The 288358-nt window shown below is 40.5% G+C and overlaps 2 protein-coding genes, 2 long non-coding RNA genes, 1 other non-coding gene and 1 pseudogene across 6 annotated transcripts; 3 read left to right on the top strand and 3 right to left on the bottom strand.

Moving 5' to 3' along the window:
• Positions 1-8279: 8279 nt before the first annotated feature.
• On the top strand, positions 8280-9039 carry LOC142447005 (ubiquitin-conjugating enzyme E2 C pseudogene; annotated as a pseudogene).
• A 44541-nt stretch (positions 9040-53580) lies between these two features.
• Positions 53581-67676, bottom strand: LOC142447004 (uncharacterized). The gene is made up of 5 exons (XR_012784052.1): positions 67534-67676; positions 62083-62147; positions 55923-56079; positions 54784-54872; positions 53581-53730 (listed from the first exon to the last, which is right to left on the bottom strand). It is a non-coding gene; the product is annotated as an uncharacterized LOC142447004 (long non-coding RNA).
• Positions 67677-72072: 4396 nt separating this feature from the next.
• On the bottom strand, positions 72073-208951 carry LOC142445021 (uncharacterized). 2 transcript variants are annotated; one of them, XR_012783968.1, is made up of 3 exons: positions 208883-208951; positions 81344-81465; positions 72073-74876 (listed from the first exon to the last, which is right to left on the bottom strand). It is a non-coding gene; the product is annotated as an uncharacterized LOC142445021 (long non-coding RNA). The 2 variants fall into 2 exon arrangements; XR_012783967.1 differs by lacking the exon at positions 208883-208951 and adding an exon at positions 89382-89531.
• Positions 149488-149594, bottom strand: LOC142447450 (U6 spliceosomal RNA). The gene has a single exon (XR_012784151.1). It is a non-coding gene; the product is annotated as a U6 spliceosomal RNA (small nuclear RNA).
• On the top strand, positions 176375-177031 carry LOC142445020 (translationally-controlled tumor protein-like). The gene has a single exon (XM_075546495.1). The coding sequence runs from the start codon at positions 176410-176412 to the stop codon at positions 176824-176826; it is 417 nt and encodes a 138-aa protein (XP_075402610.1). The 5' UTR covers positions 176375-176409; the 3' UTR covers positions 176827-177031.
• A 1294-nt stretch (positions 208952-210245) lies between the features above and the next one.
• PGR (progesterone receptor) lies at positions 210246-271751 on the top strand. Its single transcript, XM_075546494.1, has 8 exons — positions 210246-212413; positions 213512-213663; positions 228443-228559; positions 249308-249613; positions 255229-255373; positions 256778-256908; positions 264545-264702; positions 268873-271751. The coding sequence occupies exons 1-8, from the start codon at positions 210822-210824 to the stop codon at positions 269026-269028; spliced, it is 2757 nt and encodes a 918-aa protein (XP_075402609.1). The 5' UTR covers positions 210246-210821; the 3' UTR covers positions 269029-271751.
• The last annotated feature ends 16607 nt before the right edge of the window (positions 271752-288358 follow it).

Below are 288358 nucleotides of genomic sequence, written 5' to 3'. Positions count from 1 at the left end.
AGTTACTAGCTATGCAACCGCAAACAAATAATTTAATTAGCCATAACTTCAGACTTAGTATATGTGTCTCTAGGGATACTGTGCCACAAATACCGTACATACTTGTATATAAGGCAAGTTTTCCAGCACATTTTTAATGCAGTTTTTGTGGTAAAAATACGTGCCTCGGCTGATATTCGGGCTGGCTTGTACTCAAGTAAATACGGTAGTCTACTGAGTGCCTTCTCCGCATTCAGGAGCCCTGGTGCAGCAGCTCCACTGGAGAAAGATGAGGCCGTTTCCTCCAGGAAAGACCCTCAGCCTCAGAAAGTCTGGGAAGCAGTTCTAGTTCGTCCGATGTGATTGCTATGAGCCGGATTGGACCTCATGAAAATTAGTTGGGTTCTGTTCGCACCAGTTTGAATTGAAGCAGCTCACTGCATTATTCTAGAGCTCAACCTTGTCCAGCAAGAGGAAGAAATTCACCCACTTTTAAGCTGCTACTAGTCAATAGCTACATTTAAGAACCTTTGAAAAATATCTAGAAAAGGAAATCTGGGTGAAGGGAGACAACGGACAGTGTAAGATATGAAATAATAATAACAATATAGACTTGATCAAGGATTCATGAGTGTGGGAGGGTGGTGGAGGTAGGGGGGAAAAGAGGAGCTGATATCAAGAGCTCAAGTGGAAAAAATGTTTTGGAAATAACGATGTACAAATATGCTTGATATAATTGATGTTTGGAATGTTATAGGAGCTGTAAGAGCCCCAGTGAACTGATTTTAAAAGAAAAGAACAATGTCTAGAATGTATTGTAAGAGCTGTACTCATCGCTGTCATCGTCAGGCCGGCCGCACTTACGTTTTCATTCTTTATAGCAGGCCTTCCAAATTGCTTTAGCTGTAGTTTGTACACACGAGAACATGAGAATATCAAACCTTTGCTTCTTTTTTAACCTCTACAAATTACCTTATGCCATTCCCTCCACTCACCCCACCCCGCCCCCAATATGAAATCTTTTCATGACTCCAATGCTATTCTCAAAGCTCAATTTAGTCTGGGGAAATGTGCAGCCATTGATTTCTGAGTCATTCTGTGAGCCATTTCCCTCTTACCTCCGTTAGAACGACACGTTTCTACTTGACTTTCCAAGTATTTCCATTACAGGTGGAGGCTCTGTGGGGCCAATGGAAGTTCTAATTTTTCCCTTTTCCTTACTGAGGAAACTAAAATAATTGGCTTCCCCTTAGCAAATGATTTTTCCATCTGGAGAAGAGAGATTGATTCTTGTTATCAGCCAAAAGATAATTGAAATAAATGAATTGCATTTTGAAAGTTCCTATGTGTGGTATGAATTGGGGGTGCCAGCCTCCTACCACGAATCACGGGTTCAGTAAGCACAATTTTATGGTGGGGATATATAAATATGATATTAAAGTCATCGAGAGCATGAGAGATAAAAGAGATATTGCAATAATGCAGTCAGACACATTTCAGGTTAGCATGCTGACCTCAGCCCGGCTTGATGGTCCAGGTGGAGAGAGGGGGAAGGGAAGGAGTGCAAAGGGAAAGGGAACAACAGAAGGGAGAGGAGAGTGAGAGAGCTCTCTCTTGCTAGCCCAGGCCTGTATACCTTTTGGGGGCGTGCAAGCCCACTGATTACAGGTAAAGACACGTCACGGGAAGGGGTTGCACTATAAGTGATACAACAATGGAAGGGGGTGGTCCAGGGGCATACATGCAGTAGAAAGAGGGATGGGGGGTATACATGTGGCAAGATGGGCGGATCCTAGATTTAGGATGGCAGCTTGACTTGGACCTGTTCTCTGGGTCTCCATAGCAACCACTATCAGTAGGGTGTAAACCCCACCTCCATGACTGCAGGCCTGTGAATTGTCCTTAACAGCAGGGATGGGGCCCACTGCAGTCTGGCAACTGCCCTCAGGGAAGATGCCTGAAAGTACCTGAAGTCCCCCCACAGCTATAAATGAGTCAATTTTCTTTATCAAGATAATGTCTCTTTTTACTCTATCAATGACAATTCTTTCAATTGATTATTTCTGTCCATGGTAGCTGAACTAAATGATTTTACTCAATATTTTTATGACCCCCAGCTCTTGAAGATATGGCAGCAATAGTTAAAATCTAAAAATAAGTAAACAAAAACACATTAATTTACAAATAGAATTTACTGTCATCTCTCTGCTAATATACAATGGTTAGTACTGTTTTTATTTATCAAAGTAAGCATTCAGATGATGATGTATGAATATCAAATGGAAAAATTAGTATTTTGGTTATTTCTCATATAGTTATTATTCAGTTAGTTCATTACAACAACCAAAGCAGCATTTCTCTTTATCCTTCCTCTCTCTCTCTCTCTCACTCTCTCTCTCTTTATCTATCTATCTATCTATCTATCTACCTATCTATCTATCTATCTATCTATCTATCTATCTATCTCTGTTTTGGTAGGTACAACCTTCTTGCCCCTGTCAACCTGGTGTTCCTTCATGACCTCAGCCTGTACCAGGTTATAGAATCTTCTTTTTTAAAAAAGAACAGCTTTCATCGGAAAGTTAGGCACTCCTGGAAGTGATTCTGTGTCACACACTTACTGGTCATTTGACCTTCTTGCTGTTATTGCTGTTGCCATTGTTAGGTGCCATTGAGTCCATGGTGATTCACAGTAACCCAAGTACAGCAGAATGAAATGCTGCCCGTCTCATGGCAACTTCACAATTGCTATGTTTATGATGGTTGTTGCAGTGCTCTGTCAGCTATCTCCTTGAGGAAGGACCGTCCTCTTTTTCACTGACCCTCTTATATACCAAACATGTCTTTCCCCAGACTCTGTTCTCCCCTGATAACAAGGTCAAAGTATGTGAGATGAAGTCTCGCCAGCTTTGCTTCCCAAGAGCATCTAATTCTTTCTTTAAAAAAAAAAAAACATTTTATTAGGGGCTCATACAACTCTTATCACAATCCATACATATACATACATCAATTGTGTAAAGCACATCTGTACATTCCTTGCCCTAATCATTTTCAAAGCATTTGCTCTCCACTTCAGCCTTTTGCATCAAGTCCTCTTTTTCCCCTCCCTCCATGCTCCCCCCTCCCTCATGAGCCCTTGATAATTTATAAATTGTTATTTTGTCATATCTTGCCCTGTCCGACGTCTCCCTTCACCCCGTTTTCTGTTGTCCATCCCCCAGGGAGGATGTCACATGTAGATCCTTGTAATCGGTTCCCCCTTTCCAACCCACTCATCCTCTACCCTCCCAGTATTGCCCCTCACACCCCTGGTCCTGAAGGTAGCATCCACCCTGGATTCCCTGTGCCTCCAGCCCCTATCTGCACCAGTGTACAATCTCTGCTCTATCCAGACTTGCAAGGTAGAATTTGGATCATGGTAGTGGGGAGTGGGGGGCAGGAAGCATTTAGGAACTGGAGGAAAGCTATAGTCTTCATCTGTGCTATGTGGCACCCTGACTGACTCATCTCCTCCTCTAGACCCCTCTGTGAGGGGATCTCCAGTGGCCAACAAATGGGCTTTGGGTCTCCACTCTGCACTTCCCCCTTCATTCCCTATGGTAAGATTTTTTGTGTGTGTGTGTGTGTTATGATGCCTTATACCTGATCCCTTCAACACCTCGTGATCACACAGGCTGGTGTGCTTCTTCCATGTGGGCTCTGTTGCTTCTGAGCTAGATGGCCACGTGTTCACCTTGCATCTAATTCTTTCAAAGCAGATTTGTTTGTTCTTTTGACAGTACACAGTACTTTCAATGTCCTTCACCAACACCGTAACTCAAAAGGCACCACATTTCCAGTTTTTCTTATTCATTGCTCAACTTTCACTTACATATGATGCATTTGAAAATAGCATATCTTGGGTCTTAGACAATACTAAATTAGGAAACATAAAGTACTTGACCCTGATCATCATGGTCAATGAGTAGTTGTAACAAAATCAAGACAGGGAAATTGTATATGTTACCAGTTGGGTTGCAAATGGGAAGGTCTGCAGTTTGGAACTACCAGCTGCTCCATGGGAGAGAGACGGGTCTTTATGCTCCTGGGAAGAGTTAGAGGTTCTGACACTCACAGGGGCTGTTCTACCCTGCCGATAGAGTGTATGAGTCAGAATCAACTCAATGGCAGTAAGATGAGTAAGAGAGGATCCTCTGGTGAATTTTAGAAGTTGTACACCCAATAGTAAAAGTTCATGGGAAATTACAATATATGTGATGATTTTAAAGTATATGTACAGATTTTTAAATACTCCATATCTCAAAAATAGAGTGGACTGTACTTAATAACTAACTTCTGATAAATAGAAAGTGGTGGATCTGAGACTAGATCCAAAAAATTACTCTCTTCATCCTTGCTCAATCTGGACTACTTGCTCTGGAGGAAGTTGACTTCCATTAATTGAAGACACAGGAGAGACCTGTGCAGAGGCACATGAGCTAAACGACTAAGGGTTTCTGCCAATAGCCAGCAAGGAACCAGACTTTTCTACCTATCGTCATGTGACTGAGCCCTCTTGGGTGTGGATCCTTCCACCCCAGTCAAACCTTCAGAACAGTGAAGTTCAGCTGACAGCTTGACTACAACTGAATGGGAGATCATAAGCCAGAAACATCCAACCAAACTGCTCTCAAATTCATGAATCACAGACACTGTGAAATACTATTTGTCCTTTCAAGCCAATAACGAAGTAGGAATAATTTGCTATGCATCAATAGATAATCAACACAACATCAACAACAAAAAGCAAGATAAATGAGGATTAAAATTGTTCACAAAATGAAGGTTTGGATTATCTTGTTAGGAGAAGAATTCAGAGAGTTGAGGTCAGAGGCTGTGTACAATGTACAAGTAAATGAAGGAGATTATAAACATAAATTTTAGTATTTTGTTTAATTGAAGAAATAATGGATAGTATTCCTTACGAATAGAGGTATTTTTAGTCTCCTCCTCCCCATTATTATTTTATATACATTTTGATGTTGGTCGTATATTAGTCTGTCCTCATTAGTATACACTATAGAATTTTCATATAATGTTTTAAAAATTCATCTCCATATAATTCTCTATATTAGATCAGAGTCCTTATTATGTCTTCTAATCATTTATTGTGGTGCAAGTAATGTAATTTTCAGAGCCATACCTGCTGGACTTGCAGAGCCTAGTGATGTTTCTCAGGATTCGTGCAAACGACATCTGAAGAATCCAGGAGCCTGAGCCAGACACCATCGGTGCTTCTCCCAGTGACCACCCAGCAAGCTGAGTTTGCACATTTCTACTTGACCCGGTCCCATCTCAGAGCATGGTCACAGTCTATGTGGCTGTTCCCTTCAACTAAAACGCATTGCCTATTGGGCTGTGGGTTTCAGAGGCTGTGACTCTTGATGGGAATAGAAAGTCAATTTTCTTCTGAGGAGCTCCTTGTGGTTTCAAACTGCTGACCTTGCAATTAGCAGCCCAACCATGACCATGATGCGACCAAGGTTCCTTCCTTTAAGCTTCATTTAATGCCACAAAAATAAATTCACAAAAAATAAATTTAGATACAGCTTTGTAAAGCCCCGTTGTTCTTCCAAACTGATTTAAATCAATCTTCTTTGCCAGATGTTCCTGTTTGTTTCCTTCCTTCTCTTTTTAAAATGAAGTTACCTTTCTTCTCCTTTCCAATCTGCCACACAACGGACCCGGTTTGTGAGTTACAACCATGAAGGAAGTATAAACTCAAAATTGAGTACCCAGTTTCCTTTCCTGGACTTGTTGCAAAAGTGAGCTTCACACAGCATTTTTTTTCAGATGGGACAAATTTATATTAATGCTCTTCTGTGCTGGGATTTTGGTCTGAGGCAAAAGACAGAAGAAGCTAGTGAAGAAACCTTCCCTACCAGGACCTATCAAGGCTTGATTTTATTGATATCATATGTAAAAAGCATATCAGTTGATGAGGAGGAGTGTGTACATCTATGCCAGTGTGTGTATACTGTATAGGATAAAATACAAGTGCCAGAATCAAAGATAAAACCGAAGATAAAAATAAGTAGGGGGAACTGATGTCATGGGTGCTCTAGTCCTAAGGGACAAGTGGGTTGGTTTCCATATAGACTTTGGCAACGACTTGATTTAGTTTTTCATAAGCTAGAAGTGTGGGGACAGAGGCTTATGGTAAGGTTAATATCCTCAAATGGTCCTAAGTAAAAGGAAGATGAGAGAATGCCCATGAACATGGACTCTGAATGCCCACCCTGGGTAGATGAGAGAATGCCCATGAACATGGACTCTGAATGCCCACCCTGGGTAGATGAGAGAATGCCCATGAACATGGACTCTGAATGCCCACCCTGGGTAGATGAGAGAATGCCCATGAACATGGACTCTGAATGCCCACCCTGGGTAGATGAGAGAATGCCCATGAACATGGACTCTGAATGCCCACCCTGGGTAGATGAGAGAATGCCCATGAACATGGACTCTGAATGCCCACCCTGGGTAGATGAGAGAATGCCCATGAACATGGACTCTGAATGCCCACCCTGGGTAGATGAGAGAATGCCCATGAACATGGACTCTGAATGCCCACCCTGGGTAGATGAGAGAATGCCCATGAACATGGACTCTGAATGCCCACCCTGGGTAGATGAGAGAATGCCCATGAACATGGACTCTGAATGCCCACCCTGGGTAGATGAGAGAATGCCCATGAACATGGACTCTGAATGCCCACCCTGGGTAGATGAGAGAATGCCCATGAACATGGACTCTGAATGCCCACCCTGGGTAGATGAGAGAATGCCCATGAACATGGACTCTGAATGCCCACCCTGGGTAGATGAGAGAATGCCCATGAACGTGGACTCTGAATGCCCACCCTGGATAGATGAGAGAATGCCCACGAACGTGGACTCTGAATGCCCACCCTGGGTAGATGAGAGAATGCCCACGAACGTGGACTCTGAATGCCCACCCTGGATAGATGAGAGAATGCCCACGAACGTGGACTCTGAATGCCCACCCTGGATAGATGAGAGAATGCCCATGAACGTGGACTCTGAATGCCCACCCTGGATAGATGAGAGAATGCCCATGAACATGGACTCTGAATGCCCACCCTGGGTAGATGAGAGAATACCCATGAACATGGACTCTGAATGCCCACCCTGGGTAGATGAGAGAATGCCCATGAACGTGGACTCTGAATGCCCACCCTGGATAGATGAGAGAATGCCCATGAATGTGGACTCTGAATGCCCACCCTGGGTAGATGAGAGAATGCCCATGAACATGGACTCTGAATGCCCACCCTGGGTAGATGAGAGAATTCCAGGCATGTGGACTGGAATGCCCACCCTGGGAAGCTATGGTTACTTTTGTCAGGGTTCTATGCTGTCTTCTGATTCTTTGGGGCCAGGTAGGCTGGGTGTTCGTGACTGCAGATCACAGACCACACTCAGGTGTGACAGTTCCACATAAGTGGAATTCTTTCTTAAAGAAGGATATTATGACTCTGGTTGCAGTATTCTTGTATCAGAATTTTCTTGATTAAGTGAAAAATCTGTATGAATATATTGAATTAAATAGTTGCTGGTAGAGAAAACTAGTGGAGCTGAATTTTAAGATATATACTCCGTAGAACAGGAAGGGATGTATAAGATCATAATACAATGAACTTAGTGGGCAGAGCAGGATAAAAACCACATGTAGTACTACTTGGGATATGGAGAAGTCTGCAGGCACAGCAAACTCAACTCTGCTTGGACATCTACATTCCAGGGGGAATGTACAAAGCCAGGGTTACCCAGCTCTGAGTGAAGGACAGCAAATGCTAACAATAATACCAAACCCAACCCACTGCCATCGGGTCAATGGCAACTCACAGCAACCCTGAAGACAATACTTAATAATTACACAGTATGTGTCGGGGGTCTCATATATGATATTTCATTTTATGCTCATGAAAATTGATATGATTTGTTCATTTTACAGATGCTTTTTTTATAGAAAGAATCACATATTTAAAAAGAAGCTAGATAGGTTCTGGAACGGTTGTTTACACTCATATTTTTCTGAATTTGTTCTCAGTACCTGTTTCCTGGAGGACAGCAGAGGACGTACCAATTGACATCTGTGATGCGCGCAGCAAGTTGGCTCCAAGTGGGCATGAACACAGAGCCCAGGGACTACAAGTAAGTACGACCTCTACATGACACTCACAGACCTACTCAGTCAGCACAGTTCAAAATGAAAGTAGAAAACAAGTTGCAACCCTGCAGTTGCCTTCCAGTCTCCGGAGATCCCGTCTGCCAACACCGGGCAAATGGCCTCCCAAAACCGCGACCCAGCCGCAGCCAGTGTCGTAGCCGCCCGGAAAGGAGCTGAGCCCAGCGGGGGCGCAGCCCGGGGTTCCGTGGGCAAGAGGCTACAACAGGAGCTGATGACCCTCATGATGTCTGGCGACAAAGGAATCTCTGCCTTCCCGGAATCAGACAACCTTTTCAAGTGGATAGGGACCATCCACGGAGCAGCTGGTACAGTCTGTGAAGACCTGAGGTATATGCTCCCTGGAGCTCCCCAGTGGCTACCCTTACAATGCACCCACAGTGAAGTTCCTTACCCCCTGCTACCGCCCCAACGTGGACACTCAGGGTAACATCTGCCTGGACATCCTGAAGGACAAGTGGTCTGCCCTGTATGACGTCAGGACGATTCTCCTCTCCATCCAGAGCCTGCTGGGAGAGCCGAACATCGACAGCCCTTTGAACACACATGCTGCGGAACTCTGGAAAAACCCCACAGCCTTTAAGAAATACCTGCAGGAAACCTACTCAAAGCAAGTCTCCAGCCAAGAGCCCTGACCTTCCCTGTCCTTGTGTTCTCTTCTCTTCTGTAGCAGTCTGTCCTCCCTCCACCCCGCTCCTTGATGTCTGTGTAGAACTCTTATCTCAAGCTGTGGTGTCATTTCTGTTGTGTTTGTTTTTTAAATTAAGTCTCCATTTGCACCCTGTGATGATTGTATTAAATAAATAACATTTGGGGTTGAAAAAAAAAAGAAAACAAGTTGCGAAGTGAGGCACATTCTATAAGGCAAGTAACGCGCCAGAGTGAAAAATTAATAAGTGAAAAATGTTACAGTTGGCTTTTGAAGTATGCATCCATTGTAGACTTAATTGCCACCATTTATTTGGGGTACAGCATAATGATCACATGTCAATTTTGACATTGCCTTGACACACTTGTCACCAGCCCAATATGGTTTCCTGAAGCTTAAAGAGCTGCAAGCCAGTGTTTGTTCTGATGTTCGACACAGACTTCATCCCTGAGATATTACATTTACAAGCTGCTCAAGCCATCCTTTTAGAGTAAAGAAAAGGTCAAGAAAAGATAAAAAGTGTAAGATGACTTGTGCAAGGTTGATAGCCAAGAAGTAGACGGAGCTGGTATCGGATCCATCCAACTCTAGTGCGTGGATTCCTTTACTCTTATTGTGGGAGGCTATTTGGCTAAGACTGCGATCTTGCTGTTATCAAAGAGTCCAAGAAGAAAGAAAATGTGTTGAAAATGATGATGACAACAATTGCACAAATAAGCTTGATCTAATGGAACTATGGGTTGTAATAATATCTGTAAGAGCTCTTGATGAACTGTTTAAAAAAAAATCCACAAATTGACTACTTTTTGCCATCTCCCTTGCTACTGTTGCATCTGAAGATACTATGATCTCTCACTAGCAATCTTGCAATAGCCTGCACTGTAGACGTGAGTCTTTGAAAAAGAAGGCAGATCATGGCGTTCCTCGGCTTGCTGCCTCACACAGTTCTTCCTCACCTCTGTCTGGCTACCAGCTCTCCTTTGCCCCGCATGACAGGCTTTGGAAAGGGAGAGTTTATCCGACCTGCCCAAAGTCAGAAAGCTAAGATCGACTCCAACTCATTGCAACAAGACCAGACTGTTAAGTTTCAGGTTCTTGAGGCATATTTAAAAAACGGACTATTTATTTAATTTAAAAATCAATTAAATTTAATTTACAATAGGGAACGCATGAGAAATGTTTTCCCAACTAAATCAAAAGCCAGTGAAGGGAATGAATAATTCTTCTCATTCTAGGATCTTTACAGAATCTTTGTTAAATGAATGAATTTCTCATTCTTGAAATGATTCTCTAGCATTTTGGTTAAGATTCTGAATCTATATATTAACATCCATCACCATCATGATTCTATTATTATTCCTCTGTATTGCAGACAGCAAATTCTTAAGGAAATCTAGGGGAACATACATTTGTAGACAAAAAGCACTTAATAATTGTACCAACAATAAATGATGGAAGTATTAGTTCAACAATATGTTTATACCTGTCTAGTACCTTCTTCACGAGAGTCTGCTGCTGACAATATCCCATTCTCCCCCTTTCCGTCCTCTCTTCCATGCCTATACCTCTGTGAAACACTGCTACCCTCAGTGCCTACTTAGGAGAACCAGCATCAGTAACCCACTGTGCGCTGGGTCTGGCTCAGGTAGATACACAGATATCTATAACAGACTCAAAGACGGGCATCAGCAGACCCTACCTGCACCTTCTCTCACTCACCCCCAATTAAACACACACCCCCTACCATTGAGTGGATTCTCACTCCTTATGTTTTCTGAGGTTGTAAGAATTAAGGAAGCAAACAGCCCCATCCTTCTCTCACCCAGCAGTTGGGAGGTTTGAACCACCAATCTTGAAGTTAGTGAAGCAGTGCTTAGCCCACCGTGCCACCAGAGTCCTTTCTTTCGCTCACGATGAAAATAAGACTATCAGGAAAATGGCCCCTGCCTTTGGACATTATGTCAAAGCAGCCTGTGTGCTTTGAGCGAAAGGAATTCATAGATCTCCATTGTTCCGGTAGGTGAGATCATATCTTGGTGGTGTGTGGCAATGATTTTTGTCTTACCTTTGTAAAATGGGTGATTATTCACCTATAAGGAGAAATGATGTTTTGGTACATGCTATGGCAAGGAATAATCTTGAAAACCTTATGCTGGATGAAATGGACTGCAAAAGGATAAGTATTGTGTGATCCTACTTATATTGAATATACTGAATTTAGCAAATGTATAGAGGCTAAAATTTCTTAGTGGTTTAGTAAGACAGGAAGGATGAAGAATGAGGCATATTGATTAGAGGCACTGAGTTTCTATTATGGGTGATGGAAAACACCTGAAGGGGATTGTGGTGGCTGCCCAACATGACAGATGTAATTAACTTGAATTATAGGTGTAGGAAATGTTGACATGGTAAAGGTTTTAAGTTCATTTGTACCATAATAAGAACACCATTGTTAAAAAATAAATTGAGAATTAAAAAAGAAAGAGATGTGAATGGACCAACATAAAACAATACTGTGCTCTATCTTCATATGTTAATAACTCCAAGAATTCTGTATTAAAAAAATTACTCTCTTTCCCACCAAACACTTGTTTTCTAAGTATAAAAAGCTAACACAACAGGTTGTCCAGCTGCGTTCCTGGGTCAAAAAGTCTTTTGAATGCTCTGTGTCATGGCACACCTGAAAGGCATGTTTATAAACCCTTCATCCTTTCTCATCCAAGGAGTAGGAAAGCATTTGCTTAAAGGCACAGAACGTGCAATATGTCACCAGGACCCACGATCCCCCTCCTGATGCAGTAGAAATGCACAAAGTCATGGGCGAGGCGCTGATGAGCAATACATTAGCAGATCGAGGTGCATCCAGAGGACCTAAAAGCTTTCGTTGCTGTAATTTTCTTGATTGAAAATAGCATCAAAATTCCCCCCACTGTTCACAGGGAAGAATGCCGCTCTTCAAGCACTCCTTCAAAGGTTACATTATGGGGCATTCTCTCGGAAGCACAGTTCCCAGGCTGTTTAGTTCCTAACAACCACTTGCATTCAAGAGGGTAGTTTGTTTTGCATTTAACTTAGGGGGTTTGGCTCTGAAATGGGAAAATAGATAGAATACCTCCATTGGGGCCTGTTTTCATTTTTTGAAATGTAAGGGACAAAACAAAATAAACAGAAATTTTTCAAAAACATGATGATGGTGCCTCGATGAGTTACTCAAATTCAGGGGATGAGGAGCCAACGTCTTTTGGAACCTTGACTATAGAGAAGGGCCTAAGCAACAAACACTCCCTCCCTCATGTTTCCTTAAATCCACATGGAAAAAGCTATGGACGACAATCCAAAGGGCCTAATGTCCATTACTAAATGTGCCCTGGTGATATAGGGGACCACACATTGTGCTGCTAACAGCCAAATCAGCAGTGGGAACCCATCAGCACCTCCATCGCAGGAAAATGAGGCTTTCTACTCCTGTCGAGATTTACGGCCTTGGAAACCCAAAAAGGCCGTTTTACTTCTCCGTACAATGTCTCTATGAGTTAGATGGAAGTGAGTCTGTTTTGTTTTGTTTTAATTTGATACCCATTAGCTGGGAGGCTTCAACTAAGTCATTTAGCTTCTCTGAGCTTTAGCTTAAGGAACCCTGGTAGTGCTGTGGGCTAGGGGTTGGGCTAATAATGGAAAGGTTGCTAGTTCAAACCCACCAGCTGCTTCATGGAAAACTATGAGCTTGTGTGTTTCCATAAAGATTTGCAATCCCGGGAACCATACACTGCAGCTCTGTGATTCTGAAGCAACTCGATGGCAGTGATTTCATTTTCTTTGTGGCCACAGGAACAGAGACCATCAGCCTGCAGGCTGGATACGACCTGAGAAAACATCGCTATCAGCTAACATCAAGCAACTCAGCAAAGAGAAGGCGCTCCAGCCGTCACATTAGGGGTGAGTTAATTACGTGATGGACCGGTGTGACCCAACAAAGGATATGCTAAGCATCCAAATGGCCTTGGCAGAGAAAAAAAAAAACACCTCCCCATCTCTGGTAGAGCTTTAGTTCATAGGCTCAATGAGAAAATTAAATTTATATCACCATGTGATATATATTTATATCACCATGTAAATCACATTTATGCTTTTTCAGCCTTGATCTACTTTTAATTATGCAACTCCGTAAGGAGTCTTCACATTAATATGAGGAGAAACACCAATTTAACAAATCTCAGAGATTGCCTCCCAACCAAAAGGGTAGAAAGGCTACCTACTGCCCATGAAGCACACTCCCTTGTGCACTTTGGAGTCGCCTCATTGGCTGGAATCCCTCCATCAAGAAGGGGGAAGGGAGAGGGCCATCCACTTGATGCTGTATGACATGAGAAAAGGCTGAGACAAATCAGCAGGTGCTCCACAGAAGTGAGAGGAGACCCTGAGTGGGAAATCAAGTTAACACCGGGGAGGGAGGGCCGACCATTTAGAGGAGGCACAGATATTTCTGTTGGTGAGTGGTGGGTAAATGGGGAGGAGCAATTGCATGCCGGGAAGGGATGCTAAATAACACTTGTAAGGAACCTAAGGGGGCATTAAACCCAATTTTCCAATCGGATAGAAACTAAAAATGTGTTTCTACCTAACCATTGGTGAAACACAGCATCGACTAAGAACCATTTTGACCCTAGACCAGGGGTCCTCAAACTACGGCCCGCGGACCACATGTGGCTTTCCGAGGACATTTATCTGGCTTGCCAGGTATTTTTGCCTTGTTGGGTTTTTTTTAAACTTCAAAATAAGATATGTGCAGTGTGCATAGGAATCTGTTCATAGTCTAAACTATAGGCCGGCCCTCCAACATGTCTGAGGGACAGTGAACTGGCCCCCTATTTTAAAAGTTAGAGGACCCCTGCCTCAGACACTAGCCTTCGAGGCAAAATAGCACCCCCAAGGGCCACAAGAGAAGGCCTCAATGTAGAAGCCTGATTGAGCGAACTGGGCTCTCCCTCAACACCACCTGCACCATAGACTTGGGTCTGAAATGCTCAGAGGCGAGAGAAAGCAAAGGGTGGCCATTCCAAAGCTGTGGAAATGGTGGTCATTGGACCTTGGGTAGGGGCCCTGGCCTGGTGGATGGCCAATGAAAGGGGACCAAGAACCACCTTATATTTAATACCTTCATGCTCCCCTTGCATTAATATGACAGGCTGTAATCTGTTGGGCAAGGATATGCACTTGTAAGAATCGATACAGGAAAATTTCCCCTGTGTCAATCCCCATCCTCAAAGCAAACAGGTATTAATCAATTAAGAAATCAAGCTGTACAAAGCAACAACTTATGGACCGTCGCTGGCAGTTGGATTATACTCACATGTCACACCTCTCATGTCAATAGTATCTTAAAGTCTTTGTTGTTGGAAACAGTATTGATGTTATTAATGCAATTGCCTTGTACCCCAGGGGATGATTCACAATGTTTTCCTTTTTTGTTTCTTTGGTTTTTATTTTTCTGACCTTTTTGTTTTTGTTTGTTTGTTTTTGTTTTCTGTTGTTGTTGTTCTTGTGGGTTTTTGTTTTTGTCATAATGTGACTGCCAGAAGAAACCAGAGTTGTTCATGGCTTGTGGACAAGCAGATGGGCTTGGGGTTTCCACTTAACTTCAACCTCAATCCAAGGACAGTTAGTTCTTATAACATGGACCTGCTCAATATTCGCCTTCATGACGACATCACTTGAGATAAGGGTGCTACAGCAAAGTGTGGCGAAGGAAGCAGATGGTGCCCGGTTATCAACTGGAATAGTGTTTGGAATCTTAAAGGCTTGTAGTCACGCAAGCAGCTAAGTGAGGAATCAATTGAGTCCACATGGTAGAAGCACATCAGCCTGTGGGTCCCAAAAATGACAATAACAAAATCCAAATATGATGAAGGGAAAATATCAGAGCTTAAATTGCGAACACCCAATTTGTAAAAGGTGATGGAGGACAGTGGGAGCCCAACATCCAGCTGCAGACTATCTAGTCAGATGAAGTCTCTGGCAGATCCCCTCCAGCCACAGACAGGGGATCTGAACAGTTTTAATATCAGGTAGGGATTATTGTAAACTCAATCATGGCGGATCAAACCATCGTGTAATATGATACTTGGTCAGTTGACTTCCCTCTTAATCCAACCTGAATTTGCCCTAGGCTGAAGTATTTCTCACCTGTTTCAGGAAATAAACTTCTTCTCTGGTCTTTTAAATATTGATTTTGGTCTTTTTGTTATTAAATTGTATTTTAATTTTTGTATATTATTATTATTATTATTTTCTTCTTGCTGTTTTGCTTTTGTTTGTTTCCTATTGTTTCCGTTGAGTTTCCCAGTTTGTAAAGCACAGAAGGAGTGAATGCACAGAGACAGCACCTGATGTGATAGTTTTGGGGGATGTGGTGAGAGACTAGGGACTAGAGAGAGGTGAGGGGATTGGGCAGCCAACAATGAATGCAGAGATGGGAGGGAGCACTAGAACTGATTGTGATGATGCATATACAACTCTTTTTAAACATAATTTAACCATGGAAGTATATGATATGTGAATTTTATATCAAGACAACTATTAAAAGAAACCAAACTTGACCAATGGTTACCGTGGGTGAAGGAGAAAGAGTTGTTTCTGAAGTGGCATTGAATTTATGTTCATGGTGATGGAGTAATTTGGAAGAGGACATCAATAATGGTTGTACAAAATGAAGAGTCTAATCAATGGCACTGAATTCTACCTGTAGTAGTTGTGGAATTGTAGAATGTTTTATTGCATATATTTTTGCCAAGATTGGATAAAATTACATAAATAACATCGAGTACACAGAAGAAGGACATGTTCTAGAATTGAATGTGGTGATAATTGTACAACTCTTCTTGATATGATGGAATTATTGAATTATATGATAGGTGAATGAAGTACTAATCAAACTGTTTTAAAAAGAGAATATAAGAGGTTTTCAGGGAAAAGGTCCATTATCTTTTCTTCTTTTTTCCATGAACTTTTGAAGCCTTCATGGATATTTGCTGTTTTGACATTTTCCACATGTATAATTAAGTGGCATTAACTATATTAATTATAACTATGCAATTACTAACAGAATCATTTTCCAATTTTTTATCATTCTTAAAAGAAGTTCACTATTCCTTAAGCAATCACTTCCTCCCTTCTCTCCCTCTCCACATCTGACAACATTTAATAAATTTTGTTCTGTATTCACTTGCATATTACAGATATTTCATACATGAAGTTAAATCAAAAAGCATTGCTATAAAATGACAGAAATCTTTGTTTTTAAAAATTATCAAAATGTGAAGTTATTAGTTCTGCACATACCTGCCATCTACGTTTATACCCTTCTCAAGGTGGTTTTTCTGTCTTGCTATCTCTTCCCCTAAATAAGGAGCCTTGGTGGTGTGGTGGTTACACTTTGGGGCTGCTATCCACAAGGTCAGCAGGTAGAAACCACCAGTAGCAGCTTGGGAGAAAGATGGGGTTTTCTAGTCTAGTACAGAGTGACAGTCTCAGAAACCCACAGGGGCAGTTCCCCCTGCCCTCTCTGGTATCTGTGACAGCAAGGCAGAGTGAGAATTCTCTGCTCTTTGATTTGCACCATCTTCATTTGCATTTGGAGAACACAGGGGAAAGAATGGGACTACGGAGTGGATGGTGTAAGGTTTCCTAATGGATTTCTAATAAGACAACCCTTAATGCCCACTAAGAATGAGCAGGCACATTGTCATGATGGGGGGGGGGGGCGACAACAAATATTCTTTTGTACAACATTCCTGGATTTTCTCATCCACGAATGTATCGATTTTCTTCGAAGTTCTTAATGAGAAACCCCCATTGATCTTCCTGTGTCCTATGAGAAGAATATATCAATATTATCCCTTTGGAGTGCTAATAAATAGTCACCATAACCTTCTGAGCTCATCTGCCACGGATGTAGGTGGGCTAGCAGATCCCCTCGGAAGCCAGTGCTTTGAGTGGATCTTAGTTTATTTCTTGGGAGGCACCCTAATGAGACGAAGCAAGCGTAAACTGAGAGAACTTGTCTGCAGCCACCCATGGATTCCAGACACATCTTGTTTGAAACAAACTTGTGCACATAGGGACTGTCTCCCTAGTAACAGTCTATCATCAATTAACTTCGTAAATTCCATAATCCATCCTAGTGCTCTGCTCCTGGGGTCAGCAGAGTGCTTTCTCTGAAACACATCACAGCGCTTGCTCACAACTAAGATATGAATGTAAAGGGCGTCCTCCAGGGAAAACCGCATGGTGCTGGGTACATTGTAGTTCTGAGCAACCATTCTCCCTTCGGAAGTCAATGTGATTCCCTAGATTAACAGTCATCAATTACTCTAATAACTAACGCTTGTTGGTGGCGTACCATGTTGGAAAGAGCCTGATGACACCATGGGTGAAGAGTTAACATGCTAACAGAGAGGCAAGCGGGGCAAAGCTACCAGATGCTCCTTCAAAGAAGAGGCAGTCTGCTTCCATAGAGATGGGGAAGCCTAGGGAGGAGTGCGGACCTGGCCTGTAGAATCACCGCGAGGCAGACGCCACTCACCGGCAGTGGATTTGGCTTTGGTTTGCTATGTTTGAAGCGCTCTTCTAAGTACTCTCTGTGTTTTATAATGATCGATTCTTTTTAACAAGCCTATGAGGTAGGTTTCACCGTTCTCTTCTCCCTTTGACCGGTCGATGGACTAAGGCACAGAGTCTATAATCCTAACCACTCTACTTTGTTGCTCTTCTCCTCGAAAAATGCACTGTCTCCATTGTCCACAGGATAACACTTTCTTCCTACAGAAGGTGGCAGAACGCCCCATGCTTTGAGCCCAGCATTAACACACAACTTCATTTGAGCCCATAATTAACAAACAACTTCATAATTAACACACAACTTCATAATTAACAAACAACTTCATAGTGCTCATGCTCAGTACTCGATTACAATTATACTGAATTCATTGCAGTAAGCCAAAAATGTGGTCTTGGGGAGGATAGCAATAGCATGTTTTCTGCCTTTACAATTCTCCTCTTTGCTTGGCTCTTAAAATGCTGTCATTCACAAGGTACCTCCTGCAGGAAACCAACTTGCTGAGGTCCCTTCTCTTACAAACTCTTATACCGTGTGCAGCACCGCTTATTTTACAGAATATTAAAACCAGCCCTTTCTTCCTATGTCTTCTACTGTCAAAGTTTCCAGGGTGGAGATTGTATCTCCATAGAGATATTTACAGTCTCAAATATTTTTTTCAACTAATAAAAGAGGGCGATGCGGTTTGTCTTGTCTTCTTCCTATCCTACATTCCATGTACCGTCATGGAATATGGAATATTCGTGGAATATCCAGAGAATCTGAATTCCATAATACACTGATCTTTTCAACTTTTCTTCCCCATAAAGCTCGCCCATGTCCTATGAGCTCTACTTTCAGAATCTCGATCACTCTTTCAGATCTCCTTGCTCATTCTGTCTAAAGAAATGAGTTACTGTTGAGTTGATTCCAACTCACGGTGGGTGACCTCCTGATCCTGGTGCTACCATGTCCTTGATGGTGCAAAAGGTGACATACTTGGCTACTACCTGCAATTAATGGTACAAATCCACCCCGAGGCATCCAGGAAGAAAAGCCTGGGGATCTGTTTCCACAAGGTTTGTGTCCATTGCCATTTCCAACTCAGCGACACTAGAGAGAGAGCAGAACTGCTCCCGAGGGGTGCTGGCATGGCTGGTGGGTATGAACTATGACCTTGCATTTAGCAGCCCAAGGTGGTGCCTCTACACTATCATGGGTCCCCCAAAAGCTGCTGCTTTCAGAACCCCGTGGAATAGTTCTACACTGAACACAGGGGTCTCCGTCAGATTTCTCTTATATTGGTTCCCATTTCCAATATTTGAAAATACTGATTACTAATATAGTTTCCCATAGGAGTGATTGTCTGGAAGCCAAATCAGCATAGAAAAAATATATATCTCTGGTTAATCATGCTACTGAAGGTCTGACTATTTTATCAGCCTATATATCACTATTAATGACATTACAGCACTTTAGATTTCTGATGCTCAGCCAATTCAGACACTCCCGGTCATTCCTTGAGATGAGCAATATCTGCAAATCAGAGCAAGATTGTTTACTCATTATAATTTGCCTGACATGCTCAGATTTTGGGGAAAAATTTAGCGACTCATATTTATCTTTAACTCTCAGACTTGTACATGGGTGGTTTTTATTAAGACAAAATTTGGACAGCTCCAGCAGGAACAAACAATGTGAAAGGATTTGGTGTTAGAAAGCTAAATTTGTTCTCCCCAGGAGAGATAGTAAAAAAAGAGTGGGAAGAAAAAAAATTCACTTCACAGTTGGTACCCTGGCTGTTTAAAAACCTGCACCCATGGACACTTCACGCCTGTACTGCTGCCTGCCTTCTTGGCCTTAAGAGTTGAGGTTTCTAGATTGAAGACACAGGAACAGGACAGATTGTGACCGCTGGAACCAATAATGCTTGTTGCTGATTTAAACTAGCCCAAGCCCTCCAAAACCTTCAAGTACTATTTACAAGAGACCGAAGAAAACAAGTTTCCAAGGAGGGAGCAGGGAGCAGACTGCTAGTTGCAGAATTCTCCTCCCACCTCTCCCCTGCCAGTCAGGCAAGTTCAAACTGATTGGGGATGCACTCTGTGTGGCCCCATAATACTAGCAAGCCCCTCGGGATTTGCTGGTATCAAACGGCTTGAGATACCTTGCTGTCGGTTCATTTTGACTCCTAGTGGCCCCACGAATGCAGAGTAGAGCTACTCCTAGGATCTGCAAGGCTGCGACCTTGCAGACAGACACAGATTGTAAGACTTGTCTCCGAAGGTGCAGCTGGGTGGCTAACTGTCTTATGAATAAAGGGAAGCGCAGCTTTTACAAGGGGGTACTCAAAAAATTATACATCCATTTGCTCGATTGAGGAATTGCACCAAGTGGTGTAAAGCTTTCTTAGTACACACTTTTCCTGCTAGGCGAGCATCAAGTAACTCTGAGTTAGTGCACCCAGTGGCATTGCCTGCGAAGGTTCTTTCAGATCACAGTGAATTTTTTCATAAAAGCAGTTTTGCTCAAACCTCATTTTTTGTGATGGCTAATTTAAGACAACAGTGTGCGGTGTGAAATTTTGTTTTCTGCTCAGGAAAAATGCCACAGAAACTGTTGTGATGTTGACACAGCTGACAAGGGCAGTGCTATGGGAAAAACTCAGGTGTATGAGTGTTTTTTTGTTTGTTTCAAACAAGGCAAAATGTTAATTGAGGACAAACTTCATTCTGGACATCCATCAACTTCCTGAAGGAATTAAAATGCTGACTTGTAGTGCATTTGGAGTTTGTTCTACCAGATCACACTGTTAATCAAGCTTTCTATCTAGAGGATCTGAAAATATTATATAGCAGGTGCAATAAAAAGGCCTGATTTGTGGCAGATAGGGGACTGGTTTTGCCACCATGATAATGCACCTGTTCACTCAGCCATCTCAATGCGCCACTTTTGGACAAAAAAACAGCATGCCTCTTTTGCCTTACGCACCTGACATTGCTCCATGTGACTTCTTTTTATTTCCATGAATGAAGAGAGACATGACAGAACAGGGGTTTGATGAAGTGGAAGACATGAAGAAAAAAATAAGGGAAGTTCTGTCAGCCATTCAAACACATCAGTTTGAAAAATGTTTCCAAGATTGAAATTGCAGATTTGACAAATGCATTGTGCAATGCATGTGATAAGGTTGTTTTGTTAAAACACTTAAATACATAGCCTTGAAAAAAATTCCGGTTTTTTTGGTGGGAGCAGTGAGAGGGCCTCATATGGTTCACGGAATTATCTCCTTTGGAGTTTAGATTATTTTGAATTTTTTTGTTATTAAGTGCCATTGTATCAGTTCTGATTCATAATGATGCTATATACAACAGAACAAAACACCTTCCAATACTTTGCCATTCTCACAATTGAATTTTAGGACCTTTTAAATAATGTAACTCCTAAAGTCAAGATGAAATATATGAATACTTATCTGATCAGTCTAATGAATTATTAGTACACTAAGTAATTTCTACTCTTCTGTTTCTTCTGCATAGAACCTATAGCAAATTGTTCTCAATAACAATGCCCATTTGTAAAGAATATTTGCAGCTAGTATCTTGGTCCTGACAATATACTTGAAGTCAAGCAGGGCAGTGGTTACAACTGCAGCATAGGAGTCTGACTGCCAGACAAATTAAGTGACTGAGCCAAATTTATAATGTCAAAGACTAGTGAGGATAAGAGGACATGGACCTTCTGACTCTAGCACCTACCACTCGTCCATGCCCTCTTATTGTTACAAATAAGACTCTGGTACAGGTAGATATCCGTTTCCTAACAAGTACACAATACCACATGGGTAACCCTACTGTTACTCCCAAATCGATTACATCTTAAAGTAGATCTGTCCTATAAATATTTTTCAAGGTTGAAAAATGTAAGCAGACTACTGCATCTTTCTCCTGAGAAGCACCTGGTGGTGCTTAGCAGACAGACGCTTAAGCACTGCACTCCCTGGGCTCCTTAAGCACATATTACACTCTCAACACTGACAACAGTACGGCTCTCAGTAAATATATGTCGAATAAATAGCTATTATAAATACTATGGAAGAAAGGAGTGACCATCCATTAAAAACATATTATATGTTTAAAGGCTTGAAAGGCATGTAACACAGAAGCTCAGTTCTCACAACTATGAAGCAATTATTGCAACACATCTTATCTTAACTATAAGTCAAAAACGAAATCTGTTTCCATCAAGTCAATTCCAATTGTAGCAAGCCAAGGGCTTCAGAGACTCAATTATTTATGGTAGCATAAAGCTCTATCTTTCTCCTCAGGAGAAACTGGTGGATTTGAACCTCTGATTGGAATCAGAAGCCCAACACATATGTTTGATAAACTTAAAGATGTAATTTATTGAAATATTATTATAAGCCAGGCATTGTGTAAATGGCTTTCCAAATTGTCTCAGGTAATGTTTATGTAGTAAATACTATTAACATTTCCCCCATTTGACAAAAAACCCAAAGTGTACACAAGCAAATCACTTGCCCAGGGACAGGTAGAGAGCTGAGTGAAGACGAGACTGTTGTGTTGACGCTTCACCTCTGCATGGGCTGCCACTCCTTAGGTCAGCTCAGTGAAAAGAAACCAATGCTCTGATGTGCTAGAGTTGGGCTTGTGTGCTTGTCTTACTATGGTCACAAGCACAAACCTGCAGACTGAATTCTCTATTCACGCCAGTAGAGAGGCTGATGTGCACTAAATGCTGTCCAAAGGGACTTCCCAGATCCTGTTCTTATACAGGAAAGCCTGAGAGGACAGCAAGGACCTATCAATGAAGAGAAGAGGAATTACCAATCAAATCCTCCTCCTTATACACAGAATCACCTAGATCTGTGAGACATAAACATTTTTAGGATTGTGGAATTCTGTAGTGTAATTTGGTAGATTTCAAAACATTTCCTTCTCTCTTCTTAAAAGCAAAGTGGAAATATGCAGGCAAGTTTTAAAATTTGGAGTGAATTTTATGCTAAAATCTTCTTGAAAATTTAATGTCGCTACCTGTGATCGTTGTGCTAGGTTGCAAAAACAAGTTTAAGAACCACTGGTGGAGAGCTACCAAAAACCTCAACCATATAATTTTAGTAAGAAATTAATCCTGAGAAAATGTGATTTTTGCAAGCAAAATGCCAGGGATATATATTCACAAACCAATACTACTCCACCAATATCTAATCAGATAAAGGAGATAAATGTACTTTAAAGGAGATAAATGTAATTATTATAATTTATCTGCAATTGAATTCCTAATATATTTATTGAGAACCCATGTTATGCCTAGAATTATATAAGCTCCATCTTTGATAAGTTGATGAATAATATATGGTTTCTGACATCTTGGAATTTACAGTGTAATAGAGGAAATAAACAGCCAGGGAAGGATGAGGGCTGCAGGACTGGAGGCCCCGTGATTATTGAATGCAAGAGGTCCACAAGCTGGCCTCTGTGTGCTCCATTCAGTCCCTGCAGAACATGGGTGCCCAGAGAATGCCTGCCTGGGGTCAGCAGACAGCAAAAGCCAAATGCCTGAGAGTGGCAGGGTAGCAGTGGCTCCAGTGCAAGCCGACTCTAGCCCTGAACTTGCTCCCCCTTCCCACATGTTAGTAGTGCATTGGACACAAGTTCCTGCGCTCTCCTCAGCTGTCAAACACTTGTGCAGACAAACACTCCACCGCCTTCCATTGTCCCCCAACCCCTGCGGCAGCCACCTCCAGGCCTGTTGTTATAGAGCCTACCTGTATGTCAATAAACTACGGCTGAAAAAAAAAAGAAAATAGCAAAGATAGAGTAGAATATGAAGGTTTAAATAATAAGCGACTGGTGTAAGGAATCAGTTGGAGAGAGAGATATCTAATGGATCTTCAGGAGACAATGCAGAGATGTGCCTCCTACACACTGACAAGACAATGGGGGAGAGATCGGTATATAGCTGTATGGGTGCCAGTTTCAGTGGTATATTTATATATATTATATTTTTCTACCTTAATCCTACATTACCTCTCAATAGTATTTGACACTTCCAAGCAAATTTGTTAGTCTTCCCACAGTTTCTCTTCTGGTTCTAGCTCATTGTCTCTTTTTCTCTCCCCTCTCTCAATTTTCTGAACCTCTTCTTACCCAGCAGCACTGGCCTGCTAACCACAAGGTCAGCAGTTCAAACCCAGTAACCCCTCCAAGGGAGAAAAATGTGACTGTTTGCTCCTATGAAGATGTTCAGAGCCTTGGTAATGCTATGGGTTCGCTATGACTCCAAACTGACTCAACAGCAGTAGGCTTTTTTTGTTTCCTTTGCTTCTTTCTATAATAATATTTCCTACCAAGAATTCACTGCATTGGAATCACTTGGACAGCATCAGACAACAACAACAACACACACACACACACACACACACACACACACACACACACACACACACCGCTGCCCAATATTCCCAAAAGCTTCTTCTTTTATTACAGTGTGTCTTTTATCTGGTGATAACAGCAATGACTATATATTGACTTCTACAATAGGCTGATGTCTCTCAATCGGCCTCCTCCATTCTTTTTTATCTGAAGTGCAGACCCACATGTCTAGCTAGCTAATGGATGTATCTACTTGGCTCCATAAGGCTCCAGGAACACCAATTGGAATGTTTCAACAAGGTAATGAAGCACTAAAAGCACTCACTAGTCTATGCCGGGAAATATGGAAGACAATTACCTGGTCAACTGATTGGAAGAGATTCATATTTATATCCATTCCAAAGAAAAATTACTACACAGAATTTGGAAATTATAGAATATCATTAATGTCACATGCAAATAAAAGTTTTCTGAAACTCATCCACACAACAGTAACAGCAGTACATTGATAAGGAGCTGCCAAAAATTCAGGCCAAATTCAGAAGAGGATATGGAACCAAGGATATAATTGTTCATGTCAGATGGATCTTGGCTCAAAGCAGAGAATACTAGAAAAACATTTACTTGTATTTTATGGATTATTCCAAGGCATTCAACTGTGTGTGTCATGATAAACTATGGATAACATTGAGAAGAATTGAAATTCCAAAACATTTTCTTGTGCTCCTGTGGAAATAGTACATGGAGTGCAAGGTGGTCAATCCAAAATAAAAATTAAAAAAAACAACAAGGGAATACTGCCATATCTTAAAATCAGGAAAGCAGCGTATCAGAGTTGTATCCTTTCACCATGTTTATTCAATCTGTTTGCTGAGCAAGTAATCTGAGAAGCTAGATTTTATGAAGAAGAATGTGGCACCAGAATTGGAGAACAGCTTCTTAACAGCTGGCAGTACACACACGGCACAGCCTGGCACACTGAAAGTAAGGAGGATCTGAAACCCTTGCTGTGTGACATTAAGGATTGCAGCCTTCAGTGTGGTTTGCAACCCAATGTAAAGAAAATCAGTGTTACCAATAGGTAATATCATGATACATGGAAAGAAGATTAAAGTTGTTAAGGATTTTGTCTTGCTTTGATCCATGCAGCAGTCAAGACAATAAACTAATCCTTGACTTAGGTAGATCTGCAGCTCAAGGCATCTTTCAGGTGTTAAGAACAAGGATGTTCCTTTGAGGACTAAGGTGTGCCTGGCCAAGGACCTTGACATTTTCAGTTGCCTCACATGCTTGTGAAAGTTGGACACTGAATAAGGAAGGCTTTAAACCAGTGGTTCTCAACCTTCCCAATGCTGCGGCCCTTTCATACCACTCCTCATATTGTGGTGACCCCCCAACCATACAATTATTTATTTTCGTTGCTACTCATAACTGTAATTTTGCTACTGTTATGAATTGGGTGACCCTGTGAAAGGGTCATTTGCCCCCCCAAGAGGTCGCTACCTACAGGTTGAGAACTGCTGCTTTAAAAGACTAGAAACATAGAAATTATAGTGCTTGCGAAATAGACAGCCAAAAGAACCAACTAATCTGTCTTGGGAGAACAGCCAGAATACGACTTACAAGTGAGAATGGATTTTCTTACTTACTTTGGACATGTTATTAGAGGAGACCAATTCCTGGGAGAGAATATCATGTTTGGCAAAGTAAAGGCTTGGTGAAAAAAAGAAAAACTTTCCAGGACAGGGATGCAAACATTCGTGGCAAAAATGAGCACAGCAATCATTGCAGGACCAGGCAGGACCAGGCTTCGTTTCATTCAGTTGTGCATTGAGTTGCTGTGAGTAGGTGTCTAGCAGCACAGCCCATAATCCGCATTTTGACTGTAGGTCTCACAAAAAATATATCTAAAAATCACTGAATTAATAAAAGCTAAGGTGCTCTCAAATTTGACCCACTAAATTGCCTACTTTCAATACCTCCAACTGAAAAGAGAAGGAGATGGATTGACACCGTGGCTGTAACAATGGGCCCAGCATAAGAACAATTGGGAGGATGGCACGGGATCGGGCAGTGTTGTGTTCTGTTGTGCATAAGGTCACTATGAGTCAGTCCAATGCCATCTAATGACAGCAACTGAAAAGTAAGTGCACTACTCTATGTAATTATGATATAATTCAGAATTTATCACATTTTTACATCATGTACGGTGTGTTGCATCATCTCAGTTTCTGATTTAAGGTGTGAGCTTTCATAGGATTTACCACTCATTGATAATTGCATGGTAGTTCTGACAATTCATTCACACTTTCATAAGAGAGGACGGACAGATTAGATCACAATAACTGCTGCAGTGACATTTGTCAAAATAGGTGGATACAGTGACATTAGAGCTCAGTCCAAGAGATGCACTCAAACTACCATATATACTCGAATATAAGTCGACCCGAGGATAAGCCGAGGTGCCTAATGATTACCTGGGAAACCAGAAAAACTGATTGACTCGAGTATAAGCCTAGGGTTGGAAATGCAGGATGTGAATTAACACAGAGACCAGAGGGGAGAGACGGAGCGCAGCCACAGACACGTCCTTACCAGTTCAGCTGCTGGATTAAGTGGATCACTAGGAGCTGTCCACGTCATAGGATGGCTCTGATTGATTAGATGTGAGTAAGCAAGCATTCAAAGTCCTGCAGTGTCAGCGGGGCTTTGAATGAACAGCGGAGAAACGGCAATCACCCGCGAGATGTTACACCTCGCTGGGGTACCACTGACCCGTGTATAAGCCAAACCCCAGTTTTTCAGTACAACAAACTCAGCTTATACACGAATATATACGGTGGTTTTCTCTAATAGTGAGTCCATATAAGGTGGCTTGGAAGCTGACATAATCAGGAGCAATAAAAATATTCATTTCCAATCTTGCACAAGTTGGGTAATATGAACATTGTCTTTCCTTTAACAGCGTCAATTCTACATGATAAGAGTATTCTTTAGGCACGATATTTTGGCAGTGGTTGAGAGAGTATACTTTGGAATAAAGAAATCCGGGTTCAAGCCAAGGTCCTTTAGTGGTACAGTCAAGTGCCCAGCTGCAGTCAGAAGGTCTTCCTTTTGAACCCACCAGTTACTGCAGGGAGGGTGACGTGGCCGTCAGCGCTCACAAAGATGACACCTTTGGAAACCAAACAAGCAGTTCCACTCTGTTCCATCAGGTTATTATTCTCGAATGACTCAGAGAAATCAATTGTTTTGGTGGTAATTAGGGCAAAATATTTTACAGATAAAGAAACTGGAGCTTTTGGAGGTTCAATAAAGAAACTTCAGTCATCGTAATAAAAAGTTTACCTTGTTAATCTCACTACTGTCAGTTCAATTCCTGCTCATCGTGACGCTACAGGATAGGGCTGAACTCCCTGACTCAGAGTTGCCAAGGCAGTAAATCTTTACAGAAGCAGACTGACACATTTGTCTCCCGCTGCGTGGCTGGAGAATTCAGGTTCACAACTGAGCATTTAGCCACTGAACCACCATTATGATTTCAGTGAGTGTATTTTACACATTAAATCAGAAAGTAATTTTGTAGAGCTGGGTTTTAATTCGTGACTTTTAATCGGAAAGCCTGATGGTGCTACAGGAAAATGCACGGCTGCATAGTGAGTGGCTGGTTCCAGTCACCAACAGCTTGGTGGGAGAAAGGCCTGCTGATCTGCCTCCATAAAGACTGGAGCCCAGAAAACTCTGTGTGCCATTCTGCTTTGTCTCGCGGGTCATTTGGAACCGAGAATTGACCTGACTGGCAGCCAACAACCATCAGAAAGACACAAATACTTGGCAATCCGGGTGTGAGCATGCCCAACCCAGAGAACGCTCGTTAAAGATTCTCAGTAAATAGTCACCGAAGTGTTGCATTGAAAAGGACTAGATTGTGAATCTGTTAATAATGCAGAGTAGCCAGGCTTTCCAAGGACACTGGCACACGAGATCAATGTTTTTCTCATCTTTATAATGATCGTTTCAGACATAAGAAAGATATTGTAACAGAAGGAAAATGTCCTGTTGACACATAAATTATTAAATTAAGTGTGTGAATAAAACATGAATACAGAACAAGATCATTAGGCCAGGATGTTCAACTACTTTCACTGTTTATAAGTTTCCTTCTTATTCTGTGAAATCTAGGTGTTGAAAGAATCATATTTTAGTTGCCTTGAAAAGAGATAAACATCATTATATAAAAGCTAATATTTGTAAGGCTTTATGCGAATTGTTTAACATTTAGGATTAAAAATTATATATTTCATAAAGCAGATATACTATAATGGATAAAAGCAAATTTTGCTAAAGCAAATGGTTGCTAATTCCAAAGCTGAATAATTCCAAGAAAATTGTAAGGCCTCCTGTGGGCATGGTTTAATTTACTTTGAAAGCAATGTGTAGTTGTTTGTTTTTAAACTGCAGCCTCGATTTTAGAAAGAAAACGCCCTGGGAATTTTTTAGACTGATTTTGGAAAACTTCAGTTCCCTTGTCAATATCTGTTAACCTGGAGTTTGGATTGTTCCATAAAGAAGAGCAAAGTCATTTAGATTTCACACTCCTTCCTGTGTTGTCTAAGACATTTTTTCTTGGTCTAACTTAGTGTCTACGTTTGGCCTGTGGTATGTAGCCCATGGGACGGGGTACCATGTTTTGTAGTACTTCATTCAGACATTCCCTACTGTAGTTAATTGAACTAGGATTGGGCATCTGAGTTAAGAAAAATGAAAGCCTACCACAAAACAATAAGCGAAGATGCCCATGAACATCAGAAATGTAAACAAGAAAGAGGGCGTAAGGGCTAAAGCTCATGATGGAGAAAAAGAAGGATGAAGCCAAGATGGTCTTGTGATCATTAAAGTCACGAAGCAGCCGAAATGGCGAAGCAGCTGGATGCAAACTCGAGACATCATAAATAGAGTAAGGTATATGGAGCCCTGGGCCATCACACGTGACCACGCGGTCTACACCACAGCCACACCGGATGGCTGCTGGCTTGTGACGTCCCCATCCCATTTACGATAAGGGGACTGGAAGGAGGCTTGAATTAAGATAGCTCTACATGTCAAATTTCCACTTCTCTGACACAACTCGAAGACAAGAGTCAACAGAAATTAATACCTCCACCTTTCTCTTGTATCTAACACTGGCTTCTTCCTCTGACCCTAACCACCTGGGACAAGGTACGATCTCACCAGATGAAGGGCCAAGTGCTCCAGATTTCCAAGTCTGCCTGAGCTCAGGTCTCAGCCACAATTGTAGAGATTGTTATTATCCCTCAGGTTGCTGGAAATACCCTGAGAGGGCTCTAGTCCCCTCGCTTTTCAGCTGCTAGCTCCCACTACTCCCTTCAGGCTTGAAAATCGACAGGACCAACTTGCAGAAATCACGGGAAGCAACATGCCTACGACTACAATTTTATCAGAGCATAAAAGAAAGATGACAGCCTACCGCAAAACAATAAACTAAGATGTCCACGAACACCTTAGCATAAAAGCATCAAAGGATATAAAAAAACACATAAGTGATGCGAAGCCCGAGAGGGTTCCTCTCGCAGAGTCCCTTATGTCCCACAGGGCCGTGCCCCCCTTTCTCAGGCACCGATATGTTTTACCAAGCAGGCACCCCATGGGGACTACCTGGATGTCACTTTGACAATTCTGTTCTACCTGCAAATTCGTTATCTCTGGGTAACACACGGCACACGGTGACAAGAAAGTGCACTAACAGCTCCCAAAAGGGTTTTCCAAGTCCTTCTCTTTTGGGTTCCCAGGAGATAAATAACCTGGAGATTTATGGAGATGTAGAGGAATTCATAGTGGGCCATCCCTGGGGATTTGAAGGTAGGATTAGATAAAACTCATCTTGCAAGGGATAATTCCAAAAGCAGAAACGGGGCAAAACAAAACATGCACTCCACAGGAAAGAGTCATTGGTGTTATAAGAATGTGTCACAAGGTGGCAGGCGCTACACGGCGGCCCTGTACTCCTGCTCTCCTTCTTTCGAATAGAAATCTGAATGTATTTACTGAACATGCTTCCATCAAAAATACATTTCCCAACCAGCCTTTGTGCCATCTTTGTCCACATGGCAGCATTGTGGCCAGGGAAGTAGAAGCAGACGTTTGGGAGTTGGATTTCTTCAAGAACATTTCAAAGAATTTTACAATGAGCGACCACTGCCTACCCGCCCACCCCCTCCTCCCAGAAACAGGTAGCAGCCTTTAGCAGTGCAGGCAAACTGAAGTCATGGAGTTGGCTGCAGCATTAGCACTGGGTCTATAAAGATATTTTCATGGCATGGACAGCAGTAGGGAGTGGAACAAAGGAGTGTCCTTGATACAGTGTGTGTTGCGAAAATATCACTAGGGTAGCCTTGAATGGAGAGTCAGACCGAATATGCTTATTTTTCCTGGATTCTAAGTCAAACTGCCAGCGTGTTGCATTTATTTACCAACACATGACCTTGGTTTTTCTGAGTTTGTGGAGACATCTCCACACACAGTTTAGTTTGATCAACAACCTAATCCTCTTCTGAGCAGTAGCCGCTGGAAATTTCGTCCTCTGCGAGACGACTCTTCCACCGCTTCCTGCTGGACATCCTGCGGACATGCTGGAATCCCGACTCCTGACAGCTCCGACAAGGCGAGCCAGCCTACAAAGAACTCCAGCACACGTGCAGGCCTTATTGCATTCCCCTCCAGCCAGACTTCAGTGGAGCGGCTGTTTACATTTGAAATTATGGTTCCTTGTTCCACTAGCATCTAGCCCAGGTGTGACACTGCGAGGGATGGTTTACATTGCTTTGCTCAGGCTACTCTCAAAGCTCAAATTCTCATTTTATATCAAGTATCGCGATCCTGCTCTGACCTTCCTCGAGATGACCTTTGTCCCAGAGTGCTCCTTATGCAAATCAACCTCGCCTAGGCGACAGGAGCAGTCACTGAACAGCGGCGTCCTCGTGGAGAACATGGGTTGAGGATTAAGCCAGGACTCTGATTCACCAGCATTTTTAGCTCAGTTGGTCCTCATAGCTTTGGGACACAATATCCGGCACTGGAAGTCATCAAACCAACGCTGAAAGGCACTGGGCAACGGAGAGGCAGATAATTGCAAGAAGTACCCAGGGAGCTTCCATGACAGAACCCTGAGAGGTCTCTGCTCACGGCAGTGTCGTCCTGACCACGCTGGGGAGCCAGGCTTTTTATCTTCTCAGAAGAGTTCATCGTGACCCTGTGGTTGCAGCCTGACTGTTCAAAGAGGCCCATCAATCAGGACGGAATTCAAGTCTGCCCCATCTGGCTCAGCTACCAGAAAAACCAGGAAAATGTTTATTATACATACCAGCTCAGATTTCTACATGATTTAAAACACAGTCTTTAAATATTCTGAAAACTAATCGGCATACATTTTTCATTAAAAAAAAAAAACCTAAAGAAATTATACCTACTACATTGCAGTAGTTTTTCAGAGTAAAGGAGATGGACACACAAATCTAAACATCTCTTATCTTCCCGAAACACTTGAAGAGATTTAAATGACTTTTCCATGGTGAAAAACAAGCTATCAAAACAAACAAAAAACAACAAAAGAACAGTTAGTAACTAGTGGACCTTAGGTCACATCAACTGATGTCAAGGTGGAGTTTTGGCTACGAATCTAGTGATGGATTTCACCGCCTCACCCTAGCTCATTCTACTAGGAAGCAAATCCCTCTACGCATTTAAAATAAACACCCCTTCCTATTTTGCTCCAAAAGAAAAAAAGTTAAAATGCTGCATCAGAAACCTTTTAAATACCACTTCAGACTCTCTCGCCCTTTCACATATTTTGGACACGCTGTCAGAAGAGATCAGTTCCTGGAAAAGACCATCACGCTCGGTAAAGCTGAACAGTGGTAAAAAAAGGAAGACCCCTTCCGAGATGGATGTGAGGGGGGTGCAGGACCAGGCGGTGCTTCCTTCTGTTGGACATTGGGTCACTATGGGTTGCCACTGACTAGATGGCACCTAGCAATAACAACAGCAAGAGCAGCTCTTTCCTGTCTTTGGTCCAGGCTTCTTCCATCTTGAGAGTCTCTGTGTGGATGGTGAAGCAACTTCAACTCCCCTTGCCTCGTGCCAATGTATGCGCAGTATCCCTCGCAGTCTTTCCTCAGCAGTTTCCCTGTTGCTGCCACGTTGTAGGATGCAACGGGACTTCACATCGTATGCACACCTGCTTCACTGAGAAAAGCGGGCATCACTGTGCTGTGGAATAAGCCTTGAACCCTTGGGAAGCGGGCATGCTTCACCCTTCCTCCCATCAACGAACCACCTGAGATACAGTTTACATGGCTTGTTAAGCACTATATTTTAGAAGTCAGCATTCCTGCGTCACTCCCCACAGTGAGGGGAGATGTGTTATTAATAAGACTAAAGTGCTTCCATGTGTGTCATTCAAAATTCACTATCCCAAGTAATAAAGCACAAAGGAGGTGATACTATGTCATGAAGTCTAGTAAATTTGATAAAGCATGATGTTTTAAACAGTTTTATTGGCATTTACTCAACATGCCAGCCAATTCTGTATTTGACTTATATCAAGAAGGGTTGTACAATCCTATGGCAGGGGCCAGACCCAATCCAGGGCTACATATGACAGCCAACTAAAAAGGAGGGGCAAAGAGAGGGAGAAAAAGACATACATAGGTAGCCGGGGAACAGGGGACTCCAAGGGGAGGGAATTGTTTATATCTCCACAAGGGAGGGAGAGAGGTACCAGACTTCAACCCAGTGCACCCACATGAATGCAACATACCGCAGGAAGCAGAGAACCAATGGAGAGATCTGAGGGGCTGGCCCCAACCCCAGCTAGGCGGACCCCGCCCCCTCCCCAGAAGAATGCACTTCAGAGGACAGCGCTGGAGCTGCAGCTCAGGGAGAGGGACATGTCTGATTAGAGCAGGAAAGAGGAAGGGTAGAATGCATCCTGGCCTACCAGTGATCTACATATAAGCCCCTCCCCGGGGGACAGACAACAGAAAAGTGGGTGAAGGGAGACAGAGGTTGGTGTAAGACGTGAAAAATAACAATTTATAAATTATCAAGGGTTTATGAGGGAGCGAGGAAAGGGAGCTGATACCAAGGGCTCTAGTAGAAAGAAAATGTTTTGAAAATGATGATGGCAACATATGTACAAATGTGCTTGACACAATGGATGGATGGATTGTGTTAAGAGCTGTAAGAGCGCCAAATTAAATGATTTTTAAAAAGAGTTCTACAATCATCACCACAATTGATTTTAGAATACTTCTCTCCCCGCATGGTTAAATCCCTTAAAATAAGTTGTGCAATCACCGTCAGTTCTAGTGCCCCACCACACATACATTGTTTATTCTCCCAACCCCTCACCCTCCCTGTCGCCCACCCCTCCCGGCCTTCCCTATAAACCCTGGCCAACAGTTCTTATCTCTATGCATCTACTCCTTCTCCGCTCCACAAACTGGAAAACTCAACAGGAATAATAAAAAACTAAAACAAAATAAAGTGGTGAGGATAAAATAATAATACTACAGAAATTAAAACATTAACAATGAGTAAGAAAGAAACCACCACCATTAACATTTAAATGGCCCGGGAGGAAATGCTTGTCAAGGAGCAAGCAAGAAATATGTGCACCCACCGGCCAGCGCGATCACGAGGTGCCCAAGGGACCAGGTATAAGGCATCATGCAAAAAAAAAAAAAGATATAAGTGTGTGTATGTATGTGTATATATGTGTATATGTATATATGTATGTGTATATATGTATATATATATCATATCAAATGAAGGGGGAAGTGCCGAGTGGAGACCCAGGGCCCAAGTGTCGGCCAATGGAGATCCCCTCATAGAGGGGTTTAGGAGAGGAGATGGGTTAATTAGGGTGTGAGGTAGTATCGATGAAGAACACAGATTTCCCCCAGATCCTGGATGCTTCCGCCCCCCAACTACCATGATCCGAATTCTACCTTGCAGGGCTGGATAGGACAGAGGTTGTACACTGGTACATATGAGGGCTGGAGGTACAGGGAATCCAGGGTGGATGATACCTTCAGGACCAAGGGTGTGAGGGGCGATGCTGGGAGAGTGGAGGGCGAGTGGGTTGGAAAGGGGGAACTGATTATAAGGATCCACATGTGACCTCTTCCCTGGGAGAGGGACAGCAGAGAAGGGGGGAAGGGAGACTCTGGATAGGGCAAGATATGACAAAATAACGATGTATAAATTACCAAGGGCATATGAGGGAGGGGGGAATGGGGAGGGAGGGGGGAAAAAAAAGAGGACCTGATGCAAGGGGCTTAAGTGGAGAGCAAATGCCTTGAGAATGATTGGGGCAGGGAATGTATGGATGTGCTTTATACAATTGATGTATGTATATGTATGGATTGTGGTAAGAGTTGTATGAGTCCCTAATAAAATGTAAAAGAAGAAAAGAGAAAAAAAATGATTAGGGCAAAGACTGTACAGATGTGCTTTATACAATTGATGTATCTATATGTATGAACTGTGAAAAGAATTGTATCAGCCCCAATAAATTGTTAAAATAAATAAATTAATTTAAAAAAAAAGAAATATGTGCACCTAGAACAATTTCAGCTTAGGTCAAGAGGGAGGTCAACCGACCAAGCATCCAGTTCCATCCAGTCTAATCACAATTACAATGATCTCTAGCTGGTAGTAAAGCTGTTTGAGAGCCTTATCTGCAGCTAGAGGGGGTCTGCCAGAGGCTTAATCTGCCTAGGAATGGCAGGTGGATTTGGGGCTCCCACCGTCCTGTATGGCCTTCAACAAATTGGATGTTCACAATTTAGGCTCTGATACTTTTCCCTTTGTCATATTTGAATTTTGTTATGGTCGTCTTTGGATCGCACAAACTGGTGTGCTTCTTCCATGTGGACTTAGTTGACTCCTTGCTTATTAGATGTCTGCTTGTGTGAATACAAGCCTTTAAGACCCCAGACACTATTCTGCATGATAGCTGGGCACCATCTGCTCTCTTATCCACACGTTGCTGTTGCACCCTGCTCTTAGCAGTGGTCATTTCATGAATCTGGGTATCGAGCAGCACCATGTTATCAGAACGAACTGTTCCTTGATTGGGGTTAGAGTTCAGTGGGGACCCGGAAACCATTTGCTTGTTCCTGGGATATGCACGAGTCTGGTTTACATTTGTGGTTGTGTTATGGAAAATTCAAAACCCCATAAGACTAACTACCCCATCAAAAGCAACAAACCAACTAAGAGACAGCAAAAGACAAGCACACAAGCAATAACAAGCAATCTAAAGGCAGGAAAACAAAAAGTGTAATTGTCGTTGTCCATCATTCCCCTGGTGAGTAAGGTGGTTGCACTTGTAACCTCATCCGTTTTTTCCAATGACACACCACTCTGGACACTGTAGCTATGAGGAGCCTATGCCAGTATAGCTCCACAATGAACCGGAACCCATGATTTGTTGCTCCACAAAATTCTGTCTCCTGTTTTACTGAGCTCTGTTGACCCGAAGCACGGGGATTGGTGCCACGGGAGAACTTTTTGGATCAATCCTTCCAACTTCAAATCCCTGACCAACAGATCAAACCCCGACATGTTATTGCAAGGGGGTCATCAAGGTACCAACTAGATGGTGATTCTGGGTCCCTGTCAATTGGATTCCCACCAAATCAAGGGTTCCCCCCAAGACATGATTTTTTTACTGACAAACTAAAATTAAGAGTAATGAAGTATAGGTGTCTGACAGAAGAAAAGTTAATATTCCATACCTTTACTCAAACTGTCCTTATAGATGGTTTTGTTCAATCCCTTCATTTTAGAAATTAAAAAAACTATAAACAATAAACTTAAGTGACCACTCCCAGATCACCCAGCGAGCTGGTAGCAAAGCTTGGGTGGAATTTAGGCTCCCTGTTTTTACATTTCCTCATAATGCTACTCCTGAGCAGTGCATCAATATTCTGTCTACTTGGCAGTTTGGGCACAGAGAACAAAGGGTGAGTCATCAGACGCCCAGAGCTTGATGAAAGATATCTACGAAGGAGCACAACTCCGCATTCTCTGAGGCCCCAGAGCTTTCTGATCGTTGATCAGTTTTCACAGTTTCCTTCATTCCAGAAAGAAGTAGCCATGATTGTTGTACAAAGTATTCCGTCTATTGAATAGCTACTTACTCAAATGTAAATTATTTTGGATCAATTCAGCAGAGATGAATATCTTGAGGCGAATGAACAGGCAAAATTCTGTTTCCTAAACTGGTGGACCAGAAGCCAAGACTGCTAAGCACGGAATGACAGCAGCATTAGAGTCTGCCTAAATTGGAAGACAGTCGTTAATCCATGTTTCTCCGCCTCTTTGGTTCCAGTCCATAATTGAAAATTTTGCTCCCAAATTCATGTTTGTTCCATTCAGCAAACATCTGTCGAGGGTCTACTCCATGCAGAGAGTTGCGCTAACAGAATCTTAGTCATCTCTTTAAACATCTGCTAGTCTTTTCTCTTCCATAAAGTCTACCCCAGATACAATCGATAATTTGTCTCTCTCAGTGCCAGTTATCAATTGTATCTGGGATAGACACAATGAACAAAAACACATGTAATAAAGGGAAATGTTACATACTTTATGCAATCATACTCATTTATTCTCTCAAGTAAAGACTTTAAACTCATAAAGGGAAGCAATTATGTGGGTGTCTTCTCTGCTCACTGCTGCAATCTCGTGTGTCCCATGGTGCTACATGGACTCAACCTTTAACACATATTTATTGAATGAGTCTTGATCCTTGCCCTTTAGATTCAGCAACTTGCTTCAAATTTCCCAGGACCTTCTTGATTTTATCAGCAGAAATCCCTTATCTCTGGAAATTTCTTACTCCCTGGGAAATTAAAAATGGTTGGTCTTCCTTCTAAAGGAGCTCTCAAGCTGTGAACTTGTGAACGCTATGTCTTCTAAAAGCATGGGCCTTGAAAGCCAGCGGAGTATGTAATAAATAGTAGTCACGTATTTATCCTGATTTTTATACTAAGATACTCTCTAATCAGAACTGTTCAAAAGAGAATGTTTTCCCAGATGATTCTCAAGAATCTAATAATGTGACCCTTACATGAGGAAAGTCATCTTGGACAACCTTGTCTCTAGAAAAAATAATAAACTCATCTGTCGTTAAAATCTGACTCACACAGAAGTTCAAGTGACCAAGGATCAGGGAAGGTCAGAGGCATGAGCAGGGAAAAATGACCCAGCAAGTCCCTGGGAAGGGCAATGAAGGTCTCAGAAGACATCCACGCAATAAGAGGCAATTTCCCTTAGTTATTAGTGCGTGGCCACGTCTGGTGACTCTTCTCTGATGCACAGAGCTGGCACTCCCATTTTCAGTCCCACATTCTGAAGGTGTGGTAGTTAAAAGCCATGGAAGGTATTCTTCATTAACTTGAGATTTTACGTGAACTCATTGGATCCAATTTTCCTTTTGACTTATGTCTCAGCAAAGTAATATGTGCATCCATTCTAATTACCTTAAAATGATTGAAGTACTTAAAGCAAACACTTTCCAGTTTAATCCCTACTTCTTGAACAATACTACCAAATCCTTCTTCACCAAGGTAAACGGTTCATAGTGGATCCTCCAGGCACTGTTGTGTAATTCACACATATCTTGGAAATAAACATATACTTTTTTTTACCATATTTCTTTTAAATGTTTTTTGAAGTGGTGAACAAAAAGAAGTCTGATGGGGCAAGATCAAGGTTATAGGGTGAATGGGGAAAGTTTTCCCAAAGAAATATTCATAGGATACCTCTTGCTACCTTCATGGTTGTGATGTCAAACACACACACACACACACACACACACCAAAAAACCAATAACTTTTTCTAGCATTTTCCCATCAACACAGTTTTAAATTTCCCTAAGACTTCTTCCTAGGAAGACCCTATAATCATCCTTTGTCATCTGAGTGAATCTATCAAGATTACTACTCCGAAAATACAACAGTTACTGTAAACTTCTGAGCCGATGTCCAGAAGATCCCTTCAAGGATGCTACTGTCTTAATTGAACCGAATTTTTCAAAAGATGGAGACAAATGTATCCCTGAGAGAACTGGTCTACCACTATACAGGGGTCACAGAAACACGTTTAAACATGGTGCCTGGAATAAACCCGTGTATTTAAGAACTGGGGTCCCCAGTAGCAATACTTTTGATGAGTCAGTCTATTCACTTTGAAATAAATCCTTGGATGGATTGTTCGTGGATCTGGCTAAGCATCAGGATGAACTGCAGAACTTTCTGAACATATAAGACTCAAACTAAGAGATTCGGATGTACGAGGTCTTCATTGTGGCCTCTTGGTTACTTGCTGCAGTGCAGTTCACAAGGTCAGCAGTTTGAAACCACCAGCACTCTGCAAGAGAAGATGGCACTTTCTACTCTTTATCACTTGATCTTCTCATGATCCACTTAAATTTGTTCTAGTTTCTAATATTTTCCGGTTTCTTTTTGAGTTTTTTATCTGTTTTATTTTGTCATTTCGGTTCATGTTTGTTGTTGTTTGAGAGAATCAGGTCCTGAAACCTGAATTTAAAATCCAGCTATTCTTAAGAAAGCTATACAAACAGCAAGAACAACACTAGACTGATCGTCTTGCCGATTGTCAGTATGTCACATATGAGATATATTTTTTAAAAATCTATTTTGCTTTCCAAACAACTCAGGAGCACCTGAATATTACTAGTCATGTCGTTATACTTCCGTCAGCATAAGAACACTCAACGGCAGACAAGTGGCGTGGAGGGTGCATGCTGTAGGCCATTCATGATTGTGTCAGTGAAACAATGGCTTCCCCTCCCCCAGATAAGTAAGGAATTGGTGGGGGGATTTGCCCAGAGGCATAGAAGTTACATGTTGGGCTGCTAAGTGCAAGGTCAGCAGTTTGAAATCCCAGGCAGCTCCACAGGAGAAAGATGGGACTTCCACTCCTCGGAAGAGCCATGCTCTTGGAAATTCACAGGGCAGTTCTACTCTGTCCTGTAGGGTCCCTATGAGTGGGCATCGCTCAATAGCAGTAAGCTTGGCTTCGGGATTTTACAGCGCCGCACCTGTAAGCAGCCTCTGTTGTTTGGTGGCTTCGTCCTTGAAGATGTGCCCTGTTACTTGCCATTGTTAATGTCATCCAACTCATTGGTAATCTCCTCAGATGTAAGAATCGTTTCAGCTTGTTTCCATCATAATGTCCACCTGGGTAAAGAACAATACCGGAAGGACCGCGGTGGTTTATAAACATATCATCTGACCACCTTCTCCAGAAATCAGGTATCTGCTATTAATTTTCAAAGAGTTGGTTAATGGAGCACCATAATTAGGTTCTCAGAGTATAAAAGATATCTTATTAATGAACAATCATCATAAAGAAATATTTCAACTCCAAAGGAGAAGAAAATAACTTCCTTATCTTGAGTAAATTACCAACTAATAAAGAGGACACACAACTTAAGTGTCTGAGGGGGAAATTGCAGAAATCCATCTCTCAGAATACATAAATAAAAGCATTTCTTCCTGAAAGGCCGCACTTGAGGGAGTGGCGTGGATGGGGGAGCCATGTGAGGACAGAGCTCCAGGTGGCTGTCTCTAGTTCTATGGCCCTTCGCACTGACTGTAGGAGTATGCCATTCCAATCTTCACCACAAACAGGAAAATACTCTCCCTCACCCTCAACTGCAGACAACTGAAAACCAAGTTTATGATTTCCTCAGGAATTCATGATTCACGTCAGACGAATCAAACTGTCAAGTCTTCTGGGGGCCACACTGAGACAGAGCAGTCCATGTTTTCAGACCTCCGTCTGAGAGGCTGTTTAGTAAATCCACCATGAGTACAACCAGATCTTCTCTCTGTTCCTCATCTTGCTTCTCACCTGCTATGCCAGCCTCGGTTTCTCCCCTGCCCGCACGCTTCCTACTCCAGCACTACTGGCAAAAGTATCACACCAGCATCCATGTTTCTTCTATCTGCACTTTGCTAAAAAAAAAAAAAAAAGTTTGTGTTCATATTACTTTGCTCTGGGCAGCATGTGTGGTCAACAAAATGGAGACCAAGAAAGACATCAACCCATTGCCGTCAAGACAGTTCCAACTTACAGTGGCCACTGTACCGGATTTCAGAAGCTGTCAATCTGCACGGCTGTCAGGTTGGAGCCACTGACCTTCCATGTAGTCATCCAATATTTACCCCACAGTGCATTAGGAAGGGCTAACATTCACACACATAAAGTCACAATCTACAGGTGCGCACACACACCCATATGGGTAAGAGAATCACGATGTTATCAATGCATGCATCTAAGCCACCAGATCCATGCGTTGCCCTGTTGTGGCAGTCATGTTGCTGGGATGCTGGAAGCTATGGTATCATATTTCAAATATCATCAGGGCCACCCAAAGTGGGCAGGTCCTAGACGAAGAAGAATTAGGCCATTTACTCTTCAGAAGGAGCCAAGGGGAACCTCTTCGGTTCATAGTAGAACATCGCCTCCCAGAGGGTTGGGGGTTACACACTGAAGGTTGGAAGGCAATGACAGTTCCCAGAGTCCTCGACCACGTTTGAACATACTAACGATAGCAAAGAAGCACAGCTGCATGACACTTACATGACGGTAGCTGTCAGTTAGAAGTGATTCAACAGTAACGGACCAAACATGTCCAGGGCGTTTCCAAGGTGCAGTCGTATCACTAGCCTGTCAGCTGCTAAATCATAGGGACCGGGTCTTATGTACGTTCTTTATCCCCAAACTTCAGCACCATGTTTACCAAACAGAAGACGCTCAGGAAATGTCGAATAAGCCACTGAGCACACTTTCATGGCGCATGTCTAATGTCATAATGCTTCATTAAGAATAAACTTTTGAAACTACATTTCATATCTACTTTTTTCATCATCAAGTTCACAAAAGTTAACTTAACTTAGAATTCACATGTATTGTCAGTCACATCCCTTGTATGTGCTGTAGAAAGGCATCTCTGTCTTCACCAGACATCCCAGAGTCCACTTAGACATCAGTTGACCATGAAGCCATCCCAGATTCTTCCAGCTCTCGTTGAACTGGTTTTTCTTCATCAGATTTTTCATAAAACACAAAACCACATAAGTGTGGTCATCCTCTTGGCAGGAAATGCAGAAGCAAATAGCTCAGTGCCTGGAGCATAACTGGCATTCATTAAGTGTTTGTTTTTTATAAATAAAAAAACCCATAAGTCAGTGCAATGGGTGGGAATGGGACAAACTCACCACTTCCTGTCATTCAGAACGCGACTGACGATTAGAGAAAAGCAGTTTGAGTCAGGGGACCATTTATGTCCCCTCAACTGTAAGAAGTTCGCAAATATACCTGGTTCAGTGAGAACGCTAATGCACTTTTAACACGTGTCAACATTATATCAATGTGAAAAAGTAATATCGAATCAATTCTCGTATAGAATCAATGGGAAATTCAGAAAGAAAATAATATGGATTTGAGTCAAGAATGTTTGGTTTTGAATCCACGCCCTTCACTATTCCAAGTCCTCTTCCCTAGCCTCAGGACTCCCCACTTCTCTTCAAAACAGCAGACACGGCGGCCGCTATTCTCAAAAGCATTTGCATTCTGCCGTTGTCTGGAACCACGGCATTTTCTGAAGTCAGAGTGATAGACACGCCCTGCTTTGCCGAGGGCTGGGAATTGCTGGGAAACACAGGTGTGGATAGGAACACTAGCAGAGAAAAAGTTGCAAATAAGAGATCCTGGGTGGGAAGGAGTTTGGCAAGAAAGCAAAACACGTCTGTGCTGACACCTTTAGAATTCTGTGTCAGGGACTCGCCACTCAACTGATTTCAAGCTTCAGAAATGGAAAGGGTGCTAGAATTTCTATCAAACCGAGGGGTTTGCCAAACCTAAAGGAACTGAAATAGAGGGGGAAAAATTAGCCACAAGTTTGCAACTTCTTGCCCAGGCAGTGAAGCCCTGTGCTTTGTGTTACTCCCGGAAATGCAATCCATCCATATGCATGCTCCATCCATAGACATAGGCATGACTCAACGAAGGTTGCCTAAGCCCTCTGGTGAACACCATTGGCAAGGAGGTCACAGTATATCTGGGCAAGATCATCAAGACAATGCCAGGAGTGCGTGAGAATCATTAACTCCATTACCTTCACCATCACGGCCAGCCAGCGAGCACCTTGATTATGAATTATTAAGCAGTGAGGAAATAGTATTGTCCATACACAGTACTGTCACTCAAAAGCTCCCTGCCATCCAATTGTATCATAGGGAACCTTAAGGCCAGGGTAGAACTGCCCCTCGGGGTTTCGGAGACTAATTCTTTATGGGAGTATATTTTCATCTTTTTCTTTTTTTTTTTTTTAGTTTTTTTTTCTTTTTTTTTTTTATTTTAACAATTTATTGGGGCTCATACAATTCTTTTCACAGTTCATATATATACATACATCAATTGTATAAAGCACATCTGTACAGTCTTTGCCCTAATCATTTTTTTCTCTTTTCTTCTTTTACATTGTATTAGGGACTCATACAACTCTTACCACAATCCATACATATACATACATCAATTGTATAAAGCACATCCATACATTCCCTGCCCCAATCATTCTCAAGGCATTTGCTCTCCACTTAAGCCCCTTGCATCAGGTCCTCTTTTTTTTCCCCTCCTCCCTCCCCATTCCCCCCTCCCTCATATGCCCTTGGTAATTTATACATCGTTGTTTTGTCATATCTTGCCCTATCCGGAGTCTCCCTTCCCCCCTTCTCTGCTGTCCCTCTCCCAGGGAAGAGGTCACATGTGGATCCTTGTAATCAGTTCCCCCTTTCCAACCCACTCACCCTCCACTCTCCCATCATCGTCCCTCACACCTTTGGTCCTGAAGGTATCATCCACCCTGGATTCCCTGTACCTCCAACCCTCATATGCACCAGTGTACAGCCTCTGTCCTATCCAGCCCTGCAAGGTAGAATTCGGATCATGGTAGTTGGGGGGAGGAAGCATCCAGGATCCGGGGGAAAGCTGTGTTCTTCATCGATACTACCTCACACCCTAATTAACCCATCTCCTCTCCTAAACCCCTCTATGAGGGGATCTCCATTGGTCGACACTTGGGCCTTGGGTCTCCAGTCTGCACTTCCCCCTTCATTTAATATGATATATATATACATATATATACATACATATATACATATACACATATATACACATACATACACACACTTACATCTTTTTTTTTTTGCATGATGCCTTATACCTGGTCCCTTGGGCACCTCGTGATCGCACTGGCCGGTGTGCTTCTTCCATGTGGGCTTATTTTTCATCTTTTTCTTGAGGAGTGTCTGGTGGTTTCAAACTGCTGACCTGTGGTTATCAGCCCAACACATACTCTGTTACTGTTGTTGGGTGCCATCAATCACTTTCCACTCAGAGAGACCCTGTGCATATGTAAACAAGCCCCTGTGGGTCCCGGGCCACCCCCACAATTGTGCCTCTGTTTGAGCGCATGGGTGTAGTCATTGGGCCAATCCACCTTGTGGAGGGCTTTCCTCTTTTGTTGCCCCACTACCGTGCACAGTGTCCCTATCCAGGGGCTGGTCTCTCCTATCAGCATGTGCAATGCCAGTGAGACCAAGTCTTACCATAATTGCCTCTAAGGAGAACTTTGGTTCTACTTCTCCACAGTGGTTCTGTTTGTTCTTTTGGCAGCCCAGGGCATTTTCAGGATTCTTCGCCAGCACTGTAACTAAATGCATCCATCCTCCTGCAGGGTTCCTGATCAATGTGAAACATCTTTGGTTTTCAATATGATAAAGCGGTCTTTCAGAGCATAGTTATCCAAAGCAATGCATTGCTTGATTGCTTGTCTGCTGCTTCCATGAGCATTGATGGTGGATCTAAGCAAGAAGAAATCCTTGACAATGTCAAACTTTTCTCCGTTTGTCATGATGTTACTTATTGGTCCAGTTGTGAGGAGTTTGATCCTCTTTACACCAAGTGGCCATCTATACTGAAGGCGGCACTCCTTGATCTTCATCAGCAAGAGCTTCAAGGCCACCTCACTTTCAGCCGGAAAGGTTGTGTCATCTGAATATTGCACGTTATTCATAAGCCTGCCTCCACTTCTGATGTTGCATTCTTCTTCATCTAATCGAGCTTCCCTAATTATTTGTTAACGATCTCTTCTCTAATCCTAAAACTTCACTCAAGAGCTCAAAGTCACAGCCCCCGGAGGCAATTACAACTCCGAATTACCCTCTACCAACTCTCTAGCACAGGGTAGAATTGGCCCTGTGTGTTCAAAGCCTATTCTCTTTACAGGAGGACAAAGCCTCATGTCTCTCCCACAGAGCAGCAAGTGTGGAAAGCTGACCTTACACTTTCCAGCCCAACAGGTAACTTACTAAGCCACCAGGACTGCCTTGAGGTTTCAATATTACATATTCTAAGTCACAGGGGTCAGCAAACTTTTGAGATGGAAGAGTCAATCTTGTCCCTCACTACAATTAAAAAAGTATCTGAGTCATAAACGCATTTTCACAAAGGAAACCACTATTATCTGACTAATATCCTTTAAATTTGTGTTTGTTTTATTTTCATGTTCAATTCTGGTTCAGAGCCACGTGTAAGTACCAAAGGGGCCGCATATGGCTCTCGCCCCCTACACTCCGAGAAGGAGAAAAGAAAAAAACAATGGACATCTATACTTTGACTTTTCTCATATTAGAACTTAGGTAGGTAGCTGGATGCACATTTGATAGCAGAAAAAGTGGATTCAAATCTCACTGTGCTACATGCTAACCCTGTGCCTTTGTGCAAATCACTTGAGCTTCCATAACCTCATTTTTTCAGATCTCATTTAAATATCTGGACTGGAAGGTCCTTCAGGTTCAACTGTAAAAGCCAATGGTTTTGAAGAAATTATTATTAGTTTTTAAATGTTCTTTATAATGAACAGAATTTTCACTGTAACTTCTTCCACTGTTCTTTATGGTTTCCAAAGACTGCTCTCTCCCTCTCTTTAAAAAAATCATTTTATTGGGAGTTCTAACAGTTCTTATCGCAATCCATCCATCCATCCATTGTGTCAAGCACATTTGTACATATGTCGCCATCATCACTTTCAATTTTTTTTCTACTTGAGCCCTTGGTATCAGCTCATTCCCCCACCCCACTCTCTCTCCCTCATGATCCCTTGATAATTAAAAATATATTTTCATGTCTTACACTGACCACTGTCTCTCTTCATCCACTTTTCTGTTGCCCGGACCTCAGGGAGTAGATTATATGTTGATCATTGTGATTGATTCCCCCTTTCTCCCACCACCTTCACCTTCCTCTCCTGGTATGGCTACTCTCATTATTGGTCCTGAGGGGATTATCTGTCCTGGATTCCCTGTGTTGTGCGCTCTTATCTGTACCAGTGTACATGCTCTGATCTAGTCAGATTTGTATGGTAGGATTGGGGTCCTGATTGGGGGGGGGCATTAAAGAACTAGAGGAAAGTTGAGTGTTTAGTTAAAGATCTGTTGCTCACAGATGCCACTGCTGTAATCATGAGGAAATTAGTAAAGATTTTATCATCCAATAAGAGGTATGAAAATGCCCTTGATTAAGTGTTCTAAAAACCTTTCTTACAAAAAAGAAAAGCAGGCTATAAAATATGTGTGGTAGTTATATAATCCGGTGTCAACTTGTGAAGAGGTGGAGTGTAGCCTGTCAAACAGGTCGCAGCTTGATGACCTCATTTTGGGGTACTACAGAAATAAACAGCTCACTGGAGGCCAGGCCCACACTCTGCTTCCTCTTCCTGTTGACAAGATGCATGGAGCTACACTGATGGAACCAGAGCCCAGCCCTGGAACTGGAGGAGCCATGTGGAGACCCATGCTGGCGCTGAGATGCTTCCACTGCCACTGGATCCACAAGACTCTCCACCCACTGTCCTGTGATTTTCCTGCACTCAGCATCACTGCATGGCTGCATGAGTCTGAAGAGGAATTTACAGACTGGTATCAGACATATGGGCTAATACCTGACTTATGGCCTTGGTATGGATGCTTTCTCAATATACAATTGTCCTTTTATGTAAAGTTCTGTCTTATACACATGTGAATATATCTGAATTTATTTCTCTAGTCAACCTGGCCTAACACAGTATGTTTATTCTAATGGGGTTATCACTTATTGACAATAATTTCTTCTTCAAGTGTTACTAAGAATAGCAACATCAGTCATACAGAGCACTTGCTATAAGGACAGCATAACCTCCGTGTCTTAAGAACATGTGACCTTCGTGGCATCTTTATAAGGTAAGTACTAAGAGTATTGCAATTTTAAAGATGAGAAAATGGAGGTACAAAAGATTATATATTCTATTGAAAGTCACACAACGGGGAAGTGGTAGGACCCACCACTGAATTCGGTCAGTCTGACTTTGCTTAATAATCCATCTTAGAATTTTGCTTGAGAATAGACACTCGCTATCTAGACCATAGTGCCTAGAATTCATTTTTCTCTTGTTAAACATTCAGTGTTTTCACATCTCCAAATTCCTGACATGTCTGTGTTCACGATTCTTCAAGTACTGTGGCATATGTGCATTTATCCATGACCTGTTCATCAGGGAAGTGTTCTTATCATTTCCTGATCCCCAACCAATGCTTTATGAGTATTTTACACTGTCATTAGAAATTCTAAGAAGGTTCAGTTCCTTCTGTCTTTGTTTTGTTTGTTTTTTAAACTTATTGTCATTTACCTGCTTCTGAACATTCAATAAATTTTTACTAAACATCTATTTGGTACCCAAAAAACATAAAACAAAAACCCTAAGCTGAGTTGATGGAGACTCATAGAGACCCTTACAGGGCAGGATAGAACTGCCCCTTTAGGTTTCTGAGACTGTATCTCTTTTTAGAATAAAAAGCCCCATCTTTCTCCCAGGATGTGGCTGGTAGTTTTGAACTGCTGACCTGACAGTTAGTAGCCTAACATGTAACCACTCTTCCACGAGAGCTCTTCCCTATAGAGCACCAGCCACTTTACTATTAATCTTCAGTGAATAAGTGATAGAAAAAACACAGCCCCCCCCAAAAGTGCTTATAGTTTAGTGAAAAGAAGAAACAAAATTTAGAAAATTTATGACACTCTAGCTCTCAGGGATTTCATCTTGCTAGAATCTACTGTAAGTGGTAATGGAAGTAGCAGTTAAGAGATCAAACAATGAGGCACACTAGGTAAATTTGCTAGATAAGACCTCTTTAGAGTATTGAAGAGCATAGAGGTTACCTTGAGGACTAAGGTGTTACGGTGGATATATAAACGTCAAATTGAGGATTCAGAGTGAAGAGGTGGAGTCTAGGTTGTCAATCAGGTAATAGCCAATGAGGCCTCTGTGTCGGCATGGCCTTCTCCTGAGAATTCTGGGAAATCTGGTATTTCTTCCTTGGAGGCAGGAGAGATTCTCTCTCTGCTCACACCCTGGGAGACAGAGACAAGACACAAGGACCCACCCTGATGCAGCCCTGGGAAGTCATGCAGAGACCCCTGCCAGCGCTGAGGTGTTTCCAATGCCACTGGATCCAAAGACTGTCTACCCACTGGCCTGTGATCTTCTACATTTGGCGTCATTGCATGTGTTGTGTGAGTCTGAAGAGGGCTTTATGGATTGCTATCGGACACATGGGCTAGGATCGGACTTATGGACTTGATCTGGACTGCCTGGGATGTTTTCTCAATGTTCAATTGCTCTTGTATATAAATCTCTTTCTTATACACATATGTGTGTCCAAGGATTTGTTTCTCTAGTGCACCCAGACTCACACAGTTGCACTTGGCCCAAGCCGTGGTATTTTCAATTGCCTCCTACGCATGTGAAAGTTAGACATTAGATAAAGAAGTCTGAAGAAGAATCAATGCATTTGAATTGTGGTGCTGGAGAACTGATAAAAAAGACAAACCCATCTGTCTTGGAAGAAGTACAGCCAGAGTGCTCCACAGAGGCAAGGATGACAAGGCTGCATCTTACTTTGGACCTATTGTCAGAGGGACTGGTCCCTGGAGAAGGACATCAGGGTAGGCAACGTAAGGGGCAGTGGAGGTGAGGAAGGCCCTCAGGGAGGTGGATTGACACTGTGGCTGCAGAGAAACCCCTGGGAGGATGGCGCAAGCCCAAACAGGGTTTCATTCTGTTGGTGTTGTTGTTCGGTGCTAATGAGTTACTTAGCACCCAGCAATAACTAATGATGAGACTCCAGGTCACTAATTACCTATTTTCTGAGTGAATATAGGTCCTTCTTGTTCCACCTCACTCTCACATCTAAATTCATCCTAGCTTTCTTCTTTTCTCTCTGAGAATTATTAACCCTGAGTGTTGTGTTGAGCTCCTAAAGAATCACATGTGCATAGAAAGAGACTGACGTTAAGAAATGACCTACACTGCTGTAGAAGCCTGTCCATCCGATTGGTTCAAGTCTATATCTCAGACAAAAGCGAGAGGTTTCTCCTGACTTGGGTAGACATTGACAAACAGGAAGCAGGAAGATGAAGCAAGAGGGTCACAGGCTGGCAGATGTAAAGCAGAAATTAACCCAAGTTTGACATCTTTGTGGCTCCTGGGATCAATAAACGAAGCAATATAATAATGGATTGACAAGTCAGGTGTAGGAGCCAGATTCAGCAGAAGGAGAAGAAGCAAGAGAGAGCTTGGTTATGCTCAGGGTCTCTGTTATATAAAAGATCTCCACAAAAAAAGAGCCATCAGGCTGTGACCTGGTTGACAGGTATGGCTGCCCTCCCCTACCTTAACCAAGGTATGTCAAGTTGACATAAAATCTGATCATCACACTCTCTTTCCATCTAAAGCTCATCTTTACACCAATGGAAAGTAATACAGCAACATGTGAAGATGGAATCTCTCTCAAGATACGAGACTCCAGGAGACTTTTCCTCACTCCTGTGTAATTTTCATTACTTTAATTAGAATGTCTACTAAATACCCACTACTCACTGTCATTGATTTAGGGCAGTACCCAGCACCCTTTGGCCAACAGGGCAGGGAAGAACTCCTGGTAGGGTCTCTGAGACTACTAATGTATACAGGACTAGAGAACTGCTTTCTCCTTTGAAGTGCCTTGTAGGTTTGAATGGCTGGCCTTGCAATTAGCAACTCCACTGTCCTTCCAGGACTCCTCATTCCTTAGTGCTGGGTTAAAGGTTTGCAGATAATGCTGTAAGAGAAGTCTCTTTGGGGTTGCATATTTCTGACCAAGGCTAAACTTATACTATTCAAGTTCTCCTTGGTCTGAAATCATATCCTCTTAAAAGCATTTTCCGATTTTCTTTAAACTTTTTCTTGTGCTTGCTAACATATCTCCGTTAGATTATTTTCATGACAAATTGTATTTGTCCACATGCTTTGTGAGCGAAGCGCATAGCTTTGTAGACTGTTCATATTCATTGCCAGTGACATTTAGGTCACAACAAGCATTTTCCTCATATTTTTCCCCCTTTGATCATCCTTTGAAAATTCTAAATGTTTCTAGAGAAAAAGTAAACAAAGCAATGAAAACATGTTTGCTGTACCTTCAAAGTGAGCAATGTTTCATGAGTATGGCATTAATCTGGGCTTTCCCTGGTTAAATTTGCTTCTTGGTCTTTCTATAAGGAATCTGAAATTTGAAGGTATGGAGCCTCCTTGGGTCTACCAGTTGATCTTCATTATATTAAAATTTTAATATGCCATGAGGAAGAAATTCACTTCTACACATCTCCCAAGCACACTTTTTATAATATGACAACATTACATAACATTTTAGAGCAACAGTTATCATATTTTTATACAAATAATGCATATATCATACACTTTGGGCACCTGAACACATTATTTTTGTAGACATGCTTTGTGATTGTATGTGTGAGCTCATTATTTATGTGGGTCATTATCTGTGTAAAAACTATGGTATCCTTTTGTTTTCCATGTACTTACACTGTGAAATCTGAATCTGAGCTATCTCATAAGATAGTGTTGTCAATCTTTTCTAGAAAATCTTCAAGTAAGTTACACCTTTATAAAAGCTGGTGTTATTTCAAATCCCATATTTTTGTTTAAAAATACATAATCTTAGCATTCTAGTGCTAGAAGAACTTTTCAGGTCATTTTGTTTAAACTCCTGAGGAAACTGAGGGCAAACCTACCTAGCCCAGTCAAAAATAGACATGACTTCTTAGAAGGCCTCCTGACCAAAGAGCAGATTCAGTGCTCTGGAAATTCATGCTCCTACTCCATATGGACTCCAAGAGCAGAGATTACTAAATGAAAGAATAGTTTATTTTTAATCATAATTTTAGTAAATTTTGATACAGCATCAGTCATCAACATGTGTGTATGTTCCATAGATATCTTCAGCTCCCATTAAAGTAAGTTTATGTCACATGTCCAGTAATGACAAGGGGAGAAAATCAAAGGAAACTTGGAGCAAGGGCTAAGAAAAGCCAAAATTGGAAAATACTAGCAAGCAGACGGGGATAAATTGAAGGGAAGATGATAAAGCAAGTAGATTATGGGATTGAAGGAAGCACAATGGCTTCCAAATCTTTCTTCTCAGAAAATGCTATTAGGTGCCATAAATTACAAGATAACCACTTTTTACAAAGAAGACTAGATGGAATTACCTTTCCAAGGCATCCACTCATTTGATGCTCCATTCTGTAGACAGGCATGGGGAGAAGGGGAAAAAGTCTGTCTTTCTTTTCAGTACAGAATCTAACTCAGAGAGAGCCTGGTTCTTGATTTTAGTGGGAAGCGATCAAGTTGTGTTAGGTCTTGGAGTGCACTGAAGTCCAAGGTAAGGCTGGAGGGTAGACCTTTTTGAAGTTTACTTGGGAACTCAGCATACAAGCTCCAAAAATAACTCAAATGGATAATTAAGGATTCTTTGGTCATTACCTTGCATTTCTCCAACCATAGGTCATCTGGAAGAGTTTCCTGTCAACCAGCTGTAAGAGATAGCATCAACATCCTCAATGCTATCATTTGAATAAAATCTCCAGATTCCCACAATGTCTGGACTATATCAGTACTCTGACTGCCACGGAGTCAATTCCAACCGATAGCACTCCTATAAAGAAAGCCTTTGGGTTTTCAAAGATTTAAATCTCGATGGGAACAGGCATCGTCATCTTTGTCCTATGGGGAGGACCTTGTGTTAACAGCTCAATGCATACCCACTAGGGCTCTTTTAGGATGACACTGTTGCTTCTTACCTGCCATCTTACACTCTCTTGTGTCTATATTAAAGTCTAAAGAGCAAACAAGGAAGTGGAAGAGGTGATAAATAACTTCAAAATTTTCACAGACTTTGTTTCTGAGTTTTGGTCTCCCAAAACCAAATTTACTCAGCATCTCTAGAAACGTAAAACTCATTACAGGTGAAGCAAATTTATGGCTCTTGTCTGCCTCCCACTCTCCATTCCTACTGACATGGCCTGCGTTCCTGACAGCCCCCCTATGAAACTCTGTATCTCTGATGGAAACCTCTTCAACATCTCTGCCTCTTCCCTTTACCTGTTCCAGATACCTAATGCACCTCCTAAGTCTTTTTGAATTCAACCTTTGGAGTAATTTTGAGCCATTTCATTTCATGTTTTCTCCTGCGTGCACCCTAGTGCCACCCTTTCATGTCGTCCCATGGTTGCCTCCTACCTGACGTTCTCACCCACTCGGACCAAGCATCTGACTCCCCAGCTCTTGTTCAAATGTTGATCAAGGATATCTAGCTATCCTTGATGAAAACATTACCATACTTTAAAGCATTCTACAAATTCCCATCACTTTTAGGACAGATTTTAAATGTTTTATATGGCTTTTCAGTTTTTCAATAAATTACTTCCTGCTTTTATTACAAACATCTGCCCTTTAGTGTCCACAGTTATAAAACTGGGAAAAACAATGTCATCAAGTTGATTGAGACTCATCGTGACCCAGTAGGACAGAGTAGATTTGTCCCTTAGGGTTTTCCAGGCTGGAAATCTTTGCGGTAGTAGAAAGCTTCCCTTTTCTCCCACACCTAGTGGTCTCCAACTGCTGACCAAGGGATGAGCAACCCGGTGCATAATCCATTATGTGAACACGGCTAGTACATACCTTAGGAGACTGTCATAAGGAGTCAACCAATTAAAACTGGCAAAGCACTTCTAGGTTACCCTGATATAAAACAAGTGTTACTATTAAACAAAGAAAGAAAGAAATCCCAATCTTCATCTCCTCTTTCCTTACTTGATTACATCCAGCCACAAGGATTCCCTTTGAGTTCCTAAGGACTCCCTGTCCATTCTCCCCTCAATATCACTGACTCCGTGAACATGCTCGACTCCCACCTCTTCTTCTTGTCCCCTACTCACTATCTGGTCTCAATCAACGGAGAGGACCTTCCACTTAGCCCCCACCACCCCACGCCACCGCCAGCCCTCAAACCAAATGCAGTCCTTCCATACATCATTTATCTTTCTTTTATAGGACTCATCAGAGGTGTAATTCTTTGCGTGGTTTCCAATGTCCATTTGCCAAGGCAGACTAGAAGCTAAAGATGTGACCGTTACAGTCGTGTTTGTACCGTTTATGTTCGAACCCCAGCACCTAGCACAGTGTCTAGCACACAGGTAAATGAACGGCTGAATGAGTGCTACCCCAATTCCCTATGTACACAACCTTGTTGCCCCTTGAGTTCCATACATGCCATGGAGAGACTGTCCGTTTGTGAAAGGGAGATTGGGAAAGCTGAGCTGCAGACCCTCCATTTGCGACCTGCTTTGCTCGATGCTACTGTTCAAAGATGTCTTCGAATGTGTCTGCCGTGAGTCAGAATCCACTTGATGGCACAACAACAACAATGACCGTACACCCAGTGTTACTCGCTGTAGAATTATGTATCAGAATATGTAGCCAGAGTCCTGATGGGCTACTCAGTGATAACGTTTTCTCTTATCATTAAGGAGTTCAAACGAGGCAATTCTGCTTACACCATGCTCCCTTGTTACCCAGCACTTTCTGAGGAGTAACTTACAATGAGCTGAGGAACTTTTCCCCAAGGGGCTAGGCTTCTTCCAAGGTCTTCAATTCACGCCCCCACCCCCTTTTTACTCCCTCAATGTAAGTCCATACATCAGCAAGCAGAGGACGGCATCCCACAGCACCCAGCTGTGAGCCACTCATGAGACTGAGCTGCAGACCAGCCTAGAGAGAATATAAGAAATAACTTACTTTCACTGTAGACATTATAGAAAGGGAGGGGGAAGTCGCTGTTTCCAAGGGAACGCTGCAGTGAACAGCGTAACCAATGGAGAAGCAAAAGGGGAAAAACAACAACAAATCCCATGCTCCACCTCCGCAAAGAAAGCACCTGTTCATTTGTGCTGTATGTGCAGACGCAGCTCAGCCTGGGATTGGGTGATCTGCGAAGGGATCAGCCGACTGTGAGCCAAGCGCACTCTTTGTAGCGAGCCAGGGATATAACCACTTTTGTGGCAGCAGGGTGTCTTGACATTATGTGGTAAATTACCTCCTCTTGGATACCAAGTGGTACCAGGAAAAAGTAATTTACCTTCTTCAGGTTACACACCCCCAGAGGATAAAGCACTCACCTAGATGAGCAAATTGCTTTTTCCTTATCATTATGAAACGCCATCCTGACACCGTGTTCTCGCTGCCCTAGTCCATCTGAGGACAGGCTTTTAGCCTTCGCCTGCTGCTCCTCCCCGTCAGGGTACAGGTGGGAGAGGAACTGGAGGACAAGAGGAAGAATTCCGTTTTGACAGAAAAATCAAAGGCCACACTCAAGGGTGTCACACTGCTTCGGTCACCCCTTAGCGTGGTGTCCCTACCACACAGGCTGCCTCTGGGCAAAAGACACAAGTGCATGTCCAGGCGGGACACAAAACAACGAAGCACAAACGAGTTTGTCCCCAGAGCTGGTTCATAGCCACAGAGAAGCAGCTTGAGAAAAGCATTCTGAAGGGCAGGTCACACCTTGAAGCCCTGGACAGGACTAGCTCAGTAGGACACTTAATGGCCAGGCAGCCCCTGTGGGCACAGAGGAGATGATGGCCTCTTTGACAAAGTTCAGGAGTTCATAATATGCCCTCAAACACCTCAATGTTATACATGAGGCCAAGAGTTCGTGTGACTGCTCTCCTCCCGAATGACTCATTCTCTTTCCATCCTCGAAGCCAGGTGTGCCGTGGTGGATTTGATTGTATCGAAAACAAGCACTGACTAAGGATAGGATGTTCACAGAATTAAACTCAGGGGAAAATGTTAGATATCAAGATGGGCAGGTATAAAAATACACAAGGGTGCCCTGACCCATCATGGTTTTCATAGAAGTAATAACTTCAAAAAGACTCCGAGTCTTGTGGTTTGTTTTGTATTCTGGAAAGACTGCCATCTTAATAGAAAGGAGTCAAACCTTGGCCACAGGTCTTCATTTTGGTAAGGTATGTTGCCCCTGAGCTTGACTTAGGATTAAAATCATGCTTCAGTATTCAACCACTGAAAATTAATGTTTCAAAAGCAACCAGCAGAGTATTTGAAATATGAAATGCTTCTAAAATAATAACATTTATAATTAATAGCAATCCTTTGGAGAAACACCAAATTACAAAGAAAACAGTGTGAAAGTATACCTTAGAGATAGTAAGTAGTCAAAAAGAAAATCACATTGTTGCTGAATTGATTCCTATCCCAGTGAAAAGCTGTGTAAGATTTCTGAGCCTGGAAGTCTTTATGGGAACAGACAGTCTTATATTTCACCTGAGGTTGGCAGTTTCACACTCACCCCACAGCGCCACCAGGCCTTCAGGAACTAAAGCGGCAGAGCACCAGTGATGCCAGCCAAAGGACCATTTACCTACCCCTGAGGCTCGCCTGTAAAGAGAGAAGCACAAAGCAAGGTGGGACATTAGAAGTCATCTGGTCCAATTTTGCAATCATAGCTAGCAACTTTCCCTCTTGCTCTCCAGTCTCAGCATGTCCTCCAGTCCCCACTGAGCCCTATCAACACATCTATTTGGCTAATAAGTCGTAGACTTGAAGATGTTGTTGTTGGATGCTATTGAGCTGATCTCAACTCAGATGAACCCTGTGTGACAGAGAAGACTGCCCTGTAGCATTTTCTAAGCTGAAATCTTCGCAGGAGCAAATCCCTGGGCCTTTTTCTAACAGAGCTGCTGGGTGGGTTTGCACCCAAGAGTACTTTTCCTAAATCCAGTACGTGTCATGCCAGACATGGACGGCTGGGAGAAAGGGATAAAAGGAAGAGAGAGCCTTTTTCCGTTCATCTAAAATAAAAAATAGGGTGGACTTGAAAGTAATTATTTCCCTTGGAATTAATCATTTCAAGAAATAATCTTCAAAACTCTGGCCTACGGCCTGCTCTAATCTTTATCGTGTTAAACCTCCCTCATACCTAAGGCAAGGAGCAACAGAGACAAAGGATGAGTTTAGCTGCGGGCCCCAAGGTCAAGTGTTTAAAAGGAACACTAATGGGGTTCCTTCACTGTAAAGATTGGGAAACCCTGCGAGGTAGTTCCCCTCTGTCCTATAGGCTCGCTGTGATTTTTGGTCTACTCCGACTTAGAGCTGCAGTCCCTGGAGCCCCATAGGACATTCTGAAATGCATGCATGTGTGTGGTGGTGGTGGTGGTGGGTGGGGTGGGCAACATCAAAATGAGCTCACAAGGAGATAAATTGATACATCCATTTCTAACATAAAAAGCTCATGGAGATAGCCCTGGACCAGGCAGCATTTGGTTCTGTTTTTCTGTTGTACATAAAGATTATTCATATCATCTTACATCTTGCTTTAAAAACATTCGAGGTCAAAAGGATGAAAACAATCCCCGGATATTCAGGTTACCAGATACCAATGGTTTGAGATAATATGCGGAAAACAAGCATAAACCTTTCCTCACTTACTCTCTTTCCCGTTCTCCATCAGAGGTGGAGGGCCGCTTTCCTCCTCTTCTGAACACAAAGAGCCCACCCAGCCAGGCGCTGGAAGAAGTTCTGCTTCCACCTCTTTGAGATTTTCTGAGCCTTCATGCCTTCCAAAGAGGGATACAAATGCACTCTCCTGAAGAAAGATTGCCATGAGGAAAACATCCATAGATTTATAAATACTCAACACTTGTTTTTAATGAATATAAGCTACGTCAGAGATCATCTCCTCTATGAACCCAGGCTCTCGTTTTACCAGAGCATGAACTGCCTGGCTGCTACAGTCCTGGGCGCCCACTGGTCATTGTGAATTTGCACACACCTTACTTCAGTGCTCAGTGTTCCTGAAAATAGTATTTAATGGGAAGCAATTTAAAAATCTTGGGACTGATTGAGAATAATACCAACATTTCTTTTGCATGGTTTTCATGAGGATCAGTGGAAACTGGAAACATAAAATGTCGCAGAGTTCATCCCCAATAAAAGGGAGCTCTTACTTACCGTGAATACTGCCCAGTATCTCTATGGGCATTACGAGGCCTAGTAAAGACAACGAAGTCAATTTTCTTTCCCAAGAGGCTATTTTCAATTTTATAACCTCAAGCCAATGAAACTGAATATTTATGCAATGAAATTTGAAATGATTTTAGGTATAATATCTCTAAATCTGCCAACATAAAAATAATTTTTAATACTTGATTTCAAATCTAGATTAAATATCATCTAATTGTTGTATAAAATTAATAGCAAACATTTCTTTAAAATGTATTGCAGAGACCCAATACATATGGGTTTTTAAACCAGATTAATTGGTTTGTATGCTGATCTTAGACATGCTTTTCAGTTTCTTTATTTGAAGAAACATAACTGGTACCATTGGAAATCATTTATCTGGGCATCGGGATCTTTCCAAATTGTCAGCCAAATGAAATATAGAAATAAGCAAGTTGCTGCACTTACTGTAAAATCACAAAACTGACATCATGACTTCTATATTCAAGTACTTGTATTTATTAAAAAGTCTTAATTTGCTCATTGACTGATTTTATAAACTAAATGCAATTTTAAGGATATCTTTATATATACAGGAGTCTTGGAAGCATAGTGTTATGGCCCCAAAGGTCAGCTGTGAGAAAGGCCAGCTACTCCGGGAGAGAGAGAGGGGGCTTCGATCCCAGTGACGCGTATTGTCTTGGAGCCCCTCAGGGGCTGCTCTCTCCTACAGGGTCCCAATGGGTCAGAATTGATTCGATGGCAGTGAGTTTTGAGTTGTATATGAAAACTGGTATTTTTACATATTATTATAATTTAATAACTCTTTATAATTATAACACTGAATTTGGAAAATATATTTATAGTTAGCATTTAGCTGTGAAGGAAGAGAAGTGTTATTTCTGAAACAACATTTAGAATCCTTGCTATGGTAAAGAAATGGACATTACTTATTTTTTGTTTCATATCCCTTAAGCAGTGTAAGAACTATGATTAATAAAATGCATAATATAAATCTTAAGCCATACACTCATGTTTACAAAGTATGACCCTGTGGGATAACATTTCACTTTGTTTTGTAATTTGGCGGGGGGACATTTTCAAAGAAATGAAAGCATATTAGGCTGAGAAAAATACAACGACTCCGTAGGAGAATGGCACGTTCGATGCATTCGGGGGAGATGAGAGTCAAATTTCATCCATGAAAATGACCAGCTTATGCCTACGAGGGAAAGGAACAGTTAAACTCCTTGACAGGGTGGCAGTGAAATAAGTGCCAGTAAAGCAGAGAGAGCTTCAGTGGCAAAGAGCAAGACCCTCAACGCGATGGATTGACGCGGTGGCTGCCACAGGGGTCAAACATAGACACGACAGGGGGGCTGCTGCAGGAGGTGGCAGTGACTCATTCTGCTGAACATCGGGTCCCTATGGACTGGAACCGAGTCAACAGCACCGAACCATAACCGCGAGCGGCAGGGAAAGAATAGGCTGATGCTGACCAGGAAAGTGGGAGTTGTCCTAGTTCAAAACAGTTGTTAAAGCCAGAAACCAAACATCCAGCAGATTGTACAGTCATCTACTCTTTATGCTGTTATTGTTGATAACGATGAATTTATCTGTCATTTGTAGAAGAACAATGGAACATCATGCGCAGTATAGAAAAACAAACAAACAAAACTCCTCAGATTCTGGACATTTGTGCCCTCGTGGTACAGAGTTAGGCATTGGGCAGGTAATCACAAGGTTGGCAGTTCAAATCCGCCATCCCCTCCACAGGAGAAAGATGAGGCTGCCTGCTCTTTTAAAGATTCAGTCTCAGAAACCCCAAGAAGCCGTTGTACTTGATCCGATAGTGCTGCTATGAGTATGCATCGATTCTACAACAGGAGGGCGGGGTTAGTGTATAGTAAAATATGGGAGGAAGCGTGAGAAGTAGGGAACACAGGGGAAAGGAAGGGACAGATGAAATTTCCTACTCAATGTCTACTCTTTCAGAGTTGGCCAGCCTTATTTAGACGTGGGCTGTCACTGAAGCTTTTCAGTTGCAACTGATAATGGCACTTTATACTGATTAGAATAGGGTCGTGTTGAAACTTCAAAAGATGCGTGTCCATTCCATCAATACACCACAGGCCAAATATGCCATAGAATGGTCCTCTGGGAACTGAAAGATGAGGAAGCCATCACTCCCCTCGAGGATCTGGCTTTGCCAACATGGGATATGTGTTTTGAAGTGACTTACCTAAGCGCACGCGATTCATTAGCTAATGAAAAGAGAGGTGAATGGAGACTTTCCTAAGTGTAGCAACATCCCGCCTCGTCATCAACAGCACAGGGCTGCCTTTCCTGACTTGTTTCTTGACATGATCCAGATAGAGACTGGGGGCAGGTCCAATACCATATCTCACTGTATTACCGGAGCCTGACTTCACAGGCCAGCGTGGGCTCCTTCAAGCTACTAAATGCAACAGTGGGAGTTGCTTAGAAACCCACGGTGACAAATATTGCACAGGCCAAAGATCTTAGCTGGCACGCATTTTGAGATGTCCGCTTACATGTTGTTTCTGTCTCTTGGAACCTTTCTTTGTTCCCATATTAAAGGGTCGGCTCTGTGCTTGGTTCCTAGGTAAGGCACACAGCGGGCAAAAATGAAAAGACCTATGTATATTTGTAGCATCTGTTTCTCTGAAAAGCAATGAGAGATGAGTGTGCAGGAAAAAAATTCCAGAGGAGAATAATTGTATCCCAATCCAAACCCACAGCTTGGTTAGAGCAAGCCACATTTGAAGTAGAAAGAGGCAGAAAAGACGGGACATGTGCATCCATCTGCTTGCTACCTGGTTTCCTGGCAGCATGACTGACGGAAGCTTGGACACTCGAAGACACATTTTGTGGAGCATTTGGACAAATTTTAAATATTCAACATTTCAAAACACTGTGATTTTCCGTGTTTCTGGGGATATCCTGGGGACCCAGCCCAATGGCCATCGAACACGGGGCCCCAATAAAATGATTTAAAATTCAAAACAAGACAAAAATAGCATGTTGGGTCTTAAAGATCCCTTACAAACAATTAGCCATCTAAGAGAGATGTAAAACCTTGTCAGCTGATCCCCTGACTCTGATGCAGGTTGGACCTGATCTGGTTTTCAGCATTTTGTGTTTTTCTGTGGTCATTTTGGTTGTTGCTGTTCATATTGGGGTTTATCTCAGAGTATTTTGTCATTTAGGGTAACCCTCTTGAATTTTTGTTATATGTTTCTATTTTTCATTATACGAAACGCAGGATTGATGAACCTATGGAAACAGCAAGTAGAATAAGGGGAACAGTGTGGGATTAGGGGTAAAAGGGAGCTGATGTCAAGGAGTTTAAGAAGAAAGAGAATATTTTGAAACGGATTGTGGTATCAATTGTACAATACTGCTTGATGTGATTGAACTATGGAATGATATGATATCTGTATTAACTCCCAATAAGATGGTTTTAGAAAAAAAATACTATGATTGTCCAGCTGTAGCACCAAAGATACCTTATAGGTCAACACACCAGTACAAAGACCAGGGCGATTAGCATACATACACCGCCCAAATGACACAGCTCTCCTTAACTGCAGGAAATTGTAGCACTACTTCGGGCAGGGACAAAAGGGAAAGTTGTCCACAAACTCAGCAGAATGCCCAATTCAAAGATTAAACAGTTGAGTTATAAAGTTGTACTTCCTTCGTCCTCAGTTTTTTGTAGACTAATATTTGTAATTGTTCCCAGAGGAGAGGGGGATAGAAGGGAGTGGGCAGAAGCAGGAAAAGGACATTCTACCCACCAGGCCTTCAAGTGGGAGACATATCATCATCCTTTCAATTGATGGAGGGAAAGTGACGCCTGTAGCCACTCCAGTCCTCTAGTCCACCTAGTCTAAACAAACAACAGAATCTTTGCTTTTTGCTTCTACTTTTACTAGATTCTAGTTTAAGCTTAACTGACTCCTGATTCATAAGTTTTGGCTTATTTCGTTTATTCTGGGATACCTTTTTCTTCTGTGTAACCTTCGCCTTCAGTTAAGGAACAATGTGCCTTTTCAGTAAGCAGCATATCAAGGTGACAGGGGGAGCTCACGTACGGGTTTATCTGTCCCGTAAGTCCAGCAGCACATCTTGAGGCTGAGTTCACCTGGATGTACCGAGTGACTGGAGAAGCCACATCTAAACGCTTAAGTTCAGCATGGCCTCCTGCAATTTTAAGCACGTGCAGCCAAAATTCAGCACGCTTTGTGATGCACGGACCCTGGGTCCAAGCTCTCTGTTTGGCCTGTAGACTTTCAACCGCACCATTGTAATCCTGGAATGGCACACACTCGGTTGCTTTTCGGATATGCACACCCTTGATAGCTGGGCATTTTCATGGATGTTCTTAGACATGACCCAAAAGTTTTGCCCTTTTATTTGCGTGTGTGTGTGTGTGTGTGTGTGTGTGTGTGTAGGGGCGGGTGGTTCTGGGTCAAATGAGTCAGACCATTTTGGCTGATTCCTGCAGGCCGTTACAGGAAGAGGTAAACAACATAATTTTGACCAAAATATAATAAAATACAGAGGTTTGAGATAGCACTGATAATCCATATATCTTATAGTACAATATCACACAGATTTCATCTTTTTGATGAAAGAAACTTGCTAAACATATCATCATCTCTGGTTTCAAATGTATGCCATGTCAGAATTCCCTAATGAATAAACTCACAAATCCCAAATGGAGGCTGAAATGACAGGATGGTCCTAACTGTAGAGTCCAGTGCCACTGGGCCGGTCTGCCACCACTGCCTTACATGCATCCCAGACTCTCACATTAGCAGGTCCCTGAAGGAACATTTTTCTCTCTCACTTTTCTATCTTGGCATGTGCACTAATCTTTCCTGGGAGTGCGCTTCATTCTTTCCTGCTTACTGCTTCTGCTTGTTGAACAAATTCCAAGACTAAGGTTCTACCCCCACATTATTCTCCCCTCAGCAGTCCCTGGAGAAAGACAGCAGACTTGGTAAAATAGCAGAGCAGTGAAAAGGAGGACAGCCTTCGATAAGATGGATGGACACCATGGCTGCATCGAAGCGCTCAAACCTAAGGACAATGGTGGGATGGTGCAGGACTGTCGTCCGTGGTCACCGTGAGTCAGAACCAACTCAGTGATCCCTAACAGCAAGAACACTTCACAGCATTAGCACATCGCTCTAATTTTCAAGTAGATCCAATACTTCATTATATTTTTATGTAAACTGCACTTTCAGCATATGGTATTCAAGTTATTACAAAGACTTTTATTTAGGGATGTTACTATTGTTTTATGCAGTGGTCAAACGCTTAAACTAGTGAAAGAATACAATCTTTGAATAGATTATACTATGAAGATCTGAGATATGACCCATAATGGGTAATACTAGAAATCTGTACCTCTACCCTACTCAGGGAACCCTACGTGCTTTTAGATTGTGGGCTTTCCTGAATTCATAATCAGTTTTATACAACAGCCAAAATATCAATATGATGTGGTTTTCTCTCAGTTTTGTCCAGTGATTGAAAAATACTTGTGAAGTTAAATAGAGAGTTATTGAAAAAAAGATATATTAAAAATAACAGCAAATGAAAGAAGCAAAATCACCATGTATTGGAGACGACCAAAATCCACACTCACAGCCATCAGGTTGACGTCCATTCACAGAGACCCTACAAGACAAAATAGAATTGCCCCATGGGTTCCTAAAATTGTCAACATGTAAGGAAACTGACTGCCCTTTCTCCCATGAAGCAGCCTGTGGGTTCAAACTATTGAGGTTTTGGCTTGCACCAGAGTGCTTTAGCCACTGTGTAACTGTGATTCACATAGCAAATTATCTATAAATAACCCCTTCAATATTGTATGAAACATACTTTAAATATATATTTAAAAGATAAAAGGAATGAAAGACCGTTCAGTCCTTGTGGTGAATTGCTGAGAGGAAAAAACACCTATTTGATTTTCGTCCTTAAGCCCGACTGAGCAGAGATGCAGATGGCAAGCTTCTAATGGTAGAAGAGACAGCTTAGACTGTAAAGGGGTCAGAAAATGTTGAGGTTCAGAGTAGGCAAAGTATTAAGAAGGTGATGAAGTGTGGTCAATTAATAGGGCCTTTCTGGGCACAATTCCTTATGTGATTTTTTATAATTCTGGACTCTATACTTGTCTCTGTGATCCCATTTGGGAGGGAGTTCTCTGTTACAGGATTAAGGTGGGGGGAAGACTGGGCTTTCTACTCTAGTTACAGACTCAAACCTACAGAGGGTCACTAGGAGTCAGCATGGACTGGATGGCAGTGAGCTTGGGGGCTTCTTGAAGACTAGCTGATGGGAAGGTATGACGCAAGACACCAGTGTTTGTTTTCCTTGGGGCTCTATTCTGCTAAAAGACAAAGCGACATCTTCATCAAAGTCATTTCTCAGGGTTTACGGGTCTGGAACTTCCACAGAGAAAAAACCGAGAACCGTCAGAAGAGCACACTAAATATCCCTGCCTCAAGTGCAGGAGGCCATCACGACGAAATGCACCAGATGCTGTGCCACGTTGGGCTCAGACCGGCAGCGGCAAGACTGCGAGACACCGTCCCCTCCTCTGGCCCGAGAATAGGAGACTGAGGAAGAGTCACTGGCTGGCTTCCTGGTCCATGGAGGCTAAGGCCTAGGGAGCACATTTTTGAGAGGCCGAGGATCAGAGAGAGACTTGCTGCCGGATAAGGAGAGGTGTTGCTGTGAACCAATGATTGTACCGTTACTATTTGCCGATCCTGGCTTGTGGCAACCTATTATCATCCCCAAAGCACCCCGTTATTCATGAGTATCACCTGTGAGTTCTGTGTGGGTGCTGCAAAGGTTTATGGAGCCCAGCATTGATGTAGAGGGCCGTTGGGGGACTGGTTGGTGTCAGAACAGGGAAAGAAGGCTGGAGAGTGGAGGCAGGTCTGATCCCTGGCTTACTACAACCAGGTGGATTTGATTTTCCTTTTCCTTGCGTAGCCAGATGAGGTCAGATATGGCCAGCTGCCTTCCAAGCCTTTTACTGCAGGTGAATAGAAATCATACAATATGGAGAAGGCTGAGTCGATAGCTAGAAAAAAGGCAGAGGGTGTTTGGCAGCTGGAAAAAGGATAAATATTCCAATGTTTAGAAAAGTAAAGATTAAATCAATGAACTGGCACTTAGCTATCAACTGAGCGTCTGTTTCCTTTCATCTTTACTTTACATTATGTCCTATACAGCAATAGATAATGATGCATATTTCACATAGATAGCTGTGCATGTAAAACACACACAGTCACATACATGCAAAAGCTAATAAAGGTAATCAAATAATTTCTAAATTTATTTTATCCTTTAACATACATTAGAATTTGTTAAACAGTACCTCTACCCTACTCAGGGAACCCTACGTGCTTTTAGATTGTGGGCTTTCCTGAATTCATAATTTTGTCATGGAAAACCATAAAATATTGGTATATTGAAAATAGTATGTTAAGTACATTATTTTCAATACTTTGATAGTACCTAAACACTATCAAATTATGAGTAAGCAGCAGTAGGTCCTAATTGAGAAAAGAAAAACAATTTGTATATAAATTTAGAAAATTCTATATATGCAATTTTTCTTCAAATTTACCTGAAATAATAACACTAATATATATTTTCTACCATGAGAAAAAAATTGTCCAGATCTTAATACACCAGATCTTGGTGCTGTGTTCTCCAGTCAATAAGCAATTTCATTAATTAGAATTGTTAACAGATATCTGGGAAGACATAGATGCCATAGATCTGAGAAGGTCACACGCCAGGTAAGCAAGTTAAAGTATCTGCAATTTGGGGTCATTTTGCGAGAGTGACTTGTTAGGAGCTGGAGAATTGGTTGTGACACATAGCAATCCTAGGTGCAACAGAATGAAACACAAATCCTGCACAATGCTGTAAACCATTCATAATCATTCTTATGTTTGAATCCATTTCCAGATGTACTATGTCAATCCCTTTCATTGAGGATGTTTCTCTTTTTCACTGACCCTCTGGCTATACCAAATCCCTTTTAAGGGACTGGTCCTTCCTAGAAGCATCTCCAAAGTTCCTAATATCTCAGCTCATAAGCTTATATATTTATCCACTGGATGCTGAACACGATGGGTCCTGGTGTCATTATATTTTCACCATCATGCTCCTCTTTGGCATCAGTTGGGTCTTCTTCCTGCTCATGCCTTATCTGGCACTATTTCCATCTTTGAGTCTCCACTATGAATTTGAATTATGGCATTGATAAAGAATATTGAATATATCAAGGACTTCTATACTTCTAAGAAGTACAGCCAGAATGCTCCTGAGATGAGAGGATGGTGGGATTTTGTGGCAGGAACTTTGGAGCAATTCTACTTAGTCACTATGAGTTACAATCAACTCAATAGTAGTAGATCTTGGGTGGCCAGTATTGACAACTGTTCACCTCAGCCAGGGGCTGTACAGTCACCCATGGCAACTTCACCAAGGTCAACTTCAGTGTGCCTCTTAGACCTACAGCTAACTCAACTCTGACCAGTGGCAAAAACCAACATTCATCTAGTCTCCCTATCAGGAATTCACAAACGATCTTTTAAAATCCTGCACTAAAATCTCTGGGCAGTAGCCCAGCCCCTGAGCTCTGAGCTCCATCCAGCCCTTTGATAGTTAAGGGGGGTGGGGAAGAGGAAGAGAGACTAATTGAACCTGGCTTGAATAAAAAACAAAAAAAAATGAAGTATAGACCCAAATAATTAAAACTATAAGTAGATAAATCTCTAATCATAGTTGGGTCCTTGAACACTAATTAAAAATGTCAACCAAAAAAAAAGAATGCAAAAAATCACCTTGACCTAATAAACATATATTGGTTGTTTGCGTCAGTAATTGAAAATGCATATTCTTCTCATGTCCACACAGAATGCTGTTTGTGCCAGGCCATAGGATCCATACACAAATCGTAATGATATTAAAACAGATGAATGTCCACACGTTATTCCCTATAGCAGAAAGAAATCTAGGAAACTCCCCACATACTGGAATATGAACAACCCTTTTCTGAAATGAATCTACATATGGCAGGGCAAGGGAAACAGGCCATTTGGATAAAGCATGAATGGACCCCAAGGCAACATTTTAGGACTACATTTCCCAGGACTCAGTGCAAGCTTGATAGAAGCTCCCAAGAGTCTTGTGTGTACAGGAACTTTTTAAAAAGCTTGATGTGGATGGCCATAGCAGGGTGGCAGTGGCCCTGGAAACGGTGGAGGTGGAGGCTGGGCAAGAAGTGCTGAGTCCAGCCAAGTAGGCTAGGTCCAGTTTTCTTTTTCCTGGGAGCTTCTCAATAAAAATTTCTTGCAATGCTCTTTGTCTTCCAAAAGTAACGCTTTCTCTTGGTAAGATGCTGATTCTGGTAAGAAATCTATGTACATGTAACAGGAGAAAGTCGGGTAAAGTTGCTGCCATCAAGTTGATTCTGACACATAGTGGCTTTATAGGACAGGGCAGAGCTGCTCCTGTGGGTTTCCAATATTGTAACTCTTTATAGGAGTAGAAAACCTAGTTGTTCTTCCAAGAAGTGCCTGGTGGTTTTGAACTGCTGACCTGTGGTTACCAGCCTGTAGTAGTTACGTAATGTCTTTTCAATGTGGTAAATAGAGTGAAGGGATAGAGTCTTGCCTGTCAAATAGGATACAGCCTGATGATGCTTCCTTGTGGGTGTGGCCTTCTCATGAGGATGCTGGGAACTTTCTCTCTTCCTCTCTGGAAGCAGGATGCACTCTCACTCTGCTTCACCTTCCTGCTGAAGAGAGACACTCAGGAGCTGGAGAAGCCACGTGGAGATGCCTCCCCGACCACCACAGGATCCACAAGACTTTCCACCACCAGCCTGTGATCTTCTTGCATTTGGCACCATTGTGAGTGGAAACTTGAGTTTGTGAGGAATTTATGGACTAGTATAAGACATATGGGCTAATATTGGACTTATGGGCCTGACCTGGACTGGGCAGGGGATGTTCTCTCAATATACAAAAGCTCTTTGATATAAAGCTCTTTCTTATACATATATGAATGCTCCTGGATTTGTTTCTCTAGTCAGCCTGGACTAACACACAGCCCAATATGAAGCCACTATGCTACCAGGGCTCTTATCTATCTGTCTATCTGTCTGTCTATCTATATATCTATCTATAATAAAAATATACCATGCCAATATTTTTGAGCTGGTTGTAAATTAATTATCATTAAAGGAAAATTACAGATTGAAGTGTTTATATTATGAAATAAAAATATGTATTCAACAATTCTATATTATATTCAACAATTCTATATTATATTCAACAATCCTATATTATTTCCATAAGGAGCTAGAATAATATGAGCAAATTAAACACAAACTAAATAGGAGAAAGAATTCATGCAGAAATTAATGATATAGATAAACAATGAAAGAAATGAAATATCAATGAAAACAATGGATACAACTGACAAACTCAGAAAGAGACTAAGAAAGAGAGAAAAAACAATTCCCAATCTCAAAAATAAAAAGTAGCTTATCTCTAGAGAGCTCACAAACATGTTTTAAATAAAGGACAAAGCATTAAAACTCTGTGCCAACAAATCCATCTTGGTCAAATTTCTCATATAAGCAAAACTTAACAAAATGCATATAAGATGAAAACTAAGATCCACACAGCTCTATATTTACTAGAGAAATTAACTTTCCTACCAAGGACATACCCACTTAGACCCTATCAAGAACATCGCCACTAATGAATTCCTAGCTTAGATGCTTTCACTCATTGAAATGTAGTGTATTACTAAATATGGCCCTTCTACCAATGATGCCTTTTGTGATGTACTGTCCGTTCCAGTCTCTAAGCCTGTGGTTGCAATCCATTATGGAAGACGATCTCTGTTATGGTAATGGCCAGGATTAAGGCGGGATATATTTTGAGTGTCCACTTAACTAGAAGGTGCGACTTACATCACCATCCTTTGTTTCCTTGGGGATATGGTATGCAGAAGGCAAAACTTATACCTTAATCAAAGTTGTCTGCACTCTAGATCGGGACTTAGGAGCACCCACAAGCATAGGGTCCATTTCCTTCACATTTCCTGAGCGCTGTGCGATGCTGAAGTGCACTGCAGACTCCTGGGACTCGAAGGCGCAGACTAAGGGAGGAGTGGCGTTTGCTGTCAGAGTTACAGAATGGTAAAATTAAAATGGGAAAAAGCAAGCATTTGGAACATCTTTAATCTTCACTCTTGGGACTAGTCCTCTGTTAATTTTTCTAAAAGAAAAATAATTATATTAGTGACTTAAATAAATTACTCAATGACTAAATAAAACCAATATTGCATAAAATATTTTAAAATGAAACTCAAAACCAAACTCACTGCAACCCTATAGGACAGGGTAGAACTACGAAGAACACAACTGTTTATAGGAGTAAAAAGTGCCATCTTTCTCCCTTAGAGCTGTTGGTGGTTTTGAAGTGTGGACCTTCTGGGTTGCAGCCCAATGCATAACCACCAAGGCACCGGGGATCCCCTATAGTGGCCTGATAAAACAGAGAATTTCCTAAACTGTAAACCTTTTAAAAAGTGAAAAGCTTCATCTCTCTCCAGAGGGATGGCTGGTGGCTTCACGTTACAGACCTTGCAGTTAGCGGCCCAACACGTAGCCCACTACAGCACCAGGGCTCCATATTTAAAAATTTGAGAATTAAATAAATAAATAGCAATTAATTTATTCATTAAAATTTTAAGAAGTAAAAATATATTCTAACTCATCTTATGAGGTCGACATAATTCTAATATAATCATGATAAAGTAAAAAATAACTTGTAAATGTAGATTGAAAATCATATTACTAATTAGAATCCAGTAATTTATAAAAAGAGTATCACATCATAACCATGAACTCACTAGTCCACGGCCAACAAACTGAATCTGGCTCTGAGCAACCTGTAAGACAGAGCAGAATTGCCCCTTTGAATTGCCGAAGCTGGAAATCTTTCCAGGAGCAAAAAAGGAAAGTCCAAATGAACCAATTTGCATATTAGTAGATTAAAGAGAAGAACCATGTATTCATCTCCAAATATGTAGAAAAACTTATTTTAAAAAACTTTTAGATATCACTGATTAAAAAACTCTCAGAAAACTATAAATGAAAGGACGCTTCCTCAAAGGACTACAAGAAACAATAACATATAAATATACAAAAGTCTCTTGAAAAAGTGTTCACAATAGTCATTGGGAACAGCAAACTGAGACCACCACACACCCACTCACAAGAGTGGTTAACCTTAAAAATAATGAAAACTCAAAATATTGATGAGAATGTAGAGAAATTGAAACTTCCAAATATTATTAGTAGTAATATAAAATGATTCCATTGAAAAGGGTAGTAAATCTTATAAATCTACACTTAGTTTATGGTCTCTTCTTAGGTATTTACCAAGAGAAATTAAAATGTTATATAAACAAACAATTAAATTATAAGATTCTACAAGAATATGCATGGCAACTTTATTACAATTAGTTCAAATTTTAAAAGATCAGGTGGCAAATGAGTAAACTGCTGTACATTCACAAAAAGGAAGACTATTCTGCAATTAAAAAAACACCATCATGGATACATGCAAAAGCATCAATGATTCTAAAAAAGCTTCTACTTTCACAAATGAGCACATATTTTATTATCCGACTTACATGAATTCTGGATCAAACTAATCTATAATGCTTGCCTCAGGGGACTCAGGACAGTGGTTCAGAAGGGGCATGAATCTGAATAGGTATTTGTGTTAAGCTAGGGTAAACATTTGTCAAAACTCCACCAATATTCACTTAAGATTTGTGCTTTTGATTACAAATATTAATAGACCACCCACAAGCCCACACATACCCTTTGGGTCTGATGAAGACTCTTTTGTACGCTGCCTCATCTTTTCTCTGCTCGGTCCTCCTTTCTCCGTCTTCTCCCCTCATTTTTGCATCTGATTCTTTCTCCATCCCCCTCCTTTCCCTTTCTCTACTCTTTCATTTTTAAGCCAGAGCAATATACCATTATTTCCCTGAACCCTTACCCATATACATCCCAAAGTGAAAAGGGGAAGTGATACATACAGAAATATATTTTGAAGTACTTTCATTGTGCTGAAAACTATGTATATATGTTCTACATTCCATCAAATTACTGGCCAGTCTACCTAATATATTTACAGTCTGACTGTTAAGTCATGAGAATACACAAGGAAAGAATAAAGCTGTTAGCTGGTCCACAGAGCCCATGTTGATGACTTTTGGTCGAGAGGGAAAGGTCTCTGTTTTTATTAACTGACATGGCTAAGGCAGTCTTCAACATGTTGCAATGACTCAATAAATATTTACTGAATGACATGATTGCAAAAAATATATGAGACTGCAGGCTTCCAAAATAATTTTCTATATGATTCTTTGCCAAGCTAGTCCTATCATTAAAAACTGAACAATGTTGGAGATAATAAAAAAATTCTACTGACCTGCAGCCCAGAGCATAAAGCCATGCTTACCATTTTAAGCCTCTGTTCAACTTAACAGCTCTCCATCCTCTCTCCCTCCAAACTCTCTGAATAGCAAGCCTACACTTTAAACCCCTCTGTGAGTTTCAGTCTGTTGATCTTTATGGGAGGAAAAAGCCTCATCTTTCTCCTGTGGAACATCTGGTGATTTCAAACTTCCCACCTTGTGGTTAACAGTGTAACATGTAACTACAGCTCCACCAGAGCACCTTCTAGATAAATTTACTCACTTCAAATAAGGCTAGGTTATGCCTTTTGAGGGTCCTAGGCACGCTGGCCTTTGTAGACCCCTTCCTCCACTGTTACAGTTGTTAGGTGCTGTCCAGTGGTTTTACCCTATGGACAGTAGAAAGTATCACTGCCTGGACCTGGGCCATCCTCAAAATTCCTCCTATGATGGGCCCTTTTGTTAAAGTCACTGAAAAAATCTCTCTCATTGAGGATCTTCCTCTTTTTGTTGTTGATCATCTATGTTACTGTGTGAGTCTGGGTTGACTAAAGAAACAAATCCAGCAACAGTCATTGTGTGTAAGAGAGATTTATATCAAAGAGCAATTGTGTATTGAGAAAACTTCCCAGGCAAGTCGAGATCAAGTCCGTAAGTCCGATATCAGCCCCAATGTCTGACACTAGTCCATAAATTCCTATCTAGACTCATGCAGTCCATGCAATGACGCTGAATGCAGGAAGATCACAGGCTGGTAGGTGGAAAGTCTTGTGGATCCAGTGGCAGTGGAAGCATCTCAGTGCTGGTGCAGGTGTCCATGTGGCTCCTCCATCTCCAGAGCTCTGGCTACCATGAGTGTGGCACCATGTGCCTTGTCAATAAGAATGTGTAGTAGAGAGTGAGTGTGATAGTTAAGGTTTATTGTGCCAACCTGGCCGATAAACACATGGGGGATTAATTGAAGGGCAAAGAGACAAATGGCTCGGTGAGCCTCACCTTTCTTGTTTTCTGGTCTCTTGTTCTCTGTTGGTCGGACCAGCATGCGGATGCCTCAGCTAGTTCTGTGTCTCAGCTGGTAAGGCTCACTTCCTGGGAGACATCCCTGAGAAGCAATATGGACCTACCCTGATGCAGCACTAGGTGCTGGGGAAGCCGCGTGGAGACCCCTGCCAGCACTGAGATGCTTACACACTCACTGATTCAGCTTTTCGCCTGCATTTGGAGTTATTGCATGCGTTTTGTGAAATTGAGGAGGACTTTGTAGATCAGTGTAAGACATATGGGCTAATGTCGGACTTATGGGCTTGGACAGCACTGGGTAGGGATGCTTCCTTAATGTACACTTAACTTTTATATAAAACTCTCTTATATACATATGCGTTTCTGTGGATTTGTTTCTCTAGAGTACCCAGACTAACACAGAGAGTGTGGCCTGCCTCCAGGAGGAAAGAGAGGAAATTGCCAGAATCCTGATGAGAAGGCCACATCCACAAAGAAGCATCAGGCTGTGACCTGATTGGCAGGCTAGACTCCACCCTTCACTGTTAATATCCCCAAGTTGACACAGATTATGTAACTGCCACAGATGGCGACCTCGATGTCCCCCAGGATTAGTCCATCCCCTGATACTGTGGCCGCAGTTCATGAGATGAAGTCTCACCATCCTTGCTTCTAAGGAGCATTCTGGCTGTATTTCATCCCAAACAGATTTGTTTGCTCTTTTTGTTCTCTCATGCCTCTGGTTGATTTAGACTCAAAGTGACCTTATAGGACAAATTAGAACTTCCCCGGTGGGTTTCTGAGACTACTTTAACTCTATGGCAGTAGAAAGTTTCATCTTTCTCCCAAGTGGCGGCAGGTGGTTTCAAACTGCTATGCTGCCCAGACTCCTTGTTCTTCTGGCAGGCCCTGCTCTATTTTAATAGGCTTTGTCAATACCCATAATTGAAATACATAAATTCTTCTTCCACATTCTCTATCACTATGTCCAATGCTCACATACATAAAAGGCAATTGAAAACACCCATGGCTTGGGTCAGGTGGACTTAGTCCTCAAAGTGGCCCCCATGCTCTTTAGCATGTTAAAGAGGTCTTTTGCACAGAGTTGCCTAATACAGTATATTATTTTATTTCCTAACTGCTGCTTTCATGAGCATTTACTGTGAATTTAAGTATAGTATATCCCCAACTTCATTATTTTCTAAATCCATCAAGCTGGTTTCAGAAGAGGATATAAAACAAAAGTTATCATTTTTGATATTCCATATGTCTCATGGACTATGTCAAGACATTTGACTATGTGAATCCTAAATTATGGATCGCACTTTGAAAAACAGGAATTGCAGGTGACTTAAGTATACTTAAAGGAGCAGCCCAAGATATAGTTGTTTGAACAGAGCAAAGGGATACTGTATGGTTTAAAATTAGAGAAGGTGTGAATCATGGTTGTATTCTCTCATCATACTTATTTAATCTGTATACTGAGCAAATGATTTGTGAAGCTGAACTATAAGAAGAAAAATATAGCATCAATATTGGAAGAAGGCTCATTAACAGCCTGTGATATGAAGGTGATTCAATCTTGCTTGCTAAAACCAAGAGGATTTGAAATATTTACATTCATAGCTTTTAGTATGAATTACACTTCAACATGAATAAAAAGTTCTCACAAATGGAGTCATAAGCAATTTCCTCCATAAAATGTTAAAATCATATGTTACTGTCATGCAATATGCTTTGCATAGAAGCAAATATAATCTGGGCTGGGTTTATTCCTATGTTATAATTTTACTACATTTAATATTTTCTTCTGATTTTAGGATATATTAAAATAATTTGAGTTCTCTTGGGCCCTTAGCAGTATTAGAGGCTTCGGGCACCGTTCCTTCTGTACCTAATGGATGACTCAACACTTACTGAAAGGCAGGATCCTTTTTCAATTTGTTTTGCCTTTAATTTTTTTCTTTCCCCCTCCTCACTTCCCAACCATCTCAGGTCATCTTTTCAATAGTGACAATGTGTACTATGGGCTTTATTATCAGACTCCACACCTTTTTATAAAAAAAACAATTTTCTAATAAAAAATTCCTCTCTTCAACAGACAACCTTTTAATTTCTCTCTCTCAGAGTAGAGAAGTCAGCCCATTACACATTTATCTTCCTTCTTCAAAGTACGGCTTGACCAGAGAGCTTCTATTGAATTAAGAGAGACTGCAGTTTAATGTGCTCTGGGTGTTTTGAATGAGAGCAGCGCTAATATGCTACATGTTCTGCTACCTGACACAAATGAAAAACCTACTATTCCTCATGTAGCTCCGAAAGGAATGTAAAAATAAATATGGGTAGCAATCTTTTCTTACATCATAAAAGGCACATCAGGGAGTCTGGCAGTTTTAGAAAATATTAACTTATATTACCTTTTCTCTAGTTTTAAGTTCAAAGCATTAGACTGGGGGAAGCACATACTAAAACCATAAAGTTCAGCCTATGGATTTTGAGACCCTACTCTATATTGTTCTCCGGGCTAAGCACTGGGGACTCATATACGTTAAGGAAGTATTATTCCTGACCTTGAGGAACTGTAAGTTTGGTTTACTTTTGTTTTTAAAGTGCTATCTAACCAAAGAAGAACAACGATCAAGGATTGCAACCTTCCATATGAACTACAACTTAATGTAAAGAAAGCAAAAATCTTCAAAACTGGACCAATAGGGAACATCTTAATAAATGGAGAAAGGATTGAAGCTGTTGAGAATTTCATGTTGCTTAGATGTACATCAAGCCTCATGGAAGCAGCGGTCAAGAAATCAAACAATGTATTATTACATTGGGTAAACGTGTTGCACAAGACCTCTTCACAGTGTTGAAAAGCAAGGACATTACTTTGAAGACTGAGGTGCACTTGACCTAAACCATGGTATTTTCAAACACCTCATATGCATGAGAAAGTTGGGCACTGGATAAGGAAGACCAAAGAAGAATCAATGTCTTTGACTATGGTGTTGGCAATGAAGACGGAAAGTACCATGGATGGCCAAAAAAAAAAAAAAAATGCCCAAAGAAATCTGTTTTGGAAGAAGTACAGCCAGAATGCCATTTCGAAGTGAGTATGGTGGAACCTCATGTCATTGACTTTAGTTGTGTTATCAGAAGAGACCCATTCCTGGTAAAGGACATCAAGCTTGGTAACATGGAAGGGCAGCAAGAAAGAGGAAAACCCTTGAAGAGCTGGATTGACACAGTGGCTGCAACAATGGGCTCCAACACAACAATCATTGCGAGAATGGAAAAGGACCAAGCAGTGTTTTGTTCCACGTACATAGAATCACCGAGTTGGAGTTGACTGACGGCACTTACCAGCAAGCAAAGAAGGCATCAAGGATTATACCCAAATACCTTTTCACATGTAAGTATTGTTAAGCATCCACATCCACACCCATGTAACCCGAAATACATTCATGTAGGCAGAGTATATTCATTGTCTCATTTTTAGGCTTAGCCACATGACTTGCTGGAGCCAATGGGATATAAGCATATGTTACATCATGCCAGTCCTATTCAGAAGCTTCAACGTTTGTGGCAAACTTAGATTAGGTCTCTTGTAGTTCTTCACTCTACTATGAAAATAAAATGTCTTCAAAATTAGAATTCGCTCTCATCTTGCAGCTTCTGATTTATAGTGATCCTATAGGATAGAGTAGAACCGCACCTTGGGTATCCTAGACTTTAAATCGTTTCAAGAGCAGACAGCCTCATGTGGGATTGAACTACTTATCTTGCAGTAGATGTAGTTGATGAAGAAGAGCTCCATGTACTCCGTCCCCGGGGCTCCCTAAACAGTCCTAGACAAAGACAATTCTTCAAGCCTGGAAACTAGAATAAGATGAAACATGTATCAAAACAGAGTCCAACCAGGCTGACCTGCACCAAAGCTCTACCACACACGAGCTTTTTATTTTTCAATACAGGAAAAGTTAATACAAATAAATTTGACTACTGCAGTTTACCACAGATTTTCTGTAACATCAAACCATATGATAAAAATCTAAAATGCAAATAGTGTATTATTTGAGTAGTATTAATATAATTACTGAGGAAATAGCCCAAAATATAATGCTTTACCCTGATTCTTTAAAAATCCAGAAGATTGTGTTAAAAAATTTCAAAAACAGAGTTAAAACTTTGTTTTGGTAAGGTCTTGTGAAATTTGTACACTCATACCCTTTTGATAGCACTGTAAATTGGCCCCAAACCTTCAGGAAAGTAATTATAAGAACTATACAAATGTTTGTGGTTTGGCTTACTAATTCCATTCCTGAAAATGTTCTAAAGAAATAATATTTTCTTTTAATGAGAACTTAATGCTTAGCTAGAAGTTTTTCCTCCACAATAACCCTTAACAGTATAAAATGATAAAAAAATTATGCAACTATACAGATAATAATTGGAATATACAAAAGGTCTTCAAGAGGTTATGGAAAACTGGAATTAAAAATACTGTAACTTTTCCAGAATACTTTAAAGCTTCCTTATATGTAGTCAGTTAGGATAAATCAGCTTTATAAAATATTGTAAGATGGATTAATGAACAACAGCTATGTGGAAAAACAAAATATAAAGTACTGGTAATTTAAAAGAACAAACTAAATTGCAACTATATAAAGTATGTAAGCATAAGGATTAAAATCCTCCTAATCCAACTCTTTTAAAAGTTTTCTTTAATGTGTATTAAAAGAATTTGTATCTGGTATGATGTATCTTGACAGACAGATACATAATTAAGCCCTGAAAAAATGGAGATGCATGCCCTGTTTATTACTACCAGTTATCATTAAACTAAGATGTAAATCATAAAAATATCAATTTTCCCCATTTTGACCCAGAGAATAATAATAAAATGTTTCAATAAATTTAATCATTGAACTTGAAAAACCGATTCTTAAATTTATGTAGAAAGGCAACAATCAAGAATAGCCCATAAAGGCAGATCTTACTCTACCAATTATTAAAATGATTCTAAAAAAACATCAAACTTAATATAAAACAAAACTAATGGTAATGCCATACATGTAGATTGTAGAACTCTTCCTGACCTGGTACTGCTCCTCTTCAAAGCAACCAGTGGAACAGAATGGAGAGCATACACTTAGCTTGAGCCAGTAGCTGAACAAGTGTGGGAGTAAGAGTCAGAGTATTCCCACAAATATGCAGACAGATTTGTCAGAGGATATTTGTTTCTGGTCTTTCCTATTTTGCAAATATATGCAAGAGTGTGATAGAGCACAAAGAGAACACAATTATTAAATTGTTAAGCATAGCAAATACCCAAGGGACTGAGTCACTGGGTCTGGAGGATCCGTTTTAGAAGACACCAATGTCAATCAACTCCCGTGATCCCAAGACCACCAGAACTAGATGGGTCCTGGCTCCTAATACCTGTCTGAAAAGGATCACATTTGAAATTCCTGAAAGCAGTGAAGAGCCTAGGTTTACTGCTCTGATAGAGACTGGTGGAATGTCAAGATTATTACCCTTAGTCACCTTTCAGGTCTGGAATTGAATTCACCCAGATGTTAAGAATAATCAAGCACTTCAGATAAAAAAGGTGGCACTTACTGAGTACAAAGTATCCAGTGTTATGAAGGAAGGAAGGAAGAATTGAGAGCAGGAAACAGGAGTAAGTAATGAGGGAATTTCAATAGATCAGTTGAAACAAGATGTTTATTAACTATTGAATGTAAAACCGATGATGATTGTTTTTGCAAACCATCTAATTTGTAATCCTAATTTTTTAGATAAAATTTCATTATAGAGAATATATGGGAAACCCCCAAAACAGACATTCAAACTGTCTTGGATATAGAAATAGCATTGGTATTCAGGTGTTCAGACAAAATATATAACAATTAGTGGTCAAAAACTTAGACTACAATGTCATAAACCCATCTAAGAAATTGGATACATTTTTATATCCTATTTGGTATCCACAAAGCTACATACTAATAGTAGGACCACATACAGCTTGCTGCCTGTCTTCATGAATAATATTGTATCAGAACACAGCTATGTCATTTTATTTATTGATTGATTTTACATTTTATTAGGGGCTCATACAACTCTTATCACAATCCATACATATACATACATCAATTGTATAAAGCACATCCACACATTACTTGCCCTAATCATTTTCAAAGCATTTGCTCTCCACTTAAGCCCTTTGCATCAGGTCCTCTTTTTCCCCTCCCTCCCCACTCCCCCTTCCCTCATGAGCCCTTGATAATTTATAACTTGTGATTTTGTCATATCTTGCCCTATCCAGAGTCTCCCTTTCCCCCCTTCTCTGCAGTCCGTCTCCCAGGGAGGAGGTCACATGTGGATCCTTGTAATTAGTTCCCTATTTCCAACCCACTCACCCTCTAGTCTCCCAGTATCGCCCCTCACGCCCCTGGATTCCCTGTGCCTCCAGCTCCCATATGCAACAGTGTACAACCTCTGCCCTATCCAGTCCTGCAAGGTAGAATTCGGATCATGGTAGTTGTGGGGAGGAAGCATCCAGGATCTGGGGGAAAGCTATGTTCTTCATCGGTGCTACATCGCACCCTGACTGACCCATCTCCTCTCCTAAACCCCTCTGTGAGGGGATCTCCAGTGGCCGACAAATGGGCTTTGGGTCTCCACTCTGCACTTTCCCCTTCATTCACTATGGTATACACACACACACACACACACATATATATGTATATATATATTCTTTTTTTTGTGTGCATGATGCCTTATACCTGGTCCCTTTGGCACCTCGTGATCGCACCAGCTGGTGTGCTTCTTCCATGTGGGCTTTATTGCTTCTGAGCTAGATGGCCGCTTGTTCACCTTCAAGCCTTTAAGATCCCAGACACTATCTCTTTTGATAGTCGGGCACCATCAGCTTTCTTCACCACATTTGCTTATGCACCCATTTGTCTTCGGCGATCATATCATGGAGGTGTGCAGCCAATGATATGATATTTTGTTCTTTGATACCTGATAACTGATCCCTTCGGGACCACGTGATCACACAGGCTGGTTTGTTCTTCCATGTGGGCTTTGTTGCTTCTGAGCTAGATGGCTGCTTGTTTATCTTCAAGCCTTTAAGACCTCAGACACTATCTCTTTTGATAGCCGGGCACCTTCAGCTTTCTTCACCACATTTACTTGTTCACCCTCTTTGGCTTCAGCAGTTGTGTCGGGAGGGTGAGCATCGTAGAGTGCCAATTTAATAAAAGAAAGTATTCATGCATTGAGGGAGTGCTTGAGTACAGGCCCAAGGTCCTTCCGCCACCTTAATACTAAACCTATAAATATAGGCATTTATAGAGGTCTAGACAAAGACATGTACATACAAATATATATATATATGAGGACGGGGAAATAGATCTATGTGTCTATATTTATAGATATGTCATTTTTATTGTCTCTGGTAGGTCTGTGCTGTAACACTAGTGTGAAATAGTTGCAACAGAGACTGTATGATTTGAAAAACTTAAAATATCACTATTTGAAACTTTACAGAAATAGTTTCTGGCACTGCTATACATAATTCAATCTAAAAAAGAGAGAAATATTTACCCATACAGATGGATCCCAAACTAGTGTTAGTGGGGGAAAAAGGTATTGTAGAAAGATGCGTAGCATACTACATAGTAATTTTATTTTTTGCGTGATAAAAAAATACATATAACACCAGCAATTTCTAAATGCACAATCCCATGGCATTGGTTACATTCTTCAAGTGATGCAACTATTCCAGCTGTCTTTTCCCAAATTATATCACCATTAACAAGAACTCGCCACCCCATAATCTTCTCGTCTAACCTGCAGATCTGCTGTTGTCAATTTGAACACATATTCTTTCCAATAGCACAATGGTCAAGGTAAATATTCAGTTCGGATTAAGCTAAACTATCATTTGGCATCAAGATGACTTCAGGAGGCTAGTTTTGTTTTAAGGGATAGAGATGAACTATGAGCAATCATTTCGCTGTCATCCAGTCATGAGGGCTTGCAGAAAGTCTGCATAAATCTGAAGTTTCTGTTCCACATCCTTTCCCTCCTTCTCATCTGAATCCTTCTATGCAATTTTTGCATGAACCATTCAGCAAGAGCACCCAAGTCGTTCTTCTCCACTCATGGCAAAGGAGGCAGTGGAGGAGTTATGAGACAATCATTCCAGTTCCTTCTCAGATCCCTGACTCTGCCCACCCAACCTTTTGTGTGCTACTGCTGGCAAATAGAATCCAATTGGGGGATGCTGAGTGATCACACGTAAGCCTCTAAGTGTCCAGGGACTCCTCGATGAGCTTGGATACAGAATAGGAAAACTAAAACCGATATTAGGTCCCTGACTGAAACCGAAATACTCCCCACTACTGTGTGAATGATGACTCTCCGTGACTGATGGGACACGGTACAACTGCCCCCTGTGAGTTCTGAGAATATAATTCATTACAGGAATAGAAAGTTCTTGTCGTTCTTCCAGTGACTCTTGGTTTTGACCTTGCAGATAGCAGCCAGTGCATAAGCACGATGCCAGCAGGGCCAATTTTAACTAGAACAGGGGTGGGGAAACATTTTTTTTCAGCTAAGGGCCATTTGGATATTTATAATATCATTTGTAGGCCATATAGTATCAATTTAAAAACTAGCCTGCCATATTCCATCAGACATTTAATTAATTCACCCCTCATGTGATGGCTCCTCTTTGGTGAGGTGTGTGATGTTAGCTGCTATTGATGACTTTCTGGGCCTTCTATGGCCTACAGGCCAGACATTGCCCCACTCCTAGACTAGACTGTCCCATAAGCTATGGCCCTAAATGAATAGAAAGACAAAGACAACAAGGAAGACCCTTGATGACAGATTGATACAATGGTTACAATGGGCTCAAGCACAACATCACTTGTGACGGTGGTGCGGGACCAGGTGGTTTTGCCCTGCGGTACAGAGGGTCACTCTGAGCAGGAATTGTTCCAATGGCAAATATTAACAGCAACAACAGATCCCTAAACCCAGAGAAAATATCCTATGGGGTATTTGGATGTGAATAAGCTGTTCCTTGTTGTTGTTATGAAACTGTATAACATACTTCCCCATTCAACATTTTAAAGGTGTTCGGCTTAGTGATAGCACTTCCATGAGCCAAGCTGTACAACTACCACTCTTAATTCATGCCACACTTCCCATTGCCAGAAACAGAAGCCCACTGCGCCCCAAACAGCGGCTCCTCCTCACCCCTCCCTCTTGCCTTTCTTTCACAACGACTAGTAAACATTGCTCTCTCTATGTTTTCCCTTTTCTTGTCATATCCTATATGTACATTTCCCAATGTTTATCCTTTTGTGCTTGACTTATTTCTCTCAGGATGTTTCCCGTGTCTATATTGTGGCATGGGTCAGGCCTTCATTGTTCTTTGTGTCTCAGTAATATTCCCCCTGCATTACGTACAACATTATATATATATATACACATACATACACATGATGGTGAATATATAGGTTGTGTCCACCTTTGGGCTATTATAAAGAGTACTACAGTGAACATTGGTTCATACATTCACAACTCTGCTTTCCAGTCTCTTGGGTATATGCCTCAGAGTGGAATTACTGGATCATATGGTGGATCATATGGACATATTGTTTTCAGTTTTTTAAGGAAATACTTCATTGGTGTCCGCAGTAGTGTGACCAGCTAACAGTCCCACAGGTAATAGTTACGGGTTCCAATATTCTCATAGACTCCTAACATTTGTTAGTTTTAGTTTCCGTTAGTCTGCTTGTTTCGTTCTTATTCTTTTTGGATAAAGATTTTTCTTTACCTTTTTTTGATAAAGCACTTTGGTCAACAAAAATATTTAAGTTCTATGTGGTCCTATTTGTCTTTCTTATCTTTTTCTGTGTCTGCTTTTCTTTTCAGATATTCAATCCATCAAAAAACATAAGTTCCATATCCATGTGCCTATATTTTCATCTAAACTTTTTATGGTTTTAGTTTTCATTTAGATCTTTAATCCATTTTTGAACTGGATGCCGTGTATGATTTGAGCCATGGATCCTGATTCAGTCTTCTGCACATGGAAATCTGACTTCCCCAGCACCATTTATTGAAAAACGGTTCCTTTCCACTGAATGGTCTTACCAACCTTGTCAAAATACAACTTATTACAGATGTGTAGGTGTGATGCCAGTTATTTAAAGTAATTAAAACAAGTAGAAGTTTGTAAGCAGTAACAGAGGGGAAAAACAGTTCACGGCTTAACCTCTTACCAAAAGGCTCGTACTTCAAATCCACTGAAATGTACTTACTCTTTGAAATTAAAGACAGGATGCAATTTGGGGTGGGGAGTACATAAGAACTCTCAAAGATAATGATGATTCTTGATTTCTTAAGTTGGATGATGTTCTTGTGTTAAGACTTCTTTATTCCTCTAGAGAAAAAAAAAGATATAATTTAGAATTATGAATGACTTTATAACTAAATTTCAAACAACATATATGATACAATATTATTTAGATAAAACATTTTACTTATGTAATATTAGAAGAAAATGCATGCCCATACAAATATACACAAAAATATGTGTCCCTGTTTCTTGAACATTCTAAGGCTTCTGACAACCCCAAATTTTAATAAATATAAATGTTTCAAATAGCTATTGTCTTTAATACTTGTATATTAAATTACATTGAATTAGAGAAGTATATCTCTACAAAAGTCTCCTAAAGTATACTTGCATCAGTCAGCCATAACTTGAGAAATATTTAACCTAAACCTTAAGTCATTATGAAAACGGCAGAACATATTCCCTTCGTTTTTCTTGTGTTTGAAGTAAAATGTCATTGTTAACAGTGTCAACTGGCCTATCCATTTCACACAGAATAGGGAAGAAAGCTAAAACATCGCTCCTTCCTCCCTACCAGGTAAATGTACTCGCGGACGAATAAGCATTTGTCTTCATGGCACACAAAGCAATTGACTTGATACCTTGGGTCACACTGGCTTTTTGATTCACATAGATTTGCATCTTGACCTGAATTGTGGTGACAAAATATAGATCTGGACAATCTATTCAGGAATAAGTCATACATGAGAGAGTAAATTGGAAAGGAAAACACTTTCTTTGACATTTTTATTACATTAGACTTTTTTGGTGGGGGGGGTTGTACTTAAACTGTGTTCAGGTTTTCACAGGCAAGACAACTTCTTATACTTAGCCCATTTCTGTTCAAATCTCTGGGAACGAGCGGTGAGGTAGAGCAGGCTGGGTGTCATTTGTACAGCCCAAGTAGGTATTACGAGTGCATTTCACGTAGCAACCAACCAACCGGTCAGACTAGACAACTTGGAAAAAAGTCCTTTCACGAGCTAATGTCAGGATGACCCAGTCGATACCTACAGCAGAAAAACGCAGCAGTACTTAGAAAAGATCAGCACAGGAAAAACTCTGAAACAATCGTATCCTTTCTTCAGTCTCCATCAAAGGGAAGGCTCTTACTAGCATTCTGTTCTCTTGCATCGCTCCCACCATGAAACTGTTTGTTCTGTCAGTGCCTCTTTGAAAAGAAGCAGAGGAGTAAATTCATACCAATAGATGTAACTTAGGAATTAGCTATTGCTAATAAAAGAGCCTTCCAAGCACAAAGTATAGCACACAGCATAAACCCCCAAACTAAATAAGTGCATAAAACCAAAGTCAAAGCAGTCGTCTGGACTTAGACCCAAGGCAGTCCCGGTGATGCAGAGTAGTGCTGAGCCACTGGGGCTTTTTAAAGCTGCAGTCTTTGCGGAATAAGATTGCCAGGTTTCCCTTCCAAGATGTCACTGGTGGGTTAGGCCTGCTAGCCAATAACTTAATAGCAGAGTACAAATTTGTTTGTATTCCCCAGGGACTCCCCAGTTCCCCCGTCTGTTTATTTCTTTACCTGGTAAGTTCTACAGAAGCAAAAAACCTAGTCGGTCTTATTCCTTGAGAAATCACCGGTGAAGCAGAGATATAACACAATTTAATTCATTCCTCAAAGGTGTTCCGTTCTAATGGGATGGAGGTAAAGTCCTGGGAACACTCTTCAACAGCAGCCCGAAAAAGGTAACTGTCGCCCAGAAAAGGAGTGGCATCAGGACTTGTCTTCACACTCACCATCCTGCTATGGCTCCTCAACTGATTTCCATGCTTCCCGGGTCTCCACTAAGCACGGAGCTTCATCTTTTCTTCCCCGAACCAATAAAAACAGCCAAAATCATTCTAGCTCCTTATTTCTTGTTATGGCTATAATTCTAATTGGATTAATTTCTTCTATGTAGGAGCAGAGCTCCTTCACCCTTATCAAAGACAATGCATTGACATATTTTAAAATTAATTTTACAAGGCTGAACAGAATCAAAAGAGAGACATTGGGAATCTACTGAAAAGTGCAGAGCTCCAGTGGCAGAGGGAGCGTGAATGCAGAGGTTGACCACACGGTCAGCGATTCAAAATCACCAGCCCTTCTCTGGGAGAGAGAGGAGGGAGGCATTGTGGCCCTATGAAGATTGACAGCGGGGAACCCCCAGGGGTAATTCGGCTCTGTCCTACAAGGTCACTATGGACAGCCGTGAGTTTGGCGTTGAGTTACTTAGATGTGCTGGTCATTTCCATTACTTATTAGAAGATTAACATCATTGTAGAAAGTTAGAAACTTCGACCACTGAATCCACAATTTAATGTTTTTAAAAATGCATGTATTCTATGCTGCAAAATCCAGAGATGCTAGCCCGAAATGAAAATTTTCAGCATTATTTTGAGGACATGTCCCCACTGATTAAAAAGCAAAACAAAACGCCGTTTCTCATTTTCCTTTCACTTTGAATGCAACCTATTGTGGAAACACACTTCACGCACTTGCACCCACAGTCCATGTTTATTCCTGCCATCAGTCCATGTTTATTCCTGAACCAACTTGCTGCCATCAGTCCATGTTTATTCCTGAACCAAGGCCACAGACTCCTTTTCTTTCCCTTGACTTTGCTGATCCTCTCCCAAACCACAACTTGCTACCTACTCTCAGCTGTATTTATATTTAAATTCTTGTACTTCTTTTGTTCAGCAGTTACAGACTCTGTGAAGTCTCATTGGATAAATCATTTGTTCTATTGTGGTAAATATATACTTAACAAAAAATATTTTCTCACGCCAACAATGTTTACACATGTACAGTTTAGTGGTATTAATTATCCAAATAATAAGGATGGTAATTTGAGGACTAGGGTGCTACTCACCCAAGCCATAGTATTTTTAATTTTTTTACATATATATGTCACTGAATATGAAAGACCGAAGAGTAATTGATGTGTTTCAATTATTCTATATCAGTAGTTCTCAACCTGTGAGTTGTAACCTCTCTGGGGGTCAAATAACCCTTTCACAGGGGTCACCAAAGGCTATCAGAAAACACATATTCCCGATGGTGTTAGGGACCAAGATGCTGCTCCTCTATCTGTCTCCAGGCAGGTCTGCCCACATGCAGATACACCCACATACAAGTATCCCGCATGAAGAGTGTTACCCAGACTACATCATGCTTCAAGACAAAATTTCATTTCTTTTCAATTATAAAGAAATATTTCACAATATATAATGACATTGCTTTTGCAATTCACCCCTTTGCTTTAATGATGTTCAATTTATAACAATGAAAATACATCCTGCATATCAGGTATTTACGTGATGATTCATAACAGCAGTAAAATGACAGTTAGGAAGTAGTAATGAAAATAATGTTACGGTTGGGGTCACCACCACATGAGGAACTGTAGGAAAGGGTGGCGGCCTGAGGAAGGCTGAGACCCACTGCTTAGTATTGAAAGTACCATGGACTCCTGAGAGGACAAACACCCCTGTCTTGGAGCAAGTACAGACAGAGCGCTCCTTAGAGACAAGGATGGTGAGAATCTTACATACAGTGGACCACCTATCAGGAAGGACAGTCCCTGGAGGAGGACATCGTGCTTTGTAAAGTAGAAGGGCAGGTAAAGAAAGGAAGGTCCTCCGGGAGATGGATCGACACGTAGCTGCAACAACGGGCTCATGCCTAGGAACAATTGTGAGGATGGTGCCGGCCCATGCCGTGCCGTGCTTAGGGTCCCCGTGGTTTGAAACTGACTCAATACCTTAACAATAGCGAAAACAATTATGTGCACCACTCTGTTCAGCTGCCATCCTTATATATTTCCAAATTTTTATATCACTTTTAACAGAATTGTGTTTAATGCCTGTTCAGTGACTACGGAAAGCCTTCACATCTTAAGAGAAGCAGCCTGTGGTTTCTCATGCTGGTTACATTCCTCTGATTGTTTCTGTTGTACCACCTGTAGGAGAAGAGTCTCCTTTGCATTAAGCAAGTGGGCTTGAGTCTCTGCTTAAAAACTTATTTATGTGGCCATTGTTTAATGCTTTAACTCTCTAATTTCCTGTTTATACCTGACAATGAGGACTGTGCTTATTCTCATCAAGCTATTAATATAGTTAATATACAGAAAGAACACAACACATCCCAACTAGAAACCAATGGGTACTTCTCTTTGGAGGGGAGGACATAAGCAAGTTCTGCTTTCAACAAGCTCAGTTTGTGATAGAGCATTGTGTTCCAGGGAGGTATCAGGGTTGGAAACAGAAGAACTTCTAAATCTTTAAGTATCAATTAAATTCACAGAAACAAGTGAAATAATCCAGAACAACTGTGCAGTAAAAACAGAGAAGAGAAGCTACGAAGGGGACACCTGAGGAGCAAAGACGTTGACGAAATTGCACTAGTGAATCAGTTTGTCCCCTTTCTCTTCATCAGTGATTTGCTCAGTCAGCCGTCACTCCCCGATGGTGGTGTTGCAGATTCTATAACCAGTGAAATGGGAAGCACGTTGGACTAGAGTTTCAGACAAGAAAGCAAAGGAAGAAAGGGCAACAGCTAGTGACAGGCCCTGAAAGCAGTTTCTTGAAATGCACTCATGACATTTGTCTGGTCGCCAGAGAAGTGAGGATAAATTAGACATGCTGCAGCACAGGGTGATATGGGAGCAAGCAGGGTCAATGAACTAGCAGTGAAATAAAAGTCAATACGCGATAAAAAGCTAATAGTCGATTATACACAGTGGGAGGTAAAATGTATGGTCAGGAAGGAAGATATTTGAAATGGAAACATATGGTGAATTTAAAAAATCAAGCAAATCATCATTATTGGTAGCTAATAAGAAATGAGAAAAACAACCAGCTACTTTAAGTGAGGGGGTGAACCAAATTTGAAGCCAAAATTGGAGAGATGATCTTCCTGGGCACTGAAGATACCAAAAGTGTGCTTAGCGTGGGAGAGGAAAACACAGAGCCAGTTACAAATGAATGAATGAATGAATGAATGAATGAATGCATGTATGCATGCAAGGGGGATCCATCGAAACCCGCATCAAGAAGGCATAACAGGTGGCAAACTACGCTGGCACTAACTTCAAAGGCTTGGAAAAGGAAGCAAACAAAACTGTCGGTTTGCATTTCTGAATCTCGGATGTATGACTCATGGCAGCACAGCACAGACACTTGAAAAGCACAGTTTGAAACTGACAAATAATTGCTTTCTGTCACAGTGTCTGATTTACTTCACAACTCTTACTATTAAAGAGTGACTTCTCAGTCAGTGACCTATCAGAAAAAGAGAAAGCCATGTCAGGTATTTAAAACAGGCGGCTTAATATAGATCATGGCTTGAACTAGTCTGTCAAGATTTGGAGAAGAAGTAATGGGAAAATATTGTGACCTGGGAATTAGTAACACCAGGAATTACTAACACTGTGATTGCTCCTGGAGGTAAAGAAATAAAAGGAGAAAATGAGAATGTGGTGGGCCCTGCTCGCAGGAGCCCTCTCTCCTGCTGCTGGAACGGCTGGCAATGTCCCTTGACCCACATGTAAGCTTCCAGGCCATTATAACCACTGCATCACAATTCTGTGTGCTTCAATTATCTCCAATCAACCAAAATGCTTTCATACTGTCCCCTAAATAGTTCAAGAAAACGTCTCATTGTTTCTAACTCAATCACTGAATGATATTAATTCCTATTCTAGTTCAATCAAAATCTGCCCTGTGTATTTTGCAGCCTAACAGCTATACATTTTAAGACACCAAACACAGGGAACTGGAAAAGAAAGGAATATTTTGGTTAACGTGGGAAGATATGGATGGATCCAGCCTCTCCATCAGGACACAGCCCAATGATGTCTTGTCAAAGGTGTGGCCTATTTAGAGAAGATACTAGCGCAAGCTGGATTCTCCCTGGCACCTCTTTTGCTTCTTGCTGGCTTGAACTCTGGATTTGACTTCTGGGGCTGGAGGCCCAAGTAGCCTGCTTTCTCTGGGAAGCTGTCAGTGCCCTGCTATGTTCCTGCCAATCTCGGCTCCATTTAATTCTGCACCCACTGGCTGGTGATCTCCCACTTCCCACTTCACCTTCCTGCTTCCCTGCCCAGAAGTTGGGTGAGTCTGCAGGGGCTTCCAGCTACCATCTGACTCATGAAGTTGAGTTGGACTGAGCTCAACTGCTTTCTTGATAAAAACTTATTTCTTGATATAAAGTTCTTTCTTATACACATATTTATGTCAGTGGTTTTATGCCTCTGGAATACCCAGCATAACATAGCTAGTAATAGAAATGATTATGTCACAAGGAAAGAAGAAAATAGTGCCCATTTCAATTTCTTTATTCCCAGACTCTAGTCCCACAATCTATTGATAGCTGATTCCAAGCACTGAAACATCATCAAGAAAATTTCCCCGATATTACCTTAACTGAATTCCCAATACACCCTCTAACATGCTATAAGGATAACAGTGGCCGCATAGTAAGATCTTTGGGAGTCTTTTGGAGTAAGCTCTTACCACATTTATTTCATTATAAAATCTCTGTTGGTCAAAAGCAATGTTAAATGGAATAATGAGTAAGAAATTCATAGACTGAGGTATAGGTAAAAGTATTATGGGCCTGAGATGTATATTCATACTCCCGCCAAAACCAAATTCACTGCTATCGAGTCACTCTGACTCATAGTGATCCTATAAGACATGATAGGACTGCCGTATGGATTTCTGAGGCTGTAAACCTTTATAGGAGCACAGAGCCTCATTTTTCGACCATGTAGTGCCTGGTGGGTTTGAACCACCGGCCTTGTGTTTAGGAGCACAATGTGTAACCCACCACACTACCAAGGCTCCTTAGATTTATACTCCAAAAGTCAAACTCACTGTCATCAAGTCAATGCTGATACCTAGAGACCCCTGTTAGTTCCTGAGACGGTAACTGTTTATAGGCGTAGGGAGCCCAGGCTTTCTCGGGCGGAGCAGCTGAGGGTAGCAGATCGCCAACCATGTGGATTGCAGTCTGATGCATAATTAGACGCCACCAGGGCTCCTTAGATTCATACTAGACAAGCGCCTATTTTTAAGTAAACACATCAGTTACCTTCTAAGCGGAAAGGGTTTCAATATATTCAAACTGAACCTAATTAGCTGGCTGACCCATTTAGGGCCTAGTGCAGCCATACAGAGCCATACCCGAGTTTCAGCTTCTGCTGTTAGTGGGCTGGCCATCAAACAGTGCCAGTAGCCAGAACAACTTTGATGTGGCGAGTCCTTACCGAGAAGCCTAGACATTACCCCCATCCCTGTCACCAATGTTATTTTGCTCATGAACCCATTGAGCAAGAACAGAAAGGGAAGGGAGGCTTGCTGGCATCCACAGATGAGATTGCAGGATGGCCTTTGTTGAGCATTTATTAGTGTTGGGCACAGTATTGTCACACTCATTAGCCATTTTAATAAGTTTGTCCACACACTTTCCCCTAGGTTTCCTTTCACCAACTTAACCTTGAACTATACCTAAAAAGCTGGCCAAACTATTAACCCCGTCCCATCAATTGTCTGGCGATACATACCTCAGGTAACATCTCTGGAAAAAGCCTCTGAAGTTCTTACTATTCCCCAAAAGAACTTCCCTTCCCCATTCTCTGTCAGGCCACCTCTGCAGGGGGAGGTACTGCTACAGCAGTTAACTGTGGAATGCCGCCGCAGTTCAGTACGGATCATCTGAAACATTCTTTCATCCGTTAATTATGAAGGACCCTTTATGAAATCTGGGTAGTGAAGATAAACACAATGGCTACTTGAAAGGTTGGTGGTTAAAATCCATCTAGTGACACCTATCTTCCTAAGTGTTTGGAATTAATCAACTAAATTGTGCCTTCCTTGTCATGTGCATCTACCGTCACACGGGTACGCCAGGTTTCTGTCGATGTGTTGCTGTTGTCAGACGGCTTCCGGTCACTTACCACTCACTGTGATTCTATGAAGCACTGTCTGGACCGGGGCCGTTCCCACAACAGTTGCTGTATTGGAGGCCATTACTTCGGCCGCTGGGTCCGTCCATCTAGTTGAAGGCTTCCTCTCTTTCACCGGCACTGCTTCAAGTATGATGTGCTTCTCCCACGACTCTTGCATCCTGATAACACGTGCAAAGTACGGGAGAAAACGACTTGCTGATCTCATTTTGAAACAGACTTTTAGTTGTACTTCTTCCACGACAGATTTTCTTATTCTTCCGACAGTCCACATTCAATATTTATGGCATATTCAATATCATGCTGACATAAATGGCAAAAAAAATTTAATTCTTTGGGTATATTAGTAATTTCCTGTGTCAGATTTTGCACTTGTTTCCTTGCTCCATATTAGAGCCTGCTTTTAGTTAGAGACCTTTAAGTTTTTGTGTGAGGGAGGTGGATGAATGAATATTGAGAAGAATTAGAAAATCACCACAGAGAATGACTTGGCAGTTAGGGGTCTCAGCTTAGACATGCCCCATTAATCTGGCCACAACGGTGTCAAGATTAGGCTATGGCCTGAGACTAAAATTAGAATTTTATTAGGAAAACAGCATTAAAAATAAGCACAAGTGGGGAGATAAACTTTTGGAATGACAGAGGAAAGAACTTGATAAACTTATTCTCCCTCCCAAACAATAAAAATACAGGCAAACTAACTAAAACCCATCATTTCAGAGCTCTGGGAATTACCCATACCGCATAACAAGCTAATCATCATCCATCCAAGAGAAACCACCGCCTATTAGATAGGATGACGGGTGATGGTTTAACCTTTGCTGTTCTTATCACGTCTTCCTCCCTAGCTCCTTGGCATGGGAGTCAAAAGCTGACAACCTTGTAGAGAACGAAGACAGTTTAGCACTTTTAAGAGCACCATGAGAAACATTATCCTTATAAAATGGTCGTTATTTTGTCCTCACTTGAATCTCCCTGCATAATCTCTCTTCTCAGAGAGTACTGGTTTTAATTTTGTTCATTAAACAAAACCAAAATTAATTTCCATTAAGAAACAGAAGTGAGAACCCAGGAGTAAATGCATTGTCGTACAAACAGCTGATCTCTAACAAGAAGCACATTAAATGGGAGAAAGGTAGCGTTTTAAGTGTTTTCTTGAAAGACAGTTTTTAACAAATCATGCTGGCAAAAATTGATATCTATTTTCAGAATAATTATACAGGAGTCTTATCTCCCTCCATATACAAATTCAAGATGGGTCAAAGACCTACATGTAACCTAGAACTATAAGATGATCAATTTTAAAAAGTAGGGTCAAACTGGAGTGCTCTAGTGCATGGAATGAGTACACTAACAAATCTAAGAAAAGCATGCAGACAGAAGATGACCCAGTAGATGACTGGGCCTCTCTAAAAATAAGACACTTCTTCTGTACAACAAGAGGTTTCATGAAGACGGTAAAAGGGGAACTTGCAGGCTAGAGGAACATTCTTTTTCAATGACCTCAGAGAAAGAACTGCTCTCTAAAATGTATAGAAAACTTCAACACCTCCACAAGAAAAATACAAATAATTCAATTAAAAGTAGGCAGAAGACATGACCAGACAAGCAAAACAGCCATCCATGTAGCCAACAAACATATGAAGTCATGCTAGCAATCATTAGCCATTTGAATAATGCAAATCAAAACAGAAATAGGATAAGACCACATAAAAGTATCAATAGAAAAGCTAAAAAACAGATAACAAATTTTGATGAGGGTACAGAGAGTGTGAAACCTTTGTAAACTGCTGGTGGGACTAACAAAATGGTATAATCACGGTGGATAGTGGTGTGGTGCTTCCTCCAAAAGTTAGGAAGAGAAATACCATTGCTGTTGTTCTTAGTTGCTATCAAGTTGGTTTTGACTCACAATGACATATGTACAACAGAATGAAACCCTGCCATTCTGACATTATTGCTATTTATGTTTGAGCCCATTATTACAGGCACTGTGTCTATCCATCTCATCAAGGGCTTGCTTTGTTTGAGGTTCCCCTGAGTCCTTTTCCAGGGTGCATCTCTGGTCCAAAGTACATGAGGTGAAATCTCTCTATAAAGTGAGTTTGCAGCAGATTAACCTAATGAAATGTGTTGTGAGATCTCTTGGCTGCTGCTTCCATGATCATTGATTATGGATCCAAGCGAGATAAAACCTTGGAAATGTCAAGCTTTTCTCTATGTATCATCATGTTATCTATTGGTACAGTTATGATGATTTGGAAACTTCATTAGCCAAGTGCTTCATGTCCACCTCACTTTCAGCAAACAAGGTCAGGTCACATGCATATCACACAGATGTTAATAAGCTTTCCTCCAGTTGCGATGCCGCATTCTTTTTCTTTTAAAAAAAATTTAAATTGTTTTATTAGGGACTCATACAACTCTTATCACAATCCATATATACATCAATTGTGTAAAGCACATTTGTACATTTATTACTTTCATCATTCCCAAAGCATTTGCTCTTCACCTAAGCCCTTGGCATTGGCTCCTCATTTTTCCCCTCCCTCCCTGCATCCCCTTTCTTCATGAACCCTTGATAATTTATAAATTATTATTTTGTCATCTCTTGCCCTAACCAATGTCCCTTCACCCACTTTTCTGTTGTCTGTCCCCCAGGGAGGACGTCACATCTAGATCCTTGTAATCGGTTCCCCTTTTCCAAACCACCCTCCCTCTACCCTTCCAGTATCGCTACTCACAGCAGTGGTCCTGAAGGGATCATCTGCTCTGGATTCCCTGTGTTTCCAGTTCCTTTCTGTACCAGTGTATATCCTCTGTTCTAGCCAGATTTGTAAGATAGAATTGGGATCGTGATAGTGGGGGGGGGGGGGAAGGAAGCATTTAGGAACTAGAGGAAAGTTGTATGTTCCATCAGTGCTCCACCACACACTGACTGGCTCGTCTCCTCCCCGAGCCCCTTCTGTAAGAGTCTGTCCAGTGGCTTACAAATGGACTTTGGGTCTCCACTCCACACTCCCCACCTCATTCACTATGATAAGATTTTTTTTCTGATAATGCCTGATACCTGATCCCTTCGACACCTCGTGATTGCACAGGCTGGTCTGCTTCTACCATGTGGGCTTTGTTGCTTCTGAGCTAGATGGCCGCTTGTTTACCATCAAGCTATAAGACCCCAGACACTATATCTTTTGATAGCTGGGCACCATCAGCTTTCTTCACCACATTTGCTTATTCACCTACTTTGTCTTCAGTGGTTGTGTCGGGAAGGTGAGCATCATAGAATGCCAATTTAATAGAAGAAAGTATTCTTGCATTGAGGGAGTACTTGAGTGGAGGCCCAATGTCCTTCTTCTACCTGAATACTAAACCTATAAATATAGGCACATAGATCTATTTCCCCAGCCTCATATATAAATATAACTGCATATATACATGCCTTTATTTAGACCTCTATAAATGCCCTTTGCCTCCTAGCTCTTTCCTCTATTTCCTTTGACTTTCCTCTTGTCCCACTATCATGCTGTCTTTATTTGAGTTTCAGTAATTCCTCTTGGTTACATTATCCTTGATCACATCCTACCAGGCCTTCTCCACCCTCCTCACCACCGATTTGGATCACTTGTTGTTCCCTTGTCCCTGGGTTTGTTAACACCACTACCTTTCCCCCCACCTCCACCTCTCCCATGTCTCCCTGGGACTGTCGGTCCCATTGTTTTCTCCTCCAGATTGATCATCCAGCCTTCTTATTTAGACAGACCTGCGGAGATAATAACATGAAAAACTAGACAGAGAAAAACCAAGCAACAATATACAACAAAACAACAACAAAAACAAGCCAATGACAAAAAAAAAAACCCAAAACCAAACAAGAAATCAAAGCTTATAGCTAGTTCAATGACTGTCTGTTGGCTTTTAGGAGTGTTTTCCAGTCCAGTCTGTTGGGGCACCACGCCCTGGCCCCAAAGTCCACCTTCAGCATTCCCTAGGGACCTCGCCGCTCCATTACTTTGCTGTTCTGTTGCACCCCATTAGTGTTTTGCCTCGGTGTGGTGGGATAAGATTGGGCGCAACTCCCACATGGTCTCTGGTGTTGTCCCCTGTAGGACTATGGGTCAGTGAGGGATGTCATGTCTCATAGTGGGGCCAGCCATGTGGTCCTCTCTGTGGACTGGCTGCTCTAATTGGGAACATTGTCCTCAAGGCCTGGTGGACCAGGATGTGCTTCACTCTCTCCTCCTCCCTCTTCATCTGCTCCCATGTGCTCTGACCAGATATATTCCTCTCCTGGAGCTGCAGATTCAATGCCATCCTTTGAAATAAATTTCTCTTGGGGAGGGGCAGGTGTCCACGTAGTAGTCAGGATTGGGGCTGGCCCTTTGGAACTCTCCACTAGTTACCTACTCCATGCCAGTATGTTCCATTCAAATCTTGGAGCACTGGGTTGAAGTCTAGTCCCTCTTTCCCTTTGGAGATATAAACAATACCCTCCCCTTGGGTGGGTTAGTGCCCTGTGTCCCCTTACCCATTTATTTTTTATTATTTTTTTCCTCTCCCCACCTCCTTTTTAGTTGTCTACCATATGTATCCCTGTATTTGGTCTTGTCCCTGCCATACAACCTGGTCCTCATCCCAGGAAAGTTTGTATACTTTTTACCTATGTCCATTTTGCATTTTCTTTTTTTTAAGCTTACTTCAGTGGACTCGTGTTGTACTTGTCCTTTTGTGCCTGACTTACTTCGCTAAGCATGATTTCCTCCAGTTCTTCCCATGCCACGATGTGCTTCATACATTCATCACTGCTTTTTAGCGATGCATAGTACTCCATTGTATGTATGTACCACAGTTTGTTATCCACTCGTCAGTTGATGGAAATTTGGGTTGTTTCCAACTCCTTGCAATTGTGAACTGTGCTGTAATGAACATTGGAGCACAGATGGCTGGCCTTGGTTTGTTTCTTGCCTCTTCTGGGTATATGCCCAGTAGGCTGGGTCGTATGGTAACTCGGTTTCCATCTGCTTTAGATACTGCAAGATCGATTTCCATAGTGGTTGTACACACTTACAAGTTCCTATCTCCCCACAGCCTCTCCAACACTTGTTGCTTTCTGATTTTTTGAATTGGGCTAGCTTTGAGGGTGTTAGGTGGTACCTCATTGTTGTTTGAATTTGCATTTCTCTTATGGCTAAAGATCGGGAACATTTTCTCATATGTTTGGTGGCCACTTAGAATTCTGCCCCTGTGAAACTTTGTTCAGGTCCTTGGCCCACCTCTCAATAGGCAATTCTTTTTTTTTTTGGAAGCTAGCAGAGTATGTAGATTTTAGTAATAAGGCCTTTGTCGAATGTGTCATTGCTAAGATGTTTACCCAGTTCATGGACTCTCTTATTACTCTCTTGGTGAATTTTTCTGATGTACACAGGTGTTTTATCTTCAGTATATCCCACTTGTCAAGTTGTGGTTCCTCTGTGTGTGTGTCCTTCCCTATTTCTGATAGCCTATGTATTCCCTGTGCCAAAGTTCTCAAGTTGGTCCCAATTCTCTCATTGATGGCCCTAATATTTTGGGGTTTAACCTCAAGGTCTGTGATCCACCTTGAGTCTATTCTTGTGCATGGAGTGAGATAAGGGTCCTGCTACATTTTTCTGCAGGTAAATATCCATTTATTCCAGCACCACCTGTTGAAGAGAGCATCTGCTTCCCATTGGATATGTTTTGGGCCCTTATCAAAGATCAGTTGTCTGTATGCTGATAATTTTATTTCTGGGTTTTCAGTTGTTTCCCATTGGTCTGAGTATCTGTCATTGTAGCAATACCATATGGTTTTGGAAACTGTGGCTGTATAGTATGTGCTAAAGTCAGGTAAAACAGCCCTCACACTGTGTCCTTCTTCTTGAGGAGTTCTCTGCTAATTCTGGGCTTCTGCCATCTCTATATGAAGTTGGCAATCAGTTTATCCATTTCTATGAAGAAAGATGAGGATAATTGTATCGGATTGCATTAAACTTATATAGTGTCATAAGCAGAACTGACATCTTGACTATATTGAGTCTTCCAATCCACGAGCATGGGATATTCTTGCATTTGTTGAGGTCACTCATGGTTTCTTATAATAGTTTTCTGTATTTTCCCCCATATAGATCTTTTGTTCTTTTAGTCAGGTATATACCTAGATATTTCAATTTGTGTTTGGGTATTGTGAAGGGTACCACCTTTTTAATCTCTTCTTCTATGGTCTTATCCAATGATTAAAATAGTCCAATGGACTTCTGTTTGTTGATCTTGTATCCTGCCACTCTGCCAAACTCTATTGTTTCCAGTAATCCCCTTGTGGAGCTTTTGGTATTTTACATATATAAAATCATATCATCTGCAACTAATGATAGTTTTGTAAGGTCTCTCTCTCCGGCCTAAATTCCAACCTCGGTCCTTGGCTCCACATGAGAATGAATTCACGCTGAAGCCGGCTCGTGACCCAAGTGAATTTAATGAGAGTTAAAGGAAGCTTCAGGTTTTACGCAGCACCCATAGGATTCCTTTTGACCTTGTGGCCTGGCAGAGACTGCTCAGGGTCACGCAAGGATCTCTCTCCCAAGTTTCCTCCCACGAAAACGACCAGACAAGAACAGCCAAGCCAAGCCCCCTTTCCCTCCCAGTTCCTGCCTTTTCAAGGATTCCCTGGGGAGGTTTAGTGAACAACCCCAGGTCGATCCCATTGGCTGAATTGCAATCACCTGGCCCAGATGGGCTGATCCAGGTTTAACGCCCATCCGTGCCCACCGAAAGGAAAATCCAGCTTTGTCCTATGCTGGCTCTCCTGGGTATGCGTCAATGAACTTCCCATCCCTGATGCTAGCTACCTAACAGTTTCACCTCTTCCTTCCCCCAGATAATTACTTTGATGTCTTTTCTTTGCCTAATGCTGTTAGCTAAAACCTCTAGCATGATATTAAATAAGAGTGAGGACAAGGGGCATCCTTGTCTGACCCCCTTTTTCAGTGGGATTGTGTTAGTCTTTTCTCCATTGACTACCATGTTTGATGTTGGTTTTTCATATATAGCTTGTATTGTCTTGAGGAATTTTCCTTCAATTCCTATCTTCTCAAGTGTCTGAAACAGGAATTGGTGTTGGATGTTGTCGCATGCTTTTTCTGCACCTATTGATATTATCATGTGGTTCTTATAGTTTTTCATGTCAATGTGGCGAATGATACTACTGGTCTTTCATATGTTGAACCATCCCTGCATCCCTGGTATGAATCCCACTTGGTCATGGTGAATTATTTGTTTTATATACTTATGTATTCTGTTGGCTAGTATTTTGTTAAGGATTTTTGCATCAATGTTCATTAGGGCTATTGGTCTGTAGTTCTCGATTCTTGTGGGATCCTTGCCTGGTTTTGGTATCAGAGTTATACTAGCTTCACAGAAGGAGTTTGGGAGTTTGCTGTCTTTTTCTTTGTTCTGGAAGAGTTTGTGTAGGATTGGTGTTAGTTCTTCCCTAAATACTTGGTAGAATTCTCCAGTGAAGCCATCTGGTCCAGGGGATTTTTTTGTTGGTAATCCCTTGATAACCTTGTCTATTTCTTCTATTGCTATGGGTCTGTTGAGATTCTTGACATCCACTGAGGATAGTCTAGGGAGGGAGTGTTTTTCCACAAATTTGTCCATGTCTTCCAAATTGTTGACTTCATTGGAGTACAATCCTTGTAGTACTGTGTAATTATCCTCTTGATTTCATTAGGGTTTGTTGCAATTTCCCCTCTTTCATCCCTTATTTTTGGTATTGAAAGTTGTTCCCTCCTTTCTTTGGTTAGGTTTGCCAGTGGTCTGTTGTTTCTGTTTGTCCTTTCAAAGACTCAACTTTTAGCAGCATTAAATTTGTCCATAGTTTTCTTATTTTCCCTCTCCCGAATCTCAGCCCTGATTTTTATTATTTCTTTTCTTTTGCTATTAGTAGGCTTGTCCTGCTGACTCTGCTCTAGTTGTTGTAAAGTTTGTACCAGCATTTCAATCGTGAGTCTCTTCCTTTCTCAGGTGTGCATGTGTTGCTATGAACCTTCCTCTGACGACTGCCTTTGCTGTGTCCCATACGTTTTGGTGCGTCCTGTGCTCATTCTCACTGGTTTCTAGAAATTTCCTAATTTCATCTCTGATCTGTGTCAGTACGCACTCCTTTTGTAATAGAGTTATTCATCCTCCAATTGTTTGCTCTTGTTTGCTTCATCTTCCTTTTGTTGATTTCCAGCCCTATGGCACATTCTTAATTTTTTCTATTTTTAAAATTATTTTCTGTGTTCTATTGGGATGAAAAAAATGTAACCAACATCGCCGAAGACATTATATAGAAAATATTAAGTGAAAACCTAATCAACTGTATGAAACATTACTGAAAACACTACAAAAATTTATTTAAATATAAAAGTTCCACTTTGTGTTATTGGTGTATGAATTAGACAATCAGGTAGTTTTGATAGAATGTTAGATAGTGACCCACCCACCCCTCAAATAAAAACAAATGCAAAAGTAAAACCTAATCAAATTACGAATTTGGGGGGAGAGAGTTAAAATTGTGGGAAAATTGTATTTTTTAATTCCATTATCCCTGAACTTTATGAAACCCCCTTATATTGTCTATAAAATATATATTTTAGACTTTAAGACACAAAAAAGTCAAAAGTAAAGTGATACAAAATAATATACCATGGAAACATTAGTCAAGTTATACCTAAGATCATGAAACTAATATGAAGCAAAATAGACAACAGGCAAAAATTGTTAATGGTGACAAAAGAGGACATTTTATAGGGATCAAATGGGTCAATCTATCAAAAATATATAGTGATTTTAAAGCTACACACGCCTCACAACAGAGTCCTCTGGATAGCCTGAAATGTTTAACCCTTCAGTTGGTGGCAGTCCAGTGTGTTAGACATTTGTACCACACAGGGATTAGGAGTAGGAGGATAAGAAGCATTTAGCTAGGAGAAATTGAAATTTAGAGAGGGCCACCACACACTAAATCATAAACATATTTATAGATCTGAATGAGTAGGAGAAGACCGTGCCTTCTATATACCTTCTTCAACATCTAGAACTGTGCAGTAGACATGTCTTATAATATCCCATAAATGAATGAGAAAATAATGAATACATAAGTATGCTCACAATCCTCTTTACATGATTTTGATGCATTTGTTTGGAAATCTTAACCCCCATGCTTTATATCTTGGCTATTTCTACTTCCCAACAGAATAGGAGACATGACATGATAATACACCCTGGTGAGTCACCTAGGCAACCCCATAATGACATCTTTCAGAGAACTGGAAACCTGTTGTTCCCCATCCTTTCATGAGACAACTTATAAAAATAAAGAAAGAAACATTCCTATGTGACATCCTTCTGTTTCCATTTCTGTGGATTTGGAAACATTATAAATTGTTCTAGGAAGTTAGATACTAAAAATATTTTAAGCTTGATTGTATGTTAGTTACTGAACTGCAACGAAAATATTTGTTGCATTTTCCAAATGGAATTGAGTGGAAATTGTTCTAATACCTATTTCAAACTTAGAGTCTTCAAATAATATATTAGTTGCATTGAACATTTATGCAACATTTATATTTTACAAGGTGCTTTCACAACTATTTCTTTCTGTCATTTCTATCTCAATAAGTTAAGATAGAGATTATTCCAATTTAATAAATGAAGAAACACAGAGAACTTGCACTAAGTGGAACACTGGAAATTGTTCAAAGGCCATATGAACCCCAATATCCACAGTATTTCATTATCTCATTTGGACTTCAAAGAGTTTTCATTGAGTGTTAAATTAGGAATAATTCATTTTTTTCTATGAGCTTAAATTGCTTAGGTAGCTTAACCCTTGTCTGCTTATTTTCTACAAGAAGGCAGCAGTTGCTGTTGTGAGGATTTGGGCAGATAACTCCATGTTCAGCAGTTCATATCTGCCAGTTCTTTCATGGGAGAAAAATGAAACTCTGCTCCCAGAAAGATTTGCAGTCCATATGAGCCCCTAATAAAATGGTTTTTTTAAAAAAATGAATAAAAGGGGCTCTCATGATAAAAAAAGAGATTTGCAGTCTTGCCCACTCTAGAGGGTCACTATGAGATGGAATAATTTGAAGGCAATGGGTCTTTTTGGTTGATTTTTAGTGTTTATACTTGTGGGTGTGATCCTTTGGAAATGAGGTTTTCTCTGCCATGTTAAATAGATCACACCTTAGCCAGCTAGATTCTAGTTGTAGCCACTTCTGAGCTATAAACAGAGCAAATTAAGCACTGAGGTGAATGCGGCCCAGGGATGACAGGTGCCACTGATGATTATCTCTAAGCCGAGGCGCTGAGGAACGGCCAGGAACACCAACCAGGAAGCCTTTGCCTAAACTCTAATTTGGACCTTGAGCCTGCAGAACTATGAGAAATAAATTTGAGTTCTTTAAAGTTACCCGTTTACAGTATTTGTTCTGCCGCAGCACTCGGAAGACAAAACATATGATATGTAACGGGGACAAGCTCTGTAGCCCAAACACCTGAGTTTGCTTTGAGGCCTGCCTGATTTGCTGTCGGATGCCAGAACAGCTGCTTAACTTCTCTCTGCTTCTCATTTCTAACCTATGAAATGGTTGCAAAGGTAGCATGTATCACATGGGATTTGTCTAGTTCGTAAAGCACCCATCGCGATGCCTACCATAAACTAACTTCCAAAGTGTTACTTTTTATTAACAGGTTCTTAAAGATAAACACTCCTTGCGTTTAGTAATATCATGGATCATCTATGTACTACACGCTGTGCTTGGTGCATTACATATGTATCTCGCTTGTTTTTGCAAACACTCAATCCTGAAAGGTAAATGATACTGTTTCCATTTTACAAATAAAGGTATGAAGTTGAGAGTGCAGTATTTCATCCCTAGATACTCTCTCAGTATTGATCTAGCTTCCACCCTTCCTTTTTTCACTTCTCTCTGCTTTCTGATTGGTTAGGTAATGGGGCTGAATTTCACTTGATCCTTTGTGTGGTAGAGAAATAGTGTGTGAACTTTATCAGAGAACTACTCCCAGCATGGGAGCAAGATTGATTTAGAACTGTAGATATTGCCCAGCAATGGTCCCAGGAAGAAGAATGCCATTCAGCCCAATCTCAAATCATTTTCTATACCTCCAATAAGTCACTGCTTTGAAGCAGTAATTCTGTTACACTCATTTAAAGGAAAGTGAGTTCGGAAGACAGAATTAAACCAAAAGAGAATGATGAATTTAACTTTGCCCTCCATGCCCCCATCTTCATCTGTCTATCACACACAATTCCAAGAAGTTTAATGCATGAAAAAGGAAAATAAACTAAATTTTGATAGTTTATCTTTCATTTCGTAGTAAACATGCTATCTCTCCTAGGCAACTGAACTTCTGAAAGATTGTGAAGTGGGGAGAGAACTACAGTGCACAGAAATAGAGAAAGACAAGCAGAGAATTTTCAGAATATGAGAACAAATTGGCCATAGAGGGAAATCCCTTTGAGATGGTTTTAGAGATTAAGGTAAGAGTGAATACAAATCCTAGTCTCTGAACACAAGTGTGTAAGATAAGTCCACTTACTATTATTTTAGTTAAATTGAACGTGACCTTGAGTTCCAATCTCATTCACATTCACAGTCTGCCATCACAATGCCAAGATCTACATCTCTACATGGGACGTTCCCCTTGGGCTCCTGAGGGCTTTCTTTCTGAAGTTAAATTTGGGAGAGGAAAGTAAGTAGGATGAGATAGAGCACAGATTGCTGCCCCTGGCCCCTGGTTCTCAATAGCACTAAATCTTCACCCTCCTCCTCTATCATTCTAAGTTCCTATTGTCAGATATCACCTCTGTAGATCTGCGCACAGCACAAGCGTATGGCCAAGTCCTTGGTCATGAATCACCTGAACCATTAGCAATACTATTCCTCTCAGGCCAGGGGAGTCTCAAATATTCCTTTAGTGTTGCAGCGGATTACCAAGGGATGCACACTGGAATCATTTAGTCCTGTATGCACTTCTCCTAGCCCCCTTATGTAAAAGTGGTCCTGGCTTGCCCTGTTGATGAGGGTCAGCATCTCTCAGAATCATGACTCTTCTTCCCACCAGCTGGTCCTAAAACACAAGGAAGACAAAATATAAAATAGCTCGTACTTCAGTGGGGTGGGATTCTTGTGTGTCCCCTACAAAGAGTATGCTCCTTTTGGTGGTCAGGACCACTAAAGATGGATAGCCTAGAGTTGTGGTGACATAAAGCACAAAGTTCATTGATAATTTTCAGGAGAATCAGCCATTCATGATCCATCTCAAGGTTTATGATGAAGAGACATACAGCATACTAAAGAATGGCACCAGTTCTTGCAGAATGTTGTCACCCAGCTGGTGCTTCGGCTGTGTGTGCAGTGAGCAATGTCAGTGTCAATCAGCCTGGCTGCAGAAGGAGATTCATGATGCGTGATTTGTGATGCCACCATGGTTCTGCTATGAGTCATAATTGACTTAAAGGCAGTGTGTTATACAACTGGAGTACTAGTGGTGCTGCTTGGTAAGTACTGGACTGCTAACCAGAAGGTCTGGATTTCAAACCCACCAGCATCCCCAAGGGAGAAAGTGGAGAATGTCCGCTCTGGTAGAGATTTACAATGTGGGAACCCCTATACACCATCACTATGAATCAGGATCAAGTCAATGGCAGTGGGTTTCAACTTTGAGGTGCAATTGGGTAACTGTTGGATAGCTAGCTGTAAGCAATTGAAAGCCATCAGTTGCTCCAGGAGATAAAGATAAGGGTATTAGTTCTCATAAAGATTTACAGCTTGCGAAACCCTGAATCGAGTCCCTATGCTATGAGTAAGAATCAGCTTGGTATTAGTGATGTGTGTGCGTGCGTGTGTGTGCGTGTGCGTGCGTGTGTGCGGCACATTAGATGCACTCCTTGACTATCAGCTTGTCACACAGTTGTGGCTGTGTGGTTCCATTGGGCCTGAAACTATGTCAATGGTTTTTCAAATGCAGCAGTCACCAAAGTGAACAAGTTTCAGCGAAGCTTTGAGACTAAGACCAGATTATGAAGAAGTAAACTGCCCACCTCAGCGGAAGAAGACTCTTAAAGCCTAATGCATAAAATCAACATATTGTCAGATACTGAATGCCCAACAAATGGAAGCAGAACATTGTTAGAGACAGTGCCAGAGGCTGTAAGTTCCTTGGGTCAAAAAGCACTCAAAATGTGAGGGGAAAAGCTGGTTTTTCAAAGTAAACTCAATGGTGGTGATATAATGGAGGAAAGCCTGTGAATGCTGAGCCCTTGGGATCTTCATTTGCTTTGGGAGCACAACTCAAAATGAAAAGAAACTGCTGCAAAAATACACTAATCATCAGAACCTGGAATGTAAAGTATCCATCTAAGAAGACTGGAAGTCTTGAAAAGTGAAACGGAACAATATTAATAAAGATTAATATTTTCGGTGTCATTGATCTAATAGACTGGTATTGGTCACTGTGAATCAGAGAATCATATAGTTTACTATACCAGAAATGACAGAATTAAGAGGAATTGGGTAGTATTCATTGTCAAAAAGGATATTTCTATATCTATCTTGAAAGATCACACTGTCTAGGATAGAAGTATATCTATTTACCTTAAAGGAAATTCAAGCAACACCATTATTCAAATATAGGCAAAAAAACAGGACGAAATTGAAGTATTCTACCAACGTAAGTCTGAAATTGATCACACATGCACTCAAGATGCATTGATTAATTGTTGGTGATTGAAACGCTGGAGTTGGAAACAAAGAGGAAGGAATAGTAGTGAGAAAACATGGTCATAGTTCTAGAAATTAAGCTGGAGATCCCATGATAGAATTTTGCAAGACCAACTATTTCTTCAGAGCAAATACCTTTTTTCAACAACACAAATGGTAACTATACACATGGACTTCTCCAGATGGAATACACAGAAACCAAATTGGCCGTGGGAAGAGACGAGGAAGAAGGTGAATATCACACTGAAACAAAGCCAGCGGATCAATTTAAAGAACATCTCAAGAACAGGTTCGCTGCCTTGAACACGGGTGACAGAACACCTAATGAGATGTGAAAGGATCGAGAATGTCATATATGAAGAAAGTAAAAGGTCATTACAAAGACAGGGAAAAAAGGAAAAATCAAAACAGATGTCAAGAGACTTTGAAATGTACTCTTTTTTAATCATTTTATTGGGGGCTCGTACAATTCTTATCACAATCCATACATCCATCCATTGTGTCAAGAACATATGTACATTTGTTGCCATCGTCATTCTTAAAACATTTGCCTTCTACTTGAGCTCTTACTATCTGCTGCTCATTTTCCCCCTCCCTCCCCACTCCCCCCTACCTCATGAACCCTTCATCATTCATAAATTATTATTATTTTGTCATATCTTACACTGTCCAATGTCTCTCCCCACCTTCTTCTCTGCTGTCCCTCCCCCAGGGAGGAGGCCATACGTAGATTCTTGTAATCAGTTCCCCCTTTCTACCCCACATTCTCTCCACCCTCCAGAGATCGCCACTCTCACCACTGGTCCTGAAGGAGTCATCTGTCCTGGATTCCCTGTGTTTCCAGTTGCTATCTGTACCTATGTACATCCTCTGGTCTAGCCAGATTTGTAGGGTAGAATTGGGATCATGAGAGTGAGGGGAGGAAGTATTTAAGAACTAGAGGAAAGTTATATGTTTCATCGTTGCTACCCTGCACCCTGACTGGTTCATCTCCTCCCTACAACCCTTCATTAGGCTACCATTGGTACCAGTTGGCTACCAGTGGGCTTTGAGTTTCCACTCTGTACTCACCCACATTTTCAATGATATGATTTTTTGTTCCTTGATGCTTGATACCTGATCCCATTGACAGCTTGTGGTCACACAGGCTGATGTGTTTCTTCCATGTGAGCTATGTTGCATCTGAACTATATGGCCACTTGTTTATCTTTGAGCCTTTAAGACCCCAGACACTATATCTTTTGATAGCTGGGCACCATCAGCTTTCTTCACCACTTTTGCTTTTGCACACATTTTTCTTCAGCAATTGTGTCAGGAAGGTGTGCATCCTGGAATGCCAATTTAATAGAACAAAGTGTTCTTGCATTGAGTAAGTGCTTGAGTGGAGGCCCAATGTCCATCTGCTGCCTTAGTACTAAACCTCTAAATATATGCACATAGATCTCTTTCCCTACACTCATAGAAATATATTTACATATGTACATTCCAGTCTTTGGACCTCTATAAATACCCTTTGTCACCTAGTTCTTTCCTCTATTTCCTTTTACTTTCCTCTTGTCCCACTGTCATGCTCAGTCTTCATTTGGGTTTCAGTAATTTCCCTCGGTTACCTTGCCCTTGCTGAATCCCTACCAGGCCACTCACACCCTCCTTGCTACTGATTTTGGATCACTTATTGCTCCCAAAATGTACTCTTACTTGTAGAGTAGCTAAGGCAAATGGAAGAAATAGTGGAGTCAAAGAGCTGAACAGAAAATTTCAAAGGGCAACTTGAGAAGACCAAGTAACAAATTTAATATTGAAAGATTTTACTGGAAAAATACTAAAGGATCCATGAAACATCAAAAGAAGAAGGAAAGAATACACAATCACTGTACTCAAAAGAAGTTCGCCGTTCAGGAGATAGGATATGAGCAAGAAGGAAGAAGTTTAAACCACACTGGAGGCATTCACCAAAGCGAGGCTTTAGGAATGGATGGAAAAGCAATTAAAATGTTTCAACAGGCTGGTGAAGCACTGTAAACACTCACTCATCTGTGCCAGGAAATTTGGAAAATAGGTAATTGACCAACGGACTGGAAGAGATACTTATTTCTACCCATTCTTTTTTAAAATGTGGCCTGCATTATGATCAACTTGGAGTACAATATCACATGCAAGTAAAATTTTGTTGAAGATCATCCAGCAAAGGTTTCAGCAGTACATTGACAGGGAACTGCCAGAAGTTCCAGCTGGATTCAACAGAGGACATGGAACAAGGTTTATCATTGCTGCTGTCAGATGCATCTTGGTTCAAAGCAGAGAATATCAGAAAGGTATTTCTTGTGTTCTATTGAGTATGCCAAGGCATTCAACTATGTGGATCATAACAAACTGTGGTTAGCCTTCAGAAGAAGGGGAATTCCAGAACACTTCATTGTGCTCAGTGAGAACTTGTGTGAAGAGGCAGCCTTGTAACAGAACAAGGAAATACATGGTTTAAAATTAGGAAAGGTGTGCATCGGGGTTATATCCTTTCACCATATTTATTCAAAATGTATGCTGAACAAATAATCAGAGACTCTGGGTTATATGAAGAAGAATGAGGTATCAGAACTCGAGGAAGGCTTAATAACAACCTTCACTGTGCAGTAACCTTGCTTACTGAAAGTGGGGAAAACTTGAAGCACTTGCTGATGAAGGTCGTGTTGCAGCCTTCAGTATGGATCATACAGCTCAATGTGAGGACCGAAATCCTCACAGCTGGAACAACAAGTGCCATCACGATAAGTGGAGAAAAGGCTAACGTTGTCCGGGATTTTGTCTGTGTGGATCCATAATCAATCCTCATTGAAGCAGCAGTCAAGAGCTCAAAGGATGCATCACCTTGGGTAAATCTGCTGCACAAGAACTCTAAGACATTGAAAAGCAAGGATTTTATTTTGAGGACTACGGTGTGCCTGACAAAGCAATGTTCAATAGCCTCACATGCATGTCAAAGTTGGACATCGAATAAAGAAGACTGGGGGAGAACTGATGCATTTGCATTATGGTGCTGGTGAAGAATAAAGACAACTGTCTTGGAAGAAGTCAGGCCAGAGTGCTCCTTAGGAGCAAGGATGGCAAGACTTCATCTCACGTACTTTGGAAATGGTCTCAGGAGAGACCTATCCCAGGAACATGCTTGGTAATGTAGAGAGGCATCAAAAAGGAGGAAATTCCTCAAAAAAGATGAACTGAAACTGTGGCGGAAACAATGGGATCAAACATCAGAACAATTGTGAGGATGGAGCAGGAACGGGAGGTCTGTCATTCTGTTGTATACACAGTTGCTATGAGTCAGAACCTAACAACGACAACAATTTGTTTCAATTCAATTCCATTTATCAATCATCAGTAGTATGCACTATGTATATTTTATGTTTAAGTTTACATTACTTAAGTAAGATGCATCTACCTCCAAAAGTTATCCCCTTTCCATTGTGCCACACACTGAGAAGAAAATTGGATTTATTTAGACTTAGACAAATAGGTAACAAATAGTTTCATTCCTAAATTTTGCAAGGTAGTTTTGTCAATTCTATATATTTAACTTTGGCAGGAAAAATTGAATATGTACTTATATGCTTATGCAGAGATTTAACTAGAGGTCATGTGTGGGATTTACCGAACCAATTTTTCTAATCACATATTCAATAGTTTATCATGAATATATTATAGACACAGTTTCAGAAACTGGTGAGATGAAAATGAGAACACACAGTCTCTACATTAATGAACAGGCCAATTGATAAACATGGAAATAAATAATAATTCTAATATAATAGTAATTAGAAAAATCTTAATTATATATGACACATATCCATTACATAAGTAAGAATCAAAATGTCATACCGAGTTAAGTTTATAGGGATGTGGGGAACACAAATGTTCCTGAGCAGCCTCCAGAAAAGGCTTCAAGTTTGGGCACAAATTCTCTTCTGTAGTAAGGTCTGAGTAAAACATGTTTACCCTGAGTTGTGATTATGCCAGTCTAAATAAGAAAGCGAACCCATGGGGTTGGATGGGACTCTTCAATATGCCACTGAGCTTTGAACCACCTGTCGTGGTTCTCAGTCATGCTCGGGCTGCAGTTTTTCCTTTCTTTAGATCATAGACATTTCTAAGCATTTCAATAATGCTACATACAACCTTTCCACATTTTAATGGACATTTCTGAGGGTCATGCACCCTAAAAAGGACTCCAGGTCAAAAATACCTGCTAAGGCTTATGATTGTGATTACGTGACTGTCTTCTCTTTCAACCTATGGTCCCCTATTCATCTAATCAAGTTCGTCCATAACCTATCAATTGGTGGCATGAAGTTCATTTAGATGTTAGGAAACGTGATCTTAGGGAGTAAAGTTATTCCAAGGTTCACAGGCAGCTGCTGTTAAGTTTGGAAGGAAGAGAGAGAGAGAGAGAGAGAGAGAGAGAGAGAGAGAGAGAGAGAGAGAGAGAGAGAGAACTAACTGATCTTGTTCTTGTTCCCAGAAATCAAAATCAGAGAGTCCTGCTTCCCCACCCCCCACATTTTTTTTCATTTTCTTGTCTTTGTTTGCTGCTGCTGTATATAAAGCTACATCTTCTAGCCTCCATTTCAGTAGCTAAATGGCATATTAATAATGACAGTGAAATTGCATTTGTGTTTGCTGGATAAATGAATTAAATGTGTATTAACAAAAATTACAGGGTAGATTAAACCCCATAGGCTGGGTATTTCAAATACTAGTGCAATAAAATATCCTAAAATCCAGGTGAAAATGCTCAAAATCAAAAATGTTTTGTACTTCCAGACAATTAGGGGATGCTATAATAATGGGAATGTTTTTTAAACCTTAGGGACTTGTTGATGTTTAATATTTAAAAATATACATTAATAGGTTTTAAATGAGTTTTTCCTCAATCTTTTCTTTTTGTTTCATCTCTGTTATTGTTGGTTTACCTATTTATATAAGATAAGCATTGGAAGCAAGCTTGAGGAGAAAGCAACAGGACCCACCATCCCAGAGGAATGTGGGGGAGAAGGAGGCAGGGGAAGAGAGCGGTGAGAAAATAACGCCTCACACAGGGGAACAACTAGGGAATTAAAATCAACAACAAGGAGTGCGTAGAGATCCTGGGGGTGTTGGGGCAACAGCAATCTAGCTGAGAGGAATTACTAAGAGGCAGAAGAAGGGCTAGTGTGATGGCGGGGCAGGAAGAAGGTAAAAGGAAACAGGAAAGGTCTAGGAAGCAAAGATATGGATAGAGGTATAAGCATAGGTGTGTACATATGTAAATACATTAATTCATAAAAGTAGATGTATTTGCCTAGGTACATCTATTTATATGGCAATACACTGAGGTAGTACATGGGCTTTGGGCCTCTGCTCATACCCTGCCTCAATGCAAGAGCACTTTTTTCTAACAAACTGGTATTCTGTCATGCTCACCCTCCTGGCACATAGCATAAGCAAATGTGATGGAAAAAGCTGATGGTGCCTGGCTATCAAAAGATATAGTATAGTGTCTTGGCTCTTAAAGGCTTGAAGTTTAAGAAGCAGTCATCTAGCAGAGAAGGAACAAGCCCAAATAGAAGAAGAAAACTAGCCTGTGCTATCATGAGGTATCATTGGGACCAGGTAACAGGCATCAGAAGACCCCAAACAAACAAACAAACATCTGTAGACAATGGGACATCCCCTCACAGGAAGGTCACAAGGAAGGGATGAGTCAACCAGGGTGCCGTAAAGCACTGATGAAACACACAATATACCTGTGGTCCCTTGAGGCTTCCTCACCCCCCACTATCATAACCCCAGTTTTCACTGTGGGCTAGACCTGAGCATGTGCACAGGTACAAATAAGAGATAAGAGCTCAGGAAACACAGAATCCGGGAACAGAAATGGGAGTAGTGATATCAGAAGTGTAGGGGGAAGGTGGGTACTAGATGGGGAGGAAGGGGGAATGTGTCACAATTATTGACACATAACCACACACCCCCCCAGGGGGACGAACAACAGAAACCATGGGGGAGACAGTTCGTATAAGATATGAAAATAATAATCATTTATCAAGGCAACATATGTACAAATATGCTTTGTACAACTGATGTATGGATTGTTATAAGAGCCGTAAGAGCCCCCAAATGATTTTTAATAAACAAACAAACCTAAACATATATTTTTTCAGTTGTTTTTTTTCATTTAAAATAATTATTCCCCCACCCTTTTTTTTCTCCTTGAGGGCCAGACATTTATTTTGACAAATTTTCTTAGATTTTTAGTACATATTTTGCTTTTCTTTTACCTAGAGTGCACCACACAATAAAGTGGAGAGGGGCTAGATTGAGACTAGGACATCCGGGATCCAATCCCACTCCAGAAAGCCATTGTATATCTTGGAGCCAATCACTAGACTGCTTGATGTTCTGGTTTTTAAATGAAAGACAATACTTCTTTGGTCTATCTGCTAAGGCTTTCAAAAGGATCAAATGAACTAACATATATATAAAATACTCTTGACAATTTAAAGTAAATGTATCTATCTACAGGTGAACATATAGAGACATCTATAGGCACACATCTATGGTTATTTTTCTCAAATTTTAAATGAGAAAAGTAATGCTTAGATAAGTTGTCTTGCCCAAATACACAGCCTTGTTGCAGAAGTAGGAATCAAGTGTTTGACTCAACATTCCCCACCCTTTCCCGTGTAGTAGAAGATCAGAACGTCTTTGATATGGTGATGAAGTTCTAGGACAAACTTTAATGTGTGTGCGTGCGCGCGCGCATATGAAGTACTATCTTCGTCTTTAAGGGATCTGCTGGATTAATATTAATTAGCTGTTGAATCACTTTATAGTAGAGGAAAGGCCTAACAACTATGGAGCTTATTTTCCAATGTTTACCAATTTAGGAGGAGATGGTAACTTGACACAATAGAAACAATTTAACAGGAGGTAGCGGTCCTCTGTCTGCTGTTTACATTAAAAACAAGAATTGAATGTTCTGATGAAGTCAATTCTGACCCACGGCAGCCCCAGGGCCAGCAGAATAGATGTCCTCCCATCGTTACAGAAGCAGGTCTCCAGACCTTTGTTGGGAGTTGCTGCTTGCCGGGTTCGAGCTGCCAACCTTGAGATTGGGTATCAAGCGTGATGCATTTGTGCCACCTAGGGGTCTTCAAGTATTTTCACTAAAATGGACTTTGAGAAAACACAAGCTCAAGTCGGAAATGGTATGAAATCGTTGGCTTAGCGAGGGGATGCGAGAAGTCTGCTTTCTCCTCAGCCCCAAGGGAAAGCTCTTTGGTGCAGCAGGTTTGCCTTAAACCAGACCACTCCGCTTGGGAAGCAGCCTGCTGAGTGTTACATGAGGACCAACTGGAGAAGAAGATGATGGGAGCAGAGCTCCTTAAATATTAGTAAGTATTGTATTCCTCAGCCAGCTTCTGCGTCTGAGAAGAAACATCTAATCCCTTAGCTTCCCAGAGAAGAGAGGAATGCTTGTGCTAAGATGCATGCTTCCAGCTACTCACCACGGTGCAAACATTTCTTTAAAGTGCTCAGCCACGTTCTTTTTCCATCTTTGCACTTTGGTTTTCCTTCACATCCTTTTCAACCTGAATATATCTCAGATATACCATATAAAAATTCTACAAACATGATTTGCTCTATTATAATTTACCACTATTGCAAACACAGGGTTTTTTTTTGCTTTTAAGTAAAGCATAAATCAATAGATTTTATTTAAATAAATAAATAGAGACTTGGGCCTGTGAAAGACTTACCTATTCAAACCCTTAGAATTTTTGTGAATTTTATTTAAAAATATATTTCAATTAAATTCTGCGTATCTGCTGCTTTATCCATAGAAAACCTAACTACCATTTAGTCAGGGTGATACTTGCTTTTATCTCTGCATTCCTGATAAAAGTCTGTGGATCATCGTATGAACTGGTTTCTGGATTATTTTGTACATACATTTAAGAGTGCAGTTATTGACACCACACAATGCTTCCTTTCTATTCTGTCTATTACCTAGAGAGGGAATGGGTGGGTTTAGGCATTTGTCATGATTGAGGCACTGCACTGCCAGATTTAGGGAGCAGGAGCTACACCACGATGCTGTTGAGTTTGACTAGTGACCCGATAGGCAGAGTAGATTTCTCCCATAAGGACTCAAAGGGTTAAAGGTGTCAGCCTTTTGGTTAGCAGGCAAGCGCTTAAACATTGCACCACTAGGGCTTCTCGGATAGGAGTCAGAGGAAGCTCTCCTCACATAAGGGATAGCCCAGCCCACGCATTATTGGCCTCTTTACATGCCAATAGGCCTCCACTGAGAGACACCCATGCTCTCCACTGGCATGGCAAGGGCGCTCAGATGTATGGGAAGAATATTCTAAGACTAACTTCGTAATCTTTCACAAATTCATGTGCAGGGTTGAAAAATTAAACTAAACACTGGCTGTTATGCAACCTTGATTCATTCTCGAGGTGATGGGCAGTGTGAGGTATACTAGGACAGTAATTATCCCGCTCATCACAGCCGATCACCATCATAGGCTTATGATGCAGGCTCATAATGAAGTCAATCAAAAATGTCAATCAATAGCTCCCATGACTACAAAACTATGAAGAAACTAAGGGTAATTACCTGGTTGTTTTTAAGAGATTGGTTGGGTTTATATATTATATTTTTAGGCTATACAAAGAAAAGATAAACAATCATGTTATGTTAAAAAATAAAGATAAAATGGTCAATATCTTCATTGGTGAGACAAGAAATACACAGGTAAACTCTGACAAAGATTCTTAGATGATATCCAGAGTCAGTAGATAAGGGGTCTGTGATCGATTATCAATGAGCACTGTGAAGCTAGGCCATTCACCTTACATATCTGCCATCTGATGCATTCAGAAGGTTCCTCAAATTTTCAGTGATGCATCATATTTTAATAACAATGTCTATAATTAGTCATTAAATATGTCTTGATAGAAAACTATAAGAAATAAGCAGCAGAGGAAGAGAAGGAGAGAGATTTATATTCGTGATCAGCATAATTACTACGGCTTGGGGAGCCCAATGCCCAGAAACAAAGGACATTCTTCCTACTCTGTGATCCGTGACTCCAACTCCAGGAAAAAAAAACTTTGTCTCTAATACACATTTTCATTGATTCTTATCTGACCATTATTGTAATGGCAAGTTGAAGCTTTACAAAGTTATAACTTTTATGTTGGGATAGCCAGGTTTAAAGCCAGCAATGAGTTAATTATTTTGGCTTACTAAGTTATGTCTAGATTTCCAAACATCAGAAACTCTGATAGTAATTTTACCAGAAATATCTCTCAGACATTTCAAAAACTGAAATAACACTTAACTTTTTTATAGTTCAAGGAGATGCTTAATTAGACCCAAGAGCTTAGTAATAAATACCATCAAGCTTCTCGAGCCCTTCTCAATGTTTAGTGAATGTATTAGCTTCACTGATGCCATAATGGTTTAGGAGGAAGCATGAGGGGGTCTTAAAATGTAGTTGGAAAATGCTATTATTAAAAGGATTTTAAAATAAGTTTACACAAAATAAACTTGTACGAACTTGTTATATCTGGGCCAGATCAAAGTCGAGGCACTAAACATATAGAACATCAATTTGAAAAGAGCTCCTCTTAGAATGGCATGGCCTGCTAAATCAAAGCAAGAGTGCACACCAAACGTATAGTGACGTGTGAAATATAGTGACATCACTGAGTTATCAATTTGTAAACAAAGGACAGATAATATTGATGATGAAACCCACAAAGGCAGACCATCCACATCAATGTTCCAGGAGATGATGAATCTTGTTCAGCTGTGATTCAAGAGGACTGCCACAGGAGAAACAAAAGTCAACACCATAGACATCTCAATTAGATCTGACTGAAAAGTTAAAGTTGAGCAGATATTCTGGTTGGTGGGTCCCCAGACGGTTATGCCTTCATAAGCTTCAGCCAAGAGCATAACATTCAATGAAAAATTTAAACAAGGAGGGTCAAGATTTGAAAGCATCTCTTGGAATATAGAGGCGAAGCATAGTTTGCCAGTTTGATCCTGAAGATGAAGCACAATCAAAGTAATGGCTTCCAAGAATAATAAATCATCTAGTCAAAGCAAAAGTGAACTTGTCTACAGCAAAAATCATGGTACTAGCTCAAGGCATTGTGCTTGTTGACATTCTGGAGGGCAGAAAGTGATAATATCCGCCTATTAGGATAGTATTTTGAGAAAATTAGAGAAACGTTTTGCAAAACAAAAATACCCAGAAAAGATTCAGAAAATAATCCTTCTTTGCCACAAGTGTTCCTTAAAAAAATCTAAAAAGAACAATTTTGCAAGAGTTTCTATAGGAAATCATTAGGCATCCCCCTTACAATCTCAATTTGACTCCTTCTGAAATTTTTGTGTTTTTCTAATCTTAAAATATCTTAAGAGTGTACCCAGTTTCATTCAGTTAATAATGGAAAAATTATTGCCCTGACATGGTTAAATTCCCAGGAGCCTCAGTTCTTAAGGGATGAACTAAAAGGATGGTATCATCATTTACAAAAATGACTTGACCTTGATGAAATTTTACCTTGAGAAATAACATTTTGTGTTTATTAAACTTTGTCTCATGAATTGAGTAAAGATTGACTGAGATCATCCTGTTTTCCATTTAACAATTCACATGTATTTTGTCTGTCATCATGTATTCCAATCCCCGCAGTCGTACACCACTTCCACCTGTGTTTCTAGTTTCCATTTGTCCTTCTTTCTTCACTCTTCTGAACTCTGTCCTTGGGTACTCTCAAAGGGTTGATTATTCTAGATGTCTGTCCCTCACTAACATTTCATTTTACAGACCTGTCTATTATATGGCTGAGAACTGAGCCATCACAGGGAGTTCATTCAGACCTGAAGGATGACACAGGGATTCCAGCCATCTCTCTCTGACTGGTAATCCAGGTCCTGCATTATTTTGAATTTTGTTCCACAGTTTTCTTCCACTCTACCAAAGAGCTAACATGATCCTTTAGGAGTGGTTGGTAGCAGTAACCAGGCATCATGTAGTTCTGTCCTCCGAATCATGTAAGCTGATGTGCACATGGTCCATTAGTCCATTGGATTGTTCCCATGAATCTTTTATTTCCTTCATTCTTCTTTCTTCCAGACAGGGAGAGGCCAATAGCTGCACCTTTTATGGCCTCTTACAAGCTTTAAAGACCTCAGTTGATACTCTCCCAAGTAGGGGATAGAAGAGTGGTTCTCCACCTGTGGGTTGCAACCCCTTTGGGGGTTGAACGACCCTTTCACTGGGGTTGCCTGATTCATAGCAGTAGCAAAATTACAGTTTCAAAGTAGCAACGAAAATAATTTAATGGTTGGGGGTGGGTCACCACCACATGAGGAACTGCATGAAAGGGTGGCAGCATGAGGAAGGTGGAGAACCACTGGTGTAGAACATCGTCTTTGTGGACTATGTCATGCTCATTGACTGTGATGTCCCTAGAGACTATGGTCCTGATCCCTAAGGACCAATGAGTCATTCCATCAAGGTGCTTTCTAACAATTTCAATACTAACTGCTCTGAAATGGATCACGTTAGAAGATCCTGGATAGATTGGGAGACAAAAAAGTGGAACAAAATTCAAAATCATAAAACAGACCAACTTTCCCGACCAGTTAGAGACGGGGGATACCTCCTGAAACTATAACCTTTAATCGCCCTTCAGGTCTGGAACTGAACGCAACCCATTAAGTCAACTAGCAGCCAAACAACAGACAGGTTTACAAGGGGGGGATAACTAAGAGGAGGGCACATCCTAGAATCATCAGCCATTTGAGCTTGAAAGGGTAGCATTTACCAAAGGATAAAGGACAAAAGGGCTAGGAAAGAAGAAATGTAAACAAAAAAACACATGGAGAAAGGGGGATGAGGAGGGAGGGGGAAAAAAAAGACCTGATCGAAAGGGCTTAAGTGGAGAGCAAACGCTTTGAAAATGATTAGGGCAAAGAATGTACGGATGTGCTTTATACAATTGATGTATGTATATGTACGGATTGTGATAAGAGTTGTATGAGCCCCTAATAAAATGTAAAAAAAAGAAAGAAAGAAAATGATTAGGGCAAAGAATGTACAGATGTGCTTTATACAATTGATATATGTATATGTATGGATTGCAATAAGAGTTATTATGAGCCCCTAATAAAATGTTTTTTTAAAAAAAGAAAGGGAGATGAATGATGTTTCATTAAGAGGAATCATCTCAAACAAAATGTGTCTAAATTGTTAAACATGAAACTGATGCACTGTGTAAACCTTAATACAATTCACAAAAAAACCCTGTAAAAATGATTTTTCAATGTACATAAGTTTCATCAAGGTCAAGACATTTTGTGACTAATGTATAAGAAGGTACAAATGCAAGCTGAGGACATGGTTTCGGAAAAAAGCAGACAATCATCATTCAGGATACTTTAAAACACTAGCTTGAAGGCTGGGCTTTAGAAATGCCTTTTAGAAATGTTTTGTATCTCTGAAGACATCAGGTACTCCACACAAAACATTCCTAAATACATGAAGCTTTAAAAAGCATTTCTCAAATTGTGTTAAAGACTCTGAGAGATAATTTGATGAAACAATTATAGTAATTATAGAGGAAAACCCCATTGTGAGAAGTTGACTTGAAACCCTGAAGACTGACTGACCTTGGTTAATGTTTAAACCAAGTCCCCTCATACCTTCGCTTTGAAACTCAGGGCCATTGTATTAACTCAGTCTCTAAGACTAACTTGGTCTCTGCGATACAGTAATAGGTGGATTTTAGATGAAATGTGTTAAGCAAATGATCACACACATTGTTTCTTTGCATTAGTATTTAGTTCTACATTGGGAGGATATGTATTGGGACATTTTTCCTAGCCCTACCTGAATAATAAGAGCAAATTAAAAAATATATAGATTACATCCATCTAGTTCTAGGGAAGCAAGTACAACCACTTTAGTTAGGGAGTTTCATGATGATTGAAAGGACCTAGAAATTAACTTTGGGACAATTTGTTATATAGAATTAGTCTTATCACTAGTCTAGTAAATAATGTTGGTTTTAGTCTCTCTCAGTTCTTCTGTTTCTTTTGTTCACAATGTTCAAAGTAGAAACGTGCTTCTATATTGAAAGCTTTATGTATTATTCTCTACCTCTCTCCTAAAACGGTTCACATGTTTCTGGGGTTAAGCATACACATTCTAACAATGCATCCATGCAGAATCTAGCTTTAGCAAAGACATCTTCCAGACCAGCACTTTTCTAACAGTTCTTAAGCCAATTTGAATAATATTTTTAATTACTAAGAAGTATTCATTAAGTTCATTCAAGCACATTCCTCTATTATAATAGATTATAAAATTTAACCAAATTCTCAAGCAGTTTAGCATAACATAAATATTGCTTTAATTCTAAACACAGACTTGTGTAATTGATTAAAATTTTAAAAATACTTTAACTAGAATCTTGGTCTGGGGAAAAAAGCAGAAAGTAAGATCATTTGGAAGACGCGTGTCTGTAGCATACCTCTTTGTGAACACAACGACCCAGGGCACTGAATGACTGATATATTTTACATAATTTCTGTTAAAAAATGAGCCTGTTAGAATAGAAGTAGTTGATCCATGAGCTTATTGCTTTCTTCATACCATTTCTCCCACATGAAGACAAGTTGTCTCCTTTCGCAAACGTCTGGGTGACTCATGAATTTTCACCTCTGCTGGCTCTAGCCAATTATGAGAAGCAGGCTAGCCTTTCATTAGTTTCACAAGACAGTAATTATTATAACATGGGGAGAGAGGAAGGGAGAAAGAGCCATGTGGCCTAATTGGGCAACACCAGCTAAATAAAGTGGATTTCTTAAAATCTTTAAAATATTAACAAGTTTTTTAAAAAACAGTTGGCGTTGAGTGCTTTCTGACTCACAGCAACCCCACAGAAGGTAAAACAGGACTGTAGGTCACAGGGTCCTGCAAGCTGTGACCTTCAGGGAATAGATTGCCAGGCCTCCTCTCCTGGGAGACCTCTGACTAGGTTCAAACTGACAACCTTTCCATTATTATTGAAGCCTTCACTGTTTTGAGCTCACTCTCAAACCACAACCAAACTCATTGCCATCGAGTTGATTTTGACTTGTACCAACTTTGAGGATAGGCTAGAACTGCCCTGTGGGTTTCTGAGACTGTAACTTTTAACGGGAGTAGTGCCCGGCTATCAAAAGATAAAGCGTCTGGGGTCTTAAAGGCTTGAAGATAAACATGCTGCCATCTAGCTCAGAAGCAACAAAGTCCTCATGGAAGAAGCACACCAGCCTGTGTGATCATGAGGTGTTGATGGGATCAGGCATCAAATAAGACCCAGAGCAAAACCATACCAAATATAAATTGGTGGGGCATGGAGTGGAGACGCAATGCCCATCTGTAGATAACTGACAATAGGACATACCTTCACAGAAGGGTCGCAGGGAAGAGATGAGCCAGTGAGGGTGCAGTATAGCAACGATGAAACACACAACTTTCCTCTAGTTCTTTGGTGCTTCTGAGCATGACCTCAATTCTACCTTACAAATAGGATTAGACGAGAACATTCACACCGCTACAGACAAGAGTCCGAAATACAGGGAATCCAGGATAGATAAACCCCTTGGGGACAACAATGAGAGTAGAGATACCAGGAGAATTAGGAGAGGATGGTGGAGAAAGAGAATCGATCACAAGGATCAATCTAGAACTCCGTTCCAGGGGGATGAATAATGAAAAAGTGGGTGAGGGGCGATGGAGTATGATGAAAGATAATGAAATAATTATAACTTATCAAGGGTTCTGACGGAGGGGGAAAATGGGGAGCTGATATCAGGGGATCAAGTGGAAAGAGAATGCTTTGAAAATGGTGATGGCGGCATTATGTGCAAATGTGTTGACATACTGGATGAACGTTTGGATTGTGATAGCGATGTAAGAGCCCCCAATAAAAGTATTTTTTTTAAAGAAAGCCTCATTTTTCTCCAGCAGATCGGTTGGTGGTTTCACACCTCAGACCTTGCAGTTAGCAGCCCCCCACACAAGCAGTAGGACACTCCCAAAATGTCAATATGCATCAGGAATTCAGAAATCAGCTAAGCATAGTCTGCAAGATATCCCAAAGTTATTTGAACATCTCATGGGATGGTAGTGTAAGCCAGACATATTTGGAAGCTGCTGTGTAGGTTCTTTGTAACAAGACCTCTGTTCCCCAGTTTTTCCCCTCTTATATATTTCAACTTTGACCCCTTTTATTATTCCACCACAATCCAAAATGGCAACCAATAACTTCATACTTTTACTTCTTTCACTAAATTCCATGTTCCTTGTATAGGTGATTATGAACTTTAATTCTTTCAAATATTATTTCTTTATAACAACAACTAAGTACAGTAAGACTGAACTTACTGTGATCATGATCACTACATGCTATGTCTTGTACTATTCCTCAAATCTTTTTACGTTAAAATTTAAAATATAATATCTGATATGTGTAAGAGAAGATATGAAACAAAAAGAATGTGCATTAATTCACAAAAAATCAATGAACATAGCATATAAATACATCCTTCTGCCATCAGAAGTAACTGCTATACTGAATTTTAGATGTGTTTTCACTTGACTTTTAAATTTTAATAGTTTTTCCAATATGTGTATGTCCTTAAGATGTGTTTGGTTTGCTTTTTTCTGGTATATATAAAAATGGAATTACATTCTCTGTAATATTCAAGGACTTAAATCTTTCAATAAACAACATGTCTCAGGTGCAGCCAAGTATGTAGCTGATACTCTTTTAAAATCGTGATTCTATATTTAATAAGATTTCTTTTAGCATTTTAGACACTTTCAAGTGTATAACGCAATGATATTCATTTCATTCATTCTGCTGTGCCACCATCACCACAACCGGTTTCCAAATTTCTCTATAACCCTTAACAGAAACTTAGTATCCCTTAGTAAAATCTCCCCACCTTCCCTTCCCACCCATCCTGGTAATCAAAAATCACCTCAGGTTTCCAGGCTTTGTGCATCCTAAGTAAGTCCTACAAATGAGAGCATACAGACTTAATTTATTCAACAAAATGTTTTCAGGGTCTAGTCATGTTGTAGAATGCATCGGAATTTCATTTCTCTCAATGGTTGAACGCTATTGTATTGTGTTTAACCATTTACTTATTTATGTTACTTTTGTTGTTTCTGGGTTGGGGCTCTTGTGAATAATGATACAATGCGCAGCAATATGCACAGTCTCTGTTTGAGTTCCTCCTTTGGAATCTTTCGGGCATATTTACCTAAGAGCGGAATTGCTGGATGTAAGCTAAACTTTTTGAGGAGCTGCCAAACTGTTTCCCAGTGGCTGCGCCACTTTACAACTCCACCAGCAATGGCTGTAGGATCCAATTTCTCCAGTTTTCTAAAGCACATGAAGATTGCTATTAATACTTTGGTATACTTCTCCATGGAAGCCATCTGGTCCTGGACTTTCCTTTTCTGGGAAGTATTTCATTACTGAGTATAATTTCAGCCTTTAAAAAAAATCATTGAAACTCCCTTTGTCATCAGGCTCGGAGACTGAGCTATGTGGGGCAGAATGGACATTGTGCTGTTTCTGAGTGGGGGAATTTATATAAAGGTGCTTAAATATGTTTATGAGCAAATGGTATTTAAAGATAGTGGGATTTTCCCAGGAACATTTTGAAGACCCATCATATATGTCTCCTAGGTGTACTTGGCTTACAGTGTTGTGTAACTCCTCATTTCCATATTCATCTTCTGTCTAGAGGTTCTTCCCACTTTTGAAAAAGTCTCCAACTATTAATGTGAAACAATCTCCGAGGGGGAATCAAAATATGTGGTCAAACTCCATTATTCTTTAATTAGATTTTTCTGTGAAATGTTTTTACCCCCCTCTGCTGTGTCTCGTGTTTTCATTGCTGTGGGACTTCTGTTTCCTCTGCTCCACCAGACTGACATCTTGCACGTGTTCTGCTGGTAGCTTTTCTTGATATCAGTGGAGTCTCTCTCTGCCTGCTTCTGAGATGGCTCACTCATGGAACTCATGGAATAGTAAAACTGACCAATACTCTCTGAGTGTTTTACGTGGTCCCACCCAGTCATTTGGTGGAAGCTGCACAGAAAGGGACAGGAGAGTCATATTAACCAATTTCGCTTTACACGCACTGTTTCTCGATCACCCATTTTAAAATCATTTTATCATTATAATATACCTTTATCCCTTGTAACAGATTTTTATTTAAAGTCTATTTAGTCTGATATAAATTGAACCACTTAATCTCTCCTTAGATTATTATTTACACATGTTATGGTTTTCCTTTATTATTATTTACCTGGGTTATTATTTGGGGCCGATTTATGATTTTTTATGATTTATGATTTCTAACATGCATCTCTTATAGATACTATAGAGGTGGATCATGCTCTTTAAAAAATGTTCTGGTACTTCCTGACTTTTGACTGGAGAGTTTAATCCACTTACAATTAAGGTAACTACTACTAATAAAGAAGATACCTTTGTAATTTCATTATTTGATTTTGTGTATATATATATTTTGTCCCTCATTTTTCCATTACTATCATAGTTTATATTTAGTTGATGTTTTGTAGGGAATCATTTTTATTTCCTTATCATTTTCCTGTGTGCATATTTTTACATATTTTTTGTGGTTATCATTTAACAACTTAAATTTTAGCAGCACAGTTTAAATAAAAGCTTAACTTGAAAAATATAAAAATATTATATTTCATACCACCTCACCTACTCCCCTCATCCCCTTTATTTAGCTGTTACCTAAATGTTTATACCTTATGCACCCAAATCAGAAGGAACCCCACTGCCCTCTAGTCAATTTCTATGTGGAAGCCGATAGCTTCATTTTCCTCCGATGGAGTGGCTAGTGAATTGGATACACCAACCTTGTGATTCCCAATCCGATGCCTCACCCACTGTGTGACCAGGCTTCCTTACTGATGTGCCCACTAGCATAAATTGAGATAATACGCATGATTTTGTCTTTTGAAATATTGTGACTATTAAATTTACAAACCAAACATATCATAAAATTGGGCCTTGTACCTTGTATTTGTCCGATGAAATTAGCATTACTGGAGTTCTTCATTTTCCTCTCTGCGGCTCCACCATGTTGAGTATCTTCTTACTTCCATCCGCAGAGCTACTCTGCTTCCTATTTGTTGTAAGGCAGGCTTACTTACTCATCAGGAACCCCACTAGCTTTTCAAAAAATTGGAAGTTTTTAATTTGACCTTTTTAAAAACAGCTTTATTGGCACAATATCCACATATCAGACAATGCAATAGTAAAGTTATACCAAGAAGAGCTGTACAACTCTTGCCATCATTATTCAATTTTAGAACATTTTCTTTTTTCTTATACTAATTGCTATTAGCTCCTCATACCCCCCACCCCCGCAAGATTCCCTGTCCCATTTATACAGTTACTGTGTCTATAGATTTACTATCCACAATTTCATACGCAGAAAATCATACCAAAAAAAAAAGGAAGAAAAGATAGACCTAACAACAATAACTAAATAAAATAGAGGAAAATCTCCATTGAAAAGAAAGTAGAAAATATTGAAAACCAGGACAGCTTTACAATAGGTCAAAGCCAGATAAAATGATAAGGTGTTAAATTTTAGTCTAACTTCATCTCCCTCATTCACTTTCCAATGAACTCTGGATACTCGAAAGACTATTCATATCCTTAGTCTATGATCAGAGGAAATTCATCAGATACTCAATCCAAGTGTCTTTCTCCTTCACTTTTTTTAATGAAGCAATTTTTAAATGCATCAAAATAGAGATAAAATAGAATATTACATTTTAACCTAACTATATCTACTGTAATCGCATCATACAGTGTTCTCTGTCTGATGACCGGCGTATTCACACCCCTCAAGGTTTAATCCACGTGTGGGCCCCGCAAATGGACTTTGGGTTTCCACCGTCCATTGCCTTCTGCAAATTGGATGGTCACAATTTAAGCTCTGATAACAGCCCCTCCTTCAGATTTGGATTATGTAATTTACAATCCTTGGATCACACTGGCTGGTGTGTTTCTTCCTTGAAGACAACAAGTTTTTAAGACCAAAGACACGATACTATTTGAAAGCCAGATACCATCTAGTTTCTTCACCATACTTTGCTAACCCACTCATATCTTCAGTGATCTTTTCATGAGGGCAGAAGAATTGACCTTATTCTTGTGGGCTTGCTAAATATAAGTTCATTTTGTTTTGAAATGTAAGCTAATTAACTGAAAATGTTTTTCTTTCATCACTTTAAAGATGTCAGTCCCCTGTCTTCTGGCCTCCTAGATTTCTAAGAAGATATCAGATACTGATAGTTAGGTTTTGTGGGAACTTGATTAGGTCATAATTCTTAGTGGTTTGGTAGTTAAGACCTAGTAATTCCCTCTGACGTCATCTAACATAAGGTAATTAGCGCCATAATGGGATCTGCAATGAGCAGTCCATTTGAAGCAAGCAAATGAATGGAAGTTTCCCCAAAGATTTGGCCTGCTTCCAATATACGTGGATTTTTGTAGAAATGTTTGCTTTATTCCTAGGTCTAGGTATTTCATCTGGCTTTTTGACCTCTCGTTCTTTCAACTTGAGTCAACCGTCTGCTCTTTTGCCTACCAACTCTGCAAGTCATCAGCAATCTGACCTTCCCATCTTGTATCAATTTGCTTGTGCAACCACAAACCTTACATGCTGACTTGGGTGGGATTTGTTCACCTCAGCAGCTATCAGCTTTATATATATATATTGGTTTTCCTCCTCTAGAAAACTCTGCCTAAGACACAGGGCAATTACTTCTCTTATGCTAATTTTATATCTCTTTTTGATGCTTTCAGGATTTTTCTCCTTATCAATGTATGCCAACTACTATAAATATACACAATATAATCAATACACAATATAGTCAAACCCTTGAAAACTAAAGATAAAAAGAATATTCTTCGGTTTTCAAGGGCTTGATTATATTGTGCATTGGGTTCACGGGACTCGGCATACATTGAGCTTCTTTGCTTTGTAGTTTCCTGTCCTTTGCCAAATCTTGAAAGTTTTCCGTCATTATTTTAAGTATCCTTAATCTTTGTCCTCTCTCTCTCTTCTCCTCCTGGGATTCCCAGGGCACCTTTGTTAGTTCACTTGATGATGTTTCTGCTTCATTAGGTTTTTCTGTCCTTTTGTTTTTATCCTTCTGATTTGATGATTCCAATTCTCTTATTGATGAGGTCAAGGGTTCACCTGCCAAGACAAACATTCTGTTGAGTTGCTCCATGGACAATTTCATTCCAGTTATTATATTTCGGTTTCAGTAAGTCAGCTTGGTTTCTTTTTATAGTGTCTTTCCCTGTATTCATTCAAATACAACAATATTTGTGATGAGGGTACAGGACTTGGTAGTATTTCGTGAGATTTTTGATTTGTAGATTCCTGTCCTTGGCTAAATTGGCAACTCTTTAGATCACTATTTCAAGTAGCCTTTTTATCTCTGTACTTCATTCTACTGGACATGGGGTCCCTATGACAGCACCTCTGATGAGGTGAAGTTACTTTATATGGAAGTTACTATCCATAGACCTTGCAGTTCACCCAGTGATTACATGCATTCATGCAAAGGGATCGATCAGTTAGAATATTTTTCTTGGCAAAAGAATCTTGAACTCATCGTTTGAGAGAAACCCATGCTTGTATGAATTGGAATCCTAGTAGAAATTTTTGACCTCTCCTTCTGTACTACTTCTCTTTATGCCTCTCGTTTAGTCCTTTTATAGTTTTGGCGACAGTGATATATTGGGATTTTCCACATTTGGATATATTTGTCATATTTTACTTCTTTTTCTCATTGTTTTGCTTTTCAGATGCCATTTGAGCGTTCATTATAGTCCTTTCTCTGCTCTATGGGGTTGGTTTTTTTGGGGGGGGTAGTTGCTCTAAAGATTTGATCATGCATATTCATCTTTTAAAAATGTAATTTAGTATCTTACATGCTTAGGCTATTTTTTAAAAAGCCAATTAATAGATTCACCCTACCAAAGATGTAATACACAGAGAGCTTGTTTGAAATCTACATTCTAAGGACCTACACCAGTCACCTTGAGGGTGGAGAGTGGGGTTGGGTGGGAGGTAGATCCTATCCAAAAAGGACTCATTGTTATTTACCGAAACTACTCTGCTTTATGCTTCCATCCACAGCCTGTAACTTCCATCAAATGATTGGGTGGGAACACGCAATTAGGTGAAGAGGACACTAACCCAGGAATGGTCATTTTTGCTATTCATCTGGGTATAAAATTAGGAAATTCAGAAGCAGGAACAGATCATCCCACCACCATCAAGAAAGAAGAGCCAGTTATGAAGCACATCCAAAATTTCTGTGTGGAGAGGTGGCGAAGGACTAGGACCAAGACCCTGGAATAGAGCGCTGAGCATCCTGAATCAAGGAGCAGGTAAAGCTGAGTGGTTTCAGGCAGATGGTGGGCTTGCACAGTAAGGTGCCCTGGGGGCCTTTATCAGCACTGAGGAGCTTGGTACTACTTTACTGAGCAAGGCAGCAGTCAAGAACAATGTGGCCATAGCCGAGAACCAGAGACAGAAACGTGCCTGCAAGCGTGGCTAAAGAAGAAGGCTTTGTAAGCAAAATAATATCCTGAATGTTTTCTGAGTTTGAATTGTAATGAGTTAACCTGCCTAATAAAACCCATAATCATGAATATTGTCTGTCAGTGCTAGATGGCCACTGCAACCAATTCTGAAACTCCGTAGAGGAGTGTGGTCTTTGTCAGAATATGGGAAAGGAAGTTGCCGGGTGAAGGCATGCCTGACCTCTGCCTTGTGGGAATCATCCTTGGGCAGATGTGGAGTTGGTTTCTCCTACCCCTGTGTGGCAGGAGGAAGTCAGATGTGGCCTCTTTGCCTTGTTCTTCAGATGTCAAGATTGATGATGTCACACACACTAAAAATGTATAAAAATTTATTGCTCACAGAATGAGTCTTTTTTGGGGGGGAGCATACTGCTTTCCAAACACAGTGAACAATGGCTCGAGAGAGACAAGAAAGGAGGGGACTTGAAGTTTTAACGATGAGGGTTGCCATAACAATTGGCACTGAGAGTAGGAAGCTGTCAAGAATGACAATTACCATGATTAGGGTCCTTTCTTCTCACTTAGGATTGCTAACTTGTTCTTTTGCTCGCTGGTCAGTGTGCACTCGGAATTTCTGCTGGCTGGCAATCTTTCACTTTAAACTGAATCCTCCCTAGCCTATCTGCAAAGTTAGGCTTGTGACAATTATCTGACAATTTGGCAGTGAGGGGGAGGAGGACAGAACTGGGGAGTGTTAAAAATGACCCTTACTTGGGCATCTCAGTGCAGACTTATCTGTGAGTCTAGGATTGAATCATATGTCCTTTTTATTAAAAAAAAAAAGATCAATTTATTGGGGGCTCTTACAGCTCTTCTAACAATCCACACATCAATGATATCAAATATATTTGTATATATGTTGGCCATCGTTATTTTCTAAACATTTACTTTCTATTGAACCCTTGGTATCAGTTCCCCTTTTTCCCTTCCCTCCCTGCCACACCTTCCTGAATCCTTGGTAAATTATAAATTAATATTATTTTCACATCTTACACTGACCACTGTCTATGTTCCCCCATGGTTTCTATTGTTTGTTCCTCTTGGGGATGATGGGGTATGGTTATGTGTTAATCACTGTGATTGATTCCCCCTTCCTGCCCTCCTCTCCCTACCCTTCTGGTATCACTACTCTGATTCCTGTTGCTGGATTCCATGTGTCATGAGCTCTTATCTCTGTACCTGTGCACATGCTCCAGTCTAGCTCGCAGTGAAAGGCAGGACTGGGGTCATGATAAGGGGGCGGTGAGGAAGCCTCAAGGAACCAAAGGAATGTTGTGTGCTTCATTAGTGCTATTCTGCACCCTGGTTGACCCATCCCTTCCTTGAGACCCTTCTGTGAGGGAATGTCCCATTGTCTACAGATTTTGAGTCTCTGCTCCAACTGCCTGTTCTCAACAGCATGGTTTTTGTTTATTTGTTTTAGGTCTTCTGATGCCTGTTACCCAATCCCACTGACACCTCATGATCGCACAGGAGGGTCTGCTTATTCCATGTGGGCTTGTTGCTTCTCTGCTAGATGGCCGCATGTCTGACTTCAAGCCTTTAAGACCCCAGATGCTATATTTTTTTATAGTAGGCACCATCGGCTTACTTCACCACATTTGCTTATGTGCCCACATTGTCACCACATTTGCTATGGTGCCAGAGGGAGCATCACAGAATGCCAGGTTGTTAGAACAAAGTGTTATTGCATTGAGGGAGGGCATGAGCAGAGCCCGAAGTCCATCCACTACCTCAGTGTATTGTCATATAAAATATGTACCTAGGCCAATGCCTCTATTTTTATGAATTACTGTATTTACATATATACACACCTATGCTTATAACTTTTTTCCATAACTTTGCTTCCTAGATATTTCCTGTTTCCCTTTATCTTCTTCCTGCCCTACCATCACACTAGCTCTTAGTAATTCCTCCCAACTAGATTGCTGTTGCTCCAACATTCCCAGGATCTCTATGCCCTCCTTGTTGTTGATTTTAATTCCCTAGTTGTGCCCCTGTGCATGATGTTGTTTACCCACCGCTCCCTTCCTCCTCCTACTTCTCCCCCAAGTCCCTCTGGAACCAATGATCCTATTGCTTTCTCAAGCTTGCTTCCCATGCCTATCTTATATTGGTAGGCAAACCAACAATAACAGACCATACAAAGAGAAAACAAAAGATTGAATAAAAAGAGAGAAAAAAAGATAATAATAACTAGCTGAAACAAAACATTGGATCACAGACTACTGGTCATGGTTTATTTCTTACTTCTGGGTATATACCCAGTATAGGAATAGCTAGGTCATTTCCATTTGCTTTATATATCACCAGATTGCTTTCCACAGAGACTGTACATATCTACATGACCACCAGCACTGGAGGAGAGTTCCTATCTTGCTACATCCCCTCCAACATTTGTTGCGCTCTGACTTTCTGATTTGGGCTATTCTCAAGGGTGTTAGATGGTATCTCATGGTTGTTTTAATTTGCAATTTCTCTGATAGCTAATGATCGAGAGCATTTTCACATATGTGGATTGGCCATTTGGGTTTCCTCCCTAGTGAAGCTTCTTTGCAGGTCTTTGCCTGCTTCCTCAGGGGTTAGCTGTTTTCCTCTTTTTGTAGAGTAGGAGGGTATTGTAGATTTTAGTAATAGCCCTTTGTCTGTTGCATAAATGTTAAAAATCCTCTCCCACACTGTTGGTTCTCTTGGTACTCTCTTGGTGAAGTCTTTTGATGCACACAGGTGTTTTATCCTTAGTATATCCCACTTGTTGATTTCAGGTTCACCTGTGTGTGGATCCTTCCCATATGCAGTTAGCCGATTGATTCCCTGGGCCAAGGTTCTTAGTTTTGTCCTGATTTCTTCATTGAGAGTCCTAATAGTTTGGGGTTTTACTTTATTTATAGTTTGGGGTTTTACTTATCCACCTTGAATTTGTTCTTGTCATGGGGTGAAGTAAGCATCTTTTTTTTTTCATTTTTCTACAGGTGGATAGCTATTATTTCTAGCACCACTTATTAAAAAGGGCATTCACTTCACACTTGGTGTTTGGGGCCCCTTTTTGAAGATGATTTGTCTATATGTGGATGGTTTTGCTTCTGGATTTTTTTTGTTCTTTTTCATTGTTCTGAGCATCTGTCATTATACCAGTATCATGCTGTTTTGACCACTGTGGCTCTGTAGTAGGTGTCAATATCCGGTAAAGTGAGACCCCAGACTTTCTTCTTCTTAAGGAGTTCTCTGCTATTTCTGAGCTTCTTCCCTCTCCATATAAAATTGGTGGTCAATTTTTCCAATTCTTTGAAGAATGTTGTTGATATTTGAATCGGGATAGCGTTAAACTAATATAGTGCCTTGGGTAAGATTGACATCTTTATGTTGAGTCTTCCAATCCATGAGCATGGGATATTCTTCCATTTGTGAAATTCACGTTTGATTTCCTATAGTGGGGTTCTGTAGTTTTCCTTGTATAAGTATTTTTTACTTTTTTGGTTAAATATATCCCTAAATATTTCAATTTATTCTTAGCTTTGATGAAGAGTACTGCCTTCTTGATCTCCTCTTCCATGGTCTTGTCTAATGTATATAGCAAACCAATAGACTTCTGTTTGTTGATCTTGTATCCTGCCACTCTTCCATATTCCTCTATCACTGTCAGTACTCCTATGGTGGAGCTTTTGGAATTTTCAATGTATAGAATTGCATTGTCTGCAAATAATGATATTTTCACCTCTTCTTCTTCCAGCTGGATACCGTTAATGTCCTTCTGTTGTCATATGTTGACATCTAGGACCTCCAGTATGTTGTTGTATAGAAGTGGGCACAAAGGGTTTCTTTGTCTGGTCCCCTTTTACAGTGGGATTGTTTTCATTTTTTCCCCATTGACTATGATATTGACTTTTGGTTTTTCATAGAGAGCTTGTATTAACTTGAGGAATTTTCCTTTCATTCCTATCTTCTTGAGTGCTTTAATCAGGAATGGGTGTTGGATGTTTTCAAATATTTTTTCTGCATCTACTGGTATTATTGTCTTGATTGCAACACAAACCATGACTGATGCTAGGCTCAGAGGAGCAGCTCTTACTCTGAAGCCCATAGTTGTATGTCTCAATCAGGTATTACACTCATTTTACAGAGTATTCAGAAAAAAAAGTATTGTACTATTACTCTATGCAATACGTAAGTGGCATATTACATTACCAGGACTGAATAGCATTACTTTGCTGCTACTGTTGCTTATGCCACTCTCATCAAAATACCTGGTACTCATGGTGTAGGAGGTGGGGGGAGGGGGTCTTTGCCATGGGAGAGGCCCCAACTTAGATAGACCTTATCTCAATGTATCTGGGAAAAGAAGTGTATTCATAAGAGTAAGATACTGAGGATCCATAGTTAACAAATTATGTCTTAAACATATAAGCACAATACTTCACTGTCACTGTAATCCTATAGGACAGACTAGAACTTCCCCTGGGGGTGTCCAAGACTGAAGCCTTGTACTGGAGTAGACAGCCTCAATGTCATCCCCCAGCATGGATGGTGGCTTCAAAATGCTGACCTTGCAGTTAACAGCTCATCCCCCAACCCACATCACCACCAGGGTTCCTCAGCTATATCTAGTATGCGCCAAAGGAAGAAAGAATGATAGAGTTTATTTTCAAGAAAATTAAAATGGAAGTCCATTTGGTCCAGTTAGCAAAATATAAAACTTGCTAAAAGAACGTATTGAAGCAAAATATAAAAGGGTGTTTTCTGGCTTTTGTACTTCTGCAGCATAGGTTCTGAATCAACGTCACCATCTGCTGAATTTTACCAGTTGACAAACTCAATTCATCAATTGAAAAATGTGGCTTTAATAAACACAAACTCAAATTGCAGTTATATTTAAGGATCCCACTAGATTTAATAATCAATTTATTCCCAATAATGTTAGGATTACTGAACACAAAGTAGGGGGCAAACAAGTATGCCTCACATTAACTGCTGGAACTGCTAGCTTGCGTAAATTATCCATGGTCAAAACACCCATTGTGCTACAGTACCCCATCATGAGCATGGATGCTGTGGGCTAATGAGTAGAAACACAAAACAAAAGTGAAACTCACTGCCCTTGGATCCATGCAGGCTCATAGCAACCCTACAAGACAGCATAGAACTGCCCTATGAGTTTCTGAAAATGGAACTCTTTATGGGAGTAGGAAGCCTTTCCCCCAATTAATAATATCTTAAAATTAAATATTTGGCACTAAACAAATTGGGTTGACAAAATCAGACCCAAGGAACGCTTATTCAGGTAAAATGGCTATTATTTCTGAATTCAAATAAAAACATGACCTATAAGGACTGAAACCCATTATATGTGTTTATTTATAGGAGAAGTAATTATTCCCACATTGTCTTCATTTAACAGGTCAATTTGGATTGTTATTTAATTTGGAAAGAAGGAATGGTGACTTACAGTGAGTTATCACAAACTTACTGTTCTGGTCACACCTATTAAGAGTCCCATAACCAATAATATTGAAATTACTGAGACAATGTAATCAGAAATCTATATATTTTTTCACTGTTAAACATTTGGCATCGACATCATGTCCAATGCCTATTTCAATCACTCTCTACCAAAGTTTGCGTTTACCCTAAAAGAGACAAAATCGACCTACGCATGGAGAGTACCTTAAACTTGTCATCTCACTCAATATTCTCAAGCAGGATCTTAATTTCACCCAATTTTCTCCCACAGGGCAGGACTGAAATAGAATTAAATGACATTCTCCTCCAAGACGACTTATTGGGCACACTTGTTACGGACATATAAATACTCACAAAAGTGCTCAAGAAGAAGATAGAATACAAATTGCAAGGCTCCATCACATGAAAAATATTTGCAAAATCAAGGTTCATTTCATTCTTGCCACTATAAAAAAATCAGCTATTGGTTGGTTCTCTCAGTGACTTACAATTTTAAAACAAGCCTCATGTCTTTTAGGTCTTTCTTGGTTTCTGGGGGCAACATAGTTATCATTTTTATATACATTAAAAATGCCCAAGTTGAATGGACTCGCTCTAACAAATGACTCTGGAGTCTTTCTAAACTACAATGCAAAGCTCATTATTGTTAGTCTTACACGTGTATTTACACTCTCAGAGAGTCTTTTCCTGTGAAGCTTTCGAAACCTCCTCCCAGGCGCTCTGGAGATTCTGGACCACGATGACCACAAATTGTCCATGGACTTCTGATGCAAGAAATTGCATACCTTGGCCCTGGGCTACATGCAATTAGTGAAGCAGCTGCTGACCACTTGCTGCCCTCTCCTGAAAGCAGAGGTCATCATAGCACCTAGGTTCTCGAGTCTTCATTTTTATCTGACTCTTATGCCTTAGGGCACATAGGCAGCATCCTTAGTTTGGCATAGCCACCTAGACTGCCTTGGTGTACAATGGGACAACCTGGGCTCGGTAGCATATCCTACATACAGAAGGGGGTGGTTTCCCTTGTTCTCATTACCTTGATGGAAAACATGGTGCTAGAGAAGGTAATTTCTCTTCCAGATCCCTGGCGCTGTGTGGAATTCTTCTGTGTCAACTGAGTGGACCAACAAAATGAGCCCGTACTGTACTCCACAGGCAACCTTGCCACCACCACATACAATGGGTCTCGTCGCTGTGGAAGGTTGCTGTTTTTCATCCTTTAGTTGAGGTCTCTCAAAGAAGGACTAAGGTTCTCTGGCAATTAATTAATTAAGCAATCTGCATAATTTTGTATAGGTTAAACAAAACTAATAGGTAGATCTGAATAAAATTTTCCAAACATCACACAAAGAAACAAAGAGATGAATCATTTATATTTGGTTTATAACTTAGGAGGACCCAAAATGCATGGCCATCAAATCAATTTTCAACTCATAGGTATACTATAGGACGAAGTAGAACTGCCCTTTAGGGTTTCCAAGGCTGGGATCTTCATGGACTATAAACTTAAGGTTGGATATGAATCACTTGCATTTGGGTTAGTAGCTGAATAGCACTGCACCACCAGGCCACCTTAGTAGAGAGGGCAAGACAGTCTGAACTGCCAGAATTTGAAGGAACTACCAAAAAGAGAACTCAAAGGTATAAGAGAAATATTTCCAAATATAATGACTGTCTGACATTCCTTCAATTTGCATTATACCAATCTTGTCTCCAACGATTTTTCTGTCAGTTTGTCATAGTATGGTCACTTGTTTTCTGCTGTGCTGCTAGACGCTATGTCCCTGCTATTTCAAATAGTAGCAAGGTTACCCACAGAGAACAGGTTTCAGCAGAACTTCCAAGCCAAAAAAGACAATGACGAAGGATAGACTGTCCATTTCTAAGGAATTCACCACGCAAAACCTAATGACTAGAAGCAGAAACGTGTCAGAGACTGAGAAGCTCAGGAATAGCAGCAGAACATAGTTAGACATAGGACTGGAAAACGAGCCCCTCGGGCTCAAAGACACGCAAACTACGACGGAAGAAGGACTAGTTTCTCAAAGTAGAGACAACAATAATGACATGGATGAAATACAGCCTTCAGGACCTTCATTTGCTGCCTCAGCCAGACGCACAATGAGAAGAAACATGTGCAAACATCTGTTAATCATGGAAACTTGGAACATACAAAGTATGGACCTTGGAAAATTTGAAGTCATCAAAAGAAATGGAACACATAAAGATCAATATCCTAGGCATATGTGAGTTGAAATGGACTGGTATTGGCAATTTTGAATCAGACAGTCATATAGTTTACTATAGTGGGAATGACAAATACAAATGGAATGATGTCACAATCATCAAAAAGGACATCTCAGGTACTTGAGGTACTTGTATCTTGAAGTACAATGCTCTCTGTGATAGGATGATCTAAATCCACATACAACTATTATTCAAACTTATGTACCAACTACCTTAGCTTTGAAGAATTCTACCAATGTCTTCTGGCAGAAATTGAACAGACATGCTATCAAGGTGCAGTGTTAATTAGACATGCAAACAAGATGCATTGGTGATTGGAATGAAACACTGTGGGGCCGGGGGGAAAGAAGGAATAGTAGTTGGAAAATATGGTCTTGGTGATAAAAACAAAGCTGAGATCACCTGATAGGATTTTTCTTCAACACAAACACATTTTTTCAACAACACAAAATGCAACTTTATACCTGAATTTCTCCATGTAGAATCCATAGACATCAAATAGGGTACATTTAGGGAAGAGTTGATGGAGAAGTTCAATATTAGCAGGTAAAACCAGACTCGGGGGCGACTATAGAACAGGCCAAAGCACTGTATAGACATAGATATATATATTCAAAAATATGCATATATATGTTCAATATTATGCTTAAGAAAATTAAAGCAAGCCACGTGAGCCAAAATATGATTATTTTGTGTCTACACCCACCTGAATTTAGATGGTATCTCAAGAATAGATTTGTTGAATTGAATACTAATGACAGAAGACCTGATGAGCTGGATGATGACATCAAGAACATCAAACATGCAAAAAAGCAAAGGGTCATTAAAAAGACAAGAAAGAACAAAGAAAAAATGCAAGCGAATGTCAGAAGATATTCTGAAACTTGCTCTTACTTGTAGAGTAGCTAAAGCAAATGGAAAAAATGATGAAGTCAAAGAACGGAATAGAAAAGTTCAATGGGAAACTCTTGAACACAAAGCAAAATGTTGTACTGAAGTGCGCAAAGGATTAGAAAACCAAAAATAAAAACATGTTAACAACAGCATAACTTAAAGAAGTGGAGGGAAAAATCAAGCCTTGAGTTACAATATTAAAAGAGTCTATCGGAAAAATATTGAATGATGCAGGGAGCATTGAAAGAAGATGGAAAGAATACACAGAATCCAAAAGAGCTAGTTGACATTCCACCATTTTAAGAAATAGCATGTGATCAAGAATCAATGGTACCGAAGGAAAAAGTCCAATCTGCATTGAAGGCATTAGTCAAAACAAGTCTCCAGGAATCAAGAGAACACCAATTGAAATCTTTAAGCTATGAAGCACTGGGTCTCCTCACTTATCCATGTCAAGAAATTTGGAAGATAACTACTTGGTCAACTGACTAGAAGAGATCCATTACTGTATCAATTCCAAGGATAGATGACCCCACAGAGGGTGAAAATGACAGAGAATTATCATTGATTTTATATGCAGATAAATATTGCTGAAGGTCATTCAACAAGGCTTGCAGCAGTGCCTTGGCAGGGAGCTGTCGGAGATTCAGGCTGGATTCAGAAGAGGGGATGGACCAAGGGATATCATTGTTGATGCCAGATGGATCTTGGCTCAAAGCAGAGAATACCAGAAATATGTTTACCTGTGTTTTATTGATTAAGCCAGGACATTCAACTGTGTGGATCATAACAAACTATAAACAGACTTAAGAAAAATTTGGATTTCAGAACACTTAATTGTGCTACTGAGGAACCTTTACATGGATGGATCGAGAGGCAGTTGAGTGACAAGAACAAGGTATAAATCCATGGTTTAAAATCAATAAATGTATGCATCAGCATTGTATCCTTTGTCATACTTTAAAAATTCTTATGCTGACCAAATAATTGGAGAAACTGGATTCTATGCATCAGAACTTAGTATCAGGATTGAAGGAAGGCTTATGAACAACCTGCAATACACCGGTGGCACAACCTCACCAGCTGAAAATGAAAAGGACTGGAAGCACTTGCTGATGAAGATCAAAATTGAAGCCTTCTGTACAGATTACAACTCAATGTCAAGGAGACCAAAATTTGCACCACTGGATCAATATGTACCATTGTGATAAATGGAGAAGTGTCAAGGATTGCATCTTACACGGATCCACAATCAATGCTCATGGAAGCAGCAGTCAGTGAATGTGCTGCACAAGACTTCTCTGAAGTTTTGAAAAGCACGGATGACCCAAGTTGTGATATTTTTAATTGCCTCATATGCATATAAAAGTAGGACACTGGCTAAGAGAGACTGCAGAAGAATTTGATGCATTTGAATTATGGTGCTGTCAAAAAATGGAAGTATTATGGACTGCAAAAAGAACAAACAAGGCTGTCTTGGAAGAAGTTCAGCTAGAATGTTCCAGAATGTTCCTTAGACACGAGTAAGTGAGACTGCATCTCACGTACCGTGGAGATGTTACCATGAAAGCGCAGTCACTGGTCATGCTTGGTAAAGTAGACGTGGAGTGACAAAGAGATTTTTGATAAAACGGATTGACACAGTGGCTGCAACAATGGGCTCAAGCAAAACAATTGTGAGGACATGCACGACCCGGCAGTGTTTGGTTCTCTTATGCATAGTGTCGCTATCAGTCGAAATCAACTCATGGCACCTAACAATAACAACACAATTTTGTCTAATCCTGCTTACTAAATTTTGTTTTTGCATATTCTATCTTTTTGTCTTCTCTCCAAATTATTCAGCTCTATCTACTAGCTGTGTCTGACCTGTTGCTAAAATATGCATTAAAATTTTAAACAAGTATGTTTTTATATCTAAAATTCCTACCTTGTTTCTTTTTTGGATTTTCCTGGTCATTTTTTTAAGGTTTCTCTTTTACATTTATTTTTAAAATTTTACTTTATTGGGGGCTCTTATAGATCTTATCACAATCCATACACACATCCATTGTGTCAAACACATCTGTACATATGTTGTCACCATCTTTTCCAAAACATTTTCTTTCTACTTGTACCCTCGGGATCAGCTCATTTTTTCTCCGTCCTCCCTGAAACTTTGATAATTTACAAATTCTTCTTTTTTTAAATTTTTTCCTACACCGACTACCGTCTCCCTTCACCCACTTTTCTGTTTTCTGCCCCCTGGGAGGGTGGCCATACATCGATTGTTGTGATTGGTTCTCCCTTACTGTCCCCCCACCCCTACTTCCCTTACCCTGCTAGTATCGCTACTCCCCTATTGGTCCTGAGGGGTTTATCTGGATTCCCTGTGTTGCAAGCTCTTATCTGTATTTCCTGGTCATTTTTAAAGCCTTTCTTTTCTTATGCATTTCTGTGATACCTTTATTTTGTTAAAAATTTTATTGATAGATGTATTATAATTGAGAAAATTTTAAAAACTGCATTATAAAATCATACATTTATTAAATAAAACTATCAAAATATTTTTTTTCTCAAAATATCCTCTCTCTCGTAGTCGTTGTTGTTAGATGCCTTCCAGTCAGTTCTGACTCACAGCAACCTTATGCACAGAGAATGAAACACCGCTCGGTCCCTCACCATCCTCCTAACTCTTCCCGTGCCTGCGCCCATTGTAGCCACCATGTCAGTCCATCTCATTAAGAGTCTTCTCCCAACCTTTTCTTGGTTGTTGTTGTTGCTGCCCCTCCACTTTACCAAGTACAATGTCCTTCTTCGGGGACTGGTCTCTTCTGACAATATCTCCAAAGTATATAAGAAGAAGTCTCGCCACCCTTGCCTCTAAGGAGCACTCTGGCCAGACTTCTTCCAAGACAGATTGGTTTGTCCTTTTAGCAGTCCACGATACTTTCAATTTTCTTCTCCAGCACCACAATTGAAATGCTTCGATTCTATTTTGGTCTTCCCCACTCAATGTCCAGCTTTCACGTGCATATGAGATCATCAAAAACACCCTGGCTTCTGTCAGGTACACCTCAGTCCTCAAAGTCATTCCCTTGCTTTTCAATACTATAAGGAAGTCTTATACAGCCGCTTTATCGATTACAACTTCTCCTTTAGTCTCTGCTGCTGCTTCCTTGAGCTTTGAATATGGGTCCAAGCACGACAAACTCTTAGAAAGTGTCAAACTTTCCTTCACTTACCACGATGTTACTTATTCATTCACTTGTGAGGATTATGGTCTGTTTCATACTGAGTTATAATCTATACCGAAGGCTGCAATTTTGATCTTCATCAGCAAGTCCTTCAGGTCCTCCTCACATTGAGCAGGCAAGGTGGGCTCATCTGTATATGCCAGGTTGTTCATAAAGCCTTCCTCCAGGTGAGACTCTACAATTCTGAAGAGGGTGTCTCCAAATTGCTCACCCGTTTCTGAAGAAATCTGTAGTCTTGAATGTACACCATCTCAAAATGGAAGCTTTGGTATCCTCAGGGGACTCAAACCTTCTTCCTCCTACAAGTTTGGGAATGAAAGTAGATAGGAAGACCAGGGCTGTAGAGTGATTGGGGTAAGGTTTTCCAACAGAATTCTGGTACGACAAATTTTGCTACTTGTTACTGGTATGTCAGGCTCTTGCCCTCTCAACATAAAGATGTACTTGGGGAGGCAAAGAATGGGTTTGTCTTGAAGATAGAATTTTATTGAGAGTCTAGCGGGAGAGAGGGGAACAGCCCCACCAACCAGCATGCTGGTTCTCTGATGATTCTCTCTGCTCACCCACTGTAGAACAGGATTTTTACATTTCCATGGAGAAGAGAATGTAAAGAACTTCTGTTTGGGGTAGCAAGGGTTTCTGGGAAATATAGTCCCAAGATATTGAACGCATTGTGTGCATGCTCAGTCCAAACCTCCACCTTCACACCCATGCCCTACTACCCTACTGTTAAAAAAAAAAAAGAAAGAAAAAAGGCAGGTATATTGTGGTAGAAAAGGAAAAAAAAAATCCCTTGGTTCAAGTTTCCTGAGCCTTTCCTTCACAATGCAGCTTTCTATTTTCTTTTAAAAATTTAATAATAAGCCCCTGTGATAATCTTGTATTCTTTGAGGAAAATCTATTAGGTCTACCCCTTTGGAATTGCGAAAGAGTCACTATAGCTTTCTGAGCTGACATCGCTGTCTTGAATTCAACCTTTCTAGTAGATGCGCTCAGGAGCCATCATTGTAAGTACCCCCCCCCAGGCAGTGTGTGTGTGTTTGTGTATGTTCATCTGTGTGAGAAGACACCATAATGACAGTGTATTATTGAGAAAGCTTGTCTGAAGTCATCCACTGGCTTCAGTGACAGCGTTGTACATGGTCTGCTTGGAATAAACCCTATAGATACATAAATTTAACCCTAGTAGCAATACCCTGACTTATTAGTGAATTTCCTATTTGATCACTTCAAATTCTAGACGGGGAAAATCTCTGGTGTATGTACCAGATTTCACCGAGGAAACCTCTTTCCTAGTCTCTGTAGACCTTTTACTGTGAGTTCAATTTGCTTAAGTTCAATCTGTGAAAATTGCTGTTTAAATTCCAGTTTTTATCTTCCCGAGACAATTTAGTTTGGATTCTGCTGGAAGCCTGGGGCTACCAACCTGGAATCCCTCGAATCCTCTTTAAAGATCCTAAAGAGCTAGTATCACGTTTTCTCTCTGGAAGCTGGTGGATCATTTAGTCTCCTATTGGCTCATTCATAGTAACATTTTCTCTGGGATAATCTTATCTTTCTAGCTTGCTTACCAATTACAGCCCACAGCCCCCACTTATGCCTCAGTACATATATTTATTAGCATATGGATTTATTTGTTTTTAGGGGAAGAGATTTTTGGAGATTTTCATTAACTCTATTGAGTTCAAAATGAGTTTAAAGAGTTGTTTGGGGTTTTTTTTTTACTGAGTACTTAATTGATTTGTAGCAGAAGAGCCACCAATATTCACCTTATTCCTAGGAACAGATCTACAAATGAAAATTCCAGCCCCTTTGACTGGAGAGTAGGGAGCCCGAGTGGCACAGTGGTTCCAAGGTGAGCTGAGAACTGCAAGGCCCACGGGTCACCTCTACTTTCCTTCTGGGGTGGAAAGGTGAGGCTTTCTGCTCCAACAGAGGCTTACAGCTTCTGAAGCCCATGGGGAAGTTCTTCTCTGTCCTGTGGGTAGAGTCACCATGATAGCAATGGGTGGGTTATAGAGTGTTACTCACTTTCTGGGCACAGGAGTGCCTCTACCTTCTTATCTCAGAGCAGACCACTTCCCGTCTGCACATGATAAAGGCAGTCCTCCCTGGAATGCAATCAGAAATGGGAAGATCGTTTTTATGCAACCCTTCCAGTTCCTATTCTTTGTTTGGTTAGAATGATCCTCTATTAAAACTGTGTTTTCTTATCATCTATGGAATCATGATTATCTCTTACTTGTTTTGAAATTTACTTTTTAAGGTATTTAGCACTACTTCCTAAACAGTTTATGTATGTTGGTAATGAGTATTAAAGAAATTAGCTTCTCAGAATAGTTTGGATTCTCATTGCGATGGACTAAAACCTTAATTATAATTGTTGGGTTATAAAAATACTAAGGGGCACCAAAAAGTTCATGGGAAAATTAAATAAAAAATAATGGAATTTTTCCAGGAAAAATTTAAGTTGCCTCATACACCGAATGCAAAGCATAATTGAAATTTCAATGTATCCCCTTTAAGAAGGTCAGATTTTGCTAAAAGTTCTTGAAGAACACCTTGAAGGGGAAGAGCCAGCATCTTAAGAAAAAATAGCAAGATAAATGAGAACATCAAACTGAGTCTTAGTTTGCTTGAAACAGGCAGGAGGGGGAGCCAGGCTACAGAAATAAATTAAAGCTAAAAGGTTAACTATAGCAACAGAGAGGCGGGGGCAAATTTTAAAATTTTAGAAACATCTGGTCATAGGTAATTTCAGTCTAGGAGAACATACTGAACAATGGCAATTAATTTGTATGTCTTATTTTATTAATTTCAAGGAAATCTTTCATAAAAATTATGCAGCACTAGAGGAAGAAAACTGATGAATTACGAAAGAGCTCATTAAAGATAATTTTGAATGGGAGAACAAGACAAAAAATTAAGAATGCACGCATATAAAGAAGAAATAGAAAATGAAGACTCAATGACAAGAGAGGGGAAATAAGGTCAGTTGCAAACAAAGTGTGATCCTCATCACCAATAAAATAGTGTGTCCTCCCCTAAGGGAAAAAAGAGAGAAATTACCAAGATATGTGCTCTACAAAGAAGTGTAAAAGGAACTCTGTAGCAATAAATGATTAGTTAGACAAGGTTGCTGGGGGGGTTTTATAAGCAAAATTTTAAGGTTATAAACTTAAATTGATTAGATATATAAAAACTACTGATTATACCAGGAAATAGTTGTTACTTGTGGGAACTACAAGGTCTTAAATTAGTATACAATAACAATATTCCAACACACGATAAGATGTTTGGTTTCGGCATAGTTCTTGGCTAACACAAGTTGCTCAACATCTTTTACAAATTACACTATAGTCACACAAACAATGGATTGTAGATGTGAGAGCAGGAGGCCATAAACTGATAGACAAGAGATTATGGGTTGCATGGTTATATGAAAGCATATTTTGAAGTAAATTTTAAACAATTTTATTGTGTGTGCTATATATTTCCCTCAGCTTGCTGCCATTAAGTCACTTCTGACTCACAGTGACCCTGAAGGACCGGGCAGAATTGCTCCTGTGGGTTTCGGGTCGTGGAACTCTTTACAGGAGCAGAAAGATGCATCTTTCTTCAGGAAAGCAGCTGGTGGTTTTGAACCTCAGACCTTTGGGTCAGCATAACCAACTATACCACCAGGACTCCAGTACATCAAGTACCTTCAAAATAACTGATGATTGAAGAGAGTGAAAAATATTTTGGTATAGAATATATAGAAAAATGACTGAGTTTTTTAATATTGCTCTGATTTATACAAATTTACAGCACATTCAGAGAATGTATGAAATTTACGCTCTTCCGAGCCTATACAATAACTATACAAGAACTTTGCAAGTTGTTTTGTTGAGTCCATTCCAACTCCCAGAACACACGTGGATGTGCAGAGTAGAACTACTCCATCCATCAGCATTTCAAGGCTCACCTCTCTGGCACGCATCTCCACGGCTGCCTTCCCAGTCACCTCTGCCAGCCTGCCTTCAGCTAGGGAGTGAGTACTTCACTGTTTGTGCCACCGAGGTACTAATGGCAAGGTACCATTCGGAAGCACCACTTCTGTGTTCTCTAAGTAACTTCCAAGACTACCAAGTTTATAATGGTCAGAGCTGGAATTCCAGGATCGCGCTTCCTCAGCCCACATGAATACACACACACAGTACAGGCACCTAAGAAGGTCAATGCTTAATAATGGGGCCAGAAAGACCCATTTAAAAAATAAATGTACAATGGTAGGTGTATATATATAAGTCCACTATTAATGAGTAGATCCTGATTCATGACTATAGGACAGAGTAGAATCAGGATCGCAAAAATAATCTCATCTTTCCCTTGTAAGCAGCTAGGGGGTTTCAACCACCAACCTTGCAGCCCAACCAGAAGCCCACTATGCCACAAGGGCTCCTTGATTGTACATATAAAATATTTATGTATCAGTACAAAGTTTACAAGCTGAGACATTTAAATATTTTTATTTCTCACAAATGTATATGTCATGTACTTTCACCACATGTGTAAATACACATAGGGAGCAATGTATATATCTAGAATATAAATATAAAGACACACACAGGACTTTTAAGAGTTTGTAGAAAAATAGAGTTAAAAGATAATGGAAGCTTTCCAGGCATGTTCTAAGAGGCTATTTTATATGTCGTGTGTCGAGCCATGCTGGTACTGTCGAGTAAGCACTGGACTACTAAATACAAGGTTTGCTGTTCAAACCCACCAGCCACTCTGCAGGAAAAATACGAGCCCCTCTGCTCCCCTAAAGACTTACAAGCCTTAGAAACTCTGTGCAGGTCGCTACGAGTCAGAATCAACTCAACGGCAGTGGCCATATAGCATTAAACAAGAGAACATATTTAGCACGATATTACTTTGACAGATGTATAATAGCAATATTTGTTTATTCCAAATGGCCTTATATCCACCCAAATTTTGGTATTCTGCTTGATGAAAATTAACATGATATTTATGGCCCTATAGCAGCATTGTAGACTTTACAGTTATTGTTAGCTGCTATGCAGAAGGCTTTGGATGCATGGAGATCCTATGCGTAATAGATCCCTACAATCAGTAAGGAATCAGACTATTGTGCTCATAAATTTTTCAGGAACTATTCTTCTGGATCCAATTTAGCCTGGAGACTGCTGATCACTGCTCCCCATCAAAGAAACTTGCAAATGCCCATTGACTGACAGATGCATGGTGACCGCTTGTGAGGCACATTGGCCAGGAATCATCTGTGATTCTCCCACATAAAAATAAGAATTGTACCATTGAACCATCTCTGCCCTTCACTTTACATTTAGGTTTAAATTAAACTCAATTATTGAAATCATTGTAATTTTATTTTAAGGTATATTTTTAAAACGAGTTAATACATAGTCAAAAATATCAATCTTATGGTGAAATACAACTTTGTCATGTAATTTGTTATAGTTCATTGAAGGAAGGATTTTATCTCTGAGTGTTCCAAGAATAATACAGGAAGGTAAAAGAGCCTGCTGCTAATCAAAAGTACTAGAAATATAACATAATTTAAGATTTAGTTTGTTAGAAATCTAAAATGTTGCAACCCCTCCCTTGCAGTAAAAATTCCTTTAGCGCTTAATCAGCAGGGATGTTCGAACTCAGGAAAGGGGTGGTAAGTAAGACCATGAAGATAAACAATGCAGTAGGGCTTCCGAAGCCTCCATCATTCAGGAATACAATGGAGGATGGCGCTTCAGGGAGTGATGGTCTGATGACCCCTGGAGAAGTGTGGATTTCTTTTTTCCTGTGGTCATTGCAAAATCTTGTGAGTGTGTTATAGTTAAGGTTTGTAACTTGCTTTATTTTCACTGGATTTTTAAAGCCATTTGGAGGTAGCAAACTCCACTGTTTTCTTCTGTTTCATGCTTGCAGAAATAAATTTAGGAGTATCTCAAATAAAACTAGTCTCTGTCTTTGGCTGAAAGAATGATAGGCAATCCAGGAGTGCTGGTAGCGGCAAGAAGAATACATCTCAGGCCAGCAGAGATGTTACTGGCTATGAATATACATTAGGAAGGGACTGGCTAGGGCCAAATGAGACCTAGTTTAAGGGATTTTATCTATTTCTAACTCTTCTTTCAGGCTTTGGCCTGCATAGCTGAGAGAAAAGCAAAGCACTGCTCCCCCGACCCCCTTTTAAAAAATCATTTTATTGGGTGCTCTTATAACCCTTACAACATTCCATATATCAATCGTAACAAGCCTATTTGTACATATGTTGCCATCAGCATTTCCAAAATATTTTCTACTTGAGTCCTTGGTATAAGCTCCTCTTTGTTCCCTCCCTCCCCCACTCTCCCTCCCTCTGTATCTTCGATCAATTATATATTGTTATTTCATATCTTACACTATGCAATGTCTCCCTTCACCCACATTTCTGTTACTTATCCCCATAGGGGCAGGGGGGGCTATATATCCAATCTTGTGATGGGTTCCCTCTTTTTCACCCTTCCCCCTCCTTGGCCATCCTCTACCCTTATGATATCCCTATTCCCATACTGTCGCTGAGCCAAGAGTGCTTATCTGTACCAATGCGCGTTCTCCAGTCTAGCCAGAGTTCTCAGTTAGCACTGGGTCATGGGAGTGGGGGAAGGAAGGGGAAGTATTAATGAACTAGAGGAATGATGTGTGATTTGTAGGTGCTGCACTGCACCTTGTTTGAATCATTCTTTCCTTACAGTGTTTCTGTGGGGGGTATCCAAGTATCTACAGATGGGCTTTGGGGCTCTACTCCAAACCCCTCTTTTGTATCAATATAGTTATTGGCTTGGGATTTTTTGATACCTGATGCATGATCCCGTTGACACCTCATGATCACACAGACTGGTGTGCTGCTTCCATGTGGGCTTTGTTGCCTCCCTGCTAGATGGCCGCTTGTTTAGCTTCAAGCCTTTAAGACCCCAGACTCTCTATCTTTTGATAGCTGGGCACCCTCCACTTTCTTCACCACATTTGCTATGTACCTGCTTTGTCTTCAGTGATCATGTTGGGAAGGTGAGTATCAAAAACTGCCAAGTTATCAGAATAAAATACTCTTGTGTTAAGGGAGGCCTTGAACAAAGTCCATCTGTTATCTTAATATTTATCATATAAATATATGTACATTAGCCCCCATTACTTTCATTATAAATTAATATATTTACATATATACATGCCTATAGCTATACCTCTATAATTAGCTTTTGCCTCCTACTTCTTTTCTCTGTTTCCTTTCACCTTCCTCCTATCTCATTATCATGCTCACCCTCCATTCGGCTCTCAGTAATTCCTCTCAGATACATTGCTCTTGATCAAGCCCCACCCGGCAATAAACACCCTCCTCACCATCAATTTTAGGTCTCTTGTTGTTCCCTTATCTCTGAGTTTGTTGGCTCCCCACTTCCCCCCTCTATACCCTCCTCTCCCATGCTTCCCCCACCAAACCACTGGTCCCATAGTTTCTCCCCAGGATTGTTTGTTGTCCTCCCTATCTTATACAGCTAGATATAGGGTGTAATAAAAAGAAAAAAAACAAAACATAATAACATCTACTCTTTTGAAAGTGTAAATTCATGTGTTTATAAGGCAGCAATGATTTTGAGTATAATACATCTGACCCCTAGTGATTTTTCTTGTGACCTCATTTTTTTCTCCTACCATATTTTGATGTGTTACTTTCCTGCTTGCTTTCTAATACTAAAAAAGAACAAAAAACCAAACCAAAACCCCTGAAACTCACGGCCAACAAGTCAGTTCAAACTCAAGGCAACCAATAGGGCAGAGAAGAACTACCCCTGTGAATTTCCAAGAGTATAATTTTTTATGAGATTAGAATGCCTCCTCTTTCTCCCATGGAGTGGCTGGTGGTTTTGAACTTCTGACCTTGTGCTTGGCAGCCCAATACATACATAACCCACTACTCCACAAGGCTCCTTCTAATAGAGTTGCTTAACTTGTTAGTTCCATTCTGAGTCAGAACTAAACACAACAAGTAGAGATATGGATTATATCACATCATAGTTTAAGAATATTTCCAAGGAAATTGTTATATAATTAAAAGGGGACATAAGCATAAACCAACAGGAGAAACTCCTTCGTGTTAAATTCTATGAACTATAGTTCTTACTCTACTTAATGGACACTGTACTTTAATTTTTGATCATTGCTAGGTAGCAGAGTATCATAACAGTAGCTTAAGATTCCTCAACTTCAAGATGCTTGGTATTCCTGATGCAATTCCTAATAATTCTACCTCCTTGAAAACAAAACTATAAAATTCTCCAGGCACAATTTGTAACTTCAACAGAATGTAGTTAAGTCTGCATCATAAATTTGCCCTCTATGTCAGTGTAATTTATACATAACATCTCTATTTAACTCATCCTGAGATCATAAAAATGTAAAAGCTGATTCAAATGCTTGTTTGGGGAATAATTCATTATTCATTTGTGTTTTTGGAGATGAAGATACTTTTTTTATCTAAATGAAATTAGCACTTCACTAAGGAACACAATATTGACTATCTAAGGCTTTACCAGTATGGCAAGGTCAAATGTGGTATCTTTGACTCTCTTGATTCACATTCATGACCCAAATGAGGTTACTGTTTATGCACAAAGTAAAATTAAATCAAGGTTAGTCAAAAAGATTTTCCTAGTACAAAACAAAGCACTGAGAAATTACATAGTACCATTAACATTTGTAGGAATATCATTTTTACAACCTAGTAACTAGTTTTCCTAAATATTGTAGTACCACAGTTGAAGCAAAGTTCTTAGCTCTTTATCTCTTCTATTGAATCTAATTTTATAAACTGCACATATGAAAACAAGATGTCTTGTCTGACAATTGACTGTACCTCTGTGCTGCTGCATGGGCTGCACATGACTAGGTACCGCAAGCACGCGCTTCAGCAATGGGCCCAAGCACAGACACACTTATGAGGACCACGTAGCACCAAGTGGTGGAGGTGCATCATGTGTGCACAGGGTCGCTCTGAGCCAGGACCACTTGATGGCACCTGAGAACAATAAGATGTACTGAGAGTCACTATAAAAATGCAGAAGTTCTCATCTCTAGCACATTTTAAAAATAAGCCTCATAAAAAAAATTCCTAAATTTTTCTCTTAAATGTAGTCAAGCTATAATTCTGTTAATGTATTACAGATTATATACTCATACCTCAGATTATCTAAATGGGAATACTATGAATTCTGCTGCTGAAATTTACTTTTTTAAAGTTATACTGCTGAACAATCAGATCTCAATAGATATATTTTAGGAAAACATCTTGCCAATTTTAATCAAAGACAAAGATATCAAAAAATATAATTTGGAAATGATGTCACAGCAAATCCAGGGGTAGTTTTTTTTGAGGGGGGAGGAACACCTTTCATAAAGAAGAAGTTCTTCCCGCTGTTTTCCCATTATTCAGAAGCATAACTATAAACTTTACACAACTAGATTTGTGAGCTAGTGAATAAGACAAATTGATCATCCTAAATCTATATTTTGTGTTATAGTGAGATATGTATATTGTACTGAGTTAGTCTAATTACACTTTCAATGACCTCATGTATAAACCAACAACCGTGGAAATATATGACCCACACTGAACAATTACATTACTGTACCCAAATCCTGTTTGTTTTTTTCTGGACAGATATGTGTCAGTAGAACTGCTATGATGCATGGTGCATGCAAATACTTATCTCTCAGTGTCAGCCTTTCACATGAACATCTATTACACAAATTCCATCATTATCAGAATGACTCATCCCACCGATGCAAACACTAGCTGAGTAATTTTGCTACAGATGTTGCAATGGTGGAGGGGGATTTCCCTTTAAGACATGCCTTACTGAAACCTTTTACATAGCCTCAGAAAATGCCCCCTCTTAGATAACTCACTCATTAATATGACCCCCTCCAGGTGGGTTGCTTGGATATTGTCACTTTGATGCCCACTGCTGTGCCAAGTTTCACTTACCAGAAACATCCGGACAGTAGTGTGTCTGTGTCATGCTTGTCTTTCCTCTACCCTCTATTTTTTCACAACCGGTATTCTTCCTCAGCCATCCGAGTTCAAAAGCAGTCATTGTTTTTCCAGTATTTTCTAAAACCCATTCGTTCCACATGCCTCATGTAAGCTTCCTCTCAAACACATCACTTTCATGGGAAAATTCTAGATTTTACTTTAAACAATTAGTCCTCTTCTTGTTCAAGTCCAAGTAAACCCACTGCCATCAAGTCAATGCCGGCTCACAGCAACCTTCTATAAGGTTGCTAAGTCTGACTATCTTTATGGCAACGGATAGCCCCAGCTTTCTCCCAGAGTACCTAGTACACGTGACTTGCCAGCCTTTTAGTTAGCACCCCAACATCTATCCCACTAACAGCCTAACATCCTTAACCCCAAACTTCTTAATGAAAGTATATTACTTTATCATATCATCATATTCTTTTAAAATCATTTAATTTAATTCACAGAAAAAATTAGTCAAAATTGTCAAATAAACAAAAATAAACTGATTTTTTCAAAAGCAAGTTTAGCTTTGCTAGAATGTCAGACATACCAAAACCCAAGAGAAAAGAATGACTGGGAAGTTAGGTGACATGACATGAAGTGCTGCCAATGTTTTCTAGAAAACAGTAAAATTGAAAAGAAAAAGGAGGCAGAAAATGAATAACTCGCTTTTGAAGCATTTAAATACATTATTTATGTATTATCATCTGTATACATATACATTCTTTCTAATAAAGCATCATATTATATATTGCTGTATAATATATTATAATACTCATATACAATGCTATCATAGGATGTTTTTGCAATGGCCTCATAGTTAGCCTTTTTACCTGTTAGCCACTCATTTCCTCAACTTAGCTTGCCCATCAGTGCCTGATGAACGTTCCAAAACAATACCCTGCAGACATCATTCTCCTGCTCAAGGTACGTGGTTTCTTTTAGTAAAATAAAAAACACATAAGCCATGGTTTATCATTTTACCCCTGATAAACCTAAGTGAGATAGTTAAAGTCTATTGTGCCAATGTGGCCACTGAACACACGTGGGGTTAATTGAGAGACAGAGAGATAAATGGCTCGGGAAGCCTCTCCTTTCTTGTCTCTTGCTCTTTGATAATCATACCAGTGTGCAGCTGCCTTGTTGTTCTGTGCCTCAATTTGCAAGCTACACTACCTGTGGGACACCTAACCCATAGACTGTGTCACTAGAATTTGAGGTCTCTTCAAGACCTGCTTCGCCACACCATTGGAATTTACATCTCTTGAGCTGGGGACTGTCGGACCCTGTCATCTGTCTGACTGTTGGTTATCTGCCTTGCTGTTTGCTGCCTGTGCCCAAATAGCCTGAATTGCTCTATAGAGGACTACCCGGTGGCCCTCAATAGTTGAAGGACTGCCAGTGTCTCACAACTGTTTCACGGGAGTGAGTTGCACTCAGCCATCTGCTTTATAGATTAATTGTTTGTTTCTTATGTTATCTATCTATCTATATAAATATATATAAAATTATCATTGTCCTGGTTTTGTTTCTCTAGAGAACCCTGTCTACATACTAAGCTTCAGGTATCTCACCCACAACACTGTCCTCTCATTTAAGCCCCATGCCTGGGTCCAGAGGCTCAAAAGATGAAATTTTTATTTTCGAAAATTAAAATTCTCTTGGCTCTACCCCTCATCACAAAAAGGAATTCAAATTGTAAGGCAATGACAGGCACAAAAGGGTATTCAGTGGCTAAAATCCCCCTTACCCACCTTATTCTTCCAGGTGGCCTAGTGGTTACACATTGGGCTGCTAACTGCAAGGTCAGCAGATCAAAACCACTGGCAGTTCTGTGAGAGAAAGACAGCGACAGTGAGGCTTTCTTCTGTAGACATAGAGGCAGTTCTACCTTCTCCTTATCGGGTCTCTGTGTGTTGGCATCGACTTAGTAGCACTGAGTACCTTGCTCTCCAACATCCAGATTCCTTTATGTAAACAGTAGCATTTGTAAGTTTGGGGGACACTCCTCCAGTTACATATTATGTAAAAATAATAAACATATACAAATAGATCCCTTTTCCTCTGCTGTATTTACCCAACAGGTAGAATGTTAGATACGGCTCTTGCCTTTTCCATTGGATTTTGCATAAAATACATTACATGGCTTCCTTGCTCTTGTTTCCTTCCAACAAAACTGCTCAAGACCACTTCACTGTGCTGTGATTTACTTCTCAAAGTCCGCGCGTGCGCTGATGCCATTGGCCTGGTGCACACTTCCAATCACAGCCGCTCCTTGGCTCACTGTCTTCATCTGCTGGCACGTGTCCCACTGAATTTATCCCAAGATAAAGTTTCAGCAGTCAAGCTGCTGAGCCAAAGGTTAGGGCGCATTCTAAAATTTTTCATACACTATCAAATAAATCGAAGCGATTTCTTCTCCTACCATGTGTGAAACCACGTGTGAATGTCTGTTATCTCATATCTTCACTAACATAAGGAGTTCTTGAATATTTTATCTTTGTTGAGCTAAAAAATAGTATCCAGTTATGCTGCAGCTTCATACTCCTACCATGAGTGCGATTAAATGTTCTCTTATGTTTTTTTATTTTAAAAATATGGAACACTTCATGAATTTGCGTGTCATCCTTGCGCAGGGGCCATGCTAATCTTCTCTGTATCGTTCCAATTTTAGTTTGTGTGCTGCCGAAGCGAGCACTCTCTTTATGTTTTAACGCTATCTGTAGCCCCCCTGTCTGTGAATAGTCACACATGCCTTTTGCCAATTTTTCTGTTGATCCACACTGGAAAAAAAGCATTCCTCTATTTATGCTACAAATTGACACTGGTTGAGTTTATCATTTGACTTTGCTTACCCTTTTTTTTTCTATTTTGAATTTGTTTAAAATTTGATTTACTGGTAATTCAAAATATTTATTTTATGGCATCTACTTTTTTATTACGTTTAAAAGATACATTTCCACTAAATATTTTTTTAATTCTCCTAGTCTTTTACAGGAGTCTTGGTGACATAATGGTTTAGGTATTAGGCTGCTAACTGGAAGATAGGCAGTTCAAAATGACAGTCACTCCATGGGAGAAAGATGAGGCTTTCTGTCATAATGAGTTACAATCTCAGAGGCCCACAGGGACCATTATCCCTTGTCCTGTATAGGGCTGCTCTGCGTCACAATCCACTGGATAGTAGTGAGTTTGGTTTGGTTGGGCCTATTATAGTTTAAGTTTCTTAGGAGTTTTTCAAAATTAATGGGACTAATTTTACAGCTTTCTGAGAACCTAATTTCTGGTGTCAGAATTTTGGGGATGTGTCTTAGTTGTCTAGTGTTGCTATAACAGAAGTATCACAAGTGGGTGAATTTTACGGACTGAAGTACACATTCCCACAGTTCAGGAGGGTACAAGTCGGAGAGGGGGAAGCATTTTTCTCTGTCAGTTCTGGAGAAAGGACCTTAGCTCTTTGAGCTTCATGTGACTTCATATCCTTTCCTTCATCTCTGCTTGAATCACATGCTTGTTTATTTTCTTTATATTTCAAGGGTTATTGGCTGGAAACACACCCTACTCTAATCCTATCTTATGGACATAACAAAGAAAATCTATTCCTAACTGGAATTATAACCACAGACTTAATGGTTAGGATTTAAATGACATATTTTTGGTGGACACAGTTCAAACCATAATATCTCACGCTTTGGCCACTCAACATCCATGCCCTCTCCCCAAATTTCCTAAATCAATCTAAGTCCAAAATCCCATCTTCTAAAGTATCTAAATTAAATATGGGCACGATTTTAGGTATATTCCATCTCGGGCAAAATTCCTCCTGAGACCCTGTGAAATCTAGACTAGGGGATCTCTGTTTCCAAAGCACAATGGTAGAACAGATACAAGGGAGGCATTTCCATTACAGATGGCAGAAATTTGATGGGAAAGGGGATAGATGGCACCAAGCAAATCCAAAACCCAACGAACAATCTCCATTGACTTTCAGGACTTAAAAATAAGCCTCTATTCTTTGGAACCATCTGGTCAAGGGCAATGTTCTCCAGACTCTGGGTGTTGGCCATGCTCTGAATTCTGGACGGATGGCACTCAGCTCTGGGCTTTAGCTCTGCCTTCCAGACCCACTGGGACAGCGACTCAGTTCCTCAGGTGTGAGCAGCTTCAGCCTCTTCATGCATGTGAGTGGAAAACCCACCAGCTCAACCTGGGCAGCTGCCATTCCTCTGCCCTCTGGGCAGGGCAGTCTACACCCTCCACTGTGGCCAATGGCCTCAACCCCTGACAGTTGTGAACAGGATTCCTACCTCCCAGTTAGTGAAGATTTGACCCTCTGAAACCTCGAAGAGTAGAAGCCTCCCCCTTGCCATGACCTTACCCTGTGAAAATGATTAGGAGCCTGCTTCCTGTGCACCTTCAAATAATTCTCATTTCTGAATTATCCTTTTATTTTCTTGTAGACAATAGATGTAGTTCCTTTGGCCTGTTTCCTACCAACAGAATTCCAAGATATTGGGGGGAGGGTTGTTTTTATTTTTCCCTTTTTTCCTGTCCCTTAACCTTTCAGTACCAACTAGGGGTTTTCTCCCACAGGCTTACTCTATTTAACAAGAGTGTGTAGTTATCTCATTGATGAAAATTTTAGGACACATATCTTTCCTTTCCTTTCATCTTTATTATGAGAAGCAAGGAGAAATAACCTGAACCCTTATGACCTTGCTTAGAAGCCCTCTCAACAAGCTGTCCAAGCTCATCACTCCACCTTAGGTGGAGTGAAATTTCTTAATAAGGGTCTTCTCCCTGTGTCTGTAACTCCCACAGAATGATTGGGTGGCACTATGCAAATGGGGTATCAGAACGCTAATATGGGGGGTTGGTCAGTTTTGGCTACAGCCTCCCCCTCCCCCTGCTATAAGGGTGAGCCATCCATCTTTGAAGCAACAGGAGAGAAAGGAAGTTCAGCACCATCAGAAGAGCACATTCCAGGCCTCTGTCTGAAGCGGTGGAGGCCTCCACCAGAGGCACCAGTGACTGCGACATGGAGACTGTGGGACAGAGCCCAAGGAGCAGCGCTGAGACGGTGGGACGGTGAGGCAGAGCAAAAGGCAGGTTTCCTGGTCCACGGAGGTCCAAGGACCAGATGGCTCAGAAGCTGAGCACCAGAGAGAGACCTGGTTGCTAATAGAGGTCCATAGGTTGCTGTGGACCAAAGACTATAGCTGGACTCTTCACTAATCCTGACTTGTGGTAACCTACTCATTTCCTTAATAAACTGCCATAATTGTATCTCTGTGAGTTCTGAGTGACACTGGCTATTGCAACGAATGACTGAGCCCAGCCTAGAAACAGAGTGGTGTGGGAGGTGCAGTTGATGTTGGAATAGGTAAAGAAGGAGGGAATGTGGAGGCATGTCAGTCTCTTAGCAACAGAAAAACCAGAAGAGGTCAGATATGGTCTCCATGTCATTTCTGCATCGTTCCAATAAACATCTGAACATAACTCAGCAAAGTCTTTTCTTTTGCATAAAAACAACATGCTTCTCTACATCCACTGCCTAATCCCAGGTTCATCGTTTTCTTTCCAAGCCTCGCCAGAAGCGTATTTACCATTCACATTTCTACCAACTTTCTGTTCCTGGTCCTGTATGTATTCTGTAAGACAACAGCGATTTTCTCTAGCTCTGTTCAGTTCATTCTGAGCCTTTCCAAGAATTTCTTTGGTCACTCCTACCAACAATCTCTTCAAGGCAATCTTAGCTTGTATTTCTAGGCACCTTAAAACTCTTACGTCCGCTACTTATTTTAGGTACCTGAAACAGTAACACCTTACTTTTTTGCGCCACATTCTGTCATGGTTAGTTATAGCTGCAGTCACAGAAATGCCACCTAGTAGGAGGCTTTAGCCATCAGAAACTTATTTTCTCATACTTTCAGAGTGCCAACTCTGGAGGAAGACCTTCTTTCTCTGTTGACTCTCAGGGAAGATCTCTGTCTCTGAGCTTTTGCTCCTAAATGATCTTCATGTACTTAGGCACCTCTTTCCCCTTTTCCTCTGCTTCTCTCACGTGCTCATGTTAATCTAGGAGTTGAAATAGGCCCCATAGCAATCGGTATGTGTAGCTCAAGAGACTGACTTAAAACACATCGTACTCTAATCTTGTCTCCTTAACATTACAAAGAAAAGTCAACCCCAAATGGGATGATAATCATAGATACAGGGGCTAGGGTTTACCATGCACATTTTGGGGAGAGCACAATTCAATCCATGATAGGGTACTTCTTCCATCATAACATTATTATTAGAATCTGGAAACAAAAGAACACTCCCTGTCAGCATATTCCTGCATTCACCCAGAGCTTCCTAAATTACTTCCTGGTTTCCTATCCATCGGTCCTGGGTACCTAATCACTTACTTCTGTCTCTTCTTAATTTGAAAATGTCTCTTACATTTTCATACTTTTAAATACAGTTCTATACTTTTCTGCCTAATTTCCTGTTAGTTCTTTGGCAAGCCTAATCACTACAGACTCTAAAACGAACTCTGATATTTTAAATTATCTCTTCCTTTTCACCTTAATTGAATCATCTGTTTTCCTTGAAAAAGCCAAATCTTTCCCAAGTCAGTCAGGTGAGGCCATTCGTTTTCAAAAGGAGGAAGGAGGGCATGTGCATGTTCTTCCTCCCGACTAATACTTCCAGACTCTTATTCCATGGATATCTGTTCAACGATTCTCTTCTTTGTTGTTCACACTCTTCTGTTATGAATTTCTTTTTATCATGTCATTTCCTAGTGATATCTTTAGTTTGCTCCCACATTTTTTCTAAAGTACTGGAGCACCCAATGCAAATTCAATTTCAGTTTTCTTGAGTAAAAGTCTAAGTTGCAGAGATTGATGTGAGAATTAAATCATGACTCCTCCATCAGTTCCCTGAGCTTGGATAAGCAAGTAATCTAACCTCTTGGTGTATTAGTCATCTCAGTTATAAAGTGGGAGCCGTCCAATTGTGATTGTTAATGTATTCATGATTTCCAACACATGGCACTCTAGTGTAAAGCAGAAGAAAATAGTGCCCGGTCCTGTACCATCTTCATAGCAGTTAGTGTACACAAGTTCGCTCTCTTTTTTTAAGCTCCTGTGTTAATCCATCTTCCTGAGGATTTCCTCATTTTTGCTGGCCCCCTACTTTACCAAACATTGTCTTTTTATCTAAATATTGCTCTTACCTGATAATGTGTATGAAACATCCAAAACAAAGTCTCACTATACTCCTTCCTCGGGAGCATTATGGTGGTATTTCCCCCCTAAATTTGCTAATGTTATTATGAATATTAAATGAGATAGTGTTCACTTATACAATGTTATGTTTACATAAATATGCCACATATTGAATTGTATGTTTTTCAGTTTTACCCTATTAAGTACATATATGATTTTATTATTCTTTGACAATTATAGATGGCTATCTAGACCTCTATAAATGCCCTTTGCCTCCTAGATCTTTCATCTATTTCCTTTGACTTTCCTCTTGTCCCACTATTATGCTCATTCATTATTTAGGATTCAGTAATTCTTCTTGGTTACATTACCCTTGAATATATTTATATATGAGGATGGGGAAGTAGATTTATGTCCCATATTTATAGGTTTAGTATTAAGGTAGCATAAGGACCTTGGGCCTCTACTCAAGCACTCCCTCAATGCAAGAATACCTTCTTCCATTAAATTGGCATTCTATGATGCTCACCTCCCCGACACAACCACTGAAGACAAAGCGGGTGAATAAGCAAATGTGGTGAAGAAAGCTGATGGTGCCCGGGTATCAAAATATATAGCGTCTGGGGTCTTAAAAGCTTGAGGGTAAACAAGCGGCCATCTAGCTCAGAAGCAACAAAGCCCACATGGAAGAAGCCCACCAGCCAGTGCGATCATGAGGTGTTGAATGGATCAGGCTTAGGCATTATCAGAACAAAAAAATCTTACCATAGTGAATGAGGGGGGAGTGCAGAGTGGAGACCCAAAGCCCATTTGTCAGCCACTGGAGATCCCCTTGCTGAGGGGTCTAGGGGAGAAGATGAGTCCTTCGAGGTGCGATGTAGCAATGATGAAAAATACACCTTTCCTATAGTTCCTAAATGCTTTCTCCCTCCTCCCCGCCCACTATCATGCTCTGAATTCTATCTTGCAAGCCTGGCTAGACCAGAGGATGTACACTGGTATAGATAGGAACTGGAAACACAGGGAATCCAGGGCAGATGATCCCTTCAGGACCAGGAGTGTGAATGGCAGTACTGGGAGGGTAGAGGGAGAGGGGGTTGGAAAGAGGGAACTGATTAAAAGGATCTACATGTGACCTGGGGGATGAACAACAGAAAAATGGGGTGAAGGGAAACATCAAACAGGGCAAGATAAGACACAATAATAATCTATAAATTATTAAGTGTGCATGAGGGAGGGGGGAGTGGGGAGAAAGGGGAAAAAATGAGGACCTGATGCCAGGGACTTAAGTGGAGAGCAAATGTTTTGAGAATAATGAGGGCAATGAATGTACAGATGTGCTTTACACAATTGATGTATGTATGGATTGTGATAAGAGTTGTATGAGCCCCTAATAAAACAATTTAAAAAAAGAAAATTATGTATGGCTAAAGAGTTATGTGAAAGTGTTAAATTGACAAGCGTCAGTCTCTGGCAGTCACGTAATCTGGTGTCATTGTAAGATAAAGAGTGTAGGAGTGGAGTCCAGTGTGTCGATCTGGACATAGCCAATGAGACTTCTGTGTGTATGGGCAAGGCCTTTTGAGAATTCTGGGAAATCTGGTACTTCCTCCTTGGAGGCAGAAGACACACTCTCTCTGCTATTCTCTGAGAGACATTGCAGAAGACAAGCCCGGTGGACACAACCATAACTCAGAAGCTGTAGAAGCCACAGATAGACCCCTGCCAGCGCTGAGATGTTTTCAATGACACTAGATCCAAAGACTTTCCACCCACTGGCCTGTGATCTTCTGCATTCGGTGTCATTGCACGTGTTTCATGAATCTGAAGAGGACTTTATAGATTGATGTCAGAAATATGGGCCAATATCAGACTTATGAACTTGATCTGGACTGGGCTGGGATATATTCTCAATGTTCAGTTGATCTTTATTATACATATGTATGTCCATGGATTCGTTTCTCTAGTCTACCCAGACTAACACAGATAGTCTACATAAAATATTGTTCTTGTTAGGTGTGATGGATTGTTCTTACTCCTAGAGAACCTATTCACAACAGAAGGAAACACTGCCCCATCCTATACCATCCGCAGACTTGTGCTTGTGCTTATAGCCCATTGTTGCATCCATTGTGTCAATCCATGTCGTTGAGGACCATCTTCTCCTTCGCTATCCTCCTTTATGAAACAAAATGTCCTTCTCTAGGGTTTTTTTCTCTCCTGACAACATGTCCAAAATATCTAAGACAAAGTCTTGGTATCCTTGCCTCTAAGAAACACTTTGTCTGTAAGAAAACCCCCAACACAAAAGGTATGCGATGACATCACAGAATCCAAATATGGAGATAATAACCCTGAACATCAATGGACTGAACTCGGGCATTAAAAGACTTCAGCTAGCAGATTGGCTTAGAAAACACAACCCATCAATCTGCTGCCTACAGGAGGCTCATCTCAAGGCTACAAAAATAGGTCGAGAATTAAAGGCTGGAAAAATGCATAGCAAACAAACAGCAATTTAAAAAAAGCAGGGGTGGCATTCCTAATCTTCGATAAAATTGACCTCAAAGTACAAACCATAAACAGACATAAGGAGGGACACCATCTAATGCTCAAGGGAACAGTAGACAAAGAACCACTAAGCATTGTAAACTTATATTCCTTGAATGAGAGACCCACTGAATATGTCAACCAAATAATCCACCACGAGATCAAAAAAGAAATCACAGCCTAAACAATTATAGTGGGTAGCTTCAATATACCACTCTCTGAAAAAGATAGATCACAGGGGAAGAAAGTCAACAAGGAGGCTAGATATCTAAACACTACAATAAGACAATTTAACCTGATAGACATTTATAGAGCTTTTCATCCAAATACAAAAATTTCCGTTCTTTGCAAGTGTGCATGGCACATATTCAAAGATAGACCACATGCTGTGGCATAAGGCGAATCTGCATAAATTTAAACACATTGATATCATACAGATCTCTCTCTCTGACCACTGTGCCATAAGGCTGGAAATCAACAAAAGGAAGAAGAAAACAAGAGCAAACAACTGGAGGATGAATAACTCTCTATTGAAAAAGGAGTGCATACTGGCACAGACCAGAGATGAAATTAGGAAATTTCTAGAAACCAGCAAGAATGAGCATGTGACGTACCAAAACTTACGTGACACAGCAAAGGCAATTATCAGCGAAAGTTTCATAGAAACACATGCACACCTGAAAAAGGAAGAGAGACTCATGATTGATATGCTGACACAAAAATTTACAACAACTAAAGCAGAGTCAGCAGGACAATCCAACTAAAAGCAAAATAAAAGAAATTATAAAAATCAGGGCTGACATTCAGGAGAGGGAAAATAAGAAAACTATGGAAAAAAATTAATGCTGCTAAAAGTGGGTTCTTTCAATGGATAAACAGAATCAACAGACCATTGGCAAACCTAACCAAAGAAAGAAGGGAACAAATTTCAATAGCAAAAATAAGGGAGGAAAAAGGAGACATTACAACAGACCCTAATAAAATCAAAATGATAATTACACAGTACTACGAAGGACTGTACTCCAATGAATTCAACAACTTGGTAGACATGGACAAATTCTTGGAACAACAATCCATCCCTAGACTATCCTCGATGATGTCAAGAATCTCAACAGACCCATATCACTAGAGGAAATAGGCATGGTTATCAAGGGATTACTAACAAAAAATCCCCTGGACCAGATGACTTCACTGGAGAATTCTATCAAGCATTTAGGTTAGAACTAACACCAATCCTACACAAACTCTTCCAGAACATAAAAAAGGCGGTAAACTTCTGAACTCCTTCTATGAAGCTAGTATAACTCTGATACCCAAACCTGGAAAGGATCCCACAAGAATTGAGAACTAGAGACCAATATCCCTAATGAACATTGATGCAAAAATCCTTAAAAAATACTAGCTAACAGAATACAAAATTACATAAAACAAACAATTCACCATGACCAAGCGGGATTCATACCAGGGACACAGGGATGGTTCAACATACAAAAGACCACTAGTATCATTTGCCACATTGACATGAAAAATTATAAGAACCACACAATAATATCAATAGATGGAGAAAAATCATTCGACAACATCCAACACCAATTCCTATTTTAGACACTTGAGAAGATAGGAATGGAAGATATCAAAGGTATTCATCTGGGGAAGGAAGAGGTGAAACTATCATTATTTGCAGATGATATGATTACATATATGAAAAAATCCCAAAAGTTCCACAAGAGGATTACTGGAAGCAGTAGATAAGTTTGGCAGAGTGGCAGAATACAAGATCAACAAACAGAAGTCCATCAGACTGCTATGCACATTGGATAAGACCACAGAAGAGGAGGTTCAAAAAGGTGTTACCCTTCACAACAGCCAAGTACGAATTGAAATATTTAGGGATATACCTGACTAAAAGAAAAAAAGATCTATATGAGGAAAACTACAGAGCACTATTACAAGAAACCAAGCGTGACCTCAACAAATAGAAGAATATCTCATGCTCATGGATTGGAAGACTCAATATAGTCAAGATGTCAGTTCTGCCCAAGGCACTATATAATTTTAATGCAATCCTGATACAATTACCCTCATCTTTCTTCAAAAAATGGAAAAACTGATTACCAACTTCATATGGAGAAGGAAGAAGCCCAGAATTAGCAGAGAACTCAAGAAGAATGACACAATGGAAGGGCTTGCTTTACCTGACTTTAGCACACACTATACAGCCACAGTTTTCAAAACCGCATGGTATTGGTATAATGACAGATACTCAGACCAATGGAAAAGAACTGAAAACCCAGAAATAAAATCATCAGCATACAGACAACTGATCTTTGATATGGGCCCAAAAAATATCCAATGGGAAACAGATGCCCTCTTCAACAAGTGGTGCTGGAAAAAAATGATGTCTACCTGCAGAAAAAATGAAGCAAGACCCTTATCTCACTCAATGCACAAGAATAGACTCAAGGAGGATCACAGACCTTGAAGTAAAACTCCAAAATATTAGGGCCATCAATGAGGGAATCAGGACCAACTTGAGAAATTTGGCACAGGGAATACATAGGCTATCAGGAATAGGGAAGGACACAAACACAGAGGAAACACCTGTGTACATCAAAAGAATTCACAAAGAGAGTATTAAGAGGGTCAATAGACTGGGAAAACATCTTCAGCAATGACACATCAGACAAAGACCTTATTACTAAAATCTACAATACTCTGTTAGCTTCCAAAAAGGAAAAAAGCTAATTGCAAACTGAGAAGGTGAGCAAAGGACCTGAACAGTAGTTTCATACAGGTAAAATTCTGAATGGCCAATAAACATATAAGAAAATGTTCCCAATCTTTAGCCATAAGAGAAATGCAAATTTAAATAATTGGATACCACCTAACACCATCAAAAATAGCCCAATTCAAAAAACAACAACAAAAAGCAACAAGTGTTGGAGGGGCTGTGGGGAGATAGGAACTCTCATCCTCCACTGTCAGTGGACCTGTAGGTATGTACAGCCACTATGGAAATCGATCTGGCAATATCTAAATCAGATTGAAATCGAGCTACCATACAACCTAGCAATCCCCCTACTGGGCATAAACCCAGAAGAGGCAAGAAGGAAACCACAGTCAGACATCTGTGCTCCCAATGTTCATCGCGGCACAGTTCACTTCACAATTGCAAGGATTTGGAAACAACCCAAATTTCCATCACCTCATGAATGGATTAAAAAGCTGTGGTACATACATACAATGGAGTACTATGCATCACTAAAAAGCAGTGATGAACATATGAAGCACATCGCCACATGGGAAGAACTGGAGGAAATCATGCTAAGTGAAGTAAGCCAAGCATATAAGGACAAGTACAACATGAGTCCACTGAGGTAAGCTTAAAAAATGCAAATGGGGCACAGGGAAAAAGCTATGGTATACAAACATTCCCGGGGTGAGGAACAGGTAGTATGGCAGGGACCAGACCAAATCCAGGGATATATATGCTAGTCAACTTAAAAGGAGGGGGGGGGGAAGGAAAAAAAAAGAAATGGGTAGTGGGGGAACAGGGCATACTAACTCACCCAAGGGGAGGATATTCTTGCTATCTCCACAGGGAAAGAGGGACCAGACTTCAACCCGGTGCTCCAAGATATGAATGCAACATACCGGCATGGAGTAGAGAAGCCGTGGAGAAATCTGAGGGACTGGCTCCAATCCCAACTACGTGGACACCTGCCCCTCCACCCAGAAGAATTTATTTCAGAAGACAGCACTGAAACTGCAGCTCAGGAAGAGGGACATGTCTGATGGAAGAAAATGAAGGGGGAGGAAGAGAGAGTGGAGCACATCCTGACTTGACTAGGATATCCCCGCCCAGAGCAGCCAATCTACAGAAAAGACCATATGGCTGGCCCCACTATGATACATGACACCCCTCAATGACCCATAATCTTATAGGGGACAACACTGGAGACACAGTGTGAGAATTGCACCCAATTTGATCCCACCACACTGAGGCAAAACACAAAGGGCGTGCAACAGAACAGCAAGGGGAATAGAGCAACAAAGTCCTCGGGGAATACCAAAAATAGACTTTGGGGTCAAGGCTTGGAACCCCATCAAAGCCCATCTGTAGGCTAATTGACATCCCATTTCAGAAGGGTTGTGGGATGGAGACAAGCCAATCAGGGTGCAGTGTAGCAACTATGAAACATACAACTTTCCTCTAGTAACTAAATGCTTCCTACCCCTCTCCACCTCCCTGCTAATATGATCTCAATTCTGCATTACAAATCTGGCTAGACCAGAGGATATAAACTGGTACAGATAGGAACTGGGAATACAGGGAATCCAGCACAGATGATCCTTTCGGGACCAGTGCTGAGAGTGGCGATACTGGGACGGTGGAGGGAAGATGGGGTGGAAAGGGGAAACTGATTGCAAGGATCTACATATAATCTCCTCCCTCAGGGATGGACAACAGAAAAGTGGGTGAAGGGAGAAGTCAGACAAAGTAGGATATGTCAAAATAATAATTTATAAATTAGCAAGGGTTCATGAGGGAGGGGGGAGCGGGAAGGGAGGGGAAATGAGGAGCTGATGCCAAGGGCTCAAGTGAAGAGCAAATGTTTTGAGAATGATGAGGGCAGCGAATGTACAAATGTTCTTTACACAATTGATGTGTGTATGGATTGTAATAAGAGTTGTATGAGCCCCAATACAATGATTTAAAAAAAAGAAACACTATGCCACACTTCTTTCAAGACAAGTATGTTTCAAAGTCCATGTATTTTCAATATCCTTCACCAGTACCACAATTCAAATACACCCATTCTTCTTCAGTCTTCCTTATCCAATGCCCAACTTTAATATGCATATGAGGCAATTGAAAATAACAAGGCTTTTTTCAGGTACACTGTAGTCCTCAATGTAACATCCTTGCTCTTCAATCCTCTGAAGAGGTTTTGTGGAGCAGATTTACCCAATACAACACATCTTTTGATTTCTTGACCAGTGTTTCCATGCGCATTGATTGTGGATCCAAGCCAGACAAAATCCTTGACAACTTCAATCTTTTCTCTATTTATCATGATGTTACCTATTGGTCCAGTTGTGAGGATCTTGGTCTTCTTTATATTGAGTCATAATCAATACTGAAGGCTGTAAACATTGATCTTCAGCAGCAAGTGCTTCAAGTGGTCCTCATTTTCAGCAATCAAGGTTGTATCATCTGCATGTACAACTAACCTAGCCAATCTTACTGCCATCAAGTCAATTCTGATCCATAATGACCCCATAGGGCAGGGGTTCTCAATTTTTAGGTTGTGACCCTTTTGGGAGTCAAACTACCCTTTCACAGGGATTGCCTGATTCATAACAGAAAAATTAGTTATCACGGTGCAACAAAAATAATTTTATAGTTGAGGTTCACCACAACATGTGGAACTGTATTAAAGGGTCACAGCATTAGGAAGGTTGAGAACCAAAGTTCTATAGGACAAGGTAGAACTACCCCTATGGGTTTATAAGACTGTAACTTTTTATGGAAGTAGAAAGCCCCCTCTTTCTCACACAGAACAATTGATGGCTTTAAACTGCTGTCCTTGCACTTAGCAGCCCCAAGTGTAACCACTACACTACCAGGTTGTTATTAAGGTTTTTTCCAAATCTGATGCTTCATTCTTCTCTATCAATCTGTTAGATTCTAAATTGATTCTGAATTGAATTCACCTTTTGCTCCTGTCATCTGGTCATCATAATTCCAATCATGTTTGTGTTTTTTTTAACAATAATATGTCTCTAGTGATTACATAATTGATAATTAACATATGGCTTGAAAATATTTCTTTTTACGTATTTATATTAGAACAACACACAATAGCATCTCCCAAATTTCGTTTATTTTCCTATGGTGACAAGGTTAAGGAGCCCTGGTGTTATAGTGGACGTATTGGACTGCTATTGGGAAGGTTGGTGGCATAGTGGGTCACATGTTGAGCTGAGTCAGCAATTCAAACCTTCCAGCTAATCTGCAGGAGGAAATGAGGCTTTCTGATTCTGCATGAAGTACAGCCTCTGATACCCAGAGAGAATGTTCCACTCTGTCCCATGGGGTCTCTGTAAACTGGAATTGACTCGATGGCAGAAGTTTAAGTCACAGAATTAACTTTTCACCCTTGACTATACCTTCAACTGGTCTGTAAGAATCCAGTTTTCTACTTAAGTGCTTGGACTTTATAGTCATGTCACCTTGCAGAACTAGAATTCTTTCATCTCTGTGTTCGGGTCCACTTGATAGTTCTCTTTCAATTTAATCTTGTGTTTTTCCATGCCTGTGGAACCCTCTTGCTTCTTTTCACCTTTGAGAACTTTACTGGACAGCACATTTGGCTCACGTAACCCACAGTACAAATGGATTCCTCTCCAGGACCACTTTCCCATCCCCACTTCTTCCAGGATGTTCCCTTTAATGTCCCAGCACAGAATATGAAGCAAGCACTTTAAGAGAAATTTAAAGCATCTACAGACACAATACTTTATTGATATCAATGAGTGTCTTAGAGAAGACCAAATAAAATCAAGAGTGGACGTCACTGGACCAACTAACATAGAAGGAAACCTAACTACAAATATCACAAGCCTTAGAAGCAACTAAACTTTAAAATCACCCTCTTATTCATCCGCTCTTAGATGTACTCCAGTGTAAGTACATTGAAATTTATCCAGATCAAGTGGTTTACACTTATTTTAAAAAGAATAAGGAAAATACTGGTCCAAAGGATTCTGAATTCGAAGAAAATTTTGGGACAGCGTTGTCAGTTCTAGTGGCAGGCATGGGCCTGATGATTGCTTTGGAAGTACAAGTCAGGTGAATTGAACACCTTCATCAAAATATAGTCATTCTCTGATATCTTTGGAAATACACCTTGTGAAGTAGTTTAAGTAGTGCTAGCAGCAGTGGTGTTAATGGTAGAATATTGATTTTTATCTAATTTCAATTCTCTCTCATCCTCCAACTTATATCACTCTCCAACCAAGTACAATTATTTCTACTACATTTTCAGTACCATATAATGCTAGTGTGACTAGATTCTCAATGGCTTCCTTTTTCTGAGGAAGGTAATAATAATCATGGTAACTAGAGCTACACACATGATTCAAGATTTGATTCCTGATTTCTGGACCTCTTTTTCACTGACATCCAGTAAACAAGTAATCTGCCTTTTCCTCCCTATATTAACCTTCTTATCCCTACATGATGATGTGTATAGGTCCTAATTAATCTCATCCCACATATTAATCTATCACAATAGATTTTGTTTTCTTCACAGCACAATTTAGACCATAAGTAGTTTTTATTTGTTCAACAGTTATATGACTAGGTATGTTCAATCTCCCCTTGAATCAAATAGATATAATATATTTAAAAGGTTTAGCTTATTCCCCAGATTAGAACAAACTAAAGTAGCAAAATATTAAAATAAGAGTGATTCAACAAGTATTAAATGGGAATTAAAATACAGACATACTGTGTTGGTGTTAGGTGCCATCAAATCAGCTCTTCCCCATGGAGACCCTCTGCACAACAGGGCGAACCACTGCCTGATTTTGCATTATCAATTGTTCCTGCATCGGAGCCCCTTTTTGTAGCCCCTGTGTCAATTCATCTCATTGAGGGTTTTCCTCGGAAACTGAAAATATGCAAATGAAATCATGTAAATTGACCTTTTCAGATATAAAAGAAAATATTTCCAAAAGAGCAGAAAATGAAAAAATTTGGATATATAATCATTAATCAAGTAGTATGCTTAAAATGTAATTAAATTATTTAGCCACATTGGAGAGCTTAAAAATTATCTATATTGTTTGTGTGGGTGGCATTTAAACTCAAACTTTCCTTGCCAAATCAAAGCAAAGATTTTCAGTGTTAGTTTTTATGTCTGATTCTACCTTAAAGAACCTTTCAGCATTGAAAGCACATCATCCTGAACACATGTATCCAGCAGAGTTTCTAAGATGGCAAGAAAGGTTGTTAAGGATGTGTTAAGCCTCTTACAGTGCTGCATTATTGCTTTAGGGAGAGAGTAAACATCAATCTCATCTAAAGAAAAACTCGTGGAACAATATTGACAGGAATTTTAAAAGCTTTAAGTTTTTTTTAAGACTGATTCTATGTTTGAAGATAAAACTGTCTGTTAACCATGCTTACAATAAGTCCTAAACAAACTGATCATTGACATGATGAGATTCTTAGTAGAGATTCACTACATTCATTATGGAAGTATATTGTTACTAATTCTTTATTCAGCTAAGTAGACTATTCCTATTAGCTGGAAGGAAAAGTTACATATGTGTAAGCTTCGACTTGGTCCCTTGTGAACCAGTCAGTCTTTAGGTCTAAGACTTGGAAGTTAAAGCTGTAACGTAACGATGTCTATGTTCCATGAGGTCGATTTAATACCCACTGCCATTCGTCGTTTCAATTCATAGCAATCCTATAGGACGCGACAGAACTGTTACATGGGTGTCAGAGTTAGAATCCTCACGGAGGCAGATTGCTAGATCTTCCTTCCACAGAGTGGCTGGTGAGTTGAAGCCATTACTTTATGGTTAGCAACAGTGCTTGTAACTACTGAACACCAAGCCCAAACCAAGCCAAATCCACCCACTGATGTTGAGTCTATTGTGAATGACAGCACCACCAAGGCTTCCCGTAAATAATTACAGGCTCTCCTTGACTTACGATGTAGCTGCTTTACGGTGAGTTGCACTTGCCCCATTCTTCTTCTCTTTCAGTGTTGTTTGTCCGCCTGATCATCAGTAGTGATTAAATGCATGACTACATACAATGTTGGAGTGAATATTTTGCTGGTATTTCATTCTCAGATGTTCAATGCTATGATCTGCTGTTCTAGGTACTGCTATGTAGAGTTATTTTTTCTAAATTAAATTTTTAAAACTTTACTTGCTTGTAATTATCCCATCCCCTTCCCCAGGAATCATATAGGTGGTCCACAAGTTCCATTACTGGAGTTATTACTACAATATACAAAATATCAGCACTGTCAAAGTCTTCATTGCCGGGTTAAATTTTTATGGTTTATTTTTAATGTATATATGCATTACATATAAGTTAATATGTAATGTTTCCAGCCCCCAAAAATAAATAATGGTCATGTTTAGAAAGATATTGATAATTAAAGGCATTTAATAATTAAAACTTGGGTGTGTGGGGGGGTGGGGTATTTGACTTATATCAGAACAGATTTATGATGGAGTTGTCAAAATGTACCCCTATTGTAAGCGGGGAACTACCTGTTTTGAGTGGGGTAGTGGTGGTGGAACCAATAGGTTTAGCTAATGATTTACATGTAGGGAGGGAAGAAGAGTCATCCTCAGTATTTGTTGGATATTTATTGACATGTCCCAGGGACGATGCTGGGTACCAGAGATAAGATGGATTAAAAGCACTCTCAAGGAGGTGGTAAGTCTAGCGCAAAAGATTATTGTGTCGATTCAAGCAAAGACAATGGGTCTTGATGCTTTCTAGGTTTCTGTGTTACAGATGAGAGTGCCACTAGCTGAGAAGGAAAACATAAAAGGAACAAGTAGGTCAACAGAACATGAACCATTAATTAGTCAATGATAGGGCAGCATGTGTTATAAGCAATGCTTTATGAGAATAAACTCTAATAATACGTTTTAATGCATTAAAATTATGTTAAGATTAAGACCAACCTTTTACGATCCTGTGATCTTTATTTCAGGAAAACACAAAAAAATACAGCTTCAAGTGAATAGAAAAATACAACAATAGATAATGCTTCACTCTTTAAAGTGACTCATTTAAGTTATTAAATAGGATAATTACCAGGACATGTATTTAAATATAGAGCTGACTCTAGTGGATTCAATACATTATTTGCCTTGCTAATTTTAGAGTTTTACACATAGCTTCATAAACTCACCATTCCCTTACTACTATTAAATATAACTGTCAAGGGTGCACAGACCAAGGAAGCTATTAAAATAAAATCCATTGAGCTGGTGGTTTTAGTTAGGCACCAACAAGTGGCTTCCAATTCACGGTGCCCTTCTTTGCAGTAGAAGGAAACAAGGCCTGCTCCTGCACCAACCTGAGAGCTGCTCTGCTTGAACCCACTGTTGCAGCCACCTCATTGACCGTCTCCCTCTTTTCCCCCACCCTGCTGGCGTAGCATTGAGTTCAGCTGCCATCCGACAAGTCGGTAGTTTGGAACTAATAGCTGCTGTAGGAGAAAGACAGCTACAAAAGCTACAAAACTTTTGTAGCAAAAGCTACAGAAACTCGCAGAGGCAGCTCCGCCCTGCCCTATAGGGATGCTATGAGGCAGCATTGATTCAATGGCAATGAGTTTGGTTTGGGGTGTTATACTTTACTAAGCAGGCTGTCTTTTTCGGAGGACTGATTTCTCCTGATTACATGTCTGAACACTGTGAAATGGATTCTTGTCATCCTGACTTCAAAAGGGTATCTGGCTGTACTTCTTTCAAGTCAGATGTGTTTGTTCTAGCAATCCACGGTATTTTCAATAATCCTCACCAACACCATAATTCAAATGCATTGGTTCTTTTCTCTTCCTTATTCACTGTCCAGCTTTCCACCCATATAAGATAACTGAAAATACCATGGCTTGGGTCAGGCTTATCTTAGTTTCAAAGTGACATCCTTGCTCTCCAACATGTTAAAGAAGGGGAAGATTTTCCCAATGAAGTATGTCATTTGATTTTTGACTACTTCTTCCATAAGCATTGATTATGGGTCCAAGCAAGATGAAATCTTTGACAAGTTCATCCTTTTCTGTGTGTATCATGATGGTATCTATTAGTTCAGTTTTGAGGAAATTGACTAAGGGTATAAAAAGGGGAAACAAGCTAAAAACACACACACACACAAAGAGAAATGAACTAAGAGGCAGAGCTTCTATTGGTCAACAACTAGGGATGAAGTGAGATTGTCTTGATATAGCTTTTTGATGGAGATCTTTGAGCAGCAAATTGAGAATTTGATGGGGAATGAAACCATTTTTATAGAGCTAGCAAGAGAATGAACCAAATACAATGTTTGTATAAACATCGTGGCAATTGTTAATAGTATGGAAAAGGACTGGGGAGACTGGAGGTAGAACACCAATACTGTGATATCAGTACTTGGGCAGGTTTGTGAAGCAGCTGGACAATGCATCAGACACAAGGTCAGTGACTCATTTTCACAGGAAATATCAATTAGAAATGGGTCAGAGGGGAGTAACTTGTTCGAGAAGTATACTCACACTTGATAGGAACCCTGAGAAGTTATTTGGAAAAGGTCTTTTTTTTGAGAGATATTTCACCACAAAGAAGGTGTAGCAAAGTCCTGCAATGTTGAATTTATCATAAGCTGTGTCAAAGAGCTGAGCTCTACGAAGCAGAATACTTGAAGTAGAAGGAAGAGCAAATGATAAGTTGTAGATCTGAAAAAAATATGTGAGAGTATAAAATACTTGGTAAAATTATCTGCAATGACATCACATTAGCTTCAGAAATGTTGACGAGTCATCAGGAAATTATGATTATATTATTTACACATAATCATTTACTGCGTCAAGCATCCAGATCGCTAACAGAGGAAATGGGAACAAAAACATAAAACATGCCCTACAATGATAATATACTTCCATGGCAAAATGCCAGGACACTGAGGTTTATGAGGCTAAGTGAAGCCAAGTTTCCAACTAGCTTTGCCCATGCTTCTCGAAAGAAGAAAAGGGCATCTGGCACATGGCACTTTTTAGGTACATTAATGTCACCTTAGATTGAATGTTGGTACTCTATGTTAGCATTACTATTGTTGAGAAACACGGAACCCCTGGGAGTGGAGACTGAGGACGGAGGGGGGAAATGATAAGGGATGCCTGATTCTGTATGATTGAAATAAATCAAAATTAAACAAAAAAGAAAAAAAACACGGTCCATTCATAAATGTCAGCACTTTATTAACGGTGCAGAGGAAAATGTGTATGACTTATAAAGGATCTAAACCTATCCCAGTCATCGTTTCCAGAGAAAGAACAAATACAAACACGTTAACATTTGTTGTGTAGTTAATACACAAATAAGACATGGGTAAATGTTTTTTAAGTAGCAATATGATCAGATAAGAAGATATGTTGTACCAACATATAGTGAAAAATATCTGGTTTATCTTATCTAGATTGCACTTAACCCTGAGTTCGACTTGTAATTGTTTTAAATTAAAGGACTCTAAGTAACTAAATCTAAACAGATTTAAGATAGGAAACAGAAAATTACTCTCCAGTGGCTATGGAGGAATATATAACACTCATTCTGCTAGGTGTTTGGTGTTACAGAAAAAAAGTTTACATATGGGCACTTACTTCAAAATTCTTTAAATTAAATGAAGATGTAACCTAAGTACGGTACGCAGTGTCGTGACTCCAGGCACACACAGACAGGTTGTGCCCGGCTGCGCTGGTGGCTAGAGCAGCAGCTACTGACCGTCAAGACGGAGCTGGCTGCGTCATCACGTGAAACGCTTTCCAAAAGCCCAGGCAGCCCAGCTCTGTCCCAGACTTATTAAATTTGAAGCGGAGCTTAGGGAGTTGGATTTTTTTCATCTGCAGGTCAGTTTTATGTTCAGCCATGTCTCTGTGTAGTGCAAGCATAAAAACCAGTCTGAGTAAATCAATGACAACTTATTAGAAGGTGTGGACCTTGAGCAGTACGTGGCTCATTCACACAAAATTCTATCAGACATGATTATTGAGCAGTAACTATGTGCCAGGTATTAGGAATACAAAACTGAAAGTCATCTCATAGGGCCGTATGATCATTCAAGTGAAAGAGGTGCGCATGAAGAACCCAGGGGCCTCATGATGGGGCCATTTCTATCAAGCAGCAAGTTCAGAAGCCTTTCCTGGAGGAAGCTAGAGCTTAAAAGACCAAGAGGAGACAAGCAAGTCAGTAGAACAACAAATATGAAGAAAACAATGAAGAGAAAGCGTAGTGAAAAGGACAGTTTAAAAATTAATTATTTCCAAAAGTTCAAAAGGTTAATATATAAGTTATTTTAACATCTGTTCAGGTATATATCTAAAATGGAATTAATAAGTCTTCATAGAGTAGTTCCTCCAATATGTTATTTTTGTATATCTTATTAGTTGGGAACTATGGTGAAGTGCAAAGTATGTATTATAAATAACTGAATTCCACCTTTACTATTTCATAATAAAAAAACCCTTGAGAAAACTCACCTTTCCAAGACTCCATGTCTACTGGGGTTAACATTCCTGTGTAGGGTTCTTAGAAGGATATAGTTGAAATAGCATTCACCATATTTGTCCTTACCACCTTCTATGTTTCCTGTTTCAACCAGTGGTACTACTAGTAATCCAACTGCCCACACCAGAGAGCTTGGCATTATGGTAAACTAAGTGGTCGGAGATTGAGTTTCACGCAGAGGCATCCTGGAAGAAAGGCTCAGTGACCAACTTCCATAAGAAGCAAACCACTTAAAACACAATTACCATATCCATGGGAATTCCCAGGGACTAATACAATATAAACTAGATATGTACATATTTCTAAGGTTCAAGGATTTGGAGGGGGGATACAGAGCTTTATGCCTGATGGTAGAAAGTAAGAGCGAGAAAAAAGGGAAGACGCTTACTGAGATGAATTGGCATCATGGTTGAGAAAAATGAGCTCACGCGTGGCAACCATTGTGCGGATGGGCCGGTTTCGTTCGGTGTGCACAGGGGCCCTGCGAATGAGAACTAACTTCTCAGCACCTAACCTAACTGCTCATTCCTAGCAGAGGACCAGGAACTTAAAGGACATTCAAAGTATTAACTAAATTGGCAGAAAGGTTTATCCTTATTTAGAATTTTAAAAATAATTCCGTCTCATTGCTTAACATTGATATTATTTGCAGCATTAGATTTTCAACACAGAAAACATTCTTTTATCACAGGTCTTCTGTCAATGCCTACAGTTTGAATAAAACTGTACTAAATATATATCTCAATGCAGCAAGGGTAATGGTTATATCACCTCACAGGGTTCAATGTGTGAAAGGAATCAGTTATTCCAGGTACCTGTAACCATGGGTAACAAGAGGACACAGAAAAATAAAATATTTTCCCCAGGGCATAGAGTTAACTCTAGAATTTTCAACAGAAAAATATGTTCGTGTTGAAAACAATGTATATGCCATTTATATGAACACTAATCTTTACATTATTTTCACAATGGTCTCCCTTCTATGTTCATCCTTGTCTTTAAAATAATCTCTGTCAATTAATAATGGTTGCCATTTATTGAGTGTTTACTATGTGCCAGGTACTGTCCAAGGATTGCCACATAAATTCTCACTACCCTTTGAAAGCGTTTTTATCATTATCAGATAAGGAAGGGTGATTTAACTTTCTCAAGTTTCCAGAGTTTAATTAGGCCAGGTTCTGCAGGAAGTCATCTCTGAGACGGAGTTTAATGTGCAGAATGTTATGAAGACAAGCCTTTAAGATCAATATCTGTGCAAGCAAGGGGCAGGAAACAAATGGAGCGGAGGGAGAAAGGACACTGATGCAGACTTGACGACAGCTTTATGCATCCTTTGGGAAGATCAAGAGCTACAAGGGAGCATCGGTGTGGTCCCACATTGGGTTCCAATGGCTCTTTGTATCCCTTTCTCAATCCATGGGCCTCCCTTGGAAGGGCTGGAGCTCTGTCTAGGCAGTTGAATTAATCCCTGGGGGAGGTGAGAACTGAAGGGTGCTTGTCCGCAGTACTGGCAGATCGCCTCAGGGGGAGATCTAGAGAGTGTCTATTACAGTTGGCCCTTTGTACTATTTGAATCTTCTTCATGGAGAGAACAGCATTTCTAGAATCCATAGGCTGTCTTCTTAGAGAAAAGTTTTAAAGAGGAAGGAAAACATGCAGATGATCTTTGGATAGCAATTAACGCACTCTCTCTCCATCTTCTCTCATTTACTCCATTCCAGATTCCCTTCGCTCTCATACCTTTGCTTGTCTCAGTCACTTCACTAGGAGACTAAACCAATTCCTCATTCTTAAAATACCTGAGCCACTGGTCAGTAGACTTCTCTCAGGGTGAGATCACAATTGGTCAAGGGAGTATCAAGCAGCAACCAAGTGAATCACCTGGGTGCCAAACATAAGCCACCCTGTCTTCATTCTTTAACGGAAGCTCTACATCATCCTTGACCAGAATGACCAAGGCCCCTTATCCTTGACTAGACGGTGGTTCCACTCCATTCTTGCTGGTCCATCTAAACAAAGAGTCTGATTCATCCTGGCCTTCATCACAGTTTAGCTCAGTGGGGTTTCTTTGTGTCTCCTGCTAAAAGAATACTTAAGTCTGGAGAGGGAACTCCAAAACTACAGATATCAGAGATGTAGGAAAAAGACAAATAAACACAAAACTCACTGCCACTGAGTTGATTCTAACTCATAGAGAATCCTTAAAGAACAGGAGGTTATAACCTATCCTGTGGGTTTCCAAAACTGTAAATCTTCACAGGAGTAGAACTGCCTCATCTTTATTCCTGCTGACTTTGTGGCAGCCAAATGCATAACCCACTGCTACCAGGGCATCCGTTGTAGGAGCAGAAAGTACGAATCCCCTAAGTAGATCACTGAGAATGATCATAAGTAGAACTGCTCCTACTTCTACCCCTTAGTTACTCAGGGTCAAGTTCCATATACACTTACCTGGTTCCTGACCAAGTAGGTCATGCAGCTCCTCTTACTAAACCCAGTACTTCCTGGTATATTTATGCAGTTGTGTACCTAATTATATTCATAGTAGTGGTTTGAGTAGAGGTACATGCCATGGGGCACATGTTGCCTTGAGAGGTCTCTACATGGCTTCTAAGCTAGTCCTTAATAAACAATGAAAGTGGAAGTGGGGAAGGAGCACTTGAGCTGACTGTGACCACACAACTCATTTTAAAGGCCATTTAATCATGGGGGTGGGGGGAGGTTTCTAAAATTGATATGGTAATGGTTGCACAATTCTCCTTGATATGATTGGAAGATTAAATTATTGAATGATATGATATGTACATTATGTACTAATAAAACTGTTATTAAAATGAATAAACAAAATAAAGAGAGGTGGTTTAGAAGGTTCAGGAAAACCTGGGAAGTTAGAATTTTCTTGGGGGACAACCTAGATGCACCCATTATGTATGCTGGAGTTCTAGTCTCTACTCACAGAATGACCTTGACTGGGAATTTAACCTTCTTCAGAAGCTAGTCTGATGATTAAGTTCTCTGCTTTATCTTTAGCTTCTCTGACATCACTCTGACCTAGGATGTAAAGAGATCTGTGGATGCTACAAAGGAGTCCTTGGTGACTAAGGCAAACCATTAACACTTAGGCAGCTAACTGAAAGGTTGAAGGTTAATGTCCTGCCAGGGGTACCTCAGAAGAAAGGGCTAGTGATCTACTTATAAATATCTAGCCATTGATTTTTTAAATATGAATTGCTCTCAAGTTGTTCTTTATCTAGGCTATCATGTGATACTCTAGCAATGGGCACCCAAATTAATTATTTCAATACATTCCCCAATACTTTAAAAAAATTTCAGTTACCGTCTTTCCTTATACCAGTTTTTGATCTATGTACCATCGATAACTGCTTTAACTACTGGATCGCCATCTTATACCCAGGACCACCTGTGTTCCACCCAACCCAATGATGTGCTAGACATTACTCGTCAGATTGCAAATAATCCTGCTCCATCTTATTACTTGCTTTTCTGATTATTTTAAGAATCAACTTGTAGAGTGGATTTACTGAAAAGTAGATACTAATATGAAATTTATTATACTCCTTATCAATGTGTACTAGGGAGTACCTTGGGGTCATTCTCTGTGAAGAGAGAGGAAGCTAGCAGGGGAATGAAGAAGGTGGTTGATCTGTGATTCAGATTCAACAACAGACTCAAATGGCCTCACAAAGAATGTTAAGGGAAAAAATGGCACATCAGAATTATTGAGCCTTGGATGAAAGTGACTAAGTATAGCACTACTTCAACCAATACATGGATGTGGGATGCTGTGCATGGAAAGGTCATGAACCTGAGCAACATGGCTCTCTCAGTTTCGTCAGTCCAGTAGAAGCTTATCACATAATGCTGTGTGGCAACAGCACTCTCAGCAGCCACCGCAACGAGTCCTTCCTTAAAAGGGGAAGATGGACACATTGCATCAAGGACAAACCACATGGGAGGGGCAGTATTCAAATATAGGCAATCTAATAGAAAAAGTCTACACTCTCAACTTCAACACTATATGACCTCTGTAGGCATTCTTAACTTAGGCTTGCAAGAAAGTTAAAGTGCAGAAGAGTTAAAAACAATATAAAATGCACGATGCTCTGAAATTGAACACCAATTTTCCTGAAGCCAAAACCTATTTGATTTACTTTCCAGGCATAAAAACCTCCTTGCTGAAAGAACATGGGATGGGAGAATGTGGCCTCTAGACAGTAAGCAGAAGATCTCTTCACCAACTGCTGGAAAGGTTCCACTGGAGGGCGGTGGGAGGAGGGTGTGTGAGATAACCTACACTTCCTGGCAGCACAATAAGCAACTTAAAACTAATTAGACTCGGGTTCCAACCTCTCGCCTTGCTAGCCTTTAGAACTCTGAATAAATAGCAGATCATGTGGGCAGCGTACTGCTGACAATCTCAGTATCCAAGCTACACTTTTTGCCATTTTCCCTCCTTTTTACTTCTTTCCTGCTGTGTTCTTAGCTGCCCTTTTCTACAAGTACCCCAGCTCCCCACCACACATATACATGCTACCAAAGGAACAGAATCTCCTCCCACAAGGCACTTTTATTTTTATATTCTTCAGTTTTTGTACTTTTTTTCTATTATTCTACTTTTATGATATTTTTCTAGTCTTTTCTCATCTCCTCTTTCAATATCATTTTCCAGAGTAACTCCAGCCTCCTGAGGAGAATAGGCATTCCCTTGAGGCAAAGACAGGCAGGTGTGTAGATTCAGGCTCACCCACTCAAACAAGGACATTTTCTCCCTCTTAGTGCACAGACCCCCCACATCCTAATTGCCATAACAACAGAACTTCACCCCCCACACGCAAGCCAAAACGGAACCCTTTCTCTCTTTTGTCCTTCCTCTTCTCTGCACTTGCACAAATTATCCCTTTCTCCTTTCCTCATAAAATATTTCCCTGAGCCTATTAATCCTGATTACACCTCTTAAAGTATATTTTCCCATTTTCTTGACAAATATGTTTGCCTATCCAGACAGTTGCTTATTGTTACTATCATTAGTTATTTTACTCTCTTTTCTCCCCTCTCCATCACTTTACCCACTTACCCATCTCTCTTCCCTTTTCTTCATTTCACACCGTATGCTTTCTAGTTCCCATTAGATATCTTCCATGACAACAGACAGAGCAACTACCTCTACATGAACTTGCAGCACACACACCACTAAGAGCTCTATTACAATAGTACTCGATTGTAATGGTAGCCTGTTACGTAATAAGCACACCAAAAAAATAAATAAACACAAACTACCGAAAATCACCCAAACGTAATGGAATACTCCCCAAAAGAGGCCCTGGTTCTACCAGAAATGGAATTAGAGAGAATGATGTCTAGGTCCTTTCAAGATATGTGGGAAACACTCACAAGAACAATGGAAGAAGCTGAAAAACTGAAATCCATAAACAAAAAGGAATCCCATGTATAATAGAATGGAAAAAAGGAAAATCAAATTAGTGAGCTCAAAGAAAATCAGTCTGATGACAATTGATGAAAGATATAATCAACAACAATTTAAAAAGGTTTCAAAACTTGAAGAAAGGCTGAGAATGATGTAGGGCAATATATCTCATTAGAAAAAGAAGAAACAATATTATCTACAGAAAAAATAATACAAAATATCATGTAAAAACATTTCCCCAACATTGCAAGGGGAAAAATGTTTTTTCAAGATGCTGCAAAACCCCAAATGGGATTATCTCCAAAGATCACTACATGTCATAGCCTAATTTCAAGGAAAAGGAGAAAATCCTACGAGTAAATAGAAAAAAAAAAAGAGCAGTCATCTATAAGGGAAAACCAATGAGAACAAGCTCCTATTTCTCAGTAGAACTTATGCAAGCAAGAAGAGAATGGAGTGGGATATAGAATTCTGAAAGAAATTTTCTAACCGAAAAAAGAAAGGAATTTTCTAACTAAGAATTCTATGTCAGCAAAATTATCCTTCAAAAACTAGGAAGAATAAAAGGAATTTCCCGACAAGTAAAACTAAAGGAATTGGCAAAAGTAAGACTAGCATTACAATACATGTTAATGTGGTACCTATAAACAGGGAATCAACAATAACAGCAGACAACCTAAGAGCATCACACAGCACAAAACCACCCAGAAAGCAATACAATAAAAGCAGCACACAAACCAACTCAAAAATAGAGGAGGAACAAAGAGATCTATAAAACCACAATAAAGCCCCTTTCCGCCCGCTCCCCCCTCCCCCCGAGCGCCGCTCCGGCCGCACCGTGCTCGCTCAGAGCTCCCGGCTCCTGCTAAGCTAGCGCCGCCGCTGTCTCCCTTCAGCCGCCATCATGATCATCTACCAGGACCTCATCAGCCATGATGAGATGTTCTCCGTCGGAGATCGCAGACGGGCTGTGTCTGGAAGTGGAGGGGAAGATGGTCAGTAGGACCGAAGGTGCCATCGATGACGCCCTCATTGGGGGTAACGCCTCAGCTGAAGGCCCCGATGGTGATGCAGCAGAAAGCACCGTGGTCACTGGTGTTGATATTGTCATGAACCATCACTTGCACGAAACCAGCTTCACAAAAGAAGCCTACAAGAAGTACATCAAAGACTACATGAAATCAATCAAAGGCAAACTTGAAGAACAGAAACCAGAAAGAGTAAAGCCTTTTATGACAGGTGCTGCAGAACAAATCAAGAACATCCTTGCAAATTTCAAAAACTACCAGTTCTTTATTGGTGAGAACATGAATCCAGATGGCATGGTTGCTCTGCTGGAATACCGTGAAGATGGTGTCACCCCATATATGATCTTCTTTAAGGATGGCTTAGAGATGGAGAAATATTAACACAGTGGGCAACTCACGACCGATGCCTCATCCCGACTGGCTGCTGTTCATCCACACAACACCAGGACTTAGACAAACGGAACTGATATCATCGTGAGTTCTTCATTTACTTTTGACCCTGATTTATTTGGAGCGGAGGCTTTTTTTTTTTTTTTTTAAGGAAAAAAAATGTCGTGTAGGTTGTCTAAAATAAAATGCATTTAAACTCACTTGGGAATGCCTCCTGGTTGACTATCCGTAAACTAAAATCACCGTGTAGCGCTCCTGGAGACGCTAGAGCCGCGTGTACAGTGTGAGGCTGTCTCCAGGTGCCTGTTGCAGCCAAACTACAGGGATCCGAATAGAGACAAGAATCCAAAGGCTTAATTTTGAGTTTAAATAAAGGGAGTGACCATGTTCTTAACGGTGCCGGCATCTGAAGCATTTCATCACCGAAAAATGGAAGAGATTATCAAAAGAATAAAGAGACTAATACAATTGGAAAAAAAAAAACCACAATAAAAAGAAGGGAAAAGACCGTTAACACCAACACAGCACAATGTGTCTATATTTAGAGGTTTAGTATTAAGGTGGCGGAAGGACCTTGGGCCTCTACTCAAGCACTCCTTCAATGCATGAATACTTTCTTTTATTAAATTTGTACTCTATGATGCTCACTCTCCCAACACAACTGCTGAAGCCAAAGTGGGTGAACAAGTAAATGTGGTGAATAAAGCTGATGGTGCCTGGCTATCAAAAGAGATAGTGACTGGGGTCTTAAAGGCTTGAAGATAAACAAGCGGCCATCTAGCTCAGAAGCAACATGGAAGAACACACCAACCTGTGTGATCACGTGGTCCCGAAGGGATCAGTTATCAGGCATCAAAGAACAAAAAATCATATCATTGGCTGCATACCTCCATGATACTATCGCCGAAGACAAACGGGTGCATAAGCAAATGTGGCGAAGAAAGTTGATGGTGCCCGGCTATCGAAAGAGATAGTGTCTGGGGTCTTACAGGCTTGAAGGTGAACAAGCAGCCATCTAGCTCAGAAGCAATAAAGCCCACATGGAAGAAGCACACCAGCCGGTGTGATCACGAGGTGCCAAAGGGACCAGGTATAAGGCATCATGCAAAAAAAAAAAAAGAATATATATATATGTGTGTGTGTGTGTGTGTGTGTGTATGTATGTATGTGTGTGTGTATATATATATATATATATATATATATATATATATATATATATATATATATATATATATATATACCATAGTGAATGAAGGGGGAAGTGCAGAGTGGAGACCCGAGGCCCAAGTGTCGACCACTGGAGATCCCCTCATAGAGGGATTTAGGAGAGGAGATGGGTCAGTCAGGGTGCGATGTAGTACCGATGAAGAACACAGCTTTCCCCCAGATTCTGGATGCTTCCTCCCCCCATCTACCATGATCCGAATTCTACCTTGCAGGACTGGATAGGGCAGAGGTTGTACACTGTTGCATATGGGAGCTGGAGGCACAGGGAATCCAGGGTGGACGATACCTTCAGGACCAGGGGTGTAAGGGGCAATGCTGGGAGAGTGGAGGGTAGGTGGGTTGAAAAGGGGGAGCTGATTACAAGGATCCGCATGTGACCTCCTCCCTGGGAGATGGACGGCAGAGAAGGGGGGGAAGGGAGACTCCGGATAGGACAAGATATGACAAAATAACAATCTGTGGATTATCAAGGGCTCATGAGGGAGGGGGGAGTGCGGAGGGAGGGGGAAAAAAAGAGGACCTCATGCAGAGGGCTTAAGTGGAGAGCAAATGCTTTGAGAGTGATTAGGGCAAAGAATGTACAGATGTGCTTTATACAATTGATGTATGTATATGGATGGATTGTGATAAGAGTTGTATGAGCCCCTAATAAAATATTTTTTTTAAACCACAATAAAAAGAAGGGAAAAGACCGTAAACACCAACACAGCACAATGACAGTCTCAACTTCTGAATATCAATAATGACACTGAATGCTAATGGATTAAATGTACAAATCAAAAGAGAGAGTAACAAACTGGATTAGAAAACTAGGCCCATCTATATGCTGCCTTATATAACTTATTCTCAAGATAAAACTATACGGAAAAATCAAAATCTGCCAAGCCAATGGCAGCCAGAAAAAGATAGGAGTGGCAATACTGATCCCCGATAAAATAGACCTCAAGGAGAATAACACGACGAAAGACAAGAATGATTATAGGAATAATGTGTCAGGAACATATAACCTTAATAAACATAAGCACCAAATGAAAGATCCTCAAAAAACATAAATCAAATTCTCATAGAGTCTAAAACAGTGTGATAACAAGAGTATGAGACTTTGACACACAGTTCTCAAGGAAAGACAGATAATCTGGAAATAAGCTCAATAAAATCACAGAAAAACTAACCAGTATCATCACCCAGCTCCTGGACAGATACCGATCATACTACCCAATAACAACACCCTTTCTTCTCCGGTGCGCACAGTGCATACTCTGCATGTGTGAAGCCACAAAACAAGACTTAACAAACATAAAAACATTTTGAATCCATTTTATCATATCACAATACTATAAATCTGGAAATCAACAACAGAAAGAACAAGAATATAGATACAAACACATGGAGACTGAACAATATACTACTTAAAAACCACTGGATAATAAGGGATAAAATTAAGAAATCCCTTGAAACAAATGAGATCAACAACATACATCACACCAAAACCTTTGGGACACAGCAAAAACAGTTATCAGAGGACAATTCATAGCAATCAACAAACACATGAAGAAAATAGGAGAAATTCTAAATCAATGTCTGAACACAAGACTCCTACAACTAGAATAAGAGGACACATCTGTATGCTTAAAACTACAGAATGTATGAAAGAAATATTAGATTTAAGTCAATGAAAAGACATACTTACGTTCATAGTTTGGAAGATTCAAGATAATGAAGATGACAATTCTCTCTAAATTCATATATAGACTTAATGTAAGTATAATAAAAATCCCAGCAAGATAATTTTATATACAGATAGGTTTATTCCAAAATTTATATGGAAAGGCCAAAAAATGAGGATAATCAAACTGATTTCAAAAAATATAATAAAGATGAAGTCAAAGAAATAAAAGTTCCCATAAAAAGCAATATTTGATTTTGGCTTGGAGTAAAAGGAATAAAACCTATATTTACAGTGAGGTATCAATGTGATTGTGGAGATTTTCTTAATTAAAATTGCATATAAATTAAAATGCATTAAATAATTTCACACAGAGTTTCAAATTTCCTAAGAGGTGGTACACAAATCAAGTAAAACCAAACCCACTGCCTTCAAGTCGGTTCTGGCTCATAGTGACCTTATAGGACAACACAGAACTGTCCCCATGGCTTCCAAGGTTGTAAATATTAACTAAAGCAGAATGTCTCAGCTTTCCCTCATAAAGTTGTTGGTGAGTTCAAACTGCCGACCTTCTGGTTAGGAGCCATCTGATCTCCTCGGATTAGCACAAACACACAAGAAAAATTCATTGCCTTCAAGTAGAAGCTGACTCATGAGACCCTATAGGAGAAAACAGACCTGCCCCAGGGAGTTTCCAAGACTGTATAGGAGTGGAAAGCCTTCTCTTCCTCCCTAAGATCTGTTGGTAGTTTTAAACTGTAGACACAGCTTGACATATGACCACCATGCCACCAGAGCTCCAGACACAAGAAGGACAATTGAATGAAAACCTTGGTGAATGTTTGGAAGAAGTTTAGGTTTGGCAGTATAAACATTGTTAAACCAGGCAAGGATTAAGAGGTCAGGAGGCCTGGCTCCACAGAGAGGTGCTATTTCAAGAGATGGAGAGGTCTTGTAACAATAGAGGAGAGGGAATCTGAGCAATAGAGATGTCAGGTTAACTCTTTGTCTTTCTCCTCCCTCAAAATGGATGTCTCATAATGAAACTTAGTCGAGTATGAGAAACAGAATGAGAAGAAATATTAGATTTTCACAATGACACTATTTTTTTTTAATGAGGAAAACAAAAACTTATGTGGTGAAGAAGGCAGATGGTGTCCGGCTATTAAAAGATAAAGGTTTGGGGTCTTAAAGGCTTGAAGTTACACAAGCCGCCATTCAGCAGAGAAGCACCAAGTCCACGTGGAAGAAGCACACCACCAGTGCGATCATGAGGAGTCACAGGGACCAGGTAATAGGCATCAACAGACACACAAAAAACACACAAACAAAACACATTGTTGAGAACTAGGGGGATTAGAGCAGAGATCTGAAGCCCATCTGTAGACAGTGGAACAATCTCTCCATAGAGGGGCCACAGGGAGGAGATGAGTCACCGGGGTGCAGTAAAGCATCGATGAAACACACTATAGTCCTCTGGTTCTTTGAGGCTTCCTCACCCCCCACTACCATGCCCCTAGTGCTGCTTTTCAATTGAGACTAGACTGGAACATATCCACAGGAATAGATGAGATGGGAGCTCACGACACACGGAATCCAGGAACAGGAGTGGGAATAGTGATATCAGAAAGGTATGGGGAAGGGGGAGAGAGGAAGGGAGAAAAGGAGAACCGATCACAATGAGTGACACATAACCATACACCCCTCTCCAGGGGGAAGAACAACAGCAAACATGGGGGAGGGAGACAACGGCCGGTGGGAGATATGAACATAATAACAATGTACAATCTATGAAGGGGTTATGAGGGTGGGGGAAAGGGAGGGGGAAAAAGAGGAGCTGATACCAAGGGCTGAATAGAAAGTAAATGTCTAGAAAAGAATGAAGGCAACATATGTACAAATTTGCCTGATGCAAGTGATGCATGGATTGTACAAGAGTTGTAAGAGTCCCCAATAAAATGATCTTTTAATTAAAAAACATCAGAAAGTGGTATCAATTCAATTAAAATGATAAATCAATATTTCTTGGGGAAATAGTTAAGCAACTACTGTTTCAGAGACCAAAACGTGGAGATACAGGAACTCGGGGAAGAGAAGAGTAGAAGCCACAGTAGATTACAATGTAATATTAAGAGGAGATGAATCATGAATTTGGAAAATTCAGATGAAAACACTAAGAAAAAAATTTTAATTAAAATTAATAAAGAAGGAAAATGTATGCTGAAAGAGGTTTTCACAAAATTCAGTACTCATTCCTGTTTAAAAACTCTTGAGAAATTAGGAAAGAACAGATAATTGGTCAACCCAAGCCAGTATTATACTCAAAACAATTAGGGAAATAATGCTGGAATTAGAACCAAATTCAGAAATTGGTAAGAATGTTCACTGTCTGTCCTACAATGTAATTGATACTAGAGTCAAAAATCTCTGTAATTATACAAGATAAAAACAATTAGAGGAGAAATAGATCTATGTGTCTATATTTATAGGTCAAGTATTAAGGTGGCGGAGGGACCTTGGGCCTCTACTCAAACACTCCCTCAATGCATGAATACCTTCTTTTATTAAATTGGAACTCCATGATGCTCACTCTCCCGACACAACGGCTGGAGCCAAAGTGGGTGAACAAGTAAATGTGGTGAAGAGAGCTGATGGTGCCCGGCTATCAAAAGAGATAGTGACTGGGGTCTTAGGGGCTTGAAGATAAACAAGCGGCCATCTAGCTCAGAAGCAACAAAGTCCACATGGAAGAACACACCAGCCTGTGTGATCGAGTGGTCCCAGGGGGATCAATTACCAGGCATCAAAGAACAAAAAATCATATCATTGACTGCACACCTCCATGATAGGATCGCTGAAGACAAGTGGGTGCATAAGCAAATGTGGTGAAGAAAGCTGATGGTGCCCGGCTATTAAAAGAGATAGTGTCTGGGGTCTTAAAGGCTTGAAGGTGAACAAGCGGCCATCTAGCTCAGAAGCAAATAAGCCCACATGGAAGAAGCACACCGGCCAGTGCGATCACGAGGTGCCCAAGGGACCAGGTATAAGGCATCATGCAAAAAAAAAAAAAGATATAAGTGTGTGTATGTATGTGTATATATGTGTATATGTATATATGTGTGTGTATATATGTATATATATATATCATATTAAATGAAGGGGGAAGTGCAGAGTGGAGACCCAAGGCCCAAGTGTCGACCAATGGAGATCCCCTCATAGAGGGGTTTAGGAGAGGAGATGGGTTAATTAGGGTGTGAGGTAGTATCGATGAAGAACACAGCTTTCCCCCAGATCCTGGATGCTTCCTCCCCCCAACTACCATGATCCGAATTCTACCTTGCAGGGCTGGATAGGCAGAGGCTGTACACTGGTGCATATGAGGGTTGGAGGTACAGGGAATCCAGGGTGGATGATACCTTCAGGATCAAGGGTGTGAGGGACGATGCTGGGAGAGTGGAGGGTGAGTGGGTTGGAAAGGGGGAACTGATTACAAGGATCCACATGTGACCTCTTCCCTGGGAGAGGGACAGCAGAGAAGGGGGGAAGGGAGACTCCGGATAGGGCAAGATATGACAAAATAACGATGTATAAATTACCAAGGGCATATGAGGGAGGGGGGACTGGGGAGGGAGGGGGAAAAAAAAGAGGACCTGATGCAAAGGGCTTAAGTGGAGAGCAAATGCCTTGAGAATGATTGGGGCAGGGAATGTATGGATGTGCTTTATACAATTGATGTATGTATATGTATGGATTGTGATAAGAGTTGTTTGAGTCCCTAATAAAATGTGAAAGAAGAAAAGAGGAGAAAAAATGATTAGGGCAAAGACTGTACAGATGTGCTTTATACAATTGATGTATGTATATGTATGGGCTGTGAAAAGAATTGTATGAGCCCCAATAAATTGTTAAAATAAAAAAAAGAATGAAAATAAGAAGCTTTATGGCATTCTTCATTATTAGGAATGCCAAGCCAGTTACAGCAAAATAATAAACCAGATGTAATAAACTTCTAAGAACGGGGCCCTGTGATATTAAAACAAAACAAAACAAACAAAAAAAAAACAATTAGAGGCATTAAGAATTAGGAAATAAGAAATAACGCCATTTTTATTTGCACATTATATAGTCTGAAAAATCCTACTATAAAGCAAACACTAAAAGAATTCAGCAAGGTAGCAGGATGTTAAATTAACATGAAATAACAGCATTAATATACACAAATAAAACCACCTGAAGATAAAAAAGGAAAATTCCATTGACAGTAGCAATTAACCCACTGCCAAGAAGTCAAGTCTGACTCAAGTGAGCCTTTGTAGTTTCAGGGACTATAAATCTTTACAGTATAGACAGCCTCATCTTTCTCCTGCAGAGTGGCTGGTGGAGTTGAGCCACTGAGCTTATGGTTATTCATCCAACACTTCCAGCAGCAACAGAAAGCAAAAGACCCTTAAAATATACTTGTTAGAAAATATCCAAGTTTATACAAAAATAACTATCAACCATTTCTGAAAGATACATATATAGACAACTGGAAAGCATTCTTTGTTCTTAGGAAGTTTCAGTGCCAAGATTTTATTACTCCCTAATTTAATTTATAATTTGTTCACATAAATCATTTTATTTTTAAATTTACACAATTATTTTTAAGTGCCAGCAATTTTTTAAGAAGCTAATTAAGTTGGCACTAAAATAAATAGGTGACTACAGCTAGGAAAGCACTGACTAGGAAGAACTGAGTGGGTTAGGAATTGGGCTGCTAACCTAAGATCAGGTTCAAATCCACCAGCTTGCTCCCATACACCCTTTACTGTCTCATACACCCTGTATAAAGTCACTAGGTTCTGAGTGGATTTAAAGGCAGCAGCTTGGGGATTTTTTTTGTGTGTTTCTGATTAATGAGTTTTAGGACCCACATGACATTAAAGCATGAATAGACCAACCGATGGACAGAATACAAAGTCTAAATGTCAACTAAAGTACACATGGAAATATAATACTCATGAGTATATCTAGTCACTGGAGAAGAGTAAAAAGATTTGTAATTAATGGTGTTGGGACAACAGAAAGATAAAATGTTATCAAATATTTACACCATAAATAAATATCAAGTAAATTAAAGATCTAGATATCAAAATGTATGACTACCACAACAAAAGTTAATTCCATTCATCGTACAAAAGAAACTTTGTAATTATGTCTTAAATTCTAAGTGCAATTTTTAAAAGTAGTAATTTTGAATTTCACATTATTAAATTTCAAATTAAAATAATTTCACATTATTTTAAAGTAATATAAAATATTTCAGCATTAAAAGAAGTAATATAAGCAAATTTGAAATATGAAAGACTAATTGAGAGAAAACCATTTCCAATAAATATTAAAAATAATGGGATAATACCCCTAGAATAAGTGACCTTATGCACCTGAATAAGTAAAAAAATATGTAACTTCAAGATGTAAAAGGGCTCCTTGAAATATGAAACACATAAACATACACAAAGGTGACATATCTGACCCATCAGATTAAAAAATAAAGTTTTACCATCCACTTTGCTGGGGATGTTGTGGAGAACTAAGTACTGTCTCATATTGTTGGTGAAAATACAAAATGGTACATCTCCTAAATGGGAGAAATTGATAATCTCTAACAAAGCTACCATATATAGTTTTCATGGATTGAAACGTGCAGTGTCCCACTTCATCCCCCTAAAGATATGCCAACTTGGCTGGACCGTGATTTTCGGAAGTTTGCCACTGTGCACTGACGTAATATGGCAGTGAAGACATCAGGGTGAGAGGAAATATCCTTATTCAAGCCACAACCCTGATCTGATGTGAGGAGAGTTTCTGGGTCAGCTTTTCAACATTTCCTATATTCCTCTGTTTTTGTTTGTTTATATTAAGGTTTATGTGTTATGTCATTGGGAGCTGCCCTCTGAAATCTGTGCTACATGCGTTTCTGGTGTTTGGTATGTGAAACCCGGGATCGAGGAACCAACCTGTAGGTTCAGCACGTAGAAGGCTTCCTAGGGGTTCTAATGGTGGCGCAGCATGGGGTGAAAAGGAAACAACGTCAAGGAATCCGGGAAGGAAACGAGTGTAGTAGCATTAACACAGTACTGCTTGATGTGATTGAACGATGGAATAGTATGATATAACCCCCCAATTAAAAAAACATTAAAATAAAAAAATTAAAATTAAAAGAATTTCTATGAAGGGTTGCTTGCACCCTTATAAGAGATAAAGGTGAGCACGGTGAGCGGGGTGTGGGGAAGGGACCTATTCCACCAAGAAAGATCAACCAGGAGTGGAGCACATACATTGGACCTGGGACTCCTGCCCTGGGAACCTCCTAGATCCAGAGGAAGATTGAAGCTAAACTCCATGAAAACCTCCCAGAGATGCAGAAGCCACAGATGTGGGAAGAGGGCAAAGACCTTCCTCCAAAGCCATCAGAGAGCCACAGAGAAAAAGTCCTAGCCTAGAGGGGAAGGTGCCCTGAACGTGGGCTTTGAGCTTTCTAGACAGAGAGAGAATACTTTTTTGTTTGTTAATATCAAGTGTGCTATTTCTGTCATTGCAGCACTGGATCACCAAGATATGATTTCTCTTTCAAATCTACTAATCCCACTTCTATGAATTCCCCTCAAAAGTATCTCTCTCCCACAACAGAACACATATGTACAAGATAAACTAATATTACTTGTACCTGGAAAATGTTATATCAAATGTAGGGGAATTTTTATTAAACTATAGTTTACCATGCAGCTGTAAATATTCATAAGGAAGCTGTCTATGAATTGACATAAAATGAATTCCAGGATACATTACTAAGCGAGAAGAGCTACTCATACCTTTTATGGGAAAAGAGGGCATTTTTTAGAACACATATCTACTTAAGTTTTCAGAAATAAGCACAGGCAGGATAAATCAGAAAACACTTAAATTGGTGACCTACAAGGACAGGGACACAGCAGGACATGACATTTCTCTGAGTACAACTTTTGTGTTGTTATGACATTGGAAGCAGGGGATGTTCTACATATTGTAAAAGTCAAAAAAGAATCACCAAAGACTGGCGCTATAAAAATAAAATACAACAGAAGCAGGCCCAACTGCATCCTGTACTTGAAATGAATAGCATAATGGTATTGGAGGGGGAAAAAAGTAAGAGAATGAATCAAAAGGAAAAAGAAAGGCTCAACTCCAGTAATAGCTGTAATTCCTCAACTTAGAGGGAGGAGAACAACAGCAAACCAAACCTGGCCCTTTTTTTAGTTTCTTTGAACATTAGTCTGGATGAAAGAGAGCCATGGCGAGGTCTCGATGCAGCAGCTGCGCAGTGGGCTCAGACACAGCGACTGTGAGAATGTCATAGGATTGGACAGTGTTTCATTCTATTTCATATAGGGTCATTATGAGTCAAAACCAATGCAACTGCACTTAACAACAACATAACACAACACAGATGAGTCAATTATCCAAGTGTTTAAAGATAAATCGTTCAATGAGGAAACTTTTGATGTTGCTCAGAACTAAGGTTCTTTCTCTTTATGAGAAAGGGAAAACACTAAGTGGAAGAATGCTGTAGATATGGGTTGAAATTGAAAGTAGTATAAGAATTTGAATCTTCATAGATAAATGATTAGATTATATAATAGATTGTGTATGAATTACATATAGAGAATAGATTATATGCACATAAATAAACATATTTCTTCACTTGGTCCACTGAAAGATTCTAGGATCACAGATGAAAGCAGATCATAAGATGCACATCGAGTGACTAGAGTTTGATTTCTAACAGCGCCCTCCATTCATATGAATCCAGTTTCCTGAGAGAAATGCATGGTTCATATACTGGGCTAGAACTTTTTCTAACCGAGCATGCTAACTCATAAAGGTGAAAGGAAGATTGGGATAAGCAGAAGACTTAGAAAAACTGAGAAATATTCCTATTCTATCTTTCATAGGGCCTGTCTACTTCAAAATGTCAATGTCATGGGAGTCTAAGAAAGTAGAGGAGCTACTCTAGATGAGAAGATCCAAGACGGCATGGCGATGGAATTAAATACACAGTCTCAGACTGGAGAGAAAATGTCACAGAGATGATAATTTGGTCAACTAGCAGAACCAGGGAGCTAGATGGTTGATTAAAGTACTGCAGCAATGTCAAATTTTCTGAATGTAATAATCACAGTGTGTTAATATGCTAGATTGTTCTTGTTATTAGGAAATATATAAAATATCTACTGATAAATCAAAATCATATGGAACTACATTTTAATGGCAACAGACTAGTATTTGGCCAAACAACTGGCTTCTATTGCTCAGCCAAGGTGACATGAAATCACCAACATAGTTACACATCTGCACTCATAGTTAGCACTCAAACCTGGAGATCTAGCTGCTCCTGCAAAGATCACAGCCTAGAAAATGCTAAGGGGCAGTTCTACTCTGTCACTTGGGGTTGTTATGAGTCTATAACAAACTCGAAAACACCTCTTCACAGCCACAGCAATCACCTCTGACGAGTCCAGGCCGAGATGAACATTAAGTGTAAAATGAATACCAGATTTTACAGACTTAGCACAAGAAAGTGATTAAAGTGATTCATTAATATTGTAATAATTCAAGTACACATTGACATTATTTTGGATGTACCAAGCTGAGTAAAATGTATTGTTGAATATAATTTCACCTTTCTCTTCATCTTTCTTCATTGCTATCAGTTTCCTTTTGTGTGTGTTGCGTTTGCCTCCAAGAAAATTTACAATTTCATATGCAGACGGATTCTGAAAACATGGTAGCCGAAAGAGACCATTGTTCCTCGCTGCCCTGAGAAGTGCAACAAGGAGAGAGCTCCTCGAAGCTTGGAGGACCTCTGAATCGAGGAGAAAGGGACTAGAGAGAAGCTCTTCCTACACGAGAATCAGAGAGTCTGCCAGGGGCCCACGGCACAGGATAATCCCTTCTCCCACTGTCCCCAGTGCTGTGGGGGACCTTCGGGGACCACTGGGAAAGTGGCCCCAGACACAGAGTAGCTCCCCTAACTATCCTCTCTCCCATCTGGACAGAGAGCTAAGACTCGGAGCTTTTGCTCTCCAATCAGCGAGGCATACCTCTCTGAGGTCCTTTTGGATTATGCTAATGCGCCCTCCACCTGAACATTGTCTGTTGCAAGCCTACTGTAAATCGCTACAGAAGGGCCCCGCAGTGGGGTGTGCTCCCATCGCCAACACTCTCCCTGCCGTCCAGGGCACCACATTACGTGAGTCTCTGATGCCACTCAGACAGGGCTGGGAGTCAGGTCCCCTGGTGTACGCCTCCTGTCACTGGAACTGTGAACCACTGCCTGAAGCTGCTGTGTGATAGGACGCAGGCGTCTAGTGAAGACGGTCTCCACAGACAATGTACTACACACAGGGAAGGCTTTAATAGCAACAAGGCAGGCCTCTCTGGGGCTTTCTGTTTAGAGCATGAGAAACCCTTCCTTACTTGACTCTTGTCTGGGAGATCCCACTGTGGATTACTACAGAGGGAGCCTGTAGTGAAGTCTGTCCCTACAGGCAGTACTCTATCTGCCTCTCTATGCTCCATAGCTCTGACCTCTCACAGCAACGGGATGATCTCCTTAGGATTCATCTGTCCCTATTTCCAGTTGGCAATGAGGATTGATGGAGGTTCTCTGGGCGAGGAAACCTGAGTCTTGAGGGGAGGTTCACCTCAGAGCCAACAGTGTACTAGGGAGACTCTGTTAACAACAAAGCAGTCCTGTGCGTTTGATCTGGAGCATGATGCCAACGGGCACCTGCGGGCCTGGTCTGACTCCTACACAAAGTTCCCCACAGCAGTCGTGAGGTGGGTCGCCTAAGTGGAGATTGCTCCCCCAACCACCGCAGGGGCTCTAAAACCAACCAAACTGATTTCTTTCTGGTCCTTCTGGAGAGGGCCAACCCCTTCTTCTGAAAGAGAGCTTGTGCTTTTCTGAATGCCAGCTCAGATATTTACAGTCACTAACGAATAGGAAAAGAAGCTTCATGCAAAACTGGAGGACAACAGCGAGCCCCTGGCTAGGATGGAGTTTCCCAATATGCAGAAACCTAGCAAGCCACAGATCTGTGAGTGTGGGCTTCGCCCCCTGGTGGACAGACTGAGTAGTACACAATTTCTCAACCTGAGGGGTTGTCCACTGACAAGGGAATGGACCAATAATAGCGTGTTCTCGGATGTGTTTTGGAGAGATTGAAATTTGAAAACTGAGATGTGAAATGTCTTGATACTAATAAAAATCAGAGAAGGAAAAATAAACAATGATGAAAAGGGAGAAAATGATGAAGAAAAGACAAAAGCTCTGCCTACCTGCCTGTTTGTGTTTTTTTCTTCCTCAGAATGTAGAATAGGCCTAGTGATGTTGTCAGGTAATCATTGAACTATACTAGCCAGGTGAGCAGTTCACACCTACCCGCTTCTCTGCAGGAGAAAATTGACAGCACTTGTAAAGCTTTATAGCCTTGGAAACTCATAGGCTTGCTCTGAGTATGAATCAACACAATGACAGTGTAGTTTGTTTTCATTGGCTTTGTTTTTGTTTTGTTTGGGCGGGGCAGTAGCGCAGCCCTATGGGTTTTATGCAGAATCCAGTGTGGATAAAAACACTAAATATTGTGGAAGTTTGAGGAAGTTAAAGCTCTTAAAAATTCCAGTGTTGCAACAAAAACCACATGACACAGGAAAATACAGAAACAGTGGTCCAGCCAAATAAACATGATAATGGGGGTGGAAGTGTGTCTATGGAAGACCAAATAATGAAAAGAGAGGAAGAAAAATATATATGAAAACAGTAACACAATTAAAAAGATAAAGACCAAAAACTAAAATGAATAAGGAAAATAGCCTAATAACAAAATGAAGATCATTAAAAATGATATGTTAATTGAGGACAATAATTAAAATTAGAAAATTCAATAAAAAGATAGCAACAGATTTATTCGGGCAGACTAACAAATCATAGAAGTTGAGGATAAAATCTTTAAGATTAAATAAAGAACAGGAAAGATGGAGGCGCAAGAATTCTGAGCACATTTTAATGGGATTATGGGATGACAACGAGACCTACTATACACATAATGGAATTCTAAAAGGAGATGAGATGAAGTGATCACTGAAGATATGGATGCTGTAGCAATGTGGGGTGAAGAAATCAGATAATGCCCGACTATCAGAAAGAGTAGGATATGTATCTAAAAAGCATGTATTTAAATAAGCAGTCATCCAAGTGATGTGTCAGCTAAATCCATACCTGTTTGCACAATCTGATCCAAGGATTATAAGTAGTATAATCCATGATCAGAGGAGTGCATTGTACTAGAGTTTAAATTTGTACACCCAGCATACAGAAGCCTATAGGTGGTAGTGAAAGCCCAAAATCCATTTACACATTTCCCCTGGCAGATTAAGCCCCCATAAGTCTGTCAGACTATTGACCAAGAGTGAGAATAATCTTGCCCTCAGGCAGATTGTTTTGAAAATGTGTCATTGCAGATATAAAACGCAACTAGCTGTTGACCTTGTAATGAGGAGTTATCACTTTTGGCTTTCACGGCTGCAGATCTTTGCAGGAATGGGTCCCTTAATCTTTCTCCTGTGGAGACGTTAGTGGGTTCGTGCGGCTGACCTGAGTCCACTGTACCACCAGGGCACCTCTGCAGATAAAGTTAGGTTAAAATGTATCATTTGTTTCTTTTTTGATCCATTATCAATTGTTTCCATTTTTATTATTTTCTGCTGTCTTTTGGATTGAGGTGTTTCTGTGCTTTATTTTGTTGTATATTTCTTCCATGATTTTTTTTACATGAAATCCAGAACAGGTAAGTCTATAAAGACAGTATCTAGAGTTCATTAGAGTCATGGTAGGGAGATTTGGTGAGCTAATGGTGAAAATTTGGTTGGAAAATGATGAGCTAATAATAAGTACAAGAATGAAGTAAATGTTCTAAAACTGATTGTGGTGATGATTGTATATATTTCATATATTTAAACCATTGAATTGTGTGGTATGTGAATTACATGTCAATTAATCCATTAAAATAAATAAAAGGAGATGAGAGAGGACTAGAGAGAATTGTTTTAAGGAAATAATAACAGAACACTTCCAAATTTACCAAAGGACATACATATTACGGTCTAAGGAGCACCCAGACAACAGAAGCAAGGTAAATCAGGGGAGAGCTACACAAGAACGGATCCCAGTTAGGATCTCAAAAGGTGTAGGAAAAGAAAACCCAGGAAACAGCAAGAGTGAGGCAGGTAGTCACATGCAAAGTCTCTCGAATAAGAATATATGCTCTTGGTTAGAGGAATTACTGAAGGGCAAATAAAGGGTGGGTATGGTAGAGGGAAGGAGGAAGGTAAAAGGAAGCAGAGGAAAGATATAAGAATCGAAGCCAATGATAGAAGTAGATACATAGGTGTGTACCTATATAAATATATGAATTCATAAAAATAGCGATACTGGGCTATGTTCATATATTTATCTGGCAATATATTAAGGAAATGGATGGACTTTGGGCCTCTGTTCAAGCCCTCCCTCAAGGGCTTTTTTCTACTAACCTGGCATTCTGTGATGCTCACCTCCCAATATGATTGCTGAAGACAAAATGGGTACGTAACCAAATGTGGTGAAGAAAGCTGATGGTGCTCAGCTACTAAAGGATATAGCATCTGAGGTCTTAAAGGCTTAAAGTTAAACACGTTGCCATCTAGCAGAGAAGCAACAAGCTCACATGGTAGAAGCATGCCAGCCAGCATGTGTAATTATGAGGTGTTGACGGGATCAGCTAATAGGCAGCAGAAGATCCAAAACAAATAATCATATTGTTGAAAATGAGGGAGGTCCGAGTGGAGCCCCAAAGTCCATCTGTAGACAAATGGACATCCTCTCACAGAAGAGTCACAAGGAAGGGAGAAGTCAGCCAGGGTGCAGTATAGTACCAACAAAGCACAACATTCCTCTGGTTCCTTAAGGCTTCCTATCTTACAAATCCGGCCAGACGGGAGCATGTACACTGGTACAAACAAGAGCTCTCAAACCACACGGAATCCAGGGCAGCTAAACCCCTCAGGAGCAGAAATGGGAGTGGCAATACCAAGAGGTTAGGGGGAAGGTGAGGGGAGAAAAGGGAGAGCCAATCTCAATGATAGACATATAACCGCCCTACGCCCCAAAGGGGAAGAACCACAGAAACATGGGTGAAGGAAGACAGTGATTGGCATAAGATATGAAAATAATGATAATTTATAATTTATCAAGGGTTCACACGGGTGGGTGGGTGTGGGAAGGAGGTAAAAAAAGAGGAGCTAATACCAAGGGCTCAAACAGAAAGAAAATGTTTAGAAAATGATGATGGCAACATATGTACAAATGTGCTTGATATGATTGATGTACGGCTTGTTATAAGAGCTGTAAGATCCCCAATAAAATGATTTTTTTAAAGGATAAATGCTGGTTTCTTCTCATAAACAATGATGGCCAGAAGATAATGGAATGGTATATTTAAAGTTCTAAAAGAGAAAAACATTCAAACAAGAACACTTTCCTCATATAGAGAAAACCAGTAGCTGCCATGATCCTCAGTGGAGAGAGACTGAGTACAGGACACAGATAAGGATGTACCTAGTCAGTATCTTATTCAATATTGTATTAAAAATTCTAACCAAAACAACAACACAAGATAGAGAAATAATAAGCAACCAAACTGATGAAGAAGTAAAACTCTGTGTTAGTCCGGGTAGACTAGAGAAACAAATCCAGGGGGACTCACATGTGAATAAGAAAGAGGTTTATATACAAGAACAATTGAATATTGAGAAAAACATCCCAGCCCAGTCAGGATCAAGTCCGTAATTCCAGTATTAGCCCATATGTCTGATATCAATCTATAAATTCCTCTTCAGGCTCACAAAACATGTGCAATGATGCCAAATGCAGGATGATCACACGCCAGTGCGTGGAAAGTCTTGTGTGTCCAGTGGCAGTGTAAGCATCTCAGCACTGGCAGGGGTCTCCACGTGGCTACTCTGGCTCCAGAACTCTGGCTCCATCAGCCTCTCTCCATGACTCTTCTTCACAAGGATGTCTCCCAGGGAGTAATCAGTGAAAGAGAGTGTCTCCCACCTCCAAGGAGGAATACAGGAGTTCCCAGAATCCTCAGAAGGCCATGCTCACATAGAAGCCTCATTGGCTACCACCTCATTGGAAGGCTAGACTCCACCCCTTCACTCTTAATCCTTTCAAATTGACAAATGATTATATAACAACCACAAGTTCTATTTATTTGCAGAAAATATGATTAGCACATAGAAGAATCACACAGATTCAATAAGAAAGTACTGGATCATGTAGAAGGAATCAACAAATTGATAAGGTAGATAATCGGCAATTAAAACCCCGTTGGATTTCTCTACACTGGATAAGAGAACTCGAAAAAGGAAGCTACAGAAATGCCATTTACAACATCCACCCAATAGACGGAGTACGTAGGAATAAATCTAGCCAGAGAAACAAAAGATCCAAACAAGTAAAATGATAAAACTTTTCTTGAAAATAGAAGAAAAACAAAAAAAAAAAGAGAAGAGAAACATATATGTGAAGAATATCTTGTGATCATGACTAGAAAGACTCAACAATACTACCAAAGTTATATCTACTGAAATAACACAATACTGATCCAGATTCCATCATCACTCCTTAAAGAGATTTAAAAAGAAATGAAGCACCAACATTATATGTAAGTGAAAAATTAAAAACAAAACAACAACCATTGTTTTTACTAAAAAGAAGAACAAAATCGGGGTCTTATACTACTAGATATCTACAATACAACCAATGTCATCAAAACAGCCTAGTATTATATTGGTACAATAGCTTATGCACACACTAAGAAAACAGAATTGAGAACCTACTAATATAAACATCCACTAAAGGGTAGCTGCTCTTTGACAAATGACCAAATTCCATTTAGTAGGGTGGTGATAGTCCTTTATACAAATGGCAGTGGCAAAACTGGATATCCATTTAAAGAAAAACTAAGATCCATAACTCTCCCGATATACAAAAACTAGCTCACTAAAGAAGACATAGAGACAGCCAACAGACACCATTGAAGAAGTAAACACTAGACATTGGAGAGATGCCAATCAATCCAATGAGGTATTATCTCACTCAAGCATAAAAATGTTCATTAAAAAGTAGAACAAATGCTGGTGAGGGAATAAAGACAGTGGAGCAATCACTGTGGAAATCAATATGGTACACCCTTAAAAATTGGAAACAGAAATATCATGTGATCCAGCAACGCCACTACTAGGTCTGTAGCCTAAAGGAAAAAGAACAATGGCACGAACAGACACGTACACTATACACACTCACGTCACTGCAGCATCACGTACAGTGGCAGAAAGATTGAGACAATTTTGGTCCCATCAATGGATGAATGAATGGACAAACTATGGTGTGCACATACAATATGATATGTTGTTGTTCTTTTTAAATACCATCAAGTCAGTTCTAACCCATAGTGACCCCATGCACAACAGAATGCAACACTGCCAGGTCCTGCACTAGCCTCACAATTGTTCCTACACTTGAGACCATTGTTGCAACCATGGTGTCAATCTATGTCCTTAAGAGCCTTCCTCTTTGTCCCTGCCCCTTACTAAACATGATGTCCTTCTCTTGGGACCAGTATCACTTGACAACATGACCGAAGTATGGAAAATGATATCTCACCATCCCAGCCTCTATGGAGCACTCTGGCCACACTTGTTCCAAAATAGATCTGCTTGGCATTTTAGCAGTCTATGGTTCTTTCAATATTCTTTGCCAGTATCAGAATTCTCCTTTGGTTTTCCGTATTTAAAGTCCACCTTTCACATGCACACAAGGTGATGGAAAATGCCATGGCTTGGCTTGTCAGGAGAACCTTAGTCCCTATAGGAAGCCCTGGGTAGACTGGGAGAAAAATGTAGAACAGAACTCAAAAATCACACACCAAAAAAAATCACAATTACTGGTCTGACCAAGACCAATGACATTTTGGAGATTATGCCCCTTAGTCACCATTTAATCATTTAAGCCACCCTGTCTGTGACTCTAATTCTAGCCAAGCAATTGACACGCCTATAAATTGAGCAACAACACAAGGCAAGTATATTCCTCCAGGAGACAACCTAAGGTCAGCATTTGGTCATAGATAAGACTCAGAAGATAGGAAGGGATAGGAAAGAAGGAGGATAAAAAAGATAAACAGGGGGAGGAAATGAGAAGCATCTCACTCCATCGTAGGGATTGAAATCATTGTCATAAAATAAAATGTGTCTGAATTATTGAGTGAAAAACCGAACTTGCTATGTAAATTTTCATCCAAATCACCATAAAATCATTTAAAAGCCTTCTTAAAATCATTCATATGCTTTAAGACTTAATATATGATCTGCTGAAACTAATATGTGCTAACATAAGAGAATAGCACCCAGGTAGCAGAATGGGCCCACGTTGGGCTGCTAGCCTCAGGGTTTACAGTAGATCCAACCAGTCACTTCATAGTGGAAAGAGAGGTTTCCTATTCCCCCAAATATTGACAGTTTGGGAAACTTGGAGGGGCGGTTCTGCTTTGTCCCACAGGATCACTGTGAGCCCGATGGAATCCATGGCAGTGAGTTCTTCTTTTCTTTTTTCTAAGCTGAGAGCAAAAGAGCCCAGGTGGTATTGCCAGCTAAGACTTGAATTATTAACTGCAAGGTTGTCAGTTCAAACTCACTAGCTGCTCCAAGGGAGATATACGAGTCTATATGTGCTCCTCTAAAAATTTCCAGCTGAAGAAATCCTACATGGGGTCTATAGGAGTTGGAATCAACTCAGTGGCAATGGATTTGTTTGTTGTTTGTTTGTTGTTTTAACTATAAGAGCAGAAGACCTAGTGGTGCGGTGATTATGTGCCCTGCTAACTGAAAAGTCGGCCATATTAACTGGTCTTCCTCGTGGCCATGTGGACATTGTCAGATACTGAAGGCCTGACGAACAGAAGCGGAACAATGTTAGAGACAGTGCCAGATGAGACTCTCACGACAGGGCATTCAAACATGGCTGAGTAAGAGGTGCCTTCTCAAAGAGTCAGAATAGAGTCAACAATAGGGACCTAAATGGAGTAAAGCCCGAGAGATCTTCATCTGCTGATGGAGCCCTGCTCAAAAGGAGAAATAGCTCCAAAAGTCTATGAGCATTCAGGACACAGAATGCAGGAAACTAGCATCTAGGAAAATTGGAAGTAATCAAAAACGAAATGGAGAGCATAAAGATCAATATCCTGGGCATTAGTGAGCGAAAATGGACTAGTATTGGCCATTTTGAATGAGAAAATTATGTGACTTTTCTTTGCTGTGAATAACACATCAAGAGGAATAGTTTGGTTTTTATCATCAAAAAGGACATTTCAAGATCTATATTGAAGTACAAAGCTGTCTGTGATAGGGGTACATCTTTCCATATCCAGGGAAATCCAATCAATATAATTTATTAAAATTTATGCATCAACCAAAAGCTGGTGATGAAGAACTTGAAAAATTCTACCAACGTCTTCTGTCTGAAATTTATGAAACATGCAATCAAGATACATTGATAATTACTGGCAATCGGAATGCAATATTTGAGGGGGGAAAAAGAGGAAGAAACAATAGTTGGAAAATGGTTTTGGTGATAGAAATGAAGCTGGTGATTGGATGATGAAATTTTGCTAGACCAATGACTTCCTCAGAGGAAATATCTCTTTTCAACAATGCAAATGGTGACTATACACATAGACTTCTCAAATGGATTACATAAAATTAAATTGAGTAAATCTGTGAAGAGAGATGATGGAGAAGCTCAATATCAGCAGCTAAAAACCAGGCCAGGGGCTGACTGACTGTGGAACAGGTGACTAATTTCTCATATGTAAGTTTAGGTTGAAGCTGAAGAAAATATAAGTAAGTCCATGAGAGCCAAAATCTGACTTTGTGTATACCCCACTTGAATTTCAGAAACAGATTTGCTGCATTGAACATTAATGCCAGAAGACTTGACAAGCTGTGAGAGGACACTGGGAACGTACCTCATGGAGAAAGCAAAAGGTCCGTGAGAAGAGAGGAAAAAGAGAAAGAGCAAAGTGAATGTCAGAAGAGACTCTGAAAGTTGCCCTTAATCATACTGTGGCTATGGCAAATGGTAACTGAAGTTCAAGAGCTAACTGAAGATTTCAAAGGTCAGCTCAAGAAGACAAAGGGCACTGTTATAATGAAATGTGCAAAGACATAGAATGCGAAGCCAAAAAGGAAGAGCATGTTCAGCATGTCCTAAACCAAGAAAATACTCAAGCTTTCCGTTGCAATATTGAAAGAGTCTATGGGCAAGATCCTGAAGGATGCAAGAACATCAAGAGATGGAAAGAATACACAGTCATTGTCCCAAAAAGAACTAGTCGGCATCCCACCACTTCAGAACCAGTGGTACTGAGGAAGCCCAAGCTTCACTGAAAGCATTAACCAAAAATAAGGCTCCAGGACTTGATGGAATACAATGGAAATGTCTCGACAAGTTAATGAAACATTGAAAGCACTCACTTGTTTATGCCAGGAAATTTGAAAGAGAGCTACATGGCCAACTGACTAGAAGAGATCTTTATTTACACCCATTCAAAAGAAGGTGACCACACAAAAGACCCAAATTGTAGAATATCATTGATAACACGTGCAAGCTTAATTTTGCTGAAGATTACCCAGGAAGGTTGCAGCAGTACATTGACAGAGAGCTTCCAGCAGGTCAGGCGAGATTCAGAGGAGGCCTTGGACCAGGGATATGATTGCAGATATCCCTCGGATCTTTGCTGAAAGCAGAGACTACCAGAAAGATGTTTACTTCTGTTTCATTGACTATGCCAAGGCATTCAACCATGTGAATAGCTTTTAGAAGGGGAATTCCAAAACACTTCTTTGTGCTCATGTAGAACTTGTGCATAAATCAAGAGACAGTAATGTTAGGTAGCTTAGCTTAGGGAATTGGGAAGTCCATTTACGCATGCTCAGGAGAGCCAGCATAGGAAAGCTGGATTTTCCCACCGGTGGGCTCGGATGGGCGTTACACCTGGAGCAGCCCACCTGGGCCAGGTTATTGCAATTCAGCCAATGGGAGTGACCTGAGGTCGTTCACCACGCCTCCCCCAGGAACCCTTGAAAAGGCAGGGACCTGAAGGGAGAGGGTCTTGCTTGGCTGGTCTGGTTGTCTTTGTGGGAGGAGAGAGATCCTTGTGTGACCTGGGGCAGTCTCTGCCAGGCCGCATGGTCAAAGGAATCCTATGGGTGCCGCATAAAACCTGAAACTTCTTTTAACTCTCATTAAATTCACTTGGATCACGAGCCCCGCTTCGGCGTGAAATCTTTCTCGCACGGATCCAAGGACTGAGGTTGGAATCTAGTCCCGGAGAGAGAGACCTTACAGTAATACGAATGGACAAAAGGAATACTGCATGGTTCAAAGTCAGCAAAGGGGTACATCAGAGCTGTCTCCTCTTATCATACTTATTCAATGTGGTAGTTATATAATCTATTGTCAATTTGAGAAGATTAAGAGTGAAGGGGAGGAGTTTAGCTTGTCAATCAGGTCACAGCATGATGACCTCATTTGGAGGTGCTAGGGAGATAATTAGTTTACTGGAGGCAGGACACAGGCTCACTCCCTGGGAGACATTTCTGATGAAAAGCTACATGAGACTACCCCGATGCAGCCAGAGCCCTGGGAACTGGAGAAGCCACGTGGAGATGCTTACAATGCCACTGGATCTCATAAGACTTCCCACCCACTGGCCTGTGATTTTCCTGCCTTTGGTGAATTGCATGTGTTTCATGAGTCTGAAGAGGACTTTATAGATTGGTATTGGATACATGGACTAATATGAGACTTAAGGACTTGATCTTGACTGAGTTGGGATGTTTTCTCAATTGCTCTTGTATATAAAGCTCTTTCCTATACACACGAGGGTTCTAGATTTGTTTCTCTAGTCAACCCAGACAAACACATTCAATCTGTATGCTGAGCATATAATCAGAGAAACTGGAATATATGAAGAAGAATGAGGTATTACAACTGGAGGGATGCTTATCAACAGCCGATATGCAGATGACACACCTTGCTGAAAGTAGAGAACTTGAAGCACGTGCTGAAGATCAAGGATTGCAGCCTTCAGTATGGTTTACAACTCAATATCAAGAAGACTAAAATCCTCTCAACACGACCAATAAGTAAAATCATGATAAATAGGAAAAGATTGAAGCTGTCAAGGACTTTGTTTTACTTGAATACACAATCAGTGTTCAGGAAGCAGCAGTTAGGGATCAAATGATGCACTGGTTTGGGCATCCAGCTGATCAAGGTGTTTACTGATGGATGGCTAATTCCTGGTGCCTCTGTGTCTCTGCAGACAAAAGCATTGCAAAATGACTGTTGTTTGTGACTTTGTGGCTAAAAGCATTGAGGGATAACTCAGTTATTTCCGATCTCTTTGAGGCGCTCTTGAATCTTGCATATCCGTGTGATTGTCCTTGAACCTAGTGCTTTTATTATTCTAAAGCTAAGAAACTGTGACTAGTTAAGTAACATTTGCATAGATAAGAGTTTAGAAATGTTTAAGTTCTTTGATGTTTGTCTTGTAATCAATTCCCTTGTGTAAGAAAAATATAAAAAACCAAGCTTCAAATATACTCGGGACTTCAGTCCATCAGATTGGAGTCCTCTCGATCCCATATTTGTATATATCGCTTTCTTTTCCTTTCATCCGCAGGCCTCATTTCGAACCCAGCTTGATGCGGGAGAGCTGATCTAATCCCCGCACTACTGCACAAGACTACTGTAAAGTACTGAAAAGCAAAGTTGTTCCTTTGAGGACTTAAGTGTGCCTGACCCAAGTCATAATATTTTTTCTTTTTACTTAATAAATCATTTTCCTGGGGGCTCTTATAGCTCTTATAACAATCCATACATCAATTGCATCAAAGACATTTGTACATTTGTTGCCATCATCATTTAAAAATTTTTTTCTTTCTGCTTGAGCCCTGGGTACCAGTTCCTCTTTTTCCCCCTCCCTCTCCAATCCTCCCACCTTCATGGATCCTTGATAAATTATAATTATTTTCATATTCTTTCATATTATTTTCATATAAACAACATACACTGTCTTCCTTCACCCACATTTCTGGGTTTTGTCTACTTGGGCTGGGAGGGTTATACATCAATCATTGTAATTGGTTCCCCATTTCTCCCTCTTTTCTCCCCACATTCCCCCTACCCTAATGGTGTCTGTACTCATTACTGTTCCTGAGGGTTTATCTGTCCTGGATTCCATGTGTCTAGAGCTCTTATCTGTATCCGTGTACATGTTCCGGTCTAGCCGGATTCGTAAGGTAGATCTGAGCTCATGATAGTATGGGAAGGAAGCACTAAAGAACTAGAGGTATGCTGTCTGTCCTGTGGTGCTATGCTGCACCCTGGCTGAGACATTCCTTCCTTGTGACCCTTCTTTGAGGGAGTGACCAATTGTCTACAGATGGGCTTTGGGTCTCATCTCTGACCCATATCATTGCATCAATGTATTTGTTTGGGGTCTTATGGCCCCTGTCAAAACCTCATGATCACATAGGCTGGTAAGTTTGTTCCATGCGGGCTTGTTGCTTCTAAGCTAGATGGCTGTTTGTTTAACCTCAAGCATTTAAGATCCAATATTCTATATCTTTTACTAGCCGAGCACCATCAGCTTTCTTCACAACATTTGCTTATGCACTCATTTTGCAAGGCATGGTATTTTCAGTGGCTTAATATGCATGTGGAAGTTGGACATCGAATAAGGAAGACTGCAGTATAAGTGCATTTGAATTATGGTACTGGTGAATAATATTGAAGGTACTGTGGACTATCAAAGAATAAATAAATCTGTCTTGGAAGATGAACAACCAAAATGCTCCTTAGAGGCAGGGATGGAGAGACTTCATCGTACATACTTTGGAAATGTTGTCAAGAAAGACTGGTCCCTGGAGAAGGGCATTATGCTAAGCAAAGTAGAGGCACGGCAAAGAAAGAGAAAGCCTTGCACAAGATGGATGGACACAGTGGCTGCAACAATGGGCTCAAGCATAGGAACAATTGTGAGGATGGCGCAGGAACGGGCAGTGCTTTATTCTGTTGTACATAGTGTTACAACCAACTTGATGGGACCTAAGAACAACAAACAGCAACAAGAATATATTGTTTTCACGAATATTTTGTTCCCTCATAGTGTTATCTGCTTAGGTGTTCTGATGCCAACTATGTGAATTACTCAGTAACAAATTTCATCAAGTAATGGTGAAGAAAACAACCTACGCAGACTGTATACTTGAGGGATTTTAATAAGTAATGCCAATAGAGGCTGATATAGTCTACAGATGTAAAATGAGGTCAAGGCAATAGCAACTGGGAAACCAGTATTGAAGCCATGAGCCACTTAAAATCACAGAGTGTCAGGTGTTGGGCTACTAACCATCAGCCAATCCTCAAATAAAAGATAAGGCTGTCTGCTTCCAGCAGGATTTGCTGTCTCAGAAACCCTATGCAGAGGAATTGACTTGATGGCACTCCGATCTTTGGGGGGTTAAAGGAGTTGATATTGATTGTTTGGTTCAAATCTGGCTAAGCTATTTACTATCGTTATAAAATTGGTCAGCTCTATGTCTCAGTTTGGAATGGAGACCATGGTACCTATGTCTGAGGGTGAAAAACAAGGCAGTCTGCTTCTGTAAAAATTACTGCCTTGGAAGCTTCATGGGCAATTCAGTTCTATTCTGTGACTCAGAATCAGCTTGAGGGCAAGGCACTCCATTTTGGTAGTACTTGCTTCACGGGATCTCTGAAGGATTAAATATATTAACAAACATAAAGTGTTTAAAAGATTATTTACTTTCAAGCCTTTAAGACCCCAGACACTATATCTCTCGATAGCTAGGCACCATCAGCTTTCTTCACCACACTTACTTATGCACACATCCGTCTTCAGTGTTTATTTGGGGAAGGTGATCACACAATGATGGTTTTTGTTCTTTGGTGTCTGCTACCTGATCCCTTCAACACCTCGTGTTCATACAGGCTTGTGTGCTTCTTCTCTATGGGCTTTGTTGTTTCCAAGCTGGATGGCCGCTTGTCTGCCTTCAAGCTTTAAAGACCCCAGAAGCTCTATCTTTTGATAGCTGGGCATCATCAGCTTACTTCACCATTTTGCTTATGCACACGTCTGTCTTCAGTGATCATGTCGGGAAGGTGGGTATCATGAAATGACCGTTTAGTTGAGCAAGGTGCTCTTGTATTAAGGGAATGTGCGTGAGGGGGCCCAATGCCTCCCTGCTACCCTACTACTAAACCTAAGACTTGAAAGTAAATAAGCGACCATCTAGCCCAGAAACAACAAAGCCCACATGGAAGCAGCATACCAACATGTTTGACCATGAAGGGCCGAGAGGACCAGGTTTCAAACAACAAAGGCGGGGGTAAAAAAAAATCATATCATCGTGAAAGAGAGGAGCACGTGATGGGGACCCAATGCCCATCTGTAGACAACTGGACATCCCTTGCAGAGGGGTAGTAGGGAAGAGATGAGTCATTCAGGGTTCAGTGTAGCAACAATGAAACTCACAACCTTCCTCTAGTTCTTAAATGCTACCTCCCACAACTATCACGATCCCAATTCTACCTTGCAACCCTGGTTAGACCAGAGAATGCACAAGGGTACAGATGGGAACTGGAAGCACAGGGAATCTAGGACAGATTATCCCCTCAGGACCAGAGGTGAAAGTGGCCATACCAGGGGGAGTATTAAGGGGGAACCGGTCACAAGGATCTACATATAACTTCCTCCATGAGGGAGGGGCAACAGGAAGGTGGGTGAAAGGAGACTCCAGGCAGTGTAAGATAAAATAAAATAATAATTTATAAATTATTAAAGGCTCATGAGGGAGGGGGGAATGGGGACGGAGGGGAAGGAAAAAAGGAAAATGAGGAGCTGGTTCCAGGAATCCAAGCGGAAAGCGAACTTTGAGAATGATGAGGGCAACGAATGTATAAGTGTGCTTTACACAATTGATGTATGTATGGATTGTGATAAGAGTTGTATGAGTCCAATAAAATGATTTAAAAATAAAGACTATTTAAAATGTTGTCCAGATTACAAAAAGCCTACTATATTAGTTATCATGGAAATGCAAATGAAACTACAATGAAATGTCATTTTATAACCAGTGTTGTTCAAGGTCTGTCATAATTACATAAGCTGTTGTCAATTTGAGACTTAAGAGTAAAGGGCTGGAGTTTAGCCTGTCAATCAGGTCACTGCTTGATGACCTCATTTTGGAGGTGCTGAGGAGATGAGTAGCTCACTGGAGGTGGAACACACACACACACACTCCCTTCAAGACATTACTGACATAAGACTGAAGGAGCTAGGGGATGCAGCCAGAGCCCTGGGAGCCAGAGGAGCCATGTGGTGGAGACCCACTGCCAGCGCTGAGATGCTTCCACTGCCACTGGATCCATAAGACTTTCCACCCATTGGCCTGTGATCTTCCTGCATCCTGCATCATTGCATGTGTTTCATGAGTCTGAAGAGGAATTTATAGATTGGTATCAGATATATGAGCTAATCTTGGATTTATGGGCTTGATCTGGGCTGGGATGTTTTCTCAATATTTAATTGCTCTTTATATAAAGCTCTTTCTTATACACATATGTGTGTCTATGAATTTGTTTGTCTAAGCGACCCGGACTAACACAGAGTCTTCTCATTGTTTCTGACTCATAGCAAACCTATGTACATATAGAATGAAGCTGGGCTCAGTGATGTACTATCCTTACAATTATTGAGGCCATAATTGAAGCCACTGTATCAGTCCATCTCAGTGAAGATCTTCTTCCTCTTTGGTTGACTTCAAATTTACCAAGCATGACACCTTTCTCCAGGGACTGGTCCCTGCTGATAATGCAGCCAAAATACATGAGAGGAAGTCTTCATAGCTTAAGGAATTTTCTGACTGTACTTCTTCCATGAGAGTCCAAGGAACTCTCTCATATTTTATATTCATTAGGATAACTGTCATAAAAAATCAGATAATAGTAAATAGAGGAAAGGTTGTTGTGGAGAAATTGTAACCTCATACACTGTAAAAATGTACAGCCCCTTTGGAAAACAGTATTGGAGTCCCCTCAAAAGTTAAACATAGAACTCAATAATTCCACCCTGAGGAATAGATATAAGAAAAATGAAAATATCTCTTCTTAGTTATCTAATACTGCGACAATGATTGTCTTTAATAAACAGAAATGATCTTTCTTGTAGTTTTTCACTGTCTTCAAATTGCTTCTTATTCACAGTGACCCTGTGGGTTTCCAAGACCGTAACTCTTCATGAGAGTAAAAGACTCCTGTTTCTCCCTGGGAGCAGTTGCTGGTTTCAAACTGCTGACCTTGAGGTTAGCAGCCCAATGAGTAACCCAGCCCACCACCAGGACTCTCCAAGATGAGAAGGCTGGAAGTCTGAATTCAGAGAGCCCTGCGTTGGCTCTGGGGGATGTCCTTTGTCTCTTCATAGTTTCTGTTCCTGGGTGGTCTTCAAGTGGCTTGGTATATCTCTCCCCTAAACCCTGAAGTTTGTTTAATCCCTCATGTATCTCAAAAGAGATCCATGAAAATACAGCCTGCACTTGTCCTATTTTATTAACATGGTAAAGACAATCCATTTCCAAATGGGATTATAACCAGAGGCATAGCTATTAGGATGATAAGACATATTTTGGTGGGGCATACTTTGAACCATCACATGTATGTTCACACAAAAATGTACATGAATATTCAAAGTAGGATTATTTATAACAGTCAAAAAGAGAGATCACCTTTATGCCCATTCACTGATGAATGGATAAATAAAAGTGGTCTGTCCATATAAACAAATATTATTTGCATAAAAAATGAAGTCACCCAGGGTTCAGTGTAGCAACAATGAAACTCACAACCTTCCTCTAGTTCTTAAATGCTTCCTCCCTGCAACTATCACGATCCCAATTCTACCTTGGAAACCTGGTTAGATCAGAGGATGCACAGCTGTACAGATGGGAACTGGAATCACAGGGAATCTAGGGCAGATGAACCTCAGGACCAGTGGTGAGAGTGATGGGAGAGAAGGGGGGATAGAAAAGGGGAACCGATCACAAGGATCTACATCTAACCTCCTATCTTGGGGGTGGGCAACAGAAAAGTGGGTGAAGGGAGACACCGGGCAGTGTTAGATAAGATAAAATAATAATTTATAAATTATCAAGGGTTCATGAGGGAGGGGGAGCAGAGAGGGGGGGGGGAGAAAAATGAGGAGCTGATCCCAGGTACCCAAGCGGAAAGCGAGTTTGGAGAATGATGAGGGCAACGAATGTATAAGTGTGCTTTAAACAATTGATGTATGTGTGGATTGTGATAAGAGTTGTATGAGCCCCAATAAAATGATTTAAAAATATGTAGTAAGATTCGTGTTTCAACATTGATATGCCTTGGAAACATATTTAAATGACATAAGCCAGTCAGGATGATCACCTATGGTATAAGTTCATTTATATCAAATTAAAAATCCATAAAGGCAGAAAGTAGATTTGCGATGGTCAGATCGAGGGACCGTAGAGGAAATGACATATAGAGTTTCTATTTGAAGTGATGAAAATCTTCTGAAACTGATCATGGTGATAGTTGTACAACTCTATACCCGAAAACACTGAGTATGTAAATTTCACATGGCTTACTTATGTGTTTCAAAGCTTGGCATAAGGTTTTCAGTGGCTTCTTCCTTCAAAGTGGGCAGTCAGGTCCTTCTTTGTTGCCTGTTCTAAATCTGGAAGCCCCACTCTGGGTGACCCGCTGGCATTTGAAATACCAGTGGCATAGCTTCCTCCATCACAGCAACATGCAAACCACCAGAGTACAGCAAACTGTCAGCCCAGTGTTTTCACAAGGGATAGCACCACCGATACCAGACGGATCTTGCTGAAAGCAGGGTGATAACAGAAAGATGGCTGCTTGTGTTTTATTAACTATGCCAAGGCATTCAACTGTGTGCATCCTAACAAACCGTGGATGACCTTGGAAAGAATAGGAATTCTAGAACATTTCATTGTGCGGAACTTGACATAGATCAAGAGGCCATGGTGGGAACAGAACAGGGAAATACTGCAGGGTTAAAACCAGCAAAGGTTGTGACAGGGTTGTATCCTCTTGTAATACTTATTAAATTTGTATACTGAGCACCTAACCAGAGAAGCTGGATTATATGAAGCAGAATAAGGTATCAGAACTGGAGGAAGATTTATTAACAACCTGTGCTATGCAGATGACACCACCCTTCTTGCTGAAAATGAGGAGAATGTGAAGCACTTGCTGATGAAGCTCAAGGACTGCAGCCTTCAGTACGGTTTACAACTCAAGTGAAGAAGACCAAAATCCTCACAAGTGAACCAATAGGTCACATCATGATACATGGAAAAAAGGTTGGAGTTGTTAAGGATTTGGTCCTGCTTGAATCCACAAGCAATGTTTATGGAAGCAGCAGTCAAGGAATCGAAAGATGTGATGCAGTAAGTGAAAACTGCTGCACACACCTCTTCAGAGTATCAAAAACAAGGATGTTACTATGGGGATTAAGGTGCACCTGACCCAGACCTTGGTACTTTCAAAGGCCTTATATGCATGCGAAAGTTGAGCCCTGAAGAGTAAAGACCCAAGAGGAGTGGATGCATGTGAATTGTGGTGCTGTTGGAGACTAATGAGGGCCCCCTGGACTGTCAAAGAACAAGCAAATCTCTCTGAAGGAGGATAGCCAGGGTTCTCCTTGGAGGTAAGGGTGGATATCTCATCTGACATACTTTAGATATATTATTGGGAGAGAGCAGTCCCAGGAGAAGGCCATCATGCTTGGTAAAATAGAGGGGCTACGAAATAGAGGAGGCCCTTTGGGAGATAGACTGACACTGGGGCCGCAAGAACGGTCTCAAACATAGGCACAATAGGATGGCTCAGGAGCAGGCAGTGCCTTGTTCTGCTATGCATAAGGTCACTATGTGTTGGAACCACCTCAATGGCACCACCACCAACATATGCAGTGTGAATCATATCCCAATGTAACATGTTACATGGTTTAAGACATGGAGATAGGAAGGTCTAAAAGAAGTAAAGGCAATACTAATAAAAATAAGTTAATTCACTCTTCTGGCCTCATTTCCTTTCATCCCCACACTGACCTCATTCATGCTCTATCGATAATGTCCTTCTTGCAATGCCCTTAGTACAAGAGTTTCAAAACACTTTCCCCTTCCATTTTCATTCCATTTTCCCACCATCTTTGAAAAGCATCTTCGTGTATCCTGATATTTGATGTCCTAAGAATATGTTATCCCTGAGCCCCGGTTTCCTGGGACTGCCATAACAAAATGCTAAAAGTGGGGAGCTTTCAAACAAAGAAATGTGTTTTCTCATATTCGTGGGGCTGAAAGTACAAGTCAGGATACCAGCAATGTCAGTTCTTTCTAAGTAAGGTGCAATCAAGCTCTCCCTTGCTTCCCTCCTAGTTTCTGGGGCCTGTTGGCAAACCGTCACGTTCCTTTGCTTCCAGATGCATCTGCCTCTGGGATCACATAGCACCTGTGTAATCCCTATGTTTCACTCTGCTTCCATGTCTGTCCTTCTCTTTTATAGGACCTCACGAATTTGGGCCCACAATTCTCCCCTCTGACTTCTTTATCTTAAGTGATCATATCTGAAAAGGAAACATACACTTCACCAAAGTGGTCTCATTCCCTGGCACAGAGATCAGTATCAAAATATAACACAATTCAATCTTCAATCAATCTGCTTCCTGGAATCCCCTTCATCCTTCTTCTACGGTCTAACTTCTACATATCTAAAATTAGACAGAGTAAGCTAATTATTAGATATTTAGTTGCAAAATCCAGTGGCAAGACATGATAAACATGTGTTTTCTCACTCCCAGATGACTTGGAGATCTAGTATCTTACCATCCAGTATCGACTCCATCATTCCAGGAGTCTTGTAGGCTTCTACTGTATCCTTTGCACCTAGAGTTCAACCTGTAAGACACAGACACGGATAAAAGTTTAAGTCCATGAGCCCTGGTGGTATAGTGGCTACGTGTTGAACTGCTAAGCTCAAGGTGAGCAGGTTGAAACCACCAGCCTCTTCTCGGGAGAAGCATGAGGCTTTCTCTTCCTGCAGAGCTACAGTCTCAGAAACCCACAGGGTCCACCAGGGTCACCATGAGTCAGCATCGACTCACTGGCATTGAGCTTTGAATGGAAAGGAGATCCGGTGGTGGTGTTTAGTAAGCTTTGGACTGCTAACTCCAAGGTCATCAGTTTAAAAATCCTCCGGCTGAGGGAGAAAGAAGGGCGCTCTGCTTCCATCAAGATTTACAGTCACTGTGCATGAGAATCGACTAGGTGACAGTGAGTTTATAATGATTCCTTCTGTTTTGAACAGGGTATGTATTGAAATGATAACAGTATATTTAATGGCCTTGGGTTCAATACAGAGATTGCTAATTTATGACTGTCAAATACATATTGCAATACATTTGCCTCTTTGTACTGGGCTCTCTTGAATTTAGTGGAGATTTGTTTTAAAGCTCAGTGATCATTTATTTATTTTTGATAATAATTGGGTTTAGGAGGAGAAAATGCTATTTAACAGCTCTATGGAGGATCTTAAAAGGAGGCCAGGTGTGTAGTGAGTTATGAGTCAGAATTCACTGGGTGGCAGAGTTTGTTTTCATGATGTAACACTATGGTGCAACCTGGAACTAAATTAAACTTTCCTTAAAGTGCTATTTAATAAAATAGGAAGACAGCCCTTATGACAAAACAAAATATGGCACAGGACCCCCAAATGTCGTATCAACTAGCTTTCAAACCCAAATTCCACTGCTACGTGTGGAAATACGGCATGAAGGCCGTAGCCAGAGAAATTTGAAAGCGCTCACTTTTATGGAAGTCAAAAGGAAGAAACTGTTTTTGTGTTTAGCATTGACCTCCACAGTTATTCTAAAAGATAACATAGCCTAACAGCTTCCTCTGGGTTAAATCTTTACAAAATTGAACTCTTGAAAAGGTCACCAAAGTCCGCACCTGTTAAGAGTTCATTCGCTCTTTCAGTTAGGTGGGGCATACTTGTTAACTAGCCGTCCCAAACCTAGGTGCTTATGGAGTCCCATCCCAAAGCACCTGCAGCTACTGGGAGAGGGATGCCTAAGACTCCCAGTGGCAGTTGCAGACAGATCTGTAATCATCGCGGCGGGGAGGGGCCGAAGGCGGGGCCTCCCTGCGAGGGAGGCGGCATTGTTAGAAAGCGGCGGGGCCAGCCTCCGGTTGACTGTCACTACTGGAATTGAGCCGCGGAGTGTCTAGCATGCTAGGATTCTGCTTTGACGGCAGCACTCTCAATGAAGACAAGTAGCCTCACTTGGCATTTGGGCGGCTTCTTCAGCCAAAGGAGCTTCGTCCTCCGGGACTGCCAACACTGTGAGCGGGACCTGAGCCTGGGAGGTGCACCCCTGGCACGCGTTTGGAGCCCATAGAGGAATCAGGCGACCTGGTCGTGTTTCCTAAGGACCAGTGAGTACTCTGCGTCTCCCGGCCGGGAGCGCCCGGAGCCCGAGAACTTTTGGCGAACTCTCCTAGCGAGACTGCGAGAACTTTACCGCTGCCTCCCTGCAGAACGACTGCCACCTCCTTCTGCCTATGGGATGGAGAGCAAGCTCGGGAGCTGACCAGCGCCGCCCCCTCGAGACCCGGGAGGTGGAGATCCCTGGGGCCAGCCAAATTCAACTCCCGTCTTCTCCTCCCTGTGCGCCTATATTCCCGAACCCCCCTCCTCCTTCCCGTTTCCCGCCTCCGTAAAGACGGGGGGGAGGAGGAGGAGAAAAGGGGCGACCAAGTCACCATGACTGAGTTGAAGGCAAAGGATCTTCGGGCTCCCCACGTGGCAGGCGGCGCGCCCTCCCCAACCCAGGTCGGATCCCCCTTGCTGGGCCGCTCCGACGCGGGCCCCTTCCACCCGAGTCAGTCCTCCGCCGACCCACCCATCTCCCTGGACCGGCTGCTCTTCCCTCGCCCGGGCCCGGGGCACCAGGACGCCAAGACGCCGGCCCCGCAGTCGCTCGCGGACGTGGAGAGCGAATATTCCGGGGTGGACGCCCCCAGGAGCGCCGGCGGCGGGAGCTCCGGGCCCCCAGAAAAGGACAGTGGCCTGTTGGACAGTGTTTTGGACACGTTGCTGGCAACGTCGGGTCCCGGCCACGGTCACGCCAGCACTCCCTCCTGCGAGGCGGACAGCCCTTGGGGTCTCTTTGGCCCCGAGCTTCCTGAAGATCCCCGGGGGACCCCGGCCATCCAGGGGGCTTCGTCCCCACTCATGAGTCGACCGGGAGGCGCCAAGGTTGGCGACGTCTCCGGGGCGGCTGCCGCCCACAAAGTGATGCACCGGGGGCTCTCGCCGTCCCGCCAGCTGTTGCCCCAGACGCCCGGGGCCCCTGCGTGGCCCGGGACCCCCGGCAAGCCAGCGCCGCCGCCTCAGGCGGTGGAGGTGGATGAGGAGAGCGGCCCGGAGGCCGAGGGCTCGGCGAGCCCCCTGCTGAAGGGCAAACCCCGGCTTCTGGGAAGCTCGGTGGTCGGAGGAGGAGTGGCCGTCAGCGTGCCCGCGGTGGCGGCAGGCGCCCTGGTCCCCAAGGAAGACCCCCGCTTCCCGGCGGCGCCCCGGGGGGCCCTGGGGGAGCAGGAGGCGCCCGTGCGCTCCCCGCTGGCCTCCTCGCGGATGGACTTCATCCACGTGCCCCTGCTGCCGCTCAACCCGGCCTTCCTGGCGGCGCGCACCCGGCAGCTCCTGGAGGGCGCCGAGGGCTACGACGGCGGGGCCGCGGCCCCCAGCGCCTTCGCCGCGCCGCCGCGGGGCTCGCCCTCCGCCTCGTCCACCCCGGGCCCGGGCGGCGACTTCCCCGACTGCGCGTACCCGCCCGACGCCGAGCCCAAGGAGGACGCGTTCCCGCTCTACGGCGACATGCAGCCCCTGGCCCTGAAGATCAAGGAGGAGGAGGAGGGCGCCGAGGCCGCCTCGCGCCCCCCGCGCCCCTACCTGGTGGCCGGCGCCGGCGCCCCCGCCTTCCCGGACTTCCCGCTGCCGCCGCCGCCGCCGCCGCTGCGAGCGCCGACGTCGCGCTCGGTGGAAGCGGCGGCGGCCGGAGGCTCCCTCCCGCCCGCGGCCGCGCCGGGGTCGGCGCTGGAGTGCATCCTCTACAAGGCCGAGGGCGCGCCGCCGCCGCAGGCCGTGTTCGCGACGCCGCCCTGCAAGGGGCCGCCGGCCGGCGCCTGCCTGCTCCCGCGGGACGGCCTGCCCTCCAGCCCGGCCGCCGCCGGCGGGGCCGCCCCGGCGCTCTACCCGCCGCTGGGCCTCAACGGGCTCCCGCAGCTCGGCTACCAGGCTGCGGTGCTCAAGGAGGGGCTGCCGCAGGTCTACCCGCCCTATCTCAACTACCTGAGGTGAGCGCGGGGCGCGAGGCGCGGCACGGGGCGCGGGCGCGCCGCAGGTGGGGTGGACAGGTCCGGCCCGCTCGCCCAGCCGGCCTCCCGCCAGCCCCGCGGGGCTCCGGCTCCCCGGGGTACCCCCGCGGCGGTGGGCGGCGCACTTCAACTCCCTTCTTCCCCCCTCCCCCCACTCTCCCTCCTTTCCCGGGGACCAGCTGGAATGCGCATCCCTCCCGAGGCCGTACCGCAGGGAATTCGAGTGGATGCGCGGAGTCCCCCCAGGTCCGCTCTAAGCGAGGCAAGGGCGCTGGGTTTGGAGACAATTCTCAGAAAGAGAAGTGCCAGGAATGTGGGTCTCCTAGAGGAATTATGGCCTGGATCCTCCCGGGGCGGTGGGACTGGCTGAAGGGTGGCCCGCCACATTGGAACTGTCACTGTTCAATTATGGGAGGCATTGGAAGATAGAGCTTTAGTTTGCATGTGATATGTTTAAGTTGTGGATTTAAGCATCAATCTCTGCAGTGCACTGTCGTTTCAGATTCCCTGCACATGTCCTTCATACAGTTTTAAGAGTTTGTGATTTGCACCCTGAAGTTAAAGAATTTAAAACAAGGGAAAGAATGTCCAGTGTGGAGTACTGCGAATAGGCAGGCAACACTGTTTTACTGCACAGGTTTACTGAAGAATGCTTAAATTTTAAAATGATAAGCACTTGTATTCGTTTAAGTAAGCATCAATATGAGGCTGAGCTTTAGAACTCGAAGACAGGTGAGTTGCTAAAGCGAGACTAGGTGAACTCTAACCCAGAGTACAGGAAGGGCATGTCCTTTCCTATGTCCAAGGCTAAAGGAATTGTGTCAGTTGATTTTTAAACTAATGGATTTTAGTTTTCCCAAACAGAAGAAGGTACCTATTCTCTAGTATCCTTTAATTGTGGCTGTTACAGATGAATGGCTTATCATCTGGGAGCTGGGGTACAGGATGGCACCAAACTTGGTTTCCATTGTCACATTGCAGTCCCCTTTGCATCTTGTCAATGCTGGGTTAAGAAATTTTAATATTCAATAGTGGTACTCCTGAAAATAAATCGAGTACTTTCTTTTGCATGTCAAGGTCGGATTCAGAAGCCAGCCAGAGCCCGCAGTACAGCTTCGAATCTTTACCTCAGAAAATTTGTTTAATCTGTGGGGATGAAGCCTCAGGCTGTCATTATGGCGTCCTTACCTGTGGCAGCTGTAAAGTCTTCTTTAAAAGAGCGATGGAAGGTAGGCTTTTTCCTCCTGATGCATTATTGTTGGTTAGATTGTGAATGGAAACCATCTAATTTTTTTTTCCTTTTATAAATTTCAATGATACCTTGCTGTTTGTGGTTTTCTAAAAGAGCAGTGCTATTTGTCTATAATTGATGATATATGATGAGGTCTTTATAATATGTGTATATTGCTCAAAATTGAATGCTTAGAAATGATCATTACCATCATTTAAATAACACTTTCAATATTAGATGCAAATCACAATTCTTTTAGGAATGGTAATACTATAGTTAATTAACCATTGCATAACAAAAGGTTTGTTCAAATAGTTTATTATTATATTTCCATTATTTTCTTTTTTTATATCTCCATTATTTTCATGAAGCATTGTAAATGTTAAAAGTCGTTGCCATTATCTATAAGTGCATATATGTGTGCATATAATGTGTGTGCATATATGCACACACATATCGCGAATGCAGTTTTATTTGTCGCTTCATCTCTTCTCCGTATGCATCTTTATGTGATCTTTCTATAATGATACTTCAAAACAATTTTAGCACTCCTTTATCCCTTAGCATATTTTTATAAGTGTATAAGAATACAAACGAAGCAAATGAAAACTTTGGACATCACAGTAATATAATTTCCAAATAAGTATTTTACTGAAGTGAAGCTTTTACTTTTCCAAGTCATTTAAGGTGTGTATATATCGCATTTTCTTTAATTGACTGGTTTGAACTGTGTTTCAGAAACATCTTTTAATTTCTCTTTTACACTAAACTGAAAGCAGCCAACATGTGTCTATCTTTAAAGAACACATGTAAACACCATTTCACAGTTGAGGTCCAATAGTCAATCCGTTAAAGCCAATTTACATGAGCGTAGGGCTCCTCCTGCTGCACTGTGCTCAATCCTGGACAAGGAACCAGCCATGGGAACGTCTGCTTCACTGCGTCTTGTTGCAAAGTTTTCTGATTTCAAGATATTTCAGAAATGCCTAGAGACGTGATTCCGAATCTGAGATTTGTGTAGTTTGTCAGTTGTTGTTTTGAAGAAGAGAGGAGATAGTCATAGCTTAGAATGTGTTGGAGAATGCTTCATGAAAGGAAGATATTAATAATTTTGGTTATTAAAGGATGAGTCAGACACACATGATGCAGACCAGGGCATTAAGAAGTGCTTCCCTATGAGGATAACCAAAGAGTGAAATGATAGGTTGACCAGAGTTGAATAAGGGAACCCTGGCGGGACTGTTAGGAATCCTGATTAGTGGTTACGTGGCAGGCTGCTAAGGGCAAGGTCAGCAGTTTGAAACCATGGGAGCACCGAGGGAGAGAGAAAGACTAGGCTTTCTACTCTTGTAAGGAGTTACCAGCTCAGAAACTCACAGGGGCAGTTCTACCCTGTCCCGTGGGGTATGAATCAGCAACGACTTGATGGCAGCACACTCATGAGGTACTCAAGTGCTTGACGGTTCACCCCCAGGTTGACCATTAAAAAGCTCACTAGGTGTTCTGTGGGGAAAAAGATGTAGCAGTCTGCTTCTGTGAAGATTGATAGTTCTCTTCTGCCCTACAGAGTCATTCTGAGTCAGAATTCAACTTGATGGCAACATTTGTGTTTTTTGTGTGTTGTTTGGTTTAGAGTGGAGTATTCATGTTAGGATATTGTAAGACTTAATGGTCAGAAAGTCAAGTTGCTAATGTTTGGGACAGTTGGGAGAGAATTGTGATGTAAATTAAGAGAATAGTGAGAAGTTGCCCAGAATTTTCAGGAATGAGACAGGAATGGAAAGGATTTTTGTATTTGAAGAGAAGTATCAGGTTTGATATTTTGAAGCAATACTTTGTGATAAGCAAGCTGGTCCACAGCAGGATGTTGATACCAACAAGGTCAAAAGTTTAAAAGTCCGTTGAGTCAACAAGGATATTAATGCTATCAAGATAATAGTAATTGTTGCTAAGTGCAGCTGAACAGGCCCTGACTCATGTGAAAACCTCATGCCCAAGGAAATCAGACCATTGTGACCCACGGCGTTTTAATTGGCTGGATTTTCAGGAGCGTTTCTTCTTGGTGGGTCTTCACCACCTGGAAGCCTGTCTGAATTCCATGAAGATGTCTTCAAATACCATCTGTGTGCCAGTAGGTCTTTTAAGCATTTTAACTAATTGAATTCCTCCACTGTGCATTACAGAAGGCTTAGAAATGTACTGTTAAACAACGGGCCATTGGAAATCCCAGGGATCACCGAGGCTTGGTTCCACCACACAGGACGTTGCCATGAGTAGGTGTCCACCTTGAAGGCGGCTAACAAGAACCACAATGTAACAAAATGCCTTTTACGAACGAAGCAGCCAGGCCCCAGCTTTGCTAAGTTGCCTTAATGCTCTTAGGAAGCTGTGGAGTCAGCATGCCTATCCAGGTAGACTCCAAAGCTCCTGCTTGCCACCCCCATACTTTCTTTGTGGCAATAGCAAGAGAGGCTGGCGTTTCCACGAGAATAACAGAGGGCTAGTGAGAGAGAGAACAGGGATAAACCCCACCCCGAAACATCTGGAAATGGAAATGTGCATTCTCCCGGAGAACGCGAGAGTAGAGAGGTGAACAGAGAAGTATGTCGTATCGATGGGTGGGTGACATTACCTTCACATGCAGGGCTGTGATCTAGGCAGAGGCTAAGAGCCAGTTTCCCCACTCCCTTGAATGTTGTTCTTAGGTGCTGGGAGGTAAGTTCTGATTCAGCACTGCTATGCACGACAGAATGAAACACTGCCTGGTCTGCACCAGCCTCACAGTTGTTCTTGTGTGTGAGTCCATTGCTGCAGCCGCTGTGCCAATCCATCTTATTGAAGATCTTCCACTTTTTCTACTTTACCAACTCTGATGTTCTTTTCTGGAGACTAGTCACTTCGAACAGAATATCTCATGAACATGGGACAAAGTCTCACCGTCCACTTCTCAGAGCGCTCTGACTGTCCGCCTCAAAGTTGAGGGTGGTAGAGAGTCAAGTCTGTGAAGGAGTCCCTCAGGAAAGCTGGGTTCGCCTCCATAGGGGGCGGAGAGAGGGATCGGGTGTAGGGGTGTAGAGCAGTGTGTGTGCACAGTAAAGTGGAGATTGCAATTCATTATCAGAAGGTAGATTTATGAACAGTGATTGGTGATGAGGTGTGGTGGTTGACATGAGAGAAGATGTGCATAGTGGTTTTCACAAGCCCAAGGGGGTGTACACAAGAAGGCAACACCCAGATCTAGGTAGACTTAACTAGAAAAGGCTGCTAGTGAACAGGTCTAATCTTTTGTATGCACTTTATTTATCGGAAACACTGGATTTTATGTGGGGATTAATTGATGTTTGTGATTAAACGCACAGGCAAAGATGCATATTCTTTACTGCTCCAAGTTAGGAGAGGGAGAAGAAAAGGCATTTCTACTCAGCATTCCTGGCTGGCTTCTTTGGCTACCCAGGACTCTCCTTTAATAAATGATACAGGACAGAGAATAGGCAGAGGTGTAAAAAAAAAAAAAAGGCTCACAAAGTAGATGAGAGATGATCCTCTTAAGCTAATTGAACCGTTTAAGCTAAACAATGATTTGCCCATGTAATGGTTGAGAGCATGTTATAGTCCTTTATTAAGACTCATAGGAGTGTAGTAAATCAAGATATAGTCAAACATTGCCTTTATAACTTCCAAGGAGGTAAACAAAAACAGCTACCACTCAAAACTATAGGCTGTTGTCTTTGTTCTTAGCTACCTTTAAGACAGCCTCAGATTTATGGTGACCCATTCCCAATGGGCTGGGGCCATTGGGATCCTAAGGGAATGCCATTTCTCATTGGTATGCGTCTGCATGTACTAGGACTGGCTCAGTGCTAAACAGTTGCTACTGTGTGGCTGCAGCCGTAGGTGGAAAAACATCACAGGGGTGAAGATGGCACAGGTATGGTGCTATACATAGGCTCGCTATGAGAAGGGACCAACTGGGTACCACCTAACAACATTCAGTTAATTCCAGCCCCTGGTGGCCCCTTATGTGTCAGAGTACAACTCTGTTCCACAAGGGTTTGAGCGGCTAATATTTCAGAGGGAGGTGGCCAGACTTTACTTCTGAAGCACATCTGCATAAACATAAATCTCTAAACTTTTGATTAGCAGCTGAGCTTGGTAAGTGCCTTACTCAGGGAATCTGTGCAGTACTAACTCCTATAACCCTTATAAGAGTCCTGCAGGTGTAGATACTAGTAATTGCTATACGAACACATCGATAAGTGTTGGGGTCAAGATTCAAACCCAGGGAGTGGGACTCCAAAAACTGTTTTTGCCCCTATTTCTATACTGTCTCCTTGTTGTTTTGTGTCGGAGCAGAAAAAGATAATACATATCCAGGCAAAAGCATGCTATCTGACAAGAGACTGGTCTTGAAATTGTATTCTTTAGGCCCCTCATCCCCTTCTTGCTTCACCCCAGGGCAGCTCTGCTTTTTGGCCGGTTTATTTAGTTTGCACTTCCGCCTAAGAATATATTTAAGCAATGTCTCATCAGCCAATGTTTAAAAAATACCACTGTCTTATGACAGGAAACATTTAAGTGTCAATCAAACACTTGAGTGATTCCTAAAAGCATTTTTAAACTCTATCTTCTGGCACATTTTTGGCAATTGAACAAAGGTAGGGCAGCCAGGATTCCAAATACACTGCTTACAATTCTACAAGTATGTTAAGTTTTAATCACCTAAAAATCACATCTGAGTTCTAGAAGGCTCTCTGACAAATAGTGGTGATTTTTTTCTCTGTTAGTTTTAGGTGCTATTGAGTAGATTTTTAATTTGCAATGCATCTAGCTGAGAGGGTAGGGTTGCCCCATAGGATTTTCTAGACACTAATCTTTACAGAAACTGTCTGCCAGATTTCCTCTCCCAGGGCCGCTGAGTGGGTTTGAACGGCCAACTTTGCAGGTAGCAGCCAAGAATTCACCAAACCCTCTAGGACATTGTCTATTGCGTTTTCTTTGTAATGGTCAGCTTTAAAATAATTTTTCTTCTATGAACTTGGGTTTTTTGGTGTCATTCTCAAAAGCTGTCTCAGCCTCTGATGTTAGGTACTTTATATAATATCTTCAGAAATCATAATGTTTTCTTCCAGAAGCCTACCATACCTGTCGTGATTGCTTTGATTTTGACTTGTAAGAAGACTGTAGGACAGAGTAGAACGCCATGGGTTTTCCAAGACTGATCTATATGGGAGCAGACTTCTTCTTTCTCCTGAGGTGCGGCTGATGGGTTTGAACCACCAACCTTTAGCTCGCAGCCCAGCCCAGTCTTTCTCCCCACTGACACTAGGGTTTCTTTTGTAGAAGTGTAGGACTCAATAACAATCTTCTTTCTTTTTTCCAGAAAAGGCAAATAGTTTCAGTGTTGTTGATTCTTGCTTGATAGAGTAATTCATTAAGGAGATCGTGTAGATACGTAGTCGAGTATGGAGCATGAGCTCAAAACTGGGCTGTAACTTTGGTAGAAAATAAGGAAGCTGAGGTGTAACAACAATGATTTTCATGTATTGAGTATTTACTAAATAAAGACGTTAAACCTTTTAATGCCTTTATATGACTAAGTCTTGGGGACAATCTATGAGGCTGGATCTCTGCTCCTTCTTTTGCAGATGAAGTTAGTGTAGGGAGTGAGCGGTAGAACACAACTCCAGGAAGTCTGACTCTGGCGCCCATGTCCCTAGCTTCTATTGTAGCGCTTCTCAACCTGGGGGTCGAATGACCCTTTCACAGGGGTCGCCTAAGACCATCTAAAAACACATATTTCTGATGGTCTTAGGAACCGAGACAATGCTCCTCTGTTGTCTGCAAGCGGGACCGCCCACATGCAGATACACCCACTTACGGGTACCCAGCGTGCAGACTGTTACCCAGGCTACACCATGCTTCAAGACAAAATTTCATTTATTTGTAATCAGAAATAAATATTTCACGATATATAATGACATATTGTTTTTTGATCCATCACTATGCTTTAATTATGTTCTATTTGTATCAATGAAAATACATCCTGCATATCAGATATTTACATGCTGATTCATACAGTAGCAAAATGACAGTTATAAAGTAGCAATGAAAATAATGTTATGGTTGGGGCTCACCACAACGTGAGGAACTGTATGAAAGGGTCGCGGCATTAGGAAGGTGGAGAACCGCTGCTTTATTGGGAGTTATTTTTACAGCAAGGCCCCATCGTTGATTTCAGCAAGCTTGCAGTGCATGTAAAAGTGACCGACTGCCATTATAATTTGGTACGTGATTAGATTGTGTGGTACAGACTTGGATCATGGAAGGAAATACCAATAACTGTCATCATTGATTTCATAATTGTATTAGGAACTGTACTTAATACTGAATGTTCATTATTCTTAGTCTTTAAAACAATCTTCTCAAATAGAATTTGTCATTCCCACTTCATAAGTGTGTAAACATGCAGTGAGAAATTAAGTAACACCCACAATAAAAGACAGCTCTAATAAAGATTAGCTATTTTGTTCTCCAATGGTTGTAATAGGTGGTTTATTGACCCTAGTGGGATTAATTCACACCTATAAAAACACGCAAATAAACGTTAAGAAAGGTTTATTTTTAGATGTCGTATTCAATAAGTAATCTTGAAACTATAGATTTTTAATATTTTTGAAAGGTATCAGTTCGTAAGCAAGTGATTTTAAAAAGAGAAAAAAAAATACCCGCTAGACATGCATAAAGAAAAGATGTAAGCATGTCTGTCTGTATAAATCCCTGGGAACCCAGCATTTCAGTGCTCCGCTGCTGACCCACAGGTGGGCCCTCACGCCTACTCAGTGATGCCGTGGGAGAAGGAGCTGGCAATGTGCTGCAGTCAAGACCACAGCCAAAAAGGCCCCAGGGGACAGTTGAACTCTGTTATGTGGGATCGCTACAAGTCGACAATCAGCTTGCCAGCACCTAACAGCAGCAACAAATTCATAATTGGCAAAACATTCCCATCATGACATGAAATCTACAATGTCAAGATAAATTTTGTCCATCATTGTTTGTAATAAATTTCTAAGCAAAAAGGTCATATTATCAATGACAAAGAATAAAGTATAACGCTATTTATAATATAATTATAATTCCAATATGAGATTAGAAACTATGAGGTTAGAATTTGTGTGTGTGTGTGTGTGTGTTATGTGTGTATGCACGCACATGCACACAGGTGGATGTTAAAACAATGTTGTTAATAACACAAGGTATTCTTAAAATCCCCTAAGTGGGGGAAACTGATCCAAGAAGAAAAATGCACAAAAGTCTATAGAAATATGAAAAATGCTTACTGAAATAACATTATTAGACTAAAATAGTAATGAACATTCTGACATATTGCTAAAACAATAGTAGTCCTTTGAGGGTCTGAGGGAAATGTGCTATGACCTAATAAAAATGTCCTATTTTGACCCAATAATTCTACTTCTGGTACTCAGATATACTCTAGAAATATTTAGAGCTAGCTCTAGAAGAATGTGAAGAACTAAAAACAATCCAAATACCAGCTAATAAGAGATTAGTAGGTTGTTTACCTCTACAATGGAATATTCTGTGATGTTTAAAAAGATTGAGCTAGCTCTCTTTGTGAAAAGTATCAAAGGTAAGAAGGTTTATGCAAATGCCAGCACTGTTCTTATTTTGAGTAAAAATAATTTCACTTATTTGGCATTTCTGAGTACAGAAAATGATATAAATATATGTTTTCGTAGACCAAACTGCTTACAGTAAAGATATTGGGCAACTTTATTCTGATGATATGCTTTGTATTCCTTCTTTAAGCACACATGTAGTAAGGAGGCCAGCGTTTACACCCCAGTGTGCCTGGTTTAGCTCCACTTGCCTGTATCTTCCTAGTCTAAGCTAGCCTCTGCTGGCTTCACTCACTGCCATCAGAGAGAGACCCTACAAGACAGGGTAGAACTGTCTCTGGTTTCTCAGAGTGTAACTCTCTTTTTAAAAATAATTTAATTTCATTTTATTTATTTTGAGACTATAAACTCCTTATGATAGTAGAAAGCCTCATCTTTCTCCCACAGAGCAGCTGGTGGTTTCAAACAATTGACCTTGTAGTTAACAACCCAACTTGCAGCCACTATGCCACCAAGACTCCTTTTTCCTAGAGCTATCTGATAGCTATAGCCCTCTACTTGTGCTCTGCAGGTACATGAAGACCTGAGACACCACCAAAGTGTGACAGGGGAGAAAAATTAGAGAGAAAAGCTTGAGGTTACCCTGCACCATGAATTTTAAAATCCAGACTAATGAGAGTTGAAACCTGACACGGGAGCATAATTTTTCACTCATGATCTCAGCTCAGCAAACAAAAATTTTTGTTGTACATCCCTTGCCAGCAATACCTGACCTGACCTGACCTGACTTCATTTGACAGAAGAAACTGACTTGAGCTCACACGAAGAAATGTTACAGACGGGGAAGTACTTAGACACATTGTGCTGCAGGAATATCTATATGTGGCTCTGTGCCATAGATCTTAAATCCATATTATTCTGAATTCTGAAACAAATGTCCAATGATGTTGGCAAAGAGACTGTGATCATGTACTAGGAAATAAAATTAGAGTGTATGACAAGTGGTTCTTGGAATTTTGCAATGCAGCAGCCCTGAAAATGACAACAAATGTTTATTGAACAGCTGTTATTATATATTCTTACTTTGTTTAATAAATTTGTATCACCGTGATGGATTTTGCAGAGGGATAAATAACCTAAAGATAAGTAACCACACTTTCTACCCTCAAAGAGTTTATTATTTTCCCATTAGGAAAATAATGCCCCCTCTTAGATCAGCGTAATAAAGGTGACACATAATGAAAATGGTTTGGATTTCAAGAAGGGAATGTAATACAGTAGGAGCAGAAGGATAGTTTGGCTTGAAATATGGCCATGGATGAAAGCATGAATCATGGTCAGGGATCCAAGAAATCTTGTTATCACATATCAATTTTTATATTCAGAAGGCATGAGATAACATCTCTTTCATTGGTTCCTAAAGGGACCAGTAGCCTCTCTTGCAAAAAAAAAAAAAAGTTGGAACTTCTGCTATAAAGCAATGGTAAGAAGTATTACTCAATAGAACTGTCGCAGGAATTTGGAATGACAAAGTATATGTTTTTGAAGATTTTTGAGCAGTGTAGTTGCATTTGCGTACCTATACGTAAGGAACATAAATGGATCCGCAGTGTATAGGAAGCAGTGAGGCAGGAAACGTAACAGTCCATAAAAATCGCCTGGGAATGGTGCGTTGAGGACTGGAGCCAGGGATGTGGCAGAGTGGACTGACTTCCGCGAGTAGATCGGTGCCAATGTGAGCTGACTATGAAAGCTCCATCAAATAATTGTCTTCGTTGGGAGGGGAAATGCAGATGGAAGAAGGTTGACCTCAGTGAGTAGGAAGTAGATGATTATGTCACAAAGTTGAAAGCAAAGTTTAGGTCGGACTGAACTCAGTATGTCACGCATAGCAGATTTGCTCTGACAAAAAAGTTCCATTTGGGTCAGAGAGAACACCCCGAGATCTGATACATGACTGATGAAATGGATTTCCATTTCAAATGGTCTGTACTATAGTCACATAATATACTCACCAGGATATTGAAATAGTGTCATCTTCATGCACAACATAACTTCTGAGAATTAGGACATCTTAGCTCGTCAGTTTGCTTATATATTGGTACAAATGAATAATTGGTTAAGTTCATTTAGGGAGACTTAAAAAGTAACACATTATTAAAATGCAGTCTAGTAATATTGATGTCAGAAATATAGGGTAGGAAGCAGCAAACTCTGCTGGTATAGGGAGTGGTGACGGGTGTAAATCCTGCCTAAATATTAGAATATATATATATATACACTGAAGTCTTACAATTCAAAAATCCCTAGCTGTGTTTTTGTTATTAACAGTAGAGGAAATATTGGTTGAGCTTTTATTTAATTTAATTTATTTAAAAATCATTATATTGGGGGCTCTTATAGCTCTTATCACAATCCATCCATCCATCCATTGTGGCAAGCACATTTGTACATTTGTTGTCATTATTTTCAAAACATTTTCTTTCTACTTGAGTCCTTAGTATCAGCTCATTTCCCCCCTCTCCTACCCTCCCTGCCTCCAGAACCCTTGATAATTTATCTTTTTTTTTTTCATGTCTCACACCAATCTCTGTCTCCTTTCACCCACTTTTCTCTTGTATGCCCCCTGGGAGGGAGTTACATGTAGATCATTTTGATCAGTTCCCTCTTTTTTCCCTGACCTTCCCCTCCTGGTATCACTAGTCTCCTTATTGGTCCTGAGGGGATTATCTGCTCTGGATTGGTTGAGTGTTTATTATGCAGATTGCTTTAATGTATGCTTCTTCAGGCAAAGGTCAGACTTGAGCTGCTGTTGGGTTGGTGAATGACAGTGTGGGGAGCTGAACTTCTCTGTGTGCCAATGCAGCTTGGATTGAGGGTTTATAAACTGCCATCTGGGGCCAAGAATAAGACATAAAGAAAGGGCCCATCACTAGAGTCAGAGCCAAGGGCCCAAAGAGAAAGGACTGACTGTGAGCCGTGCTCTGTGGCAGGGAGTGATCAAGTAAAGGGCCAGGAATGTTATCTATCAGGGAATTTTTTGTTTCCTGGCTTCTGTTCCTTCATCCAGTTGTGCACGGATCATAAGTAACTTTCGTGGCACATACTTCCCTGTGTTACTGATGTTTGGGGGAGTGAAAGAAGGAGCTGTGATCCAAGGAACCTTGCTGAGATGAGACCATTGGTTAGAGTTGGACTAAGGCATTTCCCGCCAAGAGACTTTAGAGGATGTATACAACCTACTCGTTCTACTTTGAGGTTTGTGAAGAAAGTATCACAACATCTTTTTATATTTCATTTTACATGAAAAAAGAAAGAACCATTGATCTCAGTGATGTCTGTGTGACATACTTTCTTAATTTCTACACCAGAGGCACGTCTCTCTGTGCAAGATTTGCTGAGGGAATAGCCTGAGCCCTGTGAGGAAGACATGTTGACAACAGTAGCCTCACTTCTTATAGTTCCAAACCAACAGTTCCACTGCCATCCACTCGTGGCCCTATAGAACAGACTGAACTGCTCGATGGAGTTTCCAGGGCTCTGCACTTTCATCATACTCCCTTGAAGTCTCATGCTAAACTAAATTATATGATCAGATCTGTCCATGAATTAAAAATAACACACATGAGTTTAGACAGGCCAAGAAAACCAGTTGAAGTGTGGGTTTAGAGTGATTTTGATGAAGGACCTCATCCCACATGCTTTGGAGATCATGATTGGCAAATCAGAGTGTCAGCCAAGGAGAGGTTGACCCTCAGTGATAGGGACTGACACGGTGGCTGAAACCAAGGGTGCATCTACTGAGGTTGGGATGGTACCAGCCTACGAATTGTTTTGTTCAGTTGGGCATTCCGTCATTGATTATGCCTGGCAGCAAACAAGTTCAGATCGTCAATGAATAAAGTTCTTCGAGATGCCATTGCTGTGGTTAATTTTCAACCCAAGATCCTTAAAATGTAGCACTCCTTAATTGTATTTTGCAAAACCATGAAGAAAGATCGATAAAAATCTTTTTTTTTTCTGTAACTGCACAGCGATTTTCTAACTGGAAAACAAATAAGTGTTGTCACATTTCAAGCCAAGGTACATGTTTTCCTTTATAAAAGTACACATTCTAAACCTCTAACCTTCCCTGTGGTGTCAAGTGACTATAGCATGTTTCTTAGAAAATACTTAGCAGAAGAGACACTTAATCTGTCCCTTCATAAAGACCGTGCTTTTGATAGAAAAAGGAATAAACTATGTTTTAAAAGACAACTTTGTTATGAAGAGAGTATTTTGAAAAGCAGGTGCTTGGGAATAATTCCACTGTTATTTGGTTTTGTTGTGAAAGCATTGTAAGTGCCCTGCAGCCTAAAAGTTTTAGCGATACATACTTAAGCGTACTTAAACACCTACCATCAAAATTTTCTAACTGTTCAAAAATCTTCCGAAGAGTTTCACTTGGCTTTTAGAACACTGTACTCCTTTGCTCATCCTCAATGCCTCCTTTTTAGTAGCCTCTTCTTGGCGCGGTGGGATAGAGGTTGGACTGATGGCCAAGTGGTAGGTAGTTCAAAGTCACTAGCTACCCATCAGTAGATGCACCATGTTCCTTAAAAGATGTACAGACTCGGAAACCTTACATGCAATCACTATAATTTGGAATCAACTCAATAGTCATGGGTTTGATTTTGGCTTTCTTGTGTTTTCATATCGAGGCCCTCAGGCGCGTTTCCTCCTGTTTACATACTGTTATATGCCATCCTACTTATGGGGGGACCAATGACAAGGATCTACATATAACCCCCTCCCTGGGGGATGGACAAAGGAAAAGTGGGTGAAGGGAAACGTCAGACAGTGTAAGACATTACATAATAATAATTTATAAATTATCAAGGGTTCATAAGGGAGGGAGGGGGGGAGGGAGGGAAAAAAGTGAGGAGCTGATACCAAGGGCTCAAGTAGAAAACACATGTTTTGAGAATGATGATGGCAGCAAATGTACAAATGTGCTTGACACAATGGATAGATGGATTGTGATAAGAGTTGTACGATCCCCTGATAAAATGATTTTTTAAAAATAGGATAAAAGGACATCCTGCTTTCATGTTGAGCTAATTCAATCTCATTACTGTAGATAAATTTTCCATATTCATTGATTCCAATATCTATCTCTACCTCAGCTCTCTCCCCCAAACTCAGACTCATGCAACCACTTGCCTAGCTGGTATCTTCATGTATGACTACTGACATTTCAAGCCAATTTGCCCTAAAGCTAGCTCCTGATCTTTCCCAGTACACGAAGAGAATTGTACGTACAATGTTTCCATGCTGAGAGTTGGATTTGTTTGGGGGAAAGTTAGTTTTTCAAACTATCTGCTTCAGGATCGGTGAGGGCCGTTGATTGTTTTGTGGTCCAGTGAGGTAGCTTCCCACTCACAGCGACACTCAGCACCACAGAGGAACACTACCTGGCCCCATGCCGTCCTCCCCTCTCTTCTTAGTTTGGAGCCTATTGAGGTAGGGGTGGGGCCAATCCATCTGGTGGAAGGCCTTCCCTTTGTCAAAGCTCCTCTACTTCTCCAGGGACTGCGCTCTCCTGATAACACGTCCAAAGTGCTCGGTCAGTAGTTTGAAACTACCAGTAGTTCCAAGGGAGAAAGGCTGGGCTGTCTATTCCCATAAACAGTTTCAGTCTCAGAAACCCACAAGGGATTAGAGTGAGTCAGCATTGACTCGATGACAGTGAGGTTTGGGGTGAGCCATGATCTTTCCACTTGCGTCCCATCTGAGCATCCTCTTTTCCTTGCTTGCCCAAGCACATCTTGAAAGCATCTACCTATGTCGTCCTTTGCAGACTTCAGCCTGAAGTAGTTAGGGGACGTGGAGTTGGCTCTGACTCATAGTAACACTGTATACAAGTAAACAAGACACAGGCGTGTCCTGTGTCATCCTTGCGATCATTAGTTTGCTTGAGAAACGATTTTAATGTTGACTAATGTAAAATGCTATAGGGATATTTCCATAGTCGTTGAAAACTATTTTTATTAAAACACTTTTTACTTAAATATAAATAAATAAACTGATGATATTAGAAGTCTTGGTGGCTATTTTAACGGAACTGGGAAAATGCAGCAGCTATGATTGGAAAATAAAGAAAGCCAGAGTAAATCTTCTAGTTAATTCATATCTATACACCTATGTTGAAATCTTTTCAAAGCATACCATATTTGTTCAACCCGATTTAGTTTATTCCATGTTTTACCTAATGGAAAATATTGTAGTTAAAAAAATCATCATTGTTGAATAGTAAATTCATATGCCAGACATGTTGAAAGATATAAAAATTCCCCCTATACAGAGTAAGCACAAGGACATGTCTTCTAGCCATAATTTGTCTATGATTCTGCCCTATCTCATAGTGAGTACTTCTTACTACTTTAAATTGTTCTCCTTTCATCCTTGTTTCTATGTGTTTTCTAACTTGTGGCCAAAATAAACTTGGCCATAAAGTCAGTACAATTGGTAATATTTTAAAAACATATTTTTCTCGATCATTAGATAGACTCTTAGGATGTGAGATAGCTTCAGGCTTTTCCAATAGGATTCCATATTTCCCACTGAACTCTTAACATCGCTAGTCTACATATGTTTTCTTGAAGTCCTAAATATTAGAAAAAAAGGTCTTCTTAGGATTTGACTCTTAAGCAATGAATTCTTAACCAGTATTTATGTGGCTAATCCTGAAAGGAAAAAGTCTAAAAACAATTTGATATTGAAACTATTAAGAAGAGACACAGAAATCTTGTGCACATGATCATTAAAAGAAACCTAGGATATCTCTTCTGAAGATGTGTTCTCATTTAGCTCCACGAAATGTGATAAAACTATGAGCAGTTTTGTGGCATCACCAAAAGTCCGTTATGCTGAGCTCTGAATTAACCATGACATTCATGCCCTTGCTGAAGTGATGCTAGGGCATCATTAAGTTGATGGTCTGCGAGAATTTAAATGAGGGTGTTGGGTCAATTCCCCAAGTACGGTGATGGTAGATGCTAGGCATTTTACATGATTTGTCCTTTTTTGCTTGTAATTGAACACAATTTTTTGTGGTGTTTGAGAACTGTAAATAATTTTTACTTTTTATTTCCTTTTTAGGGCAGCATAACTATTTATGTGCTGGAAGAAATGACTGCATTGTTGATAAAATCCGGAGAAAAAACTGCCCAGCGTGTCGCCTTAGAAAGTGCTGTCAGGCTGGCATGGTCCTTGGAGGTAATTTTTATATTTTCATCAATTATATAATAATGAACTTTTAATATTTACTCGATAAGACCGTGGGTCAGAAAATTCTAGCTTTCTTACGCATCTTTTCCTTGCTTTGGTTTTTTACTGTGATTATTGATGGTGACCCTTCATGTTTGAGTGTCCGAATGAAGCAACTGATATCTAGACCTCCAGAAGTATGCAAGCTCCACTCAATGTCCAGTGAAGTAGGTGCTACAAAAAGTGCCGACCTCCTACTTTGAAAGATGGCGGGTTGGCGTCTAGGTTCTGACACTCACTGCTTTGGTGGCCTCGAGTGAGTTATCAGTCCTTAAAGGGCAGCCATTTCCTTATTTGTATGAGATCATTTAAGTCCCTCACAGCTCCAACACCAATTCTGCCGATTGGTCGGGGACATTGTTTTCTAGTTCCTGTGACTGACTAAAGCAAACCACCATGATAGAAGAAGGAATCTGTTTGATGGAGAGTTCTCCTCCTGGGTCCCCTTTCTTGTATTTTTGTTATTAAGAGCCTCCCTCCAAAAAATTCAGTACTAGATCAGACATCGATCATTAATGTAAGATGTTAACAAATGGTTTCAGTGAAAATAAACAGGGGAAGAGGGGAAAAAATGTTGCCAGAGTTGCAGGAAATAATCCCTACACCCTTTCCTTTTTCTAAAAAAAAACCTAAAGTACATCATGGTTTTCTATCTAAATATAGTTGTTCTAAAACACATTAAAATACCTACATAAATGCTCAAATGAAAAAGATTTATTTAATTTATCATCTAAAAATAGCTTGTATTTCATCAGGGTATTATGGGTGTCTTTTGGGGGGAAACATTGTGCTTTAACAAATATTTATCAAGTTTGGAAACCCACCAACTTCCTCTCTAAAACTTTTGTCCACATCATTAGACAAATTGACATTGATCATTGCTTTTACTGTGCTTCCATCTTTATAAACATCTAATTAAATCAGTTATTACAGTGCTTTATGACTTATTGACTATGGATTTGTTTTTGGTAAAAACTCAAGAGCAATGATCAGGTCTCAGTCTTTTATAATCTATACAACTGTCTAAGGAGATGTTCAATAAATGAATACATCCGCTCTCTTAGCACAGATTAAATACTACTTTTTAAAACTTTCTCCCCAATTTCCTCTTTTGTAGTTCAACTTTCCTCTCACAAGTATTTGATGATCTAAATCTTAGAGATTTTGACCTTATTACAAAGTTGCACACACAGTTAATGTTGAATCCAGAAGAAAACCCATGGAAGTATTCTGACTTCCATAACAGTTACGTGTGTATGTGTGTGAGAGAGAGAGAGATTCTGCAGCACACTTGCCTCTGAAAATTCTAGAACCTTTAGTCCTGGATTCTATGTTACATTGAGCATCTTTAGTCAAATGCTCTCATAAATGAATTAAAAATCATCTTCAGTTTTGCCATACAGTAGAAATTGTAGAGGTCCATGTGAAGCCCTCTCAGTATTCCCTGGGAGTGGAAATATAACTTGGAGTGTTTTGTATTGTTTCAGAATGTGCTAGGTCTTTAGTCTGCCATTAAGTGTTCCATCATCTTCCGTCTCCAGATGCCCTTGTGATTTTTAAATGATTATTCTGGCGCTTCACTGAAGCTCTGCCTCTCTTTCATTGACCCTCCACTTTACCAACCAAGATGTCTTTCCTCAGTGATGATCTCTCCTGCCAATAAGTCCAAAGTACATGAGACAAAGTGCTGTCCTCCTCATTGCCTAGAAGCATTCTGGTTGTACTTCTGGTGAGATCCTTACCTACGGCTAAGGGGGATCTCCCAGCAGCTTGATCTGACTAGATACTCTACACATGGGTTTTTGGCCCCCGCTGTCCTCTATAGCCTTCTACAAATTGGATGTTTGCATTTGAGGCTCTGATATTTTTCCCTTTGTTATATTTGAATTTGTTATTGCTGTCTTTGGATCACACAAGTGGGTGTGCGTCTTCCATGTGGACTTAGTTGATTGCTCGATTAAATGGTTGCTTGTTTGAATACAAGCTTTTAAGACCACAGACACTATTCCGATTGATAGCCAAGTACCATCTGCTTTCCTCACCAAGCTTTGCTGTAACACCCTTCTCTTCAGTCATCATTTCATGTAAGTGAGTGTTGAGCAGGGACCTCTTATCAGAACGAACGCTTCTTGCATTGGAGTTAGAGTTCAGTGGAGCCCAGAATCCACCTACTTGTCCCTGGGATATGCATGACTCGGGTTTACTTTGATGGTCATATTGTGACAAGTTCAAAATCCCCTAAGAGCAACTACCCCAACTACAGCAACAAACTGAATAGTACATACAAATGACAAATAAACAAAAACAAGCAAACTAAAGGTAGGAAAACAAAAACCCATAGAGCAGAAAAGTACAATATTGTCAATCCTCCCCTTGTGGTATAGGCAATTGCACTTGTAATGCCATCAATTTTCCCCATGACACGTAACTCCGACACTGTAGTTCTGGGGAGTCTGTGCCAGGACAGCTCCACCGTGAGCAGCAACGTTTGAGTCATTGCTCTACACAGTTTGATCTCCTGTTCGATTGGGCTCTGTTGACCCAAAGCAATGGAGCTTGGTGACAGGGGGAAATGTCCTGGACCAGTTCTACCAAGTTCAAATCCCTACCCAACTGATCAAAACCTCTCATGTCGCTGCAAGGGGGTCATCAAGGTACTAAATCAATGGTGATTCTGGGCCCCTTTCCATTGGACACCCACCAAACTGGGGGTTCCCCCAGTGGCTACTACTTCCACAGGTCTGAAATAGCCACTCTCTGCTGCCTCCCAGCCTTTCTGGAGGAAGGGGAACTATAGTTGTAACCGGTTGAGAATGAAAGTCTTTGAGGTGAAAATCAGGGTTGCTCATGGTTGGATACGTCTGTAATTATAAGGATGTAAAACAGCTATAAAAATTGTTGGTACTTCACCCAAATTAGAAACAACTCCTATTTATTCATTCATTTGTTGCTCATTTGTTAGTTCATTTGATCATTCTTTATTTTCTTTATTTCTCTTTCATTTCCTCTCCCTGTCTCCCTCTACTCTTATCTTCTTTCCTTCATTTTACTTATTTATGTTTATCATTTTCACTTATTTATATTTATCATTCCTTTTTGAGGTCTTAAGGCTTCTCATTTCTGATATCAAGACTGTTTAACAAAAGAAAAAGAAAAAAAGACAACATTGAAAACTTTAAAATAATCATTTTATTGGGAGCTCGTCTAATTCTTATCACAATCCGTCCATCCATCCATTTTGTCAAGCACATGTGTACATTTGTTGCCATCATCATTTTCAAAACATTTTCTTTCTATTTGAGCCTTTGGTATCAGTTTCTCATTTCCCCCCTCCCACCTCCACCCTTCCTCCCTCATGAACCCTTGATAATTTATAAATTATTTTTATTTTTCATGTCTTATACTGACTGATGTCTCCCTTCATGCACTTTTGTGTTGTCCCTCACCCTGGGAGGGGGTTATAAGTAGATCATTTGATAGGTTCCCTCTTTCTTCCCCCGCCTTTCCCTTACCCTCCTGCTATCACTACTCTCACTCTCATTATTGGTCCTGAGGGGCTTATCTGTCCTGGATTCTCTGTGTTTCCAGCTCTGATCTGTACCCATGTACATGCTCTGGCCCAGCCACATTTGTAAGGTAGAATTAGGGACATTATGGTGGGGCTGGATGGTTAGGAGTATTAAAGAAGTAGAGAAAGGTTGCATGTTTCATCAGTGCTGTTACTGCACCCTGACTGGCTGGTCTCCTCCCTGTGACCTTTCTGTAAGGAGATGTTCACTTGCCTACAGAGGGGCTTTGGATCATTTTTTGTTCTGGGTCTTTGATGTCTGATCCTTGATTTCTTTGACATCTTGTGATCACAGGCTGGTGTGCTTTTTCCATGTGGGCTTTGTTGCTTCTCAGATGGCTGCCACTTGTTTATTTTCAAGCTGTTAAGACCTATCTATATATTTTTATATATTTTTTGATAACTGGGCACCATCAGCTTTCTTCACCACATTTGCTTATGTACCCAGTTTGTCTTCAGTGATCGTGTCAGGAAGGTGAGCATCACAGAATGCCAGGTTAATAGAACAAAGCATTCTTGCATCGAGGGAGTACTTGAGTAGAGGCCCAATGTCCATCTGCTACCTTAATACTAAACCTATAAATATAGGTACGTAGATCTATTTCCCCATCGCCATATATAAATATATTTACATGTGTACATACCTGTATTTAGACCTCTGTAAAGGCCTTTTGTCTCCTAGTTCTTTCCTCTATTTCCTTTTACTTTCCTCTTGTCCCACTATTATGTTCAGCCTTCATTTGGGTTTCAGTAATTCCTTTCAGTTACATTGCTTTTGATCAAGCCCTACCAGTTCTCCTCCACCCTCCTTGCCATCAATTTTATATCACTTGTTCCCTTGTCCCTGGGTTTGTTACCACCCACTGCTTGCCTCCCCCTCTCCCCTGCCCCCCCAGGAACTGTCCCATTGTTTTTTCCTCCAGATGGTGTATCCTGCTAATCTTATCTAGATAGACATGCAGAGATAATAATATGCACAAAAAAAAACAAGACAGAGCAAAACAAAATGACAGCAAAAAACAACAACCCCAAAACAACAACAAAGAAAACCAAAGACAAAAAAAGAGAAAATCCTATATATAGTTCAAGGTATGCTTGTTGACCTTTAGGAGTATTTTCTTATTGAGTCTGATGGGGTGCCACGCCCTGGCCCCAAAGTCTATTTTTGGTATTCCCTGGGAACTTCGTTGCTCAGCTGCCCTTGCTGTTCAGTTGCACACCCTTAATGTTTTGCCTTGGTGTGATAGGGTCAGATCAGGCACAGTTCCCACACTATATCTCCAGTGTTGGCCTCCTTAGTGCTATGGGTCAGTGAGGGATGTCGTGACTTGTAGTGGGGCATCTTGTAGTGGGGCTGGCCCTATGGTCCTCTGTGTGCATTATCTGCTCTGAGCCAGGAACATCATCCTCATGGCTTGGTGGGTCAGAATGTGCTCCACTCTCTCTTCCTCCCCCTGTATTTGCTTCTGTGTGCTCTGATGACAAATGGCCCCTCCCTGAGCTGAAGCTTCAGTGCTGTCCTCTGAAGTGAATTATTCTGGGGGGAGGGAGGGCTGTCCGTGTAGTTGGGATTGGGGCTGGTCTTTCAGACCTCTCTATGGATTCCCTGCTTCATGTCAGTATGTTGCATTCATGTCTTAGAACACTGGATTGAAGTCTGGTCCCTCTTTCCCCGTGGAGATATAAACAATACCCTCCCCCTGTTCCCCCACTATCCATGTCTTTTTTTTTCCCTCCTCGATTTTAATTGGCTACCATATGTATCCCTGGATTGGGTCTGGCCCCTGCCATAGTAACTTGACCTCACCCCAGGAATGTAGAAGATTGAAAACTTTAAAAATATTTAATGAACTTTTAAAGTAGACTAATATCAAAGGTCATAAATGCCTATGATAGACTTTGTTAATGAGCAGTGCATTTGTGTTCACTATGCTCTGATTATAAGAATTACGCTGGAGTTATTTGGTCTCTTACTTGCCTGTGATTTCACTTTTTAATGAATCACTTCCCTTCCCTTTATCAGGTCACAGTGAACTTTGCATTCTGTTCATTGCTGTACAATACTGAAGGGGAAGGATAGTTACAGCATAAGGATGCTAATATGTCCTCTAATTTAGCTGCTCTGCCCCTTATTTTTTTTCTCTAGGAAATATTTTTAATGACTCATAAGTATATATTTTTGAAAATGAATACCTAGCTGATTGCCGTGGAGTCCGTTCTGACTCACAGGGACCCTGCAAGGACAGCGTGGGTCTTCCCCATAGTGTTTCAGAGGTTGTTCATTGTCCTGGGAGCAGACTGCTACATCTTCTTCCTGTGGAGCAGCTGGTGGGGTCAAACCTTTACTGAGCCTAGCCTTTAACCAATGTACCCCCAGACCTCCATTCTAAAATGAAATACAGACCTATAAGTTAAACAGTTCTAAATGTAATTAAGTCTTTCAAAAATAAATAGATTTCTACATAAGAGAGATGATTAAGTGCTTAGTTGTGTTTGCTGAATTTTTGTTAAAGCAGGAGAACTATAGAATTTGCTAAATCCTATAGAGAACTGTAGAATTTCCCCCTTTTTTGTTGTAGTCTTATTCTCAAATAATAATGTTATTAAACGTAGTCTGTCCTGTACGCCTAGATCCACCCTCTCTTTGTTAGAAAACATAGCTTTCTGGGACAGAATCTTGGTTGTGTAGTAAAATGTTGAGTGGTGTTTTTGTTTGTTTGCTTATTTGTTTCCTCCTGCACTTAAAAGCCAATGAAGTTTTCATCTTTCCTGGAAAATTCCATGTTTGGTTTCTTTTAATTTGGGAGACAGAGCAGTGGTTTTCTGGAAATGTCGATCTGATCTGTGTCTTTAGTTGCCCTTCAGAAGGGAACCACTTGGAGGAACCGCTGTGGACGAGGCCCCTGCATACTTCTCTTGTTCTTGTTTCTTTTTCTACCCACCCCTGCGCTTCAGTGAGGACCTTCCAGGAACCCGTGCTCTCATACTTCGCCTTCTTCGATACTTTGAAGTTTGAGGCCAAACAATGTCTCTTGTTGCTGTCTGATTGCTGGTGAACACCCTAGCAACCCTCGCCTCATTGTCTGTCAGCATTACTTGGAATACTTAATCTAATTCCCCATTCTTTTCTGCGTGTGTATATGTGTCTGCTTTTATGACTCCTAGCTAGAATTTTTCAGTAGCATTTACCAAATTGTTTATTTCCAATAAAACAAACCAAACCCTAAGCCTGAGAATGTGTCTTTCCTAAATATTAGTAGATCACAAACGATCCTAGTGTTCATCAACTATTGCTTCTTTCCATGGTTTGTCTCCAGAATACCTGTTAGACAGATATTTGGACTAGCTTATTTTATCCACTCTTGTCTCATGATATTTCTTAGTATTTTTTCTTGTTGCTACAGATGTCTGTACTGTGTTGGATAATTTCGTCCATTCTATCTTCCATTGCATCATTCTTTCTGGACTGTAGCCTTTAATATTTTTTTAAGTAATAGTGTTTTAATTTTAATTTTTGACATTCTACCTATTAATACCGTTTCCAAATTTGTCCCTTTCTTTTATACTATCTTTGGTTTTTCTCTCTTCAGTAGTTTATCCTGTATCTTTTCAAAGCTCTGGTCGCATAGTGAGTCACGTGTGGGGCTGTTAGCTGCAAAGGTAGCACGTTGAAACCATCATCCAAACCGAGGGAGAAACATGAAATGTTCTACTCGTCAAGAGTTATCATTTCCAAAACTTATGGGTGCAATTCTACCCTGTCTTATAGAGTCACTGTGAAACAGATTGAACTGGAAACAATAAGTTTGACTTTTGAGTTAATCTTTAATAACTCTACAGATGCTGTTAAGAGTCCTGGTGACACAGTGGTTAAGCAATAGGTTACTAACCAAATGACCAGCAGTTCTAGGCCACCAGCCAAACTGTGGGGAAGAGATGTGGTCGTCTGCCCCCATAAAGACTAAAAAACACATGATTCTGACTCACAGTGTTCCTACAGGGCAGCAAAGAACTCCAAAAACTGTTTTGAGGCTGCAGACCTTTAGGGAAACAGCCTGCCTCATGTTCCTTCCATGGAGTGGCTGGTGGGTTCAAACTCCTGAGCTTTTGGTTAGCAACCCACTCTGTCACCAGGTTCCCTTCTTCATTTGGAAACTCTAAGGGGCAGCTATATTCTGCCATATAAAGTAGTTATGAGTAAGAATTGACTTGCCAACAACAGCTATTGGGTTTACTTACTATAATTGTTTGTGTTCCGAAACTCTGAATTTCAGTAACTTAGAATCCTTTTATACCAACTGACCTGCTGACAAACCAGCGTTCTCTTTCTCTTTTTAAGGAGTGAAATTAAAATCTCTGATTATGCATAGCATTTTCCAATTGTGGTTGTAAATGCTTAATATTGCCACTAAAGACTTGATTTATTTTGGTTTTTATTCAGCTTAAGATATTCCAAGGGTGTTCTTTTATGTGGTTTGCTGATTCTAGGTGTTTGCACTTTTCATGATCATGCCTGGTTTTCTCAAGCTGCTCTTTGCAAGCTCTTCCATTTGCTTTAGCTCCTCCAGAATCTCTCCTGATAGCCGCTTTGATCCGTCCTTTTCTTCTTTCTCTGTACAGATCAGTTACTTTCCATGTGTGATGTTTTTCAGTCATCGCAGAGCTTTCAGGTCTCCTGTCATTAGTGTCCAGTGAGTCAAATGTACTCTTGAGAGATTCTCGACGTACACACCCAAGGTTGTCTTTTAGCTCTCATGGGCTTGTTTTAATGACATAGTCAGCAATTAAAAATACCACTAGGACTTAGTTCTAGCTTAATTTATCACTTTTTCTTGAAACAAAATAAAGTCTTTTAAGCCTGAAAATCCATCTCTTTTATTATTATTAAACATTTTATTGGGGGCTCTTACTGATATTGTAACAACTGTATGTCAATTAGATAAAGCATATAATTGTACAAAGGCTACCACCATCTGTTTCAACACATTTTCATTTTTCTTGAACTCTTTGATATTAGCTTTACCACCCCCCCCAGAGCCCTTATTGTTATACATATTATTATTTGCTATATCTTACACCATCCCTGTATCAGTTCACCTGCAATTCTGCTACACATTCCCATCAAGGGGGGTTTTCCAGTCCTCATTGCTATCAGCTTTCCCTTCCCCTACCTTCCCACCCACTCTTTTTTTATATCCTTAGGGAATCCCTGTTACTATTATTGTTTCTGAAGGGTTACCTGTATTGTCTTTCATACGTCAAGCGTTCTTAATTAGACAAATGAACATATGCAGGCCTAACAAGATTAATGAGGTAAAAACAAAGACCATAATAGTAAGGGGAAAACATGTTAAAGAACTAGAGGATAGTTATGTGTTTCACTAGTGCTACACTGCTCCCTAGATTTTTTTAAAACAATTTATTAGGGGCTCATTCAACTCTTATCACATTTCATACATATACATACATCAATTGTATAAAGCACATCTGTACATTCTTTGCCTTAATCATTTTTTCTCCTCTTTTCTTTTTTTACATTTTATTAGGGACTCATACAACTCTTATCACAATCCATACATATACATACATCAATTGTATAAAGCACATCTGTACATTCTTTGCCTTAATCATTTTTTCTCCTCTTTTCTTTTTTTACATTTTATTAGGGACTCATACAACTCTTATCACAATCCATACATATACATACATCAATTGTATAAAGCACATCCATACATTCCCCGCCCCAATCATTCTCAAAGCATTTGCTCTCCACTTAAGCCCTTTGCATCAGGTCCTCTTTTTTTTCTTCCCCTCCCTCCCCTCTCCCCTCTCCCTCATGTGCCCTTGGTAATTTATACATCGTTATTTTGTCATATCTTGCCCTATCCGGAGTCTCCCTTCCCCCCTTTCTCTGCTGTCCATCTCCCAGGGAAGAGGTCACATGTGGATCCTTGTAATCAGTTCCCCCTTTCCAACCCACTCACCCTCCACTCTCCCAGCATCGCCCCTCACACCCTTGGTCCTGAAGGTATCATCCACCCTGGATTCCCTGTACCTCCAGCCCTCATATGTACCAGTGTACAGCCTCTGCCCTATCCAGCCCTGCAAGGTAGAATTCGGATGATGGTAGTTGGGGGGAGGAAGCATCCAGGATCTGGGGGAAAGCTGTGTTCTTCATCGGTACTACCTCGCACCCTAATTAACCCATCTCCTCTCCTAAACCCCTCTGTGAGGGGATCTCCATTGGCCGACAATTGGGCCTTGGGTCTCCACTCTGCTCTTCCCCCTTCATTTAATATGGTATATATATACATATACACATACATACACACACATATATCTTTTTTTTTTACTGCTCCCTAGATTTAACACCTCTTCCATATGGTCCTTCTGTGAGGGACTGTCCAATTATCTTCCAGGTGGGTTTTGGATCTCTACTTTGTCCATGCTCCTTTTCATTAATTTGATTGCTTTTTTTTTGAACTTCTATTTCCATCAACACTTAATGATCACACAGGCTGGTATGCTTCTTCCATGTGGGCTTAGTTGATTCTCTGTTAGAAGGCTACATGCTTAACTTCAAGTCTTTAACCTCAGGTGCTATATCATTTAATAGCCGGACACCATAAGCTCTCTTTACTACATTTACGTGTGTATCCATTTTATCTTCAGTGATCATGTTGGAAAGGTGAGTATTGTACATTGCCACATTTCTAGAACAAACCATTCTTGTACTGAGGTAAGATTAAGTAGAGGCCCAAAGTCCATCTACTTCCTTATTGTATTTACATATAATACATAAACAAATATACCTATCTTTATATGTTCATAGATTAACAATTACTTATCTATAACTATACCTATATACTTTATACTTATTATTTTCTTTTTCTTCTTTCCTCCTGTCCCAGTATCATGTTTATCCATTGTTCACATTTCAGTAATTCCTCTTGGATACATTTCATTGATCAGACATGACCAGGAATGTTGTACCCGCCTCACTGTCAATTTTAGAACCCTTACTATTCCCCTGTCCCTGCCGTTATTGGTTCACTGCCCACTCCCCCATCCCCCGCCCCGACACCTCCTCTCATATGCCCTCTCCCCCAATCATCTATCTTGTCAGTGACTCCTTGGGATTGCTTATCCTGACTATCTTATATAGATAGAAACCAAAAATGGAAAAGAAAAAGCCCATATAAATAACTTGAAGTCTACCTGTTATCCTGACCCAGAGATAGGTATCTCTCTGTTCAATAGCATGTAGGCCCTGTTATCATCCATCTGTCTAATCCTCTTTTCTTTCAGGATCCCATACCCTGGACCTACTTACCTAACAGCCAGGACACCCTTTTAAAAGTCCTCAGCATTCTGACCCAGAAATGCGCCTCCTACGGGACCCCACTACTCTTCCTGAAGTCAGGCGTGGAGCATTCTAGGGTCCCCACCCACACCCAGTTACATCTTTCAGTGTAGCCCCCTTGGGAGTAATCCCCAACCAGTGCAGATGCGGTGCCAATCACTGACCCCTGAGTCAGAAGTCTACAGTCGGGATTCCTCGGGGACTTTTGTCTGTGATCCCGTTGCTGCTCTATTGCACTACCCTCTTGGTTTGCCCCCATGTGGGCAGGTCAGATGGCTGATTTCCAGAACTGCATCTGCAGTGCTGCCCTCCAGAATGCTGCCTTCCAGGGAGGGTGTGCCATGTCTCAAGCTGAGGACAGCCCTGTAGTCTTCACTGGGAATGAGCTGCTTCAAGCAGTGACATCGTCCTCAAGAATTGGCACACCAAAATGAGATCTACTCTCTTTCTCCCTTTCCTGTGGAGACATAAACTATAGCCTACCCCTGGGTCTTCCTATCGATTAGTGATCTCTGAATAATCTCTTCAAAGATATTTTCTATACTGCCTTTTCTCCCCTTTTTCATAGTATCCCCATAATCTGCATAATAAATTATGTTATCTGTCTTCCACATCTATCAAGTTGTTTTTTAATCACTTTAATATTTTTCCTCCTTTGGTGATTTTTTTCAAGTTTGTTCCTTCTTTAACTGATTTAGTTTTTTACACTGACACTTGTCTTTCTTTCTCTTAATAAAATATTTCACCTTTGCTTATTTTATCTTATTCCATTATAGTCATTTCCTATTTTTATGAGATTTTGCTTCTCCTCTTTGAGTTTTTGAAAGGTAAATGCTACCTTCTTGTTGGATTGCTAAATCTAGCTCTTACTGTATTTCTATTTCCAACTTTTACCCATCTAATTTCTGGCATTACATTCCTTTTTTAGCCTTAAAAGTATATTTTTGCTTAAGTTCCAAACTGGATGCCTGCCTTTATTGCACATTTAAATATGTTTCCGTCTATCGTGGCCTTCCATTTGATTTATTACTTGTTAGCCAGTTCCACTTGGTTTCCCTTCCTGTTTACTGAACCTTGTTTTGATTATAATTTGGGAGGGAGGACTCGAAATCTTCCCAATTTGGTCGTGTGAAAGAAAGGGCACATAATTGCAGCTGTGGTCGCTGGGGGTTCTCTGTGAAATACGTGCTAACAGCATTCTTTATGAGCTGTCTCAGACCCTTGACCATAAAGCATACCTTTTCCTGCAAGGAAAAGCCCTCTGGGTTTCTTCCTTATTCTTCTGGGAGCAGAAGTTAAGTGGCAATGGGCCAGGTTATTGTGAAGCCTTTGTGGTAAACACATTTTTTGTTGCTGCACAATAATTAATTTATTGAACAAATTGAGTAACCACCATGTACAAAGCACTTGTGTTTCTTACACCAAGGAGCTTGTATGTTAGTGGAACTGAGAGACAAAGCAAACCAAAGAAAACATGAAAATTGTAGCTTGATGTGCTAAGAAATAAACTAAGAGGAAAACAGGATGGAAGATGTTAGGAGCTTATGTGCATTATCTCCGCTCAATCAAATATGACCAATAATTCCAAAGCAATTCCAAAATTTCCCCAAATTATCTCCTCCTGCCCCTTGTTTGGATTGTCCTTCAAATTTAGAAAGTTGGGTCTCTGGAAAAATAGTGTGGCTTTCATTCAGCCGTCTTTTGCCTCTGCAATGAAAAGGGGGCCATGAGGACTTTGATGCCCTGTTTTTGCCGTCGTTCCAAGGGAAAGGCCTCTCAGAACCACTTTCAACAGACATTGAGATAGCAGTACAAAGAACAAATTGCAACAAGTAGACTCAAACCCATGGCAACTCCAGATGCTAAAGCAGCACTGCTCCATAGGGTTTCCTTGGCCGTAGCCTTTACCAGGAGTCCCTGGTTGGTGAGAACAATTGAACACTCAACTACTAGCCAAAGGTTGGCAATTCAAAGCCACCCAGATGCACTTTGCAAACAAGCCTGACCATGTGCTTCCAAAACTTCGCAGTCTTTCAACTCTAGGAAAGAGTTCTACTCTACATACAAGGAGTTGCTATGGGTAGAAATCAGCTCAAGGACAACTGACAACAACAATCTTTACAGAAACAAATAATGGGGTTTTTTCTTCCCTGACAACACCGGGAGAGTCTGAACCAGCAAGTTTTACGTTAGTGGTTCACACAAATTATAAATATGAGAAAAAAACACCCTAGGTTCTATATCTATTATGGTGTTCTTATGCCCATTTCCTTGAAAACCTTTGTAAAGTCATGTGGTGCTGTGAGTTAGGCATTGGGATGGTAACCACAGGTTTTCAGTTCCAACCGATTCCTTGCTTCATAGATGAATGATGAGGCTGTTTGCTTCTGGAAACCCTGTACATAGACTCCCCTTTGAGTCCGAACTGATTCAAGGGTGATGGGTTTGGTATATGGTCATTGCCATGCAAATATTAATACCATCATGTTAGGATTATGGTAGTGTTTCTAGAATCTTTAATGCATTGCTGTTTTTAGGGGTCCTCAAGTGAGTTCTGGCTCAAGGTGACCCTATGTACGAATGGCACACTGCTCCGTCACAGGTGTTATGTTGCAACCATCTTGTAGATGCGTCTTCTCCAGGTCTTTCTCTTTTTCCCTGCCCCTCTGCTCTACCAACCATGATGCCCTTTTCCAGGGACTGGTCTCTCCTGAGAACATGTCCAAAGTTTGTGAAAAAAAGGTCTTGCTCTCCTGGCTTCTAAGGAGCATTCCAGTTGTACTACTTCCAAAACAGATTTGCCCTGTCTGCTCTTTGGCAGTCCGTGGTATGTTCAGGATTCTTTCTCAGCACCGCAGCGAACACTCATTGATTCTTCTTCAGTCTTCCTTATTCATTGCCCAGCTTTCACATGTATATGAAGTTAATTGGCAATACCATGGCTTGGGTCCGGTGCACCTTGCTTTTCAACGCTTTAAAGAGGTCTTGTACAGCAGATTTATCCAAATGCAAATATGCTCTTTGATTCCTTACCTGCTGCTTCCACGAGCATTGGTTGTGAATCCAAATGAGGAAATTGACAGCTTCAATCTTTTCTCTGCTTATCATGATGTTACCTATTAGTTGGTTGTGAGGATGTTTTAGTCCTTTACGTTGAATTTTAGTGCATACTGAAGGCTGCCATCCTCGATCTTCATCAGCTCTCCCTAGTTATATTTCGAGGGCACTTCAACCTGAGAGGATCCCTGTGGTATAGTGAGTCATGTGTTAGGTTGCTAATTCGGAAGTCAGCAGTTAAAAACCTACCAGCCTTGTGATCTATTCAACTTTTCTCCCCACACCCTCCCTGAATCCTCCTGGAATCTCTACTCTCAGTATTGGTCCTGAGGGGTTTATCTATCCTAGAGTCCCTGTGTTGTGGGCTCTTATCTGTAGCAGTGTGCATGTTCTGGTCTAATCCAATTTGTAAGGTAGAATTGAGGTCATGCTAGTGGGGGGAAGGAAGCACCAAAGAACTAGAGGAAAGTAGTTTGCTTCATTGGTGCTATACTGCACCCTGACTGGCTCATCTCTTCCCTGTAACCCCTCTGTGAGGGGATGTCCAATTGTCTACAGAGGGACATTGGGTCTCTACTCCATGCCTCCCCTCCACATTCGCATTGGGTATGATTTTGTTCTGGGTCTTAGATTCCTGATACCTGATCCCATTGACATCTCATGATCACACAGACTGGTGTACTTCTTCCATATGGGCTTTGTTGCTTCTCAGCTAGATGGCCACTTGTTTATCTTCAAGCCTTTAAGACCCCAGATACTATCTCTTTTGATAGCCAGACACAACAGCTTTCTTCACCATATTTGCTTATGCACACCCATTTTGTCTTCAGCGATCATGTTGTAGACTGTCTTCAATCTAGCTACACAGTGGCATAATTCAATGAATAGATTGACTTTAACAGTCTTCCTAATTTTCAGATATATAATCATATTATCTACAAATAAAGTATCTCATGTGTTTCCTGTTGGGTTTCCATAAACATGAGAGAGCTTCAAAAAGTTCGTGTAAAATAGAATTAAAAGATAATGGAATTTTCCCACAAAATTTTTTATGAACTCTTACAGTCTTTACATATTCCTGCATTTCTTAACTTTGAGGGATTTTAAGGATGACTCCTGGTTATTTTTATTGTTTATGTAAAACACCAAGAAAACAACAGTTGTCAATTCAGTATTTTTTAAATGTACTATTCAACCGAGCTAATTGCAAAATCACCTTCTGTAAGTTTTTAAGGGCTTTCTCAGCTTTGTAAAGAGTATAGAAAGGCCAGCATGAAAGCTGGGAAACCAGTCACATCTTGTAATCCAAGTGTGGAAAGGGTGACCTAAACTGTAGTGGGAGCAGTGCAGATGCTGACACGTGATTGGAGCAAAGCTGGTGTTGGGGATTAAAACTTGGATTAAAACCCATTTCTGTTCTTGTTGTTCATCAAGTTGACTCCTTCTCATAGCGACTCATATGGCAGACTGTAATGTCTCATTTGGATTCCTAGTATGTAAGTTTTAGCAGAGCAGGCAGAAATCCATTCTTCCCCAGAGCAGTTAGTGTGTTTGAAACGTCAGCCTCTCAGTTAGCAGTTGAGCACATTTAACCATTGCTCCACCAAGACTCATTCGTCCATGTCAAGATGACATTAAAGCCACGAGACTAAATGTCAATGCCTAGGAATTGGATGTAGATATATAAGAGAAGTCTGAGTGCTGGGCTCTGGGGCTTTCCAAAACTTAGAAGTTGAGTTGAAAAGTCACCAAAGGCTTAGAGTGTCTGCAAGAGTGACGTACATGGGAGTCGGGGGAAGAGAATATTACAAAAAGGACATGATCAGCTATAGGCAATGCTATTGATGATCAGATTACGATGAGGTCTAGAATTGATATTTGTTTGCTTTAATTTTTATTGTGGTAAAATACATGATTTGTTTTCCCATTTTTAAATATACATGTCTCAGTGGAATTAATTATATTCACAATGGGGTGCCTTCATCATCACTATCTATTTCCAAATATTTTCCACCACCCCAACCAGATATCCCCAACCTCTTAAGCAATAATTCTTCACTCCCTCAAGGCCCTCTAAGAAAAAACAAACTCATTGCTAGTGACTTGATGCCAACTCGTAGTGACCCTATAGGACAGGTTAGGACTGCGCTGGGTAGTTTTTGAGACTAACATTTTTTAAAATGTAACTAATAGTTTTATTTAGTTATTTTAAATTTGTTATTAATTGGAAGTTAATACATATATCAGATCATTCCATAGTCCATCCACATCAAACAGAATTGTACAATCGCTTCCACCATCAGTTTCCGTACATTCTATAGAAAGCCCATCTTTTTCCCCCTCAAGGACCCGGTAATCTCTAGTATATTTTCTGTCTCCATGAATTTGCCTAGTCTCGGTGTTTCATAGGAGCCCTGTGGCATAGTGAGTTACAAGGCAGCCTTTTAACTGCAAGGTCAGCAGCTTGAAACCACTAGCTGTTCCCCAGAGAACGAAGAGTCTTTCTGCTGCCATAAATGCTTACAGCCTCAGGAACCTGCAGTACTGGATACACCGTGCCCTACACGGTCTGTATGAATTCAAAATGATTTGATGGCAGTGAGTGAGTGAGAGATTTCATATAAACCAAACCTTACAAAATTTGTCATTTTATGTCTGGTTTGCTTCACTTAGCATATTTTCAAAGTTCATCCATGTTGTAATGTGTATCAGAACTTAATTTCTCTTTATTGTTTGATCACCTTTCCTTGTAGCTACTCACATACGCTATCTGTTGTTTATCCGTTTAGCTTTTGATAAATGCATGGGTTGTTTCCACTGTGGGGCGATTGTAAATGCTCTGCTTAGAGCATGAGTGTCCAAGTGTTTGCTTGGGTCCCTGCTTCCTTGTGGTTTTTGGTTCCCACTTAGGCATGAACTTGCCGACTCCTGTCAATCCTGCACTTACACTCTGAGGAGCCTTCAACCTGTTCCCGGAGTTGGCTGCACCACTTTACATTCCAAGCAGCCATGCAGAAGCATTTCAGTTCCTTCACCTCCTTGCCAGTGCTTGTTGTTTTCTGCTTTGTTTTCTCTGTGTCCATTGCAAAGGGTATGGGCTGGTATGTCATTGTAAAAGCCATTGTTTCAGCTTGTGGAAAAACATCAGTGACCTTGCCAAGAAGAGTTTGTCAGTTGATGGGAAGAAAACCTGCTCCAAATTCATTCAGAAGAAAATGGAAGGGAAAGGGATGGAGCGCGCACACGCTCCATGGGTAGAATGCGCATGGGTGGGACTTTCAGAGGCTGCAGGAGAGAGCAATGGAGCCCAGGTAGCATAGTGGTTATGTGTTGTGATCCACATGGCTGGCAGTTCAAAACCACCAGCAGCTCTGTGGGAGAAAGACTGGACTCTCTACTCTCAGAAACCCACAGGAGTTGCTGTGAGTCAGCATTGAGTTGATGGCAGTCGGAGAAGGAGTGAAGTCCTTGAGTAGGTGAGAATGGAGAGAATTTACTGACAAAATTGAGGAGCTGGCCATAGATAGGATAAGAGGCACTTCCTAGATGTAACAAGAAAGAAGTCAGAGCACAGGGATACTTAGCTTAACATTGATTACCTGCGTTGACGATGCTGAGGTTAGATGTCCCTGAGTAGACTGATAGAGGTCCAGTGTAATCACCCCACCTGTAAGCATGCTGCTTCCCTGCACGCAGAGGTAAGTGCCCAGTACTACAAACAGCCAAGGTGCCAAATGATACTGTGTTTTCATTATTCATCACAACACAAGCACCAAGCTATGTTCTCTACAGATGTGGAGAGTGTCCCATCTCCTCTGTGTTCCACTAAGCAGGCTGCTAGATGGAGCTTTTCTTTTCTGTGTTGTGCAGTTTCTGGTAATTCAATTCCAACTCACGGTGGCCTCTTGTGCCCCAAGTAGAACTGTTCCACTTGGATTTGCAGAAGTAGCTCTTAAAGCCTGTCTTTCTAGGACCCTTTGGATGGCTTTGAACAGCCCATCTTTGCCTAATAGTTGAATGTTAAACCATTTGAGCCATCCTAGGTCTACTCTTTTTTGATGCCTCAGAAAAATCAGCTTCTTTTGCTTCTGATTCTACCCCAGGTTGAAAGAGAGACAATCCCTAAGCCTTTCTCTTCATTCTTATGGCCTCTGATCCCAGAATTCTTCCATCTTCCAGTAAAACAATGAAAACTTTTATCCATATCAGTCTCATGCAAACAGAGGTTAAAGAGGGAGCAGGCCTGTGTAGTGGTTATGCAGCACAGGTATCGTGATGGGAAGGTGAGCACACAATACCATGATCTTTTGTTCTTTGATGCCTGATACCTGATCTCTTCGACACCTCATGATCACACAAGCTGGTGTGCTTCTTCCATGTGGGCTTTGGTGCTTCTGAGCCAGATGGACGCTTGTTTACCTTCAAGCCTTTAAGACCCCAGATGCTGTATCTTTTGATAGCCGAGTACCATCAGCTTTCTTCACCACCTTTGCTTATGCACACATTTGTCTTCAGTGACCGTGTCAGGAAGGTGTGCATCATGGAATGCCAGTTTAATAGATCAGATTGTTCTTGCCTTCAGGGAGTACTTGAGTGGAAACCCACTCAATACTAAACCTATAAATATAGCAGAAGCAACAAAGCCCACATGGAGAAAGCACACCAGTCTGTGTAATCATGAGGTGTTGAAGGTATCAGTTATCATGTATCAAAGAACAAAAAAATCATATCATTGTGAATGAGGGGTAGTGTAGATTGGGGACCCAAAGTCCATCTCTAGGCAACTGGATACCCTTACAGAAGGGTCGCGAGGAGATGAATCAGTCAGGGTGCAGTGTAGCAATGATTAAACATACAACTTTCCTCTAGTTCTTATTTGCTCCCCCCTCCCACTATCATGACCCCAATTTTACCTTACAAATCCGGCTGTACCAGAGCATGTACACTGGTACAGATAGGAACTGGAAACACAGGGAATCCAGGACAGTTCATCCCTTCAGGACCAGTTCTGAGAGTGGCAATACAGGAATGGTGGAAGGAAGGTTGGGAAGAAAGGGGGAACCAATTACAGGGATCTACATATAACTTCCTTCCTGGGGGTTAGACAACAGAAAAGTGGGTGAAGGGAGACACCGGACAGACAGGGTATGATATGACAAAATAATTATAATTTATAAATTATCAAGAGTTCACGATAGGAGGGAGTAGGGATCAGGGAGGATAAAAATGAGCCGATACCAAGGGCTTAAGTAGAAAGCAAATGTTTTGAGAATGATGAGGGCAACAAATGTACAAATGTGCTTGACACACAATGGATGTATGTGTGGATTGTGATAAGAGTTGAATCAGCCCCCAATAAAGTGATTTTAAAAAAAGAAGAAATGAGACTATAGGTCTTCTACTTTGTGATGGGCAAACTGGAGTGTTCATATTCCAATCAAAAGCAGCAACCACATGTCCCCTTTAACAAATGGTCACACCCAGCCAATTCAGGGAGGCATTCATAACTCTGATCAACATTGTATAAGCCAAAAAAAAACATATCTATGACCAGAATTAGGCAATTGAACCAGCAGATTCCAACCTCTGCTGAGATCATTGCAAGCAGTTTCCGTTCTTCCTTAGACTTTCTTCCCTACCTAACCAGCACAGTCATGCCACACTCTTAAGTCGAGTGTGCCTGGCACAGAGTGGGTAGAACTGAAATCCATTCTACACTCTCAACACCAGGTCTTTCTTTGATTCATCCCCAAAGCTTCACTAACTGGGACCCACTAACTGTGATCCAGCTGAATAGCCTACTATCCTTCCAACATTCCTCATGTGGCAGAATTTCTACTTATCTCTACTTTTCCTCTTAGGAGGTGGGGGAAACCTTCAATTTCACTGAGATCAATTCAACTCAGAGGCACAGTAACCTTAGAGGACAGAGTAGCACAACAATAAATCTTACACAGAGAGCTTCCTATTTCTCCACAGTGGCTGTTGGTTTCAAACTGCTGGCATTTCGGTTATTGACCCAAGTCCTAACTCACTAGGCTACCAAGGCTCCAATGTTTAGAATGTTTGCCTCTCATCACTTCATTCAGGGAGGCAAATGGGGGCAGGTGCCAGCGAGGTGACTCTGGCACATGATGACCTCATGTGTGTCAGAGTAGAACTGTGCTTGGTAGGATGCTTAATGGCTGATTTTCCAGAAGTAGATTGCCAGGCCTTTCTTCCAAAGCACTTCTGAATGAACTCAAACTTCCAGCCTTTTGGTTCATAGGCACATTAACGGTATTCAGGATTCTTAGGTCAACTCATAGTGAATGAACTGATTTTGAGAGCTCAGTGAACCCACTGACATTAGATACAAGATTTAGGGAAAGGTTTACACATATGTGCACCTTTTTTATGTAGTTGGAAAGAAATGACATACTTTCAAAAAAATTCCTAAAAGAACAAAATCCAGAAGATTCAACTATAGACAATGCTTCAGTTATAGACAAGGCTTCGTGAATGTAGCCGTAGCAATAGCCTGGGAAGGGGGAATTTCCATAGTAACACTGAGAAGTATTGAACTTCCTTTACTAAAACCTTTCCATTTATGCTCCTGTCGGCACTAATATTTATAACGCCAATAATTTTAGGGCTTGAGAAAGATATACTCTGCTGGAAGAGGTCTTTGATATGTATTGACATAATGTTTTCTTGGTCTTCTTTGTAGGTCGAAAGTTTAAGAAGTTCAATAAAGTCCGAGTGATGAGAGCACTAGATGCTGTTGCCCTCCCTCAGCCAGTGGGCATGGCAAATGAAAGCCAGGCGCTGAGCCCGAGGATCACTTTTTCACCAAATCAAGAGATTCATTTGGTACCCCCACTGATCAACCTCTTAATGAGCATTGAACCAGATGTGGTCTATGCAGGACATGACAACACAAAGCCTGATACCTCCAGTTCTTTGCTGACCAGTCTTAATCAATTAGGCGAGAGGCAACTTCTTTCAGTAGTCAAGTGGTCTAAATCACTGCCAGGTAATAATCTCTCTCAGTGCTCTCTCCTCTCCTCTCCTCTTCTCTCTCTCTCTCTCTCTCTCTCTCTCTCTCTCTCTCTCTCTCTCTCTCTCTCTCTCTCTCTCTCACACACACTATAGCATGTAATAAAAAGTGACCGTTGTTTTGTATCTTGTTAAATAAAAAATTAAAACCAAATATATCTAATTATATAACAACCAAAATCCTATTCAGAATATATCCTCGCTTCACATCAGTACTATCCTAATCCTCCTTTATTTATTTTTCTAACATTTGATCAAGAATTGAACATATAATGCTGTTTAAGGCCCAACTTGATTCAATAGCTTTTCTAGAACATAAAATAATTATTTCCTAATTTGCCTTACTGTTTTTCTCTGTTATTATTCTACCTGGAGGGTTTGAAATAGAATGGATGAGTTGCTATTGAAAATTTAGCATTGCATGAAACAGAATGAAATACTATCTCCACTTTGTTGAATCATTAAAATGCATGTTGAGCAAGGGTAATAAAATTCCCTGTTCTATTGGAGATAGTGAAATTTAATAGAAAAGTCAAAATGCCTAGGTCTTTATTAACTTGACTATTGGTGAAAGGCTGTGACTGGGTAATAGAATTATTTCCTTTAAAAAGTCTTATTTTTAAAAACTCACCTTAAGGTAGTTATCAGACTTGATATATAATCATCAAGTAAAAATCTACTATAGCACTAATGACATTTTTCTGTTTAAAATTATTAGTATTTAGACACATGATTAACTTTTCTCCATTTTCCTATTATTTTAAAACTGATTTTTACTTCTATGATTAATGTTTTGTTATTGGCATTTTAGAATTTATTGTTGTTAAAAATATGCTAGCCTCAGCTGCAATCTTAGAAAATGATTGGTTATAATTAAAAATATAATGTATTTTCTTTTGGTAACAGTAAAATGAGCATTTAAATTGAAGTACTGGTATCTGGTACACTCTCAGTAAAAACAAGAGTTCATTTTTCCAATAAATTTAGCAACTTTTTTAATGTTGCAAAAATTTTAACTCATGTGTAATTAAACTAAAATTATGGCATCACTAACCTGTACATTCTGCTTCCATTCAGTGTACTGTAAGGGGAGCAGTGAGGTTAACATAAATCTCATGTGGTATGTGGTCTTAAAAGTCATATTCTGCACGCTCTGTATAGTGGAAGTGAAATGATCAGTGAACCAAAATGACTTTCAAAAGACTTGGAGGGGGTCGTATATAAAATAACATCATGTCATTCGCCACTCAAAACCTTTGCGTTGACTTTAACCCAGACGAAACTTATTCAATGACTCATTCATTAACTGTCGATTGCATCTCTATGGCATGAAAAACCTAATAATTAAGCCAGGGGTATTAAAAACAGAACCCAGGAGACTGGACCCATGGTATGAAAGCATTTGGGTGCAGCATATCCTGACATCTAGCCATTGCATTTGCACACAAGAGAAATTCAATTTACCATTCATTCATGTGTTATTGACCTGTGGAAGATGAACTTTAAAAACAAATTCAGAAGTCTTACTGATCAAGCAGAATGTCTGTTTATTCATGTATATGCAAATAGCTATACTAAACTACTAGGAAAACATCACAGGGCATCAGAGTCTCCCCCTCCCCCCTGCACAGTAGGAAAGAGTCTTTGGGAAGCCAGATTAAGATCACATGTAATGATAATTACAACAATGGTGATATTTGCATGAGGACCACTGGGCCTGGATCTAGAAATGCTCAGGAGAATTCTAATTGTTTTCCAGACCTTCTGCATTTCGTCTTTGTCTACATTCTTCCATTATCTTGAACCTATTATAATAATTGAATATTTTTATTGCTATAATAATACCGAAAAGCCCATGAGAGGCAGGCTTTCATGGGCTACCTTGTTTTACCTTATCTTTCAAATTTCCTGTCCCTGACAATTTTCTATCACTCTGTTAAGAATCCTTCCTCACAAAGAACCAGGAGTGGAGTATTTCTTTTTCTGACAGGTTTCTATTTTACACAGGTTCCAATTTCACAGGTCTTACAATATTTCAGAGAGATCCTTGTTTGTATTTAATGGACTTGCCATATCACAGGACACTTACCAACTATTTAAGGGTATATTTCATTAATATAGAAATTATTTTTATGTTTGCACCTATAATTTTTCAAAAATCACAAACCAAAGTCACTGCCAATGATTCTTTTCCAACTCATAGTGACCCTATAGGACACAGTAAAATGGTCTTTGTGAATTTCCGAGCCTATAACTCTGTACCAACTTTTAGTGGGCCTGGTGATTTCGAACTGCTGATCTTTTGGTTAGCAGCCCAACACATAACCACTATACCACCTGTAATTTTATTGAGAACTGTTTTCTTATTTGAAGGTCATAGCAAAATGGTAGGAGCCCTGGTGGTGTAGTGGTTACACATTGGGCTACAAACCACAGGTCAGCAGTTCGAAACTACCAGCCATTCTTTGGGAGGAAGACCAGGCTTTCCACTCCCATAATATTTGCAAAATTATAAAATAACCCACTCCCCCCCCCCCTGGAAAAAAGACCAAGACATCGTCTCTGTGCTTAGGAACATTCAATCCTATGAGAGATAAGATACCCCTCAACTATCTCACGGTGGTCAAGTCGATTCTAACTCACCAAAACAACCAGAGTAGAACTACTCCTTTGTGTGAGGCTGTCAATCTTTATGGGAAAGTGTAAATCAGCATGAGAAAGTGTAAATTTAGCATGCATCATATTTCTTAGTATAAGCAATGATTTACATTCTTTTCAACTGTAATGGTTCTCTAGTAATATCAAACATTTTATCATGGCCCCCAACATGATGGTATTTAAAACTCTTATTAGCTAATGAGTGAGAAAATATATTTGCACATATGGTTTTTCAGGCTGTAATCAGTACTTGTTCCTTTAGGATTTTATGACTAAATATCTAAAAAACAATTACTGCCTATGAAATTGTAGGAAGGCCAGTAGTATAAAGTAAATTTAGAAATTTAATTTAAACTGAAGTATAGTTAGAAAATCAAAAGTCTAGTAACTTTAGAAATCAAGTTAACAAGCACTCACTCCTGATTCAAAGTTACTTTGAAATATTCTTCATCTTATATGTCAGTATATTGCCGAAGGGCTGATGTGACAGAGGCTTGGAGGAAATGTATTTTTAATATAATTTTTGCCTTGATATTACCATCAATGGAGTAAAAATTCTATTCAAGGCTAAGCTTTGGTATTCTTCATTATTGTATTTTAAAATGCATACCTTACTTTTTCATTTCAGTTAGTCAAAATACTTGCGATCAACAATAAGCAATTAGTACAGTACTTTCACCTCAATTTCTAGCTTTGGAAGATGTTAACATGTCATTTGATGCAGTGACATCCATCTGACAAGGAATTTGCCTTTCTATCCCAAATCACACTACTGCTCCCAAGTAACGATGGGAACGAAATGAAAGTAGCCTATCCAGCTGCCGTGAAGTCCATTCGGAATCATGGTGTTCCTGTGTCTCAGTATAAACGGACTTCAAACGCTCATGGGGGCTTTTGGTTAGAGAGACATGATCATGAAATTTCCCCGTAATCATCTTGAAGCTCCCTCACAGAATTGTGCCACCAAGTTTCCATGGCTGTGACTTTTTGGAGGTCAATCTTCATTTCTTCCAAAATGACTTCAGGGAGGTCCATCATGCCAACCTTTCAGTTAGAAGCTCGGCAGTGAGCCCTTACGGCACCCGGTCCTCTGAAGTAGTTACACCCTAACCATCCCGTTGCTGTCCAGTCGATTGTGATTCCTGGCAACCGTGTAGGACAGAGTAGAACTGCCTTGTCTGTAGGTTTTTATGGGAGCAGCTTGCCACATCTTTCTACTGTGAGGGCAGCTAGTGGGTCTGAACTACCAACCTCTCAGTAAATAGCCTAGGGCTTTTCCTATTGCACCACTAAGACTATTGGAATGAAATTACCAAAAAACAACCCCACAGCTAGCTAGTAGTTGATTCTGACTGATAGTGATCTTATAGACAGAATAGAACTGTTCTTTAGAGTATCTGAAACTTCCAGTCTTTATGGGACAGACAGCCTCACTTTTCTCTCGGAGCAGCTAGTGTTTTTGAGCCACTGACCTTGTGATTGGTAGCCCAACTGTACAGCCACAGCTCCTTGGAGTAAAATCAGGCCTTGATGAATCCTTATGGGAGCTTTCAAAAACGACTACTTTAACATACCTTTCCATTGAATTTATTATTACTGATGTCACCAAAATGTTTCAGTTGTCAAAACGACCTACCTCCAGTAGAGACATAAGCTAGAAGATGCATTTAGGTGATGTTAAAACCAAGATGGAATATGAAAGTAGCCTGCCAGATTCTTTTCTTGGCCAGCTATTTAGGGAGTCTTTCTGCACTTGAATAAATCACATTTCTGAGAGACACGCAATAAAAACCAACTCCGTTGATTTATTTTCAATCATCTGACTTACAAAACAAAACAGGAAATAATTTAGTGACAGGCTACCAAGGATTTACTGAAGAGGAGCTAGTGGTAAAGCTTGTGAAATGGACCTTGGAACTAAGGTATCTCTAGAAGGTAAAATAAGCAAGCACCACAGATGTCCACATAGAATGCACTGCCATTCCTGAGCAGCACCACCATTGAAAATAAGGTCTAATCGTATCTATGGTTCTGGCACCAGCTCCAGAGAAGGACCTTAACAAGGGAGGGTATAGGATTGCCAAAGACACCATCATAGGTAAGTGAACTGACAGCAAGTAAGGACGACAACAACGGAAAGTTAGACAGCACAATTGAAAGTAGCCTTATGGAATAAAGTGAATCTTTAAATGACAAGGAGCACTCGTGGCATAGTGGGTAAGACACTGGGCTGCTAACCTCAACGTTGGTAGTTTAAAACCACCAACTGCCCCCTGGAAGAGAGATGAGAGTTAGCGTATCAGAAACCCACAGAGGGAGTTCTACTCTGCGCCATTAAGTCACTGTGAATGAGAGTTGACTTGATAGCAAGGAGTTGCCTTTTGTTTGTTTGCTTTTGAGAATTTAAATGACAACGCATTGATACTCATTAACAAATTCATTTCTGCTCTGGCATGACCTCTTTCTCTATTTGGGAGCCTTTGCTAGACTGCCTCCCATCCACACTCCAGTATACTTTGTCGTGCACACTTCGGTAACCTTTATGAGCATCGTTATGTGCTGATCTGCCTTATGGACCTATGAGTTGTGTTTTTTATGGGCCAGGGTTGTATTTTATGTATCATTGTATTCCCAACATTTATACACATTGCTTGGCACACAAAAATCCTTAGCAAATGGTGCTGACTGATGGGTGATGGGTAATGGGTTCAGTTAAAAAAAATATCAGAAATGTAAATTTAAGTTGTTAATTTCAAATAGCTTGCAAATTTACTGTCACTTCTTCACTTTTTAACTCTATTATTTATTGATTTCCTATTTTTTGTGAAACAGAGATTGAAAACTGTATATTGCCCTAATGTTTATGTTTATTCTCAAAATGTTTTTTTTAAGTTTTGGATACAATTAAGTGATTTTTAAAAATTAATTTTGTAGGTTTTCGAAACTTACATATTGATGACCAGATAACTCTCATCCAATATTCTTGGATGAGTTTGATGGTGTTTGGGCTAGGATGGAGATCCTATAAACATGTCAGTGGGAAGATGCTGTATTTTGCACCTGATTTAATACTAAATGAGTAAGTAGTAATTTGACTTCTGGTTTTTTAAAAAATAATTATTATCTTAGGATTACATGCCAGAAAATCTTGAAAATTATACATCAATAGTGTCCTGAATATGCATTTAGAATCCTGTTCTAGCTTTGAATTCTTTAACTTTCTCAGGATTATCTCAATATGCAGTTTGATACGATGAATCAAAACTGGTTTGTTTTATTAGTAATTTGATGTATGGAGCCTTCTCTCTTTGCTTCATTATATAGTGTAGTTAAATCAAACCCCTTTAAACTTTAAATCACACCCCTTTTAAACTTTAAAAATGTATCAAGGAAAATATTTTAAAACAAAATTTAATAGATAGGTTATCAAATTAAAATGTCATATCTTGATACTAACAACAAAAATGAAATAACTTGTAAATACTTTTACTTGAAAGTATTGAATTGTCTTCAAAAATAAACTCATTTTTCTTCCTAGAGTAAAAATCAGCTTGGTGACTTCTTTTAATGTTTTAAGATAAATATTTTAACTTATATTTACATTTCTGTAAGTAATTTTATATAAATAACATTAGACTGAAAAAATCTCATAATTTCAACTGTTTCTATGACTGGTTTTGAATTCCATAACTTAAGAACTTATCCTGCATTATTCTGTTTTTTCCTACAATGACTTACATATGGTCCGGAATCGTCCATCCCTTATTCTGTAGCTCAAGAATGAAGCTGAAAAGAACAGCATCATGTATTAGATAGTATCAGAGACAGGATTCAATCCTCACTCTTCTGAGTAGAAATCTTTCTGTTCACGGATACTCGCTGGCATTGCAAGAACATTCCTAGCTTCATTTGAACTCATGTGGACATGACATAAATTTCCTCAACCTTCAGATTTTGTGTCAGACTTTGTCAGTTACATTATGCCATAGTTTTTCTCTTTCTTTTTTCTATGTCATCATATGTTTCCCCTAGTTCACAATATGTTCATGTTCTCTGAAATGGATCCTTTCTTCCATGATATTGTGCGCACGATTATGTGTTTTCACAGAAAAGATCATTAGTGAAGAAAACTTCCCCTGAGCACCTCTAAGTTCCACTTTCTCAACTCCAACAATTTTTACCCTGTCTCAGGTTAGACATTTAATATATAATAATGAATATGAAAAAATATTAATCTTAGTCAATGTGTACTCAGTATACTTTTCTAAATGTAAAACTTCCTAACTTCAAAAACAGTATTGTGAAGAAGTGTAAATGAGGAAAATTCCAACTATTAAGGTAGTTTATTAAAAAAGTAGCATTCCTTTCTAATAATGAGTTAAGGTACTTACCAAGGTTACAATTGCCAAATAAATAAGCTGGCTAAGGCACTGTTTTCTCTTCTTTCTGTTTCCTTTTCTTTTGTTTGTGTGTCTGGTACAAGACAGCGGATGAAAGAGTCATCGTTCTACTCATTGTGCCTGACCATGTGGCAGATCCCGCAGGAATTTGTCAAGCTTCAAGTCAGCCACGAAGAGTTTCTCTGTATGAAAGTGCTGCTACTTCTCAATACAAGTGAGTACGCATAACAGAATGCAAAGACGTGTGTTTCTAAGGTTTGGTTCACTAGGAAAGTCTCAATTACGTGACCATATGATTTACATAGGAAGCATGAATCTTACATTATAACTGCAAAGCATAACTATGTAATATATTATCCTACACATTAGTAAAATTACTTGATATTGTACCTGTCTTATAGTATTATGAGGCTATATATTCACCCAATCTTTCACTTTATTTCAGATAAAGCATGATCATATGACTTTTCACTTTGCCTAATAAGGTATTATGAACTAATTAATATTTTATAATCATGAACTATGTTTACTTCAATCCCACTCCCCAAAAGTATTTACTTAAAAAAATAACAATTTTGTTTGCTAACCTCATCATACTGACTTGATGACAAAAGGCTTGTCCCCAGTGTGTCTATCATAGAAAATAAGCATAAAGTGTAGTAACTTGTTGGAATAGTTTATCATTCATTTCCCAGTGCAGTGTATTAGCAAAGGGAAAAGGGGATTCTATCCATCTAATAGTTCTGCTTTTTTGTTGTGGCTTCAAGTTCTCCATTGGCTCTATCTGGAAGATGAACACCAAGTAAGCAATTCAAAACCACTCCTCAAGAGAGAATTGAGGCTGTCTGCTCTCATGCAGAGTTCTACTCTCAGACACCCAGGGCAGTTCTGGTCTATCCAATATGACCTCTATGAGTCAAAATTGATTCAGTGCATTGTTTTTGCCCCCCCCACAATTCTTGAATATAAGCAAACAACCAAGTATTGCTGGATGTTGAAGGGACATCTTTGACATCAAACATAAAGACAAAAAAAAAAAAAGAGGAAACAGAGACCATGAAAGGAATGGAAACAGTATATATCTACAGGGGCAATGTAAGTTGGTATTAACTCAATGACAGTGATTTTTATCTATTTATGTTTCATTATCTCTAAATATCTATTTTTATATCTATATCCTTGACAACACACTGATTAAATTCTTAGCTGCTAACCAAGAGTTCAATGGTTCAAACCCACCAGCTACTCCGTGGGAGAACGATGTGGCTGTTGAGGAATGTGGCTTCTGTGTAATCTGTAAATAGCATTAGAAACCCTCTGGGGGAGTTCCACTTTGTCCTGTCGGGTCAAGAGAAGTCATAGTTAACTCAAAGACGATGAATTCACACACACACGCATGGAGGTACCCAAAATAAAAGGGAATTTTTTTTCAATGCTATATTTATTTTTTCATAAAACAACCTTATCCTCTTCAAAATACTCTCCATTACGCTTAATACATTTGTCAAATCTGTGATTCCATTCTTGGAAACATTTTTCCAACTCATGTTTGGATAGCCAACAGCACCTGCCTCATTTTTCTTCTTCACCTCTTCTATGTCATCAAATCGCTGTCTTTTCATAGCCCTCTTCACTTGGGTAAACAAAACGAAGTCACACAGAGCGAGGTCAGGTGAGTCAGATGTATGGGGCAAGAGAGGCATTCTGTTTTTTGCCAAACACTGGTGCACTTAGATGGTCTCATGAGCAGTTGCACTTTCCTGGTGGCAAAACCAGTCCCCCTGTCTTCCACATCAGGCCTTTTTGCCGCACAGTTACACAATTTTTTCAGAACCTCTAAATAGAAAGCACGATGAATGGTCTGACCTGGTGAAACAAACTCCAAATGCACTACAAGTTGACATTTTCATCCATTCCATAAATTGACGGACGTGTCATCAATCTACATTTCACTTTTTTAGAAATGAGCAAACTACTCCTCCACTTGAGTTTTTCCCACGGCGCTGCCCTTGTAAGCTGTGTTCAACCTCACAACAGTTTATGCAGCATTTTACCTGAGCAGGGAAAAAAAATTTCACAGCTGCACGCTGTTCTCTTAAATCAGCCATCACACACACAAAAAAGGCTTGAGTGGAACTGCTTTTATAGAAAAACCCATTGTGACCAGAGTGAACCTTCTCAGGTGATTCCACTGGGTGTGGTAACTCAGAGCAAGTTACTAGATGTTCACCTAGTGGGAAAAATGTGTATTATAGAAAAGTTCCATTCTGCCAGTACAATTCCAGTTTGGGGGACATACCTCCTTGTATAAATGATCTCTCTATAAAATTCCTCCTTAGAAAGAAAAGACTAAATATTGCGTCCAAAAAAGAAAAGGATGCAATTTTTAAAAGATTCGTACATTAAAACAAAAAGAACTCTTAGAAATTAAAAAAGAAGAAAGCAGAATTTTCAAGTCATTTGAGACATTGCAATGCTAAGCTGGAAAATATCCCATAAAATAGCGATAACAACATTAAAAAATGTAGGAAATTAGAGTCAAATATCAAGCCCAAGACTCAAGTGTAGGCGGTATAAAATGAGAAAACACCCAACCACATAAAAGAACTGATGAAGGAAACAATTCAAGAAAACGTTTGGAATCAAACATTATCTCGTGTATTTTAGAGGCATGCCAGTGTTGGGAGAGGGGTGGTGGTTCAGGAAAATCCCTGCCGTCTGTGTAGGAACCGTAGTCCCTCCCACGCAGCCATCATTCTTCTGTGTCACTGTGATGCTGAGTAGGTCCTGGCAGAGCTGCTAAACTCCGACAGACTAGGCAGAAGACTCTAGCAGTCTGCTCCAGAAAATCAGCCAAGATCTGAGAATCAGCCATGCCTCAGGTCTTCATGCATGCAGCAATTTGATGACAGCTAACGAGAACCACAGTTATGTCTCACGCGTTTTACCTCCTATGACCCTAACGATAAGTTGGTCATGAAAAGTGTCGCCCAGAGAAGTTAATTTCACTGTTCCACGATTGCATATCCAGTAAGTGATGAACCTAGATGTAACCATGTAATGAAACTTGAAACAGAAATGAGGATTACAAGTATTGGGAAGGGAAAATTAAAATACTATTTGAAAATAATAATATATATCAAGAAAACCAGAGATAATCAATCAAAAACTGCTAGAATTGAGGATAACCAAGTGGCTAGCAGTACAGAAAAATTTTCAACACCTGTAGTTCCCTACTCAATGTTATAACAGAAAAAGCTAAATTATCCAGGACTAATCTTAATGGGAAACATTTTAGGCTCAGATGAAGAAAATGAAAATTTAGTGGTAATTTTTTAAAAGACAGAAAATTTATTCCTAAAATTCATTTGTAAAGACAAATAGAAAACAAAATCACCCATCATTTATAACAGGATTAATTAATGAAGAGGTCATGTACTACTCTCTCTCTCTTTAAATCATTGTATTGGGGGCTTGTGCAGCCCTTATCACAGTCTATACGTACATCTATGGTGTCAAGCACATTTGAACATAGGTTGTCATCATTTTCAAAACATTTCCTGTTTACGTGAGCCCTCGGCACCAGCTCATTTCCTCCTTCCTACCTTCTCCTTCCCTCATAAACCCTTGATAATTTATCTTTTTTTCCTTGTCTTACATTTACCACTGTTTCCCTTCACCCATTTTTCTGTTGTCCGTCCCCCTGGAAGAAGGTTATATGAAGATCATTGTAATCAGTTCCCCTTGGCTCCCCCTACCTTCTCCTTCCCTTCCCGGTATCACCTCTGCACTAGTCTATCTTGAAATGTATCAGAATGTTGTGATAATGCCATACTAATGGCACTAGAAGATACATACATACCAGTAATACAAGGTCCAGAAAACAACTTTTGTGTACATAGGATTTGGTATATTCATTCTGTTCAATAGACGTAGACGGGAGCAATATTATGTATTTATTTGTAGGGATAGAGTTGCAGACATATTAGAAAATGATAGCATAGTCCATACAATAAATGTGGAATCATTGAGGAAGGAAATAATTAACGTTAGATATTGATATTGGCTAGTATTAGAGAAAGATAATCTATTTAAACCTTTACCTTTTATTGTACATTTATGTAAACCAACCAAAGAGTTCATTGTAAAAGTGAAGCCATAAAAATTGAAATAAAATGAATATTTTACTTAATTTCTTCATTGAAATTATACACATTAAATATTAAATTAATAGTTCATTTGCAAATGTCTACATATAAAGCCTATGTAGTATTTTTGAAAATTGGAGACAAATACTCCAAAATACTTTAAACATTAATATTTAAATGGAATTCTTACATACTATTCCAGTTCAATGGAATTTTTATACTTCATTATCCAAACCAGAACCCAAGGTCATTGCTGTGGAGCCATTTCCAACCCCAGCAATGCTACAGGACAGAGCAGAAGTGACATGGAAGGTTCCCAAGACCTGGAATCCCAAGGGGAGTAGAAAGCCTCATCTTTCTCCCACAGTTCTAGAGTTAGCGTGTTGTTGTTAGGGGCTATTGAGTAGGCTTTGACTCATGGCAGCCTGAGTCACTGAAGCATGCACTGCATCCGTCCATCTTGTTGAGGGCCTGCCAATTTTTTGCTGTCCTTCCACTTCTACAAAATATGATGCCCTTCTCTAGGGACTGGTCTCTCGTGACAATATGTCCCAAATATGCAAGACAAAGTCTTTCCGTCCTTGCCTGTAAGGAGTACGCTGGCCTTCCTTTGTACAGCACTAGCACAGATTTATTACCTTTTTATTGGTATACTTTTTAGCATTCATTTGGATTATGGAGAAGCTTTTAATCATCATGAAAATGATTTAAGAAGTCAGAGCTTGCATAGTCACCAATACTGTTGCTCAATTAGGATTTAAAAAGAACTTCTTAGATTACATAACCACCCCAATAACATAGTTCTGATTAGGGTAGTCTGTGGAATTTTCATAATCCTCAGAGTACTAATACCATAACTTGAAAATCGAGGTATTGTTAGAAGTTGAACTTCAAGGATCGTGGAGTCCACTTTGAAACAGAGTCGATAACAGAATACAGACTGAAAAAAAATTTTAAGTTCATGAGAGAGGCAGACCTTAAATATATCATGTATTCCTTTAAGAATTTATCTCATCAATTCTGGAGGGAGGGATAAGTGTGATGTTTGTATACCAAAATTCCAAAGACCCAAATCTTTCCAGGTACCCCCCTGTGGTCCTCCTAACCCACTCCTGCTTTAGTGACCAGTTCTGTATCTCTAGTCCAGGACTGGGAGCATGTTTAAACTCTCCTGGTGCCATCCCAGCAGTAACCAGTGTGTTAAAGGAAATCAGTCTGGCTCTACAGGCAGGTAGAGTCAGATATTCAGCCCATCTTTGCTTTGTGGATCAATGTTTAGATCCCATTCAATCTCTAACCTCAGCCTATAAAAATAGCTACGAGGAAGGTATCTACTGATAAAAGTTGACCTTCAGATTTTACGAAATGATTGAAGCTGCCTTTTAAAATTGTGTACCACATTCACAGAAACAAAATGACGTGCCTAGGATGCTTTTTATTCATTGCGACCATTTGATTAGTGATCTTCAAAATGAGTCACTAACAAAAGAATCTTATTTTAAGGAATATCATGTCTTCAAAGAAGAGTAAAATAGTGCCTCTCTTCCTAGACCAAGTTCGAAATAAGAAAAAGTATTAAGGCATGTGAAGTTAAAAATGATCACCATTGTTAATGGTAAATCTGAGCTGAAGACAAGCCTTCTATCTGTGATCATTGCACTTCCTAATATCGAGCCCCAATCATGGGCAAGGCAAAGGAGAACATGTGTTCCCTCCTAACAACTTGCTCGCAAAAGAAAGGGAAGCAGAAAATGGCCTAGAATTGTCATTACCTTCCAAACACACTAAATTAGACTAGATCATTCTTCCCCTAACCCTCATAGTTTGGAATTCCACATATGAAAATATTTAGAAAATATGTTTTCCTTTTTCATCCAAGTATTTGTTAAGAAGAGAAAAAGGAAACCATCCTCCGTGCAGGTAGAAATTAAAGTAGGCAATTGTTTGCAACAGGAATGTAGCATAGTACCAGATTATCTTTTGAGCAAGTACTAAGGCAAAGGATAGCTCATTGATACAGCTCTACAATAAGTATGCCAAAGTGTTGTTTTTAGTTACCGTTTATTCCATTCATGGCCTTCTTTCCAGTTAACTAGGAATACACACGATCTAATGCTATCAGTCACACTGCCTCTTTCCTATGAAGGTGCTTAGAGTTTATATCAAAATAAGTCATTGTTTTGTTTTCTTTTGTTACATTGTTTTTGCTCTGTCTTGTTTTTGTGTATATTATTACCTCTGCAGGTCTGTCTAGATAGGATAGACTGAATAAACAAACTGGAGGAGAAAACAGTGGGACTGATGGTTCTGGGGGGCCATGGGAGAGGGGGAAGTGGGGGAAAGGAAGTGGTGTTAACACACCTAGGGACAAGGGAACAACAAGTGATCCAAAATCAGTGATGAGGGTGTAGGAGGCCTGGTAGGGCTTGATCAAGGACAATGTAACCAAGAGGAATTCCTAAAACCCAAATAAAGGCTGAACATGATAGTGGGACAAGAGGAAAGTAAAAGGCAATAGAGGAAGAAACTCAGAGGCAAAGGACATTTATAGAGGTCTACATACAGGCAATTTTTACATATGACAGTAGGGAAATAGATCTATGGGCATATATTTGTAGGTTTAGTGTTAACATAGCAGATAGACATTGGACTTCTACTTTAGTATGTCCTCAATGCAAGAACACTTTGTTCTATTAAACTGGCATTCTATAATGCTTACCTTTCCTACATGATAGCTGAAGACAAAGCCAGGTGCATAAGCAAATGTGGTGAAGAAAGCTGTGGTGCCCGGCTACCAAAAGACATAGCATCTGGGGTCTTAAAAGCTTGAAGATAAACAAGCAGCCATCTAGCTGAGAAGCAACAAAGCCCAAATGGAAGAAGCACACCAGCCTTTGTGATCACAAGGTGTCAAAGCGATATGGTATCAGGCATCAAAGAACAAAAAAAAATAATATCATTGTGAATGAGGGGGAGTGTGGAGTAGGGACGCAAAGCCCATGTGTGGTCAACTGGACATCCCCTTACAGAAGGGTCACGAGGAGGAGAGGAGCTAGTCAGGGTGCAGTGTAGCAACAATGAATCATCCATCTTTCCTCTAGTTTTTTAATGCCTCCTCCCTCCAACACTATCATGATCCCAATTCTACCTTACAAATATGACTAGACCAGAGGATGTACACTGGGGAACTGGAAAAAGGGTTTCCAGGACAGATGACCCCTCAGGACCAATGGTGAGAGTGGCGATACCAGGAAGGTGGAGGCAAGGTGGAGTAGAAAGGGGGAACCGATTACAAGGATCTACATATAACCCCCTTCCTGGGGAACGGATAGCAGAAAAGTCAGTAAAGGGAGACATCAGACAGTATAAGACATGACAAAATAATAATAATTTTAAATTATCAAGGGTTCATGAGGGAGTAGGGTCAGGGAGGGAGGGGAAATAACAAGGAACTGATACCAAGGGCTCAAGTAGAAAGCAAATATTTTGCGAATGATGATGGCAACAAATGTACAAATGTGCTTGACACGATGGATGTATGGATTGTGATAAGAGTTGTACGAGCTCCCAATAAAGTGATTTTTTAAGACAAAGAAATCATCATTTGATAGCTGCAAATTTAAGTGTCTGTTAAACTGGTACAAGTGTGCGGTACTCTCCTGATTTTAAACTGAGCTGTCTCATGTAATTGTTTGGTTACAGTCCCTCTGGAAGGACTGAGAAGTCAGAACCAGTTTGAAGAGATGAGGTCAAGCTACATTCGAGAACTCATCAAGGCCATTGGGTTGAGACAAAAAGGAGTTGTGTCCAGCTCACAGCGTTTCTATCAGCTTACAAAACTGCTCGACAATTTGCATGATGTAAGTATTTTCCGATCCACAATATCAGTGATTAGACTCTTAATTTCTAAAATTTTAAAAATATTCTTCCTAAATTTTAATTTTATGGACTTCCAAATTCAGAATTGTAGTCATGTTTTACTAGAACATATGTATCACAGTGCTTTAAGTTGACTTCTTTTCACTTTTAATGTAGGTTATCCTTTTACTAATATCAGCATAATGTGACGATTATTAGTATTTGCATAATTTTAATGATTGATGACAAGGGTGATATGTTTTTCTGTTTGTGCTTGTTCTCAAATACCTAAAGTTAGAGGAAATTTTAGAAATACATGAAAAACAAAGATACACATGAGAAAAATAAGACTCATCATTTTGGATGGAATTATGTTAGTCATGTTGCGATGGACAGTGGAACCATATAAAGAAAATGTTAAATTTGCATGTTTTTCAAATTTTTACTATTGAGGGTTTATCTTAAGAAATAATTATGGAAGTAGTTAAGATATACATGCAAGGATGCTTACCATCACTACTTTTAATAGAGGGAGAAATACCTAGAAATACTAATATTAGGGCTAATTTAATAAAGTAAGTTGCTAAGACAAGTTATATGCAATACAAACTTTATTGCTGCTATGTTGAAAAAAATACTAAAATGACAACAAAGGAATATTTTTTTAAAAAAACAAGTATATCCACTCACCATAATAAGAAGAATTGAAGATTAACAGAAAAGAGATGTCAACAAAGTTGAGAAAACAGAGAAACATGTAGAAAGAGTATGTAGACACACATATATATATATATTTTTTTTTTTGCATGATGCCTTATACCTGGTCCCTTTGGCACCTCATGATCACACTGGCTGGTGTGCTTCGTCCATGTGGGCCTTTTTGCTTCTGAGCTAGATGGCCGCTTGTTCACCTTCAAGCCTTTAAGACCCCAGACACTATCTCTTTTGATAGCCGGGCACCATCAGCTTTCTTCACCACATTTGCTTATGCACCCATTTGTCTTCAGCGATCCTATCATGGAGGTGTGCAGTCAATGATATGATTTTTTTTGTTCTTTGATGCCTGATAACTGATCCCTTCGGGACCACTTGATCACACAGGCTGGTGTGTTCTTCCATGTGGACTTTGTTGCTTCTGAGCTAGATGGCCGCTTGTTTATCTTCAAGCCTTTAAGACCCCAGTCACTATCTCTTTTGATAGCCGGGCACCATCAGCTTTCTTCACCACATTTACTTGTTCACCCACTTTGGCTCCAGCCGTTGTGTCGGGAGAGTGAGCATCATAGAGTTCCAATTTAATAAAAGAAAGTATTCATGCATTGAGGGAGTGTTTGAGTAGAGGCCCAAGGTCCTTCCGCCACCTTAATGCTTAACCTATAAATATAGACACATCGATCTATTTCCCCATCCTCCTATATATATTTGCATGTACATGTCTTTGTCTAGACCTTCATAAATGCCCTTTGACTCCTAGCTCTTTCCTCCATCTCCCTTGACTTTCCTCCTGCCCTACTACCATGCTTCGTCGCCACCTGGGCTAGAGTATACCTCTTCTCTACGCAACCTTACACTTGATCATTCCCCACCAGGCCTGCCATTCCCCCCTCTCTACCATTTGGGGTCCCATGTTGTTCACTTGTCCCTGGGTTTGTTAACCCCACTTCCATACCCCCCTTACCCCCCCCACCCAAAGTCCCCCCGGAACTGTCGGTCCCATTGTTTTTCCTCCAGATAGTTCATCCAGCCTGTCCTATTCAGACAGCCCTGTGGAGTCACTAACGCACAAAAAGAAGACAGAGGAAAACAAAGCAATAGTATACAACCAGACAACAAAGCAACAAAAACAAACCACTGACAAAGAACAAAACAGAGCACTTCACAAGAGAAAAGCTTGTAGTTAGTTCAGGGATCGTTTGCTGGCCCTTAGGTGCGTTTTCCAGTCCAGTCTGTTAGGGCACCACGCCCTGGCCCCAAAGTCCACTTTCAGCATTCCCTGGGGTCCTTGCCACTCCATTCCCTTGCTGTTCCACTGCACTCCCCCAGTGCTTTGCCTTGGTGTGGTGGGATCAGGTCAGGTGCAATTCCCACACTGTGTCTCCGGTGCTGTCCCCTGTATCGCCCTTAGTCACTGAGGGGCATCATTTCTCACAGTGGGGCCAGCCATGTTGTGTATATGTATATATATGTGTGTGTGTATGTGTATGTATATGGGTGTATATGTATGTGTGTATATATATATATATATATATATATATATATATATATATATATATATATATACCATATTGAATGGAGGGGGAAGTGCAGAGTGGAGACCCAAGGCCCAAGTGTCGGCCACTGGAGATCCCCTCATAGAGGGGTTCAGGAGAGGAGATGGGTCAATTAGGGTGCGTGGTAGTAACGATGAAGAACACAGCTTTCCCCCAGATCCTGGATGCTTCCTCCCCCCAACTACCATCATCCGAATTCTACCTTGCAGGGCTGGATAGGGCAGAGGTTGTACACTGGTACATATGAGGGCTGGAGGCACAGGGAATCCAGGGTGGATGATACCTTCAGGACCAAGGGTGTGAGGGACGATGCTGGGAGAGTGGAGGGTGAGTGGGTTCGAAAGGGGGAACTGATTACAAGGACCCACATGTGACCTCCTTCCTGCGAGAGGGATGGCAGGGAAGGGGGGGGGGGAAGAGAGACTCTGGATAGGGAAAGATATGACAAAATAACGATGTATAAATTACCAAGGGCATATGAGGGAGGGGGGAGTGGGGAGGGAGGGAAAAAAAAAGAGGATCTGATGCAAAGGGCTTAAGTGGAGAGCAAATGCTTTGAGAATGATTGGGGCAGGGAATGTATGGATATGCTTTATACAATTGATGTATGTATGTATGGATTGTGATAAGAGTTGTATGAGTCCCTTATAAAATGTAAAAAAAGAAAAAAAAAAAGTATGTAGACAGCATTCGAGAAAGCAGACTGGTACAACTGTGAGGACCACACAAGACTGGGCTCCATTTCATCCTGCTGTGCCCAGGGTGACTGGGAGTTGGAATTAACTTAGTGGCATCGTCATCATCAACAACAACAACAACAACAGAGATGCCTTATCATAAAATATGAGGCATGAACATTGTAAGCTAGCTATTTAGAGAATGGAAGAGTAGAAACGTTGGAGGCTATGTGATAGGAGAACCCAGCCTTCCTTTTTCTTAGTAGAAACCAAATAGTGTCAAATACTTGAAAATTAAAAATTATTTGAAATCTAGACACTAAAAGGAAAAGATACGAGCTTAACATGCCTGGGGAACGGGATCAAGAAGGAAGATCAGCAAACGTCTGCGGTTAGTTCTAGCCGTGGTTGCTGTGAGGGTGTGGCTGTGGTGTAAGTCAGTGTATCCCAGAGTGGGTGCCACCACCCTGTTGAGGTGCTGGAGTGACCCATGAGGTGCCTGCCGCAGAAACAGATGCGTACGCTTAACTGGATTTTGGGTTATAGGACAGAAAGGTTTGACTGTACAAGGGGGCACTGAGCAATATTTTTCAGAAAAAGAAAAATATCTGTAGGTAAAATAAATTTGGGAACCTGTGTTATAAGTCTTGCTGTATAATTTCACTTTGAAAAGTATGTACATGAATTAGTTTGATAAAAGCAAGTGTTTGATTCAAAGTTAAATATCTTGTTTTTGTTGGCGTGGTGAAAAAGCCATATTAGCAGCTTGAATTTATAAAGCAATTGCATTTTGGAAATCTGTATGTAAGGGAACTTTGTGAAGCCCCTTGTATCAGTGTGAGTGTGTTTTTTGTATACTTGGTTGTGCCTGCCTACATGTATTCTCTACTCTCCTGGGTAGAGTATGAATGTTTCACTTCTTGAAAACTTTCCTTACCATTTAAATATACCATGAATATTGTTCTAGGTAGTGGAGAGCAGTATTTTCTGGTAAGAAGAAAATATCTGCCATGTTTGAATAGCATATGAATTTAATCTTCTTTAAAAGAATCATTTTACTGGGGCTCTTACAGCTTTTAAAACAATCCATACATCAACAGTCTCAAGCACACTTGTACATATATTGCCATCATCATTTTCAAAACATTTTCTTTTTACTCGAGCCCTTGGTATCAGAATTTAATCTTTTTCTCACCTATTTCTTACCTATTCATTAAACCCACAGCTTGTCAAACAACTTCATTTATACTGCTTGAATACATTTATCCAGTCTCGGGCGCTGAGTGTTGAATTTCCAGAAATGATGTCTGAAGTTATTGCTGCACAGTTACCCAAGATCTTGGCAGGGATGGTGAAACCTCTTCTCTTTCATAAAAAGTGAATGTCACTTGTTTTCTTTTATAAAAATTTAACTGTGTGGAATGTCTTTATGTTGCTGTTGTCAATATTATGAGATCTCTGTTTTTACAATATTCTGCTGAAAGCCTTACATTTATAACATATCATATAATATAGATTCAGAGAATAATTGTGAGGTTCTAATTTTCCTTTGTGAAGTATACTTAGAATTTTAAATGTGTTTTTCTGTACTTGTGTTTTCTTTAAGAGTTTATCAGATTGAAAAAGTACTAAAATTGATTGCTAAACTAAACTGAATCATATCCATGTTATTCCATATCATTTAGGTGAGCATTTTTAATTTCTGAATCTGAAAAATCTAGAGAAACGTTGTTGCGCACAAGAATAAGAAGCTTGTGCTGCTTCGAGGTAGGTCCCTTTGTCAATATGATTCTATTTCCAAAAAGGGACCTATAAGCAGTATGCAAAAGAGTTTGAGTGTATATATATTTTTTTTGAGGAAAAGATTAATAACCTTCATCAGATTTTCAAATGGACTATTAATAAAAAGAGGGAAAGAGAAATATATTTTTAAGAACTATTGATGTGTTTCTCCAACTAGGAATCACAGCTCTCTTATCTGAAGACTGCCTTCCAGATTGGAAACACACATCTCTAAGGGGATGATTAAATACAAATATATCATTGTGACAAGAGTATTATGGATTTTGTACTATTTTACTAGCCTTTTAATTGAAGTGGCAGGGGGGGTTGTCTAATCAGTCATAGTGAATGGTATTCTGAAGGTAGAGGACTCTCTAGAGCAGAGGTTCTCAAACAACGGCCCGCGGGCCACATGTGGCCCGCCCAGTGTTTAGCCCCATTTAGTTTTTTACTTCAAAATAAGATATGTGCAGTGTGCATCAGAATTTGCTCATAATTTTTTTTAAAAACTATAGTCCGGCCCTCCAACGTGTCTGAGGGACAGTGAAATGGCCCCTTTTTAAAAAGTTTGAGAACCCCTGCTCTAGAGAAACAACTCCAGCCTTTACTAGCTGTTGTGTATGAAAAGCAACCTGACCTCACTGAACTCTTGTTTCTTCACCTTTAAAAATGGAATAATATTTTTTCTTCTAAACCCTCCTCTTAGTCAGAGTTTCTTCTCTACAACTTCTCCAATAAAATATTAAAGAGTGGAGAAGGGGAAAAGGAGGACGGGAAAAAGGATATTATTCTTTTTCTATGCCTCACAGAGTTAATAAAGTTATTTTTCAGTGAGGCATAATTGATGCATCTCAGGTGGAAATGTTTGAGTGCCTTTGTTCCGTTTCTAGAACGGATGCTACAGGAAATTAGATGCTGGTTTGAATCAACATATCCAATCACAATAACTGCACATCACCCTTACATTTTCTATTATTGTGTGAACTGAAAACATTTCTTTAGACCACAGACAATAGCTCTCTTCTGAAGTCTCAGGAGATCCTCTCTTTGAAACCGCACGCATCGGGAAGCAGCAAGTTCATCCCACTCTTTCCATAGTAGAAACTGATGCAAGCACAGCATTGCCAAGGAAACCTACCGTTGATTTCCTTTCCAGATAAGAGGAGTTAAGCAGTGCTAGGCATTTATGTGTTACTTGTCATCTTTATGCAGGCAGATCACCAGGTTTTTTGCCCGCAGGGCAGCTAGTGGGTTCCAAATATCCACCTTTCAGTTAGCAGCCAGACCCTTACCCGCTGTGCCACGTGGGCTGCTTTTGAACTCTCATACGCCATTGCTCTCAAGTCAAGTCTCACACATCAGGACCACCTAGGTTGGAGAAGAACTGGCCCCTCGGGTTTCCAAGGTGATGATCTTTCCTGCAGAAGGCAGCCATCTCCAGTGGAGCTGGTGGTAGATTTGCACCGTGCCTTACACTGAGTGCCACCAGGACTCCTTGGAGGAAAAGCAAACAGCGATGTAAAAACACTTTTTTAAAGGTGTTTGAGTTGGTTATATCCACGAGGCAAGTATAATAGGTGATAACACATAGTCATGCACATATTTAACATGAGTCTAACCAAAGTATTCGATATAGTCTCAAGATATGTTTAAAAAGTCTCTTTCTTAGCATGCTTGTCTACATCTTTTTTCTTTGAATGTGTGTCCATTGAAGTAGATCCCTGCCTAGTCTTAAGTTCCTCAGTGTCTACACACACACACACACACACACACACACACACACACAAACCTTTCCCTCGTCCACACACCATCGCTCAAAACTCCCTGCTTTCTAGCTGATTCCAATTCGGTGCCATCATTAAGACCGTGTAGAACTGTCCCTGTGGATTTCCGAGTGGCTGGCGGTTTCTCGCTACTGGCCTTGCAGTACCTGTACCCTAGTATGCCACCAGGCTGCACATGCTAGATGGATGTAGTGTTCTGAAAGGGGTCTAATCACGTCATTTCCTCTCTTTAACGGATATCAATCATTCGTTATAGTGATTCTCCTCTGCAACTGTACATTACAACTTCCGGGGAGATTATCATTGAATTGGTTCGCTGTCTTTTCCTATGCTGACACATAGCAGGTACTCCGTTCTTTTCAGGCATCAAGAAGTGTAACTTCACCTCTTTGTTCTCCACAATCGTGTGTTTATATTTTGTTCCAGCCATGCACTGATTTTCACCATCAGTTTTCTGCCTGAATTCCTTCCTTTGCTTTCACTCCAACTCTTAGTTCAACCTTCAAAACTCAACTTAAACATAATGTCTGTAAAACCTTATCCTGGGTCCTCTAAGCAAAGGTTTTCTTCCTTCTTGGACTCACCTGGCATTTTATGCAACCTGCTTAGAGCAGCACATTGTCCTACAATTCTGACTCTTCAAGGAGGGGAGGCTTTGTGAGGTGAGACAGGACATGTTTGTTGCTTGTAGGTGGAATGCCTGTTTCCTGTCGGCAACATCCATAGATCTCTAGTCTTCTTTGGGTCTGTCACTCCATAGTCTCTTCTCATGACTTTGTCCCTTTACCTTTCTTGCTCCCTTATCGCCATCTCTTCACGTATCACTTTGCCCCTTTTAAATTGACTGCCTCACTTCCACTGTATGAGATCTCTTCCTGTATTGACTTAAGACTAACAATTATTCTTTATTTATTAAGTGTAACTTTTTGTACCCTGTTTTACATTTGAAAATGTATTGAATGGAGTACTAATTATTTTCATGAAAACATCCACATATTGAATTAATTCTTAGGGTTAAGTAACCCTAATTGTTTTGTATTATAGATGTCAATAGAAATATTTCCCTCATTTATTACTTCATTCAACAAATGAATTGCCCACCTTTATAAGGAAATGGGCTAATTCTTTAGAAAGACTGTGGAGTTGAAGGGGTACTGTATCTCAGGAAAGGTATAGTCTAGTAGGAGGTAGAAAATCAAAGCTCCTGGAAAGAGGGGGCAGTCAAATATTTGTTGACTGTATGAGTGGAAATATGATTCGGATTTGATAGGCGTAACCTATTCCAATCTTTTTTGAGTAAAATGCAGCACAGCGTGAAATACTAACTTTAAAATAAATATGAAATTGCTCCATCATTAAGTCAGGGGTCAGTAACTCATTTGCACTAGCCCAGCATCCACATGTGTTTATTGATTGGACTATCTTTTATCACAACAAATGTCATCCTAATAAAAGAACTGCAATTTAAGGAATTCAGTGTTTGTAGGAGTTATACCTCCCAGACTGGATTATGTGACATAAGTCAATGTATATTCTTGTGTCAAAACAAAATTGCATAAAACTTTAGTCTCAAGAAGTGGGCACAGAGAACTGTCGAATGAGGTGGTCATTATGTAATCAGATTCTTGGTACTCTGATTTAAAATTTTTTTACTGAAACATATCCTTTTCTATCACCAAAGATTTAATTCCCAAGATATTTTTTGTTTTTTTAAAAACATCCTGAGTCAGGGAGCACAGTTGTTTTGTTGTGGTGGTGGCTGTTTTACGGCCTCATAAAAATGTCTGCTATTCCTGATGTTGGTTGTGACCCACAATGTCTAAACACTAGTAATTAATATTTAAGGCTAAGCTTTCAAAATAAAATAAAACAAAATAACTTTTAAAAGAGAATGTAACATCACCAAATGGAAAATATCTAACATCTAAATCTTTTGTCTACTGATTTCTACATACCGGTGTCTTCATCCCTACATAGTTGTCACAACCTCCATCTTCATGTTTACACGTCACGTTATTTCTAGCAGGTCTGTGATGAAAATAAATCATAAGACAGGCTATATATCTGAAAATACTTGAAGGATACAGTTGTTAATTTTGAAAAAGATGAATGAAATTATTTCCCTTTAAAAATTTTAAGAAGCCATTGAAGTGTGAAGCTGATACTTCCAGTATCAGTTAATAAGTATTAAAAATTTGACAGTCTTTAATATTTAAAAACATGACATTTTTGTTAAGCAGCATCATAATTTAGATATTACCAACAGTCACATTTGACATTGACAGTACTTATTAGTACATAGAGAATATGAAAATATCTCCAATATGTTTCCCATTCAAAGCCATACCTTCATCATGGTCATGCATAGATTGTCAGCATACGGTTCTCAGGTGAGACTTCCTTCTTCTGTAAAGAGCTGCAGCCTCCTAAGGTAGTTCTGCCCTGCTCAATAGGGGTGCTGTGAGTCAGGGTCGACTTGATGGCAATGAACTTTCTGTGAGTTCTTGGGGAGGGATACATAAAGAGCTTCAAAAGGTTTTGAAAAATAAGATTAAAACATCATGGAATTTTTCCACTAACTTTTTAATCCCCATAACCTCTAGGGTGGGGACTTTTAAAAGATCTCACATAGGCCTGTGTCCCAAATCGCTACCTCTTGCTAGTAGCATGAGCTTCGGGTTTGGGGGGGAATCACTTTATGATTAAATGTGCCTTTATCAGTCATTTTACAATGAGGAGAATGGAAATGAAGTATTCAGGTATTCAGAAAGTGTAGCTGCTATTATTATATTTTCATTAAGTCATAGTTCTGGCTATAAATCAAAGCAATTAGATTCATAATTAAAAAGCCCCCAAACTAGTTACATGAACAGTGTCTCAATGTATATATGTTATACTTGATGCCTTGTTTTAGAAATTATGGTTAGACATATTCAGTTAATCTCTTTCCCTGAAAAGAAAATGTTTTTTAGTTTGGGGCCTTTTTTATCAGAAATATAAGGAGTCAGGCACCGTTTCATTACTAATATAGCCTAGGACTTAGGAGAATGGTTTTGACATTTTTAAAGTATTTCTTTAAAATATACAGGACTTGACTAGAACACAGCTCCTTGCCCACCACCAAAATAGATCTATTTGACATACTCACATTATTTTTATTATGGTAATAATTCCAAAAAAGAAAATGGATTTCAAAAACACGTCATGAACCCTAAAATAACATCACTATGCTTAGGGTTATAAATATCCAAAAAGAAATTTTTACATAGCCTTGAGCTGACATTTTATATTGTTGGGTGAGATTAAGACACCAAATATATACCTAACATCGTCCTACATTTTGTTGTAAATGCCAGAGAGAGAAAGTTAGCGAATCTGCACTTACTCTTTACATGTCTATCAATGATCAAGAGAGACTATGGACTCTTCTGTGGTTTTTTTTAAATCTCCAGAGTCCTTTGTAAATTCCTTATGTTCAAAAAAGCACTAAAAAGTAAAATCAAATAAAATCTTTTTAATGTAAAGCCCTCCACAATTTAATATCTATTTGAAGGACTCAACAACCATGTCCTAGCTACAAGATGAATGGGCCAACAGACAACTCCAACCAGGGCATCGGCTTCGTATCCCCAGATGTGCTGAATTCCCACAGTCCTTCCATTTATAGGACACAGATAATCGATCATCGAGCAAAAGCTTGATAAGTTCTAAATAGGTTATTTTCATGAAACCAACCCATGTAGTAGAATTCTCCCTTCTCTACAGAGGAAGTAACATTAAAGAAAATACCTCTACCCAGGCGCTGAGCTAGCACCGTACTGATCCTTAGTAAAGGATAGGTGCAAAGGACAGCCATTACAGAAACCTGGCACTTACATCTTATATTGCTGGTTCTTAACAAATCCAAAATTGAATAAAAAATAATAAAGGATCCCCCCCCATATTAGAGTTCCAACCTATTTCTTCCCATAATATGAATCCAAACAAAATTGAATGTAAAAATCCAAGTTCAGATTAAACCACATCCTATATAAGCTCAGGTAAAAGGTCCCATATACCCTTAGTTATTTGGGGCTAATTGAAATACAACTCCAGGATTAGGTTTAAATTAATATGGCCTTCATTGGAAATAAAAATAGAAAGTAATGCCCTTTCATATTTTGCCCTCCTATAATTAGAGAAGGCTTAAGAATCCTAGGGGGTAGTGATAAGTTAAATAGCAGTAGCTGGTAGCAGTAATGGTTGGAAAAAATATTTTTTTCTTAAGCTTCCATAGCCAAAGAAAAGCATAAAGGGATCTGCTTCCTCTTGGAGTTGATCTTGTTACAAGCCCAAAGTCCCGACTCATGCCTGGAGGCTGCACCCAGGCTTGTTTGTACTGTTTGGCATCTGTGAAGTTTCGAAGATGGTTGCAAGACTTCTGGATTAGTCCCAGAATGTCAACCTCATTTTCTCTTTACTGGCTGCCTTTGCTTTATGTCAGGCTGACCTTACTGTTAAACATGGGTTTGTTTGCTTTCTTTCCACTCACAGAGACATGGGGGAAGCTTGACTTTCAAACCATTTGAAAGCTTTAACTGACAAAGCATTAGAGAAACATGAACTAGCCAGTGTTGAAGAGCATACGCCACCCATTGCTTTAAAGAAAATGGATGTCAGTATAATGTGACATTGGTGTCATGGTCAACATTTTTATAGATATGAGTGAACTATTTCCATGGCATTGTAAATAGTTGTCAAGACATAACAGTGTAGCTTGCTTTATCTCTTTTTGCATTTGTTCTTAATAGAAAAAATCCTGTTGTCTCTAATTTACCAAACATAAGTTATTCGAACTGAAATCCACACAAATATGTTTTTCTCTTGCTAGTTACATAAGAGAGCTTGTTGGTTTGTCTTGATGTTTGCTTACCTATGATTTTTTTATTGCTATTGTTTATAGAAAGCAGTTGTTTTAAACTTTTTGCCAGGGAAGACCACTTTGATTATCTTTCTTCTCTTCCAAAGAACTGTATTTTCTATTTAACAGTATCTATTCACCAAACTGCATGCCTATTATAGAACAATTATTTTATTAGTGCTTTATTACACAATGACAATTATGTTTACACTAATGGAATATTTATGTGTATCCCTAAGTGAGTAGACATTTTTTCTTAGAATAACAATCAGCAGATTCCTTCCTAGCCCTCTCCAATGTAGATTAAAGAGAACAAACAAAACAGAAAACTCACTGCCATTTAGTGAAGTCCAACTCATAGCAACGCTATGCGACAGAGTAGAATTGCCCTCTGTGAGTTTGCCAGACTGTAATTCTTTGTGGCAGTAGAAAGCCGCATCTAAGCTTGCGGTTAGCGGCCCAAGCAATGCGTAAGCACCACACCACCAGAAACTAGAGATCTGAGGCTACGGTATATATACAATTCAGTTTTCTTCTCCCAAAAGCTTTAAGTCCTTGAGAAAGAACAAGGAGTTGGATGACAGTGACTACAGGCATATTCTTTTATCAAAGTAATGATTCACTGGGTTAAAATACCATCCACAATGTACATAAGAATGACAAACCTGTTCTTTGATATCTAAAGACCCTTGATAGTATAATGAATTAAGCACTGGACTGCTAACCACAAAGATGGTGATTCAAACCCATCAGCTGTTTCTAGGAAGAGAAATGAGGCTTTCTGCTCTGTACAGATTGACAGCCTCAGAAGCCCAATGAGCTGTTTTACACGTTCCTATGGAGCCATTGGGAGTTGAAACCCACTGGGCACATTGGGTTTGGATTGGTGGGTGGGGAGCGTTATCTTGTTTATGAGCCCTAATGGTATCGAGGTGACGCACTGGGCTGCTAACTGCCACGTTAGCAGTCCCAAACCACCAGAAAGACAGGGCATTCTTCTGCCCTGAAGAGTTACAGTCTCGAAACCCCACTTGGACAGCTCAACAGGGTGGCTATGCGTCAGCATCCGCTCAATAGCAATGAGTTCAGCTTTCTGTTTTTGTTTTGCTTATATGGCCAGAGATAACTCTTTGTAGTTCAGCACCATGACCAGTAAAACGAGTAGTCTATGCATCTCAACGTTTCTGATCAGTGGGTATTCACAAGAGAAATTGGAGTAAAGAGTTAAAAGACAATGGCTTTTCACTGAAATTTGGAGAAAATATAAGAAGAAAGATGTAAAAATAGTTGGCATTGCAGAAGGAGTAAACGTAATTTACAAAAGCAAAACACAAGCTCTTCTAGACAGTAGCTTAAGTGTTTTCCTTGAGCAAAGCGTGGCCAAGAGCTGCTGCCAGAAGACAAAGATGATTGGTCACAGTGATAAGCAGTGGTAAAGTTAGAGGAACGATGACTCACTCTCCAAATATATCACACATCTAAGTGTACTCAGAGGGTTTTGTTTTTAAGGAAGCTCTCCATTTTTTTACTTTGCGTCTACATGCTTTTGAAACTAGAATACATTATCTTTAAGTCTTTGTTTACCAGTAAACAAAGTGGATGTCTTGTCATAAGATCTTTACACTTTCACTTAGAAAGAAAAGGCTAGGATCAAATTATCCTTTTTAACTAAAACTAGGATACAAGTGTCCCTTTTAAATTCACTGTGAAATTGTCTTAGGAATTATCCAAGCATGCCAGGGCGGGCCTGAAGAGTGTTTCAGTCAGGAGGTTACAACACAGGCGAAAACCTAACAGTGAGAAAGAATATGGAGATGATTTTGACTGACTTGCGATTTAAGGACAATACAACTCACTCTGAATAGGTCCATGGGAGAAAGATAAGACTGTTTATCTTCTAGAAATTTAATGTCTTGGAAACCCAAACAGATAGTTCTACCGTGTCCATTAGGGTCGTTATGAGTTGAAATTGACTCTAGGCAGTCCTCTTTTTAGTAATCCTGGCCAGAGGGAGACCAATTTTGAAGAAGTTGTAATATTTTGGTGAAAAAGGATGATGATAAAAATGGGTGATAGAAGTGATCTTGGAATCACCCTAATTCTCCTGAGAGTTAAAAAACAAACAACAACATAATCATGTAATGTGGCACAGTGTGTCAATAATTCACAGGAATTTATGGTATTGATAAAAATTTGCCAAGATATCTTTACCCTGATTTAACCCCTGAGAGTGTAACCTTGGACAGTTAAAGTACGTAATATTAATGAAACTTAAAATTAACACGTTTGCTTGTGATACTTTCAAACTTATTTTCCTGCTGTGATTTCCCCTGTATTGATGGAGCCTCATCATTTATTATTTCTTTTTCAGTTAATTTTCACTGACTTTTGAAAACACAATTTTTGATGTACACAAATAATATTCTGTCTTTCTTCTCTTTATCTGTTCCTTGTAGTAAACCTTGAATCTTTTCCATTATACTTTTCTAAAATTTAATTTTACATTATAATTCAAAATGTTGATTTACATTTTAATACTTCTTAGTTCTATTCAGACAAGCCCATTGAAACTGCTTCAAATGGCTTCATGCTAGACCTCAAGGATAATCTGTTTCCATAGAAAATTAGGAAAGTGTTTTACTGATGAAAATAAAATGAATTGTGAAATAATTTCAACTGAAAATTTTAATGGTGTGCATGTTAAATGTAAAAAATGTTATATAAAATTGTCTTCAAAATATGTATTTCAAATTAATAAAGTCCTCTGTATTGATTTGAAAAACCATTATGTTTGTATTTGTTCTTTTTTTATGTGTTACTTTTGAATGACATGGGGAATAACATGTAGCACTGAAGATGTTCTGGGCAGGAAGGAATTTTAAAAAGGAAGACAAGATTAAAAAACTTAAAAAACATGACATATTGGTCTGATAGAGATGTCTGGAATCCTGAGACTGTGGTTCTCAGACACCCTTCAAGCCTGGAATGGAATCCACCCCAGGGATTAACAATTGTCCTAAAAACGGAATTACCCCCAGGCAGGACTACAGGTCAGCAGACATGGCCGCTCAAAAGGAAAGCATTTGCCAACAACAAATCTCAGAAGGCGGGGAAAATGGTCACATGGAAATGGGAAAACCAGGGTAGACATGGGCAAGGTGCTGCAAGATTGAGAGTGGGGCATCCCAAACCAGGAAAGAGCATGCATAGACACTTTAGAGCAGAAACTAATGTGCTCTGCAATTTTTCACCCACGCTACAATAAAAAAAAGAAAAAAGTCTGTGAGCTTGTGAGCATCATCAGCCCTCATATATTTTATTTATTTCTGCACATCAAATTCATCATTTTCCTGATATTTCAAGCATTACAATGTAGTATCTAAATTCCCTTTCCCAGGTATGAATTGCACTTGTCATGTATTATTGCTTATAGATATTGCATGTTTCTCATTTGTGCATTTTTATTCCCTCTCAGTATATGGTTTAAGTTGATTTTATATATATATATATATATATATATATATATATATATATAATATCTCTCTCTCTCTATTAGAGAGAGAGAGAGAGAGAGAGAGAGCTAGAAAGGGAATGAGAAGATGTTAGAATTTCACAGGGTTATAATAGATCATGGGATCAGAGTTCTTCATCTTTGGTGCTAGGATTGACTTGGATGCAGTTTGTATCCCAACAAAGTCTATATTTTATTTTATTATCTGTGTGTACATCTATTTTCCGTTGCTTTCCTCAACCTCTATGAAGTCAGCAATGCCAAACAAGTTAGGAAAAAACCGTTTGCCCACATCACATTTTAAACCGCGGTCAAATGAAGTCATAGAATGTGTAACGATGAGAGATGGAGGTTGATCACAGAATGTTATCAGTCTGGAGAGCTCCCAGTGGAAAGAGGTGGTGAACTGACACACAGAGAGAAATTGTTGGTTCCACTTAATTAGACACACAAAGGATTGAACTGGTGCATTTAAACTCTCATTCAGTAAAGATGATACCACTATAATTTTGACATGCTTTCTAATTTTATACTCAGTATAAGAATTTACTGAAAATGTGAATTTTCCTATTTCTGAGGATAAATGGACTTGTTTCGAGCATGAAAAATGCCTAATCAAAAGAAAAGTTTTCACAAGCAAAGCAAGTGTTCGTGATTGGTGTTAGGTGCCATTGAGTCAGGGCTGACTCAGCTACCCTGCACAACAGGATGAAACACCACCTGGTCCTGTGCCACTGTCAGATCATCTCATGAAGATTCTTCCGTTTTGTTTTTTTTTTGCTGTCCTACTTTACCAGCCTGGACTTCTGGCGACCCCCTGATCTTCATCAGCAATGCTTCAAGTCTTCCTCCCTTTCAGCAAGCAAGGTTGTGACATCTGAAAATTTCGACTTGTTAATAAGGATTCTTGAAATCCTGATGCCGCATACTTTTTCATATAATCCAGCTTTTCTGATGATTTGCTCAGCCTACAGGTTGAATAAGTATGGGGAAAGGATACAGCCCTGACACACACCTCTTGATTTTCAATCGTGTCGTGTTCCCTTGTTCTGTTAGCGCAAGTTACACAGGACCACAATGAAGTGGTCTGGAATTCCCTTTCTTCTCAATACTTTCCATAGTTTGTTATAATCCACACAGTTGAATGCCTTGGCATATTCAATAAAACACAACTAAACATCTTTCTGGTCTTCTTTAGTTTCAGCCAAAATCAATCTGATATCACCAATGATATCCCTTGTTCCATGTCCTCTTGTGAATTCAACCGGAACCTCTGGCAGCTCCCTGTCAATGTCCTGCTGCAATTGTTGGATGATCTTTAGCAGAATTTTATTTACATGTTGTGTTAGTTCAGATGGACTAGAGAAACAAATTAGCAGGCACTTGAGAAAGAGCTTTATATACAAGAGCAATTGAATATTGAGAAAACATCCCAGCCCAGTCCAGATAGAGTCCATAAATCTGATAGTAGCTCACAGGTCAGTGGGTTGGAAGTCTTGTGGATCCAGAGGCTTTGTAAGCATCTCAGTGTTGGCAGGGGTCTCCATGTGGTTCCTTACATTCTGACTGCCTCTGGGTAGCTTCGTGTGGCTTATCCTCAGAAATGTCTCCAAGGGAGTGAGGCTGGAGAAAGCGTGTGTCTCCTGTCAACAAAGAGGAAAATGCAGGAGTTCCCAGAATCCTTGGACAAGGTCATGCCCACACAGAAGCCTCATTGGCTACATCCTGATTGATAGGCTGGACACCACCTTCATTCTCCATCCTCAAATTGACACCAGATTATGTAACTAGCACATGTCATATAAATGAAATTATATTGTTCTATAATTTTTGCCTTCTGTTGGTTCACCTTTCTCTGAAATGGGTACAAATGTGGACCTCTTCCAGTCAGTGGGCCAAGTAGCTGTCTTCCAAATTCCCTGTCATAGACCAGGGAGTGCTTCCAGCGCTTCAACTAGTTGAAACATTTCCATCGGTATGCCACCAGTTTCTGGAGCCTTGTATTTGGCTAACACTTTCAGTGCAGCTTGAACTTCTTCCTTCAGTACCCTTGGCTCTAGCTCTCATGCTTCGTGCTGAAATGGTGCAGAGTTGACCACTCTTCCTGGTACAGAGACCCTTTGTGTTTTTTCCATCTTCTTTTGCTATTTCCTGCCTCGTTCAATATTGTGCCCATAGAACCTTGCAATATTGCAATGCAACACTTGAATTTTTAAAAAATCATTTTATTAGGGGCTCATACAACTCCTATCACAATCCATACAGACATCAATTGTGTAAAGTACATATGTACATTTGTTGCCTTCATCATTTTCAAAACATTTGCTCTCCACCCAAGCCCCTGGCATCAGCTCCTCATGTTTCCCCTCCCTCTTCACTCCCCTCCCCTCTCCCTCATGAACCCTTGATAATTTATAAATTATTTTGTCATATCTTTCTCTGTCCCATGTCTCCTTTCAACCACCTTTCTGTTGTCCCCCAGGGGGGAGGTCACATATAGATCCTTGAAATTGGTTCCCCCTTTCCAACCTAGCCTCCCTATGCCCTCCCAGTATTGCCACTCACATCACTGGTCCTGAAGGGATCATCCGCTCTGGATTCCCTGTGTTTCCAGTTCCCATCTGTACCAGTGTACATCCTCTGGTCTAGTCAGACTTGCAAGGTAGGATTCAGATCATGACAGTAGGGAGGGGTGGGTGAGGGAGAATGAAGCATTTAGGAACTGGAGGAAAATTGTATTTTTCATCGTTGCTACATCGCACCCTATCTCGTCTCTTCCCCAAGACCTCTGTAAGGGGATGTCCAGTGGCCTACAAATGGGCTTTGGGTCTCCACTCCGCACTCCCTCGCTCATTCACTATGGTTAGATTTTTTGTTCTGATGATGCCTGATACCTGATCCCTTTGACACCTTGTAATCACACAGGCTGGTGTGCTTCTTCCATGTGGGTTTTGTTGCTTCTGTGCTAGATGGTCACTTGTTTACCTTCAAGCCTTTAAGACCCCAGACACTAATTCTTTTGATAGCCTGGCACCATCAGCTTTCTTCATCACAATTGGTTGTTCACACTCTTTGTATTCAGCGGTTGTGTTGGGAAGGTGAGCATCATAGAATGCCAATTTAATGGAAGTATTCTTGCATTGAGGGAGTACTTGAGTGGAGGCCCAATGTCCTTCTGCTACCTTAATACTAACCCTATAAATTTATGCACATAGATCTATTTCCCTATCCTCATGTATAAATATATTTGCATGTGTACATATCTTTATCTAGACCTCTATAAATTCCCTTTGCCTCCCAGCAATTTCCTCTATTTCCGTTGACTTCCCTCCTGTTCCACTATCATGCTCAGTCCCCACAGGGTTTCAGCAATTCCTCTTGGTTACCTTACCCTTGATCATGCCCAATCAGGCCTCCCAGACCCTCCTCACCACCGATTTGGATCGCTTGTTGTTTCCTTGTCCCTGGGTTTATTAACACCACTACCTCCCCCCCCCCCACCTCCCTCTCTCCCATGTCCCTGCAGAACTATCGGTCCCGTTGTTTTCTCCTCCAATTTTTCATCCAGCCTATCTTATTTAGACAGACCTGTGGAGGTAATAACATGCACAAAAACAAGATAGAGCACAACCAAGCAACAATATACAACAAAGCAACAACAACAAACCAATGACAAAAACAAAACACAACAAGAAAGAAAAGCTTGTAGTTAGTTCAAGGAGTGTTTGTTGGCCTTTAGGAGTGTTTTGCAGTCCAGTCTGTTGGGGCACCACGCCCTGGCCCCAAAGTAAACTTACAGCATTCCGTAGGGACCTTGCCGCTCCATTCCCTTGCTGTTCTGTTGCACTCCCTTAATGGTTCGCCTCAGCGTGGCGGAATCTGATTGGGTGCAATTCCCACACTGTGTCTCTGGTGTTGTCCCCTGTAGGGCTATGGGTCAGTGAGGGACGTCATGTATCCTAGTGGGGCCGGCCATGTGGTCCTCTCTGTGGACTGGCTACTCTAATTGGGAACATCATCATCAAGGTCTGGTGGGCCATGAGGTGCTCCACTCTCTCCTCCTCCCCCTTCATCTGCTCCTGTGTGCTCCGATCAGATATGTCCTGTTTCCGGGGCTGTGGATTCAGTGCCGTCCTTTGAAATAAATTCTTCTGCGGGGAGGGGCAGGTGTCCACTTTGTAGTTGGTGTTGGGGCCGGCCCCACATATCTCTCCACTGGTTCCCTACTCCACACCGGTATGTTGCATTCACATCGTGGAGCACCAGGTTGTAGTCTGGTTCCTCTTTCCCTGTGGAGACACATACAATACCCTCCCCTTGGGCGGGTTAGTGCCCTGTGCCCCTGCTCCCCTTTTCTTTTTTAGTATTATTTTTTTCCTTTCCCGACCTCCTTTTTATTGTCTACCATGTGTATCCCTGTATTTGGTCTGGTCCCTGCCATATTACTATGGTATACCCCAGGAATGTTTGTATACCATAGATTTTTCCCTATGCCCCTTTTGCCTTTTTTTTTTTAAGCTTACCTCAGCAGCCTTTGAAATCTTTCTATCTTTAAGTCAATGATATCTTGAGGTCTGTTTTCTCTTTGTTGCCCTCTGGGTGAGGTTGTTCTATGGTGGTCTCTTATTTATGCTTGGTGAATGTTGCTCTTCTGCCCATACTGGGTTGGCAAGGAACTTTTGTAGGGCTGGGTTTCTTTCCGTTTATGATCTGTTGAGTGTGTTCCTCCCTTTTGGTTTTCTAAATCTAGGACTGTGCACATTTCATGATACTATTTTATTTTGTCTTCTTGAACTGCTCTCTGAAAGTGTCTGTCCAGCTCTTTGACTTCATCATTTCTCCCACGTGCCTTCGCTACCCTATGTGTAAGAGCAAGTTTCACAGTCTCTTCTGACATCCACTGTGAGCTTCTCCCCTTTCCCTGTCTTCTTAATGACATTTTGCTTTCTTCATGAATGATGCTCTTGCTGTCCTCCCACAGCTCAAGTCTTCTGTCCTTAGTGTCCAGTGAATCAACTCCTCTCTTGAGTTGGTCTCAATATTTAGGTGAGATAGACTCAGAGTGGTATTTAGACTCACAGTGACTTGATTTCCTTTTCCTCTGCTTCACCCAGAATTTATGTACGAGCACTTGATTGGCCTGGTTTTATCAGTTGCTGTTGAATTTCTCCATTGTTTTTTTCCCACAGAGGTAATCAATTTGATTTCTGTGTATTCCATCTGGAGAAGTCCATTTGTATACTCACCATTTGTGTTGTTTCAAGAAGGTATTTGCTATGAACAAGTGGTTGGCCTTGCAAAATTCTACCATGGAATCTCCAGCTCCGTTTTTATCACCAAGACCACATTTTCTAACTACTGTCCCTTCCTCTGTTTCCAGTTTTTCTTTCCAATCACCAATGATTATTAATGCATATTGATTTCAGGTTTAATCAACTTCTAATTGAAAATGTTGGTAGAATTCTTCAATTTCCTTATCACTAGCTTTGGTGGTTGGTGCATAAATTTGAATATAACAGTTATATTGTTTGGATTTCCTAGATGGCAGATAGAAATAGTCCTATCATAGGCAGCATTGTACTTCAAGATAGACCTCCAAATGTCCCTTTTGACGATGAATGCCACCCCATTCCTGTTGACTGTGTCTTTTTTGGCATAGTATTGAACAATTCAAAATGGCCAGTGTCAGTCCATTTCAGCTCACTAACACCTAGCATCTTGATCTTTATGAATTTCATTTCATTTTTGGTGACTTCTAATTTTCCTAGAGTCATACTTGTGTTAGTCTGGGTACTTTAGAGAAACAAATCCACAGAAATTCATGTATAAGGGAGAGTTTTATATAAAGGGTAAGTGCACATCAAGAAAACATCCCAACCTAGTGCTGCCCAAGCCCACAAGTCCAACATTAACCCATATGTCTGACACCAATCCACAAAGTCCTCCTCCATCTCACAAAACACACACTAAGATGCCGACTACAGGAGGAAAGCTGAATCAGTGAATGTGTAAGTATCTCGGCCCTGACAGGGGTCTCCACACAACTGCTCCAGCACCCAGGGCTGCATTGGGGCATGTCCATGTAGCTTTTCCTTGGGGATGTCTTGCAGGAAGTGAGCCTTGCCAGTTAAAGCAGGGAACTGGGTAAGGCAGCTGCACCCTGGGCTGACCATCACAAACCAAGAGACCTGAGAACTGGAAAGGCAAGGCTCATGGAGCCATTTATCCCTCTACTTTTCAATTAACCCACATGTATTTATTGGTCATGTTGCCACAATAAACTAACTACCTCAATACTTCATACATTCCAAGTTCTGATTATTAGAGGATTTTTGTAGTAGATTTTCTTCTCTGTTTTAGTTGTGCCCCATCAGCAAATGAAGATCCTGAAGGTTTTACTCTCACAGGCTTACTCCATTCATGTCACTGTGGTCAACCCTTCTTGGAGAAGGTAGCTCTTCCCCAGTCATATTTGGGGTGCCTTCGGACTGCAGGGGCCTGTCCTCCAGCACCATTTCTGACACTATTCTGCTTCCATTTGTTAGGTCTTCAGTATCTGACAATGTTTTAATGTATACAAAAGGTTTTCAGCAGCTACTGTCTCCAGGGGACAGCCCATTTCTTCTATTTTCAGTCTAGAACAGTGGTTTTTAACCTGTGGGTTGTGACCCCCTTGGAAGTCAAATGACCTTCTACCAGGGTCTCCTGATTCAAAACAGTAGCAAAACCACAGCTATGAAGTATCAATGAAAATAATTTTATGGCTGGGGGGTGACCACAACATGAGGAACTGTATTAAAGGGTCATGGCATTTGGAAGGTTGAGACCCACTGGTCTAGAAGCTCTGCTGAAACTTGTTCCTTCTGGGTGATCCTGCTGGCATTTGATATATCAAGGACATAGCTTCCAGCATTACAGCAACACAAACGCCACCATAAATGACAAAATGATGGAGACGTGGTCTTAGAGAAACCGACAAAAGAAATGTAGAAAAAGGAATTTTTCTTCTATTAATGAACATACTCATGAGTCGATTGTTTGTAGCCTTTTACTTTCCTTCTGGAGGGGCTTAGAGCAGGGATGGGAGACATTAAGCCAAATCATCAAGACCAGCTAATACCAGAAGAAGCATAGTGCCAGGCAGAACCATAGAGGTGAGTCAGTTAATGAAATGTTTCACCAAATAGAACAGGTTAGTTTTTAAGTTAATAACTTTGTAAGTCCACAAATGATGCTATAAATCTCCAAATGCTCTTTGCAGAAAAAATATTCCTCGCCTTTTTTTAAAGAGGAAAGACAAAATAAAATTCCTAACAAAATTTATTAAGAATTTTACCACTTTGGAACTTTACATCATATCTATGTTTCTTATCACTCATTTGTTTTACAAAACTCAGTGGGGGTGATTCCAAACACAAAACAAATGGCAGGATGATTTCTACAAAATACTTTGCTTTGAAATGTTTCAAAGTAGGGTTAGTGAGCCTGGCATTGGTGCTATCAGAATAAGTTTGCATTGTCTTCCAAAATGACAATTACATAAAAGGAAATATTTAGTCTATCAGTTAAATGCTCTATCCCATGATTATTTAAATGTCCAGACTAGTTTTCCAGAACTCTGACTCATGACAGCCCCGTGTGTGTCAGAGTCAAGGGATGCCCCAGTGGGACTTTAATGTCAGATTTTTCTGAAGTAGATGAGTGGGCTTTCTTCCAAGTCACTTCTGGGTGCACTCTGACATCTGAACTTGCAGTTCGCAGACAAGCAGTTAACTGTTTGCACCACGCCGGGACTCTGATGACGTACAACGAATTCTGTTTTCCAGACTGCTAGAAGTAGGCATTTCTGCTCTGGTAAATTACTGAATTGGCATGGAATAGTTGGGGGGATGAAACAGGTAATACAAGGGTAGGAACAAGCCCTGCTACTAGGGTTCTAGTTCATACAGTGCACGTTTATTTCAAACAGAATGTGGTTCCGAGGATGGCTGTCAACAAGCAAAATACTTGTCTTACTCTTATGAAGCACAACCCACTGCCAGGCAGTTGATCCTGACTCACAGCAGCCCTATCAAGTGATTCTGGGGCGCTAAATCTTTACTCGGGCATTCAGTTTCATCTTTCTACCATGGAACAGCGAGTGGATTTGAAGCCTTGATCTTGCTGTTAGCAGTTCGATGCTCCTTTAGTCTCACTGGGGTGACTTTTAAAAAGGCCGATTAAAACAGTGCTTTCCACCGATGAAACACACACTACTCCACTCCTCTGGTCCCTTGAGGCTTCCTCACCCCCCATTATCATGACCCCAGTTCTGCCTTTTACTGTGGGCTAAACCGGAGCATGTGCACAGGTACAGATAAGAGACAGAGCTCACGACACACAGAATCCAGGGCAGGAATGGGAGTGGCGATATCAGACGGGTAGGGGGAAGGTGCGGAGAGATGGGAGGAAGGGGAACTGATCACTATGATGGACACATAACCACATCCACACACACGCCCTTTCACCAGGATGAACAGAAACCGCGGGGGAAGGATGACAAGGGTCTGTGTAAGATATAATAATTTATAATTTATCAAGGGCTCACAAGGGTGTGGTTGGGGAGGGAGGGGGAAAAGAGGAGCTGATATCAAGGGCTCAATAGAAAGTACATGTCTAGAAAATAATGATGGCAACATGTAAAAATATGCTTGATACAATGGATGTATGGATTGTTGTAAGAGCTATAAAAGCT

The sequence above is a fragment of the Tenrec ecaudatus genome, chromosome 4, assembly GCF_050624435.1.
Source record: "Tenrec ecaudatus isolate mTenEca1 chromosome 4, mTenEca1.hap1, whole genome shotgun sequence".
NCBI lineage: Eukaryota > Metazoa > Chordata > Mammalia > Afrosoricida > Tenrecidae > Tenrec > Tenrec ecaudatus.
This window is presented reverse-complemented; position numbering and strand designations above follow the sequence as displayed.

Excerpts from the sequence above, each read along its gene's own strand:
- PGR (XM_075546494.1), top strand. The coding sequence starts at position 210,822 with ATGACTGAGTTGAAGGCAAAGGATCTTCGGGCTCCCCACGTGGCAGGC. Across the intron at positions 255,374-256,777 it reads CCTGATTTAATACTAAATGA|ACAGCGGATGAAAGAGTCAT; the intron begins GTAAGTAGTAAT and ends GTCTGGTACAAG. Across the intron at positions 264,703-268,872 it reads TGCTCGACAATTTGCATGAT|CTTGTCAAACAACTTCATTT; the intron begins GTAAGTATTTTC and ends TTAAACCCACAG.
- LOC142445020 (XM_075546495.1), top strand. The coding sequence starts at position 176,410 with ATGGTCAGTAGGACCGAAGGTGCCATCGATGACGCCCTCATTGGGGGT.